Genomic DNA, 288,358 nt, shown 5'->3' on the forward strand with positions numbered 1-288,358 from the left:
AAGCTCTTCTTCACATGGTCGGCTGTCTGCAGCGTATAGCCCTAGAATCAGATGTCAGATATTAAATATGTTCACCAGTAGCGTGATACTGGACCTGAAACGACGATACAAATTATTTTTGCCTGGGAGGGATCCGGACACAGCAGCTTTCGCTGTTGTCTCATAGCTACGAATAGACATTAAATAGTTATTGTTTCTTCACCGGTAACGATATGTGCACATGTTCGGCTAGGGGTAACGCAACGAATAGTTCTATGCTGCCCGCACATATCGTCGTTGTCGACCCAACACGCAACTGTCAAATTCTCCTTAGTTTTGTTATTTCCTGAAATGACAGAGAATGTTTTGCGAGATCGACTAGATACATACATGGTATACCAATCAAAGATTCTGAATGAATTCCAGAGTGATGTGACATCGACTTATCAAGTATGTGTTTACAGACTGGGTAGATTACTAATCTCGTTGTATACATTGAAAATTGTCTGTATCAGCCATCACAAGGGTAATGAGGAGGCGATGAACGCAGCATTTGGTCGCTTGCTCCATGAAAATTTCGATGCACCGCAAAGAGAAATTGGCAGTAGCTCTCAGTTCCAAACTGGTGCGAGATTAACATTTTACCTCCTCTGTGACAAAGCTACAAACAGGTATATCGAATTCAGAACATCTTTAGAAATTTTGTCGTCATAAGACGTCTCGCTACGTTCAGTAACAAGTAGATCTAGAGGTAAGAAACATAAAATACTGGAGAACTGCTTCTGAAAATATACAAACTGTCAATTCAATCGTATCACTGAATACTCTGTTAACTGTTTTTCATACAGCAACAACTCTAACAGCCACATTTTCGTATTTACGTTGGAGTCTGGTAAAGTTACTGGAGACACCATTTGTATTAGTGTAGTGCATATTAATGGCGTGTGCCGTTAGGTTACTGAACAACATGGACGCAAATATCAGAGAAACTACCAACAATATATTCCACCTCTTTATCGAAAACCGTCTGGTGATGCCCAGGTAGTTTTTCGATCCCATACAAGTAGCGACTTGTCGATTCTGAGTTAAGCCACGTTTAAAGCGCAATTCTCAAAGCGAAACAAACAAAAACAAACAAAAGGAAACAAAACCAACTTTCTTGGTGGTTGATGGATAAGTGGCGAGAAAGGAAACACAGTGGGTGCCAAATTAGAATATGTGCAGTAGGTGTGTTTGCCAAAGTAGCTTCTTGGTGCTGTCTTCCAGATCGCTTTTGTTGCTCTACAACTGCAAAACCTCATTTTATGGCACCAGATGTCAGCTGCGAAGCGCACAGTCCTGTGGAGCACTTCATAACACAAAACACCTTCTTTGTCCCACCAGAAGTATGTCAATAACAATAGAATTTGTGGGCATTACAGGCCATCGTTTGAGATACTGTTTGTTATGACTTACCCAATATTTTCTCCTTATGAAGTTACCGTACAGTATTTCAAATTGCCATCAGACCACAGTGATTTAGGTTTACGATGACCTCCTTAAATCTCTTATTGGAAATGCCAGGATCAATCCTTCGAAAGGGCACAGTCAACCCCCTTCCCCATCCCTCCCAGGTCGAGATCCTGCTTCGCGTCTAATCACGTTTTCGGCGAGATGTAATACAGTGATCGTTCATCTTTTCTTCTAACCTAAGTATGTCTACTGAAGGTAAGTATCGCACTTGCCGGTTATCGGATACCCTGTCACTGACCATAGTAGTAAATCGCAGAAGCGTCCTTCATCAATGCCTCTTTGTCTTCCAGAATGTGGTGATTAATTTATCTGAAAACCATCTTACCAGCAAAGACTTTCTCGATAGCAGTCACTCCATACAGGGAGCAGGTGTTTCGAATTGCCTCCACTGCTTTCACCATTTTATCAAACACAAACACAACACAATATCACAGATGTTAGACGTTGCTCTGGTTTAGACTCTGTCTATGCGGAAGTGACGATCTTCATAACATCAAAAATGAGAAATATTCAAGCTGTCATGGCACAAGCTGTACTACAAACCTTCAACAAATTACAGGGTGATTCAAAAAGAATACCACAACTTTAGGAATTTAAAACTCTGCAACGACAAAAGGCAGAGCTAAGCACTATCTGTCGGCGAATTAAGGGAGCTATAAAGTTTCATTTAGTTGTACATTTGTTCGCCATTTCAGCCAATTAAGTTTTTGGTCCCTTTTTCTTCGAAGGTGCTACTGTAACTGGACTACAGTATCTGGAGATGTTAGAGAATTGGCTGTTCCCTCAGCTCGAACAAGAAGCACAACAATTCATATTTCACCAGGATGGAGCGCCACCACATTGGCACTTATCTGTCCGTAACAACCTGAACGTCAACTACCCGAGGCGATGGATCGGCCGCCAGGCAGCCCGTGACAGAGCACTTCATCACTGGCCTCCAAGAAGCCCTGATCTTACCCCCTGCGATTTTTTCTTATGGGGGTATGTTAAGGATATGGTGTTTCGGCCACCTCTCCCAGCCACCATTGATGATTTGAAACGAGAAATAACAGCAGCTATCCAAACTGTTACGCCTGATATGCTACAGAGAGTGTGGAACGAGTTGGAGTATCGGGTTGATATTGCTCGTGTGTCTGGAGGGGGCCACATTGAACATCTCTGAACTTGTTTTTGAGTGAAAAAAACCTTTTTAAATACTCTTTGTAATGATGTATAACAGAAGGTTATATTATGTTTCTTTCATTAAATACACATTTTTAAAGTTGTGGTATTCTTTTTGAATCACCCTGTAGTTAAATACGCTTATAGCGACATGCCAAATGAAAGCGCCACGGAGCATGCTGGTAACAGAGGTCAGATGTCGCAATCACTTGGGCAGACGTCGGTCTGTATCAAGTGGCCACTGGTTGATGGTGCTGAAAATGGTCTTACCAGGGTAGATACCCACGAGCCTTTCACAAGCATGTTTCCACAACAGTGTTCTATTACTGGCTGATTAGAAAGTGAACGGAACTGTCTCTGACTTTCTGTCAGTCTGATGCTCTTGGCAGACAATGGATTATGGGTTAAAAAAGGAAGGAAAAGGATGGGTTTGATATTACTGAAATGTGTTCCCACATGACGTTGACTACTAGAACACGAATCGATTATTCACAACAGCAGATCAAGTGGAAGTCAACTCTTCTCGTTCCACGTGCTGCATACCCCATAACGACAAACACATGATGCTAAGATAAGTGAAATTCGGTAGTTAGTTGGACCGAGGCTAACTTGTAATGGCTAAGGTGTGTGTTAAATTCCTGCTGGGGGTACCATTTTTTAACAGCCACAAACACACCATCTTCACCTCCAGCGACTCGAAAAGTAAAGATCCAGGATTGTGCCATGGTTCCAAATCAACAACAAACATGTCCATTCGCTACTGAATGGAACAGTGCTGGGTTAGTTTTGGTTGTCAGAGGCAGAAGTTGCTGCTTGCAGGAACTCTGTCTCTAGTAAACTTTCTTCCACTAGTAATGTTATTTCAGTAAGGTCATAGGACGTTCATCTGTTATTTTAAGTGACCTTGAGATTTTGAAAATGCTCATACTGGACTGGGATTCGAGCACCGATTCCAATTATTCTCTGCATTTGAACCCTTCGATGTGATACTGTCCCATTTATTTCGTTGTTTCCTCATGATGCCTAAACTCCTCTAGGTCTCTATGAACGTTGTGATCGTGACTAGTAGTAAAAGAGAAATTCATAGTTGACACCTCTTCGTGTGGGGTCAACATCAGCATCGTGTGGGGTTGGGGTCCCAGGCAGCACAGAACTATTCGTTGCGTTACTTGTAGCCGAACTTATGCACATCTCGCTATTGATTAAGTGACAGTAAACATTTCAGGTCTATTCGTAGCTAAAAAAGAAATGTGGAAGATACCGGGTTCGAGTCCCTGACAGGCAGTAATCATTTGTATCGTAGTTTCAGGTCCTGGTATAACGCTGTTGATGAACATATTTAACATCTAACATTTGATTGTACTTATTTAACAGTTCATATAAGCACTGGGTTCTAGTCCCAGTCCATCACCCCAACTTTACTTCATGGCGTTTCACATTGGTGCATTGCACTTTATTAAATACCTTTCATGGTTACTTCTCAGGTGCAGTATAACCTTCATGGGGTTCCCTGACACTAGTGAACACTTCGATATTTTACACCTCTTTATGCCTAGCTGAGTCTCGATCAGACACACAAGCTTTGTTTGGTTAACTGTGATTTCAAATTTGGATCACAAACAACAACCCATCGTGTCGTTTAATGAGTGTTATAAGACCACAGACGTGCCACTTATTGTAATGAAGTTTAATTTATAAGCATTAGGTACTGTCTCATCTCTAATAATATGTTTTCTAATATTTGTTGTATCGTGGTATTAGTTTGCATCTGGACTGACTGCCATAATGAGCAGTGTTCTCTAGTAGTGTCTTGTGGTAACCATTGAGTAAAGCCAAACAACTGTACCCCATAGTTTCTCCACATGTAGAGGACCTGCGACACAGCTACGTTATGTTGGTTGCATTCAGCAGTAGTCCAATTTTGCTGTTGTCAGGTGTACATTACGACCTAACTACTCATAGCTGATCGAATAGCCATCGAAGGTTTGGTTGATCATAAGTTGATGAAATTAACATCAAAAGCGATAACTAGCTAAACTATCTCTCTGTTGAATCAATTTACATAAATCCTAATTTTGCAAAACGACAACCCATCTACAAATGGATACCAATCGTCAGTATCAGAGAACAGTTTACATTTTGCATGTTATACTTTATGTACAAGGTGTCGCCTTTAAAAGTACTTCATAGGAACTTACGTAACTTTCACTCTCTAACCCATATTTACTGGTGTGTAAGCTTGATTTAAATTTTCATTAAAAGCTGCAAGAACAATTTCTGGGCCAATGCCAAAAGGAACTGTAAATGCCTTAGAATGCTTCCAAAGGAAAAAATTCATATTTCACCATATGTTCCATACATTTCGGAAGTTTTTAGTTACAACAATAACTAATGATTTTATGCTTTTCAAGCTTTCGAAATGTTACAAATTACACTGCAAGCGTTGATCAATGCCCTCCGTCATCTCAAGGATAACTCGGATGAAACAAGCTTCATCACATAAGCAAAGTAATACATCAATATATGCAAAATACAGCAGTGTTACAGAACACAGGTAATAAAACATACACCAATCTTCAACGTTTCGCCTAAGTAATTTAGTGCATTGCTTATTGAGGACATGGTAGGCAAGATTCCGAAAACAAATTCAGCAGCTTTGGAGCTTACAGAATGATATACTAACACTCCTTCTCTTTCGAATCAACTGAAAAATGAGTAAATAAAGGAAGACGGTCAACAGTATGACATGTTACCACAGGTAGCGCTAAATAATGCACGTCAGCCAGTCTACTAACTATCTCTCTTGTAGCTTTAGCTCTATGTGAAAATCTGAATACTCCCAAAATTTACAATGTCTTCTTGCCCTAACACATACCCACATCGATCTGTAGTAAGACGAATGACAGACATACAACTGTCCACATAAAGTACATTTAGTTGCATACGTGTGCGTGGGTTATGTCTTGGAACCCCACAAACTACAAACACTTTTAACTTTCAACTTACTGGTCAAATATAAAACAGTAGCGCTTTTTGGGTCTGTATCCACCAAATCTGCACATGAAATACTGCGTTTTTGGCAGGATCTTACAAACTACGCTATATTGTCTCATTACGTCTGAAATATTACCTGCTCACGTCGTTCCAGTTCCTTCTGGTGTTCACTCCTAAGAGCTGCGAGCTTTGCTTCGCATTCTGCTTCCATTTCTTGACGCAGTGCGGCCTCAGATGACCCACCATCTGTAAAAGTACATACGAGTCATTTTCGATGACCGAGCAGGACACTTATTTTTAGACATTCGGGAATGAAATGTGGTTTACAACATTAATTAGATATGTATCTAATGTAATATTGGCCAGGAGGAACGACGTGGCTTACGCTTTTTGCGTGAGAACGAGGACTTTGTCTTACCAGACGACAAAGGAAATGCAACTGTGATTCTGAACACTGACGACTTCCACCTGAAGGAGCTAAATTTATTCGAAGATGACGCGTACCGGAAGCTCAGTCGCGATCCGACACAGACCGTAGTCAGAAAGACAGGAAATTATGAAAGGACTGTGGTTTAGCAGGCGAATTAATGCCTCGTGTCGACAGACCTCCCGGGCTTCACGGATTGCCGAAATATGCATAAGGAAAATGTCCCTCGTAGGCCCTTTGTTAGTGCAATCAGTTCGCCCACCTACAGACTGGCAAAACATCTTGTAGGAGTAAAATGAAATTTTCACTCTGCAGTGGAATGTGCGCTGATATGAAACTTCCTGGCAGATTAAAACTGTGTGCTGGACCGAGACTCGAACACGGGAACTTTGCCTTTGCGGGCAAGTGCTCTACCACCATTTTTTTTTATCGTTGTGTTTGTTCGTTGCGGACGTCACATGAAATCCGTTCAAGTTCATTGTTGATCCTTTCAATCAGTTTTCTTATTTTTTATTACAGAGGCCAACCAGCTCTCTGACCGAACACGCTGAGCTACCGTGCCGGCAGTCCACCTGAGCCTCACAAGCACAACTCACGGCACTTCCTCCCAGCTTTAATTCCGGCAGTACCTCATCTCCTACCTTCCAAACTTCACAGAAGCTCTCCTGTAAACCTTAGGCTTTGCCACAGTTTGGGGGATGTTTTCAGAATGAAATTTTCACTCTGCAGCGGAGTGTGCGCAGATATGAAACTTCCTGTCAGATTAAAACTGTGTACATATCAGTTGGTGTGTTGGCATCACTATCTGTGATGCAAACTAGGCGTCCCAGCATGCAACGTTTCCCTCACACCACTTGTCCCCACCCCACTGTCCGTGTGCTAGGGTTAAGTCTGAAGAAAAAAGTCAGGGAATCTTCTCTTCCTTCCCACTTCTGTCATGAAATTTCAATTGTGTAATATGTATAGTGCGTAAAATCAGAGTGCATTCAACACTTTTTCCCCAAACAGTTCTGCATTTCCTCATTGTCGTAGGTCTACAGATTTATAATAATCTTACAAAATAATGTACAAACAATTTAAAAGGTGACACAATTAAATCTAAAAAGGTTACGACTTGAAAACAAAAAGAAAAAAATAAATGCAAAATGAAAACACAAATACAACATAAGATATTTTATATTTCATAAAATTATAAAGTATATATATATATATATATATATATATATATATATATATATATATATACTGTGTGTGTGTGTGTGTGTGTGTGTGTGTGTGTCTGTGCGTGCGTGCGTGTGTATGTGCGTGTAAAATATAAAATTAAGATATATTTATCTAAGAAACACTTATTAAACAACCCAATATGACAAGTGGCACTGAAGCACGCACATAATGGGCATACATAAAGCAATATAGACATATTTCTGTCTTATTTCTGACAAATACGTCTTTGGAATACCAGTTCATCATATATAACTGATTTTGATGTTGCTCAGCAACAGTCATACAAATTTTTTTTAAAGAAACACACCGTCATTTAACTATTTTATTGCTTATTTAAGCACAGACCAGGTTTCGGCCTTTATGCCATTTTCACGTATTTGGTTTTATGTCTTGAACATACAGTGTGGTCAGAAAATGTCTGAAACGCTTGTAGGGATGTTGCAGGGCAGGTTGTATATTGCAGGACACTTAACAAGTCGCTAAGCTCAAAGTGAGTCATAAATTTTAAAAAATATTAGCTCCGTACGAAATGCCAGACGTAAAAGCATCATCTTGTAACAGGTCGGTAAATAATCTTGGAACCACGTCATGTTTAGCACAATCAGGCTCACACAGATAAGTAAATATGAGCACAAGTCCTTAAAACGTTTGACTATCATAGCAGAGTATTGTCAAATGATCTTTCACAGAACGCAAAGATATTCTGGTCGTATGAGAGGCTGTTAGTGGCAACAAAGTTAGTGTCCAGTCCCTAGCGAATGGGACAGGAACTGAAACTGAGGGTACCAAAGCAGAAACTGAAACCCTTAACTCCGTTTCCAAATGTTCCTTTACAAAGGAAAACCCAGAAGAATTCCCCCAATTTAATTCTCATACCCTGAAAAGATGACTGAAATCAGTATTAGTGTCAGTGGTGTTGAGATACTTAAAACTGAATGAAACTACAGGACCCAATGGAATCCATATCAGATTCTATACTGAATTTGTGGCTGAGTTGGCCCGTCTTCTGGCTACAATTTATCGTAGATCCCTCAAATAAAAACCCATGCCCAGCTCTTGGAAAAAAAGCACAGATCACACATGTCTACAAGAAGGGTAGTAGAAGCGATCCACAAAACTACCGTCAAATATCCTTGATATCGATTTGTTGTCGAATCTTAGAACGTATTCTGACCTCAAACAGAATGAGGTATGGCCGGCCGCGGTGGTCACGCGGTTCTAGGCGCTGCAGTCCGGAACCGCGGGACTGCTACGGTCGCAGGTTCGAATCCTGCCTCGGGCATGGATGTGTGTGATGTCCTTAGGTTAGTTAGGTTTAAGCAGTTCTAAGTTCTAGGGGACTGATGACCTGAGATGTTAAGTCCCATAGTGCTCAGAGCCATTTGAACCATTTTTGAGAATGAGGTATCTTGAAAAAAAATGACCTCTTGAGTGCCATCCAGCATGGATTCCGAAAACATCGGTCATGTGAAACCCAACTCGCGCTTTTCTCACACGACATACTGAAAGCTTATGATCAAATCAGTCTGATAGATGCAGTATTTCTTGATTTCCGAACTCCATCAGTACCACACTTACTCTGTCAAAAGTGCGATAATATAAAGTATCAAGTGAAATTTGTGCTGGATTGAGGACTTTTTGGTGGGAGGACGCAAAATGTTATCTTGGGTGGCGAGTCATCGTCAGATGTAGAAGTAACTCAGGGTGTGTCCCAGGGAAGTGTGTTGGGACCCTTACTGTTGATTTTGTATATTAGTGACTTGAAGATAATATTAATAGTAAAATCTGGCTTTCTGCAGATGATGCAGTTATCTATAATGAAGTACTGTCTGAAAGAAGCTGAACAAAAATTCAGTCGGATGTTCATAAGATTTCAAAGCTGTGCAGAGATTGGCAACTCGCTTTAAATGTTCAGAAATGAAATATTTTGCACTTCACAAAAGAAAAAGAGTAATATCATATGACTATAACATCAGTGAGTCACTGTTGGAATCGGCCAACTCATAGAAATCCCTGGATGTAACGCTTTGTAGGGATATGAAATGGAATGATCACATAGGTACGGTCATGGGTAAAGCTGGTGGTAGACTTTGGTTTATTGGTAGAGTACTGGGGAAGTGCAATCATTCTACAAAAGAGACTGCTTATAAATCACTCGTGTAACGGGATCTCGAATATTGCTCATGTTTTTTGGACGCATACCAAATAGGACTAACAGGAGATATTGAACATATACAGAGAAGGGCTGAATGAATGGTCAAAGGTTTGTGTAATGCGAAGGAGAGTGTCACAGAGGTACTAAAGTATCTTGAAGAGAGGCGTAAACTACCCGAGAAAGTCTGTTAACAAATATTGCAAAACAATAATAATAATAATTAACAAAGTTTCAAGAACCAGCTTTAAGTGATGACTCTAGGAATATACTACAATCCCCCACTTATCACTCTCATAGGGATCGTGTGGATAAGATTAGAAAAATCACTGCACGCACAGAGGCATTCAAACAGTCATTCTTCCCTCCCTCCTTGCGTGAATGGAACGGAAAGAAATCCTAGTCAATAGTACAATGGCACATACCCTCTGTAATGTACATCACAGCGGTTTCCAGAGTGTAGGTGTTGCTGTAGATGTAGATACTGGAAGCCTTCAGTCACATTACTTCATCGTCAGCCAGAGATTCCCAAATCAGATATTGGACTGTAAGCCACACCCACGATCATATATAGACTCAGGTCACAATTTGGTAATGATAAAGAGTATGCTGAAATTTAAGAGACTAGTCAGAAAGAATAAATGCGCAAAGAAGTGGGATACGCAAGCACTAAGGAATGAACACATATGCTTTAAGTTCTCTGAGCCTGTAGATAATGCGATAATGAATAGCTCAGTAGGCATTTCAGTCGAAGAGAAATCAGCATCCCCAAACAGAGGAATCACGGAGGGCAGAAGGAAAAGCGTACATGCAAGGAAGGTAACTAAGAAGAAACCATGTGTAACAGAAGAAATAATTCGTTTGATTGACAAAAAGAGGAATTACAAAACTGTTCAGCGAAATTCCACGGTACAGAAATACAAGTCACTTAGGAATGAAATAAATAGGAAGTGCAGAGAGCCAAAGGCGAAGTGGCTACATGGAAAATGTGAAGAAAACGAAAAAGGGATGACTGTTGGAAGGACTGACTCAGCATACAGAAAAACCAAAACAACATTCGGTGAAATTAAAAGCCAGTACAGTAACATTAAGTGTGCAGTGGGAAATACACTGTTAAAAGCAGAGGAGAGAGGGAAAGGTGCAAAGAGTACCTTGTGGGCCTTTATGATTTGATGGGATGACGTGACAGAAAAAGAAACAGCTGTCGATAGGGAAGAGATGGGAGATCCAGTATTAGAATCAGAATTTAGAAGAGCTTTGGAAGACTCAGAATCAAATGAGGCAGAAGGGATACATGTTTCTCCATCAGATTTTTGAAACCATTGGGGGAAGTGCCAACAAAACGATTTCTCACCTTAGTGTGCAGAAAGTATGAGACTGGCGATATATCGTCAGATATTTTTTAAAAACATCATCCAACAATTCCTAAGATTGCAAGAGTCAACAATCGCGAGAATTACCGCACCCTCTGCTTAACAACTCATTCATCCATATTACTGACAAGTATAATAAATAGAAGAACGGAAAAAATTGAGGATCTGTTAGATGACCATCAGTTTGGCTTTAAGAAAGGTAGAGGCACCAGAGAGGCATTTCTGACATTGTGGTTGATAATGGAAGCAGGACTGAAGAAAATCAAGATGCTTTCATAGGATATGTCGAACTGGAAAAAATGTTCAGTAATAAAAATGATAAAAATAAGGGTAAGCTATAGGGATACAGGGGTAACACACAATATGTATAAGAACAAAGAGGGAACAATATGAGTGGAAGACCAAGAACGAACTGCACGAATGAAAAAGGATGTGAGACAGGGATGTATCTTTCTCTCCTACCATTCAATATATACGTCGAAGAAACAACGATGGAAATAAGAAAAGGTTCAAGAGTGGGATTAAAACTCAAGTGAAAGGACAAAAAATGGTTCAAATGGCTCTGAGCACTATGGGACTCAACATCTTAGGTCATAAGTCCCCTAGAACTTAGAACTACTTAAACCTAACTAACCTAAGGACGTCACACACATCCATGCCCGAGGCAGGATTCGAACCTGCGACCGTAGCAGCCTCGCGGTTCCGGACTGCAGCGCCAGAACCGCACGGCCACCGCGGCCGGCGTGAAAGGACACCAATGTTCAGATTCGTTGATAACATTGCTATCCTCAGGGAAAGTCAAGAAGAATTACAGGATCCGTTGAATCGAATGAACAATCTAATGAATACAGAATATGGATTGAGAGTAAATCGCAAAAGACGAAAGTAATGAGAAGTAGCAGAAATGAGAACTGCGAGAAACTTAACATCATAACTGGTGATTATGAAGTACATGAAATTAAGGAATTCTGCTACATACGCAGCAAAATAACCCATGACGGACGAAGCAAGGAGGACATACAGAACAGACTTGCACGACAAAAGGGCATTCTTACCCAAGAGAAGTCTACTAGTATCAAACACAGGTCTTAATTTGAGGAAGAAATTTCTGAGACTGTACCTTTGGAGCACAGTACTGTATGGCAGTGAGACATGGAATGTGAGAAAAAGCGAACTGAAGAGAGTAGAAGCGTTTGAGATATGGTGCTAGAGAAGAATGTTGAAAAGCTACAGAAGAATGTTGAAATTTAGGTAGACTAATAAGGTAAATAAAGAGATTCTCCACAGAATCGGCGAAGAAAGGAATACACGGAAAACACTGACAACAAAAAGAAGGAACAGGATGGCAGCCCATCTGTCAAGGCAAATAACTTCCACAGTACTAATGGAATCTGTAAAGGGTAACAACTGTAGAGGAAGACAGAGATTGGGATACATCCAGCAAATAATTAGGGAAGTAGGTTGCGGGTGCTACTCTCAGATGAAAAAGTTGGCACAGGAGGAAGTAATCAGATTGTGTGGTAGAAGCTGTAGGACTTTAATGCTCATGGATTTGGATGTAACAAAAAATTATGCTGAAATCAAACAATAGAAATTCGTGGTTGGAATATCAACAATATAAGGAGATAGATTGTTACTCGCCATGAAGATGACATATTGAGTTTCAGGCAGTCACAACGAAAGGACTGTTACACATTTAGCTTCTGGTCAACGCCTTCTTCAGAAGGAAGCACACATCGCACAAACATGACTGCCATCTCTGGCAGCTAGGACCAGAATGAAACTATCGTGTTCAATGGAAGCAGCAATCTGGAGTGGGTGGGGAAGGGAAAGGGATAGCAGGATACTGGGTACTGATGGGGAAAGAGAAGATTGTGGTCTGGGGGAGCGTGCATGGACTAGAAAGAGCCATGACAAGATTGCCGCCAGGCATTGGGAGGGAGGAAGTGGGGCAGGGAAGTTGGCAGAGTGGAAGGGATGGGGAATGGGAAAGGAAAGGAGGAAGGAAGAGGAAAGACGAATGGATGAATTGGCAGAGGGTGGCACACAAAGGTGGTGAGGGAACGTGAGGAGCACGTGATAGGACAGAGAAAACTGTGGGGTAGAGGGTGTGGGGCAGTAGGTTACATTTGGCCGAAGCCAGGGTAATTTTGGGAGCAGTCTTTTCGTTTTGCCTGTCTGCAACCCAACATGTAATATTTACTGTAAGTAGAAATCTATCTTTTTCCTTGTACAAGATTATGATAAGGATCTTTAACCTGCGACTGTCTAACACACGATATCCTGTGTGCAGTAAAGATGACTAGTGGGTAGAAGAGTAAAGTTATTGTAAAAAAAGATAAAGTTTGGTAACAAAACGTTTTGCTAATATGACATATAGCAGTACATACTCCAGACTCCAGTCTACGTTATACTTCAGTCATGGGAGACATGGAAGATTGAGGAGGGGGGGGGGGGGGGATGTTTTCATTTACTGTAAATACTAATGGACAGTTACCACATGTTTCTGTACTTGTTGAAAACATGGCTTTGAAAGTTAGCATTGTGTGTTGACTGAAGTCCTTTTCTGGGCGGACATTTGGAAGAAGAAGAAGAGGTAAACGTAATGTTGGAGGCGGAGGAGATTAGTGTTCAACTTCCCGTCGACAACGAGATCATTTAGAGACAGACTAGGGAAGGATGTGGAAGGAAATCGGCTGTGCGCTTTCAAAGTAACCACCCTGGAATTTGTCTGAAGCAATTAAGGGAAATCACGAAGACCTAAATCAGGTTTGAACCGTCATCCTCTCGAGTGCGAGTCTATGCTTACGACTTCGTCACCTAGCTCTGTCGTAATCTTGCAGACACGTTTTAGATTATGTGGCGTGGTGGGTGAATGCGAATCATTGTTGAACGCTAAAGAAACCTGGAGGGGTAAGCTATAAGAGTACTTAATATGTGTACACATTTACATACAGTGGGAAATATGTAAAAAGATGGAAACATAAAAGAAATGTAGAAAATAAGAAAAAATATGGCTGATGAGTGAATAACGAAACTTGATGCTGATAACCGCTTCGTAGCCGCTCTCCTTTTAAGTCCCTACCGCCCTGTAGAGGGATAAAACACATCAATAAGAGCTACAAAGATGTGCAGAAGTTATACAGTTATACCTCAGCTGGTAGGATGTTATATTATACAGCAAAATATTAGGATACCTGCACTGCAAAACTCCTAACGGCAAAAGATTCAAATCAATGCATGCAAAACAATACATTAGTATTCCATAACAAGCTAGGTTGTAAACAATACACGCAACTACATTCACGTCCATGGCTTATATTTACGATACAAAATTGATTGATTTCGGTACACACATAGTTTAAGGAATTTGACATAAAGCTGACTGATTTTGGAGGAAAATGATCAAATGTTGGCATACTTCAATAAAAATGATTGATTCTGTGCTGTTTACGTGATAATTTTGACACGAGGGGCATAGAAATATTGTTGGTGTTTTGGATGTTCTGTATGGTTTACACTGCATTAGATACACACATCCACAGATTCTAGAGCCACTTCCTTGCACACAGCTCGTAACTGTGCTTGCCTGATCACACCGCTGTGCTGGTGGGTCAGGGGTGTCGTCGCTAATCAGCCAGAACCACAGCAATCAAGTCTTGTCCACATCACAGAGATAGCACTATCCGTCTAACAGAAAATGAGCATCTGTCGGTGCCCCCTATGTTTAATGTTTAACAACTACCAAAGTGCTTTATTTAAAAAAAAAACATATACACTCCTGTGTACTCAGGCTGACATTAAAAAACTGAGGGGTTGTGACGGATCAGTTGTGTTGGCCTTTTGCAACAGCTTCGTCTGGATAACTATCGCCTTCGACGACACAAGTATTACACATTACTGCCAAATAATTAAAGCTGAAGAAACGTTTTCTCAAACCATGGAATTCTCCTCCACAATTAAATAATATATATAGGGCTTGTTTTATGCAACCCGAACTACAACTGTATCAGAAAGTGAGGATTGGCCATGAGTTACACAGTATTTTTGGACCAAGATATAGTTTCCTTCTGCCATACTAATCCAAGAGTCTCCAGTCTTTCTTTGTGTAATGTGGTCATTCAGGTTTTGGATGTCTCAGTAAGTTTATTCCATTTACAGTACTTACTCTTTCGTAAATGGTTCAGAGGTTATATACCGGAAAATGATTAATTCCCTGAAAAGTGGGTACACAGAGAAGGTCCTGTTTCATTGTCAGCATCCGAACCTGATCTCACCGCACTTGATTTCTTCTGTGGGACCATGTGAAAAGTCCTGTGTATGAGACGCCTGTCGAAACTGAAGAAGATTCAGTGCCAACAATTATCGGTCTGTGACACAGTTGAGACGATACCGGGGATATTGGAAACGGTACGACAGAACTTTGTGCGATGAGGCAATGCCTACACTGACGCTGTGGGATGCCATTTTTTACAACTATAATAAATGTTGCATCCTGTGAAACTTGTGCAGGTAAAAGGAAGTCATCATAACTGTTCTGTAAACTTACGATTTTATGTGTCTCTGACAGCAAGTTACGTGCGCCATTCGTCGTCCATAGACAGGGATAATTATCTGAGATTATCGGGGAGTATTCAGCGGGAATTCCGTATATCATGATCATGGTTCGGAAACTGGGCCAGCAATTTGAGCGCTACGTGAAGATGAGGTGTAACCTGTATAGATTTTCACTTATATCATTCGACCACTCGTTTCTGGACTAGGGTCTGTGGTGTCAAATTGATACATTTACTCTTCTCCATAGAAGGCTGACGGAGCGATTGCCTGATGATACAAAGCTGTTACAAGATCGTTCATAGGCCCTATATCAATTACACAGAGGTATTACCGGTAGTACTTTGTCAGAATCAGTATCCAAAGAAGAAACAGGGGACGTAATACAAATCATCCCGAAACAGTCGACTCTAAGACTAGACGGTGTCCCCTGGGAATTGTATAAAATTTTCGGGCTAGTCATCAAAAAATTCTTCACGCAAATAGTGAGGGAGAAACAATGTTGTGCACACGAATACTCCGAAAAAGTCCATGGAATAATTGTTCTCGTTCAAAAGTACAAAGAAGCCACAAAGAATAGCACGTTTCAGGCCCGTAGTATTATTATGCACAGACTCGACAGTAATATCTGATGTCATAACGGCGAGATTAAAACAAACCCTTCCGTACCTCCTCAGCTGGAAAAGACGTATAGCGTTAGATTAGATTAATACATGTTCCATAGATCATGAATACGACACTTCGTAATGATGTGGAACGTGTCAGGTTAATAGAAGATGTCTGTACAAGATATTGCATTACACAAAATATTGCAGGACACTAATGTTTAAGTTGTTGTTGTTTTTTTCCCCTTAATTTATATCTAAAAATTCAGCCAATGAGTAGAAGGAGTTGTCATCTAGAAATTCTTTTAATTTATTTTCAAACGTTAGTTGGCTATCCGTCAGGCTTTTGATGCTGTTTGGTAGGTGTCCGAAGACTTTTGTGGCAGCATAATTTACCCCTGCCTGTGTCAAAGTCAGTTTAACCCAGCATAGTGAAGATCATCCTTTCTCCAGGTGTTATAGCTATGCACACTGCTATTACTTTTGAACTGCGTTGGATTATTAACAACAAATTTCATAAGTGAATATATATACTGTGAGGTTACTGTGAGGATCCCTGGATCCTTAAATAGATGTCTGCGGGATGACTGTGGGTGGGCTCTAGCAATTATTCTGATTACACGTTTTTGAGCAATGAATACTTTTCTACTCAACGATGAATTACCCCAGAATATGATGTCATCCGAAAGCAGTAAATGAAAGTAGGCATAGTAAGCTAATTTACTGAGATTCTTATCATCAAAATTTGCAATAACCCTAATAGCATACGTAGCTGAACTCAGACGTTTCAGCAGACCATCAATGTGTTGCTTCCAGTTTAACCTCTCATCAATGGACACACCTAAAAATTTTGAAAATTCTACCTTAGCTACAGACTTCTGTTCAAAGTCTATATTTATTACTGGAGTTGTGCCATTTACTTTACGGAACTGTATATACTGTGTTTTATCAAAATTTAAAGAGAGTCCGTTTGCTGAGAACCACTTAATAATTTTGTGAAAAACATTATTTACAATTACATCACTTAGTTCTTGGTTGTTGGATGTTATTACTATACTTGTATCATCAGCAAAAAGAACTAACTTTGCATCTTCGTCAATGTGGAATGGTAAGTCATTAATGTATATCAAGAACAGTAAAGGACCTAAGACCGTACCCTGTGGGACCCCGTACAGTATAGCCCCCCCCCCCCCCCCCCCCCCAGTTAGAGGATTCAGCTGTTGTTTTAACATTACATGAACCACTTATTTCAACTTTCTGCATTCTTCCAGTTAAGTATGAATTAAACCATTTGTGCACTGCCCCCCCTCAAACCACAATAATTTAGCTTATCTAAAAAATAAGCTTTGTACATGGAATTTGCTGCTTAAGAGACACTGCCTTCATCTCATGCCAGAATCATGTGCAATCATTAGAGCTATTGAACATTTACTTGGAGAAAGCTATCGATGAAATCAGTCATCAGTAAGTAACAACTGTTACATCATTTCATATTTCCACAAACAACAATAGATTCGTTGCTACGAAATCAGTACCAAATGAGTTGAAAAGTGCAAATAAACATACATCTTACGGAAGTATTCCCAATCCAACATTCTGTCAGACAGCGTTGCACTTTATTAATGATACTGTTCATCACCTGTTAAGAACCATTAATCCATATGGTAAACAACTTCATATCAGCCGTACATATTGATGCATAACGGTCCATCATCAATGCCCATGCTAATCATCAATGTCCGTTAGTGTATGTCTACTTCCTTTTCCCTCTGGCAAACTACCTTTAGAATTATGTACGTTTCATTGGCCTCCTTGTATAATTCATTTTAAAAATCGATACGTAAGTTTTTATTTTCACGTATTAATATTACAATTGCTCAGTAAACCAGATGCATTATCATTATAAATGTCCACGTTACTCTCCCTCTCTCTACGCAAAAATTGTGTATCTTGCTTCGCATTTTTCACTCCAAACGGTCAGCGTATTCCTTCTAGTCACAGCCAAAAACAACCATAGTTTCCGTGTATAACTTTTTCTGAAAACTGTCTTGAGCAGCTAGCTTCACAGCCCACACCCAATGGAAATATCTTAGACCTTGTAGCTATAAACAGGCCGCACCCTATCGAGAATGTCATTGTAGAAACGGGCATTAGCAATCATGATGTCATTATAGAAGCTATGGTTATGAAAGTTAATAGATCAGTCAAGAAGCCTAGGAGAGTGTTTTTACTGGATACAGCAGATCAGCAGTTCTTAGAATCTCTCTCAGACAGTCAATTGGCATCACTCAGTTCCAGCAAGATGGATGTGGCGGAATTATGGGCAAAGTTTAAGCAGATTGTAAATCGTGATCAGGAGAGTTATGTGCCTAATACATGGATAACGGATGGAAATGACACAACATGGTTTAATAAGGAAATTCGGAGCATGCTAAGGAAGCAGAGGCTGTTGCACACTCGGTTCAAAAGGGAGCATACAATTGACGACAAGCGAAGGTTAGTAGAGATTCGTGAATCTTGAGAAAAGATCTATGCGCGAAGCATACAACTGCCACTGTCACACCTTAGCAAAAGATCTGGCAGAAAACCCAAGGAAATTCAGGCGTTAGGTAAAATCGCTAAGCGGGTCTAAGGCTTCCATTCAGTTACTTGTTCACCAGTCTGGAGTGGCAATTGAAGACAGCAAAACGAAATCCGATTTTTTAAATTTCACGTCCAAGAAATCGTTCACACGAGAGAATCGTACAAAAATACTGTCAACTGACCTTCTGACAGACTCCTATTGGACGAAAAAGTAATAAGCATTCCTAGTTTAGACAAACTGCTGAAATAACTGAAAGCAAATAAATCACCAGGTCCAGGTGGAATACCAGTTTGATTTTACAGAGAGTACTCTACGGCACTGGCCCCTTACCCAGTTGCATTTATCGTGAATCTCTCGCTCTGCACAAAGTCCCAAGCGACTGGAAAAAGGCGAAAATGACTGTGGTATATAAGAAGGCTAAAAGAACAAACCTGCAAAATTACAGAGCAATATCGTTAGCTTCTGTCTGCCGTAGAATCCTTGAAGACATTTCCAGTTCGAATACAATAAACTTTCTTGAGACTGAGAAGCTTATCCCACGAATCAGCATGGTTTTTGAAAGCATCGGTCGTGCGAAACTCAGCTTGTCCTTTTCTGACATGGTATACTGCGAACTATGGAAGAAGGGCAATAGGCGGATTGCATATTTCTAGATTTCCAAAAAACATTTGACACTGTGTCCCATTGCAGCCTGTTAACGAAGGTACGTGCATATGAAATAAATTCACAGATATCCGAGTGTCTCGAAGACTTCTTAAGACAGAACCCAGTGTGTTGTCCTCGATGGCGAGTGTTCATTCGAGAGAGGGGTACCATCAGTAGTGCCCCAGGGAAGTGTGATAAAACCGCTGTTGTTCTATATATACATAAACGATTTGTCCGACAAGGTGGGCAGAAATCCGCAGTTGTTTGCTGATGATGACATCATGTACGGTAAGGTGTCGAAGATGAGTGAGTGTAGGAAGATAGAAGGCGACTTCGACAATTTTCCAGCTGTTGTGCTGAATGGCAGCTAGCCCTAAATGTGGAAAAATGTGAGTTAATGTGGATGAGTAGGAAGAATAAACCAGTAATGTTTGGATGCAGTATTTCTAGTGTCCTGCTTGACATTGCCAAGTCGTTTAAATGTCTGTGTTAACACTGCAAATCCATTTGAGATGGAAAAAGCATGTGAGAACTGTGGTAGGGAATACGAATGGTCAACTTCAGTTTAGTGGAAGAATTTTGAGAACAAGTGGTTCACCTGTAAAGGAGACAGCATATAGGACGCTGGTGCGACCTGTTCTTGAGCACCGCTCGAGTGTTTGGGATCTGTACCAGATCAGATTTAAGGAGGACAGTGAAGCTATTCAGAGGTGGGCTGCTAGATTTGTTACCAGTAGCTTTGAACAACATTTAAGCGTTATGGAGACGCTTGGGGAACTCAAATTGGAATCCCTAGAAGGAAGGCGATGTTTTTTTAGAGAACTGGCATCTGAAGTTGACTGCAGAACGATTCTACTGCCGCCAACACATTGCGCATAAGGACCAAGAAGATCAGGTACGGGAAATTAAGGCCCTTATGGAGGTATATAGACAGTCATTTTTCCCTCGATCTATTTGTCTACATCTACATCTACATTTATACTCCGCAAGCCACCCAAAGGTGTGTGGCGGAGGGCATTTTACGTGCCACTGTCATTACCTCCCTTTCCTGTTCCAGTCGCGTATGGTTCGCGGGAAGAACGACTGTCTGAAAGCCTCCGTGCGCGCTCTAATCTCTCTAATTTTACATTCGTGATCTCCTCGGGAGGTATAAGTAGGGGGAAGCAATATATTCGATACCTCGTCCAGAAACGCACCCTCTCGAAACCTGGCGAGCAATCTACACCGCGATGCAGAGCGCCTCTCTTGCAGAGTCTGCCACTTGAGTTTATTAAACATCTCCGTAATGCTATCACGGTTACCAAATAACCCTGTGACGAAACGCGCCGCTCTTCTTTGGATCTTCTCTATCTCCTCCGTCAAACCGATCTGGTACGGATCCCACACTGATGAGCAATACTCAAGTATAGGTCGAACGAGAGTTTTGTAAGCCACCTCCTTTGTTGATGGACTACATTTTCTAAGCACTCTCCCAATGAATCTCAACCTGGTACCCGCCTTACCAACAATTAATTTTATATGATCATTCCACTTCAAATCGTTCCACACGCATACTCCCAGATATTTTACAGAAGTAACTGCTACCAATGTTTGTTCCGCTATCATATAATCATACAATAAAGGATCCTTCTTTCTATGTATTCGCAATACATTACATTTGTCTATGTTAAGGGTCAGTTGCCACTCCCTGCACCAAGTGCCTATCCGCTGCAGATCTTCCTGCATTTCGCTACAATTTTCTAATGCTGCATCTTCTCTGTATACTACAGCATCATACGCGAAAAGCCGCATGGAACTTCCGACACTATCTACTAGGTCATTTATATACATTGTGAAAATCAATGGTCCCATAACACTCCCCTGTGGCACGCCAGAGGTTACTTTAACGTCTGTAGACGTCTCTCCATTGATAACAACATGCTGTGTTCTGTTTGCTAAAAACTCTTCAATCCAGCCACACAGCTGGTCTGATATTCCGTAGGCTCTTACTTTGTTTATCAGGCGACAGTGCGGAACTGTATCGAACGCCTTCCGGAACAGAAAAGAAAATGAATAGTAGTGGTTCAGGGTACCCTGCACCATGCACCTTACGGTGGCTTGCGGAGTATGAGGGTAATCCCAAGGACTCCTATATTTTTATAAGTACATAGACCTATTTATTTTTACAACGGTTTACATCAGTTTACATCTTGAACATTTAGATATTTCTCGACATTATCACCATTTCTGTCGATGCACTTTTGTAGACACTGTGGCAGTTTTTGTATGCCCATGTCATACCAGCTCGCCGCCGTGCTTTTCAGAAAGTTATGAACCTCATCTTTCACCCCAACGTCAGAGCTGAATTGCTTTCTGGCCAAATGTTCTTTTAACTCAGGGAACAGGTGATAGTCAGTGGGCACGAAGTCAGGACTAAAGGGTGGATGGCTGATTATGTTCCACTGAAACTGTTGCAGGAGAGCAACGGTTTGCTGAATGATGTGTGGCCGAATGTTGTCAAGGAGAATGCGTACACCCTTCCTCAACATTCCTCTTCTCCGGTTCTGAATTGCTCGTCGAGTTTTTTCAGAGTCTCACAGTACCTGTCAGCGTTAATTGTGGTCCCAGTGGGCATAAAGTAGACCAACAATACCCCTTTCTGATCCCAAAAAACGGTTGTCATGACCTTACCGGCAGACTGTGTTTGTTTGAATTTCCACAGCTTTGCTGAAGAAGGATGCCGCCACTGGCGTGATTGTTGCTAGGTCTGAGGTGTAGAGTGGTATGCCCAGGTTTTGTCACCCATGACAATTGAGTCCAGAGAGTTGTCCGGTTCGGCTGCAAGGTGGTGAAGAAATGCGCGGGAAGCATCAACTCATTGCCGCATGTAGTCCTCAGTCAGCATGTGTGGCAACCATCTTGCGCACACTTTCTGGTAGTTCAATATGTCCATTAAAATTTTGTGAGCAGTGCTTCGGGAAACCTCAGGAACTAACGTGCAGAGATCATCCAGGGTGATTTGCCGATCTTCACCCATGATTAGCTCAACTTTCAATGCAGTCTCCTCAGGAATTGACAGTCTCCCGCTCCTTTGTTTGTCGTGAATTTTGTTCTGACCAGCTGCAAACCCTCTACATCACTTATGAACATTTTTGACATCCATGCACGACTCACCATACACTTCCATCAATTGGCGATGGATTTCAATCGGCGCAGCGCCCTTCAAAGACCAAATAACTGCGCGCAATTTGCCTTTGACGGTAACATCCAACGGGAGCTCCATTCTCAATGGCTGCCAAGTCAAGACTGAACGCCTCAGCGTGGCGCACACATGTTTACACACAGCACGTGAAGCACTCTTCATAACAGTGTGACCAACTGCCATACAAACAGAGTTCTGTACTTATAAAAAAGTAGGACACTTTGCTTTTGGGGTTATTCTCTTATATATGTAGATGTAGAATTAGGAAAGTTATAAGTCACAGTTATTCAAAATGAAGAAATAAAAAATTAGGAACTTACTTCAAATTTTCCGGTAATTGCAGCAAACGACTACAGAAAATATGCGAAATAACGTCGCTAATATACAACGTTATTTACAGACTTCCTTACCACGTTATCTTGATTTCCATTGCTGACAAAATCATCGATCTAGCAGTTGTCACATTCATCCTGTTTACATGGAACAGCCAAAACTGGTTGTTGTAAACCAATTTCCCAACACCGCTTCTGAGTGATAGTCACCCCATTTACGTGTAGCTCCCAAATCCAAAATTCATAAACAGATTTCCCAATACCATTTCGGATGGTAATGTAAACACTTCAAAATCGATTCTGGAAATCAAATTCTGCAATCGATTTTCGCTGCCATGTAAACTCAATCGGTTTTGGAAAGTGATTGGGCTGTCAGATTTCGTCTTGTTTTAACAAATTTTCGGATAATATGGATGGAGTGGCTTTTTATACTGTCAAGGATAAGTAGAAATATCAGACTCAAGCTGTTTACACCTCTAATTGAAGATAAATAGCGATTGTCTGACTAAATCACAAACTGTGACCGCTGTTTTCCAAGCGCCATATTTAACTGGGCTAGCAAATCCACTTCAAACCTTTAACATGTAAACACAACAGCGAAAAACGGTTTCTGAAATTCGGTTTCCGTCTTTCGGGGGATATGTCACATGTAAATGTAGTGACTGTATGTGCCCGATATGGTTGCGTTACTGCTAATGAACCAAATAAACATGAACGTCCCTAGAATACTATTCCACTAAACATTGCTACTTCGGTGTGTCATTTCCACCATGGAACCTGCTTGGCACGCAGAGCAGATGTTGGCAGCACTTCAGCAGTCTACGTTCAGTTATTGGAGATTTTAATGCGTGATAGGGAAGGAATATTCAGAGTTTCAAATATAGAAACATCTACTTCAATTTACCACTCTTAATGGCTACATACACATACGATGTTGCCTTTGTGTACGTCTAGGGCAAAGTATCTATCGAATTATAGAAGTTTAATTGGCCTTCTTGAACAATGAATATTAGGCCTAGAAATCGGCACTTCAATTTTCGTGCTCACATACTAGTATTATTATTAAGAGAATACATAAAAACACACTCTGTTGCTTGGGGCCAGGTTGTGCACCTTGTCGATGTCTAAATAAAACCAGAGTAAATATTTACAAAATAGATCGTCGTTAAAAAGTACAACAACAGCAAGATCTTTGCTATCAAAGCGACGCATCAGGATCACTGCACCCAGCGACACTAACAATAGGAAAAGAACGAGGAAAATCCTGAGACACATATTATAAGGGTTGCTACCAAGTACGACAAGACAAGATGAAACCAGCTTTAAATGGCACCCTTTGATGTGGGGCCTGATAAAGCCAAAATATATGGTAATTATCGTTTCACAATTGTTTCGTTGTGAAATTTGTATTATTATAGTTACTTGTGATTTTTGCTGTATAACTAATGTGATTTGTATCTTCTGTTTCATTGTTTGATGTACCATATTGTGTGTGAAGCATTGTAACTACACAAGCCTGAAGCGGGAACGTGTTGTACCTCCGCTTACAGTCACTCATGTGCAGTGAACCGGCTTTATCGCCGCGCCCACGCACTATGCTCAAGGGAGAGGCTTTGTGGCAGTAAACGACTAGAGTGGTTTCGGGTCAGGACACATTTATTTTTCCTACCGTTACAATAAATGACACATAACATTCTTCGCTAATGTCCGTCTATACGGGTGCGTGGCACTGGCGGCACGGCTCGATCACCGATCCCGGAGGGTGTACACTCCAGTGACGAGCTGTGGCGCGACCACGTGGACCGAGCGGGACAAAAGCCCGCGTCACAGAATGCTCTGCTCCTGGCGCGACCGGAGGCGCCGTAACGTCCGCAAAGGAGCAAAAGACACTTTAACGGTGACTGCGCTTATGACCGCGCGTACGCATTTACGGCGGAGTCACGTTGACTCGACGCACGCAGTCCGCGGCGGAAGAACTGGGAGACGTGTGTCACATCGCGTTGACTAGCTTGCACTGGCCACCTGCTTTGTTCCCATGCGGTCTGGTGTGCGATGCACCGTTGCCGAAATTCTGCGTAACAGTACAGCTGCCCCTACTTGTGTCGGCAGTGCTGTAGTTCAGCCCTTCGTGCGCTGGACGGTGCTGCCGCCACACAGATCCCCCCTTGGAGAGCGGAGCTCCGTAGCTGCGAGAACGCGGCCATTGTTCGGTGGCGCGCGTGTGTTTAAAGTTCGCGCTCTGCGTGATGGCAGTGCGGCAGCTTTGGTGGGGGTTGGTCGGCGTTGGAAGGGCGGTGGCCCGTGACGTCAGCACGCCGGACCGGCGAGCGTGCGGTGGGCATGTCTTGGCGCTGGCGGCTAGTGACAGCGGCATGAAGGCGTGCGTTGCAGGTCATTGGTGGTGATGCCTCAAAGGCGCTTGCGCAGTGCGTTGCCGTCGGAACTCGAACGTAGGTCCGGGAGCTACTACGGACAAGCCGGGCGGTGTGGAGCGCAATGTCCGGAGATCGACGGAGAAGCGAATGCGGTAAGCTGGCGCGGATGCCGATCCGGCCTCAACGCCTGACATGATGGAGGCAAATGACGCGAACGTGGGTCCAGGAGCTCTGACGAACGCAGGAGACGGTGTCCGGGGCTCGACTGGAGTTACCAGCCGAAGGCACTTGCAGCTGGAGGTCGGGTCTCTACAGCGGACGGCGGCTCTTGGGCGCCGAATTCTGATGTCGTTCGGCGGCTCGGGCGCGTGATTGCCGGTTTGGGTGTCGTGGCGCGCTGGCGACGCAGCACGACCGTTTGAATTGGACGCGGCGGCCGGCGCGCGTGACGTAGTCCACTGGCGGCTGTGTTGGGGGCGACCGGTGCGCGTGTGGTGGGCGCGGTCCGGGCAGCTGTACCAGCTGCCTAGGCGTGGTGGTGGGAGGTGCATGTGGCGGCGCGATGACAGCAGGCTGCAGCTGTGCATCACCGGCGGCTCCGGGTGCGGGTTCCGTCTGACCGCTGGCAGTGGGAGTGTTGTCCGTGATCAGATCTTCTGCCAGGTCGAAGAAATGCGTGGCTGATGGAGCGGGCAAGACATAGGCTCATTTGACGCGGTCGACTGACAGTGTCGACGGCTTTCCGTTGCACTTGAGGACCAGCGTTTTGTCTTCTCGGGCGATCACGCGGTGCGGTCCACTGTAGGGCAGTCGGAGAGGTGGCCATAATGCGTTAGTATGCAACATGACGTGCATGCAGTGCTGCAGGTCGGTGTGGACGAATATCTTCCCGGTGCCGTGCTGCATCAGTGCGTGCGCCCGGAGGCCGGCCATGTGACTACGCAGACGTTCCGCCAGAGTGGGTGCCACGGCGTCGCATGGGAGTCTTATATCTTCGACAAAATCGCCCGGGATTGTCAGAGATTGCCCGTAAACGAGGTCGGCAGGTGACGTGCCGATCTCCTCCTTCGGCATGACTCGCAGGCCGAGCAGCACCAGTGGAAGCGCCCCTGGCCATGAGGTGTCGTGGCAGGTTAGAGCGGCTTTGAGAGTCCTGTGGAACCATTCAACCATGCCATTCGACGCCGGATGGAAGCTGGTTGTCCTGTGTAACAGGGTGCCACACAGTCTGGCGACGTGGGTGAACAACGCGCAGTCAAACTGGCGGCCGCGATCAGTTGCCACGTGACTGGGACATCCGAAGCGTGCCACCCAGGTGTCGACGAATGCGGTGGCGACAGTCTCGGCTGTGACGTCCGCGACGGGCGTTGCTTCCGGCCAGCGAGTGAAGCGGTCCACCATAGTTAGGAGGTACCGCTTGCCTTGTGAGAGAGAAAGCGGGCCGACGAGGTCCACGTGAACGTGTGCGAATCGGCGTGTCGCATCCGGGAACGTGCCCACGGGTGCGTGGGTGTGCCTCCCGACTTTGGCGCACCGACATGCGGTGCAAGTGGGCACCCATTCGCGACAGTCCTTCCGAAGTCTGGGCCTGACGAAACGCACAGCCACGAGGGTCGCAGTGGTGTTGGTGCCGGGGTGTGACAGTCCGTGGACACGGTCGAAAGCACTGCGCCGGAATTTCTCCAGGAGGAATGGTCGGTGCGTGCCAGTTGAGGTGTCACACCAAATCTTCCGTGTGGAGCCGCGGACATGCACCAGCTCCGGTTGCAGGCCGCTGGACGTGTCGTGACAGAAGTGGTGCAGTTCTTCGTCACTCTCTTGTACTTGGGCCACGTCCTCAAAGTTCACAGGGGGTGAAATAACGGCACATGCTCGGGACAAACAATCAGCGACGATATTGTCTATCTCCAAAACGTGTCGAATGTCAGTCGTGAATTGCGACACGTACTCTAACTGCTGGAGTTGGCGCGGTGAACACTTGGTGTGGTTGTACTCGAACGGGTGGGTAATGGGTTTGTGATCGGTGAAAATGATGAACTGTCGGGCTTCTATGGATGGTCGGAAGTATTTCACCGCCGCGTACACCGCAAGCTACTCTCGGTATAAGCGCTCCAAGCATGTTGCGAATCGGAAAGCTTTTTAGAGAAAAAACCGTGAGGCTGCCAACTCCCACCGACGCGCTGTTGTAACGCCGCGCCGATGGCGGCCTGACTGGCGTCGACGACTACAGCTAAGTCCGCGTCATGTACCGGGTGCACGAGCAGCGTCACTTCCACGAGATTCCTTTTTGAGTCCGTGAAGCTCTGCTCCATTGCGTCTGTCCAATTCACGAGGGTCTTCCCTTTTGAGGTAGGACCTTGTAACGCCTTAGTCAGCGGCTTTTGCACGGCTGCAGCGTTGGGCAGGTGTCGACGATAAAAGTTCAACATGCCGAGGTAACGTCGTAATTCTTTGTGCGTCTGCGGACGCGGCATGTTCAGTATGGCTTTCACTTTCTCCGGTAGCGGTGTCGATCCGGTGGGCATAATTAAATGGCCGAGGAACTCGATTTCCGTCACACCGAACTCGCATTTAGCGGGGTTAATGACAATGTAGGCTTCACTCAGGCGCTGAAAGACGGTCGTTAAGTGGCGGCGGTGGAGTTCGGGCGACTTGGAATACACCAGGATGTCGTCGAGGTACACGAAGCAAAATGGCAAGCCTCGCAAGACGCCGTCCAGGAACCGCTGCCAAGTCTGGGCAGCATTCCGAAGACCGAAAGTCATAAACAGGCTTTCAAAAAGCCCAAAGGTCGTTACGATGGCTGTTTTTACGATATCTTTGGGTGCCACCGGAATTTGGGTGTACACCTTTGCGCAGTCAATCTTGCTGAACACCGCGCAGCCCACCAAGGCGTAGCTGAAGTCTTGAAGGTGTGGGACTGGGTATCGGTCCGGGACCGTTCGCGAATTAAGGGCCCGATAGTCCCCACACGGGCACCATGAATTGTCTTTTTTGGGCACTAAATGCAATGCCGATGACCATGGGCTGCTCGATGGTCGCACGATGCCTTGCCGCAGCATGGCCTCGAACTCTGCCTTTGCTGCTGCGAGTCTTTCCGGCGCGATTCGACGTGGGCGACATGATGTGGGGGGTCCGGGTGTGGTTATTATGTGGTGCACCGTCAAATGTTTGATGTCTCTCGGTGCACCGGCTGGGTGGGTGAGGTCGGGGAATTGTTCAAGAATGTCAGCGTACGGTCCAGGGCACTTGACGGGTTTATCACTGTAGTATGCAGCCTGCCGGCGCTGTCCCGCTATCTTTAAACTCGTTGTCACGTCGATGAGCTGGCCATTTGCGATGTCGGCTAGCAGCCCGTAGTGGCCGAGAAAGTCTGCGCCCACGATCGGCTCATTGACGTCGGCCACGGTAAAAGTCCACAAGAACGTGCGCCGTAGGCTTAGATCTATATTGCAGCTGTGTGTGCTGTAAGTTTTAATAGTGGAATTGTTCGCCGCTGTAAGGCAGAGTGCCTCGGCCCGCCTGCGGTCTCGTAACATAGAACGGGGGAATATAGAGAGGTCCGAACCCGTGTCGACAAGGTACCTCACGCCTGCCCCCCGTTCCGCAACAAACAGACACTTCGATATCATATTGCAGCCGGGTGTGCCTAGGTCCAGTCACAGCTGGCATTTGGGTGCGAGCAAGGAGCGCGGCACCTGGTTGCTTTGTTGCCGAAGCGGGCGTGGTACCAGCAGTAGCCGCTTTGTGCGTTCTGTGACGTCAGCGGGGTACCGTTGGAGCAGCTGTTGCTGCGTTGCCGGCTGTGCGAGCCACGCCGCCTGTCGCCCGGCCTGCTGCCGCTGCAGCGTGTGCTGCCCTCTTGCTGCGAGCGCGCCAACCGGTCAACTTGTGTCGAGAGAGCTGCCACCTGTGCACTAGCTGGTGCAGGTCGGCATCCGATGCGGGTGCGGGAGGCACTTGTCACCTCGGATGTGGGGGGATGGAGTCGTAAGCTGCCGCAGCCGCGGTGCTAGGTGCCGTTGTCAGCGTGTCGTGCACCCTGTCGGCCAAGTTAGCGACGGCGTCCGCCTGCATCTCCGTCTGTGCGGCTATCACTGCCTACACCTTAGCTGGGAGGATGCGCACCCAGATAGTGCGTAACAGTGAATCTGGCACCACATCGGACTGCGCGAGGCTCCGCAAGTGGCGCAGGAACTGCGAGGGCCTCCGATCGCCGCATTCCTCTTGCCGCAGCAGTTGGTGCACTTGCTGTTCCTCTGACGACGAAATCCGCTGGATCAGCTCTTCCTTGAGCCATTTGTAGCTTGACTGCGTCGGCGGGGCGGTGCTTATATCCCGCACTTCTGCCACATAGTTCTGGTCCAACTGGCTCACTACGTGCCCAAATTTCGCCAGGTCGCAGGTCACGTGGTTGCTCATAAATACCGCCTCAACCTAGCTGAACCACATTACAGGGTCGGGCGGCCAAAAGGGAGGCAGCCTGATCAATGCCCATCCGGCGCTTGTCGGCGTTCCGGCGGTCGTAGGAGGCGTCGGTGTGGCGGGGATTTGCACGCCAACATTGTCCTGAGCTGTCTGTGGCTGCGCGGCGTCCGCGCGTGTAGTTCGTGACTGTAGCTCACTCTCTAGCCTCATGTTGCGTGCAAGCAGTTCTTCGACGATCTTTCGCAACTCCTCTAGTGTCGCCATCTTAGTTCAGAGACGAATCCTCGTACAGGAGGAAAGTACACAGTGAAAATAACACAAGGGAAACACACGAAAAAAAAATAAGACTAAGCAGTCCACGATCAAAACATACGCGCACAAAAACAATACAAAAAAAGTTAGTTAAAAAAAAATTTACTACGGAGCACTGTTCGGAGCGGGCGTATACGCGCAAGCCTACTTGCGGTTCCACGTCTCTCGTACCGACGAACGTTCGTCACCACGTGTTTTTTTTAGCCTCAGATCACGTCGGGATCACCAGTGAAGCGGGAACGTGTTGTACCTCCGCTTACAGTCACTCATGTGCAGTGAACCGGCTTTATCGCCGCGCCCACGCACTGTGCTCAAGGGAGAGGCTTTGTGGCAATAAACGACTAGAGCGGTTTCGGGTCAGGACACATTTATTTTTCCTACCGTTACAATAAATGACACATAACATTCTTCGCTAATGTCCGTCTATACGGGTGCGTTGCACTGGCGGGACGGCTCGATCTCCGATCCCGGAGGGTGTACACTCCAGTGACGAGCCGTGGCGCGACCGCGTGGACCGAGCGGGACAAAGGCCGCGTCACAGAATGTTCTGCTCCTGCCGCGACCGGAGGCGCCGTAACGTCCGCGAAGGAGCGAAAGACACTTTAACGGCGACTGCGCTTATGACCGCGCGTACGCATTTACGGCGGAGTCACGTTGACTCGACGCACGCGGTCCGCGGCGGAAGAACTGGGAGACGTGTGTCGCGTCGCGTCGACTAGCTTGCAATGGCCGCCTGCTTTGTTCCCGTGCGGTCCGGTGTGCGACGCACCGTTGCCTAAATTCTGCGTAACGATACAGCTGCCCCTACTTGTGTCGGCAGTGCCATAGTTCAGCCCTTCGTGCGTTGGACGGTGCTGCCGCCACAAGCCCATTAACATTAACTCTAAAAGCAATATTCCTGCAAGGCGATATCCTAGTCTGATGTATCTAGCTATTGATAAGGTAAGGACGCTTATATTTGGTGGGTCCTTGCCTTGTGAACTAAAGGATTTCTGCCTAAACATTTCATTGTGATACCATTGAAATTTTAACAGAGTTTTCTAATAATTAATAAATTAATTGTGAATAGTGTGTAGATCAAACCAAGGCAAGATCTTCACACATTTTGCTATTATATTTTGTGTGTGATATTCTTTCGTTGTGTGAATAAAGGCAGTTGATTAGGAAGTGATGTTTAGTACAGATATAATTAGTATTTGTGTTCTAAAACGTTATATTTTTCTTGCAAAGGTAATTCAAGTGTAATGGTGAAGGAAGCTCATAAGGCTAAAATGGAATCCGCAAATGCATTACATTATGGGTCTCACGACAGTCTCAATGAACTGGATGTTTCGGATGTCGAGAATTTGTACCTAAGCAGATAGGAATGGCTGAGGCAAGTCAAGCTGACATAGAGAATTCTACATCATTTTTAACTAACAGTGACAATGCTTCTGCTCACGTCTCGTCAGATTTTCATAAACTTTCACGGGAAAAGGCCGCAGTGGTAGAAACCAAGATGGAATCACAGGATACATTTTCAGAATTTTTCAGGAGACTGGACAGAGAGATCGGAAACGAGACGAAAAATTTGCGGCTCAAGAAGCAAAATGTGAAAGAAAACAAGTGCTTTAGAAGCTAAATGCGAAAGGAAACAAGTAGAGTGAGATAAAATAATTTTGGAAGACCTACAGCAAATCAGATACGAACTGAGTGAGCCAAATGAATAGTACAAAGGCCTGCCTGATTTAGTAAATCAGCTGAAAGCAAAATACAACAAATTAAAACGGCTCAATCCACCGTAAAGACTATGGTAGTTAGTTGAAATACCCAATTTAAAAATCTCAAAATCAACAGAAATACACTGACGACTATTTGGTCAATCAATCTAAGAAATGGAAAGAAGAAATGTCTGAGTGGACTGAAAATAAATCCACTGAGATAAACAAACGTGTTACTGCACGAATTTCCTCTGTAAAAACTGCATAAGAATCGAAGACAACTGATGGCGGTTCTGCGGAAAAATTCAGAGAAGAATTTCAGTAAGTAAAAGATAAAGTCCTGACACAAACCTAAAAATGTTAGAAATATACTACTTTCCATTTAAACAAAATTGAAAGTGATGTGATGTGTCAGCTCAGGGTAAGCCTGAAACAGATACTTAGCATAGAGACGAAAAGCAGCTTAGGAGGGGAAATCCTATGTTTGCAAATAAGAATGATTAAATGGCTCTGACAAGGGAACCTCCCCATCGCACCCCCCTCAGATTTAACTATAAGTTGGCACAGTGGATAGGACTTGAAAAACTGAACACATATCAAGCGAGAAAACAGGAAGAAATTGTGTGGAACTATGAAAAAATATGCAAACTGAGTAGTCCATGGGACCCATAGGCAAATCATAGACAAAATGAGCTCGGTGCGTCGTGGTGCCATGGTAGCGTGAGCAGCTGCTGAACGAGAGGTGCTTGGTTCAAAACTTCCATCGAGTGAAAATTTTATTTTCTTTATTTTTGAATAGTTATTATCTGTCCGTTCGTTCATTGACGTCTTTGTTCACTGTAATAAGTTTAGTGTCTGTGTTTCCTCTACAGGAAAACACATCTGATATATTCTATACGACACTGGTGACGGCATGTGCGTCACATGACAGGAATATGTTGTCAACCCACCTAACTTGTACACTTGGTGAAGGGGTAAAAAGATTCTTCTACCTTGCTCGATTTAGGTTTTCTTGTGGATGTGATAATTACTCCCAAAAAAGTGATGAAAACATAAGAGTTTGTCACATAAACCGAAAATAAAAAATTAAACTTTTCACTCGGTGGAAGATATGAACCAAGGACCTTTCGTTCCGCAGCTGCTCACGTTACCACGACACCAAAGCACTCCTGTGTTCTTAGTGTCCCTACGTTGCCTATCTTCCCATGAACTACTCAGTTTGTATATTTTGCTTATTTTTTCACAGTTACATACAACTTCTTCCTGTTTTCTCAATTGATCTGTTTTCAGTTTTTCAAGGCCTATCCACTGTGCCAACTTATAACTAAATCTGAGAGGGGTGCGATGAGGAGGTTCCCTTGTGAGCACTACGGGACTTAACTTCTGAGGTCATCAGTCCCATAGAACTACTTAACCCTAACCAACCTAAGGACATCACACACATCCATGCCCGAGGCAGGTTTCGAACCTATGACCGTAGCGGTCATGCGGTTCCAGACTGTAGCGCCTTGAACCGCTCAGCCACCCCGGCCAGTCAAGAATGATTATGGAAATGAATTTACTACCTCGCATGGCCCATGTTCTAATCACATGGGTGATATGCAGAGGGATTTTTCTGACTCATTAGCATCCAAATTAGAAATCACCATTATGAAAAGCAGACAGTTTCTGTCATAGTCCGCGGAAAAGTATGAACTGCCAATAAATAGTTTCAGAAATGTGTTTCTGCTATCTTGATCGGAGCACTATAAGACACAATTTCTTGTATCCCATATAATATCCCATATAACAGGGAGAAGCTGCTTTATGGGCAAAAGAAATTTCCACCATGCGTGATAACTGTAAGGAGCAACTTAGAAAACAGGTTTATAATCCTGAATTCTCGAACCCGAAGAAATGAAGCTTGAGGAAATACTTCGAGTGCTATATTAATAAAACGAGATATTGTGATGAGCCCATATACCTGCATGAAGTTCTGAGAATGGTAAAACCAAAACTTCCAATTCCTTTGAGAGAAAAACTTATATATGTAACGGACCACAACCTGGATTTATTCTTTTGACCATTCCATGGACATTATCCGGGAAGACATTAAAAAGTTTGCAGGCTGACAAAAAATGAGTCCTTACTTTTGGGGTATGAACACTGACAACCATGGTCGAAACGGGAGTGGTACCGCAATGGAAATAATGACCACAACAACAACGGTAATTACATTCGAAATAATAACAACAATAATTGTTAATGAAATGAACACAGCAGTGGAAATATTCCTTTCGATCAAGGGCAAAATAATAACTAGAGTTATGATTACCAGAACACCAATGGCAGTGATATAAATTAGTAATCATGTGAATCAACCTAACAACTGACAGAATGTTAACCGTAAGAGGAAGTATAATGTCAACATTAATGTAAACTAAAATCACGAACAGAACAGAGGACCACCACAAAAATCAGTGGTACAGCAAGCAAGCAGCGAATGTAAATCCAAATTCTTGACTATTACCCATGGTGCCGATTCCACTGCCAGGAGCAGCACCAAGTAATGACAGAAACGTACCTACATAATGTAAATGAGAAGCCCGTGAAAGCTGCTGCGACACCCTTGTCACAGCAAGAGCATTGTTGATGGAACAAGCAAACACCGAAATGAAGCATTGGCATCTTTTCAGCCTTCCGTTACTGGCAGGTGGATGAGGGGAAGACACAATTATTGAAAACGTTTTTGGGATTTTCTATTATAATAACAGAGAGATATTCACAAGGAGATAAGCGATGAACTAAAGCCCTGCAAACCTGGACTACAATCAGTGTAATGAGCCAGTCGTTTCTTAGATCAATCAGTCAGAATAGAGAAATTCCAACCTTGCCGGTTCAGAACTGTAATGTTACATGAATCCTAGGGGTGCAGTCACAGACTGTCAAATTTCAGGCTAGTGTGGAAGCATTAGCAGGAAAGGAAGATCTCAAGTGCACATTCCTTATAGTGCCTAAGCTGTCTATTGTCTGTATGTGGGGATGGTATGTCCTGTATGAGAGAATGGTAATAATTAACTTCTGCACAGGAGTCACGAAAGCTTGTAGAGACTGGGCACAGACCTGTATTAAACGTCAATGTAGCAATGACAGCAGACATATGAACATGCCAGTAAGCATCTTTTCGGATACAATAGCTCGATTTGTACATGTTCATATTGATGTGGCCAGTCCCCTGACCTCCATCTAATGGCCAACATTATTTATTAACAATGACAGACTGCTGCACCTGTTGGGTGGAAGCCACACCAGTAGACAATATCTCGGCAGAGACCTTAGCTTCCACCTTTGTTTCTATAGGGTGACACGCTTTGTCTGCATTCTCATGTCACAATGCCAGTTTGAGGCAAACCTTTTCACACAGCTGACTAAATTCTGTGGCACTGTGCTTCACAGAATGATGAGGTATCACCCCATAAGCAATGGGATTCTTTTTTATAGAAAATAGACAGGTAGCTGATCAATTATACAACATTGAAGAGACTTGGCTCTCTCAGGAAACCCTTGCTTCAAAGACTGAGACATTCATAGGCACGAATCTAGCAAACGACCAGTTGACAATTGCAACATGCAGCAACGATAGTGATGACCATTAATTGCCATTTTTTGTAATCAGTAAACCTAAGAAGCCAAGAGCATTCATAAACTTGTCAGGACTTCTTGTTTATTACGAAGTTAAAACAAGTACTTGGATAAAAGGTTATTTGTTTAAAGAATGGTTTTTAATGAATTTGTTCCAACCGTTAAAAGATACTTGAACTCAAAACACCTATTGCCCCATTCAGTTTTATTGCTAAACAACATTACAAGCCACCACCACCGTGTCTGGACTTCAACAAGGTTTGTTATGCTTCTACATTTCTGCCCTGCTATATGACTTCAGTAACCAAACCAACTGGCCAGGTTGTTACTGATTGGTTAAAACAACAAAATTTGCTAGCGAAAATAATCTTGGATCGTGATTTTTATTTTATTTTTAAGCAATTGAAAGCTTCAGCATAACGGATGCAATTTACACAGTTGTTCAAGCTCAAGAGGAAATTGAAAAACCACCCTACAAATATCATTGCAGAAATGTGACATAGTACAGACAAAGAGCAAGAGCATCCAGAATCTAATGAGTCAGATGCTGTGGCTTTAATCACTGATGTGGAAACTCCTTGTAATGATACTTTGCAAGCTGATGCAGAGGAATAGCTAACAGAGGGTGGTGTTGCTGCTGTTACCAACGAAGAACATGTAGATGATAATCTCATTGACCTTCTGTTGCAACATGAGCAAGAGGATACAGATAATGATGAAAAGAAAGAGGGGTGCAGCAAAGGGCCCATTCGAGACTGCCATCAAATATTTTGAATAACAGTCAACTGCTACAGCTATGGACACATTGTGGGCAAAGACGTGCCAAGTCAAGTTTTAGAAACTGAAACAAAAAAGAACATGTTACACTTCTTTAAATAGATTTTCAGTGTTTACAATTTTCTGTTATCCTTTCTCTTTATTAGAAATGTAATTTTTTACTTAATTTTGATATATTTCATCATTTTCAGCTATGTAAATGCCTTGTTTCATTCTCTTCTTACTATCCAACCTTTTTAGCATTCCAACCACTGCACAGTCTAAAAAGTGGCGAATAATCAAGGCTCTACTATACCGGAAACTTTTACTTACCATGTATCAGCATTATTGAGAAGCCTAGATCTGTGATATAAAAGATCACAACAGCATCATTAGGAAATATCAAATCATTTCATTTTGTTATGATGAACATGTTTCTTCTTCTATTTTCTGATCAAAATCACATGAATATTATGCTTAAACAATAAAATTGTTTTGCTAATAACAATATTTTCACTTTTTCACAGTATTCCTTCCTTTAATTTTTCAGAGTAGATATCTTTTGCTTAGATATTTCAGATACATACTGTTCTTCTTTTGTAGTCCTTTATCTTGGACAGATTCAGTTAAATTTTTAGACATTTATATGAGGAGATAAAAAAGTTATGGTTTTTATTTATAAACACATTTTTTAGTTACTATAATATTTATATATTTTAATTTTAGTTTTTGGTTCTACAAGCCATACAACTTCAAAAAAGTAAACTTTTGAGAAGTTACAAAAAATTTTCAAATACAAATATTCACTACAATATTAGTACAATTTTTGTCAACTTTGAGGTCATCGACCCCAGTGTTTCAAGCATGTCACTCCACAAAATTTTGTCAAGTAAGGGTTAAGGTAGTGTCTCTTAGGTCCTTTACTTTGTTAATAAGTGCTTTGCCTATCAACACATTCATGATGTTTTTATATTGTGATAACGTCTACAAAAATTGTTGGATGAATTGATTAGTTGAGGGCTTAAATACTGAAAAATGATAATTTTGGTTTCATCTAGCTAATTGACACTTATGACAAGATGAAGATGTTAGATTAATCTGAAAGTTTCAAAGGCGATTTCCTACTGTAAATTGATATTTGCACTTACCTGCAATGATTTGATGAACAAGAGTTACACAAATAAAAAATTAAATCTGTGAACAGAAGTGGCAGGAACTTTGTACATAGAAATAACAATACCTTTAAGTTTTTGGTTTTCAGATTTAAGGGCTTCAAGTTCATCTTGTAAGGCCTTTGTTGCGTCATCACCACTTTCATATGTCTTTAATTTGTCTTCCAGAATTTTGTTCTTTTCTATATAATCTTTTAGTTCATTTTCAAGTTTCTCTTTTTCTGACAGAAGTTGCTTAATTTGTTCTGTCAGAGATTCTATTTCCTTACTAAGGTCTGGTTTCTCACCAGCTTCTTTTGATGCACTTTCCAATTTCTTCATCTGTTCTGCTTTTTCTTCAACTTCCTGCACAACAGACAATACTTGATAGAACATCATATCTTCAAGCAAAAGACAGAAGAATGCAAACAGTTGTCTGCCTTCTCGAAATATTCACCAGGAAGACTATAGGCATTATACATTTTACTTGGAGCACAGAGGCAGGTGCTGACATAAGTAGTATTTCATAAGAAATCCTTTATCACAACAAGCATCTGGAGATAATTCTGTTCAAAATCACCTTCAAACTCTGTTCGCCTATTTAGCCTTAAAGGACAAAAGAGTGGTTGCTAGTGATTTTAAGATATATTTTTTCGAATATCTCTTCATGTAAAAATTTATTTTGATTGGTAGTATTATCACAGAGCTAAATTTCTACTCTAAACTTACCAGGTAGGGTAGCTAATTGCCCTAAAATGGTCATTGATAGCACCTTGACAAAAAATTAAAATGGGCTCTCAGACCATGACATTTTGTTCATTATTTGAAATTTTAATACTAATCCAGGTATAAAATCCACTAAAAATTCAGTATGGTGGTCAGAAAGCCAAAAATAGATTATTTGTGGAAGTTCATCACAGACATGAGGAGAAGTGGTGTATACAATGCTCATGACATGAATGCAAAATACAAAAACGTTTTTTAATAAGATCCTTACCTTCTTTGAAAGCAGTCGCCCCCCCCCCCCCCTCTCACTCTCCAAAAGAACCACAGATTAAAACAAATTTTTAAAAAACGTTAAATACCCAAGCAGCAAAAACATCTTGTAAGACAAAATACAGAGGGTATCTCTCACTCAGAAAGAACTGTGATGTTGATGCTATAGCTCAACAAAAGCATTGTGCCTGATATTGATAACAGTAATACCAATGTCAAAGCATATGTATTAGAAGTAAAATATGTCAAAGCAGACAACAAAATAAAGATGAAAAGGGATGTAGGAAGAGGGAGATTGGTTGAACCAGAGATAAATAGGTGCAGAGAGCATTAAATGTAAATGATACTTTGGCAACAGATGTATCACTGTTACAAAACTCTATAACAAGCAAGTCATAACTGTTACTCAAATAATGATTGCTGCGAGGTTCATCAGATGCAGCCTTTGCTTATCTCTTGTCACCCATTACAAATAATTTCAACAACAGTTTGTATCTTGAGGGCCTCAGTGTGATATGTGTCTTGCAGCGACATTATAAACAGAAATTTGCATTTCTCTGCTTATAACTTTGGTAATGTGAGGATGACCCTCACTACAACTATTGAAGTAATGGAAACTATAAAACCCTTATGAACATGAGTGGTTACTATAAAATAGCTAAAGAAATTCATTAAAGGCTGTTGTTTAAGTGTGTTCTCAGTCTGTGAAGTTTAATTTTCATTTCTCCTCTCTTTCCAGGCACTTTACTTTTCTTGCATATGTGTGAAACCAGTCATTTACCACTAGAACACTTCCTGGTTAGCTGAAGTATGCTGATGTAAATCCTCTATAGAAGAAAGGGGATAGAGAAACACCATCAAACTTCAATGTTATTTCACTTTTCCAGAATCCTCAAAAAATTTATAGATGATACACAGGCAACTTCTTAACTATCTGACTTCGTAAAACATGTTTTCAAAGTCACAGTTTGTATTTCTAAAGCCTCCTGATACCAAGAAGGCGGTTTACACATATAGCAAGAAGGTACAGTATTACTGAGCTACTGCCATATTCTCCAAACTTTCAAATGCTTTTAACTCTGTAAGTGAGCATATCACTTTCAGTAAATTACAATATTGTAAAGTAATAAGAAACAATAGAAAATGGCTTTATTCATGTCTCCTGACGTTACACAAAGGTGTCTGTAGGAAAGAATCCTGTTATTAAACTATCAGTCATTATCCAACTCAGAGCTAATGAATAAGTTTCTGTTTTAGAATCCTTATTTTTTTCTTGGATATGTTAATGGCCTGCTATCAGTTAACATTAGCAGATACCAAGTTTGTTTTATTTACAAATGATTCAAAAATTTCAGTAAATGCTAAATGAAGTATAGTTGTAGAAATATTGGTTAATATAAGTTTTGTGAACATTAATAATGTTTCATAGCTAGTTCTTTGTCACTAAACTTTGAAAGGACACACTGAGCTGCTGAAGCAATCTGAATATTGTCAGACACAGGTGATATAAAAATAAAAACTCTGGCATTAATTGTTTACTTTTTTTCCATAGTGTCATTTGGTATCATATTTTGTGGCAACACATCAGACTGAGCTAGAGTCTTCCCAGTCCAAAACTGTGAAAATGAATTATTTGTGGTCTGAACTCAAAACCCACCTACAGAATGTAGTGTGACAAGATATTGGAAGTTTTATGTTGCTATACATGCCATCCAAGCACTTACAGGTGAAAGTCTTGGTGATAATATAATGTACGTTATTGCAATGAAATATGCATTGAAATAACTTTGTTTGTTAGTTGCAGTAATATGTGAAACATACTTACTTACAGATGTCATTTAATTTCTGTTTCAAGTTGAGTACACAAGCAGCACATTATGATGTCAGTATTTTCAGTGGAGCAGCTACAGATGATCAGCCAGCCACCACCACATTTACGAAACAGTCAGCAGTTGCAACAAGACCTTGTCATTCAATGTTGCCAATGGTGCCATTGCATTAATCAAAATTGAACTGTTATACTCAGAATAACTAAATGTCTGTCACATATCACTTAGTATGTCATGTTGAAACTGGTTACAGCTTTCTCAGCTATAGTCGGAAATACATGAACTTATTTCTTACATGTGATATTTCTCTTTGCACATCTGAAGTAAATAAATGATGTTACATGGGGTATATTTACATGTAAATGATATTACATCACATTAGAAGATGTAAATTATTTTCTTCAAATGAGTGACATGGGGCAATACAGAGCTAAACATATAAAATCAATTTTATGATGAGTGATCATTTTATTGAAAGGAATAATTATATGAACAAGCCTATGAAATGCTCAAACTAAATGTCTGAAAAATTTCAGAAGTGTTCTTGAAGAGAAAAATGGAATCATTCAAACCATTTACATAACAGATTAAAGGGAGTCTTTTTACAGTTCCAATGATTTAACAATAGTTAATTCACTACATTATTTATTATGTAGAGAAGATGTAGATGAGGATGTTCCAGACTAAATAATGGAGACTGTAAATAGTGTGACTCTATACTTTATTACTAAGTGGACACACATCATGGAGTATGTGTAAACCTCAGAAGCTTGCAATGGACCAGCTCAAAGACTGTCCTGTGGCAGAGATGGAAGAGGAGGGGAGAGGGGAGACTGCTGCAGAGACATCGTCTTCAGCAGGTGAATGTGATCAGCCGTATCATGGCTGGCTGCTACACAGTGGCACACTTGAACTGTTTCTCACTGTGTTGAGTGAGATAAGAGTGAATAATCAGTGCTAGTAAAAAAAATATGGTTTTGTGTGAAGTGAGGTTGTAGCCAGTAAGGTCATCTGAAACAGGTGGCAGGGTTGACAAGTGGTGAAGGCTGAAGTAAGGGAGGCAATAGGTCACAGCAGTGCATGTCACTTGCTCCAGGGGCAAATGCTGGAGCTGAGCAAGATTTTTAGCAGCCATGACCATGAGAACATGAGAACCTCATCTGCAGAAAATGTGGGAGTGACGGAATTTTGATCAACATCCTATGAGTGTCTGTATCCTCAGGAGAATTTACCTGGGTGTGTGCCATTATGGACGCATTGCCACATTGCTCATCTTGGTGTCCCTCCCTGACAAGAAGATCATAGATTAGTCTGCGTGAGTTCTCTTCAGGTCAGAACTGGTGGAAGTCCACTCCCTCTATAATTTTGTAGTCATTCAGGTCAACATGCGGAACGCATCTATGAGGTTAACACTACTTCCAAGCATGTTAGTGGCAATGAACAGGGTCCAACTCACTTTAAGTCTGTTAGCTGTAATAACAGTCAGTTTGTTATGCAGTGTGCAGATGTGCAGTGTATTGCGTAACTTTGTGGATGATCTGCACCAGTCCTATATCTGTAGGCAGTTGGGATGACTCTGTGAAGTCAGCCAGGTGATGATTGGTTCTCCATAAAGGAGGTCCACCAGAGATGCATGGAGATCTTTATAAGCTGAACCTAAACCTAAAACAACTCACAGCAGTGTGAAGATATTCATTGGTGGAGTAGAAGGAGTTGACTAACAGGAAGTTCTTTAATTCACTCTGAAACTGATCTTTATCACTTATAAGACCTTTGGTATGCTCTGGTAACTTATTGATTATGTGAGTAGCCAAGCACCAGTTTATTACTTTGTAGATGCTAAGCTGTTGTATGGAATCCTGAACATCACTAAAGTGACTGTTTGGTAAAAATTGCTGACTCAAATTGACTACCCTGATTTGTCATTATTGTGGCAGGGCAGCCAAATCAGGAAATCCATAGACTGACATACACTTTCGTAGTAGTTTCAGCAGTGAAGTCTGGAATTGGTATAGCCTTGATCCAGATTGTTAGTCTGTTGATCGTTGAAAGAATACATTGATAACCAGTTGAAATGGGGAGAAGTATGATGAGGTCTAAGTGAATGTGCTGAAAATGGTCCGTACAAACAGAGTAACAGCCACACTGTGGTCATGCATGTCATCCTATTTTAGCGAATTGGCAACCATAAAATGATAATGGTCAAAATTTACAGTCTTCCTGGCATTTAGCTGTATGAAGGAGTGTGTGACAAGCTTCATTGTAAGTTAGATCCCAGGTTGTGAGAGCCCAAGTAAGTTACAAAAAATTGCTAACCTCATGGTTAGTGAGACTAGTAGATGAAGGCAGTTTTGTGAGATAATGCGTAGTACTTGTATTGAAGAGTGGTGTTCAATGTACAATGCTATTGTGTTTTCATGGAGGAGTTTGTGTAATTGTGTGTTCTCAATTAGCACTGTTGCAAGACTACCAAAATCAGTATCTACTGAGAGAACATTGATCTGTGAAAGGAAATCCGCCATTACACTGTCCATTCTGTGAAGCTGTCAGACATCTGTTGTAAATTGCACGATGTGCCAGTATGGCAGCTGTGTTAGGTCGGTGTCTACGATAAAAATTTCTTGTGCCAAGAAATTGACTTAATTCACAAAAGGTCTGTGGCTGTGGTAGGTGACCAATGAGTTTGGCACATTATGGTGTAAGCCACAAACCATCATGACCAAGCAAATGGATGGGGTAGGTAAGCTCAGATTGTCTCAGCTGACACTTATAATCATTGATGGCAATGCCAAGTCTTTGTAAAACATCAAAAACTAGTTTGAGATGCTCATCATATTCATTTTGGGAAGCAGAAGAGGCTAAAATATCATTCAAGAAAGTGTTTCAGAAGGGAAATTTGAAAAGAACACTGTCTACAATCATACCCCAAGTCTGTGCTGCATTTTAACTTAATGTAGCATATAAAGGAACTCATAAAGTCTGAAAAGGATGATGACAGCTGTCTTTGGAACTTCTTCTGGGTTCATAAGGATCTAAAAATGTGCTATCTTACAATATGACACACTGATACCCTGCCAAATAATGTACAAAGTCTTGAATATTCACAACAGGATAACTATCTGGTTTCATGTGGGAGTTAAGAACATGATAGTCACCACACAGTCTATAGGTGTTGTCTCTCGTTGGTGTAAGCCAGGCAGGGGAGGCCCAAGGACTAACAGAATGTCTAATAAGACCAGCTGGCAATTGACTCCTCTACAACCAATTTGGCTTGATGAAGTTTATATGGAGCTAACCTACATGCCCTGAGATGGACTGGCAAACCTGGAGCAGTATTTGTTTTATGGCTTCTTCCATTACTAAAAGCATACTGTCTGAACTGCTTGCATGAACCTGGTGGGGAAAACATACACAACAATTCCATGGGCTCCAAAACAATTATGCATTTTACTGACCCGCGCTGTTAAGGCTACTGCAGATTGCTCTGATGGTGTGTGAGTATCTGCTGCTGGATGTCCTGTATCTGCTGATTCATTTGTGATGAGATAGCCATAATGCTGAGGGTACTCCCAAGTAAGTATGTGCAGTGATGAGCTTGCCCCTCAATGTATGAATCTTTTCACATATAGTGTGATTCTTCACACAGGCAAAGCACTTCTTTCCAGTTGCTGAAGTATTGCTGAGTAATTCGATGCAGTTCCAGCAGTGATGACAAACAGTCTTGTTGTATATTCTGACAATGTTTGTATGTGTCAATGGAATTGACAGTCTGCAAGCTGGGTCCATAGTCATTGGATTCATGAGGGAAGGTGTAGTACCAATGATTCCAGTCTCAAGATGTCTGCTGCTATGACGTAGAAGAATTCCACGAGCCAAATTGGCAGAGGGATAAAAATGTGGTAAAAAGTCAGCCTCCAATAGTGGATCATTGATGTAAGTGATGAAAATTTGCCAGGAGAATGCGTCTTCTAAGCCAAAATCCAAGGTTCAAGGTGTTGTTTCATACACTGCAGCATGTGAAACGTTTGCTGCATGAACATCAAATGCAGATAAAGTTTTTCCTGTTAGTGGTTGTTCATGTGGGATGATGCTTATGTCTTATCCAGTGCCATTGAGAAAATGTAGGTTGCGAGAGAGATACAGGATATGAAGTCTGCTGCAATATGATGGTGTGCAATGAGATTGTTTCACATCTCAAGATACTTGGTGATCTGAAGTGCTGCAATGATGCAGAGCACCTATGGTGGATCTTTCATTCTGTTTGTGTGCTTGCAGGGTTCAGGATTGTGGGGTTCATATATCACTGCTGTTGCTTGAATGGCGACAATGGAGGAGATCTCTTGTGACAGCCATAGTATAGAAGGAAACTCAATAACGTATAAGTCACTACTGTGTTGTATTTGCTTGTCTCCAGTTCTAAGGTTGTGAGAAGGCTCCAGGTTAAATAATGGAGATCACAACTACTGTGAATTTACACTTCATTACTAGGCACAGAACATACAAACACAACAAAAACTCACAGCAGACCAGCTCAAAGCTTATCCAGTGTTGGAGACATAGCATTGGCCAAAAAGTTTCATCATGCTGTATCACATGACAACTGCTAGGTCTCCACAATTATTTCAAACCAAGAAAAATATTGTTTCCTATATTCTGGAAGAAGTTATTGTTCTGAGTACATTAAAAACAAGAAAATGAAATCTTCGGTCAACTGAGCATAGCATATCACCAGTATGTTAATAAACATCACAATGTTAAGTTAATGTAACATACCTTTTCAGTATTAATGATTTTTTGTGGAAAACCACTTCATTCTGTACTGTGTACTCATTAATTATGGTGGTGTCTGCTATAATGTGTACTAACTGGAAAGCATATATTTTTATTGCTTGATTCACCTTCTACTGATCCAGATTAGTAGAACACTCCCAAATCAGTAGAGTACTTACAATATGAAAATCGGTGTTTGTCAACTTACAGTGAGTGTATGTTAATGTTTTTTCTCCATCAAATGGACAGGAGGTAGATACTGTGCAATGAATGTATTGTTTACTGGCGCTCACAAATGAAAGTGAATTGGCAGCAGCACAATACCTATTCTTCAGTTAAAAGTGCAAAAGTTATGTTGCAGCAAACATTAATAAATGTTTTTAGGTCATACAAAATAATATGCTATTATATATTATGTTGAAACTACACTCATTTGATTCTACATCTACATTTACATACATACTCTCCAAGCCACTGTATGGTACTTTGCAGAGGGTACCTCATACTACTGCTAGTCATTTCCTTTCCTGCTCCACTCACAAGCAGAGCTACAGAAAACTGACTGTCTGCATGTCTTCATATGAGCCCTATTTCTCTTATCATATCTTCATGGTCCTTATGTAATATAAACATTGGAGGCAGTGGACTTGTTCTGCTGTCAGTTTCAAATTTTGGTTCTCTAAATTTTCCCAGTAGTGTTTTGTGAAATGAATATTGTTTTCCCTCCAGTGATTCCTTGAGATCATGAAGCATCTCCATAACACTCACATATTGATCAGACCTGCTGGTAACAAATCTAGCAGCCTGTCTCTGAACTGATACAATGTCTTCCTTTAACTGGACCTGGTGAGGATGCCGAACACATGAGCAGTGCTCAAGAATGAGTTGCACTAGTGTTCTATAAGCTATCTCCTTTATAGATTAGCTGCACTTTTCTAAAATTCTCATAATGAACTGAAGTGGACTATTTGCCTTCTATATTACTGTCCTTATGTGCTCATTCCATTTCATACTGCTTTATGTTACGCCAAGGCATTTAATCAATATGACTGTGCCAAGGAGCACACTATTAATGCTGTATTCAAAAAATTACAGGACTGTTTTTCCTACTCAGCTGCTTTAAATTACATTTTTTCTACACTTAAACAATGTGCCATTCATCACACCAACTAGAAATTTTGTCCAAGTCATCTTGTATCACCCTACAGTCACTCAGTAACAACACATTCCTGTTTCTGTCTTCCTTTAACACTATGATGTTAAAGTTGCATCAAAGAAGTAATACTCTTCACTTTTCAGGGAAGACATGCACAGGGAAAGAATGAATTAATAAAATTAAGGTTGATTAGTGCTATGGGCTTATAAGTAAGGAGTGGTATAGGAGCTTGGAGGATGTGGTGTGGAGGTTGGTGTAATGAGCTAGAGTTAGAGGTATGATGTGGAAGAGTATGTTAAGAAGAGTATCTGAGAAGTCATGTGAAAAGGTGTGGTAGGAAAGGATAGCAATGGAGACAGAATGGTCTTGATATGGGTAAGATTAAGTAGGATTTCATTAAAGTTGATTAGAGGGACATAAGTTTGAACAGAGTTAATTATCTAGGATTGGAATCACTTTATGCTTCACTGCTTGATGATATGGTGTGTATAGGTGTAACATCAGGGTAAAGTGTCACTACAGACCAACTAAGAATAAGTTTGCAAATTAATGGAGACACATTGATGCTTGATGTTATGAAGAATTCCACTAACAGCTGGTAAAATTGCTGTTTATGAAAACACAATCAGTTTCATAGCGTAAAGCCACATCATCAGGTGCAACCTGTATGGTAAAAAGCTAAGTAGAATGTCACCACATTTTCTGGACATTAAAATTAATAAAAGAATGTCTAGCATATACTCCCAACATTAAAGGATCATAGGCATACCCATCACTCCTAAAAAAAATGTACTACTCAGTGAATATTGTCAACACTTTGGGGGCAAAAGGTAATGAAGACATGCTCCACTCTTTAAAATTTGCCTGAATCGAAAAAACAGATAAGAAAAAATTTTATAGTGAGCAGACACTAAAAGCTTTTAAGAGGAACCAGACTGGTGACAAAAAATTGTCGCTATTAACGTATTAGTGGTGACACCAAACAAATTACTATGTGTAGTGTGTTAGGTGGCAGCATCTTACTGTTGTGACAGAAGGGTAACTCAGCACTGGGATAAGCAAAGTGGCTGCACAAACAACAAAGAGAGACTAGTTGGCTGGTGGAACAGAAGCTATCCATGTGAGTAGTGTGGTATCATTTACTTGTGACTAGGAGTGCTGATTTGCTACCTTTACAAGTGAGAATAGCACAGAATTTTATTTTGTACTAATACCTAACTGTATAAACAACCAAAATTAACCAGAATGTTATGGTACTTTAATTCTAATTGATTATTTGACCTGAACTGTGCATCTTCATTTTTACATTTAAAAATTTCTACTTCATCTAATATATTCAAAATATGGCATTTTTCTTTTTTATGAAGTATTTTTAAATTTTCTGAAGGGGTGCTGTGCTCCTCTTCATTGTAAGTGTGCTGTTATGCAGAGCATGGGTTATTTAAGTTAAGGTGTTCCTGAAACCTTATTCAAAATGATGTACCAGCTTGCCCTATATATATATGTCTTAGGGCAATCATTGCATGTAATGCGGTAGACACCCACAGCTTTTTGCTTGTGTCTGAGTTTTCTGCCTGGGTCTGAAAATGTAAAATACACAGGAATCATGTTTGTAGTTTTCATAAATGTGTCAGATTTTTCAGATACTGCACCCAACTATGACAGTCTACAAAAAACAGAATTTCCTTTGTCTGCTTGGCTGGTCTAAGCATTATAAAATCTGTCTCTGACCCACTTTGGGAAGGAAGATTTTTCCTTTTTTACATACTTATTTTAATTGTGTTAACAAATCCTAGATTGTGGCCATTTTGATATGCTATATACTGAATAACCTCATCTTCATCCACTCACTGTAGAAGCAGCTGTAGGTGTCTAGCAGCTTTGAAGAAATTGGTAGGCTGAATGTGTCAGATTTTGGTAGGCTGAACATGTCAGATATGCCAATGCATGAAAAGTGTGTAATGCTCAAATTGTATGCATAGCAGTGGTCAAGTGTAGAGTACAAATTCTGTGTGTAATCCAGTATTACATCTGTAAATAGATGGCATGACCTACCTCCAACAAAACTTGTAACTTATGAGCCTTATAAGTAAATTTAATGGTAGCTGAGGCATCTAATGAGGCTTTTATTGCTGCAATTTTCTTGCGATAATTAATAACAAGTTATTATTTTGTAAAGAATATTTTGGATTCCATTTGAACTTTATGTGGGAATAATGTTTAAACTGGTAGTAAAATTGTTAGATTTTATTATATGATTATTTAGTTACTTTTGAAGAATATATGAGTATGCTTATTTTGGTTATAATTTGGAGATGTGTATCCAATTCTATAGTGAGAAGTGCACCTATATGGACATAAATGTGTTATCCAGCATAGTGAATTTCTACAGCAGTGATGAGGTTGTGCTAAAGGTAAAAAATGTGAACTAGATACTACATACACTCCTGGAAATTGAAATAAGAACACCATGAATTCATTGTCCCAGGAAGGGGAAACTTTATTGACACATTCCTGGGGTCAGATACATCACATGATCACACTGACAGAACCACAGGCACATAGACACAGGCAACAGAGCATGCACAATGTCGGCACTAGTACAGTGTATATCCACCTTTTGCAGCAATGCAGGCTGCTATTCTCCCATGGAGACGATCATAGAGATGCTGGATGTAGTCCTGTGGAACAACTTGCCATGCCATTTCCACCTGGCGCCTCAGTTGGACCAGCGTTCGTGCTGGACGTGCAGACCGCGTGAGACGACGCTTCATCCAGTCCCAAACATGCTCAATGGGGGACAGATCCGGAGATCTTGCTGGCCAGGGTAGTTGACTTACACCTTCTAGAGCACGTTGGGTGGCACGGGATACATGCGGACGTGCATTGTTCTGTTGGAACAGCAAGTTCCCCCGCCGGTCTAGGAATGGTAGAACGATGGGTTTGATGACGGTTTGGATGTACCGTGCACTATTCAGTGTCCCCTCGACGATCACCAGTGGTGTACGGCCAGTGTAGGAGATCGCTCCCCACACAATGATGCCGGGTGTTGGCCCTGTGTGCCTCGGTCGTATGCAGTCCTGATTGTGGCGCTCACCTGCACAGCACCAAACACGCATACGACCATCATTGGCACCAATGCAGAAGTGACTCTCATCACTGAAGACGACAAGTCTCCACTCGTCCCTCCATTCACGCCTGTCGCGACACCACTGGAGGCGGGCTGCATGATGTTGGGGCGTGAGCGGAAGACGGCCTAACGGTGTGCGGGACCATAGCCCAGCTTCATGGAGACGGTTGCGAATGGTCCTCGCCGACACCCCAGGAGCAACAGTGTCCCTAATTTGCTGGGAAGTGGTGGTGCGGTCCCCTACGGCACTGCGTAGGATCCTACGGTCTTGGCGTGCATCCGTGCGTCGCTGCGGTCCGGTCCCAGGTCGACGGGCACGTGCACCTTCCGCCGACCACTGGCGACAACATCGATGTACTGTGGAGACCTCACACCCCACGTGTTGAGCAATTCGGCGGTACGTCCACCCGGCCTCCCGCATGCCCACTATACGCCCTCGCTCAAAGTCCATCAACTGCACATACGGTTCACGTCCACGCTGTCGCGGCATGCTACCAGTGTTAAAGACTGCGATGGAGCTCCGTATGCCACGGCAAACTGGCTGACACTGACGGCGGCGGTGCACAAATGCTGCGCAGCTAGCGCCATTCGACGGCCAAAACCGCGGTTCCTGGTGTGTCCGCTGTGCCATGCGTGTGATCATTGCTTGTACAGCCCTCTCGCAGTGTCCGGAGCAAGTATGGTGGGTCTGACACACCGGTGTCAATGTGTTCTTTTTTCCATTTCCAGGAGTGTATTTTATCAATCAACAATGTAAACCTTGTGTGTTATGTGGACAGTACTGATGTGGAGTCAGATCAGGAAACTATAAAAAATAGATAGGTTTTTAATAGGTTGGGAGTTTTCAAACCATATTACACCAAAAGTCACACAATACAGATTTGTGTTGCAAGCTGCCAATGTTCAGATCGCTTCATTAAAAATAGAATGCATCTATCAGCTATCATAATATAAAATATGTTGGACATTAAACTTGATCCCAATTTGCAATTGCCTTTTTTCTGTTCTTTTGATTGACCTTATTGCAAATTCTATTTGTGCAATATTCTATGTCTTTTGCTTGGGTCTTGGTCCTGATCATGTTAACTACATAGCATTTCCACTGATAAGCAATAATTGTACACGGCTGTACTTGCGTAATTACTGTATGTGGTGCTCTAATTACTGGTTACTTGATCTTTGTTCAGTTATAGATCAGCAGTTTGGTTTCCACAAAAATCCACATTTTACAAAATTTCAGAAGCATTAATATACGTGACAGAATGTTGTATCTTTGAATTTTGTTTCAGTTTACTGCAAAAATATACTGTAAAGGTTTCTGTGGTGCTACCTCTTTAATTTTTTAAGTTATTAAGTAAAAACAGGTTTTTAGACTAAAATTGAGAAAGTCATATAGATTAACTAGCCTTTAGAAATACATTACAATAATAAAACTATAGTGTTATGTTTATGCAAGGCTTAGAGCCTGCTGTGTTGCTGGCATAGACTGTATGGTTTTCTTATTTTTCTTTGATTGAATTTGTATGTTGCTCTGCCCATTGCTCATGTGCAAATCAACACCTGTGCAAACAGTGAATGTAGTCTACAAAATTAGGCCGCAGACTGGGTATTAAAATTTAATAGAGGAATTCTTTATAAAAGATTTGCAGTTTTCTTAAAAAAAAAAATTAACTGAATTTATATATTCTTATGCATTGGTGGTTGTACTGTTTTGTGCCAAAATCACCTGGCTGCTCTTGCATCATTGACTCTTGAACACACTGACATAGAACTGCTCATGTGAGAAGCAGTCTTCCTCGTCAATGCCTACCACTTTTAATGACTGGCCCTAAGATTTATTAATCATCAGTGCAAAGATGACTTTCAGGTGGAACTGCAGTTGTTTGAACTCAAATGCAAAGTCAGAAGGTCGAAGCAGTACTCACAGTATGAACACTGGTTCAACCTGAGCACATACAGTAAGCAAGGTGGCCTCAATAATGTCTCTGTAGAGATAGTTACTTGCAGTCTAGTACCACTACAGAGTTCAGCCGGTTTAAGTTTGGGCAGTAGTATAATTTCTGTACCAACCTTAGGAGGATCTTGTGAATAGGAAGGCCAGGTGGGTTAACACTACTAAGAAACTCCATCAGATAGTGAACTGCTTCACCTGTCTGCAACACTGAATCAATATAACCATATTCTATTTGTAACCCTCAAAAGTAATTACATAGTATGTCACTAATAACAGCAGCTTTCTTGTTCTTTGGTGTTAGTATGGCCTGTTCACAAAGCCAGTCCATGGTCTTCATTTTCATTGTTGAAATATTGGGATACATTCTATCTATTAGTTCGTTTATGGCTGTGATTGCTGTGGCTGGATGGGCTTACCTATTTTCAGAAGAAGTTCAAAAAACTTTACAGCAGACATATTGCCCCTTACGTGGACTATCATGTTTTTCTTTAGAGACAGTTTTTTTAAATAGGGCCACAGATGTGAGGACTTCATGCATGCCTTAATCTCATCAGCTCTAGTTCCTCTAGGTGTGACAAGAAGAGTCTGCCAAAAGTCCCCTGCCAGCAGCACAGTATCTCTACCCGTCCTATGATCATCACCTCTGATTTCTTTCAAGGTTCTGTTAAGTGCTTCAAATCAGCCTTTGTGGACCATGATAATATCAACCCATAGGGTTAATTTACATTGATGGGGAACTTGACCTACGATACTCTGCCTAGAGATATTGCATACATGCATTTCAACTTTAATGAGGTAGACTGGGAGTTTAAATGGCAGTGTGAGCTGCTTTACCACCTTCCAAAATTGCAGCAGCAATGTCAGATGATGCCACATCTAAAGCAATGCCCGAGTCAGTTATTAGTTTCGCTAGAAGCAAATTTATTATTAAAGTCTTCTCAGAGTATCCAAGAAAAATAACTGACTCAAACCCGATTCAGTACTATTTAACACCTCACGATAAACAGAGAGGTGCTCAGCTGATAGAGAAGTTATGCCATTGGAGACTACTTGCATCAATATATTTGTCTCATAGTTTATTTCCCTCAGATAATCTATATTCTGCATGACTCCTTCACACTGTTGTGGTTCAGGTAAGCCACATTGCGGTAAAGTTTGCCCTCCGAAAGCCAACACTGAATCATCAATCTGTATCAGACATTAATGGTACAAGTTTTCAAAATATTTTCTGCAGTACAATCTAAATTTTTCTCAATTTCATGAATGATATCTTCTGATAAATTATTTTTAAGCTTTTCCAGAGATTCAGTAGGTCAGAGAGTTGACAGACTACTACAGTCACTGTGAATAGCTCTTGTAATTTAAATGGCATAACACAGTGTGGCTTCCTCCAGTGCAGAATCCCAATGCTTTGAACATGGGGTGGTGGATACCAGTTACATTCTTAAGGTCAGAAAAAATTTGCTAGACCTTGAACCTCATGTAGCGTTATCTATAGATAGCATTCAATACTGATTGGGTGAACATATAGACTTTTTCAAGAGCATGGCTCTTCATCAGTCCTGGCCAGATAGGCACTACCAACCCAGATTTCCTTCATATAAACTTGTTGTTATTCCATACAGAGTATGAAGTGACTTCAGGATGCAAAAGAGTTATTACAAAATTGCTCAGTTTTGTATGGTTCAAAGAAGGCCAGTAATGTGGTTTGTGATGGGTTGTTTTGATATTTTCAGTCACATTTTCAGATCTAAAGTAAACATGTTGACCATTATGAAGATGGACAGAAAGACAAGTGACTGTAGGGTATCTCTTAACGAATTGGAAAGAGAAACATTCTCCAAACTGCCTCATAACTGCTGTGTAACAGACCATTCATATAATTGTACCTCATCTTTATTGTTTTCCAAGGAAAATTTGGCCTGATCATTACATTTTTATATTTATTTATTTATTTATTCATCCATGGAACAATAAATATTGTATGGATGTCGTCAGATTACAACACATGAGCACACATACATTTACAATTAAACAGGTTTCTCATATTTTGTGTAGTTTTTGTAACTAGTCATACACATATTTATAATTACATAATATTTTGGTGATAATGTCATATGTTACTAATGATCTACATCTATGTTAAATATTCTTTTACAGTATAACAACTTTTACTTACTAAAAAGGTTTTAAGCTTTTGTCTGAAAGTGAGGGGCTCATTTATTTCTTTAATTTCTTGTGGTAATTTGGTATACAGTTTTATCCCATTATAAAATATACTTTTTTGCGTCTTTGCCTTGTTCTTTCTATCTAGATGGAGGTGGTGACAAGCTCTTACAAATTTATTGAAATAGATTGGATTTGCACTACTTGATGTTAATGTGAGCACTGAAAGCATGTTAAAGTACTAGGTTGTAAGGTACGATGCAACAGTTATCTAGGTTCATATTTTTTTTATTTTTACTTTAAATCCCTCATCATCTGGTGACCTCCTTCAATACTGTGGATACCCATCTTCACCCATTTGACTGTCTTTAATAAATTTTCTGTGGTACTCTTTGTTGCAGTTGTTGTTGTTTTCTTTCATGCAGGGTAAATTTGGGATTAAACTGCATCATGTTCCATTGATCCTTAACTATATCACATAGAATCTGATCTTTTTCAGGCTCTGGTATTTCACCAAAGTTTATTTTATCCATAATGTCAGGGGTTATGGTTTGTCTTGGTCACAAAAGTATGTAAATATGTGCTAAGCCCCATTGTTGACACTCCCAGAGATTATAAAATGTTGCAGTGGCTGAGCAAATTTCCTTTAGTTAAAGAGATCCTGCATTTTCTTAACCTTAAGATGGAATACTCTGGCTATAACATTGTGATGGGTAAATTCTGTCCAATTGGGTTATAAGTGAATGTGATAAATAAATTTGAATGGCCATAATGGTGGACATAAGTCAATGCATCCTGAGTGCATTCATGCATATAACATGGACCAACAGTTGAAGATAATGGTAATTCCACCATCTGACCAATATGAGTAACATTGACATCCAATTCCCGAACAGCATCTTTGGCATGTATGTAGTTACCCACCCTCAGTTACCAGTAGTTATTTCTAATATAGCTTAGCCTTTCAGTTTCTATTTTAGTGTATGTGTCAACTAAGTATTGCCTGAATAGAGACCTACAGTGCATTAGGTGGTTGTCTTATCTCCTTTCCTAGACATTAAGTGGTAAGAATAGAAATCTGAATCAGAAACAGTCTTTTCGAGTGGCAATTTGGCCTCAACATCTAACTGAGCAAATCTGTAGAGTACCCATTTTCATCACGATAAAACGTAACAAATATTGTTGAGCATCATATGATGGATGGTCTTCCCTGAGACACTGCAACCATCTATCAGGGCTCTGAATAAAGATGTCTCATTGCAATCACCAACACTATCTCAGTTTCAGTGGTTGCATTGCAGTGGATAGGATAAGCATCACTGGGTTTTCATGATGCACATATCATAAATTTATCTCTCTCTCTCTCTCTTTTTGTTGACAACGTATAACATAATTTCTACAAATTTCACTTATGTTTAATTCACATCAAGAACCTTGCTGCATCTCAAATGTACTTCTCTTCTGTTCTTGCTCACAAAATGTATTTCAAGAAACTGTGCTTCCCATTCAACTTCTGGTAAAAGACTTCCTACAAAATGACATAGTAGCCCTTGAACCTTGAAGTTGGCATAAAACTGTCTTCTGTATTTTTCTTGGTACAGGGTGAAGCATCCATTGCACTTTCATATATGATTTATAAAATGGACATGTTCTGGATGCTCACCTACAAGCAGATGTTACAGGGGCCTTGGTAAACATTCAGAGGACCAAACTTGCTCCTTGCCAGCATGGCTGTTCATTGCAGGAGCCTCTCCCTTGCACTTTAGGGCTTTCAGTAGTTGCACTCATAGCACATACTACCTAAAGCCATGTTACTATTGACCTCATAAACTTCTCCTGGACTATTTGTCATGCTGGAGTTAGCTGAGGTTTCCCAGAGATGAGCATGTTCTGTAGCTTTTCTTCCAGGATTTTTGAGGTCATATTTTACACTCGCTATCCTATACTTTTTTGGTGCAGTTTCCTGGGATCTTATTCCGTCAGCACATTTTCTAAAACCATAGTGGGGAGGGTAGATGGAAGGTGATGTCTGTAAATTAGGTACAGTTGAGCCAGATGAAAGGTGAATGAAGTTTGTAAATAGGGTCTGACAAACTTAGGTTGAATAACAGATGTTGCAATAGAAAACCCCTCATTTTGAGGTAAAACATATACATCGAAATGACCGCTAGAGATGTTAAGTGTAAAGTGCAGCCTTTCCACAGAGTTACCTTCAATTCCAAATTTCACATACAGCTCTCCATTTCGATAAACTTTGAATACAAACTCAAGAAGCTTCCCAGCTGCCACTAACTTATAATACCCACCATATGTATGAGGTAGTGAGTGATATATCAGCAAATAAGCATCGGTACTGCTGTGGTTATTACCATCATAGTCATGTGGCATGACAGAACATTCTTCCCAATTCCTTGTGACATGATCTACAATTAGATCATTAACTTCCCTAGCTAATAACTGATTGTTGTACATGACATACAAATGTGCCCAAAATAGGCAGGCTCCATCCCTTGCAATATTTACCACAGTGTATGGCAACCACTCACTATTTATATTTAAAATCTTCATATCCAACTGAAGAATACACAAAACCAAAATCTTGACAGAAGTATTACTTCAGTTTCCAATCATGCAACAAACAAAACAATAAAAACTACCATGTGCAAACTAAAGAGTGTTCTCCCTTTACATGGCTGCCAGTCTTTGTATCTTTAAAAATATCAAACAGATATTCCTCTACATCAGAGGAGTCCAGCATTTTAGCTTACCTGGGCCACACTGGAAGAAGATGAGTATTTTTGGGCCACAGACAATATAATTGTTACAATAACCATGGGAAAAAATGGTATGGAGCAGAGCTAACTGAAAATAATCAATTTATCCTAACTTTATATAAATGGAACTTTTTGGATCATATTATTAAATGACTAGACTTTCATTAAACATCATGGTTCCTGACTCCTCTTGATTATATTTAGACAGTTAGAAAATTTTATTTATTTCCGTGAACTTAGTTGTGTCCTTGTAGATTGACTGAAAATTGTGAGCGGCATGTTCTCCATCACTTTCTGGCTGTTTGCACAAATAATTATCAGTGTCTTGTAAAAGGCAGTGGTATTTAGATATCACACAAACCTTAGGAACTAAAAGACAATGAACCATAACCTGAAATGAAACCTTGCACTCTATACATGATGCATATTGGTTCTAGAAAGTGATAAGTGGAAGTGAACAATATAGAAAATGAACATGATATGCACAAATAGGATAATGAAGTGAAACATATAGAAGCAGGATATAGAGAAAGAAACAGTGGGAACATTGTTCCTTTTTATTCACAAGTCTGAAGCCTATACGGTGAATGCTATTCACAGGGACTTTGAATGTGATGAAGAGAGGGAAGACAATGTTATGTAATGGCCATCGTGGCACTGCTTGTAGAATGAGACTGCACACGATTCTGGAGATGTGTTGGTCTACAAGGTGCACTCACCAGTGTTGGCCCCACATGGTGGTTCTTTAGTAGGTGTACTCACCACCAACATCACCACCATAGCCACTGCTGCTGCCTGAATTACATTGTGATGCATTGCATCACAATTGCTGGTACACCACACCAGCATAGCTCATCAATTTCAAGCAGATACCTTAAGTTGAGAGTACTTAAGGTATTTGTTAATTGCTTCTAACCAGTTATCAAAGATGGAGCTTACTGAAAAGAGTGAAGTGATAATTAAACTACAACCAATCTCTGAGAATGAAGGGATAGAAATAGAAATTAAATCAGAGATGGGATGTTCTGTGGGAAACCAAGTGAAAATAAAATTGGAATGAGTCTCTGACAAGGTCAGGGAAGTAACAAAAATTAAAAATGTGGGTTTTCCAAAAGTAAAATGAGAACTAGAGGAAGTATCAGATATTGAAATGGAATTTGATGAATGAGAGATTCAAATCAGTCACATAAAGCAAAAGAGTTCTTTGAAATCAGTTACAGTGCACAGAGGAGAGATACAGATGCTACATAGAGTCCAATTTCTGTTTCCTGAAATGAAATTCAGTAATAATTAACGAAAGAGTAATTAAAAATATGAGTTGGAATCTTGTTTAAAGTGTGAATTGCACTCCAATTATAAAGAAACAAGTCTTAAAATTGAGTCCAGTAATTAAAGAGTTGAGAGATAAATTGACTTCAGATTTAACCACAAAAACTGAAGCCATTCACGATGAAATGAAATCATACATAGATATTTCAAATTATAAAACTTAGTCTAATTATCATTATCTGAAAATCAAAACAGAGCAGCAGTTATCCAAACTGCATAACATTTTTAAGCCAACATTGGTGAGGTTCACAGTCAATTCACAACAGAGAATAAGCTGTTATAAAATAAGTTAACATAAAGAATAAACAAGGAATCTGAACTTTCCTTATAGAAAAAATTCGAACACTGATTATGTCGAAATATATGAACAAATCAACAAATACACTCCTGGAAATGGAAAAAAGAACACATTGACACCGGTGTGTCAGACCCACCATACTTGCTCCGGACACTGCGAGAGGGCTGTACAAGCAATGATCACACGCACGGCACAGCGGACACACCAGGAACCGCGGTGTTGGCCGTCGAATGGCGCTAGCTGCGCAGCATTTGTGCACCGCCGCCGTCAGTGTCAGCCAGTTTGCCGTGGCATACGGAGCTCCATCGCAGTCTTTAACACTGGTAGCATGCCGCGACAGCGTGGACGTGAACCGTATGTGCAGTTGACGGACTTTGAGCGAGGACGTATAGTGGGCATGCGGGAGGCCGGGTGGACGTACCGCTGAATTGCTCAACACGTGGGGCGTGAGGTCTCCACAGTACATCGATGTTGTCGCCAGTGGTCGGCGGAAGGTGCACGTGCCCATCGACCTGGGACCGGACCGCAGCGACGCACGGATGCACGCCAAGATAGTAGGATCCTACGCAGTGCCGTAGGGGACCGCACCGCCACTTCCCAGCAAATTAGGGACACTGTTGCTCCTGGGGTATCGGCGAGGACCATTCGCAACCGTCTCCATGAAGCTGGCCTACGGTCCCGCACACCGTTAGGCCGTCTTCCGCTCACGCCCCAACATCGTGCAGCCCGCCTCCAGTGGTGTCGCGACAGGCGTGAATGGAGGGACGAATGGAGACGTGTCGTCTTCAGCGATGAGAGTCGCTTCTGCCTTGGTGCCAATGATGGTCGTATGCGTGTTTGGCGCCATGCAGGTGAGCGCCACAATCAGGACTGCATACGACCAAGGCACACAGGGCCAACACCCGGCATCATGGTGTGGGGAGCGATCTCCTACACTGGCCGTACACCACTGGTGATCGTCGAGGGGACACTGAATAGTGCACGGTACATCCAAACCGTCATCAAACCCATCGTTCTACCATTCCTAGACCGGCAAGGGAACTTGCTGTTCCAACAGGACAATGCACGTCCGCATGTATCCCGTGCCACCCAACGTGCTCTAGAAGGTGTAAGTCAACTACCCTGGCCAGCAAGATCTCCGCATCTGTCCACCATTGAGCATGTTTGGGACTGGATGAAGCGTCGTCTCACGCGGTCTGCACGCCCAGCACGAACGCTGGTCCAACTGAGGCGCCAGGTGGAAATGGCATGGCAAGCCATTCCACAGGACTACATCCAGCATCTCTACGATCGTCTCCATGGGAGAATAGCAGCCTGCATTGCTGCGAAAGGTGGATATACACTGTACTAGTGCCGACATTGTGCATGCTCTGTTGCCTGTGTCTATGTGCCTGTGGTTCTGTCAGTGTGATCATTTGATGTATCTGACCCCAATAATGTGTCAATAAAGTTTCCCCTTCCAGGGACAATGAATTCACGGTGTTCTTATTTCAATTTCCAGGAGTGTAGATTTCTGAGAAAGCAGTAATAGTAGGACACCAAGTAGAGAATTTAAATACTAGCATTGCTAATGGAGAAAGTAGGGTAACCAATGGTAATTTGTGTAGCATGTTGCTTCTATTTATGCAGCTGTTATTGGATGATGGAAATTTTTGCATTTTATACAAACTGTAAAACGCCCGATAAGAGATCGGGATTGCTTGTGAAGATGTGTTGCCAAATGGATGGTATGAGTATGAGAAAATTTCTTTTATTAGATGTCATTTGACAGTAGATGGTATACACTGATCAGCCAAGACCGACTTGAATCACAGCCAGGAAGTACATTGTCAAACATTATCAGAGTTCAAATTAGGTTTCTTGAGAGAACACTGGTCCCATGATAATCATACTAATGTATTAAGGGAATTTTGGCGTAAAAAAAAAATAAATAAATTAATTAAATAAAATAAATAGACTCCTGCTTATGAATCTATCAAGAAATTCTCTGCACAATGGGTTTTGTGTCTGTTGCATTTGACAGAAAAGATGGAAAGGGAAACTAATTTCTGAATCACACCAGACAGACAACAATAATACAGCTAGTAATCAACATGCAGGACAAAGTAGTAAATCAATACACATCAACCGATGACAGGAATGATGTTTTGGTGGCATCTACCAGGACTGATAATCTGTTCAACCATACTAATTATCCAACTGGCACCATTTTGGACACAGCGTGATAAGCTTGAAAAGAAGATATTATTGACAGAGAAGAGCCAAATAGCTCATTTGTAATATGTGATAACAAAAATGAAGTAAATGCTTACATTTAAAACAATTATGGTAATCTACAAGTTAAAATTCCTCTCAAGGATGTAGATTCAGTACTGCAAAATACTGAAGAGGAGGCACTAATAGATGAAGACAGTAGCAAATACAACTAAACTGAGGTTACTATGAGCTGTTCAAGCTTGTCAAATGAAGCAGAAGCAGATGATGAGTTATGTTAACAAAGAATGCAGATGAACAATGTTGCACAAAAAATTTAGCTGATGCGCAAAAAACAAAGGGAGCAAAAACTGTCAAATATTTTGATTTGAAATTAGTGGACAGGTTAGAAAAGGGAGCTGCAAATGAGAATACTGGTTACCCTGTGAATCAACTGCATATGTAACTGCAGCAGAAAGTGGCTATTTTAGCTGGAGGCAGACTGAGAAAAATTTGCTCAATGAATTTCATGAGGCATCTGTACAATTTAAAATAAGCCACCCTATTACAGAGTTAAATATTTCTGACATAATGGTGCACTCACTTCTTGGTATTGGCAATGAAGCAATTGCACTGCCCCATGCCATATTTGATTCTATTCTTAGCATGAATAAGTTAGCTGTAACATGAATAAGTGGTTTATGAACAGTAATATAAAAATGCAATAAATGAAGCAGGCAAAAAGGAATACAAACGTCTCAAAAATGATATCGACAGGAAGTGCAAAATGGCTAAGCAGGCATGGCTAGAGGACAAATGTAAGAATGTAGAGGCTTATCTCACTAGGGGTAAGATAGATACTGCCTACAGGAAAATTAAAGAGACCTTTGGAGACAAGAGAACCATTTGTATGAACATCAAGAGCTCAGATGGAAACCCAATTCTAAGCAAAGAAGGGAAAGCAGAAAGGTGGAAGAAGTATATAGAGGATCTATACAAGGGCGATGTACTTGAGGACAATATTATGGAAATGGAAGAGGATGTAGATGAAGAGGAAATGGGAGATACGATACTGCGTGAAGAGTTTGACAGAGCACTGAAAGACCTGAGTCAAAACAAGGCCCCCGGAGTAGACAACATTCCATTGGAACTACTGACGGCCTTGGGAGAGCCAGTCCTGACAAAACTCTAGCATCTGGTGAGCAAGATGTATGAAACAGGCGAAATACCCTCAGACTTCAAGAAGAATATAATAATTCCAATCCCAAAGAAAGCAGGTGTTGACAGATGTGAAAATTACCGAACTATCAGTTTAATAAGCCACAGCTGCAAAATACTAACACGAATTCCTTACAGATGAATGGAAAAACTAGTAGAAGCCAACCTTGGGGAAGATCAGTTTGGATTTCATAGAAATACTGGAACACGTGAGGCAATACTGACCTTACGACTTATCTTAGAAGAAAGATTAAGGAAAGGCAAACCTACGTTTCTAGCATTTGTAGACTTAGAGAAAGCTTTTGACAATGTTGACTGGAATACTCTCTTTCAAATTCTAAAGGTGGCAGGGGTAAAATACAGGGAGCGAAAGGCTATTTACATTTTGTACAGAAACCAGATAGCAGTTATAAGAGTCGAGGGGCATGAAAGGGAAGCAGTGGTTGGGAAGGGAGTAAGACAGGGTTGTAGCCTCTCCCCGATGTTATTGAATCTGTATATTGAGCAAGCAGTAAAGGAAACAAAAGAAAAATTCGGAGTAGGTATTAAAATCCATGGAGAAGAAATAAAAACTTTGAGGTTCGCCGATGACATTGTAATTCTGTCAGAGACAGCAAAGGACTTGGAAGAGCAGTTGAATGGAATGGACAGTGTCTTGAGAGGAGTATATAAGATGAACATCAACAAAAGCGAAACGAGGATAATGGAATGTGGTAGAATTAAGTCGGGTGATGCTGAGGGGATTAGATTAGGAAATGAGACACTTAAAGTAGTAAAGGAGTTTTGCTATTTGGGGAGCAAAATAACTGATGATGGTCGAAGTAGAGAGGATATAAAATATAGACTGGCAATGGCAAGGAAAGCGTTTCTGAAGAAGAGAAATTTAGTATAGATTTAAGCGTCAGGAAGTCTTTTCTGAAAGTATTTGTATGGAGTGTAGCCATGTATGGAAGTGAAACATGGACGATAAATGGTTTGGACAAGAAGAGAATAGAAGCTTTCGAAATGTGGTGCTACAGAAGAATGCTGAAGATTAGATGGGTAGATCACATAACTAATGAGGAAGTATTGGCTCTGAGCACTATGGGACTCAACTGCTGAGGTCATTAGTCCCCTAGAACTTAGAACTAGTTAAACCTAACTAACCTAAGGACATCACAAACATCCATGCCCGAGGCAGGATTCGAACCTGCGACCGTAGCGGTCTTGCGGTTCCAGACTGCAGCGCCTTTAACCGCACGGCCACTTCGGCCGGCTGAGGAAGTATTGAATAGGATTGGGGAGAAGAGAAGTTTGTGGCACAACTTGAACAGAAGAAGGGATCGGTTGGTAGGACATGTTCTGAGGCATCAAGGGATCACCAATTTAGTATTGGAGGGCAGCGTGGAGGGTAAAAATCGTAGAGGGAGGCCAAGAGATGAATACACTAAGCAGATTCAGAAGGATGTAGATTGCAGTAGGTACTGGGAGATGAAGAACCTTGCACAGGATAGAGTAGCATGGAGAGTTGCATCAAACCAGTCTCAGGACTGAAGACCACAACAACAACAAGACCTACTAGAAAATTATCTAGACTAGTAAAGCAAGAAACTTTGATACCAAAGGGTATAAAAGAAATAATTCCAGATCAACCTTGTTTTATTGTACCAGGTTTAACAGTGAATATGTTAATTGGTACAGATTTATCATCAAAGTGCCAAGGAAAGACCGACTTGAATCACAGCCAAGAAGTGCTTTGTCAAAGTCTGATGTAAGTACTGTGCCTTTCATGGTAAATCATATTGTTAATAATAATGAAACAGGGGTACTACTGATCAGAATACTGAAAAATAAGGGGAAGATACTGAATTCAGTAGAAATACAAAAAATACTGATGAGAAAGAAAAATGTATCATGGAGGAAATGGATGTTAAAATACAGTCAAGAGAACAGATTTCTACATCTACACCTGTAATCTGCAAACCACCATGAGGTGCATGGAGGAGGGTACAGCCCACTGTACCATTTAGTAGGGTTTCTTCTTGTTCCATTCACTTATGGAGTGTGGGAAGAATGACTGAATGCCTCTGTGCATGCAGTAATTATTTTGATCTTAGCTTCACAATCCTGTGTGAGTGATATATGAGGGGGTTGTAAAATATTCCTATAGTAATCATTTAAAGCCAGTTCTTGAAACTTTGTTAACAGACTTTCTTGGGATAGTTTACATCTATCTTCAAGAACCTTCCAGTTCATTTCCTTCAGTATCTCTGTGACATGCACAGAAGTGAGCAATAAGAATTGTGTGTGGAGTACATCCTAGGCACTCGTGCAGGTATCTGTTCAGAGCTCTACAAATCCTTACAACACCTGCCCATATATTTTTTTTCGAAATCAATAGCTCATACCACAGTTACAACACCTGAAAGAAACTGGATATCCATTATGAGTTAAAAACGAAAAGCATGGTCCAGAAGGGGGTTTTATACAGTGGCACCAAGATTTTTAATGCCCTCCCACCGTACATTAAAGAACTGGTTGGAAACATGCCAAAGTTCAAAGAAAATCTGAAGCAGTTCCTTTTAGATGAATCTTGTTACAGTATTGATGAATTTCTTAGCAAAAATGCATAGAATCTCTTGTTTGTGCTTAAACCTTACTGTGTGACCTCTACAATTGATTAATCATAATCTGTAAGTACAGTGTAACTTAATACAACACCCAGATTTATGTATGTCTGTATATGACACCTGTATAACTTAAGAACAATACTCAAATTTATGTATGACTGTATATTCTTTCAGATGTCCTGTATCTTAACTAATATGTAATGGTATACGCTAAACTTCACAGTTTCCTTAATCTAATGATAAGATCAATGTATCTGTGCACAAAATAATAATCTGTGAAAAACCTTGACTCATTCTATATCCAGGGATATGTTCCCATATGGATCTATGGAACATGAAATAAATGAATAAATAAACTCTCCCAGGGATTAAATAAACCTGTGAACATTCATGCTGCCCTTCTCTGTATATGTTCAATAACCCCTGTTAGGCCTATCTAGTATGGGTCCCACACACTTGAGCAATATTCTAGAACCAGTCACATGAGGGATTTGTAAGTAATCTCCTTTGTAGATTGGTTGCATTCCTCCAGTATTCCACCAATACACCAAAGTCTACCACCTGCTTTACCCATGACTGAACCTATGTGGTCATACCATTTCATATTCCTAAAATCTGAAATTCCCAAGTACTTGTATGAGTTGACTGATTCCAGCAGTGACTCATTGATACTACAGCCACAGAATACTAAGCTTTTTCATTTTGTGAAGTGCAATATTTTACATTTCTAAACATTTAAAGTAAGTTGCCAATCTCTGTACCTCTTTGAAATTTTATCAAGCTCTGACTTAACATTTATGCAACCTTTTCAGATAGTACTTCATTACAGATAACTGCATCATCTACACAAAGCCCAATTTTATTGTTAACATTGTGTGCAAGGTCGTTGATATATAACATGAAAAGCAAGGGTTCAAACACAGTTCCCCGGGGTGCACCCGAAGTGACTTCTACATCTGATGATGACTTTCCATCCGAGATAACATGTTGTATTCCCCCTACCAAAATCATATGGGGTATCAAGTGAATTCTGTGATTGGATTGAGGAATCCAGTCACAAATTTCACTTCATACCCCATATGATCATACTTTTGACAATAAGTGGAGGTGTCATGCTGAGTCAAATGCTTTTTGGAAAACACAGAATTTAGAAAAGTGTTAACCAGTCTTCACAGCGTATTTTTGAATAAGTGAGGTGTGGTAAAAGTTTATGAGTGTCATTTTAATGTAGAGCCTGAGCAATATTTTTTTTTCAAGAAACCCTACCACATACACGTTGCTATACAGAAAACCATCAAGAAAGAAATACAATATATTTTGGAGGAGATAGTAATTAAAAAAGCAATTAGTGAATTTAATAATCCCCTTGTTGTAGTACTTAAACATGAGAGTAGTGTCAAATTAGTGTTGGATACATGCCAGTTAAATGAAAACGTCCCCTAAAATGTGGATGAGTTACTGGACTAAAATGTCACACTTCAATGTACATAACATGTCAATACTGGACTTTGCCTTTTATGACAGAATCTCATAATATGCAGAATTTTTATGTGAGGGTGTTTGTTAGCAGCATGGAATAGTCCCTTTTTGATTAAATATTTCTGTGTGTGCATTTGTAAGAGCGATGACTCTTGTATTGGAAAAAGAACTATTAAAGCAGTTGACAATTTTTGTATATTATATACTGCAAGTAAAATTAGTTAGATGACTGGATACATGTTTGCCTACCACGCAGCAAGCCCGGGTTCGATTCCCAACCGGGTTGGAGATTTTCTCCACTCATGGATTGGGTGTTGTGTTGTCATTATCATCATCTCATCATCACTGATGTGCAAATTTCCCAATGGGATGTTCCCTGAAATAAGACTTGCAACCTGGTGGCCGAACTTCCCCAGACGTAACCTCCTGACCAAATGCCGCACGATCATTTCTTTTTTTTTCTTCCACTGTAAGTAAGTTCCATGTGCATTAGGGAAGAAAATAGAAAATATTAGTCTGCTAGACAGAGTACTGGAACCAATAGGAAAAGGTGGCATGAAGTTAGAAGAGACTGAATGTGTCAGAGACAAATTAAATTTCTTGAGCCACAAAATAAGCAGGGAATTCATATTACCAGATCCTTCCAAGCTGTCACCTATTGAGAAGTCTGAAGCAGCCATGAATAAAAAGCATCTTAGATCTGTGTTTGGATTATTCGAGTTCTACCAATGTTTTGTAGGTGGTCAGTTGTTTCATGCACCATGCATACACTGATTATTAAAAAAGGATACCGCTTGGGTTTGGACAAAACAGTGAAAGTCCACTTCTGAAGAAACAAAAAACTGTTTGATAAATAGTGTTATACTGCATCATCCAGATTTTGGAAAGCCATTTTGTATGTCAGTTGATGCAAGTGGTTATGGTACAGCTGTATAGGTGTTTCAGATGGGAACAGTCATTGGCTGTGTGTTTGGTACGCAGAAGTTTGAACATTATTTCCTGAGTCACAAAGTGATTGTACATAGTGATCACAAGGTTCTTACATTCTTAAAAATGAACAAGATGAGACATGCAAGACTGACAAGGTGGGCCAAGTACCATCAGCAGTTTGACCTTGAAATTAGAAGTATACAGAGAAAGATAATCTGGTAGCTGATGTGTTACTGAGAAGTGCTGAATTGTGCAAGGAATCTGTAATTCCTTTGACAGAGAAGGGTGAGGTACAGACAACCTAAAATATGTCAGTAGAACCCAAATAATCCAGGGTGGATCTAAGTTATTTTACTTCTTGGTCACCTCAAACTTCTCAATGCTGAAGCTGAAGTGTTTAAGAAGACCAAAGAACAGCAAAGGTTGTCAGTCTCATATCCATCCCCACGTCCCCTCTCCCTCCCCCCAGACAGAAATAGTGTACCCATATACATGTATAGGGAATAAATTCTGTGTACAAGTATGCAAAACTGTTTAAATGTTTGCAATGCAATACATAGGGTGGCTGGCACATTGACCCCATGTTGTTAATTCAAACCAGGGTCAGCATACCGCCCCATACCAGAATCAGTCACATTAACACATGAAACTATTAGGGTGGGTTTTTTCAGTACTTGGTAGCTTGGGAGAATCTGTTAATATAGATACCCTGCTAATTTCATGGCCCAAGAAATTTAATTTGTTTTTAATGCATTCAGTCTTTCCTAGCTTTAACTTCATGTCTCTTTTTTCTATTGCTTCCAGTCTTACATGTTTTTCCACATGGGACTTGCTAATGGTGTATTATCTACATAAATTGTCACCTGCTTTAACAGTTATTTTTGCAGTAACTTGTCCACACTTTGGGAGCAGTCACACACTTTCTCATTGCCACTTCATTTAACAAATGTGCATCCAACCCTAATCTGTTGCTTCCACCACTTTCATCCTGTACTTATTCAGCTAACCTGGCAGAAGTGGGATTTTTTCCACTAACCTCATAACCAATGAGAACATATACAAGTTCCAGACAACAAAGTTGAGTGCCAGTTACATCGCTGTCATGCTGCAGAATTTTACTGTGTAAATATTAGTTAAATCTATCCTGTTGCAGAATAGTTTATTCTGAATATTTTGCCAGTGAAAATAATAGTGGTTGTCAATATAAATAACATGGACAGCAAGCTGAAGTGGCATCTTTAAAAACATTGTGGGCACTAAACAGGAACTTGAACTTGGACACTGTTTCAAGTGTCTTAAGTTAAGTCCATGTCTAACAATATCTCACATTCCAATATTGTACTCTGTGAAATGAACTAACAGTGTTTACAACTATAATCAATTACACTGTAATTCTGCAAATAATGGCAGTCAAATATTTTCACATGGCTAATCTACCAGTGGCACTAGAAAACATTAAGCAGGAATTAGAGGAGGAGGATATGAGACAGAATTACATGATACAACAGCAGAAGCTCTTACATTACATCAATCAAGGATAGAGCAAGCAGGAACAAGTTAGGTTAATACAGGGCAAACAAAATTGGGTCAAAGTGGAAGTAGTAAGGAATATGTTTGCGGGATGTATATTGCAAATTGTAAATAGATTACTGTTACATGTTTATAGAATCAAATGGTTGAATTTCCAAAGAACTTTGTGAAATTGGTGGCAAACTTTCAGAAACAGACAGAATGAGTTCTAAAATGACCAAGAAGACTTCAGTAGCAAAATCTAAAATAGTTAATGAACTAAATGCTCAAATTGCTAAATTTAAACAAGTGTTAGGTGACCAAATAACAGCCATTAATAAACAGGTATGAAAACTAAATGAAAAAGTGAAAGTTATAGAGGAAAGGGTAACTGAAACAGAATCCAGAACTGATAAGATAAAACTGAAAGTGACTGATATATAAAAGTATCTTAGAAATGAAATGTCCATTGTAGAAACTGAAGTTAAGAGTGGAACTGAAATTAATAATAATCAAAACTTCATTTCACTAAAAATTTGAATGATAAAATTGAAGAGGTAAAGAAAAATGTAACTGAAGCAGATGAAGATTGAAAATCTAATGTAACTACACTACAAGAAAATGTTATTGTTGTTCAAAAAGAAATACAGTTATTACAAAAGCTTTCTGTAATTATGGGTACAGTAACTGATCCAATATGACTGCAAAGTTTCCCTGGGGATGGAAATTTTCTTCGCTAAAAGCTTTCTTGAGGAATATTTGTCTTTGACCAACCACTAAGTTGTCAAATTTTCACATTTGATGATGTAGGAAGGGGTTTCTAAACAAGTTTTGATCTGAGGCGGAGCTAGGATTAAGAGTGAGTTCCTAAACATGTCACGTTACAGACAGCAGAAGGAAGGCATGAAAGAATTCTCCAGAGCTCAGTTAAAGAGGATAGTTCATTTCAGTCAATGTTCTGGTGGGGTAACTTAGAATAGTGCCTTAAGATGGAGGTTGCCTGAAAGAGTACAATGGGGTTAGGACTGCAGACTTGATGACTCTATTGATCATTTCTTGAAGTATGTAGACAAGTTGGATATGGGATTTGAGACAACAACTAGAAAAATTTTTTGAATAAGTGAGAGGAAGTTGTGGACATAATAACTACAGTAATAATAGTAATAACTAAGAAGTTGTAGCAGTAATACCTGGAATTATTACCCAGAGAGACAACACATGCAAGGTTACTCGAAGTTCAATGTGCTTAGAAATGATAATAGAGTGTTTGAAAATAGAGGCAGACCACATAAAGAGTACAATCAGCCACAACAACCCTTTAGACCTAATGATGGGGAGAATGGCTTGTTAAACAGCAAACCTCTCCATTGGCAGCCCAAAATGTGAGAGCTTACAATAATGTTAATGCAGGGACCACTGATAATGATCAATGTTTAAATCAGAATTCTGATAATAATAGAGGTGTACCAAGCAAATACAGTTGCCATTGGTGAAGAATGTTAGAGTGGGATAAGAAAAGAACACTTAACCACAGCAGTAAAGAAACACTGTTTGACAAGTTATGTTTAGAAGAACGGGTTTACACAATTTGTTCAGCCAAGAATTTGGGGATGGACTAGAAGGTAAAAACGGTGGAGAAGTATGTATATATTAGCAGAAGTATGAGGACAAGATATATATAACAAGGTAACTGACATTTTTCTGAAGGGTAACACTATAAATGAAGATATTGGAGAGTTGAAAAGTGCAGACAAAAAATAAGTGAGCTGTTTTGTTAGCTTAAGTGAATATATGTTAAAGGATGACGAAAATTAAGTTTCGGATATTGTGAAACTTTGAGATGTTATGGGGAGCTTTAAAGAAGATTTCAGTTACCTGAAAACTGCATGTTGGAAATGGCTGAATCATGGAATCATGGAAATGGGGATGAAGACAATTTATATACAGAACAAAATTCACAGTTTGTGAAACCAGTTGTTGCTATGGGAAAAGATTAAGGGTTTCTTTACAGTATTTGAATGAGTTTTAGTATAATTACTTGTACCATGTTTTTCTGGGAAAAATTGGCAGCAAAAAATAAATAAATAAATAAATAAAAATTTACACACACACAAGACAGTGGAAAAAGTATCAAAAGGTATTTTGTAACTACTTTACAGAAAGACAGTAATAGAAAGTAAAATTCAATTAATGTAGAGACTCTGTTTGAAAATGGCAGTGGAGAGATGAAAGGTCACAGTTCTGAAGAAAGTATCAAACTGATTAAGCGAGTAGCATATGTCAGTGGATGATACAGCATTGATTTTGATGACATGGAAAGAGATTTATTAGAAGAAACTGCGCATAAAGCAACCTGTAACTTAGTAGGAAGCCCTTTTGTCAATATAAAAGTTGGAGCGTGAAGGGAAAGTATCTGATGGTCTCAGGGAATAAAATCTCTGGGATACCAGAAGTACTCTGAAAAGAACTTATTTAAAGGACCAGATCACATCAAAATATCAATGATGAGAGTGAAGGCTGAGAGAGCTATAGGTAGACACAGAAAACAAAATAAATATCAAGCACTGCTTATATTTTATACCAGTGAGTCAGTGCTTAACCCTCTGCACACCAAGCTAAAACACTTTCATGGTATACCAGGAGGGTGGACCAGGGAACCCACAAAGCAAAATGCACTGTTAGACATAGTAAATCTACAGAAACAAAAATAATCACATAGAATAACAAAGTATTGGAAAAAGAATAATCCTCTACACTGTCAATGTTATGAAGATATAATGTACCTCAAGTGTAGTAATAAAAAATTATGTAAATTATTATTTCTTTTTCAAATATAGTATCTATTGGTAATTACACACTTTTCAATTTGAATCACTGCAATTTTTGCACACTTTTTCCATTTTCACAACTAGCATGTTCACTACACACAAACAAATACTGTTTGCCACATTTTGGTTTCCTCTCATCTGTCTTTTTGCTAGGACACAGTTTGTAAACGTCCACCACTGCCAACACTTGCAGTGGTTCAGTTAAACTTGGCTACTGTGTCAATGGACTTGCATCTTCACCAAACAATAATGACTTCATTGATGTTCTTCTGTTTGTGACATTTTGTTCTAATTCTACATTCTTGGCTTGTCATATGGCTTTATAAATTCATGTCCTAGGCTTAGCAAATATTTTCTCCTTTTGCTGAATGCAAAAGCCTTCCAGTTAGGATTTTCTGTTTTCCAAATAAAGTAGGCATTAATGGCTACTGTATCAGTCATGTTCAAGAATAGCAGAAATGGCCATAGTCATATTACATGAGTACTTATTTATCACTTTGTCCATTTTTCTGTGCTGTCATCATGATGTTCAGAACTCAAAAGGATTACTGCCTTGTTCTTTTAGGCATGTATGATACTAAGACTTTTTGAAAATTGTGGTTTCAGTGGTACTGGTTGAAGTTCACATGTTGTTTCAAGCTTGTTTTCTCAAGGGGACCAGTCAATGTTAGCCCTTGTTTCAGGAGCTCCTGTGCAAGTGGAACACTACTACAAAAGTTTTCTGTTGCAAACACCATATCCAATTCCTAAAGGAGATGCAAGCCCCACTACAAATCTAGCACCTGATTCTTTTCCATAGATCCTTCTTTCCCTGTGTAAACCTGCAATTTGAAGGCATAGGAAGATTCAACATTGCAGAGGGCCCAAATCTGTATGCTGTATCTATCTTGATTTCATGTAAACCCTAAATGGATGTTTCCCTAGGAAAGCTATCAACTGCTGATCCACTGTCCAATAGCTTCTTGGATAATAGTCTAACAGCATTCCTATTAGAAAGCTGTAAATATTTCTCTAAATGCACCAAATTTGTCTATATGTCTCCATTCCTCTCTTGCGGTCATGTTGTCATATGTGATGTAAGATAGAAGTTCAGAAAACGTATTTCGCAGAAATGAAGCTTGAAATATTTTCCTTTAGTGCACAGTGTTTGTGCACCATAACATAGAAAGTTGTTCTCATTTAACTTTTAGTGCTACCATAGTTACAAGGAGCCCTATGAAATGAAATATTTCTGTTGTACTTGTTCGCATCCACTTACGATTGTTAGAAGGATGAGTCACTTTTCATTTATTATAAACTGTCTCTGCTTTGCATATTTTACAGCTTTGTCAACTATTTTAGATGTAATGACCAACATGAAAGTCTCCACAATCAGAGACACAATCCTGGAAGTAATTGTGAGACCGCTAGGTTTAGGCAAAGTACCTTGTTTCTAACACCTACTTGGGTTTTTGTACATTGAATGCCATATCATTCCACTTTTGTTAGTGTATGTAGGTCTCTGTGGCCTTAGAATCACATTAATCAACTTTTCATTGTCCCTTACTTTAATAATATCTTCAATCATATCCTTTGTTTGTGCATTGTCTTGTATTTCTGGACAGGCAGACTACACATTACTGTCTCCTAAATATGCTTCTGCTTCTGTTATTTTCATTACTTTTTCTACATCTCATTCACCATGTAAATCAAATTTCTTCAGTAAATTCAGATTTTTAGACATGTTTGTTTCACGACACAGTATGCTATAGTAACAGAACTGAAGGAATTGACTAACAGTGAAAAATATGTGATTGAAAATTAATATACATAACAATGCATTAAAATTTAAAACATTCATTTCACACCTGTACCAACACAGCTTTCTACAATATACAATATATGTGTATTTTCATCTCATGTGGAGTCGCAGGTTGGGTAATGATAGGACCCCAATAAAAACTGCAATTATTATTCAGTATGTAGATACTGTAACACTGGAACACATGAGGCAATACTGACCTTATGACTTATCTTAGAAGAAAGATTAAGGAAAGGCAAACCTACATTTCTGACATTTGTAGACTTAGAGAAAGCTTTTGACAATGTTGACTGGAATACTCTCTTTCAAATTCTAAAGGTGGCAGGTGTAAAATACAGGGAGCGAAAGGCTATTTACAATTTGTACAGAAACCAGATGGCAGTTATAAGAGTCGAGGGACATGAAAGGGTAGCAGTGGTTGGGAAGGGAGTAAGACAGGGTTGTAGCCTCTCCCTGATGTTGTTCAATCTGTATATTGAGCAAGCAGTAAAGGAAACAAAAGAAAAATTTGGAGTAGGTATTAAAATCCATGGAGAAGAAATAAAAACTTTGAGGTTCGCCGATGACATTGTAATTCTGTCAGAGACAGCAAAGGACTTGGAAGAGCAGTAGAATGGAATGGACAGTGTCTTGAAAGGAGGATATAAGATGAACATCAACAAAAGCAAAATGAGGATAATGGAATGTAGTCGAATTAAGTCGGGTGATGCTGAGGGAATTAGATTAGGAAATGAGACACTTAAAGTAGAAAAGGAGTTATGCTATTTGGGGAGAAAAATAACTGATGATGGTCGAAGTAGAGAGGATATAAAATGTAGACTGACAATGGCAAGGAAAGTGTTTCTGAAGAAGAGAAATTTGTTAACATCGAGTATAGATTTAAGTGTCAGGAAGTCATTTCTGAAAGTATTTGTATGGAGTGTAGCCATGTATGGAAGTGAAACATGGACAATAAATAGTTTGGACAAGAAGAGAATAGAAGCATTTGAAATGTGGTACTATAGAACAATGATGAAGATTAGGTGGGTAGATCACATAACTAATGAGGAAGTATTGAATAGGATTGGGGAGAAGAGAAGTTTGTGGCACAACTTGACCAGAAGACGGGATCGGTTGGTAGGACATGTTCTGAGGCATCAAGGGATCACCAATTTAGTATTGGAGGGCAGTGTGGAGGGTAAAAATCGTAGAGGGAGGCCAAGAGATGAATACACTAAGCAGATTCAGAAGGATGTAGATTGCAGTAGGTACTGGGAGGTGAAGAAGCTTGCACAGGATAGAGTAGCATGGAGAGCTGCATCAAACCAGTCTCAGGACTGAAGACCACAACAACAACAACATGTAGATAAATTTACTTAAAAAATTGAATGGTGGTAGTATTTAGTACAAAAAATTGAACAATGTCACATAGTCTGAAAAATATAAATTACTAAAATATAAACTAGCTCTGAAAGAATCAATGATCTGTTTCATAAATTTCAGTGTATAAACTAACTGACCAGTCTGGATCAACTACAGAACTCTACCAAATACCTTTAGCTCCTGAGTCAGGGAATTACACAACTTTCTTGTACAATGGAAAATGTTACCAATGTCAAGTTATTCCATTTGGACTGACTGGTTCACTAGCAACATTTATCAGACCTTTGGACTCTGTGTTAGGGCAGCTCTTGAGTTCTAAATTAACAATCTATGTATGTGATATTGCTGCATGTAGTCAGAACTGGTAAGTCCATTACTGGCTCATAAAATTCTATGTTCACCTTTTGAAAACATCATAATCTAGTCACGTGTTTTATATTTGAAAATTTTGAAAAAAAATGCTAATTGATTTTAATTATTTCTTATACCACATTCTGCAATTGCACTAAATTTTACAGTAAATTTTAAGCCAAAAATGTATGTCCAAGTAGTCAATGTGTGTTGGCGCAACAAATGTCATTTTCATATTTTCAGATTCAGGACCATTCTTACATGTCAATATATCTTTAAGAAGTAGGTTGGTGAATAAAAGTCTAGGTAAACTGATTAAATGTAAATTTTTAAGGATTTTTTTGTAGTGGTCATGAAGCCCCCCTCTTCTTGGTGTACACATTAAGGAAAATGTGTTGGTATTGATAAGATCGAGCTAAAGTATAGTTTCACATTGTTTGTAGTGCTTCGAGAATTTTGAAGTAAATTCTAGAACCACTCAGCCTTCCACCATTTCGAACACCTGATATTTTAGAGGGAGGTGAGGGAGGTGGGAGGTGAGTGGGAGAAACGAATATGCCTTAATGCACGTTGCCTATTTGTATGTGCAGGGGAAAAAAAATAATTGGACCCAGCAGCCGAACTGTTGCAGACAAGCACCTGCTGTATATTCCACAGTCTCCATGTACAGGTCAAGAAGAACAAGGAAACTTTATGTAGTATTCTGTGCTTTTTAGTGTCTCTGTTGTGTGCAAAAAGAAAAAAAACTAATGAAGAACTGAATATAAATTTCTATGTTCATTCATGTATTGGACTCATTTAAGACTAGAGACTTTTGAATTACTTCAAGTTTTGGATATGAATGAAGTAAGACAAATATCTGCTATTTGAATATGTGTAAATGAGTCTAATGTTTAAGGAATAAGTTAGCTTGCAGAAGTTAATGTCTGTGAAAGTTGAAAATATACAGTGATTGAACTGAAAAGTATTTTACAAGTACGAAATTATTTCAAGGAAAGAGAAGTATTTTAATAAATTCCTTTAACCAGCTATAGTCTTCAGAGAAGAAGCTTTTGGGAGATCAACATAGCTAATTACCCCAGAAAGGATTGGCTACACACAACATGTAAGTTAATTGAATTGAGAGACATGCCTGACTTGCAACCCAATACAACACTGTCTCTTGTCGTCTGAAAATGTTAGATCTTGACACATAATTTATATCAAGAAACTAATTAATTTTCATAAGATACACTGATTTTGTTTGGCAATTGCTGTTGAGTTGACTGTGATTGTAACAAGAGGCAAACCAATGCTTTTCATTGACACTGGGTGTCTCATGAAAGATGTGATAAGCTCTATTTGTTTGGCCTGTTTCCAGTTATGCAATGAGAAAATGAAGTCACAAATATCTACTGAAACACTTGAGAAAGTGCACCTGATGACTCTTGGGAGAGACACCTAGTGTGTGTGTGTGTGTGTGTGTGTGTGTGTGTGTGTGTGTGTGTGTGTGTGTGTGTGTGTCCCAAGAGTCGTCAGGTGCATTTTCCTGGGCGTTTCAGTAGATATTTGCAATACTGTATTTGCGTTATCTAGCCAGAATTAACTCAAATAAATTTTGTTCATCATTTTGTTTATGCAATGTCCAGTGTCAATAAAAAGCATTGGTTTGTTTCCCACAAACAAAATTATTTTTGAGATGGAATTCTACATGCCAACTCTATAGAGTGGTCCCAGATCAGTCTAGGTGATGTTTGTTTTATTGATAGATATTAACAGCGACAGTAAGACATGAAGTACTTTGGCAGTGACTCAGTAGTGCTTGATAATAGCAGACACCCCAGGCAAGGGCATTAGTGTTGATGCTGGAGAACTGGTTATTTGCTATGTTTTACTGTCTCTGATAATATACATTGATAAAATGTATGCTATGTTTTACTGTCTCTGATAATATACATTGATAAAATGTATCACGCAAGACAAATCTGGGAGCACTATATCTTTTGGGCACGTAAAACTCCCCTTTAAACATCATATATTGTGTAATGGGAAACAAACCGACACTTCCTAGAAATGCTGGGTGTTCCATGAGGAAAGTGATGAGCAGTATTTGTGTGGACTGACTCCATCTACACAAAGAGAAAATGAAATTGCAAATATTGACTGAAACACCAGAGAAAATGTGCCTGGTGGCACATAGGAGAGAGATCCTGTGTGTGTTTGTGTGTGTGATGTAAGCTGACTTTGATCCCTTTATCTCTGAATAGTGTTAATAATATCTTCTTCATATTCTTACTTACTACAACCTTTTTCATAAATCCTAGGAACTTACGAGATTCTGGATATGGATCGTAATATATGTAATAAACAGTTCCCAAGTTTTCTATACACACATATATTTTATCATCCCCAAATCCAGACTGAGCCGTCTGAAGAAATGAAAGCCTGAACACATGATGGGTCGCACTCTTGTGGCAGGGACAAGCTGTGCACTATCTTGACGTTGAGTTCGTCGGTGAGGGTTGGATCTGTGCTGTCGGTGAGCAGTACAAGCACACAATTATCTAACACAATAATCGACATGTCGTCAACTCAGTCAGGTGGTATGTTGCAGCGCAAAACGAAGGATGGGGCATCCACGTCTCTAGTACCTGAAATGTCTTCAATACCTGTGAATGGGGATGATGACAACATGCCTCAGGAACCTGCAAACTGTGGTGGTGAATCATTGGACAGAAAAAACCCAACCTTAGGTTGGAAGGACTCGTTAATGGGTTTGTCAAAAGAACATGTGCTTGGGCAGTGTGACTGGGATGGCAGAGGGGTGTCAGAGTCTACAAAGGCAGGCTTGAGCCTGTGCAGAGAAACAGTTTGTGGATGATCTTTTATCATAATGTCGAACATTGTCTTGCCCCTCCAGAGTACTTTGAAAGGGCCGAGGTAAGGGGATTGTAAAGGTTGTCTAACAGTCGTCCCTGAGCATGACGTGTGAGCAAGAGTTGAGTGCAGTGGGCACGTAAGTGTCAGGTGGGGAAGGGTTGACAGGTGGGTGTAGCCGGGTGTTTCTAAAGTCGGCACGCATCCTTCTAATAAAGTCTGGGAAGGAGGGGGAATCCCCAGGACCTTGGGGAATAATTAGTATCCCAGGTAAAGCTGGTTTTTCATCAAAAATGAGCCGGCTGGTGTGGCTGAGCGGTTCTAGGCACTTCGGTCTGGAACCGCGCGACTGCTACGGTCACAGGTTCGAATCCTGCCTTGAGCATGGATGTATGTGATGTCCTTAGGTTAGTTAGGTTTAAGTAGTTCTAAGTTCTAAGGGACTGATGACCTCAGATGTTAGTCCCATAGTGCTCGGAGCCATTTTATTTGAATCAAAAACGAATTCGGAAATCGTCCCATGTAAATCTGGTTTAAATGTAGAACGTAGTCCCAGCAACACCCAAGGAAGTGCCTCAGACCAGAGACAATCATGGCATCTGAGTGCAGTTTGAATTGTGTGGTGCCATTGTTCCACCAAGCCATTGCTTTGCAGGTGGTAGGCTGTTGTATGGATCTTTTTAATACCGCAAAGATTACAGAAAATCAAAAAGGTGCAGATTTGAACTGTCGACCCTGGTCGGTTCTGATGGTGGATGGACAGCCAAACCTAATGATCCAAGAAGAAACAAAACCTTTGGCCACAGTTTCTGCTGTGATGTTGGGTAAGGGGACAGCTTCCACCTAACAAGACATTTGACCTATTGTGGACAGGATTTACCTGTGGCCCTCCGACGAAGGCAGGGGACAGATAAGGTCAATATGTACATGACGGAAACGTCCCTTAGGGATGTCAAACTTGCCGAGTGGTGGAGAGGTGTGACATCCTATTTTGTTTTGTTGACAGGAAATGCAGCTGCATGCCCATGTTTGACAGTCCCATTTCACATCTTTCCACACAAAATTCTTGGTGACGAGGTGAGTGGTGACTCATATGTTGGGGTGGGCATTGTCCATGACAGTCAAGCATTTAAATGTCTGTAATCACCACACATTCGAAAAGAACCATTATTTTTGGTGACAAAGTGAATTGGTGAAGACCAATTGCTGTCCGATGGCTGTAGAATGCCTGCCTCCAGAAGTTCATTAATTTGCTGCCGGGCCGTGCGCAGCTTAATGGGGTTGAGGCGTCTAACCTTGTGTCTTATAGGAGGGCCAGCAGTGGTGTCATTCCGTGTGTCATTCCGTCAGTGACGGAAAAGACTGAGAACTGCACACGAGGCTGAGTAATGTTCTGACATGGAGTTTTGGGACGAGTGGGGCTAGATGAGGCATAGCCGTAAGTGCGAGTGGGAAAAAGCAGCATGAAAGTCACATGCCTATTACACAAGCGCAGTGTGCGCTTCTTTGTAGAGGTCAGCTGTACACACAGCATGGAACAGAGTGGGGCACACAGTGACTGTCTGTTTTTAACTTTGCCTTGGGTAACCGGCAATGGGTGAGAGAGGCCCTGGCATCGCTCGAGGTAAAGCGATGGCCGACGAGTTGCTTGGCCAGCATGTGGGAGAGGGGGAATGTTTCTCAACAAGAGGGGCAGCTGCCTGCATAGTGGGTGTGGTCCAGCTGTACGAGTGATTGTTATCAGAGACGCTGCTTGAAACACAAGGCACTGCGTGTAGTGGGCACTTGGGCGGTATGGAGGTTACTGAACACAAATCGTTACATGCAGTGAATGTTTTTGAACTAACCTGATATGTGATATGTGTTCGAACTGATGCTTGGCAATGAAGTTCGATCCGGTGAAGTAACTGCGGACTGTAGTTTCAACAGGGAGGTACAAGCCACAGTGAGCTCATTATAAGTGTTAGCAATGTGTTGTTTCAGCTCGTCATTCTCCAGGTGGAGGTGCATCGCTGAGTCATATTCTGAAAGTAGGTTAGTGACAAAGGTCACAATCTTGCCTGTGAGGGCAGAACACTCGTGAAATAAATCCCATGTTGCGGCAGAAATGGAACGAGGAGTATGGGTGCCGGAGCATGGTATCTGAGTGTTAGACAGGTGGTGTAACACTGAATACTGGACTAGGTTCAGGGAGAGCTAGTAATGGAACAAAAAATCCATAACAAGAACACATAATAAACAGTTCCCAAGTTTTCTACATACACATATATTTTACCACAAAGACTGATATGCATGAACACTTCATGAAGTACAAAGGCAGACTGAATTAAACAGGGTGGCTCGTCAGAGCAATTAATATTCCGAAGATTGTAATTTGTATGGTCGATGTGACATATTGAATACCATTTTCATCATTTCCTTACATGCTGTAACCTTCTGATAAACCTATGAGCTAAACTGAAGGGAATTGTACCATCCTAACATCGAAGTTTATTTCTCATCCAACAAATGTGATCTCAGAGTTCCTTATTTAAATTCATTCGTGGATAAAATCTTAATTTTTCAACCATTTTTCAACTAAAAAGTTACCATAAGATACTTTTTATGTAGTTAAGACAATCTGTGTTCTGTAGCTGAACTAGGATTTCATGGATTTATGGCAAAATCTTGTATCTTGGGAAATCAAAATGAAGTTGATGCACCATCCAACCAACCAAGAAAGAAGAGAACAAAGGAAGATACACAACACCAGGAATTGTGAAGATTCCAATGCCATTGCCTCAAAAAACTGTAAATGCCCAGGAGGGGTGAATGACAATACACATGAAGAAAAACAACACTTCCTTTGTATGAAGGAACAAACAATCAACATAATGCAAACTGAATATCTAACATGATACTCCTTATACAAAGTCAGACTTTTAATATCAATTTAAATAGTTACTACCTTTTTGAATGTTGCATTTCACAGCTTGTATTTCCAAGATACAGCAGTCACATTATTAATCTATGCACTCATTTACACTTGTTAGCTGCAGTACAGAGATTGTAAGATAAATTTACCAATTTTAAGTAGCATTTAACATGGTAGTGACAAGAATAAAATAGTTCTAACTTAAATCTGGGCAAATTTGTTAGAATTCCATCCACAGCGGAATATGAATGGAATCCTATTGTAACATTTAACACACGATATTGATACTTTCACTTTATAATTGGTCATTGAGCAACAAAACTCAATTGCCTAGGCATTGAGAAATCCAATGTTTATTTTTACACTCATGCTCATAACAGGAACAACAACTTCTTCTAAACTATTTGAGATGCTGACATGCACTTACTGATATAATAGGTGAATTAATTTCTTCCAGTTAATAATATCTGATCACAAGCAAAAATCCTTGCATGACTGACACTCCATAATAATGCTGTACTAATAAAGAGCAAATAAATTTAATGGGCAGTCATTCTCTATATATCCTCTAAATAACAATAAAAGTTACCGAAACAAGGAAGAAACATTGAAATTCAAAAACTACATAATTTACAAAATGTTCTATTACAAAATCATTTATCTTCCTTGAAATTTATGTGTCATTAGAAAGCTCAGGTCCTGGAAAGTATAGAAAAATTTTCACTTTCCATCGAACTTACTGTATTGATACCTATTTTAAATGAGTAACTGTAACAATATATCATCAAAACACAATTGATTCATCTTTATGTGAAAACTGAAATTCCATGTATGTTCTTAAGGTGTTAAAATAATTGAACAGCATCAAAAAAAATCACAGCTTTAAGTACCAGTAGCTCAAAATCATAATGTTGCCAAGGAAGTCCAGAATTTTTCTCTAATCAAATCACATGAACTGTTAACAAATGAAATCTTAAAAACATAGCCTATTTTCACAGTTAACATTATTTAATTTATTTACAAGAAGCAGTCATATCTGTTCTGTTTTTAACACCAATATTGTTTTTTTGATAAACAGCTGTGTAAGAAAGTGGCACTATAAGAGATAATTTGATACTGGAAGTTTTTCAAAGACTTTAAAACTTTCTAAAGTAAAGCTGGCTTGCAATGTGCAAAAACTTGAGTGGAGACATGTTTCTATCAAGATGTCTCAAATGAGTTAGTGTACAATGTATGCACTGGGTAGCTGTTAAACTATCAGTGAATAAATGAAGATATTTACCACTTATATTCCACTTATTTAAGAGACAATAGAGGACCGCAAAAACCTCTATACTACATGGAACATTGAATCTGAGGGAACACAAGCAATGATACAAGGTGAAGAAGAACAACACAATGAAAATTAAGTTAAAAAACATTCATTTTATACAGTTTCAGCTAAGTCTGCAGAAATGACTTAGGAGAGCACCTATGAGTTCCATACAATAAAGCTGTGTGTCAGTTACAATACTTATCACTAAAAAAATCCCATTACAGTAAGAGCTCTGAATACACAAGGTTTTTAGTGAACATACTATACGAAATTATATTTCTCAGCAACTAAAATCAAGTTTTTAAATTAGGAACAAATACCATCACTGATTTATAAAACTGCTCTCACAAATGATATTTCAAAACTAGTTTTTTCTCTTCACTGTGGCTTGCACAAGAACAGCTACAAAGTAATATATGGGATTTTGCCATTTTGTAGGAAAATCAATCATCAGCTGAATGAAAGAAAAAAAAGAAAACATATTTTTTGTTTTGCTAATAAGCTAATAAGAAAAGGTAAATTTTAAAGTCTCTTACTTCAAAAAATATATATAATGAGAAAACTTACATTCTTAAGTCGTTCATTTTCTCCTTTCAATTTCTCAATCTCATCCAGCAAATTCTGATCCTGTGCACCTGTTTGTTGCTTAGCTGTATCCAGTTCCTAGAAACACAATTATCAAATGAAGAAGCAGCAGAATACAGACATAAATTTAAACATAACTGTGTTTCTTCAGAATGTGTCATCATTTTCAATTAAAGTACATGAAATCCAAATCCTTTTATTAAGTTATGAAATGCTTTGTAAGAAAGCAATGGCTTGATGGGCAAATGCATTTGAATACTGATCCCAAATTTTACATTTGGTGTATATCTTTTCCTATAAGTTTATTAACAATGTATCCTTGTCTGAGTCGTTAATTCACTAATTATATCTTCTCTTCAGTGAGGCCAAGAGCATGTATTATGTCACAATATGACATTATGCAGTGAATAATTCCAGGAAAATGCAAATCATTTATTTAGTAACCTCCTTCTTTACTACAAGCTTTTTTGGCTCTAGCACCATTCCCAACTAAACATCTGGTTGGGATAGATACACTTATTGCATCAGTGAGCAACTGTTAATTGGCTATTTGTTGCTAGATCATTTTAATTGGGTAAGTTTTGTTTATACAGAATATTTTCATGAGCATTCATTGTGATGTTAATAAACTCTTCAAAAATTGTATTAGTTAATACTGCCTGAATGGCAGTGAGTATTTAAATTAACTTGCCCTTCTTCACACCCCCACAGCAATAAGCATACATGCTGCATCTCCAAGAGCCAAAGATATCTTCAACAAAATTGGTTATTTATGTGAATGCAAAAACCATAATTAATGTTACAACAGGTCTTCCTGCCACACATTTTATTGTGATTTACCAGCACTTGGTATATTCATACACATTGATCACTCTATGGCTAATCTAATTTTGAGATGCTCATATTTTACATAACACACTACATGAAATTACATTTCTCAGTAACTGAATCAAAACAGGATATTTGTGACCATGTCATCTTAAACCAATGGCATCACTGGAAGTGGATAAGATAGGGCATTTTGAACGCACATTACTCTCCCAGCCATTGTCGGGTTTCATGACTGGAACTGCTACTTCTCAGTCAAGTAGCTCCTCAGCTCACCTCACAAGGGCTGAATGCACCCCACTTTCCAACAGCAGTTGGAAGACCAGAACAGTCGCCCATCCAAGTGCCAGCCAAGCCAAACAACACTTAACTTCGATGATCAGGTAGGAACCAGTGCACTGTAGCATGGTCCTGTCATTTGCTAGTGAGCTAATAAGATAATGTCAGTTTTAATATGTCACTCTAAAAAAAAGTTATAATGGAGAAAACTTACATTTTTAAGTCTTTCATTTTCTTCCTTCAGTTTCTGGATATCAGCCAGCAAATTCTGATCCTCTGCACCTGCTTGTTGTTTAGCTGCATCCAGTTCTGCTCTCAGAGACTGCAGCTCCTACAAACGAAAATGTCATAAAACTAAGTATAAGACAATAGAAGTGAATTTAAAGATAACTGTGTTCCTTAAGAATGTATAATTGCTTTCAATTAAAATACATGAAAACCAGATCCTTTTATGAAGCTACAAAACGTAGTTGAAAAGAGCATTGGCTTGATGATCAGATAAAGTTGAATACTGAAACTTCCCAGCAGATTAAAACCGTGTGCCAGACCGGGACTCAAACTTGGAACCTTTGACTTTCATGGAAAAGTGCTCTGGCATCTGAGCTACCCAAGCACATTTCATGAGCAATCATCACAGCTTCAGTTCTGCCAGTACCTTGTCTCCTACCTTCCAAACTTAACATAAGCTCTTCTGTGAACCTTTCAGAACTAGCACTCCTAGAAGAAAGGATATTGCAGAGACATGGCATAGCCACAGCCTATGAGATGTTTCCTTTCTCCCAGGAGTGCTAGTTGTGCAAGGTTCGCAGAAGAACTTCTGTGAAGTTTGGAAGGTAACAGATGAGGTACTGGCAGAACTAAAGCTGTTATGAAGGGTTGTGAGTCATGCTTGGGTAGCTCAGATAGTAGAGCACTTGCCCATGAAAGGCGAAGGTCCCAAGTTCGAGTCTAGGTCCAGCACACAGTTTTAATCTCCCAGGAAGTTTCGTATCAGCACACACTCTGCTGCTGAGTGAAAATCTCATTTTGGAAACTTGAATACTGTTCCAAATGTTATATTTATGGATGTTTTTATGTATAAGTTTATTACCAGTGTAAAATAAATTGAATTCACAAATCATAATTACATTACATAGTAAGGAGTACCTTCAAAGATATCAAGATCCTCTTTCATAATCCACAGAGAATGAATGGATCAAAACCACGTGATTAACTAGCAAGGTATGCTGAATAGTTTTGTAGCTTTATTTCAGCATAAGTTGGTATCCTTATTACTCACCATCAGAAAAAAAAAATATTGTTGAGTGTAGCAGTGTTATAAAGAAAATGACTGTGACATCTAAAATAAATTATGACTTTCTACACAGCAAGCACTTCACACAGCAGCATATAACAGTAAATACAATGCACAGAAACAATACAGTTATTAAGGAAATGCAAGCTACAAAAACACAGCTTACAGGTGCAAGACATAGTTTGAGAAATAAAGGAATTGAATTATAAAATTAAAGAAATTTTTGATTTTGCTTGAAATGGCACATGTGCTGCAAGCTTGATTGGTCTATACATGGGTAAGTAGGAGATTCAAGTAAAGATGTTCTCCATGCTTCACACAAACAGCCACTATGTATGGCAACAATGAGAAAAATAGAGATGAGGTACTATAGCTCAAAATATCAACAGAATGCATACAGCAATCAATGAAGGCGTAGAAAATAATCATAAAGGGATCAGGAATTTTTGAGGGAATGTCCACCAATGATGACCAGTCCTTACATCTGATACTAAAAAAAAAAAAAGAATCTAAAATATAAGGTTTCCTGCAAAATAAGGGTAGAGATAAACTATTGAGTTTGTAGCAGTACCATACTGTAATCAAAATTTGAAATTAAAAATACTTTTAATATTGTGTACACTAATGTGGTGATATCGGACAATGGGTGGCAAAATTTCAAGTTAATAGTTTTGTTTGTATTGGATATGTTGAAGCAGATACCATATTTTTGAAACAGTGATCGAATGTTGGGATAGTCAATTTTGTAAGAGAAGAAGTGGAATTTTCAATTCCTGTGTCATCATATTGCTCAGAATATGTTAAAGATTTTACTTACAAGAAACTGACTAACAAAAACAAATTCTTGTTAGGTGTCATAGCTCCCCAGATGGTAATTTAAATGTGCACCTGGAAAAAATGTACATGGTGATTCAGGAGGAATGCCACATAATTTGCAAGGTGATTCTACATGTGAAAATAAACTGAAAAAGTCCAACACACATCCATGAATCATTATGAAGACAAGTGTGAGTATTACTTACTGAAATGCTGTATAGGCACTGTGGTGGACAGAATAATAGTGGGATAGATTACTGATTCATGAGAAAAAGTTCCCTGTCCATCTCAATCCACTTGTCAACATTTTGGTGGGTGTGTTGTGTTTCACATCAAACATAATCTTGACAGGCATTAATGTTGGCACCAACAACAGTGCTGTGAGTTGCAAGCTCATCACAGGTACTGTACACAACCAGTTTTAACCAGCTACAGAAAAAGAAGTCTAATGGGGGTATGTCATGTGATCTGGCATGCCAGTTAATTGATCCACCATGCCAATTCTGCTGTTAAGGAAATGTGATATTCAGAAACTGGGATAATTATCTAGTACAGTGAATCAGTGATCCATCATGTTACACATATATTTGCCATTGTTGTTATAATATCACAGGTTTCCAAAAGTGTAGGTAGGTCTTCTATCAGAAAATATATGTATGCTGTGGTTGTCATGCTATTTGACAAAAAGGTAGGCCCTTGCAGCAGGTCATCAGGCATACCACACCAGATGTTCTATGAGAACATGTGTTCTAGTGTAATGGGGTTCACCATCATCTATATATGAGAATGTGTGTGTTCATGATACCATTGCTTGTAACTGTAGCCTCAACTGTAAATAAAGTGTACTGCATGACTCACAAATTTGTTGTCTGCTTACAGAGTCAGTTGGATGTAGATGTTGTACAGGCTGCACATGAAAAGGCTACAAGTCCTTGGAATGTAATGTATGACACACTCACTTTTGTGGAATACTGAGTTGACAAACACTGTGCCATGTACTGTTGGTGTGACTCAGTTGTACCATAGCAATAATGTCTTCCCTTTCCTCAATCGACTGGATGGCACACATTATGATATTAAAGTGTACACTGTGTAGTGCATCCAATGCATGTAATATTTGATGAACCCTGGAAAGTACCTCGACACAGGGGAAAGATCTCTGGTGTTCTGTTACAGCCAAACAGGCACTGCCAACACAGTAGCTGTACCAGACAACATGTCTGCATATCCTGCATTGTTTAATGTATGTGGCATCTTGGTATTCACAGATACAATGGACTGCTCAATTAAACAACATCTGAGCAGGACATACATAGGCCTCATGACTGCTCATTGATACAACCCGTGATTGCACACTAGGTACACTTGCAACTGTCACCTCTGAGTGAAGTCAGAGTTCTATCATTTGTTGCAGAACCCCAACACCACTTGTAGAATGGATCAGTCATCTATATTACCATTATTCTGTCCACAATAATGCCAACATAGCATTTCAGTAAGTAATATTCACATTTGTCTTCATATGCATACATGAATGTGCTTAGTCATCAACGCACTCTAGTTTCATAATGATCAAAACTCAGACAGAGATTCACAGGATTTGAAATTATTATGGCCGGCCAGTGTGGCCATGCGGTTCTAGGTGCTACAGTCTGGAACCGCGTGACCGCTACGGTTGCAGGTTCGACTCCTGCCTCAGGCATGAATGTGTGTGTCCTTAGGTTAGTTAGGTTTAAGTAGTTCTAAGTTCTAGGGGACTGATGACCACAGATGTTAAGTCCCATGGTGCTCAGATCCATTTGAACCATTTTTTTCTTATTATTATGTGAAGCTACTCCTGAATCACCCTTTATTTTTGAAATATGAAAAACTGTATTTATTGATTTCAATAAAGGAATAGCAAATGTAAATGTGAACTTGAATTTATATAAAGATGATTTGACTCTCACAACTGTGGGTGGAGACTTTACATATATGACCCTTTCTCTCGCACTTTATATTTATGGTGCATATACAGAAGGAATAGTACATCATGCAGCTACAGATGCTTTGAAAGAATGGACTTAAGACTGTTAACAATTTAAGTTGTAAAACTGCGAATTGAAACAAAAAAATGACATCACATATTCTTGTTCACTGGTGAGGAGAATCAGAAGAATGGAATGTAAAATAAAACTGTATAACTGATACACAAAACTGAAAAAATTAGGAAAACTTGCTAATGTTGCATGAATGCCTACATGGAAAGAACTGAGCAGATAGTAAATACCGTTGTATAAAAAGGAGACCACTCCCCAAAGAGCAGAAGCATTGAGTTGTCGGTAGGATCACACAAAAGAAAGAAAATGCAATACTTTTACAGTTATCCTTTTATGAGCTAGAGTGAAAAAATACACACTCAAACACTCACATACACTCACCTATGCAACTACATTGTGCTGGCTGGATTAACAGTGCCGAAGCTATTTTTTGCCAGGTGGATGGTTGTGATGGCGGTGGGGGGCAAGGGGGGTAGTGTCAGGTGGTGTGGATAGAGTGAGAGGTATGCAGCAGGCACGTGTCAGGGAGGGGGACTATGGGAGGAAGTGACAGACTGGAAGAAAGGGTAACTGTTGGGTTGAGGGTGCGGGACAGTGGTTTATCTGAGATTGAGGCCAGGATGACTATGGGTGTGGAGGATGGCTTTAAGGATAACTCCCATCTGCAAAGTTTAAAGAGGCTGGTGGTGGAAGGAAGAATGCAGATGCCTCAGGTTGTGAAGCAGCCACTGAAAGTGAGCCTATTGTGCTCATCTGCATGTAGTGCCACCATGTGGTGACCTTTGTTATTGATAATAGTTTTGTGGTGGCCATTCATCCAGGTGAACATCGGCTTGGTAGTGACATAAAAAGCTGTGAAGAATCTGCAGGAGAGATGGTAAATTACGCAACTCCTTTCACATGTGGCCCGAGCTCTGAAGGGGTAAGATAAGTCTCTGACAGGACTGGGGTAGCAGATGATGGGTTGATGATTGGGCAGGTCTTGCACCTTGGTCTGCCACAGGCATCTGTGGCGTGGGAGTGGTATAGTGATGATTTGGGATTATGTGTATTTTGGGAAGGTGACAGAACACCAACTCTGGAGGAGTGGGAAGGTTCTTGGGTACAATGTCATCCATTTTAGGGCAGCATAATAGATAATCAAAGCTCTGCAAAGGTTATGGGTGAGTTGTTCCAGTCCAGGGTGATAAAGGCTGATGAGGGAAGGCACTCATTTGTATCTAATCTTGATTGTGGTGAGAGGATTGGGCAATGAGAGGATATGGCATGTGAAATCTGTTTGTGGACTGGGTTTGTGGGATATTGCCTGCCTGTGGAGGCCTCTGTGAGTCCTTCAGCATACAGGGCAAGGGAGAGTTCATCACGGCAGACACGTTGCCAATGGGTGGCTACACAATTTGTGAGAGATTTTTTGATGTAAGAGGTCTGTCAGCTCTCAAAATACAAGTACTGTTGCTGGATAGTGGGTTTAATGAGGGCAGATATGTCAATGGAGGTCTCAGAGAGATGGAGGAGAACATTCAGGAAGGTGATACACTGGGCAGATGAGGACAAGGTGAACCACATAGGAGAGAAGCTGTTATAAAGGAATGTGAACAGGGTGTCTCGGCCCTGAGTCCTGATAATGAAGATATCATCAAAGTACCTGATCAGACTAGACGTTGGGAGTCTTGGGGGGTTAGGTAAGTGTCAACTTGATGGCCTATAAACAGGTTGGCATTGAACGGTGCCTCACAGGAACCTTGTCTGTGCAGGTGATTTGTTGCATACCTTCCCTTGAAAGGAGAAGTAGTTGTGAGATAGGGTACAGTTGGTGAAGTGTGTATGGAAGGATGTCATGGATTTGCAGTCAAAAGGACAGAGAGAGAAGTAGTGACCAAAATGTTCAAGGCAATAGCCATGAGGGTATTGTTGTACATGGAGGTGACATAAACAGTGACAAGTCAGACACACCAATTATGACACCTTCCAGTCATCCCACCCCACACATCCTTCCCACAGAATATTTCACTTTTCCTTGTTCCTTATCACATTTAACTTATTAGCGATCAAATATCTTCATGCCACAAAACCATCCTACTGCTCCCAGGACTATTTATTCCACCCACTTCCCTCCATGCCCACATAATGTATCACTCAGTTCCCCTTTAACCATCTAACACTTTCACCTCCTCATTTCCTGTGTCATTTAGTATTTCCTAACAGAGTTAGCACCCCAATATATCCCTGGTTCATTTTTCTGCACCATATGAGAAGATTATCCCTCTCTCTAAGCCACATGTAGTTCCTTAAATGCTCTTGAAACCATGAAACCCCACTATGCCCTAACCACAAAAAGTCCATTCTCTGTATCCCAACCATCTATTCACAGAGACCTTCAGCTTTTCAGATTGTGCCAGTCCCTATCACTCATGAACACGGTACTGCAAAAGACCTGCCCATAGCACAGGCTGCCCAGAAGCACTACTACTCCATCCTCAAGATACTGTTACTGTGAAAACCTCACTGCATATACATCACATCTGAAACAGAAGCCCTTTTACTCCAGAACCTGGAGGAGCATTACAGACACTACCTCCATAAATTGTCCAACTTTTGACAGTTGGAATGACAGATTATTCTTGTTGACATCTTATGTTTACAGTTTACTCTCGTTGATGCTCTATAGTTACAGTGTCATTCAAAATGCCAAAGTATTTTATGAAAATATTCTATACAAACAAAACATACATGAGCATAATGATTTAGTAACAAATAGATAGTTAACACTGATGCAATATGGGCATCTGTTCCAACTAGATGTTTCGCTGAGAACTGCACTATAGCCAAAACAAGTTTTTAGTAAAGAAGGAGCATTATTGATTAAACCATCTCCAGTTTACATGGAACTGTTCACTACAAAGATTTGTTAATAATGTTATGTAATAGGGATAATCTTCAAAGATGTTATGATTATCTTTCTGAATGCAGTCCAAAGAGAATAAATGGATTAATACCACATGATTAACTACTTCTGTATGCTGGATATTTTTGTGCCTACATTTCATCCAAAGTTGGTATCCTTATGATTTCCTATCTGACCAAAAATTATTGTGAGAGTACCAGTGTTCTAAGCAATGTCACTGAGGCATCTAAATTAACTTATGACTTCAAATATTAAAATATGAGTTCCTGCTTTTATTGATTTCAGTACAGAAATACCAAATGTGAATAAGCAATTCTCAGAAACTTTTTGAATATTTTAAAGTAACTTAATTTGAATTGTACAAATAAGATTGCTACTTGTAAGGGTGCCTGCTTACACAATACAATTGTGAATATCTATTAAGACAATTAGACACAGACACACCAATGTTCAAGTCTCATTCATACCAAACTTCCAAACCCCTTTCCCTCCCCTCCCCCCCCCCCCCCACCCACCCACACCCCACCACCCCACTTGCTTGTCAGCATGCAAACGTAGGATTTGAGGCACAGCACCCCATGGGTATGTTCGATGTGGCAAAAAGAAGATTCCAGCACATACACATCGATACTGTTGGGCCCTTACCCCCCTCAGGCCTCTTCTGTTACATACTGTCTGCCATTGACAGTTTTACCTGCTGGGTAGAGGTAATTCCTCTTACTAGTATCACAGCTGACACAGTGGCCCGCTATCAAATATTTCCAGGACGATATCAAAGGTCGCCATCTCATGGTATTTACCAACCATGAGCCATTGGTATACGCTTTCCATAACCTAGGCAAGGACTCACCCCCAAGATGTTTTCATCATATGGACCTCATATGTCAGTTTATGAATGACATACGTTACATCAGAGGGGCAGACAATGTCGTTACCAATTTTCTATCTCATGTGTTGGTTTTATCTTCACAACTGGACCTCAGTGAACTCCCTAAATTGAAGACAGAGGATACTGAACGCACTGCATTGTGCTCCGATGTTAAAACAGGACTCAAACTAGAGTTACAGACGCTTCCTGGGTTTTCACCACCCATCTGGTGTGACATTTCAACTGGACACATACGTGCAATGATTTATGCACCTCTCCGCCAGGACATTTTTAATAGTATTCATGACTTGGCACACCCTGGCATTCACACCACCACATGTATGGTATGTGAACATTTCATTTGGCCCGGCGTGATAAAACAATGTCATGTGCAACAGTAGGACGTCATGCACAGCCCCCCATGGCTAAGTTTGATGTGGCAAAAAGAAGATTCCATCACATACACATCGATATTGTCAGGCCCTTACCCCCTTGGGTCCCTTCTGTTATAAACTGTCCACCATTGACAGTTTTACCCACTGGGTAGAGGTAATTCCCCTCACTAGTATCACAGCCAACGCAGTGGCCCGGGCCTTTTTATTAATGTGGATCTCGTGCCTCGGCTGCCCTGTTTCTATCATCACTGATCAGGGCTGCCAGTTTGAGTCCACCCTCTTCCTACAGCTTTGTGACTGTGCGGGGTGAAACGATTTAGGAGTACTGCATACCACCCCTAGAGCAATGGGCTTGCCAAATGCTGGCACCGAATGCTTAAAACTTCCCTGATGTGCCACAGAGGTGAGTGGGCAAATGCCTTACCATGGGTAATGTTAGGCATTTGGGCCACATACAAAGAGGACCTTGGCACATCCCTTGCATAAGTACTGTATGGAGAACCCCTCACACTCCCAGCAGAGGTAGTCAAGCCTTCACTCCCTCCAGATCAAATATGCAACTCGACATTTGTCGGGCATGTTAAGGAGTTAATCGCTAACATTTGTGTGCCTCCACCTGGACTGCCCTCCCATATTTCTGCATAAGGACTTGGCATAATGCACTCACATCATGGTGCATGATGACACTGTCAGACCGGCACTCAGACCTCCATACTCAGGCCCACACAGAGTCATATCGGGGCATAACAACACGTATGAAGTGCTCATTAATGGCACACCTCAAACGTTATCTGTCTGCTGCCTCAAACCAGCATGGTCTCTGGGAGAACTACCTGATATCCCACCCAGTCAGCCCTGACTCCCTGCTACACCCGCCTCACACGAGGCATCTACCGACTGTCTGCGGATGAGTAACGCTGTTCCCGCACTTGTGACGTTACCCACTCCAAATCGTGAGACAGTGCTGCAGGTGCGTGTGACATTCCCATACAGAGTGATGTGTGTGATGACTCCCCCTCCTACAGGCAGCCCCCTGCCTCTCCCCTGTTAGGATTCAGTGATGTATCAGGGGCCAGCCTTGGAACAGGTGATGTTGCCCCTGACGACTCATGTGGAGATGCTGTCAACCCGTACACGGGAGTGGTAGTGAATGGCAACACAGATTTTATTTGTGGCTCTGAAGTGTTTTTTGTGATGCAGCCAGATAATGTGTGTATCTTCTATGAATGAGCCAGCTCCCCCAATGACAACTTAACCCACATTAACCTTCTCCAGTCTGTCCCCTTGCCTGCTGGTACTGACCCATCCATGGTAAAAGTACTATGTACTGCAACAGGCATTTAGGTCTGCTACCCCAGCTCCTCACAACCCACAGTCCCCTTCCCGGGTCCCTCGACTGCTGTACGAGGATTCACCTGGTCAGGCAGGACCATCCGCCCCCCTCACTGGCTTGAAGACTTCAATTACAAATGTAACGTAATGTAAGGTATGATTTCGGTTTAAACACCCTCTCCCTCTCCCCTGCGTGTTTCTTTTACATGTATGCCCCAATATTTATGTTTTGTGCTCCATACTCTTTGTGCCAGCAGTGATGGGTGGGGAGGGGGGGGGGGGGGGGGAGGGGGAGGGCTAATGTGGTGACTATCGACCAAGTCGTGTGTAATATCTTTCTTTAGCCAAGTTCTTTGCGGCAGTCTGTGGCCTCGCGTGGAAGTTTACACACGTGGAGAGAGGCCAAGAATGTATCTAACTGTATATGTGTGCTTCTGAGTAATAAAATAGTATTTATTACATGTTATATAGTGTGCATCATTGGATTCTGCAGTCCTAGAACACCAAAACCCGTAAATCCATTCTGTACATTGGAGGCCCACATTTGATGCTTCACAGAACCAGTTTGTACACATATGAGCAACATTAACTTTCCAGAAGATGTTCAGAGCAAACACATTTCATTTACAAACAAAGAGCCACTCACTGGATCAAACTTTACTGACTGTATGCAAGACCCCTGCAGCCTTCTGTTTATTCACTGAGTCTTGCAGCAGTCTACACAGTTACTCAGCAGCTCTATTCCTTTAAAATATTCACCCAAAAAACGATATATCATGGAGGTTAGACAGACAGTGTTCTTTTTACAATGAGTGATTTTGAAAATTATTTGTTCAAGTAATTTCTTATTGGATGTATTTTGATATAAATAGTGGCATGTGAGATACAACCATGTGAGTGATGATGCATTGGCCTCATTCACAAGTGCTGTGCTGACTGACTCATGAAGCTTTGAATTTACATCTTGAGAGAATGCTTCAGCCAGACCTTGCCATATTGCTGTATGAACAACAACATCCTCAAATTAACATGAGGAGCTATTCACTGTGATGTTAATTAACTCTCAAAAATTGTATAGTTTATGTTGTGGTCCAATTTCAATTTACACCCTAGTAATCACACTGACCAAGAATATTCCGCATGTACCAAAACTCCCTAGCAGAAGAATCTTCCCAGTTACTGTAATAAATGATTACTAATACACTAATCTAACATAATTTCCGTATTTTGCCAAGGTTCCTGAGCTCTTTTTTCTATCTCAACACTTCCATTCACAGTCTCTAGCGTAATATAGATTAAAACTGGATGACTAGAAGTTTTTATTGAGTCTCTTGATAATTTGGTGAATTTAAGCACAGACTAGTATCTAATCATGTATTTCTCTTGCTGCTGCAAAATAAAACTATCACCATTCAAATTCTGCCTTTACTACTGCCTGAACAACAATGAGTTTTTTGATGAAGTTGCCCTTCTTTATAACCCTGTAGCAATAAGCATACATGCTACGTCATCAAGAGGTAAACAAGTCTCCAACAAAATTGTTTTTTTACGTGAATGCAAAAAACCATTATTAATATTACAACAGGTCTTTCTGCCACACATTTCATAGTGATTTATCCCCACTTTGTATACTCATGTACATTGTTCACTCTACTGCTAATCTAATTTTGAGATTCTCATGGTTAAGAAAAACATCTCTGAGTATGCAGAATATTTTACATTACACACTACATGGAATTATACGAGGGCGGTTCAGAAAGTATCCTCCGATTGGTCACAGTGCGGGTTGTGGGGGGAGTAGCGACGCCATCTGTGCGTTCATGCACTCAACAGGTCAGTCGGCATCAAGCCGTGGTCGAGTGAACATCGTACCTGCGCTAGTTTAGTTTTTGTGGCAGTTTGAAATGTGTGCTGCAATAGAAAACACCGCCAAATGTGAAGTGCGTGCTGTCATAAGGTTTTTTACAGCCAAAGGATATTCTGCAGCAGCTATTTATCGTGAGCTTTGTGCTGTGTACGGACCAAGAGTTATGAGTGAAGGAGTTGTCCGTGAATGGGTACGTTTATTTAAAAGTGGACGAGAAAACATTCATGATGAAGAGAGGAGTGGTAGACCATCATTGGTGACTGACGAACTCGTTCAGACAGTTGATGCAAAAGTTCGTGAAAATCGACGTTTCTCAATGTCGGAGTTGTCTACTGGTTTTCCACAGATTTCTAAGACTCTCTTGTACGAGATAGTGACAGCAAGATTGGGTTACCGTAAGTTCTGTGCACGATGGGTGCCCAAAATTCTTACCAACCACCACAAAACTCAAAGAATGGCCTCTGCATTAGACTTTCTGTCATGTTATGAGGACGAAGGAGAACCATTGTTAAACAGAATCGTGACCGGTGACGAAACCTGGATTAAGTACGTGAACCCTGAGACAAAAGAACAATCAAAGATGTGGGCACATTCAAATTCGCCTACCAAACCAAGAAAAGCCTCGTAAGATTTTTCTGCCAGAAAACTGATGGCAACGGTGTTTTGGGATGCCAAAGGGGTGTTGTTGGTTGAATTCATGGAACGTGGTACGACCATTAATCAAGACGTGTACTGCGAAACAATAAAAAAGTTACGACGGGCTATACAGAACAAACGCCGTGGTATGCTGACTTCCGGTATCGTTTTTTTGCACGATAACGCCCGTCCTCACTCTGCTCGCAGAACAACGGCCCTTCTTGAGTCCTTCAAGTGGGACGTTATCAACCATCCACCTTACAGCCCAGACCTGGCGCCAAGTGATTATCACCTCTTCATGCATTTGAAGAAATGGCTCGGGTCACAGCAGTTTGATGACGACGAAGAGCTCAAAGATGCGGTTACAGGCTGGCTCCAGGCACAAGCGGGTGATTTTTATGCAGAAGGAATTTCAAAGCTTGTGAAGAGATACGATAAGTGCCTCAATCGCTATGGAGACTATGTAGAAAAATAGTGCAAAGATGTAGTTGTAAGATGTATATATTAAAATATTTTTGTTTAACTTGGTGTATTTTTTTAAATCAACCAGAGGTTACTTTCTGAATGGCCCTCATATTTCTCGGTATCAGAATCAAAATAGAAACAAATCCCATTTGTGACCATGTCATCTTGAACTAAAGTCATTACTGGAAGTGGGTATAATGGGGCATGTAGTAAGCACATGACTCTCTCAGCCATTGTCAAGTTTCATCACTAGTACTTCTCAGTCAAGTAGCTCCTCAGTTCACCTCACAAGGGCTGAGTGCACCTCACTTTTCAACAGCGGTTGGAAGTTCCAGAACAGGCACCCATCCAAACCCTAGAGAAGCAAACAACACTTAACTTCGATGATCAGGTAGTACCACTGTGGCAAGGCCCTGTCATTTCCTAGTGAGCTAATAAGATAATGTTAGTTTTAATACCTCATTCTCTACAAAAATTTGTAATGGAGAAAACTTACATTATTGAGTCTTTCATTTTCTTCCTTCAGTTTTTGGATTTCAGCCTGTAAATTTTGATCCTCTGCACCTGCTTGTTGTTTAGCTGTATCCAGTTCTGCTCTCAGAGATTGTAGCTCCTGGAAACCCAATTGTCATAAAATTAAGTATAAGGCTATAGATGTGAATTTAAACATAACTTTGTTCCTTATGAATGTATAATTGCTTTCAATTAAAATACATGAAAATCAGATCCTTTTATGTAGCTACAAAATGTAGTTGAAAAGAGCATTGGCGTGATGATCAGGTAAATAGGAATATTCTTCCAAATTTTATATTGTATGGATATGTTTACATATAAATTTATTAATAGTGTAAGATACACTGAGTCCTTAATTCATCATTATGTTACATAGTTAGGAGAACCTTCAAAGATGTCATGATTCTCTTCCATAATCCACAGAGAATGAACAGATTAAAACCACATGATTTTATCTCAGTATGCTGGATACTTTTGTGGCTAAGTTTCAAACAAAGTTGGTATCCATATTACTGACTATCTGGAAAGAAATTATTGTGAGACAGCAGTGCTCTAAACGACATCACTGTGGCATCTAAAATAAATTATGACTTTCTACGCAGCAAGAACTTCACACTGCAGCATATAACAGTAAATATAATGCAAAGAAACAATATAGTCATTAAGGAAATGCAAGCTACAAGGACACAGTGTACAGATGCAAGACATAGTTTGAGCAGTACAGGAACTGAAACATAATATTAAAGAATTTTTTGTTTCTGCTTGAAATGGCAGATGTTGTGCTGCTAACTTGATTGGTCTACTTATGGATAAGTACAAGATTTGAGTAAAGGTGTTCTCAGTGCTTCACACAAATAACCACTTTGTACGACAACAATGAGAAAAATAGAGCTGAGGTACAATAGCTCAAAATATCAACAGAAAGCATACAGCAATCAGTGTGGGTGGACAAAATAATCATAAAGAGGTCAGCAATTTTTGAGTGACTGAGAACCAACAATGACCAGTCCTTACACTTAATACTAAAAAGGAAGAATATAAAATATATGGTTCCTTGCAAAATACGGGTAGAGATAAACTGTTGACTTTGTTGGTGTGTCATACTGTAACCAAAATTATAAATTAAAAATACTTGTGCAAGTAATATTGTATACATTAATGAGGTGATAGTGACAATTGGTGTCAAAATGTCAAGTTAATAGTTTTGTTTGTACTGGATACATTGAAGCAGTGGTTGAATGTTGGGATAGTAAGTTTTGTAAGAGAGGAAGTGGAATTATCAAAATGGGTCAATGTACACTCTGGCCACCATAAATGCAACACCAAGAAAGACAAGAGGTAGCACAACAAAATTTATTTTGTAGATAACATGTTGACCAAGTATCAAACGATTACGTTTACAGACGTCTGTGACATGTGGTTCCTGCCAGAATCAGTAGCCAGAGTAGCCGCCATTGTTGGAGATCACGGCTGCCACACGTCTTGGCATTGAGTCAAAGAGACGTTGGATGTGTTCCTGGGGTACAGCAGCCCAAGCAGCTTCCACACATTGCCAAAGATCATCTGGTGTGGCAGCTGGGGATGTAATCTGGGTCACTCGTTGAGCAAGCATGGACCACATGTTTTCTATCGGCAAAAGATCTGGAGAGCGAGCCTGCCAGGGAAGCAATTCAATCTGGTTATTGACGAAGAACCTTTGGACAATGCGTGCCACCTGTGGTCGTGCATTATCCTGTTGAAATATGGCTGTGGCCGAGCCCTGAAGGTAAGGAAGACAACTGGCTCCAGCACCTCGGATATGTAGCGCCGGCTATTTAAAGTACCGGCAATGCGTACTAGAAGCGTGCAAGAGTAATATCCAATACCGCCCCATACCATAATACCCGGTGCAAGACCAGTGTGCCGGTGCATAATGCAGCTGTCCAGCATCCTCTCTCCACGGTGTCTCCACACTCGAATCTGACCATCGTAGTGCTGCAGACAGAAGCATGCCTCGTCAGTAAAGACAACATCATTCCATTCTGCCGTCCACATCTGTCTGTCATCACACCATTGGCGACGGAGACGTCTATGTTTCAGCGTCAATGGTAGATGAAGCAATGGACGTCTTGCGGACAGACCACTCTGCTGTAAACGGCGTCGAATGGTACGCGCAGACACTGGATGATGCGTTACAGACGCAATGTGCTGTGCTATGGTTCGGGATGTCACTGAGCAATCCGTCACTGCCATGCGCACAATTTGCCTATCAGCACATGCAGTGGTGCACCGAGGTGAATCCGATCGACCACGTCGGTCCGTCGTACCCTCCTGCATCCAACGGTCACATATCCGCATTACAGTTGTTTGGTTTCGTCCAACACGACTAGCGATTTCTCTGTATGATAATCCACAATCTCGGTAAACCACTATTCTTCCTCTGTCGAACTCGGATACTTGATCAAACGATGTGCGCTGTTGTCTATGAGGCATAACTGATCGTATTGTGAAACAACCACAAGGTAAACACACGTGCCAACCGTACACTTGTCGAAACCGCCAAGCCTTAAATGGTGCTATGAGGTGGCGCCACAGGCGTGCGTGATGTGTGTCTGCGCTGAAATTCTAATCAGTTGCATATCTCATCGCTGCAAACCCATGGTGTAAGTTTCACTTGATTCGGATGCTTCCTTCAGGGTGTTGCATTTACGGTGGCCAGCAGTGTATTATTCAGAACAAGATAGAGATTTCACTAGCAAAAAACTGACTAACAAAAACAAATTCTTGTTAGCTATCACAGCTCACCAGATGGTAATGTAAATGCACATATGAAAAAAAAAATATATGCATGGTGATTCAGGAGGAACATCACATAATTTGTAAGGTGATTCTGAATGTGAAAATAAACTGAAAAAGTCCTATGAACACGTCTCCAATTTTCAGTCATTACAGAACTTGTGATGAAGCAAACTGGGTTCTCTTTAGTTCCTCTCTTGTTTTGCCATCTGCTCCTTAAAAACATTTTTTTTTTCATTCATTTTTGACTAATTATGATTAACATACATGAGTGTGATCTGTATTTTTATAAAAGAGAAAGGATGGCCCTCAGTTGTAAAAAATATACCATCAGATCTAATTTTGTGCTTATTTTTGTGCATATAAACGATTTCCTAATTTATTTTGACTATTCCTTGTTCTAATCTTTTGCTATAGGGTAAAATCAGTTATTGTTTCATGACTTAAAATTCTATTGTTGACTTATAAAAAATATAAATTTTGTGATAGTTATAAGCATTTGGACGATGGACTACTAGTATTCATCAAGTATTCATTTGGCTCTATTCAAAAACATGTTAGCAGAGCTAGCCCTTGATTAATTCCAAAATAATTACCATGTTTGTCAAAAGTATTGTTTATATAACTATATCTGTTAATTTCATTACTTAAACAAATAATTTAGCCTACCTTGTGTGGTAGAACAAACTATTAAAAAGGGGGAATTTTTTCATACATTCCATTAATTGAATGAATTGTGTTTTACTTGTAATTACTGTAAATTAAATATTGGACAATGTACAGTTTCAGCTCCTATTATTGTGAGAATGTATAAGGAGCCAAATTTTGGTTCCAAGACAGTGAGTCCATGGCCAATTTTCTGATGGGAAGTCTGTATCAGTTAAAGTAAATATAATGTAGTGAAATAAACGTGACACAAATAGGCCAATAGTGAACTTGCCATATAGCTACGTAATATGTGGGGGTTGTGAACACCGAAAGTAAAGAACTGTGAAACACAACTATGCAACTGTCAACTACATCATTTACAGTAGTCAGTGTTGAACTTCCAACCCCCCCCCCCCCCCCCCCCCCCATTTTTTTCAAGCAGTATAACACTGCAGTACGTCAACACTGAGGACTATCAACGAAGAAGTAAAGTAGGTGAATGTCGCTATTGGGGCCCTTTCAGGTGATGATTACTTATCTGTACACAGCAAACAAGGACCCACTAACATTGAACAGTGAATTTAAGAATGGTTTACACTACAGTGATTTTAACAGTGCGCATATGGTACATGTGGCATCGGAGTTTTGTCAAAGACAGTGAACAGACAATATTATTAGAGTGTGAAAATCAATTATTTTCAAAATGTCAGAGTTGATATAGCTGCCTTTAAACAGGTAGGTGCAACAGCCAATCAGCACATGGCTTTCATACCCACAGTATGACAGCAGCCATTCAGCGAGTGGGTTCTATGGAGCAGCCACTGAGTACAGGAGCAGCCAATCAGCATACAGATGGACACAGCTGATCGGGATAAACAGTACACATCACTGAGAAAATTACAAATTGCTGCAGCCTAGCAGTGGACAAATCAAGATGACAACTCTAGCAGCAGCGGATGAATGAATAAAAATGAGGTAATTCATAGCAAAAGCGATTTTATATTAAGTGATACATAATGAGTGGCCTTAATGAACAAGACAGTGTGGTGGGGGAGAATAGACAGCAGGGGACTGATGTGATTGATAACAAAGCTCTAGAGGTTAAGTTTTTCAATGAACAGAATGACTCAGTTGAGGCTGATTTGGAGGTTGATAGTGATTATGGAAAATTGGAAGTGACATTAAGGCAAATTATGTGTAATATATATACAAAAAGGGTTAAACTTGAGAACCAAAACGATCAGATTAAAAATGATTTACAAATGGAGGTAGAAACCAAGTGTGCAGTAGTAGTAGAGGAAAAAATGGTAAAAGTAAATAAAAATGTAAATTCAAAATTGGCTCAAATGAAGAAAAAGATGGAAGAGGTACAAAATCTAAAGCATAGAGAAAGTGACAATGGGTCTGATTCTGACAGTAGTTGTAATGATGATAGCAATGACAAATCCAGTAGTGATGAGGACAAAGTATTTGAATTTATCATTGATAAAAATGGCAATGTATTAAGTAAAGAAAGAATGGAGGAGGGTAGTAGTAGGCCTAATGAAGAGTTAGGGCTTAATGAGAATGGTAAGGAGGAGGAGGACCATGCTATCTGTCATTTGACTGTGTCTAATAGTTGTTTTGGTAAGCAGGATGATAGTATTTCCAGGGAAAGTATTAATGAGGATTTGTCGTATGAATAAGATCACATGGTAAGTAAAAAGGAAGTGTGCCACTCTGTAATAACAGCAAGTGTACAGGGTATACATGTTAAGTGTTTACTGGATCTTGGTAGTGATTTGAATGCCATTTCACAGGCAGTTTTTGAATGTATTAAGAACACCGAGAGTATAGTAGTGATGCACGTTTCTGGAATAAAAATTATTGGTGCCACTAGTAAGCTATCAAAGAGTGTGAAATGAGAGGTATTATGAACTGTGAAATTGCCAGGACAGCTGTTGGAGTGCAGTTTCATGGTGATTCTAAATCTCTGCATTGATGCAATATTTGGGACTAATTTCTTGTGCAATTAGCAAATAGGGGGTTCAACATTCTGTGTTGAATTCACTGTGTGGTGATAATGCTTACCCAGCTGTCTGTCTCATATTTCATGTTTCCTGAGGCAGTCAAACTCTTCTCCTATCCTATCTGTAGTATATAAATGAATCAGAAATATTCTCTCTATGACTTTCATGTGACTTCATACAGTACAGTAAGATACTTCAGTATAGGCAAAAAAATTATATATGACGTGACTTACCAAACGAAAGCGCTGGCTGGTCAATAGACACACAAACAAACACAAACATACACACAAAATTCAAGCTTTCACAACAAACAGTTGCCTCATCAGGAAAGAGGGAAGGAGAGGGAAAGACGAAAGGATGTATGTTTTAAGGGAGAGGGTAAGGAGTCATTCCAATCCTGGGAGCGGAAAGACTTACCTTAGGGGGAAAAAAGGACGGGTGTACACTCCCACACAAACACATATCCATCCGCACATACACAGATACAAGCAGGCATACCCGTCCTTTTTTCCCTCTAAGGTAAGTCTTTCCACTCCCAGGATTGGAATGACTCCTTACCCTCTCCCTTAAAAACCACATCCTTTCGTCTATCCCTCTCCTTCCCTCTTTCCTGACAAAGCAACCGTTGGTTGCAAAAGCTAGAATTTTGTGTGTATGTTTGTGTTTGTTTGTGTGTCTATCGACCTGCCAGCGCTTTTGTCTGGTAAGTCTCATCATCTTTGTTTTTAGATATATTTTTCCCATGTGGAATGTTTCCCTCTATATATATATACAAAGATGATGTGACTTACGAAACGAAAGTGCTGGCAGGTTGATAGGCACCCAAACATACACACAAAATTCAAGCTTTCGCAACAAATGGTTCCTTCATCAGGAAAGAGGGAAGGAGAGGGAAAGACGAAAGGATGTGGGTTTTAAGGCAGAGGGTAAGGAGTCATTCCAATCCCGGGAGTGGAAAGACTTACCTTAGGGGAAAAAAAGGACAGGTATACACTCGCACACACACACACACACACACACACACACACACATATCCATCCGCACATACACAGACGCAAGCCTTTACAAATGTCTGCTTGCGTCTGTGTATGTGCGGATGGATATGTGTGTGTGTGTGTGCGAGTGTATACCTGTCCTTTTTTCCCCCTAAGATAAGGGGGGGGTTGTGTTATTGATAAGTGATGGTATCACAAGAGGATGGAAGAAAAGGCAATTAAAAAACAATGGAAAACAGTGGTATCTGGTAAAAATCTGAGATACTGTGATTATTAAATTTCCTGGTGGAAAGCTTCTTGGTAATGGCATAAAAAGCTGTGATGTGTCTGCAGCAAAAATGGTAAATTACATGGCTGTTGTCAGGTGGCCTGAACTCTTATGGGGCAGGATACTCTGTGACAAGACTGGAGTAGGAAGTGGTGGGTGCATGCATTGGACATGTCTTGCATCTTTTTCTACCTCTAGGATATGATACCTGTGGAGTGGAAATGGCATAAGGATGGATGTGAATTACGTTTATGTCAAGAGGATGACGGAAAACACCATAAGAGGAGTGGGAAGGATCGTATTGAGTATCTCCCTCATCTCAAGACAGGATAAGAGATAATCAAAGCTTGCTGAAAAATATGGCTCAGTTGTTCGAGTTCAGGGTGATACTGGCTTATGAGGGGTATGCTCCTTTGTGGCTGATACTTGGGGCTGGTTGGAGGATTGGGAATGTTAGAGGATATGGTTTGTGAAATCTGTTTGTGGACTAGGTTAGGAGGGTGCCAGTATTGCCTGTCTGTAAAGGGCTCCGTGAGTCCTTCAGCATACTGAACAAAGGGGTTCTCATCAGTGCAGACATATTGAGGTTAAACTGTTTGCAAAGGAATTTTGGTGTGAGATTACTAGCGGCTGTTTAAATGCAGGTACTGCTGGTGGTTAGTGGGTTTAATGTGGGCAGATGTGTGGTTGGAGACATCAGAGAGGTGGAGGAGAACAACCAGGAAGGTGGCATGTTAGGTAGAGGATAACCAGGTGAACCTTACAGGAGAGAAGCAGTCGAGGTTGTGAAGGACAGGATGTCTTGGCCCCGAATCAAGATCCTGAAGATGCCAAAGAACCTCTAGACCAGACCCAATTGGTAGTTTAGGGAGGATACATAATATTCTACTAGATAGCCAATAAACATGTTGGCATTGGAGGGTGCCATGCACATATCCTTGGCTGTGCCACAGATTTGTCAGTATGCCATCCCTTGCAAGGAAACATAGTTGTGGGTGAGGATACAGTTCGTGAGGTGTGTAAGGAAAGAAGTGTTATGTTTGGAGTCTGAAGGGCACTGATAGATATAGTGATCAATATGCACAAGGTAGGATATATTCTGAGGCATCTAGGGATCACCAATTTAGTATTGGATGGCAGTGTGGAGGGTAAAAATCATAGAGGGAAACCAAGAGATGAATACATTAAGCAGATTCAGAAGGATGTATATTGCAGTAGGTACTGGGAGATGAAGAAGCTTGCACAGGATAGAGTAGTATGCAGAGCTGCATCAAACCAGTCTCTGGACTGAAGACCACAACAACAACATGCACAAGGCTTTAGGGTTGAGCGTACTGTTAAAAAATTTCCTGAATTTTGTCCACTTTGACCCATCTTTCTGCACCAGTTTAAAAGATTATCCCCTCCCCTGTAGCACATGCAGTTCCTTAAATGCTCTTGAAACCATGGAACCCCCTCCCCCCCCCCCCCCCCCCCCCCAATGGTCCAACCATAAAAATCCCCTGCTTTGTGTCCCAAACCTATATTCACAAGCACCTTCAGCTTTTCAGATTGCACCAGTCCCTATCCTTCACAAACCTTGTACTGCAAAAGACCTATCCATGGCACAGCTCCCCTCTGCAATATAAGTTACCGTGAAAACCTCACTACAAAAACAACATCTCTGAAACAGAAACCTTTTTTTTCCAGCACCTGGGGGAGAGTCCCAGACACCACTTAAATAAATTGTCCAAACTGTTGACACCCTACTCCAGCCTTGGTGCACCACATTTGCCACTTGTCACTTGTCTGCTTGTGTTCTTGTGCTTGTACGTGTGCGGATGGGTATGAGTGTGTGTGCGAGTGTATACCTGTCCTTTTTTCCCTCTAAGCTAAGTCTTTCCACTCCCGGTATTGGAATGACTCCTTACCTTCTCCCTTAAAACCCACATCCTTTCGTCTTTCCCTCTCCTTCCCTCTTTTCTGATGATGCAACCCTTGCCTACTGTGTCACCTCCATGATGAACTGGACCTGATCTACGATATTGTGGCTCTGCCTCCCTCTATGGACAAATATGCATTCGCCTGATATACCATCATTGAGCAACTATCCACATTGACAGAGGAAGCTATCTGCCTCATCAGTCACAAGTTGCTGGATTCCAGATCCCCGTTGCAGCTCTGGCGTCATCTCCACACTGTGAGAGACGCACGTCACATGCCAGATGTTACACTTTGATGCATCTGGTTGCTCAAACTTCCTCCAGAAGTTCAAATTCAACTTCTCCATGTGACTTCAGCCCCACTAGAAGCCAATCTGAAGATCACTGACCAGGTATACAATATTCTGCCCACCCCGCATACCTCCCCCAGGCTATTATTCAGGAACTTTTAGATCATAAGAGTATTTTCCCTTCTTCTAGTAGTTGGTTGTCACCCATTCATTTGGTGCCCAAGAAAGATGACACTTTCTGCCTCTGCGGTGATTATCAGGCACTTAGCACCAGAACAATTCTAGATAATTATCCCATCCCAAATATTCAAGACTTTGTTTCCCAACTGCACGGGGCATGAATTTTCATTTTAATAAACTGTCACAATGCATATCAGCAACTGCCAATGGCACCGGAGGATGTTGAAAAAACCGCTATCATCACCCCGTTTGTTGTTCAAGTATTTGTTTATGCCATTCAGCCTTAAAAATGCTGCACGGATGTAGCTATGGTTCATCAACTCATTGGTCAGAAAACTGGACTTTGCATATGCCTACCTGGACGACTTGCCAATTTTTTCTTCATCCCTTGAGGAACATGAACTCCATTTAAATACAGTGTTCCAACTATTAAAAGCAAATGGTGTCACAGTGAATGATGCTAAGTCACAACTCCGCCACACTAGTGTCACATTTCTGGGCCATGGGGTTTCTGCGGACGGCATCTGCCCCCTACCCGAATGGGTTGAGGCCATTAGTACGGTGCCTTTGCCTAAAGATTTTCAGGGCCTCTGCCGCTTCCTTGACTGTAAATTACTACTGCAAACACATCCCCCCCTGCCACTGACATACAAGCCCCAGTGACGGATGCTCTCGCAGGAAAAAACACTCTAGGGACTCGGGCGGTCATGTGGACTCCAGATATGAGTTGCGCATTCGATAACCTAAAGTCAGCCTTACAGAAAGCCGTTACACACACTCATCCCATTCATGATGCTTCCATCTTGCTTACTACAGATGTGAGTGATACAGCAGTGGGGGTGGTACTTCATCAATCCGTGGGTTCTGTTGTACAGCCACTCAAATTTTTTTCCCACAAACTGTCCGCTTCCCAACATAAATGGTCGACCTTCGACTGGAAACTGTTTGCGCATTCACGCCACCACATGTCTGGTATGTGAACGTTTCATTTGGCTCAGCGTGATAAAACAGTGTCGCAGTTGGGCATGAGCGTGTGTGGCTTGTCAGCATGCAAAAGTAGGATGTGATGCACAGCACCCCATGGGTATGTTCGATGTGGCAAAAAGAAGATTCCAGCACATACACATCGATACTGTTGGGCCCTTACCCCCCCTCAGGCCTCTTCTGTCTGCCATTGACAGTTTTACCTGCTGGGTAGAGGTAATTCCTCTTACTAGTATCACAGCTGACACAGTGGCCCGCGATCAAATATTTCCAGGACGATATCAAAGGTCGCCATCTCATGGTATTTACCAACCATGAGCCATTGGTATATACTTTCCGTAACCTAGGCAAGGACTCACCCCCAAGATGTTTTCATCATATGGACCTCATATGTCAGTTTATGAATGACATACGTTACATCAGAGGGGCAGACAATGTCGTTACCAATTTTCTATCTCATGTGTTGGTTTTATCTTCACAATTGGACCTCAGTGAACTCCCTAAATTGAAGACAGAGGATACTGAACGCACTGCATTGTGCTCTGATGTTAAAACAGGACTCAAACTCGAGTTACAGACACTTCCTGGGTTTTCACCACCCATCTGGTGTGACATTTCAACAGGACACATACGTCCAATGGTTTATGCACCTCTCCGCCAGGACATTTTTAATAGTATTCATGACTTGGCACACCCTGGTATTCGCACCACCACATGTATGGTATGTGAACATTTCATTTGGCCCGGCGTGATAAAACAATGTCGTGTGCAAAAGTAGGACATCATGCACAGCCCCAAATGGCTAAGTTCGATGTGGCAAAAAGAAGATTCCATCACATACACATCGATATTGTCAGGCCCTTACCCCCTTGGGTCCCTTCTGTTATAAACTGTCCACCATTGACAGTTTTACCCGCTGGGTAGAGGTAATTCCCCTCACTAGTATCACAGCCAACGCAGTGGCCCGGGCCTTTTTATTAATGTGGATCTCATGCCTCGGCTGCCCGGTTTCTATCATCACTGATCAGGGCTGCCAGTTTGAGTCCACCCTCTTCCTACAGCTTTGTGACTGTGCGGGGTGAAACGATTTAGGAGTACTGCATACCACCCCTAGAGCAATGGGCTTGCCAAATGCTGGCACCGAACGCTTAAAACTTCCCTGATGTGCCACAGAGGTGAGTGGGCCAACGCCTTACCATGGGTAATGTTAGGCATTTGGGCCACATACAAAGAGGACCTTGGCACATCCCTTGCATAAGTACTGTATGGAGAACCCCTCACACTCCCAGCAGAGGTAGTCAAGCCTTCACTCCATCCAGATCAAACATGCGACTTGACATTCGTCGGGCACGTTAAGGAGTTAATCGCTAACATTTGTGTGCCTCCACCTGGACTGCCCTCCCATATTTCTGCATAAGGACTTGGCATAATGCACTCACATCATGGTGCATGATGACACTGTCAGACCGGCACTCAGACCTCCATACTCAGGCCCACACAGAGTCATATCGGGCCGTAACAATACGTTTGAAGTGCTCATTAATGGCACACCTCAAACGGTATCTGTCTGCTGCCTCAAACCAGCATGGTCTCTGGGAGAACTACCTGATATCCCACCCAGTCAGCCCTGACTCCCTGCTACACCTGCCTCACATGAGGCATCTACCGACTGTCTGCGGATGAGTAACGCTGTTCCCACACTTGTGACGTTACCCACTCCAAATCGTGAGACAGTGCTGCAGGTGCGTGTGACATTCCCATACAGAGTGATGTGTGTGATGACTCCCCCTCCTACAGGCAGCCCCCTGCCTCTCCCCTGTTAGGATTCAGTGATGTATCAGGGGCCAGCCTTGGAACAGGTGATGTTGCCCCTGACGACTCGTGGGGAGATGCTGTCAACCCGTACACGGGAGTGGTAGTGAATGGCAACACAGATTTTATTTGTGGCTCTGAAGTGTTTTTTGTGATGCAGCCAGATAATGTGTGTATCTTCTATGAATGACAACTTAACCCACATTAACCTTCTCCAGTCTGTCCCCTTGCCTGCTGGTACTGACCCATCCATGGTAAAAGTACTATGTACTGCAACAGGCATTTAGGTCTGCTACCCCAGCTCCTCACAACCCACAGTCCCCTTCCCGGGTCCCTCGACTGCTGTACGAGGATTCACCTGGTCAGGCAGGACCATCCGCCCCCCTCACTGGCTTGAAGACTTCAATTACTAATGTAATGTAAAGTAAGGTATGGTTTCGGTTTAAACACCCTCTCCCTCTCCCCTGGGTGTTTCTTTTACATGTATGCCCCAATATTTATGTTTTGTGCCCCATACTCTTTGTGCCAGGAGTGATTTTTTGGAGAGGGGGCTAATGTGGTGACTATCGACCAAACCGTGTGTAATATCTTTCTTTAGCAAGGTTCTTTGCGGCAGTCTGTGGCCACATGTGAAAGTTTACACACGTGGAGAGAGACCAATAATGTATCTAACTGTATATGTGTGCTTCTGAGTAATAAAATAGTATTTATTACATGTCATATAGTGTGCGTCATTGGATTCTGCTGTCCTAGAACACTAAAACCCATAAATCCATACTGTACATTGGAGGCCCACATTTGATGCTTCACAGAACCAGTTTGTACACATATGAGCAACATTAACTTTCCAAAAGATGTTCAGAGCAAACACATTTCATTTACAAACAAAGAGCCACTCACTGGATCATACTTTACTGACTGTATGCAAGACCCCAGCAGCTTTTTGTTTATTCACTGAGTCTTGCAGCAGTCTACACAGTTACTCAGCAGCTCTATTCCTTTAAAACATTCACCCAAAAAACATGGAATTATATTTCTCAGTATCAGAATCAAAATAGAAACAAATCCCATTTGTGACCATGTCATCTTGAACTAAAGTCATTACTGGAAGTGGGTATAATGGGGCATGTGGTAAGCACATGACTCTCTCAGCCATTGTCAAGTTTCATCACTAGTACTTCTCAGTCAAGTAGCTCCTCAGTTCACCTCACAAGGGCTGAGTGCACCTCACTTTTCAACAGCGGTTGGAAGTTCCAGAACAGGCACCCATCCAAGCACTAGAGAAGCAAACAACACTTAACTTTGATGATCAGGTAGTACCATTGTGGCAAGGCCCTGTCATTTCCTAGTGAGCTAATAAGATAATGTTAGTTTTAATATCTCATTCTCTACAAAAATTTGTAATGGAGAAAACTTACATTATTGAGTCTTTCATTTTCTTCCTTCAGTTTTTGGATTTCAGCCTGTAAATTTTGATCCTCTGCACCTGCTTGTTGTTTAGCTGTATCCAGTTCTGCTCTCAGAGATTGTAGCTCCTGGAAACCCAATTGTCATAAAATTAAGTATAAGGCCATAGATGTGAATTTAAACATAACTTTGTTCCTTATGAATGTATAATTGCTTTCAATTAAAATACATGAAAATCAGATCCTTTTATGTAGCTACAAAATGTAGTTGAAAAGAGCATTGGCGTGATAATCAGGTAAATAGGAATATTCTTCCAAATTTTATATTGTATGGATATGTTTACATATAAATTTATTAATAGTGTAAGATACACTGAGTCCTTAATTCACCATTATGTTACATAGTTAGGAGAACCTTCAAAGATGTCGTGATTCTCTTCCATAATCCACAGAGAATGAACAGATGAAAACCACATGATTTTATCTCAGTATGCTGGATACTTTTGTGGCTAAGTTTCAAACAAAGTTGGTATCCATATTACTGACTATCTGGAAAGAAATTATTGTGAGAGAGCAGTGTTCTAAACGACATCGCTGTGGCATCTAAAATAAATTATGACTTTCTACGCAGCAAGAACTTCACACTGCAGCATATAACAGTAAATATAATGCAAAGAAACAATATAGTCATTAAGGAAATGCAAGCTACAAGGACACAGTGTACAGATGCAAGACATAGTTTGAGCAGTACAGGAACTGAAACATAATATTAAAGAATTTTTTGTTTCTGCTTGAAATGGCAGATGTTGTGCCGCTAACTTGATTGGTCTACTTATGGATAAGTACAAGATTTGAGTAAAGGTGTTCTCAGTGCTTCACACAAATAACCACTTTGTACGACAACAATGAGAAAAATAGACTGAGGTACAATAGCTCAAAATATCAACAGAAAGCATACAGCAATCAGTGTGGGTGGACAAAATAATCATAAAGAGGTCAGCAATTTTTGAGGGACTGAGAACCAACAATGACCAGTCCTTACACTTAATACTAAAAAGGAAGAATATAAAATATATGGTTCCTTGCAAAATACGGGTAGAGATAAACTGTTGACTTTGTTGGTGTGTCATACTGTAACCAAAATTATAAATTAAAAATACTTGTACAAGTAATATTGTATACATTAATGAGGTGATAGTGACAATTGGTGTCAAAATGTCAAGTTAATAGTTTTGTTTGTACTGGATACATTGAAGCAGTGGTTGAATGTTGGGATAGTAAGTTTTGTAAGAGAGGAAGTGGAATTATCAAAATGTGTCAATGTAGGTATTATTCAGAACAAGATAGAGATTTCACTAGAAAAAAACTAACAAGATAGAGATTTCACTAGCAAAAATCTGACTAACAAAAACAAATTCTTGTTAGGTATCACAGCTCATCAGATGGTAATGTAAATGCACATATGAAAAAAAATATATGCATGGTGATTCAGGAGGAACATCACATAATTTGTAAGGTGATTCTAAATGTGAAAATAAACTGAAAAAGTCCTATGAACACGTCTCCAATTTTCAGTCATTACAGAACTTGTGATGAAGCAAACTGGGTTCTCTTTAGTTCCTCTCTTGTTTTGCCATCTGCTCCTTAACCACATTTTTTTTTTTTTTTTTCATTTTTGACTAATTATGATTAACATACATGAGTGTGATCTGTATTTTTATAAAAGAGAAAGGATGGCCCTCAGTTGTAAAAAATATACCATCAGGTCTAATTTTGTGCTTATTTTTGTGCATATAAACGATTTCCTAATTTATTTTGATTATTCCTTGTTCTAATCTTTTGCTATAGGGTAAAATCAGTTATTGTTTCATGACTTAAATTCTATTGTTGACTTATAAAAAATATAAATTTTGTGATAGTTATAAGCATTTGGACGATGGACTACTAGTATTCATCAAGTATTCATTTGGCTCTATTCAAAAACATGTTAGCAGAGCTAGCCCTTGATTAATTCCGAAATAATTACCATGTTTGTCAAAAGTATTGTTTATATAACTATATCTGTTAATTTCATTATTTAAACAAATAATTTAGCCTACCTTATGTGGTAGAACAAACTATTAAAAAGGGGGAATTTTTTCAAATATTCCATTAATTGAATGAGTTGTGTTTTACTTGTAATTACTGTAAATTAAATATTGGACAATGTACGGTTTCAGCTCCTATTATTGTGAGAATGTATAAGGAGCCAAATTTTGGTTCCAAGACAGTCAGTCCATGGCCAATTTTCTGATGGGAAGTCTGTATCAGTTAAAGTAATAATAATGTAGTGAAATAAATGTAACACAAATAGGCCATGAGTTAAAACAATGACAGTGTCTGTTCAATTTATTTGAGAAATAGTGTCACACATACCTGATTGTTCCACAAGAACTGTGAACTGTGTGGTTAGGGTATTGCTCATAGATGTACAATAGCAAACTATTGTAGCAGTATGCTGATGTTTGTCTGCAAGCTATTAATGAGGCCTATCACTTACCCCCCATGAACCATGGACCTTGCTGTTGGTGGGGAGGCTTGCATGCCTCAGCAATACAGATGGCCGTACCGTAGGTGCAACCACAACGGAGGGGTATCTGTTGAGAGGCCAGACAAACATGTGGTTCCTGAAGAGGGGCAGCAGCCTTTTCAGTAGTTGCAGGGACAACATTCTGGATGATTGACCTTGTAACAATAACCAAAACGGCCTTGCTGTTCTGGTACTGTGAACGGCTGAAAGCAAGGGGAAACTACAGTCGTAATTTTTCCCGAGGACATGCAGCTTTACTGTATGGTTAAATGATGATGGCGTCCTTTTGGGTAAAATATTCCGGAGGTAAAATAGGCCCCCATTTGGATCTCCGGGCGGGGACTACTCAAGAGGACGTCGTTACCAGGAGAAAGAAAACTGGCGTTCTACGGATCGGAGCATGGAATGTCAGATCCCTTAATTGGGCAGGTAGGTTAGAAAATTTAAAAAGGGAAATGGATTGGTTAAAGTTAGATATAGTGGGAATTAGTGAAGTTCGGTGGCAGGAGGAACAAGACTTTTGGTCAGGTGATTACAGGGTTATAAATACAAAATCAAATAGGGGTAATGCAGGAGTAGGTTTAATAATGAATAAAAAAATAGGAGTGCGGGTTAGCTACTACAAACAGCATAGTGAACGCATTATTGTGGCCAAGATAGACACAAAGCCCATGCCTACTACAGTAGTACAAGTTTATATGCCAACTAGTTCTGCAGATGATGAAGAAATAGATGAAATGTATGATGAGATAAAAGAAATTATTCAGGTAGTGAAGGGAGACGAAAATTTAATAGTCATGAGTGACTGGAATTCGTCAGTAGGAAAAGGGAGAGAAGGAAACATAGTAGGTGAATATGGATTGGGGGGAAGAAATGAAAGAGGAAGCCGCCTTGTAGAATTTTGCACAGAGCGTAACTTAATCATAGCTAACACTTGGTTCAAGAATCATAAAAGAAGGTTGTATACCTGGAAGAATCCTGGAGATACTAAAAGGTATCAGATAGATTATATATTGGTAAGACAGAGATTTAGGAACCAGGTTTTAAACTGTAAGACATTTCCAGGGGCAGATGTGGATTCTGACCACAATCTATTGGTTATGAACTGCAGATTGAAACTGAAGAAACTGCAAAAAGGTGGGAATTTAAGGCGATGGGACCTGGATAAACTGAAAGAACCAGAGGTTGTAGAGAGTTTCAGGGAGAGCATAATGGAACAATTGACAGGAATGGGGGAAAGAAATACAGTAGAAGAAGAATGGGCAGCTCTGAGGGATGAAGTAGTGAAGGCAGCAGACGATCAAGTAGGTAAAAAGACGAGGGCTAATAGAAATCCTTGGGTAACAGAAGAAATATTGAATTTAATTGATGAAAGGAGAGAATATAAAAATGCAGTAAATGAGGCAGGCAAAAAGGAATACAAACGTCTCAAAAATGATATCGACAGGAAGTGCAAAATGGCTAAGCAGGGAAGGCTAGAGGACTAATGTAAGGATGTAGAGGCTTGTCTCACTAGGGGTAAGATAGATACTGCCTACAGGAAAATTAAAGAGACTTTTGGAGAGAAGAGAACCACTTGTATGAATATCGAGAGCTCAGATGGCAACCCAGTTCTAAGCAAAGAAGGGAAGGCAGAAAGGTGGAAGGAGTATATAGAGGGTTTATACAAGGGCAATGTACTTGAGGACAATATTATGGAAATGGAAGAGGATGTAGATGAAGACGAAATGGGAGATAAGATACTGCGTGAAGAGTTTGACAGAGCACTGAAAGACCTGAGTCGAAACAAGGCCCCGGGAGTAGACAACATTCCATTAGAACTACTGATGGCCTTGGGAGAGCCATTCATGACAAAACTCTACCATCTGGTGAGGAAGATGTATGAGACAGGCGAAATACCCTCAGACTTCAAGAAGAATATAATAATTCCAATCCCAAAGAAAGCAGGTGTTGACAGAGATGAAAATTACCAAACTATCAGTTTAATAAGTCACAGCTGCAAAATACTAACGCGAATTCTTTACAGACGAATGGAAAAACTGGTGGAAGCGGACCTCGGGGAAGATCAGTTTCGATTCCGTAGAAATGTTGGAACACGTGAGGCAATACTAACCTTAAGACTTATCTTAGAAGAAAGATTAAGAAAAGGCAAACCTATGTTTCTAGCATTTGTAGACTTAGAGAAAGCTTTTGACAATGTTGACTGGAATACTCTCTTTCAAATTCTGAAGGTGGCAGGGGTAAAATACAGGGAGCGAAAGACTATTTACAATTTGTACAGAAACCAGATGACAGTTGTAAGAGTGGAGGGGCATGAAAGGGAAGCAGTGGTTGGGAAGGGAGTGAGACAGGGTTGTAGCCTCTCCCCGATGTTATTCAATCTGTATATTGAGCAAGCAGTAAAGGAAACAAAAGAAAAATTCGGAGTAGGTATTAAAATTCATGGAGAAGAAGTAAAAACTTTGAGGTTTGCCGATGACATTGTAATTCTGTCAGAGACAGCAAAGGACTTGGAAGAGCAGTTGAACGGAATGGACAGTGTCTTGAAAGGAGGATATAAGATGAACATCAACAAAAGCAAAACAAGGATAATGGAATGTAGTCAAATTAAATCAGGTGATGCTGAGGGAATTAGATTAGGAAATGAGACACTTAAAGTAGTAAAGGAGTTTTGCTATTTAGGGAGCAAAATAACTGTTGATGGTCGAAGTAGAGAGGATATAAAATGTAAACTGGCAATGGGAAGGAAAGCGTTTCTGAAGAAGAGAAATTTGTTAACATCGAGTATAGATTTAAGCGTCAGGAAGTCGTTTCTGAAAGTATTTGTATGGAGTGTAGCCATGTATGGAAGTGAAACATGGATGATAAATAGTTTAGACAAGAAGAGAATAGAAGGTTTCGAAATGTGGTGCTACAGAAGAATGCTGAAGGTAAGGTGGGCAGATCACGTAACTAATGAGGAGGTATTGAATAGAATTGGGGAGAAGAGAAGTTTGTGGCACAACTTGACTAGAAGAAGGGATCGGTTGGTAGGACATGTTTTGAGGCATCAAGGGATCACAAATTTAGCATTGGAGGGCACCGTGGAGGGTAAAAATCGTAGAGGGAGACCAAGAGATGAATACACGAAGCAGATTCAGAAGGATGTAGGTTGCAGTAGGTACTGGGAGATGAAGGAGCTTGCACAGGATAGAGTAGCATGGAGAGCTGCATCAAACCAGTCTCAGGACTGAAGACCACAACAACAACAATCACTTACCAATAGTGAACTTGCCATATAACTACGTAATATGTGGGGGTTGTGAACACCGAAAGTAAAGAACTGTGAAACACAACTATGCAACTGTCAACTACATCATTTACAGTAGTCAGTGTTGAATATCCAACCCCCCCCCCCCCCCCATTTTTCTGGCAGTATAACATTCCAGTACGTCAACACTGAGGACTATCAACGAAGAAATAAAGTAGGTGAACGTCGCTATTGGGGCCCTTTCAGGTGATGATTATTTATCTGTACACAATAAACAAGGACCCACTAACACTGAACAGTAAATTCAAGAATGGTTTACACTACAGTGATTTTAACAAAGTGCGCATATGGTACATGTGGCATCGGAGTTTTGTCAAAGACAGTGAACAGACAATATTATTAGAGTGTGAAAATCAATTATTTTCAAAATGTCAGAGTTGATATAGCTGCCTTTAAACAGGTAGGTGCAACAGCCAATCAGCACATGGCTTTCATACCCACAGTATGACAGCAGCCATTCAGCGAGTGGGTTCTATGGAGCAGCCACTGAGTACAGGAGCAGCCAATCAGCATACAGATGGACACAGCTGATCGGGATAAACAGTACACATCACTGAGAAAATTACAAATTGCTGCAGCCTAGCAGTGGACAAATCAAGATGACAACTCTAGCAGCAGCGGATGAATGAATAAAAATGAGGTAATTCATAGCAAAAGCGATTTTATATTAAGTGATACATAATGAGTGGCCTTAATGAACAAGACAGTGTGGTGGGGGAGAATAGACAGCAGGGGACTGATGTGATTGATAACAAAGCTCTAGAGGTTAAGTTTTTCAATGAACAGAATGACTCAGTCAAGGCTGATTTGGAGGTTGATAGTGATTATGGAAAATTGGAAGTGACATTAAGGCAAATTATGTGTAATATATATACAAAAAGGGTTAAACTTGAGAACCAAAACGATCAGATTAAAAATGATTTACAAATGGAGGTAGAAACCAAGTGTGCAGTAGTAGTAGAGGAAAAAATGGTAAAAGTAAATAAAAATGTAAATTCAAAATTGGCTCAAATGAAGAAAAAGATGGAAGAGGTACAAAATCTAAAGCATAGAGAAAGTGACAATGGGTCTGATTCTGACAGTAGTTGTAATGATGATAGCAATGACAAATCCAGTAGTGATGAGGACAAAGTATTTGAATTTATCATTGATAACAATGGCAATGTATTAAGTAAAGAAAGAATGGAGGAGGATAGTAGTAGGCCTAATGAAGAGTTAGGGCTTAATGAGAATGGTAAGGAGGAAGAGGACCATGCTATCTGACATTTGACCGTGTCTGATAGTTGTTTTGGTAAGCAGGATGATAGTATTTCCAGGGAAAGTATTAATGAGGATTTGTCGTATGAATAAGATCACATGGTAAGTAAAAAGGAAGTGTGCCACTCTGTAATAACAGCAAGTGTACAGGGTATACATGTTAAGTGTTTACTGGATCTTGGTAGTGATTTGAATGCCATTTCACAGGCAGTTTTTGAATGTATTAAGAACACCGAGAGTATAGTAGTGATGCACGTTTCTGGAATAAAAATTATTGGTGCCACTAGTAAGCTATCAAAGAGTGTGAAATGAGAGGTATTATGAACTGTGAAATTGCCAGGACAGCTGTTGGAGTGCAGTTTCATGGTGATTCTAAATCTCTGCATTGATGCAATATTTGGGACTAATTTCTTGTGCAATTAGCAAATAGGGGGTTCAACATTCTGTGTTGAATTCACTACATCTACATCTACATCTACATTGATACTCCGCAAGCCACCCAACGGTGTGTGGCGGAGGGCATTTTACGTGCCACTGTCATTACCTCCCTTTCCTGTTCCAGTTGCGTATGGTTCGCGGGAAGAATGACTGTCTGAAAGCCTCCGTGCGCGCTCTAATCTCTCTAATTTTACATTCGTGATCTCCTCGGGAGGTATAAGTAGGGGGAAGCAATATATTCGATACCTCATCCAGAAATGCACCCTCTCGAAACCTGGACAGCAAGCGACACCGCGATGCAGAGCGCCTCTCTTGCAGAGTCTGCCACTTGAGTTTATTAAACATCTCCGTAACGCTATCACGGTTACCAAATAACCCGGTGACGAAACGCGCCGCTCTTCTTTGGATCTTTTCTATCTCCTCCGTCAACCCGACCTGGTACGGATCCCACACTGATGAGCAATACTCAAGTATAGGTCGAACGAGTGTTTTGTAAGCCACCTCCTTTGTTGATGGACTACATTTTCTAAGCACTCTCCCAATGAATCTCAACCTGGTACCCGCCTTACCAACAATTAATTTTATATGATCATTCCACTTCAAATCGTTCCGTACGCATACTCCCAGATATTTTACAGAAGTAACTGCTACCAGTGTTTGTTCCGCTATCATATAATCATACAATAAAGGATCCTTCTTTCTATGTATTCGCAATACATTACATTTGTCTATGTTAAGGGTCAGTTGCCACTCCCTGCACCAAGTGCCTATCCGCTGCAGATCTTCCTGTATTTCGCTACAATTTTCTAATGCAGCAACTTCTCTGTATACTACAGCATCATCCGCGAAAAGCCGCATGGAACTTCCGACACTATCTACTAAGTCATTTATATATATTGTGAAAAGCAATGGTCCCATAACACTCCCTTGTGGCACGCCAGAGGTTACTTTAACGTCTGTAGACGTCTCTCCACTGATAACAACATGCTGTGTTCTGTTTGCTAAAAACTCTTCAATCCAGCCACACAGCTGGTCTGATATTCCGTAGGCTCTTACTTTGTTTATCAGGCGACAGTGCGGAACTGTATCGAACGCCTTCCGGAAGTCAAGAAAAATAGCATCTACCTGGGAGCCTGTATCTAATATTTTCTGAGTCTCATGAACAAATAAGGCGAGTTGGGTCTCACACGATCGCTGTTTCCGGAATCGATGTTGATTCCTACATAGTAGATTCTGGGTTTCCAGAAATGACATGATACGCGAGCAAAAAACATGTTCTAAAATTCTACAAGAGATCGACGTAAGAGATATAGGTCTATAGTTTTGCGCATCTGCTTGACGACCCTTCTTGAAGACTGGGACTATCTGTGCTCTTTTCCAATCATTTGGAACCCTCCGTTCCTCTAGAGACTTGCGGTACACGGCTGTTAGAAGGGGGGCAAGTTCTTTCGCGTACTCTGTGTAGAATCGAATTGGTATCCCGTCAGGTCCAGTGGACTTTCCTCTATTGAGTGATTCCAGTTGCTTTTCTATTCCTTGGACACTTATTTCAATGTCAGCCATTTTTTCGTTTGTGCAAGGATTTAGAGAAGGAACTGCAGTGCGGTCTTCCTCTGTGAAACAGCTTTGGAAAAAGGTGTTTAGTATTTCTGCTTTACGCGTGTCATCCTCTGTTTCAATGGCATCATCATCCCGTAGTGTCTGGATATGCTGTTTCGAGCCACTTACTGATTTAACGTAAGACCAGAACTTCCTAGGATTTTCTGTCAAGTCGGTACATAGAATTTTACTTTCGAATTCAATGAACGCTTCACGCATAGCCCTCCTTACGCTAACTTTGACATCGTTTAGCTTCTGTTTGTCTGAGAGGTTTTGGCTGCGTTTAAACTTGGAGTGGAGCTCTCTTTGCTTTCGCAGTAGTTTCCTAACTTTGTTGTTGTACCACGGTGGGTTTTTCCCGTCCCTCACAGTTTTACTCGGCACGTACCTGTCTAAAACGCATTTTACGATTGCCTTGAACTTTTTCCATAAACACTCAACATTGTCAGTGTCGGAACAGAAATTTTCGTTTTGATCTGTTAGGTAGTCTGAAATCTGCCTTCTATTACTCTTGCTAAACAGATAAACCTTCCTCCCTTTTTTTATATTCCTATTAACTTCCATATTCAGGGATGCAGCAACGGCCATATGATCACTGATTCCCTGTTCTGTACATACAGAGTCGAAAAGTTCGGGTCTGTTTGTTATCAGTAGGTCCAAGATGTTATCTCCACGAGTCGGTTCTCTGTTTAATTGCTCGAGGTAATTTTCGGATAGTGCACTCAGTATAATGTCACTCGATGCTCTGTCCCTACCACCCGTCCTAAACATCTGAGTGTCCCAGTCTATATCTGGTAAATTGAAATCTCCACCTAAGACTATAACATGCTGAGAAAATTTATGTGAAATGTATTCCAAATTTTCTCTCAGTTGTTCTGCCACTAATGCTGCTGAGTCGGGAGGTCGGTAAAAGGAGCCAATTATTAACCTAGTTCGGTTGTTTAGTGGAACCTCCACCCATAATAATTCACAGGAACTATCCACTTCTACTTCACTACAGGATAAACTACTACTAACAGCGACGAACACTCCACCACCGGTTGCATGCAATCTATCCTTTCTAAACACCGTCTGTACCTTTGTAAAAATTTCGGCAGAATTTATCTCTGGCTTAAGCCAGCTTTCTGTACCTATAACGATTTCAGCTTCGGTGCTTTCTATCAGCGCTTGAAGTTCTGGTACTTTACCAACGCAGCTTCGACAGTTTACAATTACAATACCGATTGCTGCTTGGTCCCCGCATGTCCTGACTTTGCCCCACACCCGTTGAGGCTGTTGCCCTTTCTGTACTTGCCCAAGGCCATCTAACCTAAAAAACCGCCCAGCCCACGCCACACAACCCCTGCTACCCGTGTAGCCGCTTGTTGCGTGTAGTGGACTCCTGACCTATCCAGCGGAACCCGAAACCCCACCACCCTATGGCGCAAGTCGAGGAATCTGCAGCCCACACGGTCGCAGAACCGTCTCAGCCTCTGATTCAGACCCTCCACTCGGCTCTGTACCAAAGGTCTGCAGTCAGTCCTGTCGACGATGCTGCAGATGGTGAGCTCTGCTTTCATCCCACTAGCGAGACTGGCAGTCTTCACCAAATCAGATAGCCGCCGGAAGCCAGAGAGGATTTCCTCCGATCCATAGCGACACACATCATTGGTGCCAACATGAGCGACCACCTGCAGATGGGTGCACCCTGTACCCTCCATGGCATCCGGAAAGACCCTTTCCACATCTGGAATGACTCCCCCCGGTATGCACACGGAGTGCACATTGGTTTTCTTCCCCTCTCTTGCTGCCATTTCCCTAAGGGGCCCCATTACACGCCTGACGTTGGAGGTCCCAACTACCAGTAAGCCCACCCTCTGCGACTGCCCGGATCTTGCAGACTGAGGGGCAACCTCTGGAACAGGACAAGCAGCCATGTCAGGTCGAAGATCAGTATCAGCCTGAGACAGATCCTGAAACCGGTTCGTCAGACAAACTGGAGAGGCTTTCCGTTCAGCCCTCCGGAATGTCTTTCGCCCCCTGCCACACCTTGAAACGACCTCCCACTCTACCACAGGTGAGGGATCAGCCTCAATGCGGGCAGTATCCCGGGCAACCACAGTCTTAGTCCGATCAGGGGATGCGTGGGACGAGCTGGCTGTCCCCGACAAACCCCCATCCGGACCCCCACAGTGATGCCCATTGGCAACAGCCTCAAGCTGTGTGACCGAAGCCAACACTGCCTGAAGCTGGGAGCGAAGGGATGCCAACTCAGCCTGCATCCGAACACAGCAGTTGCAGTCCCTATCCATGCTAAAAACTGTTTTGCAAAGAACGTCTGAACTAATCTACAAGATTGCCTAGTAAATGCAGTAATGCTGCTACTTGCACACTGCTGACACTGCTCGGCGGCGGAAGGAGACTAAGCGAAATTACACTAATCAGGTACTAAAACATGATGCTACACTCTCAAATACTATAATACGCCCGAAATTTATGAATTAAACAATGCAAGTACCAAAAACACGCAAAGAAATTAAGAATTAAACTATGTAGCAAATGAGTGAGCTAGAAGTATACGACTTGCTGCTGCAGCTGCTTATCCAACGGCGGCAGGGAGCACACTGACTGCGACCAACCGACACTGGCCGTTCAAAACAAAAACAGTAGACAAACGACTACGCGAATTTACACTATTCAGGTACTAAAACGTGATGCTACAACTCTCAAATACTATAATACGCCCGAAATTTATGAATTAAACAATGCAAGTACCAAAAACACGCAAAGAAATTAAGAATTAAACTATGTAACAAATGAGTGAGCTAGGAGTATACGACTTGCTGCTGCAGCTGCTTATCCAACGGCGGCAGGGATAATGCTTACCCAGCTGTCTGTCTCATATTTCATGTTTCCTGAGGCAGTCAAACTCTTCTCCTATCCTATCTGTAGTATATAAATGAATCAGAAATATTCTCTCTATGACTTTCATGTGACTTCATACAGTACAGTAAGATACTTCAGTATAGGGAAAAAAATTATATATATATATATATATATATATATATATATATATATATATATATATATATATATATACAAAGATGACGTGACTTACCAAACGAAAGCGCTGGCTGGTCGATAGACACACAAACAAACACAAACGTACACACAAAATTCTAGCTTTTGCAACCAACGGTTGCTTTGTCAGGAAAGAGGGAAGGAGAGGGATAGACGAAAGGATGTGGTTTTTAAGGGAGAGGGTAAGGAGTCATTCCAATCCTGGGAGCGGAAAGACTTACCTTAGGGGGAAAAAAGGACAGGTGTACACTCCCACACAAACACATATTCATCCGCACATACACAGATACAAGCAGGCATACCCGTTGCAGCTCTGGCGTCATCTCCACACTGTGAGAGACACACGTCACATGCCAGATGTTACACTTTGATGCATCTGGTTGCTCAAACTTCCTCCAGAAGTTCAAATTCAACTTCTCCATGTGACTTCAGCCCCACTAGAAGCCAATCTGAAGATCACTGACCAGGTATACAATATTCTGCCCACCCCGCATACCTCCCCCAGGCTATTATTCAGGAACTTTTAGATCATAAGAGTATTTTCCCTTCTTCTAGTAGTTGGTTGTCACCCATTCATTTGGTGCCCAAGAAAGATGACACTTTCTGCCTCTGCGGTGATTATCAGGCACTTAGCACCAGAACAATTCTAGATAATTATCCCATCCCAAATATTCAAGACTTTGTTTCCCAACTGCACGGGGCATGAATTTTCATTTTAATAAACTGTCACAATGCATATCAGCAACTGCCAATGGCACCGGAGGATGTTGAAAAATCCGCTATCATAACCCCATTTGTTGTTCAAGTATTTGTTTATGCCATTCAGCCTTAAAAATGCTGCACGGATGTAGCTACGGTTCATCAACTCATTGGTCAGAAAACTGGACTTTGCATATGCCTACCTGGACGACTTGCCAATTTTTTCTTCATCCCTTGAGGAACATGAACTCCATTTAAATACAGTGTTCCAACTATTAAAAGCAAATGGTGTCACAGTGAATGATGCTAAGTCACAACTCCGCCACACTAGTGTCACATTTCTGGGCCATGGGGTTTCTGCGGACGGCATCTGCCCCCTACCCGAATGGGTTGAGGCCATTAGTACGGTGCCTTTGCCTAAAGATTTTCAGGGCCTCTGCCGCTTCCTTGACTGTAAATTACTACTGCAAACACATCCCCCCCTGCCACTGACATACAAGCCCCAGTGACGGATGCTCTCGCAGGAAAAAACACTCTAGGGACTCGGGCGGTCATGTGGACTCCAGATATGAGTTGCGCATTCGATAACCTAAAGTCAGCCTTACAGAAAGCCGTTACACACACTCATCCCATTCATGATGCTCCCATCTTGCTTACTACAGATGTGAGTGATACAGCAGTGGGGGTGGTACTTCATCAATCCGTGGGTTCTGTTGTATAGCCACTCAAATTTTTTTCCCACAAACTGTCCACTTCCCAACATAAATGGTCGACCTTCGACTGGAAACTGTTTGCGCATTCACGCCACCACATGTCTGGTATGTGAACGTTTCATTTGGCTCAGCGTGATAAAACAGTGTCGCAGTTGGGCATGAGCGTGTATGGCTTGTCAGCATGCAAAAGTAGGATGTGATGCACAGCACCCCATGGGTATGTTCGATGTGCCAAAAAGAAGATTCCAGCACATACACATCGATACTGTTGGGCCCTTACCCCCCCTCAGGCCTCTTCTGTCTGCCATTGACAGTTTTACCTGCTGGGTAGAGGTAATTCCTCTTACTAGTATCACAGCTGACACAGTGGCCCGCTATCAAATATTTCCAGGACGATATCAAAGGTCGCCATCTCATGGTATTTACCAACCATGAGCCATTGGTATACGCTTTCCATAACCTAGGCAAGGACTCACCCCCAAGATGTTTTCATCATATGGACCTCATATGTCAGTTTATGAATGACATACGTTACATCAGAGGGGCAGACAATGTCGTTACCAATTTTCTATCTCATGTGTTGGTTTTATCTTCACAATTGGACCTCAGTGAACTCCCTAAATTGAAGACAGAGGATACTGAACGCACTGCATTGTGCTCCGATGTTAAAACAGGACTCAAACTCGAGTTACAGACACTTCCTGGGTTTTCACCACCCATCTGGTGTGACATTTCAACAGGACACATACGTCCAATGGTTTATGCACCTCTCCGCCAGGACATTTTTAATAGTATTCATGACTTGGCACACCCTGGTATTCGCACCACCACATGTATGGTATGTGAACATTTCATTTGGCCCGGCGTGATAAAACAATGTCGTGTGCAAAAGTAGGACATCATGCACAGCCCCAAATGGCTAAGTTCGATGTGGCAAAAAGAAGATTCCATCACATACACATCGATATTGTCAGGCCCTTACCCCCTTGGGTCCCTTCTGTTATAAACTGTCCACCATTGACAGTTTTACCCGCTGGGTAGCGGTAATTCCCCTCACTAGTATCACAGCCAATGCAGTGGCCTGAGCCCTTTTATTAATGTGGATCTCGTGCCTCGGCTGCCCGGTTTCTATCATCACTGATCAGGGCTGCCAGTTTGACTCAACCCTCTTCCTACAGCTTTGTGACTGTGTGGGGTGAAACGATTTAGGAGTACTGCATACCACCCTTAGAGCAATGGGCTTGCCAAATGCTGGCACCGAACGCTTAAAACTTCCCTGATGTGCCACAGAGGTGAGTGGGCCAACGCCTTACCATGGGTAATGTTAGGCATTTGGGCCACATACAAAGAGGACCTTGGCACATCCCTTGCATAAGTACTGTATGGAGAACCCCTCACACTCCCAGCAGAGGTAGTCAAGCCTTCACTCCATCCAGATCAAACATGCGACTTGACATTCGTCGGGCACGTTAAGGAGTTAATCGCTAACATTTGTGTGCCTCCACCTGGACTGCCCTCCCATATTTCTGCATAAGGACTTGGCATAATGCACTCACATCATGGTGCATGATGACACTGTCAGACCGGCACTCAGACCTCCATACTCAGGCCCACACAGAGTCATATCGGGCCGTAACAATACGTTTGAAGTGCTCATTAATGGCACAACTCAAACGGTATCTGTCTGCTGCCTCAAACCAGCATGGGCTCTGGGAGAACTACCTGATATCCCACCCAGTCAGCCCTGACTCCCTGCTACACCCGCCTCACATGAGGCATCTACCAACTGTCTGCGGATGAGTAACGCTGTTCCCACACTTGTGACGTTACCCACTCCAAATCGTGAGACAGTGCTGCAGGTGCGTGTGACATTCCCATACAGACTGATGTGTGTGATGACTCCCCCTCCTACAGGCAGCCCCCTGCCTCTCCCCTGTTAGGATTCAGTGATGTATCAGGGGCCAGCCTTGGAACAGGTGATGTTGCCCCTGACGACTCGTGTGGAGATGCTGTCAACCCGTACACGGGAGTGGTAGTGAATGGCAACACAGATTTTATTTGTGGCTCTGAAGTGTTTTTTGTGATGCAGCCAGATAATGTGTGTATCTTCTATGAATGACAACTTAACCCACATTAACCTTCTCCAGTCTGTCCCCTTGCCTGCTGGTACTGACCCATCCATGGTAAAAGTACTATGTACTGCAACAGGCATTTAGGTCTGCTACCCCAGCTCCTCACAACCCACAGTCCCCTTCCCGGGTCCCTCGACTGCTGTACGATGATTCACCTGGTCAGGCAGGACCATCCGCCCCCCTCACTGGCTTGAAGACTTCAATTACTAATGTAATGTAAAGTAAGGTATGGTTTCGGTTTAAACACCCTCTCCCTCTCCCCTGGGTGTTTCTTTTACATGTATGCCCCAATATTTATGTTTTGTGCTCCATACTCTTTGTGCCAGGAGTGATTTTTTGGAGAGGGGGCAAATGTGGTGACTATCGACCAAATCGTGTGTAATATCTTTCTTTAGCAAGGTTCTTTGCGGCAGTCTGTGGCCACACGTGAAAGTTTACACACGTGGAGAGAGACCAATAATGTATCTAACTGTATATGTGTGCTTCTGAGTAATAAAATAGTATTTATTACATGTCATATAGTGTGCATCATTGGATTCTGCAGTCCTAGAACACTAAAACCCATAAATCCATACTGTACATTGGAGGCCCACATTTGATGCTTCACAGAACCAGTTTGTACACATATGAGCAACATTAACTTTCCAAAAGATGTTCAGAGCAAACACATTTCATTTACAAACAAAGAGCCACTCACTGGATCATACTTTACTGACTGTATGCAAAACCCCAGCAGCTTTTTGTTTATTCACTGAGTCTTGCAGCAGTCTACACAGTTACTCAGCAGCTCTATTCCTTTAAAACATTCACCCAAAAAACATGGAATTATATTTCTCAGTATCAGAATCAAAATAGAAACAAATCCCATTTGTGACCATGTCATCTTGAACTAAAGTCATTACTGGAAGTGGGTATAATGGGGCATGTGGTAAGCACATGACTCTCTCAGCCATTGTCAAGTTTCATCACTAGTACTTCTCAGTCAAGTAGCTCCTCAGTTCACCTCACAAGGGCTGAGTGCACCTCACTTTTCAACAGCGGTTGGAAGTTCCAGAACAGGCACCCATCCAAGCACTAGAGAAGCAAACAACACTTAACTTTGATGATCAGGTAGTACCATTGTGGCAAGGCCCTGTCATTTCCTAGTGAGCTAATAAGATAATGTTAGTTTTAATATCTCATTCTCTACAAAAATTTGTAATGGAGAAAACTTACATTATTGAGTCTTTCATTTTCTTCCTTCAGTTTTTGGATTTCAGCCTGTAAATTTTGATCCTCTGCACCTGCTTGTTGTTTAGCTGTATCCAGTTCTGCTCTCAGAGATTGTAGCTCCTGGAAACCCAATTGTCATAAAATTAAGTATAAGGCCATAGATGTGAATTTAAACATAACTTTGTTCCTTATGAATGTATAATTGCTTTCAATTAAAATACATGAAAATCAGATCTTTTTATGTAGCTACAAAATGTAGTTGAAAAGAGCATTGGCGTGATGATCAGGTAAATAGGAATATTCTTCCAAATTTTATATTGTATGGATATGTTTACATATAAATTTATTAATAGTGTAAGATACACTGAGTCCTTAATTCACCATTATGTTACATAGTTAGGAGAACCTTCAAAGATGTCATGATTCTCTTCCATAATCCACAGAGAATGAACAGATTAAAACCACATGATTTTATCTCAGTATGCTGGATACTTTTGTGGCTAAGTTTCAAACAAAGTTGGTATCCATATTACTGACTATCTGGAAAGAAATTATTGTGAGAGAGCAGTGTTCTAAACGACATCGCTGTGGCATCTAAAATAAATTATGACTTTCTACGCAGCAAGAACTTCACACTGCAGCATATAACAGTAAATATAATGCAAAGAAACAATATATTCATTAAGGAAATGCAAGCTACAAGGACACAGTGTACAGATGCAAGACATAGTTTGAGCAGTACAGGAACTGAAACATAATATTAAAGAATTTTTTGTTTCTGCTTGAAATGGCAGATGTTGTGCCGCTAACTTGATTGGTCTACTTATGGATAAGTACAAGATTTGAGTAAAGGTGTTCTCAGTGCTTCACACAAATAACCACTTTGTAAGACAACAATGAGAAAAATAGACTGAGGTACAATAGCTCAAAATATCAACAGAAAGCATACAGCAATCAGTGTGGGTGGACAAAATAATCATAAAGAGGTCAGCAATTTTTGAGGGACTGAGAACCAACAATGACCAGTCCTTACACTTAATACTAAAAAGGAAGAATATAAAATATATGGTTCCTTGCAAAATACGGGTAGAGATAAACTGTTGACTTTGTTGGTGTGTCATACTGTAACCAAAATTATAAATTAAAAATACTTGTACAAGTAATATTGTATACATTAATGAGGTGATAGTGACAATTGGTGTCAAAATGTCAAGTTAATAGTTTTGTTTGTACTGGATACATTGAAGCAGTGGTTGAATGTTGGGATAGTAAGTTTTGTAAGAGAGGAAGTGGAATTATCAAAATGTGTCAATGTAGGTATTATTCAGAACAAGATAGAGATTTCACTAGAAAAAAACTAACAAGATAGAGATTTCACTAGCAAAAATCTGACTAACAAAAACAAATTCTTGTTAGGTATCACAGCTCATCAGATGGTAATGTAAATGCACATATGAAAAAAAATATATGCATGGTGATTCAGGAGGAACATCACATAATTTGTAAGGTGATTCTAAATGTGAAAATAAACTGAAAAAGTCCTATGAACACGTCTCCAATTTTCAGTCATTACAGAACTTGTGATGAAGCAAACTGGGTTCTCTTTAGTTCCTCTCTTGTTTTGCCATCTGCTCCTTAACCACATTTTTTTTTTTTTTTTTTCATTTTTGACTAATTATGATTAACATACATGAGTGTGATCTGTATTTTTATAAAAGAGAAAGGATGGCCCTCAGTTGTAAAAAATATACCATCAGGTCTAATTTTGTGCTTATTTTTGTGCATATAAACGATTTCCTAATTTATTTTGACTATTCCTTGTTCTAATCTTTTGCTATAGGGTAAAATCAGTTATTGTTTCATGACTTAAATTCTATTGTTGACTTATAAAAAATATAAATTTTGTGATAGTTATAAGCATTTGGACGATGGACTACTAGTATTCATCAAGTATTCATTTGGCTCTATTCAAAAACATGTTAGCAGAGCTAGCCCTTGATTAATTCCAAAATAATTACCATGTCTGTCAAAAGTATTGTTTATATAACTATATCTGTTAATTTCATTATTTAAACAAATAATTTAGCCTACCTTATGTGGTAGAACAAACTATTAAAAAGGGGGAATTTTTTCAAATATTCCATTAATTGAATGAGTTGTGTTTTACTTGTAATTACTGTAAATTAAATATTGGACAATGTACGGTTTCAGCTCCTATTATTGTGAGAATGTATAAGGAGCCAAATTTTGGTTCCAAGACAGTCAGTCCATGGCCAATTTTCTGATGGGAAGTCTGTATCAGTTAAAGTAATAATAATGTAGTGAAATAAATGTAACACAAATAGGCCATGAGTTAAAACAATGACAGTGTCTGTTCAATTTATTTGAGAAATAGTGTCACACATACCTGATTGTTCCACAAGAACTGTGAACTGTGTGGTTAGGGTATTGCTCATAGATGTACAATAGCAAACTATTGTAGCAGTATGCTGATGTTTGTATGCAAGCTATTAATGAGGCCTATCACTTACCCCCCATGAACCATGGACCTTGCTGTTGGTGGGGAGGCTTGCATGCCTCAGCAATACAGATGGCCGTACCGTAGGTGCAACCACAACGGAGGGGTATCTGTTGAGAGGCCAGACAAACATGTGGTTCCTGAAGAGGGGCAGCAGCCTTTTCAGTAGTTGCAGGGACAACATTCTGGATGATTGACCTTGTAACAATAACCAAAACGGCCTTGCTGTTCTGGTACTGTGAACGGCTGAAAGCAAGGGGAAACTACAGTCGTAATTTTTCCCGAGGGCATGCAGCTTTACTGTATGGTTAAATGATGATGGCGTCCTCTTGGGTAAAATATTCCGGAGGTAAAATAGGCCCCCATTTGGATCTCCGGGCGGGGACTACTCAAGAGGACGTCGTTACCAGGAGAAAGAAAACTGGCGTTCTACGGATCGGAGCATGGAATGTCAGATCCCTTAATTGGGCAGGTAGGTTAGAAAATTTAAAAAGGGAAATGGATTGGTTAAAGTTAGATATAGTGGGAATTAGTGAAGTTCGGTGGCAGGAGGAACAAGACTTTTGGTCAGGTGATTACAGGGTTATAAATACAAAATCAAATAGGGGTAATGCAGGAGTAGGTTTAATAATGAATAAAAAAATAGGAGTGCGGGTTAGCTACTACAAACAGCATAGTGAACGCATTATTGTGGCCAAGATAGACACAAAGCCCATGCCTACTACAGTAGTACAAGTTTATATGCCAACTAGTTCTGCAGATGATGAAGAAATAGATGAAATGTATGATGAGATAAAAGAAATTATTCAGGTAGTGAAGGGAGACGAAAATTTAATAGTCATGAGTGACTGGAATTCGTCAGTAGGAAAAGGGAGAGAAGGAAACATAGTAGGTGAATATGGATTGGGGGGAAGAAATGAAAGAGGAAGCCGCCTTGTAGAATTTTGCACAGAGCGTAACTTAATCATAGCTAACACTTGGTTCAAGAATCATAAAAGAAGGTTGTATACCTGGAAGAATCCTGGAGATACTAAAAGGTATCAGATAGATTATATATTGGTAAGACAGAGATTTAGGAACCAGGTTTTAAACTGTAAGACATTTCCAGGGGCAGATGTGGATTCTGACCACAATCTATTGGTTATGAACTGCAGATTGAAACTGAAGAAACTGCAAAAAGGTGGGAATTTAAGGCGATGGGACCTGGATAAACTGAAAGAACCAGAGGTTGTAGAGAGTTTCAGGGAGAGCATAATGGAACAATTGACAGGAATGGGGGAAAGAAATACAGTAGAAGAAGAATGGGCAGCTCTGAGGGATGAAGTAGTGAAGGCAGCAGACGATCAAGTAGGTAAAAAGACGAGGGCTAATAGAAATCCTTGGGTAACAGAAGAAATATTGAATTTAATTGATGAAAGGAGAGAATATAAAAATGCAGTAAATGAGGCAGGCAAAAAGGAATACAAACGTCTCAAAAATGATATCGACAGGAAGTGCAAAATGGCTAAGCAGGGAAGGCTAGAGGACTAATGTAAGGATGTAGAGGCTTGTCTCACTAGGGGTAAGATAGATACTGCCTACAGGAAAATTAAAGAGACTTTTGGAGAGAAGAGAACCACTTGTATGAATATCGAGAGCTCAGATGGCAACCCAGTTCTAAGCAAAGAAGGGAAGGCAGAAAGGTGGAAGGAGTATATAGAGGGTTTATACAAGGGCAATGTACTTGAGGACAATATTATGGAAATGGAAGAGGATGTAGATGAAGACGAAATGGGAGATAAGATACTGCGTGAAGAGTTTGACAGAGCACTGAAAGACCTGAGTCGAAACAAGGCCCCGGGAGTAGACAACATTCCATTAGAACTACTGATGGCCTTGGGAGAGCCATTCATGACAAAACTCTACCATCTGGTGAGGAAGATGTATGAGACAGGCGAAATACCCTCAGACTTCAAGAAGAATATAATAATTCCAATCCCAAAGAAAGCAGGTGTTGACAGAGATGAAAATTACCAAACTATCAGTTTAATAAGTCACAGCTGCAAAATACTAACGCGAATTCTTTACAGACGAATGGAAAAACTGGTGGAAGCGGACCTCGGGGAAGATCAGTTTCGATTCCGTAGAAATGTTGGAACACGTGAGGCAATACTAACCTTAAGACTTATCTTAGAAGAAAGATTAAGAAAAGGCAAACCTATGTTTCTAGCATTTGTAGACTTAGAGAAAGCTTTTGACAATGTTGACTGGAATACTCTCTTTCAAATTCTGAAGGTGGCAGGGGTAAAATACAGGGAGCGAAAGACTATTTACAATTTGTACAGAAACCAGATGACAGTTGTAAGAGTGGAGGGGCATGAAAGGGAAGCAGTGGTTGGGAAGGGAGTGAGACAGGGTTGTAGCCTCTCCCCGATGTTATTCAATCTGTATATTGAGCAAGCAGTAAAGGAAACAAAAGAAAAATTCGGAGTAGGTATTAAAATTCATGGAGAAGAAGTAAAAACTTTGAGGTTTGCCGATGACATTGTAATTCTGTCAGAGACAGCAAAGGACTTGGAAGAGCAGTTGAACGGAATGGACAGTGTCTTGAAAGGAGGATATAAGATGAACATCAACAAAAGCAAAACAAGGATAATGGAATGTAGTCAAATTAAATCAGGTGATGCTGAGGGAATTAGATTAGGAAATGAGACACTTAAAGTAGTAAAGGAGTTTTGCTATTTAGGGAGCAAAATAACTGTTGATGGTCGAAGTAGAGAGGATATAAAATGTAAACTGGCAATGGGAAGGAAAGCGTTTCTGAAGAAGAGAAATTTGTTAACATCGAGTATAGATTTAAGCGTCAGGAAGTCGTTTCTGAAAGTATTTGTATGGAGTGTAGCCATGTATGGAAGTGAAACATGGATGATAAATAGTTTAGACAAGAAGAGAATAGAAGGTTTCGAAATGTGGTGCTACAGAAGAATGCTGAAGGTAAGGTGGGCAGATCACGTAACTAATGAGGAGGTATTGAATAGAATTGGGGAGAAGAGAAGTTTGTGGCACAACTTGACTAGAAGAAGGGATCGGTTGGTAGGACATGTTTTGAGGCATCAAGGGATCACAAATTTAGCATTGGAGGGCACCGTGGAGGGTAAAAATCGTAGAGGGAGACCAAGAGATGAATACACGAAGCAGATTCAGAAGGATGTAGGTTGCAGTAGGTACTGGGAGATGAAGGAGCTTGCACAGGATAGAGTAGCATGGAGAGCTGCATCAAACCAGTCTCAGGACTGAAGACCACAACAACAACAATCACTTACCAATAGTGAACTTGCCATATAACTACGTAATATGTGGGGGTTGTGAACACCGAAAGTAAAGAACTGTGAAACACAACTATGCAACTGTCAACTACATCATTTACAGTAGTCAGTGTTGAACATCCAACCCCCCCCCCCCCCCCCCCCCCCCCATTTTTCTGGCAGTATAACATTCCAGTACGTCAACACTGAGGACTATCAACGAAGAAATAAAGTAGGTGAACGTCGCTATTGGGGCCCTTTCAGGTGATGATTATTTATCTGTACACAATAAACAAGGACCCACTAACACTGAACAGTGAATTCAAGAATGGTTTACACTACAGTGATTTTAACAAAGTGCGCATATGGTACATGTGGCATCGGAGTTTTGTCAAAGACAGTGAACAGACAATATTATTAGAGTGTGAAAATCAATTATTTTCAAAATGTCAGAGTTGATATAGCTGCCTTTAAACAGGTAGGTGCAACAGCCAATCAGCACATGGCTTTCATACCCACAGTATGACAGCAGCCATTCAGCAAGTGGGTTCTATGGAGCAGCCACTGAGTACAGGAGCAGCCAATCAGCATACAGATGGACACAGCTGATCGGGATAAACAGTACACATCACTGAGAAAATTACAAATTGCTGCAGCCTTGCAGTGGACAAATCAAGATGACAACTCTAGCAGCAGCGGATGAATGAATAAAAATGAGGTAATTCATAGCAAAAGCGATTTTATATTAAGTGATACATAATGAGTGGCCTTAATGAACAAGACAGTGTGGTGGGGGAGAATAGACAGCAGGGGACTGATGTGATTGATAACAAAGCTCTAGAGGTTAAGTTTTTCAATGAACAGAATGACTCAGTTGAGGCTGATTTGGAGGTTGATAGTGATTATGGAAAATTGGAAGTGACGTTAAGGCAAATTATGTGTAATATATATACAAAAAGGGTTAAACTTGAGAACCAAAACGATCAGATTAAAAATGATTTACAAATGGAGGTAGAAACCAAGTGTGCAGTAGTAGTAGAGGAAAAAATGGTAAAAGTAAATAAAAATGTAATTTCAAAATTGGCTCAAATGAAGAAAAAGATGGAAGAGGTACAAAATCTAAAGCATAGAGAAAGTGACAATGGGTTTGATTCTGACAGTAGTTGTAATGATGATAGCAATGACAAAGCCAGTAGTGATGAGGACAAAGTATTTGAATTTATCATTGATAACAATGGCAATGTATTAAGTAAAGAAAGAACGGAGGAGGATAGTAATAGGCCTAATGAAGAGTTAGGGCTTAATGAGAATGGTAAGGAGGAAGAGGACCATGCTATCTGACATTTGACCGTGTCTGATAGTTGTTTTGGTAAGCAGGATGATAGTATTTCCAGGGAAAGTATTAATGAGGATTTGTCATATGAATAAGATCACATGGTAAGTAAAAAGGAAGTGTGCCACTCTGTAATAACAGCAAGTGTACAGTGTATACATGTTAAGTGTTTACTGGACCATAGTAGTGATTTGAGCGCCATTTCACAGGCAGTTTTTGAATGTATTAAGAACACCGAGAGTATAGTAGTGATGCACGTTTCTGGAATAAAAATTATTGGTGCCACTAGTGAACTATTAAAGAGTGTGAAATGAGAGGTATTATGAACTGCGAAATTGCCAGGACAGCTGTTGGAGTGCAGTTTCACGGTGACTAAAAATCTCTACATTGATGCAATATTTGGGAAAAATTTCTTGTGCAAATAGCAAATAGGGGGTTCAACATTCTGTGTTGAATTCACTGTGTGGTGATAATGCTTACCCAGCTGTCTGTCTCACATTTCATGTTTCCTGAGGCAGTCAAACTCTTTTCCTATCCTATCTGTAGTATATAAATGAATCAGAAATATTCTCTCTATGACTTTCATGTGACTTCATGCAGTACAGTAAGATACATCAGTATAGGGAAGAAAATTGTGAAACATTCCACATGGGAAAAATATGTCTAAAAACAAAGATGATGTGGCTTGCCAAACGAAAGTGCTGGCAGGTCGATTGACACACCAACAAACACAAACATACACACAAAATTCAGCTTATATATATATATATATATATATATATATATATATATATATATATATAAAAACAAAGATGATGTTACTTACCAAACGAAAGTGCTGGCAGGTCCATAGGCACCCAAACATACACACAAAATTCAAGCTTTCGCAACAAATGGTTGCTTCATCAGGAAAGAGGGAAGGAGAGGGAAAGACAAAAGGATGTGGGTTTTAAGGCAGAGGGTAAGGAGTCATTCCAATCCCGGGAGTGGAAAGACTTACCTTAGGGGAAAAAAAGGACAGGTATACACTCGCACACACACACACACACACATCCATCGGCACATACACAGACACAAGCCTTTACAAATGTCTGCTTGCGTCTGTGTATGTGCGGATGGATATGTGTGTGTGTGTGCGAGTGTATACCTGTCCTTTTTTCCCCCTAAAGTAAGGGGGGGGGGGGGGGGTTGTGTTATTGATAAGTGATGGTATCACAAGAGGATGGAAGAAAAGGCAATTAAAAACAATGGAACACAGTGGTATCTGGTAAAAATCTGAGATACCGTGATTATTAAATACTAACAAAGAGGTAGAGGGGCTGGTCAGTATTTACCTCAGCTCAGTACAGCAGATAGATACACAAAACGGAACAGAAAATTTACTTATCCTAGCTTTCAAAACTTTGTTCCTTAATCAAGGAGGAGAGAGGGGAAGAAAGGGGAAGAAGGGAGAGAGGATTCAGTTACTCACGACCCAGGTTATGAAGCAACAGAGGAAAGGTAAACAGGGAGGGTAGCAAAGATGGAGGCATGGGTGTCAGAGGGAAGCCAAAGATATTCTACTGGAAGTACTGTGCCAGAATCAACCAAAGAGGATGCATACAGAAGTAAAGAGGTATATAGTATAAAGATAAACACAACTATGTATAATGAAAAAATACATAAATGGCTAAAGAGGAAAGGAAAGAGGAGAAAACTGAAGAGTAAATGGGAGTGAGGTTGGTTAATGTAGGTTCAGTCCAGGGGGATGGCGGGATGTTAGGATGTGTTGGAGTGCAAGTTCCCATCTCCACAGTTCTGAGGGACTGGTGTTGGGTGGGAGTAGCCAAATGGCACATAAGGTGTAGAAGGTTCCTAGGTCCTCAAATTATGCCTGAGGGCATGATCTGCAACTGGGTATTGGACATCTCCAAGGCCGACAGTTCGTCTGTGCCCATTCATGCGCTCAGCCAGTTTAGTTGTCATCATACCAATGTCAAAGGCAGTGCAGTGCAGGTACGTCAGCTAATAAATGACATGTGTTGTTTCACATGTGGCCCTGTGTATGATTTACGAGTAGCGGGCTGGAGTAGGTGGTTGTGTAGGGATGGATGGGGCAGGTTTTGCAGCAGGGTCAATTACAGGGGTAAGAACCACTGGGTAGAGAAGGTGGACTGGGATATTGTAGGGTTTGCCAAGGGTGTTACGGAGGTTGTGGCGAGGGGGGGGGGGGGGGGGGCAATGAGAAGGAACTCTCGGTGGTGTGGGAGAATATTGTCAAGGGATGATCTCATTTCAGGGCTTGACTTGAGAAAGTCATATCCTGGTGGAGTAATTTGTTGATGTATTCAAGGCCAGGTTAATATTAGGTGACAAGGGGATGCTCCTGTGTGGCCTGGGGGTAGGAGAATTGTTATTGGACGTGGAGGAATGTATTGTTTGGGAGATCTGTTTGTGCACAAGGAGTGCAGGATAATTGCGGGAGAGGAAAGCACTGGTCAGGTTATTGGTGTAATGATGATGATTAGTGTTTTAGGGCGCACAACAGCGAGGTTATCAGCGCCCGTTCCCAAAAGTTCAATTCAGAGCCGAATCGTGAGAGAAGTGGTATTGTTCAAATTGCAAGATTGGACACAGCACATCAAAACAGGAGATAAAACTAAAAATAAAAGAGCAGTACAAACAGGGAAAAGGAAGTACGGTGGCTGAGTGACCACTTAAAAATAAGGGTGACCAAACCACTGGACAGCACATTAAGACTTCAATCCCAATATTTTGGGAAGAAGGCCAGACATCACACAAAAACGTAAAACTCTAGCGACACTCACCTCATTATTAGTTAAAAGAGAGGGTAGGTCTGGTGGGAAACGGAAATCTTCCCTCAAACCCGCATATAAAACACACTCAGTTAAAATATGCCATATCAACAACTGTCTCCCACATGTCTGACACGTTGGTGGCTCCTCATGACGTAACAGATAACATGTGTCAAAGGACAATGTCCTATTCTAAGCCGTGTAAGGGCTACTTCCTCAGCGCGGCGTTGTCGGAAGGAGGTGAGCCACGGTCGGACAGAATCCTTCACCGCTCGCAACTTATTATCCCTCACGTCCAGCCACTGAGCCTCCCACCAACGCATGACCTTCCGAGTCACGAAAGACGTAATGGCCTGCAGGGGGATGGAACAGCGAGCAGGAGGTGATGGAGCAAACCTCCTTGGCACGCGCATCTGCAAGTTCATTCCAGGAATCCCTATGTGCCCTGGAACCCACGAGAAAATCACATCCTTACCCTGCTGTTGCAAGGGCAGAGTGCGTCCTGCACCTCTTGCACCATCCGATCTGCTGGGTACATCTGTTCAAGAGCGTGTAGAGCACTTTGGGAATCGGAGCAGATGATGAATTTCGTGCCACGATGTCGGCGCATATGCTCTAATGCTTGCAGAATGGCAAACAGTTCTGCATAGTAAACTGAGAACTGCTCTGGAGCCCTATCCGAGGGACAGTATCGGGAAACACAGCAGAGCAGCCCATAAAATCCCCTGTTTAGAACCATCCGTGTAAACAGTAGTAAAATCGGAATGGCGTTCTAAAATCTCAGTAAGTTTAATTTTAAAAGGTGGTCCGGGGTACAATACTTCCTGTAAGCAGCCAGATCAAGAAGTATCTTGGCCTTTGTAGTCGCCAGGGAGATCCCCTACTCCATTCCTGGTGAGAGGACCTTAATGCCCTCCAGGTGTACCGACTCGAGACTCTCCTTTGCACGGATGCCAAACGGCTTTGTTGCCGCCGGACGGTGGCGGAAGAGACGTGCCAGTGCCGGCTGGGAAAAAGTGTCGGACGCCAATGAAAGAGGAGTGGACTTGGTCCTGTACGCGTGCCGTACCACGAGGAGAAGACGCCGAATGGACAGCGGAGGCTCTCCCGCCTCGACACACAGACTAGCAACCGGACTCGTGCGATAAGCCCCCGTTGAAAGCCTAATACCCTCATGGTGAATCACATCCAACATTTTGAGGTAGGAAGGTCTTGCAGAGAGATAAGCTTGACATCCGTATTCCAGCGTCGACGGAGACAAAGGCCTTATAAAGTTGGAGCTGACGTGCCCTGTCAGGCCCCCAGGATCTATGACTGACGCATTTAAGGACATTTAAAGCCTTGAAACAGCGGACCTTTAGATCCTTTAAGTGTGGCAACCATGTGAGCTTCTCATCAAAAATAAGCCCGAGATATTTCACTTTCTCCATAAAGGGGAGAACAGTGTCCTCCTAGTTTTAAAACAGGGAGATTAAAAAGAGAACGGGAATGGTTAAAATCTACACAAATGGTCTTCTCCAAAGAGAATTTAAAGCCCGTGGTCTTAGACCATTCCTCCAATCACACGAGTGTCAGCTGTAATTGGCGTGTAGCAGCTGTGACGGAGGAAGACACACAGAAAATGGAGAAATCGTCCACAACAAGGAGCACTGCACGGGCCGTCGTACTGTGGACGCAATACTATTGATGGCAATTGCGAAAGCTGTCACACTGAGGACACTTCCGGACACCGTTCTCCTGCTTAAAACGGTCAGACAGGACATTCCCAACCTTATACTTAAAATACCTGTCCGACAGAAAGGATCAGATGAGTGTGGGTAAACGCCCACGGAAACCCCACTCATAAAGCTGCCGCAAAATGGTATGCCTCCAGGTAGTATCGTATGCCTTCTCCAGGTCGAAGAAAACCCCGATAAGGTGTTGCTTACGTAGGAAAGCAGCTTGTATCGCTGTTTTGAGTAGGATCAGGTTATCTAGGGTGGAATGATACCTCCTGAATCCACACTGGCAGCGGGTAAGTAAGGATCTAGATTCGAGAACCCCACACCAGGCACCTATTGACCATACGCTCAAATGTCTTTCCGACGCAGCTCGTGAGACTAATGCTACGGTAGCTACTGGGTTCGGTCCGATCCTTCCCTGGTTTTAAAAGCGGAATTAAAATCGATTCTTTCCACGAGCTAGGAAAGTCGCCTGTCTTCCAAATTTCATTAAAAAGTTGAAGGAGGACTTCCTTTGACCGCAGATCCAACTGCTGTATTGGTGTAATTGTTGAGGGATTCGTCACAGGAGCAGATATGTTTGCCATGAATACCTAGGCTGTAGGGAAGGGAGCGTTTGATGTGGAATGGATGGCAGCTATCAAAGTGAAGGTACTGTTGTTTGGTTGTGGGTTTGATATGGACACAGGTGTGGATGTGAACTTCAACAAGATGAAGGTCAACATCCAGGAAGGTGGCTTGGGTTTTGGAGAAGGACCAGGTGAATTTCAGACTCGACAAGGAGTTGAGGTTATGGAGGAAATTAAGGAGTGTTTCTTCACCATGAGTCCAGACCACAAAGATGTCATCTATAAACCTATACCAGGCCAGGGGAAGCAGCTGTTGCATCTTCAGGAAAGCCTTTTCCATGCGGTCCATGAAGAGGTTGGCATAGGATGGAGCCATCCTGGTTCCCATGGCCGTTCCCCTGATTTTTTCGTAGGTCTGGCCTTCAAAGGGAAGTAATTATTGGTGAGGATGAAGGTGGTAAGTGTGATCAGGAACATGGTTTTTGGAAGATCTTTGGGTGGGCATTGGGAGAGGTAGTGTTCAAGGGCCGAGAGACCATGGGTATGTTGGATGTTTGTACAAAAAAATTTAGTATCTATGGTGACAAGAAAGGTTTCAGGTGGGAGAGGAGTGGGAATGGATTTGAGGAGTTCTAGGAAGTGGTTTGTGTCTTTGATGTAGGATGGGAGTCTGCGGGTGATAGGTTGTAGGTGCTGGTCTACCAGAGCTGAGATACGATCTGTTGGGGCTTTGAAGCCTGCCACAATGTGACGGCCAGGATGGTTGTCTTTGTGGATCTTGGGTAATAGGTAGAAGGTACGGTATGTGGCTCAGGTGCAGTGAGTAGTTCTATAGAAGCCACTGTGAGGCCTTGTGAGGGTCCTTGGATTTTTAGGATTATCTGCTGGTCAGACTGGTTGAAGGGAATGGGATCCTGGGTAACAGCTTTGTAGGTTCAGGTGTCGGAGAGTTGATGCAGTCCTTCTGCCACATACTCCACATGGTCAAGTACCACAGTTGTGGAGCCCTTATCCTCCAGTAGGATGACAATAGAGTGGTCTGTTTTCAGCTCCTTAATGGCAAGGCATTCAACTAGGTTGATGGTAGGGGTTGTCGGGATCTTCTTCAAGATGGACTGGGACTGGTTGTGAGGAATTCTTGCAATGTCTGCAAGGGATGGTTTTGGGGGAGGGAGGTGGATCCCTTTGAGAAGGTGGATGGAAGTGTTCTAGACAAGGTTCGACACTGGGTGTAGTATTTGGGGGCTGTGTTTGGGTGGTGAAGTGATATTTCCAGTTGAGGTTCCAGGTGAATGATTGGAGATCTCTAACCAGGGCAGGGTGGTTGAATTTAGGTGTGGGGCTAAAGGTTAAGTCTTTTGATAGAACAGATGACTATGGAGGAGAGAGGGATCTGGATGAGAGGTTTAGAACTGAACTGGGACTGGGTATATGTGGAATTTGACTGTGGCTATAGTTGAGATTTGGTCTGTGTGGGGTATGAGCTGGGATTGGGAGATTGAGTAGGGTGTCTAGGCTAGGTTTGTTGGCTATGAGGGGGGTTTGTTGAAGGTCCTTTTGTGGTTGGTGTCTGTGAGGGTTAGGGATAGGGACCCCACTTCTTATGTGTTGCACTAGCACTGTGTATAGTTTTTTCAAGTGTTGTGTGGGATAGAACTTAAGTTTACAGCTGGCTTCTAGGATGATATTCCTGAGTGTGTTCTCGAAGCAGAAATTGAGAGGTAGAGGAATTTGAAGAGAGATAGGAACTGTTAGGAGTGGTGGTTACACGAAGTAGTGTAGAGATTCAGGACAAGTTGGGTAAGGGCTAAGGATTGAAGGTTCTGGAAGTCCAGGAGAGACTGGTGGAAGGAGGGATTGCACCCAGAGATGGGAACTTTTAAGGTAAGTCCTTTAGGGGTAATTCCAAAGGTTAAGCAGGACTGGAAGAAAAGTATGTGGGATTGCAATTTGGCTACGGTGAATGCATGTTTCCGGAATGAATGTAAGTAATGTGGTATAGGATTAGAGTACATAGTGGGTAACTGGTGGGTGGGGAAGTGAAATAACTAAATTTGAAATAGTAATCATAAGAAGGAATAAAACACGGAGGGAAGGACGAGAAAGAAAGAAATGTCTTTGGTAATGTCCAATACCAAAGGAAGACCACTAAATAAGAAAAATACATAAAAAGTTGACCATACCAAGCAGGTATGTCCAGATCAGGGGAAATGAACACACGTTGCTCAAAAACAGAGATAGCGAGTGGCGAAAAAAAGATCGCGTGTACCGCAAAAAAGATCGCTCGTGCCGCAAAAAAGTTCGTGGGTGGTGCTGAAATGTCCCAAAAAAATTTTCCTGTGGCAGAGAAAGATAGCCAATGGCACAAAAATATCGCCAGCAACACGAAATCGACGGAAATGGATGATACTGGTAGGTGTGGGAGAGATTGTTGGCAGTGATTATTGGGTGGAAAAAAGTGAATAACGAACGTTAAAACTATGCATTGTTAAATAAATAAATCAATAAATAAAAAAAGAGAAGTGGACTATAAACGGAACAAGATAATAGGAGGAAAATGAAACTAGCACACTTGGTGACGAAAATATTTATTTGTGTATATATAAAACACTGAAGAAGGGAAAGTGTTTAGATGACAGATGTGATAGCTAACAAAAGAGACAAAACAATGAAGGATGTAGACCATATAGGTGATCTAAATGATTAATGGAAAATCTCATATAAAAATGTGAACCAAATACTAACAAAAACATAGAGGGGCTTGCCAATACTTACCTCAGCTCAGTACAGCTGATAGATACACAAAAAAGCAGAACCGAAAATTTACGTTCCTAGCTTTTGGAAGAAATGTTCCTTCATCACCACAGCTGAATCCCATGCCATTAAGGAGCTGAAAACAGGCTGCTCTATTGTCATCCTCCAGGCAGATAAAGGCTCCACAAATGTGGTACTTGACTGTGTGGAGTATGTGGCAGAAGGACTGCGTCAACTCTTCGACACCTCAACCTACAAAGCTGTTACCCAGGATCCCATTCCCTCCATCCAGACTGAGCTGCAGAAAATCCCAAAAATTCAAGGTCCCTCACAAGGCCTCACAACAGCTTCCATAGACTTACTCACTTGACCTGAGCCACGTACCCCTACCTTCTACCTATTACCCAAAATCCACAAAGAGACCCATCCTGGCCGCCCCATTGTACCAGGCTTCAAAGCCCCAACAGAATGTATCTCAGCTCTGGTAGACCAACACCTCCAACCTATCACCCGCAGACTCCCATCCTACATCAAAGACACAAACCACTTCCTAGAATGCCTCAAATCCATTCCCACTCGTCTCCCACCTGAAACCTTTCTTGTCACCATAGATGCTACATCCCTTTACACAAACATCCCACATACCCATGGTGTCTCTGCCCTTGAGCACTACCTCTCCCAACACCCACCCGAAGATCTTCCAAAAACCTCATTCCTTATCACACATACCAACTTCATCCTCGCCCATAATTACTTCACTTTTGAAGGCCAGACCTACAAAAAATCAGGGAACGGCCATGGGATCCAGGATGTCTGCGTCCTATGCCAACCTCTTCATGGGCCACATGGAGGAGGCTTTCCTGAAGACCCAACAGCTGCTGCTTCCCCTGGCCTGGTATAGATTTATAGATGATATCTTTGTGGTCTGGAGTCATGGTGAAGAAACACTCCTTAATTTTCTCCATAACCTCAACTCCTTTTGGAATCTGAATTTCACCTGGTCCTTCTCCGAAACCCAGGTCACCTTCCTGGATGTTGACCTTCATCTTGTTGAAGCTCACAATTACACCTCTGTCCATATCAAACCCACAAACAAATTACAGTACCTTCACTTTGATAGCTGCCATCCATTCCACATCAAACACTCCCTTCCCTACAGCCTAGGTATTCGTGGCAAACGTATCTGCTCCAGTGATGAATCCCTCAACAATTACACCAATAACCTGGCCAGTGCTTTCCTCTCCCGAAACTATCCTGCAGACCTTGTCCACAAACAGATCCTGACCAATACATTCCCCCCCATCCAACAACCATGTTCCTACCCCCAGACCACACAGAAGCAACTCCCTTGTCATTCAATATTATCCTGGCCCCGAATACATCAACAAATTACTCTGCCAGGGATATGACTTTCTCAAGTCAACCCCTGAAATGAGATCATCCCCTGACAAAATTCTCCCCACACCACCCAAAGTTGCCTTTCGTCACCTCCCCCCCCCCCCCCCCCCCAACCTCCGTAACATCCTTGTTAAACCCTACAATATTCCCAGACTACCTTCTCTACCCAGCGGTTCCTACCCCTGTAACTGACCCCCTTGCCAAACCTGCCTCATGCATCCCCCCACAACCACCTACCCCAGCCCTGCTACATGTAATACATACACAATTCAAGGCAAGGCCATGTGTGAAACTACACATGTCATTTATCAGCTGACATGCCTGCACTGCACAGCCTTTTACATTGGTATGACAACAACTAAACTGGCTGAGCGCATGAACGGACACAGACGAACTGTCGCCCTAGGAAATGACCAACGCCCAGTAGCGAAGCATGCCCTCCAGCATAATTCTAGGGACCTAGGAACCTGCTACACCTTATGTGCCATTTGGCTTCTCTCACCCAACACCAATCCCTCAGAACTGTGGAGATGGGAATTTGCACTCCAACACATCCTTTCATCCCACCATCCCCCTGGACTGAACCTACATTAAACAACCTCACTCCCATTTACTCTTCAGTCTTTCCCTCTTTCCCTTTCCTCTTTAGCCATTCAGACGTCTTTTCATCCTACATAGTTGTGTTTACCTTTATACTATATACCTCTTTACTTCTGTATGCATCCTCTTTGGTTTGAAGCTGGCACAGTACTTACAGTAGAATATCTTTGGCTTCCCTCTGACAACCATGCCTCCATCCTTGCTACCCTCCCTGTTTTCCTTTCCCTGTTGCTTCATAACCTGGGTTGTGAGTAACTGAATCCACTTTCCCTTCTTCCCTTTCTTTCCCCTCTCTCCACCCTGATGAAGGAACATTTGTTCCAAAAGCTAGGAACGTAAATTTTCGATTCTGGTTTTTGTGTATCTATCGGTTGTACTAATTAAAATTTTGTAGTAGTTATAAACATTTGGAAGATGTACTACTAGTACTCTTTAAGTATTCATTTGGCTCTATTCAAAAACATGTTAGCAGATCTAGCCCTTGATTAATTCCAAAATAATTACCAAGTTTGTCAAAAGTATTGTTTATATAACTATGTCTGTTAATCTCATTGGTTAAACAATTAAATTGGACTAGCCTTTGTGGTAGAAGAAACTATTATAAAGGAGGAATTTTTTGATATATTTAGTTAATTGAATTAGTTGTGTTTTACTTGTAATTACTGGATGTTAAATATTGAACAATGTATAGTTTCAGTGCCTATTATTGTGGGGATATGTAAGGGGCCAAATTTTGGTCCCAAGACAGTCAGTCCATGGCCAATTTTCAGACAGGAAGTCTGTATTAGTTAAAGTATTAATAATGTAGTGGAATTAGTGTAACACAAATACACTGTGTGTTAAAACAATGACAGTATCTGTCCAATTTATTTGAGAAATAGTGTCACATGTACCTGATTATTCTGCAAGAACTGTGAACTGTGTGGTTAGGTATTTACTGCTCATAGATGATCAGTAGCAAACTATTGTAGCAGTACTGTTATGCTGATGTTTGCTTGCAATCTATTAATAAGGCTTATCATGTACCAATAGTGAACTGGCCGTATAACTGAGTAAACTGGGCGAGTTATGAACAGCGAAAGTAAAGACCTGTGAAATGCAACTGCGCAACTGTCATCATCACTTACTGTATCATTTACAGTAATCAGTGTTGAACTCCCCCCCCACCATTTTTCAGACAGTATAACAATGCAGTATGTCAACACAGAGGAGATAAAGCAGGTGAACATCACAAACTGGAGCGTGTTGAAGCCTACACAAATCCATTAAAGATTATGGAGACAAGTGTGAATAATATTACTTACTGAATTACTGTGTAGGCACCGTGGTGGACAGAACAATTGTGGGACAGATGACTATCAATCACTGAATGCCACCACCCATCTCAATGCGTTGGCAACATTGGCAACATGCTGGACGGTGTGTTATGTTGTATATCAGACATAATCCCAGTGGGATTCAATGCAGGCAACAAAATGGTGTTGCAAGGAGTAATATATTCACGAGTATCAACGTGTGTTGTACACATCCAGCTGTAACCCGCAACTAAAAAGAAGTCTGTTGGGGTTAGGCCTTGTGATCTGACATGCCAGTTAATGGGTCCACCATGGCCATTAAGCCATTTAAGATATGTGATAACCAGATACTAGGATACTTGTCTGGTGCACTGAATCAGAGATCTATCATGTTACAGGTACATTTGCCATCCTTGCTGTAATATCTCTGGTTTTCAAAAGTGAAAACATACATACTCAAACACTCACATACACACATCTAGGCAATTACATTTTGCTGGCCGGATTAACAGCAGCAAAGCTATATCTTTGCAAGTGGACTGGTTGTGATGGGCGGGGGGTAGTGACAGGTGGGGGGGGGGGGGGGGGGGGGGGGGGGAGGTGGCAGGAAGTATGAGAGGGACTGTGGCTGAATGGTTGGAAGCTTGGAGGGAGGCAGTCAGTTTGCCAGCTAGTAATGCTGGTGGGAGGAGTGGCAGCTGGAGAACATCAAGATTGTAGCAGCCACTGGGAAATGGGGCACACTAAATACAATATCAGAAACTGAATTAGGAGGGGGTGACAGATGGGAGGAAATGACAACTGTTGGGTTGAGGGTGTGGAGACAGTGGTTTATCTGAGAGTGAAGACAGGATCAATATGGAAGTGGAGGATGTTTTTTAATGATAACTCCCAACTGTGTAGTTTACAGAAGCTGGTATTGGAGGGAAGAATGAAGCGGCCACTGAAACAGCCTATTGTGCTCACCTGCACGTAGTGCCACCTTGTGGTCACCTTTTTTCTTGACAATAGTTTTGTGGTGGCCATTCATCCAGGTGAACGGCCACTCAGTAGTTACATAAAAAGCTGTTAAGTGTCTGCAGGAGAGATGGTAAATTACCTGGCTCCTTTCACAGGTGGCTCGAGCTCTGATGGGATAAGATAAGCCTTTGACACGACTGGAGTAGCAGATGCTGGGTTGAAGATTGGGAAGGTCTTGCACCTTGGTCTGCTACAGGGATATGTTCCAAGTGGAGTGGGAGTGGTATAGTGATGAATTCGAATTACGCGTATGTTGGGAAGGTGACAGAACACCAACTCTGGAGGAGTGGGAAGGTTCTAGGATACGTCATCCATTTCAGGACAGCATAAGCAATAATCAAAGGTTATAGTTGAGTTGTTCCAATCCAGGGTTGTATGGGCTGATGAGGGAAGGCGCTCATTTGTAGCTAATTCTTGGTTGTGGTAAGAGGATTGGGCAATGTGAGGATATGGCATGTGAAATCTGTTTGTGGGATAAAAATGGTTCAAATGGCTCTGAGCACTATGGGACTTAACATCTATGGTCATCAGTCCCCTAGAACTTAGAACTACTTAAACCTAACTAACCTAAGGACATCACATAACAGCCAGCCATCACGAGGCAGAGGGAATCGAACCTGGGAACCCGGGCGTGGGAAGCGAGAATGCTACCGCATGACCATGAGCTGCGGACGTTTGTGGGATAAAGCCTGCCTGTGGAGGCCTCTATGAGTCCTTCAGCATACAGGGCAAGGGAGAGTTCATCACTGCAGACACATAGCCCATGGGTGGCTACACAATTTGTGAGAGATTTTTTTGGTGTAAGAGGTCTTTCAGCCCCCAAAATTCAGCTACTATTGCTGAATAGTGGGTTTAATGAGGGCAGATATGTCAATGGAGATATCAGAGAGGTGGAGGAGAGCATTCATGAATGTGGTGCTTAGAGTATATGAGGACCAGGTGAACCAGATGGAAGAGAAGCCAATGAGATTGTGAAGGAATATGGACCAGCTGTCTTGGTCCTGAGTCCTGACGATGAGGGTATCATCAAAGAACCTGACTGGACTGAAGGTTGGGAGTTTTGGGAGGTTAGGTAAGTTTCTACTAGATGGCCCACAAACAGGTTGGCACTGGATGGTGCCACATATGTACCCTTGCCTGTGCCACTGATTTATCTGTGTACCTTCCCCAGGAAGGAGAAGTAGTTGTGGGACAAAGTACAGTTGGTGTACTGTGTACAGAAGGAAGTTGAGGATTTGGAGTCTGAAAGACAGTGAGTGCGGTATTGATCGATATCCACAAGGCCATGGCCATGAGAGATATTGTTTCATATGGAGGTGGCATCAATAGTGACAAGTCAGACACCACAATTACAATGCCTTTCAGCCATCCCACCTCACACATCCCTACCATCAGAATATTTCACTTTTACCTGTTCCTTCCCACATGTAACTACTGTGTAATCAAATATTTCCATATCTCAAAACAAGCCTTTTGTTACCAGCACTACTTATTCCACCCATTTCCCTCCATGCCCACGTACTGTGTCATCCAGTTCTCCTTACAACCATCCAACACTTTCTGTTGCCCATTTCCTGTGTAATTGTCAGAAGATTGTCTCTTCCCCTAAACCACACATAGTTCCTTGAATACTCTTGAAAACAAGGAAACTCCACCATTCCATAACCATAAAAATTCCCTTCTCTGTATCCCAACCATCTCTACACAGAGACCTTCAGCTTTTCTGTTTGCACCAGTTCCTATCACTCATGAACATGTTACTGTTCCATAGCACATGCTTCCCAGTAGAATCTCTACTCCCTCTACAAGATACTGTTACTGTGAAAACCTCACTACATTCACAACATCCCTGAAAAGAAACCCTTTTACTCCAGCATCTGGAGGAGCATTCCAGACACTACTTCCAAAAGTTGTCTGACTTGTTGACTTTTTACTCCAGCCTTGGAGCACCGCTTTTGATTAACACCTGTATTTCTTTCTCCCCATGTCAGTCCTTTGTAATGCCCAGATCCTGCCTAGCTGACCTCTTCAGTTTACCACATCCTTCAACACTCTCCCCCTCCTAACTGCAAGAAAACCTTACTCAGCCAGACCCATAACACAGTTGTAAATATCTCCACCAAACTCCCCAGTCATCCAACTGTGAGGCATGGGTGACTGGTGAATCTGAATTGGTAGGGGGTGACAGACAGGAGGAAGGGCAAACTGTTGGGTTGAGGATGTGGGGACAGTAGGTTACCTGCAATTGAGACCACGATGATTACAGGAGTGTAGGATGTGTTTTCAGGCTAACTCCCATCTGTGTAGTTTACAGAGGCTGGTGGTGGATGGAAGAATCCAGGCAGCTCAGGTTGTGAAGCAGCCATAGAAACTGAGCATGTTGTGCTCAGCTGCATGTTGTGCTATTGGGTGATTATTTTATTTCTTGGCAATAGCAGGCAGTTACAATTCATCCTGGTGGAAAGCTTCTTGGTAATGACATAAAAAGCTGTGATTTGCCTGCAGCAAAAATGGTAAATTACATGGCTGTTGTCAGGTGGCCTGAACTCTTATGGGGCAGGATACTCTGTGACAAGACTGGAGTAGGAAGTGATGGGTGCATGCATTGGACATGTCTTGCATCTTTTTCTGCCTGTAGGATATGATACCTGTGGAGTGGAAATGGCATAAGGATGGATGTGAATTACGTTTATGTCAAGAGGATGACGGAAAACACCATAAGAGGAGTGGGAAGGATCGTATTGAGTATCTCCCTCATTTCAAGACAGGATAAGGGATAATCAAAGCTTGCTGAAAAATATGGCTCAGTTGTTCGAGTTCAGGGTGATACTGGCTGATGAGTGGTATGCTCCTTTGTGGCTGATACTTGGGGCTGGTTGGCGGGTTGGGAATGTTGGAGGATATGGTTTGTGAAATCTGTTTGTGGACTAGGTTAGGAGGGTGCCAGTATTGGCTGTCTGTGAAAGGCTCCGTGAGTCCTTCAGCATACTGAACAAAGGGGTTCTCATCAGTGCAGACATATTGAGGTTAAACTGTTTGCAAAGGACTTTTGGTGTGAGATTACTAGCGGCTGTTTAAATGCAGGTACTGCTGGTGGTTAGTGGGTTTAATGTGGGCAGATGTGTGGTTGGAGACATCAGAGAGGTGGAGGAGAACAACCAGGAAGGTGGCATGTTAGGTAGAGGATAACCAGGTGAACCTTACAGGAGAGAAGCAGTCGAGGTTGTGAAGGACAGGATGTCTTGGCCCCGAGTCAAGATCCTGAAGATGTCAAAGAACCTCTAGACCAGACCCAATTGGTAGTTTAGGGAGGATACATAATATTCTACTAGATAGCCAATAAACATGTTGGCATTGGAGGGTGCCATGCACATATCCTTGGCTGTGCCACAGATTTGTCAGTACGCCATCCCTTGCGAGGAAACATAGTTGTGGGTGAGGATACAGTTCGTGAGGTGTGTAAGGAAAGAGGTGTTATGTTTGGAGTCTGAAGGGCACTGATAGATACAGTGATCAATATGCACAAGGTAGGACATATTCTGAGGCATCTAGGGATCTCCAATTTAGTTTTGGATGGCAGTATGGAGGGTAAAAATCATAGAGGGAAACCAAGAGATGAATACATTAAGCAGATTCAGAAGGATGTATATTGCAGTAGGTACTGGGAGATGAAGAAGCTTGCACAGGATAGAGTAGTATGCAGAGCTGCATCAAACCAGTCTCTGGACTGAAGACCACAACAACAACATGCACAAGGCTTTAGGGTTGAGCGTACTGTTAAAAAATTTCCTGAATTTTGTCCACAAGGTTTTTCTACATTTTCCTTTTACTTATTGTGCATGTCTTCTTCAAAACTCTCTCCTCCACAATTGATACACTGCTCACAATGCTGTTTCCACTTCTGGAAGTAGTCTTGGTACACCTCTTGCTCAACTGTGTGACACACCATCTGCAAATTTTCTTTTATCTTGTGTATCATTGTATATCTTGGTCCTTTCAACAGGGTTTTCATCTTTGGAAATTAAAAAACTCCACAGCAGGCCAGTCTATAGAACACAGATGATGAGGCAGAACAATGATTATGTTTCTTGTGTAGTATTCACACACCAGCAGGCAAGAATTGTGCGCGTGCATTATCATGATGCAATAGCCATGAATTATCTCGCCACATTTCAGTCCATTTTGTTCCCACATTTCTCGTAGTTGTTGCAACATATCCCGATAGTACCATCAATTAACAGTTTCTCCCAGTGGCATGAATTCATGATGAACTAATTCTTCACTCAAAGAAAACTATCAGCATGGCTTTGACATTTGATCTGACCTGACCTGATGAGCTTTTTATGGTCTTTGAGAACCTTTCGTGATCCATTGGGAAGATTGAACCTTAGTCTCAACATCGTATCTCTAGACTCATGTGTAAGCAACAGTTATAGTTCTCTTAAGGAACATCTTTTTCTCATTTGTACCATCTGAAAGCTCTTCACAGATTCCAATGCAAAGGTCTTTCTTCTCTTGACTCAGGAACTGTAGGACAAACCTGGTCATAACACAGTGCATTCCAAACTGCTGTGCCAGGGTTTCATGACATGAGCCAACAGAAACGTTACATTCTCCAACAATTTCATGGACAGTCAGTCTTTGATTGGCATGCAGTAATTCTTTGTCATTCCTGCAATGAACATTGTTGGTAGATGCTGAAGGGTGTCCTGAATGAGGGATATCTAACTTCTGTCCACCCTTATTTAAGCTATCTGAATCATTCCAAACACCAAGTATGGTTTAAACAATCAGCACCGTAGGCTTCCTGCATAGTTTGGTGTATCTCTGTAAAGGTTTTCTTGAGTTTTAGGTAAAATTTAATGCAGGCGTGTTGCTATTCTAACTCTGCCATCTCAAAATTCACAAACTGTGTGACGCAATATTCTCTTCAATACAGCACTGAAAAATGACTGACAGACATACAACCATGAAACTTCTGGAAGTTACATATTTAACACAGGCATTTACAGGGGTGCCAACTGCATTTTGCTGCAACACACCATTGGCATGAAATTACGAATGTTCCAGAATTTTTTGAACAGACCTCATGTATGGACATGTGACAAGTGAGACCACTATTACAACAGCTTCCAGCCATCCCACCTCAAACATCCTTCCAAACTGAACTTTATATTTTTTCTTGTTCCTTTCCACACATAACTAATGAGCAATAAAATACCGTCATGCCACAAAACTATCCTATACCACTCAGCATTATTTCTTCCATCTTTTCCACTCCACAACCACATGGCACATCATTTAGTTCTCCTTATAACCATCTAACAATTTCACTTGCCTGTTTCCTGTGTCATATACCATTTCCTAACATCATCCATACCCAGTATATCATTGACCCATCTTTCTGCACCAGTTTAAAAGATTATCCCCTCCCCTGTAGCACATGCAGTTCCTTAAATGCTCTTGAAACCATGGAACCCCCCCCCCCCCCCCCCCCCCCCCAATGGTCCAACAATAAAAATCCCCTGCTTTGTGTCCCAAACCTATATTCACAAGCACCTTCAGCTTTTCAGATTGCACCAGTCCCTATCCTTCACAAACCTTGTACTGCAAAAGACCTATCCATGGCACAGGCTCCCCTCTGCAATATAAGTTACCGTGAAAACCTCACTACATAAACAACATCTCTGAAACAGAAACCTTTTTACTCCAGCACCTGGGGGAGCTTTCATAACTAATGGTTGCATCATCAGGAAAGAGGGAAGGAGAGGGAAAGACGAAAGGATGTGGGTTTTAAGGGAGAGGGTAAGGAGTCATTCCAATCCCGGGAGCGGAAAGACTTACCATAGGGGGAAAAAAGGACAGGTATACACTCGCGCACACACACACACACACACACACACACACACACACACACACACACACATATCCATCCAACACTCATGTATGAAAACTTTGTGTGTTCATGATACCATTGCCTGTAAATGTAGCCTCATCTGTAACTAAAGTGTACTGCTGATGTCTCTTTGTAAGCCAACCATTCCAAAAACTGTTGTCTGCTTACTGAGTTACCTGGATGCAGATGTTGCACAGGCCACACACAAAATGGCTACAAGTTCTTAAAATATAATGTGCAACACTCACATTTGTGAAATATTAAGCTGACAGCTATTGCAACATGTTCTGTTGATATGACTCTCTTGTACCATTGTGATAATGTCTGCCCTTTCCTCAGCTGACTGGATGGTCTTATGTTCTGTTATTAAAGTGTTGACTGCTTAGTGTTCTGGATTCATGTAACTTTAGAAAAACCCTGGAAAATATGTTGGCTGAGTGGAAAGATCTCTCATAATCATACTGACATAAAACACTGTGCAACGTTTGCATCAGAATTGGTATATGACATGGCTTCTTTCATAGATAACACAGCTTCTGGTGGGGTAGTGTAAGCCTGTGACAGGACTGGAGTAGGTGACTGAAATACTTGTTTTGTGTATCTACTTGGTTGCTATTTTGGTTGAAGAGTTTTATCTAAGCAATAATGAATAATAGCTTTGAATATAATCTGTGTGTTTCACTCCCAGGAATACGTAAATGCTATTTTGGGTTTTTTTAAATTTTGGAAGCATCCGCAAGACCAGGAATTTTTTTCTAGCTGAACGAAGTCATACGCTAATGATAATTCACAGGCTTATTCACTAATAAATAGCAATTTTTTCTTGGGAGGAGTGGAGGGGGGGTTAATTCAAGTACCTTTCCTGGGGATTTCCCTGAAATGACATTTACACTGTGAAACTACTTGAAGTCAAGTAGAGCCACAGGTAGACGAAAGAATGTTCCCCCAGTACGTTTGAGAGCCCCATCATATGTGATCCACAACATCACCTTGACTACATTATGAATCACCAAATCTAAAACAAAACAAAAAAAATCTTGTTTACAACTGACACGTGATGTTAAGTGCACAACTGAGCCATTTGGCAAGAGAATACAGTTTTCAAACATGTACTGCAAATTTAGAAAGTCACAGCCTAGCTTGTCACAGAATCATCTTAAACTCTGGTTCAAGCTCTCCAATAGACACAGAAACAGGAGTCAAAACTAGTCCTGGTAGCTAGAATGTAGATGGTGAGCTTCATTGCAATTCTGTTACAAAGGCTGGTCTTCCCACTTTTATCTGTCAGTTGCTGGAATGATCCATGTATGATCTTGGAACTCTGATAAAAGTTAATGATTGTCTTAATTTGCAGTACACTCTGAATATGCACACAACTGATTCTAAAATAATAGGTGGAGTAATCTCTTCAACATGCTGGAGGAAGACCCACAGGATACACACTCAGGACAAAAGATTAACCATTATATTCCTTCATGCCATTTGTCTAAGGGGTGTCAATGTTTGCCGTACACAATTTGCTTAAGACCTACTGCTGAATCACCTTTCACAGTCCAGTTTACAAGCAGCAACAAGGGTCATGCATTTCTTGTAGAGGGCACAGTATCCACAGGAGAGGGAGACACTTGAGGTACCTTCTTGTATTTGAATCTTGGTTGCACACCATTCACTCCAGCTTGCAACTGCCTGACTAATCAGGATGATTTCGACCTGCTTGTGAGACACAGTGCACAAATGTTCTGACCAATAAGAACATTCATAGTGGTGCCCATTGCAGCATCATGGATTTGTTTCTAGGTGATATCTTAAAAGGAGAGGTACAGCAACAGGCACCTGCATGGCATGGTCATGTGCCATCTAGAGGCATCCTTCCTAAACAGCCAGAATCCCAAACAACTCACCTGGTTCAGATGTCATGATGACATTTTCATGTCTGCACTGAGGATCATGTTACACTACCCATATCTCTACATAACCTCAACATCTTCTCTCCCATTTGCCTCACACTGTTCTTCTCAACCGACATTTTCATGTCTGCGCTGAGGATCATGTTACACTACCCATATCTCTACATAACCTCAACATCTTCTCTCCCATTTGCCTCACACTGTTCTTCTCAACCTTACAAGTCGACTTCCCCAATGATTGCTACATCAGTACCTCCATCTATATCAAACTTACCAAATACCAGTTTTAACTCCTTTGCAACAGCTGCGCCCATTCCATACCAAAAAGTCACTTCCATACAGGATAGCCACCTGTGGCTGTTACATCTGCAGTGATGAGCAGTCCCTATCCAAATATATGAAGGAACTCACTGGGGCCTCTACAGACCAAAATTGCCCACCCAGACTTCTACAGAAACAGATCTTTCTTACCTTGTCTGTCCAGTCTCCTACTAACTCCCACATACCCACAGTTTAGCCACAATGGTGCACTACCCTCGTGACTCAGTACCATTCGGCAATGGAGCAACTGAATCACAGGATCCATCTTGCCCTTAAATGAATATTACCCTATCCACTATCTTTCCCACCACTCCCATGGTGGTATTCTGCTGCTCACCAAACCTATGCAGTATCTTTATGTATCCCCACTCTACTTTTGCCCTGGCTCACACACCTGCAATAGACTTGAATGGAATACCTTTCCCATAATTCTCCCACCAGCACCTACCCCAGTCCAGTCACAGACATCTTATAGCCCATAAAAGGCAGGGCTACTTTTGAAAGCAGTCATGTGATCTACAAACTAAGCTGCAACTAATGTGCTGCTTTAGGGTGGCCACGACACCTAACAGGCTGTCTCTCCTCATAAACAGCTACTGATAAACTGTGACCAAGAGACAGATGCAGTACCCAGTTTTTGAACATGCTGCCCAACACAAAGTGCTGCAGTATATCCTACATTCCTATAACCCCCTGGCCTCAACATTTGCTAGCGCCATCCCCCATTCCCTAGCCCTCTTCTCACTCCACTCCAGTACAATGCAGCCTTCTGTTCCACCAATGCACTCACTAGTCCTTTCCACTTCTTTATTTCTCTCCATTTCTCATTTCTCCTCTCCATCCCCCCCCCCCTCCCCCCCTTGCCACTTGCCCCATTCAATCCCCCAGACTTCAGGTAGCAACCCCTACCCTCTGCCTCCAACACATCTCTGCTCATTCCCATAAGCAGCTCCATGACTTCACTGACATTACCCTGCTATTTGCTGTTCCCCCCTCCCCCTCCCTCCATGCCTCCTCATTACACACCCACTGATGGATTGTTGCTCTCATCAGGAAGAGTTATGACACTGTTGTTCAACATGGGCCAGAGACAGTGGTCATATATGTGTGAGTTATGCTTTTGTGAATGAGTGTCCATTTTCTACTTCACTTCAGAAGAAGGCCTTCTTACCAAAAACCAAAATGTTAAATTGTAAAGCAGTCTTTTTGTTGTAAATGACTGTCTGTGACTTGGCATGATCAGCAATCTGTGCTTTTTGTAATGATGTTGTTATTCTATCCTGGATTCTGATTGTTTAGTACACCTACTTGGTTATGAATATTATACTTACTTTTGAGTTGTGTGTACTGAACATTCAATTCTTATTTCATTTTGTATGATGAAGATATACTTTCTGTGGAACATTTTAGTATTATCATCAAGCCAATGGTTATGGAATTGAACAGTGACTTTTTTGTTTGCTTTGGATGGCAAATAACCACTTATCATAGGCAGACAGCCATCAGCCTCCACTAGGGAACCACCATCAGTCTAACAAGTCACATAATTAGCTTTTTCTGTCTGTTTTCATAGTTTAATTCTCAAGTTAATGATATTATGATGGATGGCATATGTACATACTGTGGGTGTGGATGCAGGAGAAGCTGACCAAAGTTTTCAGACAGCTGAAGAGACTTATTGCCTTGGTCAGCAGTCTGCTGCTGCTACCTTGGGATCTGGTGGCAGTGTAGAAAGTGGAGCATTGCATGGGATGCCTCAGGTGTCACTCATTTCACGCAAATGCTTGCAGGGTGCAAGTAGAAGTTGTAATCTGAAGCATCATGCCCAGATTTGATTGGAGTCCTTTGATTTGAAACTGAGTGGAAGTCTCAACAGGAGGCACCATCGATTCTGTGACAGTCACAGCTGCAGATGTCTGGACCTGTGTTGTGGAGCATATATCAAAAAGACAGAGTAGATGCCTTAGGAGGAGGAATGTTCAATTCTGTTCTCTTCGACAGTGTCAGTAAAGAGACAGGTATTACTAATACTGATTTTGTCTCAATGATGATGGTTACTAAAGTTCTAAATCTATAAAGAAGACTAGGAGAGTATTTATACATAGAAGAAGCAGATAAGTAGTTGTTAGCATCCCACTTAAGGGGAGCCGGAGGTGGTCAAATCCAAAAAATTTGGAATTTTTTTTTTTTTTTTTTTTTGCTACCGAAAATTAATTGGAACATTCCTCTTTAATGTAAACTTTGAATTATTGTTCCACTCGCCCTAGATGTGGAGTTATTACCATTTTCCCCCACGCCTGCAGAGGAAATGGGCAGCCGCTGAATGAATCTAACACCTGCTCGTGACTTCCTGGCGAACTGCTTGGGATTTTCTCGGCCTGTTACGCATACAGCACCTTTATGTTACGCATACAGCGAGTGTGCAAGGGTTGGCTACATTGTTTTCTGTGACAAATATTACCCGTATTTCCTTACAGCTTACTCCTATTTTCCTCAGAATTTCGAACATCTTGCTCCATTTAATATTATCGTACACTTTTGTTCTGGTTACAATGCCACGTTTTAGTAACTGTGTATATAAGAGGAGGAAGAATGTAGGGAAAAGAAAATTAACACTAATACCAAGTTGCGATACTACAATGAATTAGAGCGTGGAACATTGTCTCTCTGCTGTTTACCGTTTCGAATTAGTTCAGTGTTGCGCCTGTTGTTGGTAGTATTATACTTCTTGTGTAAAGTGGGTAATATGCAGTATGTACAAGAATCAGGAGGGAACAATAAAACCAATTTTTCATGACTTAGCACAGCCAGAATTGTTACACAAATGTCTACACGGAAAGACGCAGGATCCTAATGAGAGCGTAAACAATTTGATTTGGAAAGTGATTCCTAAAAGGGAGTTTGTAAGCAGAAAAACACTGCACTTTGGCATTTATGATGCAATAGCAACCTACAACCAAGGGAACAGTGTGAAGTGTGAAGTTCTGAAGGCATTAGGATTTACAGCTGGGGTGAACACTGTACGAGCACTAAGAAATATTGACAGAGAAAGGATAAGAGGAGCAGAAAGAAGAGAAAGGCATATGAAGTATGGTGGAACAACAGGCCAGAAAAGAAGACAGAAGAGGAAGCTTTTGGAGGATGAAGAAGAAGACCCTGATAATCCGTCCTATAGTGTAGGAATGTATTGTGAAACTTTGATAGCCATTTCCCGTAAATTAACATTTTTCGAATATAAGGAACATTTTCTCAAAATCCACTCAAGCTAGAGAGATGAAATTTTTATACAGCACTCCTAGTGGTCAAACTTACATTGTAACACAGCCATTTGGCAATATGCTCAGTAGTTTCATTTCAGTTTAATTATAAAGCAATTATTTGTAAAAAAATTTGGGTCATTAATAAAAAAAATAATTGGAAGGAAACTAGAAAAGATACTCCAAAATCCCTCTGTCATAACTGCAATACTAAACCACTCTACATGTAAAGAAATTCAAATTTTTCTATTTGGTAGTTTATTCATAAATGTTCCTCAAACTTAGTGATTTTAACATGGGCAGCATAGGCACCTCCGGCTCCCCTTAAGAGATGGATGGACATCATTTGGTTCCAATATGATGGACATAGAGGAAATATGGGCAAAGTTTAAACTGATTGTAAATTGTGCTCAGGAGACATATGTGCCCAGTAACTGGATTAGGGATGGAAAGGTGCCACTATGATTTGATAATCAAATACTTATCAAAAGATCTTGCTGAGAACATTAGAAAATTCTGGTCATACATAAATTTACAAAATGGGTTGAACAGTTCTATCTAGTCACTTGTCAGCCAGTTTGGGATGGCAATATAAGACAGAAAATGGAAAGCTGAAGTTATAAATTTAACTTTTATGAAATTATTCATGCAGAATGATTGTACAAACATACTGTCATTTGACTGTCACACAGACTCTGATATGGAGGACATAGAAATAGGTATCTATGGCATAGAAAAGCAACTGAAAGAGTTGAAAACAATAAGTCACCAGGTCCAGATGTAATCCCAGTTCGGTTTTACAAAGATTGCTCTGAGGCACTGGCCATTTATACAGCTTGCATTCATCATGAATCAGTTACCCAGTGCAAAGATGAGAGAAAAGCTTCTGTCCACATGAGTGATGCTTCTGAATCCATGCTAATGCATGGATTCAGAAAGCATCACTCATGTGAATTTCAGCTTGCCATTTTCTCACATGCTGTCCTGCAATCCAAGGGTGGAGGGCAACAGGCAGATTCCACTCTCCTGGATTTCCACAAAGCATTATTTGATGTGGTGCACAACTGGAAACTGTTGTGAAGGTCTGAGCATATGGATTAGATCCCCATATGTTTAAGTGGTTCAATGACTTCTTAAGTGATAGATCCCTGAACATCATCAGGAAGTATGATAGGGTTGCTCTTATTCTCTATACACATAAATGACTGGACAGAAAGGGCGAGCAGTAATCTGTGGCTGTTTGCTGATGACACCATGGTGTGTGGAAAGGTGATATCACTGAGTGACAGTAGGAGGACAAAAGATGACTTAGACAGAATTGTTAATTGATTTGATGAATGGCAGCTTGCTCTAAATATAGAAAACTGTAAATTAATGTGGATGAGCAGGAAAATCAATTCTGTAATGGTCAAATGCACCATTAGTAGAATGCTGCTTGAGACAGTAGCATTGGCACTGCAAAGTGATATGAAATGGAATGAGCATTTTGTCTGGTAGTGCAGAAGGTGAACGCTTGCCTTTATTTTATTTGGAGAATTCTGTTAAACTGTAGATCATTTATAAAGGATATGGCATAAATAGTTCTAGTGCAACCCATTTTTGAGTACTGTTTCAAAAGCAAGACACTGAAGCAATCGAGAAGCAAGCTGCTAGATTTGTTACTGGTAGGTTCAGCTGGCATGCAAGTGTTACTGAGATGCTTCGTGTACTCTCTTTTTGCTAGGCACTATGCAGGAATTTAGAAAACTGTCATTTGTGGCTGATTACAGACTGATTCTATTGCTGTTAACATACATTTCACCAAGGACCACAAAGGTAAGATGCAAGAAATTAGGGCTCATACAGAGTCTGTTAGACAGTCATTCTTCGCTTGCTCTATAACAGAAATGGAAATGACTAGTAGTGATATATGGCATCCTGCACCATACACTATGTGGTAGCTTGTGAATTATGTATGTATGTACATGTTTAAGTAGATGTATATCCTTGCTATCTACATAGTCTTATGAGACACTGTTGTGTTTGCAAGTTCCTGAGCTTAATAGTTTTGTTCCTTGACAGTTTGATGCTTACATCAGAAAGGGGGGAGGGGAGTTGCTAGGAAGGTAGTTCAACACTTTTGTTGTTCTATTTCAAATACATTTACTTTGTTTAAGAATATTTAGTAGTCAAGGTTACAGCAAATCCAAATTAAAATGTTTTGTATTATTATCAGTTTTCACATGAATGGAGAATTAACACAAAAGGAACATTGTTTACTCCAACAAGAAATGTGTGCCCAGTTGAAATGATGTCACTAAGTACATTTGGAACACTATTAACTGGAGTCTTATAAATATACTGCATTTCTGGCTGGATGAATGGGCAGTCCAAGACAAAAACATGCCCCTAGTATGGGATCTTACTATGTTTGGGTAAAAACAGCATGCACAATAATGAACACTACGCATCTAAGAAAACTTTAGATCTGACCAGGTACAGTGCAATAGCAATACGACTGAAGAACTCATACGAGTGACAAGCTGTCACAAAACCTGTTCAGCATGCAACTTTCACCAACTGGTCACTGCCTTGATAATGAGCAACCTTTGTTCATTGTATATGCTACATGTTTTGCTCAAGCTGTGCTTTGTCTGCTGAGGAATGTCTTCATAGCTCTATAAACAGCTATAATTTTTGCCTACAGACACGGGATCCACAATCAGGAGGACTGCAGTTCAAGATCCCCTTTTAGCCATCCAAATTTAGATTCCCCATGATTTATATAAATCACTTAATGCCAAGGCTGGGATGATTCCAATGAAACGTCATGGCCAATTTTCTTTCTCAACCTTCCATGATCTGAGCTTGTGCTCCATATCTAACAGACCTGTTGTTGACAGAACATCAACCCTAATCTTCCTTCATTTTTATATATGTAACAGTATCAATATCAAGTTGCCACACCTGTCTGCACAGCGAGGTGACTACATGCACAGCTTCCAACGGGAACATGGCTGTGCCAAGTAGAGCAGTTGAGTTAGTTCCCACTATGGCTGCATCTACAGATGAGTTTCTTGAGCAATACCACCCTTAATAAAATCTTCACAGGTTTCCTGCCACATAATATCACATAGTGAGTGAGACATTTCAGAAAGGCTACTCTCCTTTGCATGTCCCGGTGAAGAAAAACACTCACAAGTAGTGCAGGAAGAGGTGTATGTGTGGAAATAGGATTACAACATGCCCAGATGAAGTGTGTGCCCATAAGGAGCACAGTGCTGCATTGTGCTGCAGCAAGAGAGAGAACGAGCTGGTAGACAGATCATTCAAAAATAAATTTGAACAGTCAGTATTGTTCTTGATTGTAGAGAAAGAAAACAGGTGTGTAACTAATGAAGGCACTTTGTTATTACTGAAAATGATTCATTGATGACAAAATGTTAAGTGTATACAGTAGTATGACAGTTAAATGTTTAATTCTTCCAGAATGAGATTTTCACACTGCAGCAGAGTGTGTGCTGATGTGAAACTTCCTGGCAGGTTAAACTGTGTTATTTCTTATTGTTTCATACTAAGGTAATTCAAAACACTCAAACTGATACTCAAAATGGCTTCTTCAATGTGAGACTGTTCACTCACTAAGACCCAGCTAACAGAAAAACACAGAGAAAACAATGTAAATTGCTGACACTAATCATGATATTGGATCTGGGAGAGTAGACAGAATACAACTATTTCAAATTTTAGTGAACAAGGGTCTCCAACATCTAGTAAGAGCAATAGAAAGTACACACAAGAAGACAAATATCAGGATTCTAGATGACACCACACAAGTTGAGTCAACTCATGACCATAGATAAGAGTGGCCTCTCTCATCCACAGTATTTTATTTTTATACTGTTGTCATTAATGAATGGGGGAAGTAAATACCTACATATTTTAATATTAACTATTTCATTCTAAACATGATGCTCTTTGCAATTGGCCAAGTGATTTTAGTGGACTCAGAAAATGATCAGCAATGAAGGCTGCAGATACTTAAGAACATAGGGCAGAAATCCAACTTGAATATCTTTCCAGCAAATACCAAAGTGGTGGCATTCTGAGAAAATGAGCCAATATAGTTGACAACAACAAAACAATACTGCAGGTCGGCAAGTTTTTATATCTGACCATAAATTACTGTATTACTTTTGGAGAAGATCAGTGGAAACTACCCCTTATCAACAGGAGAATAAAGAAATAATACCAACAGTGATAAGAGGGTAAGAATAAAGAAGGGGAAACTCAAAGATAGAGCTGAGTAGCATCCAATATCAACTGCCCACCAACATAAATTTGTTACACAAATTGACAAAATAGATGATTGTGATCATTACCCTGCATCAGTGCAATAAGCCTTACCACTTTGAGATTTATCTGAAACTAAACTTCAGATGGTAGCGAAGAAGTAAAAATGAACATACAAATGTGCATACACACACACAGAAAATGAATGTTGGCATAAATATACAAACAACATAACATACAAACTACATAACATTGACAGGAAGAGGTTGTAAAATCATAGAAAATGAAGCTCTTGGGAGAGTAGGTGGGGATTTATGAATCTACAGTTTAAGAATTAACAAGGAGAGGTACTTGAGTTAACCTATTTCTTGATTGACTCTCTTCTTCCTGCAAAAAGAACCATTTTTCCTCATACCCAACCATAAACATACAGTGTTATTTCATCTAAGAAGCACCATAAAGAGACAATTACTCATTAACATATATGTATTGCTAACATGTTGTATGTGGCAACAGTGACTTATTTCACACAGCTGCTGTCTGTGTTCCTCACTGATGTTCAACAGTGAAATTGTTGGTGCTACCTCACAGTGGTATTGTAGAATCTCAAAGGCCAGTGAGTGTATGTCAAGGAACATATACTCTGTCATTGTTCATTACATTGCTTAAGCATCTTGTGTCACAAGACCACTGTAGTAGTCCTTACCTATTTGTTAGGTATTTTCTTGTTATTCCATCACTTGTACCTCTGATACATGCTAAATCATCGGAAGTGTTAAGCTTCTTTATTAATTACTGTGCTAAACATTTAACTCAGGCAGTATCAAATCTCACTGGACAGTTGTTTTCACTATGACCAGTTGTGCCATATGGACTTGTCATTGGAAAGTGTGGATAAGAGAAATGCACAGCAAATTTGGCAGGGTTACTGCAGTTTAAATGTGTCAGTAATTAGTGGGTATCTTCCATTACCACTGGACTGAGCCTACAATGTGCAGGCAATAAGGCGAAAACACAAATGTCCCTAATCATATACAAGTTGCAGAAAGAGGAGTGTGCAACAATGAACAACAGATATGGGGAATGTATAGCAGACTGTTAGCGTCTATGTCAGGCTTACAATGAACAGAGTGCCCTGCTGGTGGAAGTTTTCTGCCTTCTCTTCTATTCTCATATTTTGAAGCATCCCACTTCCCTTGTAGTGGAGTCTTAATTGCATTTTTATCTTATGTTTGTGATTCCTGGCATTACATTTATTTTGTATATAATCCGTTTCAGAATTGTTAAGTTACTTAGATTTGAATGGACTTTTTTTGCAAGCAAAGCTAATATTTCATGATTAACATGAAATATGCCTTATAACAAAGCAAATATACATGTCTATTGGCAATGAAAATCCACCAGTTTTTTCTTGTTTTATTATAATTAGTACCACCCATGTGAGGACAAGTTTTGAGATTTATGCCTCTTTCAGGAATTGCCAATTTTTAATTTTCATTGTGAGTAATAAGAACTTGCAAAAAGTTCCAATCTCAAACTTTATTGTGCAAAGTATAAACTGCTACATACCATACGAGGAGATGTTGGATCACAGGCAGTCACAATGAAAACCTGCTACATGTGAGCTTTTGACCAAAGGCCTTTTACTGAAGTAGACAACACACACACATTCATGCAAGTCCAACTCACACACACATGACCACTGTATCTGACCAATGACCCCAACTTTTATTTAAAAACTTTAAGAGTTTTTGTATAAAAAATTTGGTGGCATTACTTTTCAGCATCCCATAATATTTGCTAACAGAAAAATTGATGAGACAGTCTGAAAACATATTAAAAACTCTATGTGGCATTGAGAAGACTGAAATGGGAAAATAGGTGAACACCAGCGTATCATTCTCAAACACGTAGAAAATGCCAGTATTAAACATATTATATCAACAGCACATATATATTATATCCAGAGAAAATTATAAATATGTATGAGTATGTGTGTGTGTGTGTGTGTGTGTGTGTGTGTGTGTGTGTGTGTGTGTGTGTGTGTGTGTGTGTTCCACATCTCCTCCTAAACCAATGGAGGAGCGATTTCAACAAAACTTGGTACACATGTCCCTTACTGTTGGGTAACAACCAATGTGGGGACAAGATGCATGAAAAACTGCCTCATCATTCATGACTTAAATTTATTACTTTTTTGCTACTAACTCTGTTCACACACTATTTTATTGAGAGTATGTACATATACCACTGAATGTACCTGCAAAAATATATCATTGTACAACACATAGTTCATGACATATGACATAAACACTGAGATACATGAAGAAATGCTGCACCATGAGTGAGGTTTTAATATATTTATTCTTTGCTACCAAGGCACTACTATATCTGAGTTAGCTTAGGGAAATCCTGGACAGCTGCAACACTTTTGACAGCTTTCAACTGTGAAGTGAAACTGGCTTTAGGCAAAAATTATAGGCATTTATAGAGCTCTGAAGAGGCGTTGCCACAGAGACGTTTTCTGAACCCAGTTTATGGAAAATGTCAGGGATCATGTTTCTTAATTTGGATATGGTACTTACACGTTTGCACATAATGTAAATTTCTTTGCATGACTCTTTCATAATTTCAAAGGTGTTTTCACAAATACATGGAAATATTATTTTTTTGATAATTTGCTACAATCACAGTCATTTTTTTGTTTTTGTTTCTACCAGAGGACTGGCACAATGAATACACAGGCAGTGCCAGATTTGTCAGCTAGTTGTTTCACACATGCAACATCTTCATTAAGCTCAAAATTCACAAATCAAGAAAAACCAGAATGTTCAAAGGCTTCTTGTAGCATGAACATGCTGAAAATGGATGTAAACTGTTAACACTGTGCCACTCTCTGCCAATTTACCCACTCATGTTTTCCCCTTCAGATGTTCCAGAGACTTTCAATGACATTTATTGCAGATTGGATCAAAAAGAATGGCTTCAGACAGTATCAGCAGACATGTGAGTTATAAATAAAAACAAGATCTAGACAGTGTTTGAACTATCTAAAAACAAGAAGGCTACTAACAGTAAGTGGGTTTCTAAAGTGAAAATGTAATGACACCGTCAACATTAGTAATTATAAAGCTAGACAAATTGCTAATGATTATTTTCAAAGAAAAGGTTTTGAGTACAATGAAACATGTAGGAATGCTGACAACTCTGAGACCACAAATTGCTGTTATTAATCATGAAAAATGATTACAAATCAAATTAATGTAAAAAGTGCATTTCTTCATGAAAATTGAGATGAAGAAGTTAGCACCATTTAATGTAGAACCAAGTACTGTAGATACACTAAACAAACCAGTTTATAGTTTAAAGCAGGCCTCAGGATCTTGAAACGTAATTTTTGACAACTCTGCTATGTATCTGGCCATTGTTCAAATCAGCTGTCATGGGTGTCTAGATAAGTACAGGAAGTTACATAATAAGAGTTTGTTTTGTTGTATATAGATGACTTTGTCTTTTGAGGAAATGATAAGATGAAAACTGCATTCAAATTGGCATTTAATGTGTGTGTATTATAACGTGAGGGAAACAATGAAACTGAAATGGCTTATGTTAATGCTGATTGGGCCAATACATCAGGTAGAAAATCAACATGTTCATGGATCAACCTATTTGGTGACATAAAAATTGTGAACTAAAAAAAAAAAAAAAAATTTAGCACTGTCTTTTGTAATTTGTACCATCTGCAGCTTGTGTTGTAGAATGTTTGTGATTTGAGGGGGTGTTACATTACCTAAAAACTAAGAGAAATGAAAACAAAATATAATTTACAAAGACAATCAGTCTTGCATTGCTTCTCTCTGTAAATGGGAATATAGAAGAGTAAAGCAGACAAATGTTAAGTATGAGGTTGTTAAGGACTTATGCCTGAAAACAAAAACAGATGTCACATGCAGTGTTAGAGAAAATCCATAAGCACACATTTTTACAAAATTGCTGTGCAAACAAAATGTGAAAAACTGTCACAAGGACTGGAAATGTATGTAGTTGTAGACTAGTATTACATGGAACTAAGGCAGAGTGAAAGAACAGCATGTGGGAGTGACAAGTCGATAGTCGACAAGACACTGAGAGATTCTCTTTACGAGCAGGGTTCTTTGGGGGACACGACGAGTGTTCGTTTTCCAGCGTTAAAGTATGTATCAAGTGTGTTTGTGCGGTACAATAAAGGTGGTCATTCACAGTATAAATTCCACACAAGTGTTTTCCTTACAAGCAGTTTTATATCATGTTGCTCACGATTTATTTGGATTTATCAATCAGTGGTGATGGAGAGAATTTGACATGCGTTATATGGTACAGTGTGTGGTGTTGTAAAGTATGTCACATATTGTTTCCCTTAATAGAGATTAAATTATTTAAAAGTAATATTTCTTGCATGTTCATCCCCAGTTTACTCAACACAAACTCCTATATCTAATGATATTTCAGTCTCCTCATTCATGGTTTTATGTCTAAGAGAAATGGACTTTTGTTTGGCTAACTGCTCACTCATTTCTATTTTTTTTCCATGTCACTATTCAATGCACTGACATTATAATCTCATTTAACTTCACAATTTTATTCCTACAATTCATGTGCACTTTACTTGTAATGTCATTATTTTCTTTTTTTAAGAGGAACACAGTTCACTTTGTGCAGGTACAATGATCCCTTATATATGTTGATTTTATATCCATGTCGTGTAACTTCAAATAAATGAACAAGCAGAATGAGTTGAGAATTAGACTGTTTCTTATTAAGGAGATAGTTATCATTTTTAGAACTGTTCTGTTTTTGTAGTCTGCTGCTGTTGTTTCTTTTTTGAGATATTACCGTGAAGCTATGTGTGATGCTGAGAGCAGTCAGACCACCTTTGATGTCTTCACAAGTAGCAGCAAACCCCCAGCCCATTTACAGCTCCCAGGGAATACTGAAGACTAGAACATAGATCTGACAAGAATGCCAACAGGAAATTCAATTGTTTCTAATGTGAGAATGTGATTAATCAGCCTGGCTTGTCTGTATTTGTTTATGAAGAAATAATAAACTGTTATTCTGTTTTTGAGGAATTGTGCTACTCCTAGTATGACACAAAACAAAAAAGGATATTGTCATTAGTCAGTTGATATTTGCTCCACTGAAGACACAAGATAGTCAAAGATCTTTGCACATTATGATGAATCATAATATTATTTTTTTCTTTCCTTTCTTTGTTCTTTTCTTTGTAAGCTACATGTATATAAATCCAAAAATAAAGTAACGAATTGTTTTGTGGCAAAGATAATATTTTGATGCAAAAAAGAGACAAGATACACTCTTCAATTGACTAATTCCAGTACAGTCATCTGTTTGTTTCTACAAGTCGTAGCGGGCAGATGTGTGACTAGCTCAGTCGTACCAGTATTGTTCAAAAATTTGTATTCCAACCATATATTAAAATGTGTTATAAAAGTTATTAGAAGGCCAAGTTTATTCATATATTTACATCAGTCACACCCATCTGTCATCATTTTGCACATGCTGAGAATCCTGGATCAGGAGATTTGAAGCAGACAAGAAAAATGTCCGGGAGCATCGGAAGAGTGATGCTGTATCAGCATTATCATAATCACCACTAGGCACAATGGAACTAATATGAAGCAGTATGTATCTAAGAATCTGAATATTGATATTAAATGTATTGACATTGAAGGTCTGTTCATATTAGTACCATTTAAAGTTCACTCAGGATATGTGTACAGATTTATAAATTACCTTCCAATTTTTTTCAATTATTCTTTCCAATCAATTTTTTAAATTATTCAAGCAGCCATTATTAATCAGTTTACATTATTTGGCCACCAACCTATATCCCAAAATACAGTGGTGACCTTCTAAAGGATGGCGCAAAGTGGAATATTAACAGACCTTTCACCGAGCGAGGTGGCGCAGTGGTAAGACACTGGACTCGCATTCGGGAGGACGACGGTTCAATCCCGCGTCCGGCCATCCTGATTTAGGTTTTCCGTGATTTCCCTAAATCACTCCAGGCAAATGCCGGGATGGTTCCTCTGAAAGGGCACGGCCGACTTCCTTCCCCATCCTTCCCCAATCCGATGAGACCGATGACCACGCTGTCTGGTCTCCTTCCCCAAAACCAACCAACCAACCAACAGACCTTTCAATTGTTGAGCTAAGAAATTTTTGAGATAAATGATCCGTTTAATTGTCACATGAAACTAATGAGACTTTTGTTGCATTTGTTACATGTCCATGAAATTGGGAATAAGAAACACATAGAAGGAGCAAATTAAAATTAGATTCTGGCAACAAACGAGACACACCAGGAATGCTGATTTTAGCAGTAAAGGTAGGGAGTTGCTACACTGTATGCTTATATGGCCACTCTTGGTGCTGTCTCTCTGACAGTAGATAATCACTTTTCCTTCCAATTAATATCCTGTACAGAAAGCACATTTCTACAGAAAAGATGAAAACTTGTATAAAGTTATCATGAAAGTGCAAGATAAGTCATTAAATTCTACAAGACTATGTCAGATAATAATCAGGATCATTAGTGAATATGCAGATAAATCTACTTGAATTGAAAATACTGATACAATCAAATTTTCATTTTAGAACCCTTTTTTCATAATTTTGTTACACGCTATTCACAATGGAGTGAAAGGAAATGGCCACTGTTGAAAATTCATTACTAAATGCAATAAGCCAAGATGTCAGAAATCTGAGCTTGGCAACAGCTGAAGCCAACACGCCCACTCACGAACTGGCTGATGGCTACCAAAACAATGAGGTTGGTGTCCCACTATCAAAAAATGATGACACTGATAATATAACTAATCATGACATCACTTGTATGACACTTGATGAGACAATTTCTCAGTTCTCACCGCAAATAGTGAAACTGAATGATGCAACAATGAAACTTCCTTCGATTATTTGCTCATGTCATGGACACAAGTACAGGAAACAGCTCATAAAAGCAATATAAACACTAGTGAGACACACAATTTGACACAACTCATGCAAGTAACAACACAACAGTTTACAAAACAACAGGAATTTCAGGAAAGTGTAACACAACAACTCAAGGGTGTGACACAGTAGTTCACAAAACATCAGGAAACATAGGACAATGGTTTACACAACAGTTCACAAAGCATCAGAAAAATGTAACTGTTACTGAAAAGATGGGGTTGTCAGGTTCGGTAGATGCTGCTATGGATTACCTTAGACCAGACATTTCAAGTAACTTCCATAATAAGAATTTGACCCTCACTACCCCAACAGAAATAATGTCCATCATAAAATCTTTAAAATCAAAAACATCTAGTGGGTATGATGAAATATCAACAAAGTTAATTAAAGAATGTGATTTTGAGCTAAGTAACATATTAAGCTATCTTTGAAACCAGTTATTTATCAGTGGAATATTTCCTGAATGGCTGAAATATGCTGAAGTTAAGCCACTGTTTAAGAAGGGAGATAAAGAAATAGCATCAAATTTCTGTCCAGTTTCACTGTTGCCAGCATTCTCAAAAATTTTCGAAAAAGTAATGTACAGTCATCTTTGTAACCATCTTATTTCAAATAACATACTATGAAAGTCACAGTTTGGATTTCTAAAGGGTTTTGATGTTGAGAATGTGCTTAATTCATTAGACAAAAAATTGCAGGCAACTGGTATATTTTGTGATCTGTCAAAGGCATTTGACTGTGTAAATCACAATATCCTTTTAAGTAAACTAGAATATTATAGTGTAACAGGAAATGCTGCAAAATGTTTCAAATCTTATATCTCTGGCAGGAAACAAAGGGTGTTATTAGGAAAGAGACATGTATGAAGCTATCAGGCATCATCCAACTGGGAACTAGTTACATGTGGGCTCCCACATGGTTCCATTTTGAGGTCCTTACTTTTTCTTGTGTATGTCAATGACCTTTCATCAGTAACATTACCAGATGCCAAGTTTGTTTTGTTTGCCGATGATACAAACGTTGCAATAAATAGCAAATCAAGTGTAGTCTTAGAAAGATCAGCCAATAAAATATTTGTGGACATTAATCACTGGTTCCTAGCCAATTCTTTGTCACTAAACTTTGAAAAAACACACTACATGCAGTTCAGAACTTGTAAGGGGTGTGCCAAGAGTATATGTTTAACATACGATGACAAGAAGATAGAAGAAGTGGACAGTGTTAAATTCTTGGGATTACAGCTTGATAATGAATTCAACTGGGAGGTGCACACCACAGAACTGCTGAAGCGTCTTAACAAATCTCTGTTTGCAATTCGAATTTTCTCAGACATAGGGGATATAAAAATGAAAAAGCTGGTATACTATGCTTACTTTCATTCCATAATGTCATATGGGATTATTTTTTGGGGTAATTCATCAAGCCAAACTAAAGTTTTCCGGGCACAAAAACGTACAGTAAGAGTTATATGTGGTGTGAACTCAAGAACATCCTGCAGATGCCTGTTTATGGAACTAGGGATACTAACTACTACTTCCCAATATATTTATTCCTTAATGAAATTTGTCATTAAAATATATATCACTTTTTCAAACCAACAGCTCAATTCATGGAATCAATACCAGAAATACGAATAATCTTCACAAGAATTTAAAGTCACTTAGTCTTGCACAAAAAGGTGTGCATTATTCAGGAACACACATTTTCAATAACTTGCCAGCAGCCATAAAAAGCTTAACAACCAATGAAATTCAGTTTAAGAGAAGCCTAAAGGATTTATTGGTGGCCAACTCCTTCTACTCCATTGATGAATTTCTTAGTAAAACCAACTGATTTGTATATAAGTACAACATAACTTCTGCACAATTTCAGTGCAGTAATGTGTTCATTGAAAATTTGTGTGTGTGTGTGTGTGTGTGTGTGTGTGTGTGTGTAAGTATAATCTAACTTCTGCATCATTTCAGTGCAGTAATGTGTTCATTGTAAATAAGTATTACAGTAGTTGTATTACATGTTTATTACCTTATAAATAAATAAAAAACTTTTATTTTAAATTCAGTGCATTAGTATTTGTAAAATGACTCTTAGTGTTCATTAAAAAATGACGATCATTCCACTTGGGACCTGTGGAATGGTACGTTAGCTTATTTGTTTTAATTGTAAATATTTGTCATTTATTGTTGTTTTTCTGACATGTTCCACATCCTGGAGGACCTCTTCACTATGGATCAATTGGAATGAAAGTAAATCTAATCTAATCTAATCTAGGACACCAGCTTACACAGCAAAATCAGGTACTTAAGGATTTCAAGAATAGTATTAGTTGACAATTCAGTGAGGTGAACAAAGTTATATGCACTGAATTATCTGATGAACTATCCAGGAAGTTGACAGAGCTAGGTAAACAACAAAAACAAGAAATAATTACTGACATGTCCTGCAATATAAATATGTTAATGGAAATCTTATTATCAGCAGATGATAAACAGGAACAAATTGCAGGTGAGCTACAGATCTTAGTGAAGCATATTCTCAAATTCAGGAGATGCAATCACAAGTGGATGCATCAGTAAAAGTTGTCATGCTTGCAGTCAGTGAACTGCAAGATAAATGCAAAAATTTACCTACAGAAGTACAAAAGTTAGACAAGTAAACCAGTAAAGGTTAGAGTCAAAATTTGCCAAGAACCAGAGAGATAACATATGTGCAGACATGAAAGAAATAACTGAAATAGTGGAAGCCGGGATGCTGGATAAGGGTAGCACCCTTGCTGAAAAGTTAGTGTCAGAGTTCAAAAAATATGTAGACACTGTAGAAGAAGCTCTAAAAGGAGTAACAAAGTCAACTTCTAGTTAAAATTGATTCAGGTTTAAAGGAAGCAGAGGAAGGGTTATGAGGCAGTATTGCTAAAGCATCTGACATTCAGAAACAACATTTGACAGAAAACAGACTCATGGTTTTAGAGAAGTTAATTACTTTCACTGATTACCCAGAATATGGGGCTAGACCATCAAAGGAAAATAGCAAAGGTTTCATAATGCAGCAACACTTTCTGGCAGCTGTCCCTGTCGAGCAAGCACAATTGCCACGAGCTATGCCACAAGTGATCACAAACATGCATGTCACTGATAGCGCAGCATGTTTTTTAACATTACTTGCAGATGAGGGATTACTTAGGCATCAACAGGTTCCTGTATTTACCTCTGAAGGGAAAAGAACACACCACCTGGTCTTAATCAGAGCCTTTCAAAATGTTTTATCATGTACCTGGACTGAAGCCCAGAAAATTAGATATGTTATTGGATATTCACAGGATGATATTCTTCTATGGGCTATGGACATGGCAGGATGTTGCCACTACTACGAACAGTTTGAGAGAGCCTTTCTGGATAAATATTGGTCTACATGTACATGTACATCTACAGCTACATCTACATCTACATGTACGTGATTACTCTGCTATTCACAATAAAGTTACTGGCAGAGGGTTCAATGAACCACCTTCATGCTGTCTCCCTACTGTTCCACTCTTGAATGGCATGCGGGAAAAATAAGCACTTAAATTTTTCTGTGTGAGCCCTGATTTCTCTTATTTTATCATGATGATCATTTCTCCATATGTAGGTGGGTGCCAACAGAATGTTTTCGCAATCAGAGCAGAAAACTGGTGATTGAAATTTCATGAGAAGATCCTGTCGCAATGAAAAACGCCTTTGTTTTAATGATTGCCACTCCAACTCACGTATCATGTCTCTGACGCTATCTCCCCTATTTTGTGATAATACAAAATGAGCTGCCCTTCTTTGCACTTTTTTGATGTCATCTTTCAGTCCCACCTGATGCAGATCCCACACCACACAACAATACTCCAGAATAGGGCGGACAAGCAGTCTCTTTGGTAGACCTGTTGCACCTTCTAAGTGTTCTGCCAATGAATCACAGTCTTTGGTTTGCTCTACCCATAATATTATCTATGTGGTCATTCCAGTTTAGGTTATTTGTAATTGTAATCCCTATGTATTTAGGTGAATTTACAGCCCTCAGATTTATGTGACTTATCACATAATTGAAATTTAGCTGATTTCTTTTAGTACTCATGCGAATAACTTCACACTTTTCTTTATTCAGGGTCAATTGCCACTTTTCGCACCATACAGATATCTTATCTAAATCTTTTGTAAGTTGTTTTGATTATCTGATGACTTTACATGATGGTAAATGACAGCATCATCTGCAAACAATCTAAGACAGCTACTTAGATTGTCTCCTATGTCGTTAATACAGATCGGGAACAATAGAGGGCCTATAACACTTCCTTTGGGAACGCCACATATTACTTCTGTTTTACTCGATGACTTTCTGTCTATTACTACGAACTGTGACCTTTCTGACAGGAAATCACGAATCCAGCAGCACAATTGAGGTGATACTCCGTAGGCACGCAGTTTGGTTAGAAGACGCTTGTGAGGAACAGTGTTGAAAGCCTTCTGGAAATCTAAAAATATGGAAACAATTTGACATCCACTGTTGATAGCACTTATTACTTCATGAGTAGTAAAGAGCTAGTTGTGTTTCACAAGAACGATATTTTCGGAATCCGTGATGATTATGTGTCAGTAAATCGTTTTCTTCGAAGAACTTCATAATGTTTGAATACAGTATATGTTCTAAAACCCTACTGCAAATCGATGTTAGTGATATAGGCCTGTAATCAAGAGGATTACTCCTACATCCATTTTTGAGTATTGGTGTGACTTGAGCAATTTTCCAGTCTTTAGGTATGGATCTTTCTGTGAATGAGTTGTTGTATATAACTGCTAAATATGGAGCTATTTTATCAGCATACTCTGAGAGGAACCTGAATGGTATGCAATCTGGACCAGAGGCCTTGCCTTTATTAAGTGATTTAAGCTGCTTTGTTACACCAAGGATGTCTACTTCTATGTTTCTTGATTGGAATTCAGGAATATTTACTTTGTCTTCTTTGGTGAAGGAGTTTCGGAAAACCATGTTTAATAACTCTGCTTTCTTGGCACTGTCATCAGTGACTTCCCCGTTATTATCGTGCAGTGAAGGTATTGATTGCGTCTTACCACTGGTGTGCTTTGTGTATGACCAGAATCTCTTTGGGTTTTCTGCCAGATTTCGAGACAGAATTTTGTTGTGGACATTATTAAAAGCATCTTGCATTGAAGTACGTGCCATATTTTGAACTTCGATAAACCTTTGCCAATCTTGGGGATTTTTCATTCTTTTAAATTTGGCATGATTTTTTCGTTGCTTCTGCAACAACGATCTGACCCATTTTGTGTACCATGAGGGATCAGTATCATTACTTATTAATTTATGTGATATACAGGGTGAGTAACCAAACGTTACCGCTGGATATATTTCGTAAATCACATGAAATACGGACGAATCGATTTCACAGACCGAATGTGAGGAGAGGGGCTAGTGTAATTGGTTAATACAAACCATAAAAAAATGCACAGAAGTATGTTTTTTAACACAAACCTACGTGTTTTTAAATGGAACCTTGTTAGTTTTGCTAGCACATCTGAACATATAAACAAATACGTAATCAGTGCCATTTGTTGCATTGTAAAATGTTAATTACATCCGGAGATATTATAACCTAAAGTTGATGCTTGAATACCACTCCTCCGCTGTTCGATCGTGTGTATTGGAGAGCACTGAATTATGTAGGGATCCAAAGGGAACTGTTATGGACCTTAGGTACAGAAGAGACTGGAACAGCACATTATGTCCACATTCTAACACCTTTTTATCAGCTGGCAGGTCGATAGACACACAAAGAAACGCAAACATACACACAAAATTCAAGCTTTTGCAACCAACCGTTGCTTCGTCAGGAAAGAGGGAAGGAGAGAGAAAAACGAAAGGATGCGGGTTTTAAGGGAGAGGGTAAGGAGTCATTCCAATCCCGGGAGCGGAAAGACTTACCTTAGGGGAAAAAAGGACAGGTATACACTCGCACACACACACATATCCATCCGCACATACACAGACACAAGCAGCCATTTGTAAAGGCAAAGAGTTTGGGCAGAGATGTCAGTCGAGGCAGAAGTACAGAGGCAAAGATGTTGTTGAAAGACAGGTGAGGTATGAGCAGCGGCAAATTGAAATTAGAAATTAGTGGAGATTGAGGCGTGGCGGATAACGAGAAGAGAGGATATACCGAAGGGCAAGTTCCCATCTCCAGAGTTCTGACAGATACACAGGTACACAGGTACACAGGTATACACAAATATTCCGCACGTCCAGGGCCTCGCTGCGATGGAGCACTTCCTTTCACGCCGATCACCTGCCACCCTACCTAAAACCTCTTTCCTCATTACCTTAGCCAGCTTCATCTTGACCCACAACTTCTTCACTTTCAAAGGCCAGACATACCAACAATTAAAGGGAACAGCCATGGGTACCAGGATGGCCCCCTCGTATGCCAACCTATTCATGGGTCACTTAGAGGAAGCCTTCTTGGTTACCCAGGCCTGCCAACCCAAAGTTTGGTACAGATTTATTGATGACATTTTCATGATCTGGACTCACAGTGAAGAATAACTCCAGAATTTCCTCTCCAACCTCAGCTCCTTTGGTTCCATCAGATTCACCTGGTCCTACTCCAAATCCCATGCCACTTTCCTTGACGTTGACCTCCACCTGTCCAATGGCCAGCTTCACATGTCCGTCCACATCAAACCCACCAACAAGCAACAGTACCTCCATTATGACAGCTGCCACCCATTCCACATCAAACAGTCCCTTCCCTACAGCCTAGGTCTTTGTGGCAAATGAATCTACTCCAGTCCAGAATCCCTGAACCATTTCACCAACAACCTGAAAACAGCTTTCGCATCCTGCAACTACCCTCCCGACCTGGTACAGAAGCAAATAACCAGAGCCACTTCTTCATCTCCTCAAACCCAGAACCTCCCACAGAAGAACCCCAAAAGTGCCCCACTTGTGACAGGATACTTTCCGGGACTGGATCAGACTCTGAATGTGGCTCTGCAGCAGGGATACGACTCCCTCAAATCCTGCCCTGAAATGAGATCCATCCTTCATGAAATCCTCCCCACTCCACCAAGAGTGTCTTTCCGCCGTCCACCTAACCTTCGTAACCTCTTAGTTCATCCCTATGAAATCCCCAAACCACCTTCCCTACCCTCAGGCTCCTACCCTTGTGTGTCTATCAACCTGCCAGCACTTTCGTTTCGTAAGTCACATCATCTTTGTTTTTAGATATATTTTTCCCACGTGGAATGTTTCCCGCAGGTAAAGAAACAAATTGTTTTGTGGCAAAGATAATGTTTTGATACAAAAAAGAGAAGAGATAAACTCTTAAGCTGATTAATTCCAGTACCGTCACCTGTTTGTTTCTGTAAGTGGTAGCCGGCAGATGTGTATCTGGCTCCATTGTACCAGTCATCATCATCATCTTGGACAGTTTCCAGCCACAGGCTGGGTCTGTCGGGAACACAAGCCTCTCCATCGTGTTCTGTCTTTCCACCATTCCCCCTCTTCCACCTTCATCCAGTTCTCTCCTCTTCTCGTCACACATTCCTTCACTCCCTTCACCCATCTATCTCTTGGTCTTCCCCTGGGCCTCTTCCCCTCCAGTTGCAGATCAAACATCCTCTTTGGAATTCTTCCCTCATCCATTCTCTTCATGTGTCCATACCACTGCAGTCTTGATTTTTCTATCCTGTCCTGTACTGGTTCCTCCTTTAGTCTCTCCCCCACATACACATTTTGCAATCTGTCTCGTCTTGTTACACTCAACCTGCTCCTCTGGAACTTAATTTCACTAGCTTGTATTCTACTTTTGTCGCTTTTGTGCATTACCCATGTCTCACTTCCGTATGCCAATATGGGGACAAAGTAGGTTCGGTATACAATTCCCTTGGATTTCTGTGGCACCTCCTTGCTCCAAATAAGCCCCCTAATGCATTTGAAGAACTGCCCTGCTTTTCTGCACCTTTCATTTATTTCAATTGCGTTTCCCCCCTTACTTTCAATCATGCTTCCCAGGTACTTGAGGTTCTCTACCACTTGTAGTTTTCCCCCTCCACAAGTTATATCCACATTTGGCCTATTCTTCTTCCTTGTTGTGACAATTATTTCACTTTTCTTTGCAGAGAAATGCATTCCATATTGTGCTGCCGTTGCCTCCCATACATCTAACTGCTCTTGCACCTCCTTCTCGCAATTTCCCCATAACATCAGGTCATCGGCAAAAAGCACTGCTTTCATTTTATGATCTCCAATTGCATCTGATACTTGCTGTAGGATTTCATCCATAACAATAATAAACAATAAAGGCGAAAGTGCACTTCCCTGTTGCAGCCCATTTTCCAGCTTGAACCATGCAGTACGTCCCCTCCCCACTTTCACACAACTCTCACTTCCCTCATACATTTTTCTGACTTTTCGTGTTATCTCTTCATCTATCCCTTTTGCGTTCAGCACATCCCAGAGCTTGTCCCTATAAATACTGTCATACGCCTTCTCAATATCTAAAAAGGCCATGATTAAGTCCTTCCCGTACTCATAGTGCCTTTCCTGCAGTTGCCTTACCGCAAATATGAGGTCCGTTGTTGATCTTCCCGGTCTGAAACCATACTGCTCCTCTTGCAGTCTTCTTTCAATACTGCTTCTTATTCTCTTCTCCAGGATCTTTTCATAGATTTTTCCACAGTGGCATAGCAGGGTGATTCCTCTGTAGTTCTCACATCTCCTTTTATCCCCTTTCTTGAAGATCGGGACTATAATTCCTTTCTTCCAATCCTCAGGAATTCTGTTCTCCTTCCACACCACCCTCAGCACTCTGTATAGCCACTGGGTTCCTACTTCTCCTGCTGCTCGTATCATATCCACTGTTACTTCGTCCCAACCTGGTGCCTTGCCCCCTTTCATCCTCTTTATGGCTTCTTCCACTTCAGTCCAAGTTAGATCATCAATTTCCCCACTATTATAATCGTCTGCTGCCTTAGGCTCTCCATCACTGTTAGTTACCCGCTTGACGGCATTCAACAGATCTTCAAAGTACTCCTTCCAAATCTTTTTGAGCTCATGCATTTCCTCCATTGTACCAGTATTGTTTAAAAATTTATATTCCAACTGTATATTAAAAAGTGTTATAAAAGTTATTAGGAAGTCCAAGTTTATTCATATATTTACATCACACACCCATCTTTCATCATTCATTTCTTTGTACATGATTTTGTTACACACTCTCTTGTATGTAGGAGGTCTGTAAAGAAGTGTCATTTAGTATTAAGTATTATTTATTCAAGTAAAGTGAAACCAAGTAAGGAGGATTTTTGTAATTATAAACCACACTGGTGTACATCTACAATTGAAGTGTAGGAGAAGAAGTCAGATAGCCTAAAATTCATACTAGCACAGAACATTTCTAATAAAACAATTGTATTATTCTTTTTTAAATGTTTTTCATGTGTATATGTGTATTGTTATTTATTTATTTATTTATTTTTACTACAACACAAAAGAAAACCTTCTTGAATAAGGTTAAGTGGCCAAAAGAAAACTCTACTTTTCAAGCCAATGTCAACAAAGAATATTAAAGAAGAGATGACTAGGGAAGCTTAAAAACAGAAATACAGGTGGGATAAAGATACCCTTATATTGTACAGAATGGGAGATGTAGTCATTACTTATTGAACGACCCTCATATTAACTGACCCAACAACCAGCAAAGAAAAGGACATGTATAATACCCAGGATTCATGACCATTCATAACAAATTAAAGAGCAATTAAGTAACAGTCCTTTCTTTTCCCAAATACGTAACAAATAGAATGATTCGTAAACATTATGTAGTCAGCACTCAGCAGGATTGATACAATGATGGTAACCCATCATTTATAACAGTGGGGTAGAGTTAAGGCTAATGTATGCTAACACTATTATGGTATTAACTAAATGACGTATGTTGTTTTATGTACCTTCACTGAGGAGTGACAAGAGGAAGGTGATTGCATTATGAATGATGATGCAGAGAATGTTAGGACTAAATTCGATGTGAGGCATTAAGTTTTGCAGTGAACCCATCAATAAAAACAAAAACAATTTTTTTGTTTCCTGTAAAAGTTTCCACACTGATAAAGGTATCTGATATTGCTGCACATATAGAGTCAGTTACATAGCAGCTCCAACATGAGGAGTACATTCTCAATTATGAGTCTGTTTTGCATGATTAGGTATGCCAAGGGTGTACATTATAATGAAAGACATGTAGAATGTCTACACTATCAAACACAAATTAAACCTTTCATCAGTTCCTCCACTTACGGCGATGTTAAGACCCACTAAATATTATTTTTGAGTTACAGAAGTTTTATCAGGAATAGATTATGAAAAATTAACGTTCATATGACATAATTTTTTTAATGGCATTTTGTTCCCTTTTGTATGTGACACTTCATTTGGTTTTGGGAGTGATTATAGTGAATTTTATAATGGAAACTAAGCTTCACAATGACACCCTAAAAAGTGTTTTATGAGTCTTTGCTTGCAAATACAAACCAAGTTTCTTGGGTTCTAATATTTTTTTAATAGGTTTACTAATGATAATTATCATGACAGCTGTACTACATAATGCAGGTATTTTGAGTGGTAGACTGACTGATTAACTTAGGTTGTAAGGGTACAGATGTTTCAGACCACAACTACAGCAGGTTGTTACTTCTGTAAGGAGTGAAAAAATAAAATAAATAAATGAAAGGCTGACTTATTGTCTTTGAAAACAAAATGAAAAGAGTTAAAGGAGAAGTCCAAAGTGTTGATAACTTTAGTTATTGTTTTACAATATTGCAAAAGTATTTCTCTTTAAGTATATTTGTTTGTTTTTCTTTTTTATTTCTTTTCCTGCTTGTTCATTTATAAAGTAAGGCATATGTAAGAGTACAAAGTCTCTCTTACATATGTTTATTTTATGTCCATGTTGTGTTTTCTTGTTAAGGAGGCAATTACCTTTATTTTGTTTGTGGAATCATTTTGTTTTTGTAGTCTGCATTTGTTGTATTCTTGTCTGAGATATTCCTTCCAAGCTACATATGGCTGTCTGTGACATCATCACAAGCAGCAGCAAAGAGATCCCAGGCCATGTACAGCTCCCAAGGAATACTGAAGACCACAACATAGAGTTGACAAGAATGTCAATCGGAATTTCAATTGTTTCTGATGTGAGAACAAGATTAGCCAGTCCTGCTTGTCTGTATTTGTCTTTGTACATGATGAAGTAATAAATTATTATTCTGTATTTGTTGCAATGTGCTACTCCAGCAATAGAGTAGTGTGAGATATAATGAAGAAGGATTTTGTTGAGAGTCAATCAATGTTTGCTCCACTAAAGACACAAGATAGTCAAAGAGACTCCCCAACTTGCACAAGCAATGCTGCAATATTGCGTCACACTGTAGATAAGAATCCCTGCCTTTATTTACAAATTCATCATGTAGCTACAGATCTTTTAAGACACAAACCAGAATGTATTAACCAATTGTAATAACTTGATGCCATCAGTATCTGTGATATGCCCTTTAGTGGAGCAGAACACCTTTCATGAACAGTCTGCATAATCTGGTCCACATATAGTTTCCTGCACTGACATGCGATGCAGTAGATTCCTATGTCATAGTTAACAGCTCCTTACAAGGCTTTCATCTTTTGTGGTTGTTGAATTGTTCATAAAGAAAATGGTCTGTTCTCCATTAGGCAGCAGAGTTGCACCACTTACAGACTGTTTTCCACAGGAATGATTGCAACAACTGCCAGATCCAGTGTCTAAGCCACAGAATGCAGAAGAAGGACGGAAACCTGCTACAGAAGATTTTATGCTTTACACAACACCAAAAACTGAAAAAAATGCTAAGAAAATCCAAATTCAATGGTGCATTTCACCCTTCTCCCAAAATAAAAGATTCGTTTAAGTCTGTTAAGAATGACTTAGGATTTCCAAAACTAATAAACTACTGCATTATCACATCAGTGTATGAAAATGCATGTAAGCCATATTACTTAGAAGATGCAGAAAAAGATTTCTTTCAGTCTGTTAAGAATGACTTAGGATTCCCAAAACTAATAAACTATGGTACTGCATTATCATGTCAGTGTATAAAAATGTATGTAAGCCATATTACTTAGAAGGCACAGAAAAACAGTATCAAGTACCAATGTCACATGGATAGAGACTGACTAACAATATTACTTGTTGTGAGGGCACTGCATCTCTAAAGGCCACATCATGTATCATGACGGCATCAATATTTTATAATAAGACGACACATTCTTTGACTGTGTCCTACAAGAATTTGTGGAGATTCAGCTACATGATGAACTTATAAACACACTGCTGTCTGCAGGTAATTAGAGGTTGGGAATCGGCCTTGAGTGTGCTCAAAGCAGAATGACATTATGTGGGAAGACCCACTCACATCATGTCAACTCAACAGCTAGTATTACACCACATGGACATGCCTCCTCTGCATCCACCCTTGTCAATGGAGGCTTAATAGTCTGTGGACTTGGAAACCCAGCTGCATACCCAAGAATATCTCTGAATTCAATATCAGTATGTTCTGTGATAAATAACTGCAGATTTGTAATTGTTTTGAGCCAGTTTTTTTATATGCTCCATAGATTTTTTTAACAATTCCTTTATCGAAATGATATCATGTTCCACAACTCATGTTCAGTATAATGACCTATACCTACAAATAGTATCACACAACATGGCTCCATGATACTGATGACAGAGAAACAATTCTATGCATGAATATAACATGCTAAAACAAAGATTCTGTCTTTATTCCAATAATGGTTCCATTGCGATGCCACATTGTAGCTATTTTCTCCTGTTTTGTTGAAACCATTTCTATTGCTTTACCTCTTAACAAAATAAAATACAGAATGTATAAAACATTCTTAGACTTCTTGCCAGGTCAGTTCAGGGCAAAACCTCAAACTTTTGATTATTACTTCCATCGTCTTCACAAGTAGCAACTGACTCTTAAAACTGTTGCTGTGATGACCTTATACAGCCCGTAGCCAGCTTCTAATTCATCAGTAATTATGTAATGCTATCACAGATGATGTCAATGTGCATTCTGGTTTTGCCACCAATCTCACCATACCATAAACATTGTGATGAATATCTCTGACACTTATCTGCATCAAGAGCTCACTTCATGCACCACTAAGGTTACATCCCCTATTACATTTTAAGATCTTATCACACATTCTTATTTCTACAGCCTCCTTTATTACTAAATCCTTGTGTGTAGGATCCTGGGAGAAAACTTGTGTTTCATCAAACAGTATTTTATGTTTTTGTGAGTATGTGCTCAGCAACTGCAGATTTCTTGAATTCTTAATTTTTAATATACTGATGACGTTCTACACAGTGGTCAGAAATTGTGTGGATGGACTACCAATGAAATTGCTTCCACACTCACAAACAATGTTGTAAATCCCAGGGATCCTGAAGTAGAGACTGTCCTTAAAAGAGTGTAGCATATCTTTTATCTTCCTAGCAGGTCAGAAAATAGGTCTTAAACCTCATCATCCCAGGACTATGCCTATTGTGCTGGATGTAGTGCCACAGAAGGGAAGCACTGCAATCATTGGCTCATCATGTGAATGTTAAATATTTTGATGTTTCCTTTTCTTGGAGGATGCTGACTTTATACGACATGACCCACAGTCATTCTTTCAGAATACTTACTTCAGTTGATTAATTTCAGAATCCACATGGGCCTGAACAGAAACAGCTTTTGCTCTGTGTACCAGTGTATTTAAAACTGAACTCTTCTACACTGGGTGATGAAAACTCTGGGTGCTAAAATATCAGTCCATTGTGGTGGTTTGCCCTCTTTTATTTCTTCATTTGTTGTCCTTGGTGTCGAAGTACTGGCTGAAAAAAGAGGGTTGGAAGTGCAGTACTGTCTACTGTAAATAATGTAGCCAACAGATGCACATTTGCATTTCACAGTTATTTACTTTCACTTTTCATAACCCCCATATACACATTTAATATGGCCAGTGCACTATTGTTTAACTTTCAATATGCCTCATCAGTAGTTTTCAGGAGAACATCCACATGCTGCTACAATAGTTCACTGTTGAATATCAATGAGCAGTAAAGAACATAACCACATAATTCACAGTTCTTTCAGAATAATTGGGTACATATGGAGCAGACACTGTCATTGTTTTGGCACACTGCCTAATTGTGTAACACTTATTTCACAGTTAAGTTGAAGCATTGTTGTTGTTCTAACCAACACAGGTGTCTCGTCTGAAACTCGGCTGTGAATTGACTGTCTCACGACCAAAAATTGGGCCCTTATATGTCATCACAGTTATAGGTGCTGAAACTACACATTGTTCAAAGTTAAATTTACAAAAATTGTAATTAAAACGAAACTCATTGAATTAACTGATTACATCAAAAAATTCCATCTTGTTGACAGTTTCTTCTACATACAAAAATTGAGCTAAATTATTTGTTTAAATCATGAAATTACCATATGTAGTTATGCAAACAATACTTTTGACAAAACTGTTAATTACTTTGGAATTAATTATGGGCTGGTTTTGTTAACATGTTTTCCACTTTAAGATTCCTAGTATTTTGTCTTCCAAACATTTATAAGTAGCGCAGAATTGGTACATTGAATTGTTTATAAGTCAACAATGGAACTTAAGTTACAAAACAATTACTGATTTCTCCCTATAATGAAAGATACTAATTATGAATAGTCAAAATAAATTAGGAAATCAATTACATAGATAAAACTAGGCACAAAATTATATCAGGTGTTACATTCTTTAAAACTAAGAGCCAACATTCCTCTTTTATGAAAATGTGGATTATATTCATGTATGTTAATGGTAATTACTTAAAAGTGAAAAAATGAATTATAAGTAGGCAGACGGCAAAACAAGAGGGGAAGTAAAAACATCCCAGCTTGCTTTGTCACACAGCATGTGTCAGCTTGTGGTACACTGAGTAGCCAATCCATCTGTCCAACTTTCATTGTACCAAAACATATAAAAATGGCAGCCTTCCCTGTTTCTCTGCGTAAATAGTGAACTGGATGCTTGGATATATACTGTTCATATGTTCATGGAAGTGTTCAAGAGCTTCTATGCCATATGGCCAGACCACAAATGTGCCATCAACATAACAATAAAATATAGATGGCTGAGGGGGAGCCAAATTTAATTCACGTTCCTCAAAGTGTTCCATAAAATGTTGGCTATTGCTGGATACTAACTAGGAATGACGGGAAATCCATAGCCATTCCATCCATCATTTCATAAAATTTACCATCATAATTAAAGAGGATCAGTGGCACCACCAACAACAACACTGACACCATTTGCACAATGACACCATTTGCACAAAATGACCAATCAGAAGGTCTGTGGGCTATGTAATGCCACCACAGTTGCAATTTTGACAGTAGGTTACTCCTGACAAAGACAATGGAGGTAATCATCAAAAGCTTGAGGTTTTACCCTAAATTGATGCAGCAAGAAGTCTGAGAATGTTTTACACAACAGTGCCATTGTGAAAGCCTTTGTTCTCATAATACATAATGGTTTGATTTCAACAGCTGCTGAGCATAAATACTTTTACTGCAGGCTGTCATTTTCAATGGAATAATATTTTTTGTGATATAAGCACTTACAACAAAAAGAAATTATTTCATCAAAAATATAGGCCTGCAGTAAAAGCACTTATTCCCTCCCCCATGAACCATGTACCTTGCCATTGGCAGAGTCTCTTGCATGCATCAGTGAGGCACATAGCTGCACCATATGTGCAACCAGATTGGAAGGTTATCTGTTGAGTGGCCAGGCAAACTTATGGTACCTGATTGGGCTATCAGCCTTTCCAATAGTTGCAGGGGCAATAGTCTGGTAGATTGATTGATCTGGCCTTGTAACATCAACCAAAATGGCCTTTCTGTACCTGTATTTTTTTCTGAGGGCTTGTAAGCTCTATTGTATGGTTAAATTATGATGATATCTTCTTGGGTAAGGTAAAATAGGACCCCATTCAACTCTGGGCCAGGTCTAGTAAGGAGTATATCATCACCAAGAAAAACAAAATTTGCTTTCTGTGGATAGCAGTGTCGAATGTTAGATCCCCTTAACTGGCAAGTAGATTACAAAATTTAAAAAGGGGAATGGCTAGGTTGAAGTTAGATGTAGTGGGAATAAGTGAAGTCCAATGTCATCATGAACAGGACTTATGATCAGATGAATACAGGATTACAAATACAAAATCAAATAGGACTAATGCAGGATTAGGTTTAATAAAGAAAATAGGAATGTGGGTAACCAAATAGTCCTGGACATCAGAAAAGCTTTCGACCATCTTTAGCACAATGGCCTCCCTGGATGGACTCATATGTCTCATACACTCATATCTCATGAACAGATGTTTCAACACTGATGTGCAGGGGAAACAATCAACATGACACAGTATCCAATTTGGAGTACCCCAGGGAAGCATCCTAGGGACCATCTTGTTCAACCGGTACATTAACGGCTTCCCAGCAACACAGAATACTATGTTAGCCATCTACACGGATGACACAGCCATGCTTGCACAAGACTCGAAACCATCAAACATTAATTCATGAATACAGATGGCACTCAGAACTGCAGAGCCTCGGTTGGAAGGATGGTGTATTAAAGTAAATGTTGACAAGTGCAAAGCAGTTCTGTTTACACTCAGACCAAAACTACTGTGCAAACACCAATACAGTAGACAGATAACACTACATACATGCCCAATATGTTTCTGAGAGAAAGATAGATACCTCGGTGTCTGGCTGGACCAGAAACTTACATGGGGGGACCACATTGAATACATTACCAACAGAGCGCGCACTAGGCTCAAACAAATCTACCCAATGCTCAACAGCGAAAGCGCACTGAATAGGAGGGTGTCGAGGTCTGTGTACATGACACTGATTAGACCACTAATGATGTACACAGCTCCCATCTGGGGATATGCAGCTCCTTCATGCCTGTGCCGCTTGCAAATCATACAGAACAAAGTGCTACAAATCATTAGCAACACTCCATGCTACACATGCACTGTGGATCTTCACAATGAATACTGCCTTGAAACCCTCAAGGATGTGTTCAAAAACATGCCACACAATGATACAGGAACTTAAGACACTTGAATAATCCTTTCATCCTTACTCTGGGAAACTACGATAACAACCATAGGTGGAAGCACAAGTGGCCAGAGACACTACTAACTAGGGCATAACCACCTATGGCAAGCTAGCATATACCGACAAGCAACAAATGTTGGCAAGCCCCTGCATATCAGCAACATTGACTGGATATACCAGCTGCTACTAAAGCTGACTAACAGGCAACAGCAGAGAAACAGATGAGCTCGCCCACTGATGCACAAACAAATCGCCAACATCACCCTACACTGTGCATCTGATATTTGACCTATCGGACACAAAATGATGATGAAACTAACTGTTACATGTTTGCTGATGCTGACCAAGAGATCAATACCAGCACCCAGCAGCAGCCACTGAGTAAAACCACCGCTCAATGTCAAAGGTATCGACATGCATGATACCCACTACTAACAAAGCCTACCCTTGCATGACCTGTCGCAGGCAGCTAGACATCTGCTACTGCTCTTACTACCTGGCCTAACTATCACAGAGATTTTTTTTCCCCTTGGGTCGTGCCTTGGCACTTTTTTACCTCTGCCCTTCAAACTGCTACCCTTCATTAAACGTTTGACCGCATCCATCTCCAGATGAGCATGTATTAATGGTTAACCTTAACCAGATGTATGCAAACATTGCAGAGCCTACATCCTGTGACACCTCACTTTAGTGAAAACTAACCCTTATGCAGAGATGCAGTAGACTATTTGAGTTGGCCATCATGCCGGTGCAGGTGTGGACGGGCTTCACCTCTTTTCTGGTAACCTATTATGAACAGCATAGTTAATGCATTGTCATAGCCAAGATAGACAAGACATACACTTCCAATACAGTAGTACAGGTCTATATGCCAACTATCTTTGCAGGTGATGAAGAGATTAAAGAAATATATGAGGAGATAAAAGAAATTATTCCAATAGTTAAGGGAGATGAAAATTTAACTCTAATGGGGATTGGAATTCAAAGGAATCAAAAGAATGAAAAGGAAAAATTGTGGGTGAATGTGGACTGGGGGAAATGAAAGAAAGAGGAAGTTGCCTGATAAAATTTTGCCTGTATGGTGCTGGACCCAGTCCTCAGACACAAACACCATGTGTGTGTCTTCTATATTGTGCAACTGAGTGTTTGGGTGTTTTGTTTTGAGTTCTTTCTCAAGTTCCCATTAGGTATGGTATACACAAAGGATCAGTGATTGTTTTATGTGTTGAACTATGCAAAAACTGAATCATACATGGAATGTCAGTTTGAGTTCATACAGAAAATTCTTGATGTGCATGTTCCCAATCATTCAACAATACACAGATTAGTGAAGAAACTTCAGGAAACTGGATCTGTGTTACACAAACAAAGACCTAGAGAACATAGTGTTTTAACCAAAAATAAATTAGACAAGATAGTTGAGGCCTTGGAAAGAAGTCTGAGATAATTTCTGCATCATTTGGTACTTCAGACTGGTGTGCCAAGAGCATCTACACAAACTGAAATTGAAACCATACAAAACAACAGTAGTGCATCAACAGAGGAACTCAGATACTGTTGCTTGACATCATTATTCCAACTGACTGTTACAGTCTGTGCATGACATGAGAGGCTTTTTTTTCTGATGAAGCATGGTTACATTTTTCAGGATATGTAAATTCTCAGAACGATCAATGTTGGAACTCCAAAAGCCCTGATGATTTATGTCAACAACCTCTGCATTATGTGGAAACAGGAGTATGGTGTGCAATAAGTGCAAGATGAATTATTGGACCAAACTTTTTTCCATGAAACAGTATGTTCTAACAGACAGGTATATGAACAATATACTGCATCCTTTTTTTTCAAGAATTTAGATAATGAAAATATGTACAGTTATTTCATGCAGGACTGTGCACAACTACTCACCACCACTGCTTCTAAGACAGCAATATGAAGTGTTTCTGATGACAGGATAGTTAAATGGGCTCCTTGTTCCCCAGATCTGAATCCATGTGATTTTTATGTTTGGGGAACCTTAAAAGACAAGGTATTTTCATCCAATCACCACACACTCAAAGAGTTGGAAGACAGGGTTTGGCAAATCATTTCCCAGATTTTGGCACCTGATATTTGGTGAGTGTTTGTTAATGAGTGCAGGAGACGTCAGGCTACTCTTACCACAGAGGAACATCAACAAACAAAGAAATAAAAATAGGTGGAACTGCTACACAGTGTCATGTAATCAAATTTATGCCCTACAGTAACAAATTACTGAACTGTAAGGATGACCAGAGAAAACTTCAAGTGACGCTCATTTCCATTACTACAATGGTTCTGCTATAGATGGAACACACTGCAAATTACTTTATAAATTTTAGCAGCAATGTTCCCAGTTTTGAGTAAACATATTTAATCTAGTTGTGGCAAAACTGGCATAGAAGTAAAGTATTCCCAAAAGCAGCATAACATACTGCTGGACACATTTTCATGGAAAATATGACTCAATGAAATTATAAAACTGTTAAAAGTTGTACAGAAGTTTGTATTTATTAAAATGGCAACAAGTTTCAGACTTAAGTTGATTATCAACCACACCATAAAGTGTGTATGGTGGCCATATTGCCTGTATGAGTAGATAAGTGCCTATCATACAACCAATGCGGCCGGTGTACACACAATATGGTGTTACAGTAGTACTTATGTGGATGGTTTGATAGTGGACTAAAGTCCGAAACTGGTCACCATTTAAATAAGAACAAACATCTGTGCTAGTCTGATTGTATAGTAAATTGCTGGCTATTGCCAGCATGCTACAAGTGACAAAACATGGGTGACTCGAAAGTGCATTTCTGAACGACTGATATCTAATTTTTAGCGTTTTCACATGACCCATAGTAACACTAATTCTTCACTTATTTGCTTTCTTTGCTGAGAATTTACTGATTCTTACATTTATGTTTCCCTTCCATTTGCTACATGTATTGTAAGGTCTACTAGATCAATAATTGCATTTGTCAATGGACAAAATAATGCTTTATCAATGAAATGTGCCATTAAAGCATGTTCAGCTCCTGAATGTTTGAACATGTTGTTCTACTAACCACAGAGACAATAAATGCATTTGTCAATGGACAAAAGAACACATTATCAATCAAATGTGGCACTAATGCATGTTATACTTCTAAATATTTGATCATCTTTTTCTACTAACCACGGATCAATAAATGCTTTTGTCAATGAACAAAAGAATGCTTTAGCAATCGAATGTGCCACTAAGGCATGTTCTGCTCCTAAATGTTTGAACATCTTGTTCATGTTCTTTATGATCTGGAGACATACAAGCTACATCCCTATTAGAATAAACAGATTGGTGGACATAAAGCTGAGTTTACATGGTTCAGATATACGTACAAGACCCATTATAACAACCAAACCCAAAATTTTCAGTATCATTGTTACTTCCAGTATCTATAAGGTTTATTATCCTGTACAGTTTGTTGTGTGATTTACTTAGTAAAACTGAGAGGAAATTTATCTCTGTAGCACTGGTAAATGGAAAGAAAACTCATCTGATGACATTGCTAAAGAAAAAACAGATATCTAAAGTGAAGTTAAAATTAATGGAAAAAACAACAGCAAACATACACAAAAATCTCAACAAATCACCTAATTCAAGATGTACCCAATACAAAATGCACACACAGAATGAGAAACCATTTCGTAAATTCAGATCTTACATTCTGAAGCCTCTCATTTTCATCCTTTAGGTTCTGGATTTCTCCCAAAAGTTCTTGGTCTGGCTCAGCTGGTTGAGACCGAAGTTTTTCCAGTTCTTCTTTCAGTGAATCCAGCTCCTATAAATTGAAGAACTCTGCACTATTCTCAGTATTTCTTTTCAAATATGGAAAAAGTCACATTTTTACTTGATTAATTTTTAAGAGTTTGATTTCTTATATTGTTTACATTTCTTAAACAGAAGAAGATCACTTTCTAAATTCAAGTGAATGATGGTAGAAAAGATTATGGTTCAGAATTTATTATGTTATGCAGCTTATGTTCTTTAAGGATGTAAATAGCTACTAGGTTCATATTACCGCAGCATCATTGTATATTCAAGAACAACAATGTCACACCTTACATAGAAAACCTTATCATAAAATTACTCTTTGATGGTTTCCAAACTTCTCCTTAACTCACACTTCATGGAGTTGATGCAATGCACTAACATTCATAAGCATATAATGAGGCAACAAATGGAATATTTCTTATTGAAACCCTCATACTTCATTTACTGAAATAAATACTGAGTGTAACTACTTTTAGATGAAACTAAGCTACATTAATCAAGATACAGCCAAAATGTGAAGCACGTCCTGTGCGAAATCTCAAGGTCCTACAGATAAACTTATCAGCTGAAACCTGTCATTGTTGTCTGGTAGTTTCTGGTTATTTTCCAAAAGAGTCTGGTATTGTTGCTCTGCCTGTCATGGAAATGACAGTTTTTTCATACTGACAACAAAAATTTACTGTTTCTAGCATACCTGTATTTGTCTGCGCTGATGTAAAATTCGTTGCTTTCCTTTAGTATAAATATTGTTAGGATTTCTGTTATCAATAATTTGAAGTCTGTGATTGTTAATTACTACTGCCAGAAAAGTAATTTATTGCTACTTAAGTATAGAGATCATTACTGGGAAACTTAAATGTATTCTTAAAAAAATCTGTGAAATTATTATTGCACTTAGTTCTTAAGAAAGCAAATGATGGTCTGTGAAGATTTTAATATTAATCTTGTGAAAGATTCTGAAAAGATAAACGAACTGGAAGTCCATCATAACACACACACCTTGAGTGATATTATTAATTTATCTACAAGAATTACAAAAGAAAGCATGATACTAATCCTGCCAATCTTACAGAGTCTGACTGGAAGAATATCTGTATTGTAAAAGATATCAATTTTTATCATATTTGTAAAGGATGTCCCAGAAGGATGGTCAGTATGCAGGTATATCACATGAACAATCATTAGAAGCAAAAAAAAAAATCTAGTAAACATGAGCTCTAAAATGCATATCTTAAAAGCTATGAACAGTTGTCCTGTAGAAGAGGTGAATACCACCTTTAAAAATATAGAAAGCCAAGAGCTTGCAAACGAAATTGTTTCACAGTATGAAACATGTGGAAATGTTTGAAGCTGCTAAAGTATGCATTATATTGCCCATGTTTACTGGACCTGAACTTTGAGTGATCATTCCTGTCATTTCCATGAATATTGACCTCACCTGGGACACTCTAGATGGAATTCTGCCAATGTTCAACAGTTTTTTCCCAAGAAAACAAATAAGTATGACACAAACAAGACATCAAAAAAGGCTAGGAACACAAAAGAAATCAAAATGCCATGTGCTGTAAAATGAAATTGACTGAAATGATTAGTGGAAAAAGAAAAAACAGAGAAATAGTGTTAATTTCATATTTCAAAATACAGGGTAGTTTTCCCCACCATGTACAAACTCTAGGGACTGATCGATGACAGGAGACAGAATTAAAAAGGTCTAATGAACTTACATCCAGAAATGCATGGTTTCTATGCTAGGGACCATTTATTCAATCACACTTTTTTACAGAGTCTGCAATCTAATATGCACTGTACCATGCAGCCACAGTTACAGTACGTGTGGTTTCCTCTTTGAGGGTGGTACTGTTCCTCATACATCATGTCTTAGTGCCCTCTCCTGCCATATTGATTGTTAATGTTATGTCCAATTTTTCTGTATTTCTGTATTGGGATTGAGAGCTTGCTAACATGGTGTTTACTTATGGAAAGACAAATGGCAATGGTGCTGTGTAGCAAGGTTGCATCAGAAGACATATCCCCTCCAACAACCACCACAGCATTCAATGTTTGCAACAGTGTTTCGCCATTTGTCTGAGACAGGGTCATTTCAGGAAGTAGGAAATTATGCAGGATGTACCAGAAATGTTTGGACACCAGACATGGAGGAAAATGTGATTAACACTGGGGAAGGTGGCTGCCATGTCAGTACCAGACAGTTGGCCTTCTAGTGCAGGGCAAGCCAGATGACGATGTGGGACATTCTTCATGACAATTGTTACTACTGTTATCACTTACAGCACATACAGGGCCTACTAGAGACAGATTTTCCACATTGGGAGCAGTTTTGTGACAGGTTTCTTCACCAGGCAACCATGATTCCAGGATTTTTTCCATCCATACTATTCACTGACGAGGTCACCTTTGCACAGAATGGTATCTTCAGTCTTCATAACAGTCGTCGATGGGGTAGTATGCAGAATCCCCCAGGTATGGTGACAGCAAATCATCAGCATCAATGCAGCCAGAATATGTCAGCGAGGATAATTGGTGGCTGTATTTAGGGATGTCTTCCTTTCATGCCTAACAGGCAATAACTATCAGAATTTCTTGTGGGTGACATTGCCTCCGCTGCCGAAATAAGTGCCATTGATGATTCTAAGGGTTATGTGGATGCTACATGATGGTGCTCCAGCCCACTCTGTCATTAACATATGGGTGTATCTCAATCCCATCTTCCCTGGTCTACATCTACATCTACATCTACATCCATACTCCGCAAGCCACCTGACGGTGTGTGGCGGAGGCTACATGTTCTCGAAACTTCAACAAAAGCCCATACTGAGCTACTGAGCGTCTCTCCTGCAGAGTCTTCCACTGGAGTTTATCTATCATCTCCGTAACGCTTTCGCAATTACTAAATGATCCTGTAACAAAGCGCGCTGCTCTCCGTTGGATCTTCTCTATCTCTTCTATCAACCCTATCTGGTACGGATACTCACACTGCTGAGCAGTCTTCAAGCAGTGGGCGAACAAGCATACTGTAACCTACTTCCTTTGTTTTGGATTGCATTTCCTTAGGATTCTTCCAATGAATATCAGTCTGGCACCTGCTTTACCAACGATTAACTTTATATGATCATTCCATTTTAAATCACTCCTAATGCATACTCTCAGATAATTTATGGAATTAACTGCTTCCAATTGCTGACCTGCTATTTTGTAGCTAAATGATAAGGGATCTATCTTTCTATGTATTCGCAGCACATTACACTTGTCTACATTGAGATTCAATTGCCATTCCCTGCACCATACGTCAATTCGCTGCAGATCCTCCTGCATTTCAGTACAATTTTCCATTGTTGCAACCTCTCAATATACCACAGCATCATCCACAAAAAGCCTTAGTGAACTTCCGATGTCATCCACAAGGTCATTTATGTACATTGTGAATAGCAACAGTCCTACGACACTCCCCTGCGGCACACCTGAAATCACTCTTACTTCGGAAGACTTCTATCCATTGAGAATGACATGCTGTGTTCTGTTATCTAGGAACTCCTCAATCCAATCACACAATTGGTCTGATAGTCCATATGCTTTTACTTTGTTCATTAAACGATTGTGGGGAACTGTATCGAAAGCCTTGCAGAAGTCAAGAAACACGGCAACCACCTGTGAACCCGTGTCTATGGCCCTCTGAGTCTTGTGGATGAATAACACAAGCTGGGTTTCACACGACCATCTTTTTCAAAACCCATGCTGATTCCTACAGAGTAGATTTCTAGTCTCCAGGAAACTCATTATACTCAAACATAATACGTGTTCCAAAATTCTACAACTGATCGACGTTAGAGATATAGGTCTATAGTTCTGCACATCTGTTCAATGTCCCTTCTTGAAAATGGGGATGACCTGTGCCCTTTTCCAATACTTTGGAACGCTAAGCTCTTCTAGAGACCTACGGTACACCGCTGCAAGAAGGGGGGCAAGTTCCTTCGCGTACTCTGTGTAAAATCGAACTGGTATCCTATCAGGTCCAGCGGCCTTTCCTCTTTTGAGCGATTTTAATTGTTTCTCTATCCCTCTGTTGTCTATTTCAATATCTACCATTTTGTCATCTGTGCAACAATCTAGAGAAAGAACTACAGTGCAGTCTTCCTCTGTGAAACAGCTTTGGAAAAAGACATTTAGTATTTCGGCCTTTAGTCTGTCATCCTCTGTTTCAGTACCATTTTGGTCACAGATGTCTGGACATTTTGTTTTGATCCACCTGCCGCTTTGACATAAGACCAAATTTTTTTAGGATTTTCTGCCAAGTCAGTACATAGAACTTTACTTTCGAATTCATGGAACGCCTCTCACATAGCCTTCCTCACACTACATTTTGCTTCGTGTAAGTTTTGTTTGTCTGCAAGGCTTTGGCTATGTTTATGTTTGCTGTGAAGTTCCCTTTGCTTCCGCAGCAGTTTTCTAACTCTGTTGTTGTACCACAGTGGCTCTTTCCCGTCTCTTACAATCTTACTTCGCACATACTCATCTAATGCATATTGTACAATGGTTTTGAACTTTGTCCACTGATCCTCAACACTATCTGTACTTCAGACATAACTTTTGTGTTGAGCCATCAAGTACTCTGAAATCTGTTTTTTGTCACTTTTGCTAAACAGAAAAATCTTCCTACATTTCTTAATATCTCTATTTATGGCTGAAATCATCGATGCAGTAACCGCTTTATGATCACTGATTCCCTGTTCTGCGTTAACTGTTTCAAATAGTTTGGGTCTGTTTGTCACCAGGAGGTCTAATATGTTATCACCACGAGTCGGTTCTCTGTTTAACTGCTAAAGATAGTTTTCAGATAAAGCACTTAAAAAAATTTCACTGGATTCTTTGTCCCTGCCACCCGTTATGAACATTTGATTCTCCCAGTCTATATCTGGCAAATTGAAATCTCCACCCAGATCTATATGTTTTTGTAACATCAAAATTAATAATTCTGACAATAATTTTAATGGGTCAGATGAAGGGATCCAGTTGCATGGCGTGCTTGTTTACCAGATCTCAACCAGTGTGATATCTGCTTATGAGGCCATCTCAAAAGTATTGTCTATGCAGAGCCCACTCCAGATATGGAAACCCTGAAGCAGCATATTCATGCTGCCTTTCACACTTTTCAGATGCAGCATGGCTGACATGAATGTGTGAGACAGAACATGCTAAGGTGCATACACACATGCACTGAGGCGCGTGGAAACCATTTTCAACACATACCGTAATTGTGGTTGCATGGTACAGTATGTATTAGACTGCAGTCTCTGTAAAAATGCATGACTGAGTAAATGGTCTCTAACATGGAAACCATGCATTTCCAGACATAAGTTCATTAGACCTTTATTGCTCCATATCTTCACATTAATTAATCCCTGGAGTTTGTACACAGTGGAAAAACCCACCCTGTACAATGCGCTGTGTTAAGGAAGGTGATTTTAAAAAATTATTCTTTTTGTAACATCGAAATTAATAATTCTGACAATAATTTTAAATGTATATGAGCTATGGTTGAAAGAAAAAATGAGAAATCAGTTAAAGAATGTAAAGACTATGTTATTAAAGAAAACAGCCAAATAATAGAATATATCAGTTACATACCCAACATATTTAGTAATCATTTCCTGAAAGTGGCTCAAAAAGTTGGCACAGACAATTCAAAAGAGAAAGTAATAGATTGATTGCTAGAAGTAATTCCTAATACATACAGGCATATCACAGTTACCCATGCTCTGACAAATCAATTAACAGTGTAATTAACTGCCTAAAAACCAAAAGCTCTCAAGGAGTTGATGATAACTCAAACTGTAGTGCTTTGGGAATTTTGGCATAAATTCTAGAACCACTCAGCCTTCAATCATCTTGAACACTAGATATTTTAGATGTGAGTGGGAGGAAGGAACCCTATCTACTGCGTGTCACCTGTCTGTGTGTGCAGGTCCGAAGTTTATCGTGAGGAGATGGTAGACGTGGCAGTCAAACAGCACCGACAAGTACTTGGAAGTTGTAATGAAATCACACGGAAGAACCAAGGAACTTCTGTGTTATTATGTGCTGTTTTATAACTGTGACTTTTGTTAATGACAAAAAAACAGTTGAGTGGAAAAACGATTTTTAGTAACTTTTAACTTGAACTTGCTAGAGGCATAGAGGCAAGACAAGTGTATGATTTCTATATAATAGAGTCATGGTTAGCAGGCCAACTCTGTTGTAAATGTAACTGTGTTTCTAACATTTGGACATTCAAGGAGACTTACTTAACACTATTTATTCATGTGGAGAGTGAGATTTGTATAACTCTGATGTTTAAATATGCATTGTTAAGTGAAGCAAAAGAAACTGTGTGTGTCTGCTTATTTTTATAAGTAGAAAGAGTCTTGAGGAACTCCTGTTCCCAACAATGTACTGCAGAGAAGAAGAGAAAAGGAGTTTTCTACAGCAGGCTAACCAGCTAGGAAAGTTGGCTTACCATCTAAAGTAAGTCACAATGTTAAAGAAGTTGAAGTTTGCACACATACTTCACCACTTCAAGTTGTCCAAAATGTTAGAAAATAAATTACTTGTAACCTGTTATCCACATACAGCCAATTTATTCTGTCACATATGCGATATATCATTACATCACAATGGATATTTGCAGGCAGACTGCAATATGTTACTGTCACAGCCCTTTACAAAACAGGGGGCCAATTAGAGACATTTCTACATGTTGTCAAAATAGCTGTTGGGAGCCTTTGTAGCATTAACAATACTACTAAAACATTGTTAGGATTAAGTCTTTTACCCTCATTGTTTACAAGTCATCATTCTTTTGCACCAACCTTGACTGTTGCTTATCCAGCTGCATATTAGGTTCTGGCTGATGCCCATTGAGTTAGCTCAGTAGTTGCAAACACATGGGAGGTTTAGTGACCCCAGTGCCATGGCTGCTGCCAGTGAGAAGGCATGGCCAATGCCCGGTGTGAGGTCTTCTCGGGATGGCTGCCGGACTGTCCTTGGTACCACTTTGAATACTACGATGACCCTATATGACCAATCTGCTATGTACCTAGCACTGGTCGTCATGTAGTCCGTTGATCTCATCCCCACCATCTAGTAGGTTTCAGCACCCATAGGTGCCTGAGTGTTGAACAGGAACATGGACCCCAAGAGAACCAGTTGCTGGCATCCATAATGAAGTCCCATACTGGCAATACCCTGCAATGTGGTGTTGTTGGAAGACAGACAGTTCCTGTATCAGGAGACAGTAGGTGGCAAGCAGCATGAAGTTCACCAGGTGTACGCCACCATCTTACGTATACATGTTCAGCTAGTTCACATACTGAGCTGGAGCACCTACAACATAGATTCACTACTGTATCATAATCATGGAATTGAATGCCATTACTTTGAATGCCACCAATCCCAACAATCAACTCGTGGCGGGAACTGGGACATTTAAAGGGAGCTACCACAAGGCTATGGTGCAAGGCTTGGTTTGTAATGACCATATATAGTCCTTATTCTGTTACATTCACTTAACAAGCTGTTAACTGCTGTGTCAGTTTGTCATTAAGTGCTCCTGCAAAAGAGATAGAGTTTCTTGCAACATGTCTTATGAGTTATCAATATGCTTGTCTCATTTCCTTTTGTTTTTTTCTGTCATAGTCTTCCTTCTGCTGAATGCATATTCTCACCTAGTAGATAGTGTTGTAATATGTCAACAACCTGACATACCTGTGGCATACTGAATTGCATCCTGCTTCTGCATCTGTATCTAGCATAGCTGAGTTTGCCCGTGGAAATGTGAGTGAGTTTTAACATTTTTTTCTAATTTCTACACCTCACTGTTCTGTGTCATCACAACAAAAAATTCAGTAAAACAGATCTTAATTATTAGCAACCAGTCTCACTACTTCCTACTATCCAAAGATCCTAGAAAAGAATATATATGCAAGAAGCACTACACAGCTCTCTCAAAGTAAGGTAATTAGTCAGTCTTAATTAGGATTTCAAAATAGGCTCCCCATGTAACATGCTGTCTTTCAATTGATGACTTAGATCATACAAAATTTTAATGAAGAAATGTTTCTAAGTGGAATTTTTTGTAGTTTGTCAAAAGCATTTGATTATGCAATTCACAGTATTCCCTTGGAGAAGTTCAATTATTATTGTGCCAGAAATATTATTGGTAACTGATATTCATCCTGTGAAATTAAAAGAACGCAGAATGTCACATTGGGAGCCACAAAGAGCGAATACAATGGAACAACAAGTTAAAAATGAGGAGTAATCATGGTATGCATTAATCTAATGTGAAACACATGAAAGTTATTGGTCCCAGTGGCTTAAGTTTAGAGAGATTAAATGGTCTTTTGAAAGCTGTACTTCATTTAATACTATCTTTGATAAATTTTTAAATATGGTACCTCCAAAACTGAATGAAAGCTTTCCACAAAGAACCATATGGAACAAGATTATTAACAGACTTAAGTGGAAAACTAAAGGAAAAATATTTCAAGTTCCTGGAAAAAACAACTTTTAACATATAGTGGAGAATTTATCACTCACTGGCTACAAAGTGTGTATGTTAAATAGTCCATTTTCTTAATATTTGAATCAGGTCAGTGAGATCAGCTGCTTTCAGCTGAGGTATATGTTTCATTGCATGTGGCCCTTCATAAAGATGTGGAAACCAAAAAAACAAAACTAAAATAATTGGTAGTCTAGTTAAATATCATGTATGGGAAACAACTGTTCCAGGTTTCAATTAGTCAGAACAAACACTGTTTCTCTTCACTTAACTGTTAGAGGTAAAGGACTTCATGCTTGGTCTAGTATTTCTGCTTCTCCTTCACTGCATAATAAGTCTCTCCATCCACATTAACCAAATATTTTGAGAATAAGACAGAACCTGACAATCAAAGAACATTTAAAAAATGGTACCGTGTGCACATGGGAGCAAAAATCTATAGCAGATTTGGAAAACCAGAAGCTAGAAGCAAATTTCCAGAATCAATTTTGAAGTGTTTACATGACCTCCCAGAAGCGGTACTGGGATATCAGTTTATGAAATCTAGTTTTGGGACCCCATGTAAATGAGGTGACAGTTCCTTCAGGCCAGTTGATACACTTTAACAAAAGCTCACCTTCAATATGCTTGCGTAAAATGTCTATGGGTGCTACACGGGCAATTGAATGGGGAAGTTTGTTCAATATTCTTTCAAAATCATTTACCATTTCAGTTCACTTGGAATGTTTACTGACACAATATGTTCAACATAATGTTTCTAATTGTGACATTACATTTGCAATGGGGGTTTCCTGTGGGTGGTACCAACATTATGGCACAGAGTAATATGGGTTACAATTTATAAAATTTTGAACAGAGTTCAACCACCTTGACATAAGACAGGCTGGTTATGCCATGATTTCTGGCAGACAGAAAGCATAGTGATGCAAGACAGACAGGCAACACAGCCTGCAACTCTTCATTAGCAGAGCGACAGAGAGCATATGCAATGGGAAAAAAGAAATGGACAGCAACCATGCAAAATAACACGCACTGTCATTCACATGGTGGGATACTGCAAGAAGCAATAGACATGGCTAGGGGAAACACTCATAGACCAATTTAACTAGAGAAGTAAAACCAGGGTAGCAGAATAATGAAGCCACATGCGGTCATCATTAGTAAACTGCATGTCACAGAACTGCAGAGAGCTCTTTAAATAGGCCAGAACAGTTGAGGTCAATGGGAATGATGGAGCCTGTGTCAACAACATTCCGTTACATGACCAAGTTGTTTTAGTAACTCTTTCTTTGATCAACTAGTACTGTACCAGCCAGCTGTGGAGTGCTGCAGAGGTGAAAACTCCCTGAGTGTGGGACAGAACATGATAAACAAGGCTCCTGGTTGGCCACCATCCGGTACTCCTAAACACCTCTGGGTGTGGGGCCTACCAGGCCAGCAGTACTGGGTTCAATGCCTGCTGCCTACAACAAAATGTGGATGGGATGGTCAAGGGAAGAAGAGGCATGGAGTGGGATTGAGTACACTCCCTCAGCCAGTAGCAGCTATCCATACTGTATCAGACTGGGTTAAGCATCTGTATCAACAAATGAGGAACAATGTCTAGCTAGGGTGCAGGTCCAAGGACTGGCACAGCTTCTTATACAGAGAGTCTGTCCATGACCAGGGCAGGGAAATGGCAGCAAGAGAGGGGAAGAAAACCAATGTGCACTCCGTGTGCATACCGGGGGGAGTCATTCCAGATGTGGAAAGGGTCCTCCCGGATGCCATGAAGGGTACAGGGTGCACCCATCTGCAGGTGGTCGCTCATGTCGGCACCAATGATGTGTGTCGCTATGGATCGGAGGAAATCCTCTCTGGCTTCCGGCGGTTATCTGATTTGGTGAAGACTGCCAGTCTCGCTAGCGGGATGAAAGCAGAGCTCACCATCTGCAGCATCGTCGACAGGACTGACTGCGGACCTTTGGTACAGAGCCGAGTGGAGGGTCTGAATCAGAGGCTGAGATGGTTCTGCGACCGTGTGGGCTGCAGATTCCTCGACTTGCGCCATAGGGTGGTGGGGTTTCGGGTTCCGCTGGATAGGTCAGGAGTCCACTACACGCAACAAGCGGCTACACGGGTAGCAGGGGTTGTGTGGCGTGGGCTGGGCAGTTTTTTAGGTTAGATGGCTTTGGGCAAGTACAGAAAGGGCAACAGCCTCAACGGGTGCAGGGCAAAGTCAGGACATGCGGGGACCAAGCAGCAATAGGTATTGTAATTGTCAACTGTCGAAGCTGCGTTGGTAAAATACCGGAACTTCAAGCGCTGATAGAAAGCACCGAAGCTGAAATCGTTATAGGTACAGAAAGCTGGCTTAAGCCAGAGATAAATTCTGCCGAAATTTTTACAAAGGTACAGACGGTGTTTAGAAAGGATAGATTGCATGCAACCGGTGGTGGAGTGTTCGTCGCTGTTAGTAGTAGTTTATCCTGTAGTGAAGTAGAAGTGGATAGTTTCTGTGAATTATTATGTGCGGAGGTTACACTAAACAACCGAACTAGGTTAATAATTGGCTCCTTTTACCGACCTCCCGACTCAGCAGCATTAGTGGCAGAACAACTGAGAGAAAATTTGGAATACATTTCACATAAATTTTCTCAGCATGTTATAGTCTTAGGTGGAGATTTCAATTTACCAGATATAGACTGGGACACTCAGATGTTTAGGACGGGTGGTAGGGACAGAGCATCGAGTGACATTATACTGAGTGCACTATCCGAAAATTACCTCGAGCAATTAAACAGAGAACCGACTCGTGGAGATAACATCTTGGACCTACTGATAACAAACAGACCCGAACTTTTCGACTCTGTATGTACAGAACAGGGAATCAGTGATCATAAGGCCGTTGCTGCATCCCTGAATATGGAAGTTAATAGGAATATAAAAAAAGGGAGGAAGGTTTATCTGTTTAGCAAGAGTAATAGAAGGCAGATTTCAGACTACCTAACAGATCAAAACGAAAATTTCTGTTCCGACACTGACAATGTTGAGTGTTTATGGAAAAAGTTCAAGGCAATCGTAAAATGCGTTTTAGACAGGTACGTGCCAAGTAAAACTGTGAGGGACGGGAAAAACCCACCGTGGTACAACAACAAAGTTAGGAAACTACTGCGAAAGCAAAGAGAGCTCCACTCCAAGTTTAAACGCAGCCAAAACCTCTCTGACAAACAGAAGCTAAACGATGTCAAAGTTAGCGTAAGGAGGGCTATGCGTGAAGCGTTCATTGAATTCGAAAGTGAAATTCTATGTACCGACTTGACAGAAAATCCTAGGAAGTTCTGGTCTTACGTTAAATCAGTAAGTGGCTCAAAACAGCATATCCAGACACTACGGGATGATGATGGCATTGAAACAGAGGATGACACGCGTAAAGCTGAAATACTAAACACCTTTTTCCAAAGCTGTTTCACAGAGGAAGACCGCACTGCAGTTCCTTCTCTAAATCCTCGCACAAACGAAAAAATGGCTGACATCGAAATAAGTGTCCACGGAATAGAAAAGCAACTGGAATCACTCAATAGAGGAAAGTCCACTGGACCTGACGGGATACCAATTCGATTCTACACAGAGTACGCGAAAGAACTTGCCCCCCTTCTAACAGCCGTGTACCGCAAGTCTCTAGAGGAACGGAGGGTACCAAATGATTGGAAAAGAGCACAGATAGTCCCAGTCTCCAAGAAGGGTCATCGAGCAGATGCGCAAAACTATAGACCTATATCTCTTACGTCGATCTCTTGTAGAATTTTAGAACATGTTTTTTGCTCGCGTATCATGTCATTTCTGGAAACCCAGAATCTACTATGTAAGAATCAACATGGATTCCGGAAACAGCGTTCATGTGAGACCGAACTCGCTTTATTTGTTCATGAGACTCAGAAAATATTAGATACAGGCTCCCAGGTAGATGCTATTTTTCTTGACTTCCGGAAGGCGTTCGATACAGTTCCGCACTGTCGCCTGATAAACAAAGTAAGAGCCTACGGAATATCAGACCAGCTGTGTGGCTGGATTGAAGAGTTTTTAGCAAACAGAACACAGCATGTTGTTATCAATGGAGATACGTCTACAGACGTTAAAGTAACCTCTGGCATGCCACAGGGGAGTGTTATGGGACCATTGCTTTTCACAATATATATAAATGACCTAGTAGATAGTGTCGGAAGTTCCATGCGGCTTTTCACGGATGATGCTGTAGTATACAGAGAAGTTGCAGCATTAGAAAATTGTAGTGAAATGGAGGAAGATCTGCAGCGGATAGGCACTTGGTGCAGGGAGTGGGAACTGACCCTTAACATAGACAAATGTAATGTATTGCGAATACATAGAAAGAAGGATCCTTTATTGTATGATTATATGATAGCGGAACAAACACTGGTAGCAGTTACTTCTGTAAAATATCTGGGAGTATGCGTGCGGAACGATTTGAAGTGGAATGATCATATAAAATTAATTGTTGGTAAGGCAGGTACCAGGTTGAGATTCATTGGGAGAGTGCTTAGAAAATGTAGTCCATCAACAAAGGAGGTGGCTTACAAAACACTCGTTCGACCTATACTTGAGTATTGCTCATCAGTGTGGGATCCGTACCAGACGGCCTGACGGAGGAGATAGAGAAGATCCAAAGAAGAGTGGCGCGTTTCGTCACAGGGTTATTTGGTAACCGTGATAGCGTTACGGAGATGTTTAATAAACTCAAGTGGCAGACTCTGCAAGAGAGGCGCTCTGCATCGCGGTGTAGCTTGCTCGCCAGGTTTCGAGAGGGTGCGTTTCTGGATGAGGTATCGAATATATTGCTTCCCCCTACTTATACCTCCCGAGGAGATCACGAATGTAAAATTAGAGAGACTAAAGCGCGCACGGAGGCTTTCAGACAGTCGTTCTTCCCGCGAACCATACGCGACTAGAACAGGAAAGGGAGGTAATGACAGTGGCACGTAAAGTGCCCTCCGCCACACACCGTTGGGTGGCTTGCGGAGTATCAATGTAGATGTAGATGTAGGATGCAACTATAGCCAACATTGCACCCCCCTTTGTAAAGCTGTCACAATAAACAATTTACTGAGTAGTCATGTTCCCTTTGCACCATGAAGGCTTCCAGACAATTCCTGACATTGGGCACAGGTGTCATCCACTCAGCCCTTATGTAAATTGGCATCAGAAATGTCAACTGCTCTATTTTCATCTGGAGGCTGGGCATTGGAGGTGCTCCACCTCAACGCTTGCAGCAAATCACTGTGGTGAGAATCCAGACTTTGCAACAGCAGCTATAATGTTGTGAGCATCATAAAAACATTTTTACTGTTCTGGTGGCTGTCACAGGTTGAGTTTCTAGAAGGCAAATGTTGTCATCATTGTGTTAGTAATATGTGGATATGGGGTGGAGGAAATAGTAATTCTGTGTAATATTATTTGTAAGTTGTGTTCATTAGCATGTGTCAAGCTGTTTTAAGTCATATGAGTTGTTGTGTCAGTGGCTGGGTCACGTGTAAGTGTTAGTGTAAGGTGTGCAAGGAGTTTGATATAGGGTGGTTAAAGGGTCAGGTGGACCATAATTCTTCGTCATTTACATATTATAGTATTAAGTTTGTTGTCTGATCTTTGTGTAGTGTCACATGTATCTGTTACTTTTGTGGTTTAGCAGATAGTAGTTAATAGCACAAGAATGTCAGACACAAAGTCAGTTTCTACCAGTGAGGCAATAGCCAAATTAACAGTTCAAGTATCATATTTACTATAAAACAATGCACAACAGAGAGTGCATCATGATGAATTAATGGCACAATTAGAGGCTTTGCGAGCTGCACAAAATTTACAGCCAGGTTCAGCTGAAACAAAATCTTCAGTAAGGCAGTGTCACTTTGCAATAGATTCTTCAGTATCTCACATGATTCAACTTTCTCTGGGAAGACAACAGAGGATGTCATGGTATTTATTAGTGATGTCTTGGCTACAGCCAGAATGTGTAATTGGTCACATGAACTTATGTTATGGATGGCTAATTTATGCCTTGTGAGTGAAACGAAGATATACATCATGTATCATGGAACACTTTGTAAAGCAACTTCATTTAAGCAATTAGCTGAAGGTTTGTGGCAGAGATATTGTAAGCAGAGTAGTGCTATGTTTTTTAGAAAACAATTGAGTGGGTTAACTCAGAAAGAAAATGAAACAGTAGAAAATTTTTTGGACCGAATAAGTAAGGTGAATGCTCAGACATATGAATCAATGGGAAATCCAGATGCTGATCGTGTTATCCTGTGGGAATATGGAACTGGCTTTAGATGTTTTTTGGGGCGGTATTCCTGTGGAAGTTTTGCTACAAGTTAGGATAGGAGATCTGGATGATTCAGCTGCAGCATTGCATACTGCCACGCGTTTGCAGGAAATAGATAGTGCAGTGCAAAGATGCACAGAGAAATGGTATTTGTTATAGAGAAAACTTGCTATTGTTGTGAAAACAAGGGGCATATCAGAGTCCAATCCAACCAGGTGTAATGTTAAATGTGTGGGCAGTTTGGTCATAAAGCGAATTATAGTAGGATTAGAAAGCATAATGGTGGAAGCAAATTGCAGGAGACAATATGCCGCACAAGGAATGTTTCATCTGTCAGAAAGAATCTCCATTAAATCGAAATGCTGGAGAATTTAAGGCAGAGAGGGATTGTTGTTTCATAGACATTATAAATAATAATAAGTACTGTATAAGTTTGTGGTTCATACATGTGCAAATATTTCTGTGATTAATCTAGACCTCATGGGTAGGAGAAGACTGGTGACTCTTAGGTATAATTTATGTGGAGTAGGAAACAATGATGTGGTGTCAATTGGGACAACATATCTCATTTTTCATATCACAAATTTGGAATTCTGTGAACAAATGGAATTATTGCTGTCTGTGGAAGAAGGTTATTGGGTGATTCTTGGATTTGACTTCCTGGATAGGCATCATGCTAAAATTAATCTTCCAGAGCACACTGTCGAGCCTGGGGAAAACTTGTTTCCAATGGGTGTGACAGCTGTAGATGTTGCAATGTTGCAAGGTGCACCATTACCTAAGGTGCTACCAAATGAACTGCGTACACATGCCTTAAGGGTAGTTATGCATGACAAAGTACCTGCTGGTACAGGGAAGCTAGGTTGGGTATCGGTAGATGCCAATGTTCCACAGGAAAGATTATATGTGAAACTTCCTGACAAATTAAAACTGTGTGCCAGACCGAGACATGCACTCAGGACCTTTGCCTTTCATGGGCAAGAGCTCTACCAACTGAGCTACCCAAGCACGACTCACGCCCTGTCCTCACAGCTTTACTTTTGCCAGTATCTCGTCTCCTACCTTCCAAACTCTACAGAAGCTCCCCTGCGAGCTTCTGTAAAGTTTGGAAGGTAGGAGATGAGATGCTGGCAGAAGTAAAGCTGTGAGGACGGGGTGTGAGTCGTGCTTGGGTAGCTCAGTTGGTAGAGCACTTGCACACAAAAGGCAATGGTCCCAAGTTGTAGTCTCGGTCCAGAACACAGTTTTAATCTGCCAGGAAGATTCATATCAGCACACAATCCACTGCAGAGTGAAAATCTCATTCTGGGAACATCCCCCAGGCTGTGGCTGAGCCATGTCTCTGCAATATCCTTTCTTTCAGGAGTTTCATATCAGCACACACTCCACTGCAGAGTGGAATTCTCATTCTGGAAACATCCCCCAGGCTGTGGTTAAGCCATGTCTTCGCAGTATCCTTCCTTTCAGGAGTGCTAGTTCTGCAAGGTTCGCAGGAGAGCTTCTGTAAAGTTTGGAAGGTAGGAGACAAGATACTGGCAGAAGTAAAGCTGTTAGGACGGGGGGGGGGGGGGGGGGGGGAGAAGGGAGGGGAAGGGGGGGGGGGGGAATCGTGCTTGGGTAACTCAGTTGGTAGAGCACTTGCCCACAAAAGGCAAAGGTCCTGAGTTCGAGTCTCGGTCCGGTACACAGTTTTAATCTGCCAGGAAGTTTCATATCAGCGCACACTCCACTGCAGAGTGAAAATCTCATTCAAGATTATATGTGGTTGAGCCACTGCACAACAATGAGACATTGGATGAAATGCATTGTTATATAAGGAAGAGTCTTATGCACTTATCAGATGTTAATGGGGAACTGATGAGTCGGGTTGGCAAGGATAATTTTGGGGCAGATGTAGTGGATCTCCCAAAGGGTTTATTTGTTTTGAGCTTAGACGTACTCAATAAAGAGGATATCGATGGATCACATGGTGAGCATGGCGTCATCACATTCCATTAATGCAGATGTATTATGGAACAAGGTTAGTAACTTGAAGGATGGAGAACAGGAAGGCATGGAAGCTTTATTGTTGCAGTATATAGATTTATTTCATTTGAATGGTCCACTACCAGCAACACTGATCACACAGCATCATGTATCAACAGGAGATAATTCACTAGTGTATAAGAAGCCATATACAACTGCAAAGCATCTATGACCACTATAGACAAGTTCATTGACCAACAGCTGCATGAAGGTAGCATAGAACCTTGTGGTAGTGTTCGTCCAGCAATATAGTCATGGTCCCCAAAAAGTCATTTGATGGTACAAAAAAACATAGATTTTGTTGTGACTATCATTTTTCAAATGCATGAACTACAATGGTTGCATATCCAATTCCTAACATTATGGATATGTTAGACAAACTAGGAAAATGGTGAGTATTTTTGAATGATAGACCTTCAAAGTGGCTGCCACTACGCAGAAGTGTTTCTGGGTGATAGACATAAGACTGCATTCACAGCCAATTATAGACATTACCAATATCAGTGAATGCTGTTTGGTTTGAAGAATGCTCCTGCTATGTTTAAAGGTTACTGGATGGTGTCCTTCATGGTTTAAAATCCAAAATTTGTTTGGTCTATGTGGATGATGTAAAGTACATTCAAAAACAGTGGAAGAACACATTAAAAGTTTAAATGAAGTGTTTATTAGGTTATGAGCAGCATGTCTTACTTTAAGTGCAGAGAAATGTCATTTTGCGCAAGCACAAGTAATGTATCTCGGTCGTATTATTACGAGAGATGGAGTCAAAACAATACTAGACTTACATCAGCTGTATGTGATTTTCCAGTACTAAAGACTACTAAGCAATTGCCATCTTGTCTTGGTTTATGTAATTAATTCTGTAAATTTGTAACAGGTTTTGCTGAAATTGCACAACTATTAACCAGGTTGCGTAAGAAAGGAGTCAGTTTCCAATGGTCACCACAGTGTCAAAAGGCTTTCGAGAAACTTAAGAAAATTTTAATGTCAGACACTGTGTTAGTATTTCCTGATTTTGAATGTGAATTTATATTGGCACATGATGCATCTAATATCACATTAGGTTGTATATTAAGTCATAATATAGATGGGAATGAACATCCAGTGGGGTATGTCTCCAGGCAATTAAATAAAGCAGAAACAAATCATTCCACAACAGACAAGGAAATGCTAGCTGTCATACCCGGAATTTCATACTTCCATTGTTTTTTGTATGGTCAGAAATTCAAAACCATTACAGACCATACTTCTCTCAGATGGTTACTAGGATTAAACAATCCATCAAGCCAATTGCCAAGATGGGCACTGAAATTAAGTGAATCTGATTATGAAGTGATTAATAAATCAGGAGCTTTAAATAAAAATACTGGTGTGTTAAGCAGAAAGGTTGCAGCTTTACAAGTAATAGGTTTTGATTGGATAGACTGGGTAAAGGCACAACTAGGCATCAGAGGCTGTGCATTGTTTCACACACAGCCATAGTTTGAAATACAAGAAACCTTGCTATGCAGAAATACAAAGTGCAGGCCACACCTTGTCATCCCTGCAATGTTGAGACAGGAACTATTATATCAGTCTCATTACCATGTTTTATCCGGTCATGGAGGTAAACATACAATAGCTTGATGGGTAGCTGAAAGTTTATGGTGGAAGACATGTTGCAATGATGTAGCACAATATGTAAAAAACTGTGTTCTGTGTGTGCAACGATTGGATTAAGTCATCAAGAAACTGAGTTACTATGACTACCTGCAGCAGATAGACTATTTTCTTTTTTAGAATTAGACATTTTGGGACCTTTCAAGAAAACACCTTCTGGGGACAAATATGTTTTAACAATTTTGCATCATTTTCACATTATTTGATTATTGTAGCTATTCCTGATTGGAAGGCTAGTACAGTAGCACAAGCAATAGTGAACAATTGGCTAGTGGAGTATGGTATACCTGAAACTATTATTACAGACCAGGGAAAAAGTTTTGTATCTGAACTACTGAAGCAACTGTGTCGGTTATTACAAATTAAGGTGTTATGTACCAGTCCACTTCATCCTCAAGCAAACGGATGAACTGAACAAGTTCACCATACACTATCTATGATGTTGAGCCACTACAATGACTCACAGAATTTAAATTGGGATGTCTATCTGAACCTAGTCATCTGTGCCTAAAGTACAAAAGTTTATTCTGGAATGGGTCTCTTGCCATACAAAGTCCTATGTGGTAGGAAAATGCCATCATATTTTGATGTGCTCCAACAGAAACTGGGTCAACAAGGTGAACCAGTGAAAGAATTAGCAAAAAAGTTAGAAAAACAAGAGCATACTGAGCAAAGAGCAAGTAAACTACCACAATATAGACTAAAACAATGTGTATTGTTAACTAATCCTTATACTTCGATATGCAAAGCTAAGAAATCTTTGACTAAGACTCAAGTACTACCACGTTGTTGAAATGACTTCACCAATCAATGTAAAATTGCAGTTACCAACAAGGACATTGTAGTGCATGTCATTCAAGTCAAACCGTTTAAGGGAGAAGTTGACACATTGCCACAGATCTCTTGAACCAGTCCTGAAAGATCATATGAATGAAAGAAGCAACTAATTAAGAAGGATATAGCTTATTCACTTTGATATAGGAGTAAGTAAAGACGGATTCTCCAGTGTAACCCAAGTATCATGATTGTTGTTGTTATGTTAGTATCATTTTTTCTTCTATTATACTGTTTTGTCTTTAACCAGTTCTTTAAAGGAGGGAGTGGATTGATGATGTTTACCTGTCTCTCAGGTTGCGCCAAGATGCTGACCAGAAAAATTCTTCTGTGGATAGCACTGCTATATTGTTGCAAAGAAGATATAATACAGGATCAACCACTGCACACTGGTGTCATGTTCATTACAAAAGCAGATATCCTACTAACAAGCAACAGTTGGATAATTGAGTTTGCATTTGATGTTTGGGAAGTGAGAAATGAAGTAAGAAGACTACAAGACAGGTTTGTAGCATTACAGAAACAGGTAGATAGAGGAGGATTGTTGGAGGATAAGAAAAGTGAGTACCAGGAGCTGAAACTCTAGTATGAAAAACTGAGGGCTCAGCTGCAATAGGTAATATAAAATGTACCATGAGCATCAGTATGAAGGAAGCGATGTTGGTTAAATGCAGGAAGGAAGCTATTAAAAATGATATTTGGAACAGCAGATAATGAGGTATTGAGAACATCCACAGTAACATTTATAGTGTACAAGAGCTAGAGAAGGATATGAGAAAAAACTGGGATGACACATGACACAAATAGGGAATATGGAGCAAGAAATACTCAATGTGACTAGAACAGTTAGAAGTTAGCAGTTTGCATGTGGAACCAGATATGTTTTGAATAGTGATTTAGAGAAGATTCAAATTCATTTGAGTAGTTTAGATGATAAAATGCTAGTAGCTGCATTGCTACACACTCTAGCAAACACATTAGACAATTCAAGAGTACATGAGGCAATACACCATGCTACTCATGGGCAGTTGAGTTCAACATTAGCAAGTACACAGCAAATTCTCGTAGCGTTACAACAAGCACAAAGAGACTTTCCCAAAGGGCTGCAGTGTATCCTACCAATAACAAGTAAGAATATAGTTTTATTCTATCATATATTTATTGTAGAAGTAACCACTGATCAAGCTAGGATACATGTTAGAATTAAATTTACAGTAATAGGAATGAATGCAAACTACCAGTGTTACACAATACTTCCATATCCAATAAAATGGAGTACAATTCAGAAATAGTACAGTTACAAACATGAGAAATATTATTAGTTTCTAAGGAAAGAGATGCTCATGTTATCATGTCTGTAGCGGATTTTGATTGTTTTCAGAAATGAATTATTATTTGTCCAACAAGTGCAATACAAACCAACTAAAAGTCATGTGATATACAATTGTTTTTAGGGAAGCTAGAAGTGCCAGAATGTGAAAAAAAAGTTTTTGTGCTACAACACTAATGTGTACAGAACAATGTTGCATTGGCCAGAGAGACCCCGATACATTATATCCCACTGAAACCTAACTTCTATCAGCAACTCATTGGATTCAATTTTATTACAGTTGATAGACAACTTGATAAATTCAGAAAACCAACAAATTTCAATAAAGCGAATGTTGGAGCATGTGAAATTATATCATGAAAAGCATGGGCAGAAGACAAATAGTTACAGTTTGTCAACCATGAGAATAATCTTTGTTCTGACATTTATTTGGGATACTTCTGTCTGAATCATAAGATTCACTTAAGTTAAATAGCAAATCAACAAATGCCAGTAAAATGTATGACCTAGTTATAAGATGGAAGCAAAAAACACAACACTGTAATTAGATAAGCATATCAGAATCAACTAAGATTCAATATTCCATTAAAATTAAACACAATTAATGTTTAAGACTGTATAGGCTAACTCAGAAAAAGTTAAGTTGAAAATTTGGGACAAATTTTAACAAATGGGAGGGACGTGTTGGGGCACAGAGTGATACAGGTTTGAAGTTTTAAAATATTTAATGGAGTTCAATCACCTTGACGTAAGATAGGCTGGTTATGGCAGAATTAGTGATGGACCAGGAAATATGGTGATGCAAGATAGAGGGGCAGCACAGTTCTAATGTTTTTGATGACAAGAATGTGTGAAGTTGGGTTGAAACCTTCTTTTACGCGCATAGACTTAACTTGGTATGCACAGCTGATCTTCTTCTCCGAATAGCCAGCTATATCAGTACCAAAAAACGTATTCTCCAAAGAATGATGCTAATTAAAGGAATATATATGACTCACTCTCTCTCTCTCCACTTGTGAAATAAGTAGGCAGTTCAAGAATACTTTTCAACATCTATCGGTTTATTTGAACTTCCAGAAAGAACAAAATTCACACTTCTCACATAAACAATTGACTTCTTGTAAGTCACCTGTGTTGTCTCAGATTAGAAACAATTCAGTTACATTTAAAATAGAGTTGGTTTGCTAACCATGACTATTATACAGGAGTCATACACATGTCTGGCCTCTAGTGAATCCAAATTAAGAGTTACTACAAATCTTTTTCCACTCAGTTGGTCTTTTTTCATCACTACAATTGTCAAAGCTATAAAACAGCACACAATAACACAGAAGTTCCCTGGGACTGCTGTGTCCTTTCATTACAACTTTTCTGGCCCAACTGAAAAGTACCTGTCAGCGCCGTTTGACTGCTGTGTCTACTGTCTTCGTATGACAAACTTCAAACCTGCACACACCGACACATGATGTGCAGTAGATAGGGCTCCTTTCTCCCACTCACATCTAAAATATCATGTCTTTGAGATGGTGGAAGGCCGAATGATTCTAGAATTTGTGCAAAAATTCTCAAAACACTACACAGTCTGCAACTCTGCAGTATTTGAGCGAGAGCGAGCACACACACTGGGGAAACAGGAAAGGGCAGCGATCAAGTAAAGTAACATGCATGCTCATTCCACAAGAATCAATTTACATGGCTAGGAAAAACATTCATAGGTCAATTTAACTAGCTGCTAAGAGAGAATTAATGGGAGGGTAGCAGAATAACGAGGCCACATGTGATAACTAGTAAACCACACATAACTACAGGAGCTCTTTAAATACCGGAGCCTCAGCTCCAAATAAGGGGGAACAATTCAAGTAAATGTGAATGATGGAGTGCATCTCAATGACAATCCATTCCATGACCATGTTGTTTGAGTAAGACTTGTCTCAGATAAACCATTGCAGTACCAGCCAGCCGAGGAGTGCCACAGAGCTGAACTTCACTGATGAACTTCATGCTGTGTCACACCAACCACTACTGATGGGAGAGCTGATGAACCACCAGCAGAAGTGCAGTACCATGTGCTGTACTCTCTGGGTGTGGGATAGAAGACGATGACCATGGTTGCCTAAGCGACTCCGGGTGCGGGGCCTACGAGGCCAGTAGTACTGGGTTCAACACCTGCTGCCTACATCACACCATGGGTGTGGTGGTCCAGAGAAGAAGAGAGTACACTCCCTCAGCCAGTAGCAGCTATCCATGCTGTCCCCTGCTGGGCTAAGCATCCGTTTCAACAGAAGAGGAATGACGTCTCACTAGGATTCAGGTGCAAGGGCTGGTATGGTGTATGACACCAAGAGTCTGTCCATGACCAGGACAGGAGGAAACTATGACCAACAGCATACCACTCTTTGTAAAGTTGTCACAATAAACAATTCACTGAGTAGTCATGTCTTCTTAGTGCCACAAGCGCTTCCAGATGATTCCTCACATCGTGTGGAAGTGTCATCCACCCAGCCCCTATGTACCAAGGTAAGAGGGTATGATTGATTTTTTTTTCATGCTAGGAAATCCTTAAATTGCCTTGCCATAAACTGTGTACCCTTATCTGATAACAAATGTTTCAGTCTCTCTATTTGCTTTAAATAATGTCCTTTGTCTGAACACCGTATCTCCTTGCCCCAGAGGCAGTGGACAAAAACAGTCCACAGCTGCTAAATCCCATAACTCATTTGCGATTGTGGAATGAAGTAAGGTATGTAGCTGTGTCATTTGTTTTTTCACATTCTCACATGCCTCACAATGTTGTAATTGTTTTAACTTGTTGGTGCGTATTTTTAAAGTAACAGTACTTTTTAGTGTGCTTGGTACATTTCTTAGTGCCAAATGGCCATACTCTAGATGCATGTACCACATTATTAGCCCTGTAGTAGGCACTGCCATATCGTTATGGGGTTAGGCGCATGGGGGACTTCTGTGCCCAATTTGTGTTTCTTAATTACTAATTGCAGTGCTTATCAAATGTTCTTTACATGCTTTTTCTACTTTTGTATTTGTATAGAGATGGAAATAAAATACAAATATCCAAAAAATATTTCAATAATTTATTTCACAGACAGTTAACACATATGCTTTGCAAATGTGGTGAACACATCCCACCTTTTACATTTATGACATCATTTTCTAGGTGATTTGTCTTTCTGCCATCCTTTGGAACCTTCTCTGGGATTGTCTTGTGGTGTAACTGTTGGATTTATTCCCAGTAGAAAATGTGCACATCGCTGTAATTCAGTGTTTTTTCTAGAAATTCTTAGGGTTCCTATTAGGTAGAGTATTCTGAAAAGTGCTCTTATTTCAGTCTCACCAGTGAATCTAGCATCGCTGTGTCTCTGAAATTTGCTTTTCAAATTTCTTACATAAATATTTGTGCAGTTAACCACAATTTTGTAAACACTGCTGTCTAAGAAAAGTTGTAATAACTTTCTGAAAGTACTGCTGATGCTTGCATCTTGGGGCCAGGTAGATGAGTTATTATATTCTCTGACCTTGTTCTCACATTTCTTTTAGGAAAAGACTTAGACCATTTTGTTTTACTGTCCTTTCCAAGATAATAGGAAATACTAGACTCACAGTTCTTATTATCGTATTCATCTGCAAATCGTTCAGTTTCAGTATCATGATTGTTTTCCATTAGTTGATCATCTTCATTTGAATCAGATTCTTCAGAATCAAATACATCATTTTCATCACTCTCTTCGTCTACTTCAAGCCACCTCATCCACACTTCAAGGTCAGAAGACACATCCACTCTTCTTATCTTCAGAGCTGACATCACTCAAATAAAAAACATATTTCTGAGTACCAGTTTCTGCATAAATAATCACTTTAGTTACCATAGTTATTTTATTCAGATTAATAAAAATATCAAATATTGTACTTACAATGAATTTAGTACGAAAAATGTTAAAAAAAAAAGAAAACACCTACCTTAAGGAGCTGTTATATAGATAGGGACATGGTGGATAGTTGTACCCCAACTCACTTCAATATCCTGCTGCTTTGTGTTTAGCTGTCCAACTGACATTATTGTAAATGGATCTTCAACAATGCACCCATCTGAAAGGTACTGAGTGTGGGAATGCTGCAACTTTAAACATAACTGAAATAATCACAATGTAAAACCGCTGGGTGACAGGTGTACCCCACATGCCCACTCCAGGGTTAATTCAGTACAGCTGAAGGTATACACGGCAACCAGTTACTAGAAGAAGGACTTTTGAGGAACATCATCTCTCTGTGGGGCCTCTATCTGGTGTTTAGTTCATCTGTCCCATTTTTTAACCATTGATTATGTTTAAGAAGTGCTTGATTCTACATTGTCCTGTTTCCAAGTTATGACAGGAATTTGTAACAGCCATGCCTAAGCTCTTTGCTTTCAAAAAATGTATTGTGAAAGTATCATGTCCCCTGACATCTTCTTGTAGCCATAAACCTACTGCAAGCCAAGGCAACACATCCTGTGCTATATTTTCATTGCCTTTGATGTAACTTATAGAAATGTTGAATTCACCCTAGTGAGCAAATTGTGTAGTAACATAATTTTTGAGAGTAGTGTTAACCATGTGTGATAACTATGGATGATGATCTTGTGTCCTGCAAATAGCTTTTTAAACTTCTTAAATACCCACATTACTACTAATGTTTCCTTTTTGGTTATGCCAAATTTAATTTCAGTGTCTGTGAGCAAACGGCTTGCAAATGCTGTATGTCTGTGTACCATTACAACACCTGGCCATTTTTCTTGGTTCAGAAGGCCCCCAACGCCATAATCTGAGGTATCTGCTGCAAGATGAAAAGATTGTCTGAAATTGGGATGTGACAATAATGGTGCTGACACCACTCAACCTCTAATAGCTAAAAACTCAGCTGTGCATTCTTCTGTGCACCACCAAATTGAGTATTTTTTCAATAATTTCATCAGATTTAGTGTATTTGTGACTGATTTGTTCAAAAATGTTCTATAAAATTCTGCCACCCCTAAATATGCTCAAAGTTGTTTTTTGTGGGATGGTTCCAAATATTTATTAATTGTGTCTGATTTAAGTGGGTCTGCTCTTATTCCTTCCCTATTTATCACATGTCCTAAAAATTTATTTGTCATACTGAACTGAGATTTGTGTAATTTTAGGGCAATTCCTTGCTAATATAATTGAGATACTAGAGTATCCAATGGGTGTACATGATACACCCAGGTTTACAATATTATTACTATGTCATCTGTGTATATTGAGTTGTGTTTCAGATCTTTTTCAATTGCCTCACCAAGGGCTCTTATGATAACTGACTCTTGAGATGTTTAGTCCAAATGGTAGAACATTGAAATGATAAGCTCTACACTCAGATTTAAATGCATTATATTCATGTGACATCTTGTGTAGTTTAATTTGCCAATACCCATATGTTAATTCCATATAACTAAAGTACTTTAGTCCTGCAAACTTTGTCAACAACTCATCTATTATGGATGCTCTCTCTTTCTGGTTATATTACCTATTCAGTGTTCTTCCATCAATCACTTGCATGACTGGCCCACCTGGTTACTTAACAACAACCAGTGGGTTATTCCAACAACTGTTAGATGTATCTATTACATCTAAATCTATAATTCTATTAATTTCATGCTGTAGCATGTTTTTCAATGCTGCTGGTATCTTGTATGGCCTCGCATGGAACAGAATATGACATTGTATCTTTAATGTGCATGTTTTCTCTTTAACTGTTCTAGTTTCAATGGAAATATCTTTTTCATGATTGGTAAGCAATTGACTAAATTCTACTTTCTGCTTTGCATTAAGTTCTAGTCATTTATCAATATTACCTACCATATCTTTCATTGATATTGTTTATGTATATGAAGTGCATATATGTATCTCCACTTGATATATCACAGTCTGTATTTTAAATATTACGTCTGCATGAATAGTTGCCATGGAATTGAATGGTAACTATACTAGGCACTGATCTTCACTGTATGAGAAAGTTACAAATTTCTTACAAAAGTCTAAAATAAATTTAGAATCTAAGTGCCAGTCTGTTTCCAAAAGGGCAGGGATGTTTCAATCAGATACAAGGAACTTCAGATAATTACTTATATGTGCCCAAGAAAATGAATTAATATTTCCATCTGTACCAATTTGCTGTATTTTCCTGTAATTCCCATTAACTTCACTCTGGTGACTGGCAGCATTGGGAACACATGCATTGAATTATAGGACATTAAATAATTCTGGTCCAGAATGCAAATTTCACTGCCCAAATCCATAATTATATTTACTAGTACCTCAACTATCATGCTGTGTAGCTTTAGCCAGATGTTTTTTTTAGTGGTGTACTTATTCTCATCTTATAAATCATTCATTATCATGTTACTTTTATCATGCCTAATCATATGGGATTCCAGTTTCACCAGCTTGACTGCAATAGCTTCAGAAGATTGAGCCTCTCTTTCTAAATTTATCAGTTTGCCCTTTACCTGTTGTCATGAAATTGTCAAGTATCCTGACCTCTGTCAAGAGTACTTTGATTAGTATCTCTTTACCTACATCTTGATCTATTGTTATGTTGTTATTATATTCATTTCTCTGTTCTCTTTGCCCCATAAATTTAACTGTTAGCACGGACTTGTCTCCTATTGCTGATTGTGTTTGTACAATTATTTTCTCAACCTTCTGACCAGCTTTCTACTGTATCAAGCTATTATAAATAGTCTAGAAGGCTTTTAACTTTTCCCCAGTCTTTTCCTAATAACTCACCCTGTACTCTCCACAACATGTGGTTGATTGTAACTCCTCAAGGATTGGGTCATCAAGGTATTTGGCTTTATGTAACTGTCATTCAACACAGTCTCTGTACTCTGTCCATTCATTGCTATTATATGATTTTGAGCCCAATAATATGAGGAGAAGTTCCTTTTCTGCTCCCTTCAATAAAGTATTTTGCTTTGAATTCCCTTTCAAAATCAGTAAAAGACTTGAAATCATATACCCTCAGCGTACTCCATTGCCCTGCATTTCTGGATAATTGGCTGACTGTGAACCTAATCTTGTTGCGGTCCAACCACTTAGTAGGTAACGTACCTTAAAATCCCTTCAGGAATAACACAGAATGTATATCTCCACATGGTGTAAATTTAGAAAATTTATGATTGATTTCCCTTCTAAATGTTGCTGCTAATCATACACAGTACTGTGTTGATTGCTCTTTATAGATTCCCCATTCCTACACTTTCTTTCTGCTTGGAGCAGTACTGAGATGATGTATTATTACTACTGAACAATGAATGTGGGAGTCTTTTGTATTGTTACAAGTTGTTGACCTGATGTCTGCTGGCCTGACTGCAAAGTATGACAATGAGACATCTTGTGTATGCAAGGTATGTACTTTCTCTGTGACCATTATAGCATTCCATTGTTAGTAAATGAAAGTCAGTTTCATTACTTGGGAATGATATTGTTTCTATATCGCTATTTCTCAATTTTTCCAAATTCATTTTAGTCTCTAGTAAACCAGTTTCTACTATTTGGAGCCATTTAATTATAGTGTCTTGGATTGTCTTAATGGAATGTATATGTTGACAGTGACCCTCAACCTTGTTATCTAATAATTCCAACTCTATATCTACTTCTACGTGTTCAAGCCCTTTGTTGAGTCTAGTTTCCAAATTATCCATTCTCATGTTGACCTGTTTCATAAGATATTGATGTTTAATTCGACCTGTTATGGCCTGCCATTCATTTGGTTCAACCTTGAATCTAATTGAGTAAAAGTGTTATTCTGGAGATCTGTCATTGTTTCTGCAACCTAATGACAGTGCAATTCCATCTGAAAAAACCATGATTCCTTCTGTGATATTTTTTCAATGATCTGTAGTATGAATGTATGTAACAATGCCTCGACTGTTTGGCAATCTAATATGAAAGACATGGCTGTTAAACTCGTGAAGACGTTAATGTGTGCAGTTAAATTATGTGTCAAGCTGCTGTGAGGTGTGAGTGTGGAAGGTTGGAATATGCTACACAATGCAAACAAGCACTACTGGATGGTTGTGATACTGTGTGCTGAGGCAGACCACTGGTGTAATCATATTCAGCAACTCTTCATAGCTTTAAATGAGCATGCTGGAAATGTATTTAAGTATTGCTTAGTTCATATTTAGCAATCCATAAACTTGTTATCAGATGTTGACTTCAAATACTGATATGCGTGTTGTCGATATGAGTGCTGCTGATGTGTGTGGCAACATGTTTTCATTCTTGTTACTACAATTAAATTGTTCTTGAATGAAGAAAAAATATAGTTTTCACTGGAAAATATTGATATTCTGTTGCACAATAGAAGAAAAACCTATTAAGTTGTAGCTTTAGTGTGATTCTTAGTGTTTCTTGTGCTATAATTGCACTGCACACACTGTGTCACCTTATTGATGTGCATTTTTAGCACATATTTACACCCAGGTTTGTTGTAAATTTTCCACAAATTTGTCAGTGAATTTAATCTGCCTGGTCATTGAAATATTAAGTGTTTAATTAAGGTCAGTTAATTTTGGGTGGGTCATACCATTTTGATCTTTTTGGCAAATACAATGTATTCTGCATCAGTGCCATGACAGTCACAGCAGTGAGTGTAGCCAGAAGGTGTAAAACCTTCCTGACAATTTTGATAACACTGCATCCTTGCAATGCTAATTTCCTTAACATCTCCAACTTCCCTTTTTCATATCAATTTGTCAAGCCACTACATCCCTACCTTCTGTAAGTAAGATTGTGTAGGTAAAACTTCATTTTTTGCAACTTCTCTCTTTCATTTTTTTTCCAAACTCCTACTCCTCTTACATGTCTGCATATCAGTTTGTAGTTATCTATCTGGACAAACAACAATACTTTCTTGAGTGAACATCAAATTTGCTAATGGCATAAATACATGAGCTTCCACATTTTCTGAAATCAACACCACCTCCTGCACCCTTAGTTATATTCATTTATCTGTTACCCAGGACGTCCCACAAAATCACCACCTGAGGAAAGGAATTGTCCATCATCCCCTCCCTCCTTTTGATATGAGTAACTAACAAAAAGTAGAAAACAAGAAAAATTACCAAAGAAATATAACAATAATACTATAAAAGAAAAATACATGTGGCAATGATCTGAAAATACTATAGGCGTCTGAATCCCATGTTATGTACAACATATCCCGAAACTCAAATATTAAGAAATCTAAAACAGCCAAAAAATTCCAAAGAGAGCAACAGCATAACTAATTAAGTGATCTCCATGTGTAAGGCATGTCATGTGCCTTGCACTTACAACACTTCCCTCCAACACTCCAAGAGCAAGTTGTCAATAATGATACTCCTATGGAACGAATTTAAAATGAAAATCACTGTGTATTGATGTTTAAGTAATTGGACTATATTTCACTATCTATAGGAAGCAGTAGTTGGATAAGAGGAAATTAAACTGAGGTTCCGCTAGTTATAAATTTAACTGTAATTAAAGGAAAGGAAAATGGTTGCCAGCCCAATGAGGTAAGGAGGTACCAAGAGATTATATTGTTCATTAGAAAATTAACTACTGTGTATAGCTTTAAGTGGTACTAAACTCTGTTTTGCAAATAGAATGTGAAACAATGGCACGACCTAGGAAACCTCCAAACAGCTGTCTGCTATGAGTAACAAACATGGAATCCTGAAACATTCTGGCAACAAACTGTCTTTCATGCATTCACACAAGACATACATTGACAAATCAAGGCCTTGTGGTGGGTGGTGCTATTGGGTACAACCAAAAATCCAAATTTGAGCAAGTTCAGGTCACTGTGACCAGTTTGACCTATGTGAATGATTTCCTGCAACTCATAGCCATAACCTTTCAGCAGAACACCACAGACACCATTCTTAGGCAAGAAAATGCACATCCATATGTTTCTGCATGATCTCATGACTTCTTGGTGTCACAGGATGTCAGCCTTTTGCCCTGGCCTGCCAGATCACCAGTCTTGTTGCCAATCCAATATATATGGGATATGATGAAATGGCAAGTGCAGCACTATGAACCAATGGCAACCATCACAAATGAACTTTGGAACCAGGTGAATGCAGCATGGATGGTTTTAACACAGGACACCATTGGTGCCTTGTACATGTTGATGCCATGATGCATGGAACAAGAAATTGGGACCCATGAAGGATCCTGTGCCTACTAGGCAACATGACACATGACGACTAAGGTGAGCGAAGTGCTAATCATTTCTGCAGAACATACTAATGTACATTCTGCGTGTATTTATATCCTATCTATAGTAATTCATGGTGTTCTGTTCCTTCTGAGCATGAATGTATAATACTCTCACATATACTGCCTGATTTAAAGTAATAAAGCTGCTATGCATCACACAGTGTCACTAGATAAAGGGAGGGTACACCTAATTTTGGGCACGAGGAGCTTTTGCTAATTAAATACTGGAAAACACTGACATAGAAATGTTCTGTAAACTATTTATTAACTGCTCTAACTAATATATGTTTTATTTAGGAGAATTTACTTCTTTACATTAAACACATAATAAATAAAACATGATGTCACTGATTCCGTTATAGGCTGAACTGCCAGTAAATCATTAAATAACATGAAGCTATTAAGATGATTTCTGTACACTGTAAAAATGGCACTTTTACTGTAATAATGATCATAATACTGGCTCAATGTTTAGCATGGGGAACCAGAAATTATTTATTGGTTAACTGAAGTCAGAGCTGAATAGTTCTGGCAAGAAACAGTGAGGAAACATAGATACGTAAGAATATAAGGATATTTTAACCAATAAAGTAGGTATTCAGTATTTTGGTTGCTAATCTTCAATGTTCAGTAACCACTTATTATGATCACTGTTTTATTCAGTTATTCTTAATACTGAATAGAGATTTTAGTAAGAATGACTTTTAAGTACATGTAATTAGTTCTTTTCTTTGCATCTATACTTTGCAGAAGGGTCATTAAATGTGAAATCAGCCAACAAGAAAACAGATTTGTACCTCGGTGATTTAGAATTTTGTAATTTTTTGTCATTTGATTCTAATTATCAATATAAAATATAATCCACATTGCAAGATTTTCCATTTTTTGATTATTAATTTTTTAAGCTTACAAAATTTTGCAATTTTTGCCAAATTTTGAAACCTTAAAATGTCCATTGCTCAAACAGTATTTTATGTACAGACTTGACATTTATATCATTTTATTCAGTTTATTGCAGGGTTTATGAGCTGCTTGACCAACCTCATTAAAATGCAGAATTTTCCCATGCCAAAAACATTTTACATTTGGGCAATTCCAAAAATGCATTTTTTGTTTTGAAAAAAAAAAAAAAAAAGAGAAAAGAAAAACCGTGTATGTTAGTCATACATTGGTTGCTAATGTGTGTACCAGATTTCATGATGGTATTCCAAAGGGAGCATATGGAAATGAATTTCATTTTACTGCTATTTGTATTGCCAAGTTTATCTCAACTGCACTTGGTTTGCAAGCTGGATCATAAAAATACTGTTAAAATGTAATTATTGAGTACTAATTATGCACACTTTGCTTTAAAATTTTAAAATCATACTAAAATATGTGACACCATTACTAAAGGATAACCAGAAACATAAAACAAATTTTTCATCACCAAAAGAATAACACATTCACATATATACAGGTTAAAAAGTATTGATATTATACTAGATTAGACCCACTGCTTCACTCACCTTGACAGCACGGTCTGCACAATTTTTTTCTGTTTTTATCTAATTCAGTTTTTATGTTGTTATGCCCACTGCTTTTGTGCACATCTACACAATATGAAAACAGTGTAAAATCATATACCGACTGTCACAGTTCTAGCTTCAAAACTGTCTTAGTAGTCATGCATTTTCAAAAAACCTTTCATTCCATATTTCACCCCTTATGGATGGAATTTCGAAAAATAACATAAATGATGTAAGGGACAGTACCCATTTTCCATTTTATGTAACTTTTAATTTACACTAGTTCAGTTCATATTTGTAAAACAACTCTGTGTGTGTCTGTGTGTGTTTATTTGTTTGTTTGTGTGTGTGTGTGTGTGTGTGTGTGTGTGTGTGTGTGTGTGTGTGTGTGAGATAAAACAAAAACAATCAGTTCTATTGAAAGTACTTCATTTCAGCAGAGATGAATTGTTGAGATAAAATTAGCACACCACTGGTGAGCAAAAAAGACCAGATTGCTGCATGCAATCTGCAAGCACACAAGCTCAGCAATAAAGTAACAGAAATGTGCCAATAATAATAATAATAATAAAGATTTTATTGTCTTTAGGCCATTACAGCAATTGACAACGTCAAATGAAGTTACAATTTATAATACAGTGTGATAAGGTATTGACTACTGAAATATTTTAGCTTATATTACAATAAATGTACAGTGGGTCATCTGTTGGATTACTGCATTTTACAGTTGAAGAATTCATTGATATCATAGAACGGGTGGGCAATAAAACATTCATGCAGTCTTTCTTTGAATGTATGTTCAGGAAGATCCTGTATGGCATGTGGCAGCTTATTAAATAGCTTGTGCCCTGTGACTTCATAGCTATTTATTGATTTTGATAGTCTGTGGTAAGGCGTGTATATGTGTTTGATGCTTCTTGTGTTGTAACAATGTACATTTTCTCTACGTTTCACATCTTGTAGGTTCTTCTTCGTAAAGATTAAGACATTGTATATATAGAGGTTTATTACAGTCATAATTTTTTGTTTAGTAAATAAGGGTTTGCAGTGAGCCTTATGTGAAGAATTTGTAATTATCCTAATGGCTTTCTTCTGCAATAATAGGATGTCATGTATATGACTACAGTTACCCCACAAGATAATGCCATAGGATATTATACTCTGGAAAAATGCAAAATAAGATGATCTGATGTATGTTTCAGGTACACAATTTCTGAGTTGTCTTAATAAATAAATTACTCTAGATAGTTTACTACTAATATAGTTTACATGTTGGCCCCAGGATAACTTTTCATCTAAATAAACTCCCAGGAATTTAACAGAACTAGGGTCATCAGATAGTGGCTTGTCTCTTAGAGTGAAGATTATCTGCTGAGTTTTATTTTCATTTAGCAGGAAACTATTTGCTCTGAACCAATATGCTGCATGAGTGAGTGTATTTTCAGCACAGGTTTTAAGATCATTAAGACTGTTACTGCTATGGAGAAAAGTCGTATCATCTGCATACAATACAGTGGTGGATCTAATAAACGAGGGGAGGTCATTGATCATTATCAGAAACAGGAAGGGCCCCAGTACAGATCCCTGAGGCACACCTACTTTAACATTTTCTATGTTTGACATTTCCTTACCAACACAAACTACCTGTTTATGGTTGTTGAGATAAGCTTTTAATAGTCTGAGACTGTTTTCTTTGATGCCGTAGAATTCTAGTTTCTCTAGTAGTGGCATGTGCTCAATACAGTCGAAGGCCCTGCTTAGGTCACAGAATGAGACCTGAGCAAAGCCTTTGTTCTCAAAAACTTTGAGGATGTAACTGACTACCGTGTTGATTGCATCAATGGTCGACAGATTCTTCCTAAACCCGTATTGTGTAGCATTAATTATTCCTAGATTCTCAAAGTGAGATGATAATTGTTGGTACATGATGCATTCTATTACCTTGGAGAATGTGGGTACTATTGAAATAGGCCTGTAGCTAGATGGAGGGTCTTTATCTCCCTTTTTGTATACTGGGACGATCCTAGACAGTTTTAACTCATCAGGAAAATATCCCTCAAGTAAGCACTTGTTTATGCAATGGGTTAAGGGGTAGAGAATGCAGTCACACACTTTTTTAGCAGGTTGGATGATATGCCATATATATCTAAGCTATCAGATGATTTCAGTTGTTTGATGACCCCTTGTACATATCTAGGCGATACTTCGGAGAAGGTTACCATGCTTGTATTTAGTGACTGTCTACCCCAATTATGGGAGAGTAACTCTGATGGACTAATGTCTGGTTTGATAATTGCATCTCCTATTTCTTTCACTGAATTTATAAAAAACTCATTGAGTGTTTGTGGTGGGATATTAATTTTGTCTTTTTTAGTATCTCTGGCAGCACTGTTAATTACTTTCCAAGCGGTTTTGCATTTATTGGTGGAATTATGTACGCTGTTGGCATTGTAGGTTTTTTTGGCTTGCAGGATGGCTTTTTTGTATTCATTCCTGCATTCCACATAGGCTGATTTGGCACAGTCAGACTTCATACTATTGTATATGTTGAACAGTAACAAAACTTGTTTCTTTAGATCTGTCAGCTGTTTAGTGTACCATATATTTTGTCTGTTTTGAGATCTGGATTTGTGGCTGCTGTCCATTATTTTGATTTTATTTATGGGAATACTATGGTTAAATAGGGTCAATAATGCATTAAAAAATCTATCAAATATTATTTTGGCTGGCAGATCATTACTTGATGTGTAATGTCCATCGACACTACAATGGCCAAACCAGTCTCTGTCAGCAAGGGAATTACGAAATGTGTTAATTTTATCCTCAGTTATGGGTCTGGTAATCACAACTGTTGGGACAGGTCTGTTTGCATTGCTCCTATTGAGGGGAATTTTACTTGCATAATTTAGAGATACGGAGTCATGGTCAGAGAATGGGAACACTACAACTTCGCATGTGTTTTCAGTGGTCTTGAAGTTTACAAAGATGTTATCTAAACATGCTTTGTTTCTTGTGGGCCTGTTATTAACATGATGTAAATTGTATTGTCTTAGCAAGTTTTCCAGATCTGCAACACTACCCTTACATTTAGTAACATCAAAATCAGCATTCAATTCACCTCCTATTGCAATATCATAATGTAGCCATTTAATATTACTTAATTCACTCAATAGCATGTCCATTTTTTCTAAAAATATGTTAATGCTTCCCTTTGGTGATCTGTACATGGATACTACTATTAGCTTATGACTATTAATGATTATACCCGTAACTTCAAAGTGCTGTTCATCACACAAGGAATTTGGGTCTAGTTTGGTTATTGTACAATTGAGTGACTGGTTGGAATAAATTGCCACACCACCTCTAATGTGCTTTTCCCTACAGTAGCTATTTACTATACTAAAATTGTCAAATTTGGCAACTGCAAGTTCATTCTCATTAGCCCAGTGTTCACTCAGACAAAAAATATCAAACTGGTTATCAAGTCCAAACTCATTTATGATAAGTTCTTTATCTTTCAGTCCTTGAACGTTAAGTAACATATTTTAAGATCCATGCTCTTATTGCTTACACACTGAACACTATGGTGATTGGTTTACAAACGTTTTTCAGGGCTTATCTTTTGGATTTCTGCCTCTTGTTGCCTTTTACTAAAAAATTGTTCACTTGGAGTGGTAGCACATCTACTGTTGTATACCTACTCTTCCCTCCTTGTGATGATATTGTAGATGAAGCTGCTACTAGAGGAATTGATGTAACTGCTGTTATGGTGTCTGGAGGCACTGTTGTGGCATCTGGTGACTGAGGAGATAAGGTGGTTGCTTCTTCTTCTGCTGCTGTTGAATCTTGCTGGTGAAGTGTGATAGGCACTGCTGCTGCTGCTGTAGGCATTGTTGTGGCAACTGGTGACAGTGGAGATTTGGATGTTGCTTCATCTTCTGCTGCTGTTGAATCCTGTTGATGAAGTGTGGTAGGTATTGCTGCTGCAGCATTTGTTATGTGTGTAGGTACAATTGCTGCTTCCACCTCTACTTCTACTGCTGCAATAGAAGTAACCATTTCTTCAGGCTCTGCTTGCGTCAAGCAAGGAACTGGAAGAGCAGCAATTACTTCTTGGTTGTCAGATGCTTTCAGTATCATGCTGATGTTTTGGAACAGAATCTTCTTGCCTCTGTCATTAAGGTGCATGCCATGTCTCGTGTAACAGTCTCTTTGCAAGGAGTCCATACTTATAAAATATGCATTTTGGTAGGCCCTGCAAATCTTTGAGTATTGCCTGTTTGCTTTTATGATTTCCACGTTCACACATGACCATTCCGAAAGGTCATGCCTATGTGGAATTCCGACTACAAAAACTGATTTCTCTCCTGTTGATTTAAAATGCTTCATCACTCAATTAAATGTTGAGAGGCTTGTCTTGAAATACAAGTACCAAGCACAGACAACAAAGTGCAATATTCTCTTTGTAGTATTCCAACATGTGCAGTTCAATGTTTTATTGAGAAATTAAGCATTATAAATTATGAGGCTGGCACATTTGTACCCACGTTGTCACCTGAGGATGTTCATATAGTATGAAACCACTGGTTTCATATAAGCACATAAAATAAAAGTTGAAGTCGTTTACTTAACAGTTGTGGAAACACAATATAATGAAGTATTAAATACCTTCCAATTGTTTGAATGAGGTAAAACATATTTGCCATCAGTCACTTTTTCTATGTGACAGCACAGAAAAAAGAACTTGGCTAAAATATTTTATAAAGCCGCAACAGTCATAGGAACTCAAAAGTATCATAAATTTTTTCCTATGAGCAAAGCCAAAAGTAAAGCAAAAATTATTTCTGATGTTAAGAATTTGATATTCATAAAATTCAAGTGGGTCCAATTTTGCAGCATTTGAACAGATTGCACAACTTATTGCATGTGCCTATGACAACAAATGGAGGATGTCTTCAGTGCTATCAAGAGATACAAAAAGGAGAAGAAAAACTTTTATTTATACATCCTTGTGGATGTATATCACAACCAAGCAGACCAGATACATTGACTTCATACTTTGTAAATTAAATCCATGCCACTGGATCAACACATAATCTATCAAATTAAGAGATTCAAAAAACCTGGGATTATACTGGAAAAGAACACATTGTTACTTTAGCAATCTGTCATTACTGTTTGTGAGAACTGGGTAATGTCATTTGAAAGAAAGCTGCAATACATAATATTAGACTATACTAAGATTGTTAGCGGATCATCAGGTATCTTCCCTGTTGAAGATGAGTAAAGAGTTTATTTTTCCAAGGCATCCAAATAACACGATTGTAAGTAAAAATAGCTACATCCTTGTTTAATTAATAACATTGATAAATATTAACGTATGTGCAAAATGAAGATATAATTAAGTAAGTTATTCATAGCCTTTTCTGACATGTGATTATGGTGTATGTTAAAATATCTTCACAGTTGATATGAGAAGGACAAATGTGAATTTGATTTGAAGTGTACTATTCTAATAATGTAATAAACTGATTGCCACTAAATGAAAAATAATGATCTGACAACCTTATTTGGCTTCTGACATATTACATCTTACCAACCAGTCCCAAGCCCTGGCTCTGCCTACATGTAAAATAAAATTTATTTGAATAATTCCCACTGGAACACCACCATAAAAGCAAAAAATAATTTAATCTGGGAAAATTCAGCATTTTTATGAATAACATCAAACAGCAGATACTTTTAAAGCTTACAAGACACTGGATGAAACTGTGTAAATTTTAGAAGTGGTACTCAAATAGTTTTTGAAATATACGGTTTTAAGATTAAAAATGGAACAAATAACTCATAACTTTGGAAGTTCCAAAAATTAATAAGTCAAAAATGAAATGTCCAAAAGAAATATAATTTGTGATTTTTCATACAAACATCTACTACTACAAATGTACAACAAATTATCAAAATCTGAGTTATCAAGAACCAGACCATTGATTGATTTCACATGGACTGACCCAGAACATTTTTTTATTCAGTTGAGGGTTATCATGTAAGGCTGGTCAGTAATAACAGACTTTAAATATTGTAAAACATGTTGCGCACTGAGTGACATAGAACAAAAGCAGTTCAAAGAGGTATGAGTCAATGATAGGGTGCTCTGCACCATAGACGCCACCATGGAGAAGGCCCCCCCACCCCCCCACCCCTCCACCATCCCACCCCTCCACGGTAGTGTTGAGCACAGCTGCGGGTAGTTTGATCACTCGAATCTGTAATCATCGTAGCAGCACGATGGTTGTAGGTGGAGGCTGGCACAAGAAGTAGGCGCATTGGAAAATCAGAAACTGCACTGCAAGTGTCCCGTATGACCAACTGCTGTGTAGGCAGAGAGACATCAGTTGAAGGCAGATTGGTGGCATCGGAAGGCAGAGTGCCAGCAACGGGAGGCAGGTCGGCAGCATAGGAAGGCAGGTCGGAGAGTGACCATGGTGGTTTCAGGCGATTAACAGACATGGTCTGTAGTTGTCCATGTAGATGAATTATGAACTTGTTTGCACCCCAATGTAACACCTGGTGAGGGCCCGAATAAGGTGGTTGCAGGGCCACTAACACATAGTCATCATGCACCATCACAAATTCACATGATACAAGGTCCTTGTGGACAAACACAGGCAGGACAGAGTGAGGATGTGGCAGTGGGGTGCAGAGGCATGTGACATGTGCACAAACCTATTCAACTAGAGCTGGAAGGTCCATAGTATTGGCCGATGGTGAATCCTCCATGAACTCTGCTGCAAGTAGGAGGGGTTCGCCATATAGAATCTCAGCATGTGATTCATTCAAGTCTTCATTATGGGCTGAGTGAATGTCCAGAAGGACCAAAGGGAGGGCCTTGGACCATAAGCCGCCATGGAAAATAAGCGCAGCCTTGAGAGTGTGATGCCACCATTCGATAAGGCTTTTCACCTGCCGTGGTAAGCCGTGGTGTGGAATTTAGCAACAGCGCAGAGTGTGCACGGTCGTGCAAAGAGGACGGACCAAACTGACATCACTGGTCAGTCGTGAGAGAAAGAGGACAGCCAAAATGAGCAACCCATGCTAAGACAAATAATGAGCAATGGTCTCAGCCATAATGTCAGCAAGAGGGACCGCCTCGACCTAGTGAGTTACAAGGTGGATGATCAACAAGATGTATCTGTACCCCTCAAAAGGGGACCAATGATGTCAATGTGGAGATGCAGAAGGCGCCCTCATGGAAAGTCAAATTTTCCTAATGGATGTTAAATGTGCCTGCCAACATTGCTATGTTGGCATGGTATGCATCTGCAGGTCCAAGTGTGGCAGTCATGGTTCACGCCAGGCCAGACAAAGCGCTCAGTAACCAGCTTCATCATGGCTCATGTTTCAGGGTGAGCCACACCATGCAAAGCACTATAAACCCCATGATGAAGGGCGGTAGGGACCAGGGTACAGTGAGTGCCCATAGAGATGTCCAAAGGACTAGGGTCATCGACCCATGTAGGATATGGGTTTGGACAGAGAGCGATGTCTTGTTGCCTGAAAGTAATAGCTGTATGTCATCATCTTCGGCCGAAGTTGGGTGAGCTCTTCCAGATTCAACACTGCAGTTAGCGCACAGATGTGGGATAGATAGTCTGCCACAACATTGTACTCACTGCAGATATAACGTGCGTCAGAATAGTGCTGACAGATGTAGTCCATATGGCGGAAATGCTTTGGCAGAAGGTCCTTAGGCAGCTTACAGATAGCATCCACAAGAGGCTTGTCATCTGAGTAGATCATGGAAGGCCACCCCACAAGGACACTATGGAAGTGTTTAATAGCCTTGTACACAGTGAGGAGGTCATGACCAAAAACCCATCACTTACACTGGCTCCTTGTCAGTTTCTTTGAAAAGAAGTGGAGCGGGTGGGTTGAGTCCATAGTGTGCTGTTGTAAAACAGCACCCACAGCTGAGTCACTGGCATCAGTCATGTTTGAAACACTGGCCTCAGGACCAAGGTGGCCAAGTATAACAGCTGTTACAAGGGCAGTTTTAAGGCTACTAAATGCATCGAGCATGGATTTTGTCCAGTCCAATTGCTATTTCCCCATGGTGTTTTTGCCAGAGAGGGCTTTGATGAGGGCCATTTGGATGGACACAGCTTGAGGAATATGGCAGTGGTAAAAATTTGCCATACCAGCAAAATGACTGAGATGAGCATAGTCCTCAGGAAGAGGAAGGTCAAGTATGGTTTCAATGTGAGAACTTGTCTGACAGAGGCCGTCAGCAGAGACAGAATGGCCTAGGAGGGTAACAGATGTGGAACAGAGTTGAGATTTATCGTGGTTGATGACTACACCATTGGCATTGAGGACCGAATGGACTTCATGGAGGTGAACTTGATGCTCCTCAGCAGAGGAGGAAAAGATCAGTATATCATCTAAGTAAGCATAAGCAAATGGCAGAGGTAGCAAAATAGAATCAATGAACTGCTGACATGCCTGTGGAGCAATTTTCAATCCTTAAGGCATGTAACAGTATACAAATAGGCCAAAGGGTGTGATGATGGCTGTTTTTGAAATATCCGGTGGATGCATAAGGATTTGATTGTATGCCTTGGATCAATCTAACACAGAGAAAAACCTCCAGCCACGAAGTAATTGCATGAAATCCTGTATATGAAGAATGGGGTAGCTATGAATAATTCTGTATGTATTAAGAGACCTGTAGTCCCCGCACATTCATAAGGAGCTGTCCTTTTTAGGAACAAGATGGATAGGTGAAGACCAGTTGCTATCGGAGGGGACAGCTTGCCCAAAGCCAACAAATCCTGAATGATTTCTTTTGCACACAGAAGTTTGGAAGCATTAAGGCACCTGGCCTTACAATGTACAGGTGAGCTGTCTGTGGTGCGAATCCTATGACAAGTGCCATTACTGATGACTGATACTCGTAAAGGGAGGCTGGCAAGAGGTGTCAAGAGGGGGATGGAGGCAACATTGGTTCACTGACCTTCCCAGATTGGGGCAGTGTAGGGGGGTGGGGGGGCATCGGCTGTAGTTGATGAAGGAAGGCGTGGTGCAGTAGCAGCGAGGTTCAAGGAATCTGGAGTAGCCCAAGCAGGTGTGTCCTGGAGATTTGTCAGTGGCGATACAAAAATGGCAGCAGGTGGTGAAATGCTCAACACAGGAGAAAATTGGTGAGAAAACACTGTATATGCTTGTGTTGGTTTGTCTCGTTGCTGTTCTGCAGATAGGCAGCGTATCATACACCATGCATGTGACAGTGCAGTGGTGGCAGAGGCAACGCAGTTGCGTAACACATCATTCTGGGTGTGGAGTTCATTGATTTGTGTGCACACATGTGACAAATCAGAGAGCCATGTAGTAATATGCTTGAGCAGAGATGCACATGTGGAAAGTGTAGCCAAGGAGGTGGAGAGTGAAGCTGCGCTGAACTCTGTTGAGCACAGACCAGTAGAACAAGATGTGTGGAGGAGTGCGGTGGCCTGCAATTCTGGTGAAAGTTTGTAATGGTGTACAAAGTTGAATCCAATCAAAGGTTCATCCATATCAGCAAAGTAGTAAAACCAAGGGAAGGTATGGACTGATGATAGGAGCCAAGGACTACAATAGCAGAATGACTGGCAGTGATCAAAGTGAGGTTAGCAAGTGAAAGTATGTTTCTGGCATGCTTGGCTGGGAAAGCTGACATCAGCAAGGTATTGATGAGAAAGCGAGTGCCTGATGACAGGTCAGTGGAGTAGAGGCATTGCATCACTGAAGTGAGTGGTGTGGCATCAGACAGTAGGTGCCGTGAAGGAACATGGTGGGATGTGGTGCCTAGATGTGCCAACCAGAATCGTTTGGGTAAGTGCAAGGTATGCAGCAGTTGCATGGAGCATCCCAGTAAGTAGCATGGTATCAGCACAGTGGGTAGGCTGGGAGGCAAGGTAGGGTGGAGAGGGAGGGTGCCACAGCTGGCTGCATTGGGGCTGGTAGCCACTTATGCTGCTGCTCTGGCAAGGTTGGCAGCTGTCAGGAGGCCACAGAAAGTACATCCTGTACGCTGCTATGTGGCAGCTCCTGACTGGTGGTTGAGGTGCCAAGGTGAGTGCACTGGCCTCTGCCAGCAGGTTGCAGAACCGAAGGTGCAGGTTTGCCAATTGATGGTGATGAAGAAGTTGTCTGTGACAGGTAGTGTCAGTGACGAATGATAGCATAAACTCGAGGAGCCATGTGTAAACAAACCTTGAGTGGCTCAGCAACATGAGACAGCAAATGAAGTTGTAGATGTGAAAGCATTTTGACCATCCATCAGTTAATGCTTGGAGGCACTGTAAAGGGGTGTGGTCATCGAGATGCTCATCACGAATAATGTGGTGGATAGTCTCCACCATGGGATCAGAAAGTCTCTTGAAGAGTATTGCTTTCGCCATTGAATACCGTATTTACCTGAATCTAAGCCACACTTTTTTCCGGTTTTTGCAATCCAAAAAACCGCCTGCGGCTTGGAATCGAGTGCAAAGCAAGCGGTAGTTCAGAAAAATGTTGGTAGGTGCCGCCAAAACTTACTTCTGCCATCGAATATATGTCCGGCTACACAGGCGTGCTTTGTAGGCACAAAGATAAATACTGGCGCCAAAACCTCTGCGTCAGTAAATAAATTAGAAAAAAAGATGGAAGACGAGCTTTTTTTCTCCGCCCCGAGTTTCGACCACTGCATTTTCATACACAGGGCCGGCCTTAGCCATCCAGGTGCCCCGGGCGAGTCATCCAGTTGGCGCCCTTTATTGTATAAATAGCGAACCTGGCAGTGCTTTGCAACACGGTATTTGACTGTTTTCTAGAAATCGTCTTAAGTGGTTAATGGCGTCATCTTATGATCATAACATGGTTTTTTCCATCGTAAATTTGAGTATTTTATTTTTTTAAATGGAAATGAAATCCAAATAATCTGAAAGCCCACTAAGACGCTCCATGTGAGTCTTGTGTAGCCTGTGACTTCAGTCCAGCATGCTGCTGTCGCTGCCGTAACAGTCAGTATAGCAGTGATATATTGTTTGGGCATTCATGTTTTGGGATATTGTCTAAAAATATTGCGTAGTACTGCACTGTACATCTACAACAACTCCAGAAAATTGTTTTAGCGAGTTCCAAACATAGAAAAGATGCGTAAAATGTGGATGAAACAGGCTCGTATATCCCAAATATTTCTTTTCTTTTCTGAAGCACCCCTGTACTAAAGCGAACAAAACAAAACAAAAATTATTCAAATTTGTCAAGCCATTTCTTTGTTTTGGTGAGACTAACACACAACAATTGATTTTTCTATATAGGAGGTAATATGTATAACGAAAAAACAATAATTTTGAATTGGGTACCACATTTTTATTGAATTTAATATAACTGTAAGCCATAAACCTATATTTTCTGTCAGTCATCTGAACACAAAACATATTACGCCTAATGAAAAACAATTATAAACGACTAAAATATTACTTTTCTCGCTTTTCTGTCGGCAAAGTCTCTGATCAGATTAGCAAAGTCCAGGTTTTCTGCAACTTCATTTTCAATGGACAGTGAGGCCATACTGGTTAGTCTTGTTTGAGACATTGTAGACCGCAAGTACGTTTTTATCAACTTCAGTTTGGAAAAACTGCGTTCGCCGCTTGCGACAGTCACTGGTATTGTTAGCAAAATACGTAACGTTATCCAGATGTTGGGATATAACTCTTGAAGATTATGCTTTTTTATGAAGTTTAAGGCTTCAATAGGTGTTGCCTGGCTGTCTTCGAGATAGTGTTGCAGGCCTAAAATTTCGTCGCACAGCAAATTTCCATCAATATCTGACTTCATGTTGACAGTTAACTTTTCTTGTAATTTAGAACAGCATTGTATTAGTTCTTCTTTATTTAGATTTTTTAAAATGTCAAACAAGAAACTCCATGTCGCAGAAAATTCTTGCATCTGTTCAAATCTTTCTTTCATGGATATGTGCACGGTGTCCAACAGTGCATTGAAAAACTCTACTTTAAACTTCTTTTTTGGGTCAGTTATTTGATCATCAACAGCCTCTTCACCCGGCCTGCATTTAATACGTCTTAATCGCATTTGTGGTTTAAATAATGGCTGCGTATCAAGATCCGAAGCCAGTTCAGTTGCTGTTACAATAGCTTGTTCAAAACCTGTTTGTCTATATGTTTCCAAATAAGAGCAACATTTGTCAAGGATTCCCATAAACTCGACGAAGTTGATTGTGGGTGACTGACTTGCTTTACGCACAATGTTAATTTGAAACAGAACATCATACCATGTCACGAGAGAAACGATGAAGCAGAAGTCTTTTAATTGTCCTCCTAGTGTTGTCGCTTCGTGTGACACTGCAGCATCACTTTGTTCAGTAGCATCGGCCAAGGAAACCAAAGCATCATGCATTTTGCATAATTGATAACGAACTGCTTTGACGCTATCAATTCGAGCTTCCCAGCGTGTGTCACTTACATTTTTCAGGGTGTATATCTTCAAATGGTCAGTCAAAATTTTCCATCTATTTACCGATCCAGTAAATAGATTAAACATTTTTTGTAACATTCCGAACAGTGTCACGCATTTTACTGATGATTTTGCCGCATCACACAATACCAAATTATAACTATGGCATCCACATGGCACAAAAAAAGCTAGTGGATTTAACTTCTTAATTCTGTTCTGGACGCCTTTATTTTTCCCCTTCATGTTCACACCGTTATTGTAGCCCTGTCCTCTGCAGTCATTAATGTTAAGGTCAAGATCACTCAATGTTTTTAAAACGCTTTCTGTGAGGCCTTCACCGGTTGTATCATCTATTTGCAGAAATGAGATGAAATGTTCTTTTACACTTACGCCATCCTCTATTATGTCGGTGCATCTTAAAGTTATCGAAAGTTGTTCTTTGTGGCTTATATCTGGAGTACAGTCAGCTATGATTGCATAATACTTTGAACCCTTTATGCGGGATACGATTGTAGACATAACGTGTGATGCCATGCGTTCTATTAATTCATTTTGTATATTTTTGCCGCAATAATGGTCAGCCAAATCACCATTCAATGCCAGTCTGACGTGCTCTTCCATGATTGGATCAAACTTTGCCAATAACTGTACAAGACCTAAGAATTTTCAATTATTTGGGGTAAATAATTTATCTGATAACCCTCTGAATGCCATATTATTTTCAGCCAAATACAAAGTAATGTGCATCAATCTTTGAAGCACATTGGTCCATCGTAAACTTTCTTTAGAAATTAGCTTTTGTTCTTCCTTGTCAATAGTGAATCCAGCTTTAAACCTGATTTCAGCTTCAGTCCATTGAGTAAATGCTTTTTTGTGGTTAGGACTATTTTCATGCAGTTTCAGAGCTTCACTTAAATGTTTCCAATTTCTGAAACCCACAGTGGTAGTCAAATTAGTAGTTGACTATAAATCAAACAGTCGACAACAAAAGCGAAAGACACTGTCGTTTGATACAGAATAAACTAGCCACCGTCGTCTGATAGTTTCTTCGTTTGATAGTTTTCTTGTGTAATGAGTTGAAGAGAAATGACACCCATTTTCATCTTTTGGAAAGTTATTTAGACATACTTGTGAGGGTCCACATATTATAATGCGATCTATATCTCTAGCATTAAGTACTTTTGGCCACGTACCTACATCAAAAACATTGTATTCTTTTATTGCAAGAACGTTGATACTTCCATCGACCACAGATGTCATGTGTTGATTTTGACTTGGAGAAATATCAGAGGATTCATGCAAAGATGTACTGCGCTGGTCAATTTGATCACCTTCAATAGGTGATTGTATATTTTTTGTGTATAATTGTTCACAGTCTGAAGAAATATTTGCTGATACATGGACTTTTGATTCAATATCTGAAGTATTTGCCTTAGAATTTCCTTTAGGGAACTTATAAATATTCATGTGCTTTTCAGTTTCTTCAAGAACTTTTTCTTTTTCAGCTTTTCTTTTCCGATTTTCTGAACCAGAAAGCTTTTTTTTAATCATTTCCTTCTCTTCTGGCATGATTTAATAATTTGACAAATTATTGCTTGGACACTGCTCTATTTCGCGACCACAATATTCGATCTATAACAAATAAAGAAATTCACCTATCAGTAGACGTAACTAGAAAAAAACCTGAACTGAAAGATAAAAATGTTTTTCGCACCTACCAGAAAATTAAAATGTTGACACAGTCACGACACTCGTTTCACTCACAATTATTCAGCCATGAAAACATGACCGCTGCCTCCGACTCTTACTGACAATTACTGACATGCGGGTGCAAATCGTAGCGCTGCCAACATATGCAGTCTAACAAACATTGTGTGGCGCTGTATTATTTCAGTAAGTTAGGGGAGAATTCTCTATGAATGCAGTGCACGCATTGCATGATCTATTAATTAATGTACATGAGTCATTAAGTCACAAATATTCACTATAAATACATTCGTATTAATTAAATCATAATATAATGTATATTTCACAGTCTGTATTTTCTTTTATTTGGAGCAACCGGTAGTTTCTGTTGTAAACGAGAGATGGTGCGGCTGCATGGGCTCTTCCTTGTTGCAGGTCTTGAAACAAATAAGAGAGGCGCTTTGGTAGAGCCCTTGCTAGCCTGCGTCAAACATGGATGGTTGCAGACAATACGAAGATTGCATTCAGCATGATTTCTCTTCTGCTACCCCGAATTCATCTCACATTCGTGAGATTAGCGACGTATGTTGAATGAGACTGAATAATATTTTAGTCTCGCGAAATGGGTGATTGTAAATTGTAATTTTTTTTTTACATGCGTTTAGTACGTGGCGCCCCTTGGGCCCCGCCGCCCTGGGCGACCGCCCGAGTCGCCCCACCCTAAAGCCGGCGCTGTTCATACATTATCCAATGAAGTAAATACAAATTCCATATTGTTCATCTTCGAATGTAGCAGAATTTCAATATACTATGAAAATCCGACTGGCAAGACTGTTTGGGATGCTTGTCAATATGGCCAACTCTACGATCTGCATTTTTTCCTGCCTGTGAGAAGAGATGGTTGCTACTAGGAACATGATGAAATGTGAATCACATGCAGTATTCTCTTCACCATAAGAATAATACGAATATAAACATTTTGCCATGTATTCTTTCGTGTTTGCTACTATCTCATTTAAATCCTCTCTGCCTAATAAACTACGAAACTAGAGTGACACAACAGTAAACGCGGAAGAATATATGTATCGTGTCATGTGTATATTCGTATTATTCTTATGCCTAATAGCGATACAGTCAGAAATGAAGCACGGCAACTGACTAGATTTTTAAATCTAAGATGGCTCAAATTTCTGTGCAGAATTTGATGTACTAAAGAAGTGGCCGCAAAGATTTTCAAACGGAGAAAAATTTTCGCCTAACTCTCGTTCAGCACATGTTCTATCATACGCAGTCTCTTATTTGGTTCTTGTTGATCATTATCAACGAAAGCAGCAGTGTAGGTAACAACAAATAGGAGTCTCTTGCCATTGTTTCGCTAATGAGACGATACCTCTCTTTGTTTTTTAATTGTAAGCGGCGGTAGCGCGCACAAAAGCAAGCCATGCCACGAGCGGCGACAGGCCGTAAACACGCACTATCAGAAGGTAACAAACAATGCATGACACAGTACAGTAATGCATTTTCAGCTTAGAGTGACGTAAACACCTATAACAAAGAAAGCGGCACTTATCAGATCAAAGCAAAATAGGCAATCAATTCAAACCAGCCGAAGCACGTGAAAAAGGAAGTGTACCCATATAAATATGGGCAGAGCGCCTGACGCATAGCAATGGCTACCTGGTAAAGCTTAACTGCTAAGCTTACGACTCAAACCAAACTACTGTAGCTGTATCGTCATTCATTCGACCTAAATTGTGTCTCATATTACAATGGACCTACTTGTTTCAATTTGGAGGTGAGACCTAAAACTTTTCTCTCCCCTTGAATTTCGAGTCTCAAATTTCAGGTGCGGATTGGATTCGGGAATTTTTTTTCCTTTATTTCGAATCTCATTTTTCAGGTGCCGCTTAGATTCGAGTGCGGCTTAGATTCGAGTAAATATGGTACTTGTGAGTGGCGGGCAGTGAGGGAAGCAGATCACTTGTGGGGTCTGGATCCATTGTTCTGAAAACAATGCGGGCTGGCTCATGAAGTCCATTAATGATGAAGAAAAGCACAAAATAACTCACAACCACACGTCAATGATGTCGGGGTCACCACAGTGGGGTATCACTTAGTGCTGGTTGGTAATAACACACTTTAAATATCGTAAATGCATTTATTAGACATTGAGACAAGAAGAACAAACATGGCAGTAACACAAATTGTGCGCTGAGTGACATAGAACAAAAGTTGTTCAAAGAAGTCAGAGTCAAATATTGGGTGCTCTGCACCAGACATCACATGCTTATGGAAACTTACATGCAGTACATCAGGAACAAAACTAACTTAAGTGATTTACTATTCCACAAAAGTTAAATGAGCACTATTAACACAAGAAATACAGTGAAACTCAATAAAGTAAGCAACTCAGATATATTGCATAACTAGGTAAAGAATCATGTCCACATAAAATGACAAAGGAGTAATTCAGGTTTATTTAGTTAGTTATGTGTACCACTGATCAATCTCATGGTAATGTTATGATGTTGAAGCTGTCAAGTGCATAAGAAATGCACACATGAATCAAGTTTCTTTTTAAATAATGAAAGAAAAGAAAAGGAAAGCTTAAGATGTTTTTACCTATCCCTGTCCCTTAAATGGCTCAGAATGCATATATTATACCTATAGAATTATTTATTCTTATTCAAGAATTCACCCATGGTACAGAAGGGGTTGTCAAGGAGATTTAAGTGCAGTTTTTTTGAAACTATTGCTGCTGTCTGTCAGACATTTTATTTCATCTAGTAATTTATCAAATTGTTTTACAGTAGCCTATTTTACCTCTACCCTATAAGATAGATCAACTGGTGAACAGTGTAAGTCTTTCTTTCTTCTCATATTATAATCATGAACATCACTGATGTTTTTAAATTGGTCCATGTTGTTGATAACAAACTCATTGCTGATTAAATGCACTGTCAGACTGTTGTAAGATTTCCTAACCTTTTAAACAGATGTCAACAAGATGTGGGACTATGATCCCCACCCATTATTCTAACCACTTTCTTCTGAGCAGTGAATACTTTTTGCATAACTCTTGAGATACCCCAATATAATATTCCGTATCACATCAGAGAGTGAAAGTATGCAAAGTATGTTACCATACTAATTTCTATATCCTCAGATTTGGCAATTGTTCTGTTTGGAAAAGTTGCTGAGTTTAGTCATTAGATCCAAAATATGAATTTTACAATTAAGATTCTCATCTATATGTACATCCAAACACTTAGTATGGTCTACCCTGTCAACTGCCTTCTGTTGATGTGATATATTTATTGAAATAACTGTATTCCTTGCAGTAGAAAATTGGGTGCACTGGGTTTTTCCAAAGTTCAGAGCAAGCCTATATGGAAAAAAAGGGTGAGTAACTTTTCCAAAGACATTATTTTTATGATTTTCTATTGCAGTTCCTTTTACTGATTAATAATGATGATGCTTGTATGATCATGAAATAGTGCCAGTTTAGCTTCTTGTTTCTGATAAGAAGGGAAATCTTTCATATACAAGGTGAGTCACAAACTATTGACACCAAGAAATACTCTGAAAGTTTGATAGGAGCTGAAAAGATTTTGGAACAAAAGTTGCATGGGACAAAGTGAGCCATAATATGATATTGATTTTTTGTTGGTAGGTGGGCTCATTTCAGAGATTTGAAGGTCAACTTTTTTTTTTTTTAATTTAAATTTTTTTTTTTTTTAATGGGATGCTGTAGTTTGGTACTTATTTTCTGATAGTGGCTATTAAGATGAATCCAATGTAGTGTAACAGTAAGGTCTTTGAAGGTACTTGAAGGTCACAAAGCTGGCATAAACATCCATTTACAGAAGGTGTTCGAAGTGATGACCATTGGTATCATTGCAGGGCTGCAATCTTCTTATCATGGATTGAGTGGTATTCCTTATCACATCATCAGCACTTATCAAAGTGCACACTCTGACAATACTCTCTCAGATATCTTCAGATGTAGTTGGAATGTCTTTTCTAAAAAATGTCTTTTATGAATCCCCACAAGAAAAAATGCAGAGGTGTTAGTTTGGTGGATGGGCTGGCCACAACACATCTCCCCTGCATCCAATTCAATGATTTGGGAATTGTCTCTGAAACGCATTTCTATTCATCAGCAAAAAATGTGCTGGACACCCATCATGTTGATACTGCATGCTGTTACTTGCTCCTAAAGGTATTTCTTCCAATAACAGACCTAATGTTTCTTGCAGGAATGTGGTGTACTCCCTTCCATTAAGATTCCCTTTGATGAAATAAGGGCCTATAATTCTGTCCTCCAGAATCCCACACCATACATTCACTGACCACAGTTTTTGGTGGGCAAGTTGCAGCAGCCAACATGGATTTTCAGTTGCTCAATAATGCATCTTATCCAAATTAACATTTCCATGGTTCATGAATGAATCAATAACTAAAATCAAATTAATAAAAGTGTCATTCCTCTGAATCTGAAGTTGTGCCCATCAGCAGAATTCAATGCAATGCATCTAATACATACCAGTTAATTCTTAGTTGAGACGGGTATGGTAGAAATAATATTTGTGGTGATTCAGAACATGAACAACACTACCCTGGCTCGTGCCAGATTCCCTTGCAATATGACACAAACTAACACAAGAACCACAAACCACAGTGGCATGAGTAAAAAATTCCGTTTCCTCATTAGTAACTTTCCTTTGGCAGATATGTTTCCAATGCGTTAAAGATCCAGTTGTTCTCAATTTATCATACACATATTTCAATGTATGATGCATAGGGTGAGTGTGTAGGGGATATCTTTCAGTGTACAAGTCTCTAGCTCTCACTGAACTTCGTTGGCATTCTCCATAAATGAGAAGCATATTAACTTGTTCCTCAAAGGAATACATTATCCACATTTGCTTGATTCAACAATACTGGTCTTACCATTCCTATTAGTGTTGTATTGCAAAACCATCGAATTGTGTTTGCATGTCAACGGCATGTTAGATGGATACACTGTATTCGGCAAATATTTACTATTTGCATGATATACAAGAGAGAATGGTCAGAGCATGTGCTTCAGTAAGTGACAATGTGATAAGGAATACCACTCAATCCATGATAAGAAGATTGCAGCACTGTGTTGGTAAGAATGTTCATCACTCCAAACAGGTCAAAGACCTTACTGTTACACATCATTGGATTTGTCTCGATAGCTGCTATCAGAAAATATGTTCCAAACTATAGCATCCCAGTTTAAAAAACGAAGTTGACCTTCATCACTCTGACACAACCCCACCTAGTAACAAAACCCAGTGTCATATTATGGTCACGGTTGTCCCATGCAACATTTGTCCCACAAACTTTTCAGCTACTATCATACTTTCAGTGTTATTCTAGGTGGCAATAGTTAGTGACTCACCCTGTACATCAAGAACAGAAATGGACCCATGATTGAACCCTGTGGAACACCTAATGTAATTTCACCACTGTTAGATTAAGTGGGAAACTTCCTTATATCACTTAAACCATATAAAGAAACTTTTTGCTTCCTGTTCTGTAGATATGACTTAAACAACTCATTTGCTGTTCCATTTATACCATAGACTTGTTATTTCTGTAACATAATATCATCATTCACACATTCAAATGCTTTGGATAAATTACAGGAAATTCCTACTGGTGATATTTTACCATTTAAAGACTGTTATGTGGGCAGTGAAACTGTATATAACTGTCTCAGTGGAACAGCATTTTTTGAATCCAAACTGTGATTTACTAAGTATCCCATTACTTTTGAGCTAGCTAACCACTCTTGACTACATTACTGTCTCAACAACTTTTGAAAACGCTCTAAGCAAGAATACTGGCTGATAGTTATTGACATCTGGTGTGTCCCCTTTCTAGAGGAAAGGCTTGAAAATGGCATATTTTAACCCGTCTGGGAAGAACATCAACTGTAACTGCTCCACATTGTTTTAATATCTTGTTAGAGATGTCATCTATTCCGACATAACTTTTTTTTTCAGAGATTTAATGATTTTTTGTTATTTCACATGTGGTTGTTACATGAAAATTAATCTGACTAGGATTTCTCAGAACTGATTCTTCCATGTACTGCTTGGCTTTTTATTTGTTGAGAAAGTTTACACTGAAATCAGCACAGATTAATAACTTCTTCTTTTTGTCTGACAGACAGCATAATGAATAGCTCCAAATCTCCTAATGGGGACCTGTACACTGTTGCTAATATCAGCACTACATTATCTAGCTGTAGTTCACATGAACAAACTTCAAAGTGCTGATAGACACAAAGTTTTCTTACTTCTACAGTTTTGTACTTATTCCCTTGTTTTGTGTAAATGGCAACTCCTCCTTTATTCATGCTAGATTTGCAAGTGTAAGATGGTAAACTATACCCATTTATGCACTTTCCAGCCCCACAGTTACATGCTGTTCAGACAGATAAAGTATCTCAATCTCGTTCTTATTTTTGAGATCATCTAAATACACTGACACCTCATCTACTTTATTTTTTTATTTCTCTGATATTTGGATGAAGTAAATTGGTACTACCCTTAGCTTTATACCTATTTACTGTATATGAAGCTCCTTTCATTCCATTTTTCTAGATTGTTGTCTGCCTGGATTTTGGTTTTGACCTAAAAAACCTGTCTGCCTGCTCCTGTTAACCACAGGAATCAACCCTTGTGTGGCTGTGGTTCCCCTTACAATATATGCTAATAGACAAGCTAATTTATCTCTCCCCTTCTTTTTTAGTGACAGGCAATGTGTAGTCTATCTCCACCTACCAATAACATCAACTGGAACAACGCTTACGTGAGATTTTGCTGGTGTCTGTAGCTCAGTGTTAACATGCATTACAGCAGTGTTTATCCAGGGTCGATTACTACGCTGAAAGACGTCCACAAACCCCACATTTGTGTTTCCAGTTTCTGCTCCTATTTTTATCAGGTCACTCCTAATACTATATCTTGGATTAATAGCCAGGCTCTTTCCTGCTCCCACAACTATAATTACCTGATCTTGAAGTCCTTGCATAGCTGACCTAAGTTTTCTGCCACCTGGCTAACTTGTGACCTGGTTCCCTGCACGTAATTTCTCCTGAAGCTGCTAGACCACACCCCTCCCATGATTGCTACCTAGAATCAGAATTCTCCTTTTCCTATTCTGAATTGATCTTGACCTGTCTTTTTTCTTTAAGCTAATATTCTGCTTCAACCTACATCGACTACATCTGGATGTTGTTATCACACAATACTGAAGACGAAGTACTTACTATTTGCACCTGAAGCAAATAAGTCACACATGCAAACAAATACAACAGTAAATTTTTGCTTGAGGTGAAGATCATGACAGTGATGATCTTCTGTGGCTAAAGTGAAGGCGGCCGATGTACCCATGGCTCTTGAAGTATAAAGTTCTCTGATAGTCATCTTCCTGTGCTGGCTTTTTGTGATTCAGAGACAACCAATAAATGCTATGAATAACTAGCCAGCTATCTTCCACATCTAGAGAATTATTAATCATTCTTACTGCTTTCCTTGCTGTCTCCAACATACAAGAAACCTATATGCCTTATGCATGAACCAGTTCTGCAAATACTGTGATGAGTGTTGAATAAATAATGCAACACATCCCTGCCCTCCTATGCCCTTCTGAAAGTGGATTGGTTTCATTAAGGATTATAATACACCATATTATTCCTCACTCTTTGTGCCACAAAACTCCATTTTTCAACATAATTTCTGTTTGATTTGACAGCCTTACAACACCATACTGAGAGGACCTTTCTGCCTACATGGTACCACTCTAATGGTTGATGTCAAAGTGAACATCTTTCTGCATCAACAGCCTCTCAATTATCCATGAACTGCTTCCCACTGAGTGCATCATCTATTGGTAGAAACAGATTGAAGTTGGAAGGTGTGAGATCTGGGCTGTTGGGTGGATGAAGAAGAATGGTCCAATGAAGTTTAGTGATCTCCTGTCAGTTGCACAGGCTTGTATGAAGCCATGTGTTTTTATGGAGAAAGAGAAGTTCATTTTAATTTTTATAGTGATGAACACTGAAGTTCAACACTGCAGGTATCACAGCTTTGTGTGGTTGGCTGGCGTGTGAGGGAATGTTCAGTTCTGCACGACACTGTTGCAATGATGATGCCTCATCATTTTTTCATTAACTGCCAGGTCTCTGCAGCCATTCTGCAAGCACCTGTGAATATCTGTGATACTCTGGTTTTCTGCCAGAAGAAACTAAATGATAGTTCTCTCCTTGGAGTGCATCTCCATTGCAGATGCCACTTTGAAGGCTATGTGTACTGCTGCCACCTACTGAATTTTCACGAACTATAGGAGCTGAAGTGGGACTATTCCAAAATGTTCCACAACAAATTCTACATTTTTTCCATTGACATTGACCAAGGAAAAAATGTGTTGCATTATCTATTGAATGCCCCTTGTATTTTAATAGAACAGCATTTGAACAGAATACAGATTCAAAATTACATGCACTGGTTAATTACAGTGAGATACATGCAAAGCAAATATGACTAAACATTTAGATAGGTGTTAAACCAAAGAACAGGATGACACAGGTGTCACATTAAGCACAAGAAAATAAAGATATTACATGATATACTTATGGTCAATATTGTACAAAAGTGTTACATATGACCCGTATTCCAATGATGTTTCCTTCTACGGATACGTCAGCAAAACATCTGTAACACTTCAGACAGTGTTGGTTGAAAAAAATTGCAAATTTATTAAAACAGCATAAACTTTACACAAATAGCAATAAAAAGAATATTATTTCATAACATTTACATAAGAATATTATCAGTTGCATTTTACAGAAATATATCATTACAGAAAATGGTTTTTGTGTTACCTAAAACTTTGTGTAAAGATGGGTACACACAAGGTCTGTTCAAAAAATTCTGGGACTTTGTCCAACATATTTTTCTGCACTTACCTTCTACTTATTGTGCATTGTCCTCTTTGAAATACTCTCATCCATTATTGATACATCACTACCAATGCCGTTACCTCTTCCGGAAGCAGTCTTGGTATGCCCGTTTCTGGATCGCGCAAATCACTGTCTGCAAATTTTCTTTTATCCCATCAATTATTTGCAAACTTTCATCCTTTCTAAGGGGTTTTCAACTTTGGAAATAAAAAAAGGGACCAGGTCTGTAGCATACCGAGGATGAGCAGCAGAGCAATGTCATTTTTTGTGCAATAGTCATGCACCAAAAGGGATGAATGTGCAGGTACATTATCATACTGCAAGAACCATGAATTATCTCAGAAAAAACAGTTTGCTCCTGTGGCATGAATTCATTTTGAACTATCCTGAAAGTGAGAGAAAACTATCAGCATGGCTTTGACATTTGACGTGACCTGACCTAACGAGCTTTTTTCATCTTGGAGTAACTTTCCTGACCCATTCTGAAGAATGAACCTTGCTCTCAACATCATAACCACAGACCTACATCTCATCACCAGTTAAGATATTCCTAAGGCAAATCACATTCTCATTTTTCCTATCCAAAAGCTCTTTGTAGATTTCAAGGTTAAGGTCTTTCTGGTCTTGACTCATGAGCTGTGGGATGAACTTGGTGGTAACACAATGCATTCCAATATGATGTGTCAAGATTTCATGACATGCTCCAAGTGAAATGTTACTTTCTTCTGCATTCTGCTGGACAGTCAGTCTTCAACTGGTATGCACAGTTTTGTTGACATTTATGACGTGAGCATTGTCAGTAGATTTGAAGGGCATCCTGAATAAGAGTCATCTTTAACTTCCATCTGGCCATTTTTAAACCATGTGAATCATTCATAACACCAAGTTTGGCTTAGGCACTCATCACTGTAGGCCTTCTACATCATTTGGTGTGTTTCTGTGAAGGTTTCCTTGAGTTTCACACAAAATTTTATGCGGACACATTGCTCCTCTAACATTGCCAACTAGAAATTCGAGAACTATGAGACACAACATTCTATTCAATACAACACTGAACAATAACTAACAAACATACAACAATGAAACCTCTGGCAGTTACACATTAAATACAGGTGTGCACAGGAGTACCAACTACATTCTGATCCAATACATCATTGGCAAGAAATTAACAATGTTCCAGAATTTTTTTAACAGACCTCATACACATGACAATTACATACAATACACACAGTACATAAGTACATGAAAATACATAATACAGACTTTTACATAAATGTTCTTTACAATTTGTTTGGTAAATACTGGTCTTTATTAGAAATGTTAAGTCATCCATTCATTTTGATTTTTAGCAAGCATTTCAGTTTTCATATCCATATTTTACAGATATTACTAAAGATTTTACTTGTTCTTCACAAACAAAAAGACAGTTTAGAAACTGGGATTACTTTCACCAGAAGTGTGCTTTTGGCTGCTTGAATTACATACAGTTCAATAAAAACTATTTACAATAAATATAAATTTTCCACCTCCCATTCATCATTTCCAGCAGTCTGCACCAAATTCTTTTATCTGAAAACCCCTTTGGATCAAGCATATATTTGGCTATCCACTGAAAACTTGTGTCAGCCCAATTGAAACACATTTCCTGTGGTATTCACTTAGGAGGAGAGTATTTATAATGTTGGCAGTTGATTTATTAGGAACATTTTACTTTTCTTTGGGTATCTCCATTATTAGGCTGCAGCTTATTACATTTTGCAACCCTTTAGTTATCCTTCCACGTTTTCAAAATATCCATTTCATTACTCATAAAGTAAGATAATTAAGAATCTGAAACTTACAGATATACAGAGTGAAGATTATTTAAACCAACAAACTTGGCAGTCGGAATGGATACCAAAACAAATATTTTTCTCTAATGTCATACTTTTCTGTGTTGATTTATTGAACTGGTAGAGAGAGTTTTTTCTGTAGGAAAGCTAATTAAACTTACAAACTCCAGGAAACTGCATGGGACAGTGAAAACATGGAGACTTCCCGTCAGATTAAAACTGTGTGCGGGACCAAGACTTGAACTCATGACCTTTACCATTCACGGGCAACTGCTCTACCATCTGAGCTATCCAAGCATGACTTACTACACATCCTCACAGCTTTAATTCCACCAGTACCTCATTTCCTACCTTCCAAAATTCACAGAAGCTCTCCTGCGAACCCTGCAGAACTTGCACTCCTGTATGAAAGGATACTGCAGAAACATGGCTTTGCCACAGCCTGGAGAATGTTTTAAGAATGAAATTTACACTCTGCAGTGGAATGTGCACTGATATGAAACCTCCTGGCAGATTAAAACTGTGTGCTGGACTGAGACTTGAACTCGGGACCTTTGCCTTTTATGGGCACTTCTTCCGATGTGATTTTCCTGTGAGGATAACAAATGATAGAAACAGGTTTTAATTCTTTATTACCAGGAGACAAAAACATTAACACAACACAGCTACTTCAGTTACAACAGAGATTCAAAAATACCTCCATTGACTTGTAAACAGAGGCTACACCAGTGGGTCATGTTCTACCTGACACAGCCAAAGGCTGCAGGAGTTTCCTTAGTTCTTACTGGTGATGCTATTAACTGGGTAACCAGATCCCCTTCAGGTTCAACAGGGGTTTTATAAACAATGCTGCACATCTCTTCTCATTCAAAAATGTCCGGAAGGGTCAAATCAGGGGACTGGATAGGCCATGGTAGAGAACCATCATTGCCAATCCACTTGTACTGGCACCCCATCATGCTGGAACCACATGTGCTGTCTTGAAATGAGTAGCACACCACCCATCAACTCAGGCAATGCACTGGCCAACAATTCCTCCCCACACATTCAAGTAGAACTTCACTTGATGAGCACAAGTAAATGTGGCAAGTAGATTAACCTCACTTAAAACATGCCAGAACATTGCTCCATCAGTAATCAACACAGAGGACGGAAGTATAGGATGCACCTGATACTATTCGATGTACCATTGCAGAAACTGCATTCTGACTGGATAATCATCTGGCTCCAGGTTGTGCACATGCAGCAAGTGAAATGGATTAACAATTTCTTATGAATGATGTTCATTCCATCTGTCCGATTTCTTCCCACGATGTGCACAACTGCACTAGTGTTGAGAGTGATTATGCCCTCTACTGGATTAAAAAATGCTCACAAGTAGTTATGACATCAGAGAAAAATGTTTGTTTTGGTGTCCCATGTAACCTCCCAGAGGTTATCAGTTTAAAAATTTTTACTCTGTATATTAGTAAGATTATAACATGAAGTCTTCACAACATCTGAAATATATGTCTGAACATTGACTTTGCAAATACTGTTTGAAAAAATTTCCACTAACTCACTATTTTTCATAAACAAATTACTGAGCTTCTCATGAAAAAAGCATGTGCTGTTTTGGTTTTGGTAACACTGGGTTATGCTACTTTGTTTTTGGTGACTAAGGGTGTCATTCAATAAATATGTGTTTTGCTTCCCCTGTTAAAAGCAAGTTAGCTACAAAAAGTGTTACTTCATCTGATCAACTGCTCATTGCAGGAGTATCTATAACATCATTAATGAACATTGACATATCTTCCATTTAAAAGCAACTGATAAGTACACCTACAGATGCATCAAAAGAAGAAGTTGCTCTCGGCTCTGATCTTTTTTTCTCTAATTCAGACTATGATTGAACCTGAACATCTTCCAAAGTCTCAAATCTATCAAGGAGTTCCTCATGCCCCTGCTCTGTTAGAGCAGAAACACACTCTGTACTACTGGCAGCATGTGTTTTTACTATTTTGTGTACTTTGCCTCTTACCATAGTTAATACCAGAAACACAAATAACAAACTAATGCACTCAGTATTCACAAAAGCTTGTAAATTATTTTTGTCAACATATCCTGGCTTATCTGCATTTTGAACAGTTACTAGCCAAATGACCAACATGTCTACATGTAAAACATTCATGCCCTGCAAGACTACAAAACTAATACCTTGCTGGTACTAGCTATCAGGTATACCGTTACCCTTAAACAGTGATACCCCCAGGTTCATGTGGGTCACAAATGTAGCCTTACACATAATCTATCTAGTTTTCACAAATTAGATCTAATAACTGAGAACAGATACTAAATCAAACAGAAACAAAGTTAGACTCACTGCACCATACTCTGCTGAGCTGATATTGCTGAACTGGAGGTGTGTAAAGTACCAATGCTCATACACAATTACTAAAGTACGTAGTCTTACTACCTAACATCAAAACTACAGCATTTGGATGTCAAGAGATACTCAAAACTCGCTTCTCTCAGCAAACCATAGCATTTGGACATTGGATGAACACTTCTCAATACATATCAAGAAGTGTATCAGCCACTTACTGACACCAACTGTAATGACCCAGCCTATTCCACACTGCTATGAATCAGGATGGGTGAGAGAAATTGTGTGGGAGATGACAGATTTACACCGAGCTATGTGGTGAAACAGTAGCGGTATTGACAGTCGTTTATTTCAGCAGACTTGTACTGCACTCCATCCAGCATCAGTGTGGCACTGTGTGTGTGCAAATACAGCCAATTGCAGAATTCATTATGATGTCTGTTGTCCTGGGTCACAGGTGGTAGCTGATGTAGCACCATGTGGGTCACCACTGGGTGAAGAACAAGTGTGGTCCACTCAGGCCCTTTGGGGTTTCACCAGATATCCATCCCTGAGGATGCTTGTGGCCCCATATCATGCACTTAGTTATGATAGCTGCCACCAATGGCCTGATGCATCAATGCCCTGCTCACAATCCCCCAGCCTCCCGTAACCTCCCCCCTTGGGTAGACCAGGATGGTGACCAATGACATGTAGGTGATCAGGAAGCCACAAGGGTGTGCTTCCCCTAGCTGAACCATAGATACCTTGCAGTCCATTAGCTGATATCCCTCAGAGAGCAGAGGCTGGCCATACACGAGCTCCCCACATCAGTGAAGTTTCCTAAGTCCTGTATCTACCACCACACCACAGGTATGGTGTGCTTTATGGAACTCGATGAGTCAATCAGAGGGCAGTTTGCCCTCAAATTGCCATAATCAAGTGTTAGTCATGATTCCTCTGAAACTCAAAAGCCTGTTGTTCTTTCCATTTCAAGATGCAGTTAGAATGGCATCATGGCTGAATGCCTTGAACCCCTAAGCTCAGTCATTTACATTCTTAAAGCTACACTTCTGACATAATACTGTTGGGAGGGTGTTTGTCATTTTACTTGCCCTGTCAGCATTTCCTAGCTTGCCTTGCACCAAACATGGGTTGCTACACATGGTTAAATTTGCAATCTGTGAATTACCTGTTCCATGCAATTCACTCATGGCCATTGTCAAAAATCTTATTTGGCAGGAATGTTTTGATGTAGAGGAGATGGTCCAAATATGGGCAGTGGTCTAAATACGGGCTAGGAGGCCTGGTAATGCCAGAAAGTGCTGGCAACTGACTGTGGCATGTATAACCAGATGACAACTGGTTGTGCAAACATGTATTGTTTCTTTACAGTCAGATTTTGTGCATGAAAGTCTTAATGTTGTGGACTGCACTCTATTGACAGGTACCATTTTCTTTAGGATATGTTTTAGCTCCACATGCAATTCATTCAAAGAACTGTATTACTGATATGTGAAAGTATCTGTTTCCCAGTTTTCATTGTTCTGTCTGTATTTTTAATGGCTCTTAGGGCCATTTTGCAAGAACCACAGTGTGATCCAAATATGGGCTACCATGATGAGTCTAATTATGGGTTACCCCATACTCAAGATTTGTTTTTCAGAATGCTACATAACAAGCCTAAATACCAAGCCAAGAGCAAAAAGACAAGACCTTCTGAAGATGGCTGAAACCATCACTGCTGTGTGGGCAAACAAAGTGGAAATTATAAAGGCCATAAAAGTATATGATCTAATTGAGAGACCTCAGAACAGATCTTTCTCCAACTGCTGCTGCCAGTTCTAAGCTAGGTAGGCCTTCTGTTTTAGGATCATGTCTGGAAGAAGAGCTTATTTCTTACTTGTTGACTATGGATCAAAAGTGTTTTGGTTATATTTTATCCAATTTGAAATGAATGGCATTTGTTTTAGCAGAGAGCAATAGCATTAATGCACTTTTCACCACTAATGCAACTATCGGATTTGAACAGATCTTTTTCTGAATCGCCATTCATCTCACTTATTGATTAGGAAGCCCTGCAGCACTTCTTTCTCAAGAGCATTGGCTTTCAACATAGAAAATGATACAGCTTTTTATGAGCAATCAGAAGAGACTTATAATAAAGACCACAACCCACTGGATTGCATATATAATATTGACGAGACAGGTTTGAGTATTGTGCAGAGTAAAACACCTCAAGCAATTGGCAGAAAAGGAAACTGCCAAATTCCAGCCCTTACATCTACTGAAAGAGGTATACAATGGTATTCATAGTTTGCATGGTTGCATCAAGACATTTTATTCCTCCTTATGTTGTTTTCCCAGAACTAGTGTGTTGGACCAGTTGGTGAAATGTACTCTTCCAGAAAGTATTGAATGGGCCCACCATTCTGTTTGGGTAGAAATTAATCTGTTTATTGGGTAGTTCAACCACTTCATCATGATGGTTGAGCCAGCTGAAGATTTACCAATTCCCTTTGTTTTAGATTGACATTATGGCCATGTTCAAAACACTGAAGTGGTTGACAAGGCCCAGATGAACCACATTTGGATCATTTCATTGCAACCCCACTCAACACACAATCTCCAGCCCCTCAATAACTCTTACATGGGACCATTTAAGGCCTATTGCAGTGAGCTGGCAAGACAGTATGTTAGATGCTCAGAAACATATTACAGCATATGAAGTAATACATCTGTCCAGGAAAGCTTATCTGCAAGTTCAAACTGGTCATATTACAGTAAGTGGTCTCTTCACAGATGTTGATTATCTGGCTACTCAAAAGGAAGCTCAAAAATCTTGTAACTCTTTGTCACCTATTGCCTCTATTGAAGTGCTCCTAGATGCTGCTAACATGTTTGCACCAGCACAACAGTCTCTTGCCTCATGTGACCCTCAGCCAGGATCATCATGAACGGATAGCACAGAAGCTCCAGTGGTAGACCCACCAACAAATTCTTGGTTACCCTCTCCTCAGCCATGAAGACTTTTAGAATTTCCTGTGCTCATTCCTTCCTCATCAAATACAACCAGGAATTTTGGCTCTTGTTAGCCCTTCTAACATTTCCCTACCACCCACAATGGCAAAGAACACAAGTAATAGAGGTCATAAAACTGCAAAAACGTACTTGATTACAGGATCACCATACAAGGAAGAGCTCACAAGTTCCTTGGACAGGTTACTGAATAGGAAGTGACAGATAACTTTTCCAGATCAAAAATTGAAGCAGACTCAAAAATCAAGTAAAGAAGGCAAGAGAAAAAAAACATCTACAGAAGAAAAAGAAAGTAGACTTATCTTTGTCTGATGAATTATCTAATGAGGATCAGCCCACCCTAGATGACAAGGAAAGTGATTTTGAGCTTTCTGAAGACTGCACACCTTCTGGGATGGATGTATTGTACATATTCTGTGACAGCCCATTTTCAGAAGATACCAACAGAGATTTTATATTTTGTGAACCCAGAGCAATATGTCAGCACATACTGAATGTGCAGGGATGGATACTGGAGTTCATATTTGTGATTATCACAATTAAACTTGCACTTCAAAATTTAATTTTTTTTCCCTTCATGTTAAAGGTAGCACATATTTTGACCCTAGAAAAAAACTGGCATTTTTGTGTTGGTTTCAAATATTTTTTATATAAGAAGAATGTTCTTTAATAGTTTAATCCTTCATAACTTTGAAGGGCACACATTATTGTACCATCCCAGGGTTTCTTGAGTAATTTAATCATTAACAGAAAAATGTTACTAGGTAAAAACCTTGCTAGTCTGTATTTGGACCTTCTCCGCTTATGTCAACAATACTGCCCAAGCCTTACTTGATCAGCATATCAGCCAAGCTGGCCTCTACTACTTGGCCGCAACTGGAATAAAACTTAAAAAATTTACAGTTCATATAAGGAAATTTTTTGGGATGCAACAGAATATTGCAAACTCCTAAGTAGTTTTATTGAAAAACTCTTAACTGGAAGACATGTTACAGATCTTCTTAGACCACCAAGCTCTGCAACTTTTGCATTATGAATAAAATCAAATTTTGGTATCAAAAAGCATTCATTAATGTCTTATGGCATTGTGTTATGGGATAATTTGTCATTGAAAACAAAAGTGTTTATTGCACAGAACATTGCAATAGTGATAATATGTGATGTGGATAGTATAATCACTTGTAGGCACCTCTTTAAACAGATGGGCATACTGACTGCAGCCTCAGATTATATTTACTACTTTATTAAGTTAGTTGTCACCAAGAAACTATATTTTGAAAACAGCAGTGGCAATTATAAACGTAAGACTAGAAGGACAAATGATTCACACGATTCATCACTCAGCTTAAGCAAAACAACTGAAGGAATGAGGTATTCAGACATGTAAATGTTAACCACCTATCCACAGATGTAAGGAATTTAAAATATAATAAAATTTGCTTCAAACACAAATTAAAATCATATCTGCTTGACAAATCCTTACACTCCATATATGAATTTCTGAATGTGCAATAATATGATGCACAAATTAAAATCATAGTATAAAATAACCGCATAAATGGTAAGCCCGTTGTCACAATTTTCACTGCAAAAATGTTACAAATTGCAAAACGTACTCACCTATACCATAATGAAAAGTCACAGTAATGATCAATGGACCACATCAATAATCAATTAGAAATTTAATGAAGATAACACAATAATTGCACTATTACCTAACTGGAACTTGTCTACTGTAGGTAAATAAAATGTGTACAGCAAAAAAGTCACTTTCTCAATAAAATGTGTCTTTAATGAACTATCTTTCATGAAAAGTTTTATCATATCTGTTATGTTACTCAGAATCAGAAGAGCTTCAAATTATGTCCTTACAGGTAGGACATCCTAGAGTAAACGTACAATGTCTGGGGCTGTTATGTTATTTGATGTAAAAGTGTCATCACAGTTATCAGTACCAAGCAGTCAGTATTATTATCATAGCTACTATCTCTCAGATTTTTCCTCATATCACTAGAATCAGTCATTTACAAAACTGAGAGAAACTCAATCTGATGAAGGCAAGAAAATAAATAGCACACTCCTTGACACCACACTAAAGACTAATCAGAAACATAAAACAAATTTTTCATCACCAAAAGAATAATACATTCACATATATGCAGGTTAAAAAATATCTGTATTATATTAGCTTAGCACCCACTGCTTCACCCACCTTCACAGCATGGTTTGCACAATTTTTTTCTGTTTTTATTTAATTCAATTTTTTTGTCACTATTCCCACTGCTCTTGTGCAAATCTACACACTATGTAAACTGTGTAAAATCAAGTAGCAACTCTCATAGTTCTAGCTTCAAAACTGTATTAAGAGCCACACATTTTCAAAAACCTTTCAGTCCATATTTCACCCCTTATGGATGGAATTTCGAAAAATCAAATCATAAATGATGCCTATAAGAGCAGCATCTTCTCCAAATCTCAAGTTTCTTATTACCTTAATAGCAATAGGATTTCAAAAAACTTTTTGTCTCCTATATCACCCACTTACATGAGGAATTTTCAAAAATCCCTTATTTAATGATGCCTACAGCGTAAGACCAACTCCCACCCCAAATTTCAAGTGTCTGTCCTTATCAGTTTGGGCTGGGTTATGATGAGGTGGTGAATGACTCAGGACGCTATTTCACTCTGTTACACACTGAATTTCCAAAAAAATTGAAACAAATACTTTTTATTTTTAACTGAGAAGCAAATACAGATTTTCATTAATTTACATTTAAAAATTTTTCATAATGAAATATTAACAATGTAGGAAAAGACAGGTTGCTACTTAACGTAAAGATGACACAGTACATTGCAGACAGGCACAAATAAAAGACACTTCCACATAAGATTTTTACCACAGCTTTCATCAGAAAAAGAGAAGCACACATCACTGATTCACACAGGCAAGCATACCTCATGCCCACCAACCCTAGCAGCTCAGGCCAGAATTCATAATGAAATATTTTCATAAAACCTTTCATCATCTACTCAGTCTCTTAGATCTGGATTTCCAAAAACACTGAAAGATTTTTTAAATTTCTAACTGAAGTCAAATACCAATTTTCATAGATGTAATTTCAAAAATACTTTAGCAGTCTTTTAATAATGATTTATTTTAAACAACATTTCATCTGCTCTCTCACCCCCTTAGGGGCTGCATGTACAAAACTGCTGAAGTGCTTAAACATTTTCATAGTTCTAGCTTCAAAACTGCCTTAAAAGAGAAAATTTTTGAAAAAATATTCATCCTCTATTTCACCCACTTATAAACAGAATTTTGAAAAATGCCTCATTGAATGATGCCTATTGTATAGGACCAACACCCTCGTCGACTTTCAAGTTTATAACATTAGCAGTTTGGGCTGGACAATGATGGGTCTGCCAGTCAGTCAGGACATTTTCTTTCATATATTGAGATTCATATTTTAAAGGATGCGTATTATAATACAGGAATATTCAAAAGTATCTCTAGGTTTTCAGAAAATTACTGAGTGAAAATAGACATATATCTGTTGTTAGAGCATCTCTCCAAGTTTTTAACTCATATTACATATTTTCAATATTGGCTCCATTTGTGATATAGCAGATGTCAAAATATCCATGTGATTCATTGTAGTTGATACCATAAATTGCCTGGAACTAAGACAACAACCCAGTTTGGAAATCTGTTTTTTGGGTTGCCTATCTTGAGGTTTGAATAGATCTAATGTGAGAATATAAAATGGATCATTTGTGTACAGGTTGTGACGTGCCTATAACCTAGGGTAACTATGCTGTGGCACAAATTATGAACTGAAACTTTGAATGATGGTCTATCCACTGGTATGCATAATTCTTCTGTACCTCAAGTGGTTTTCATGCACTTGCGTTCTGAAAGCCTCAAGGTACTTATGAACAATTCTGTAAATTCTTAGCACACAATATTCAACAAGGTGGATTTAGAAATAATATCTACAGCATTGTGGGGTGGCATTCTTCAATGGAACCACAGTTCCTGCAGATGAAGATACAGGTCTGTAAGCTTAATAATTCAAATTGTGCAATAAGCTACAAAGATAATCATAGATGTTATGAGAAAATTAATTAAGACAATTCATCCTCAGATACACTTAAACAGAGGCACAGAGCAAAACTAATGTCTACAGTACTGCTCATTTACATCCACAGTTACTAGATAATACAAGTTAACACCAAAGCATCAGTGCATACTGAATGTAGTGCAATTATCAAAACACATGTCTTACTTTCTGTAGCCTCTCATTGTCAGCCTTGAGTTTTTGGTTTTTTTCTAAATGAGCCTGGTCTTGTTTTTCCAACTATTCTTTCAGTGAATTCAGCTCCTCTAAACGCAGGCATTCCATGCTACCTTCTAAATATTTCCACTGAATATAGTCTTCTAACAGTATTATATGTATTTCTTATTAAACCTTGAGCAGGTGCACCTGTGTATAAAGTGCGCCAAAAAAAAGAAAAAAAAAATTATTTTGCACAGTTCCACTGTTGTTTCAGAACTGCAAACCCATACCTATTCCTTCATTATTGCAACAGGTAACAGAGTGATAAACTGTGTTCTTGTACATCCAAGAGCAGCAGTAATATAAAATACAAAGCAAGAAAGGTAAGAAAAAATTTACAATCTGTGCAAATTAAAATGCCCCGATTACAAACTGGCAACATAATCCCACATTGAGGTAGTTGTCTTCAAGATAATTAATGATCAAATAAGCAGCTGGCTGGGATCTGATGCATTTGCACTGCTTAATGCTTTGAGTGTCTCTGCATTATTGTCTCTGGAAGACCTGTCCTTGGCAACAGAGTTTTTTAGTGAAAATTTATTTCATTATTGTTTAATAAAACAGTAGTTTAGCTTATATTAAATAAGTTTATTTTCTCATTGTTTAAATAAACTAAGATTAAGCTGTGATTTTCATCATACATGAATTACCTTGGCAACATAAGGAAAGCTATTCTATATAATTGTAAAAAGTGCACCACACTCCTGATCATATTATGAAAAACAGTGTGCCTGCTCAAGGGTTCATACAAAAAGGGATAATTAACTATTTTCATTATCTATTGGTAGATTATCAACTATAAATTGCTTTCACCTCTTTATGGAGCTAGAGATCACTCAAAATGAAGTCTACCGATTCATTGATTTATTTTACTAAAACTTTAAACGTCTTTTAATTGTATGTAATGAGACAATGATATATAATACATAGTTGATATATGAAACAGACAAAAACAACTGCAGGCAGACACATATACTCTGATCAAATTACCCAAGTTTGAACAATTATGGAGTTTATGTGAAAATATCCATAACACACAAGTAAATGACTAGCTGTATGTCTATACAGGTTGACTGTACTAGAGGGCTAACATAGTGCCACTAATAAAATGTCTACAGCAATATGATGGAACAACCATACACAATGTGGATGATACAGCATGCCAGGTAACACACAATTTCAAAATAAAACCCAATTAAGTATAAGTATCAATGTTAGTCATATCTGCCATGTGAAAATAAACAAAGATATAGATATTCTTGTTCAGATACTCATATATCTAAACTTAAATATAGAATAAGTTACAGTATCTAAAAACATTCTAGTCATTGCTACACTCTGTTGTTACATTTTGTAAGCTAAACACATGTCAGTGCACAATGAATGAGATGCCATTATCAAACAAATATCTTACTTTCTGTAGCCTTTCATTATCATCCTTCTGTTTCTGGTTTTCTTCTAAGAGAGCCTGATTTTCCTCATCTGACTTATCAGCAGACTTTAGTTTGTCAAGCTCTTCTTTCAGTGAATCCAGTTCCTGTAAACAAAAGCTTTCTGTACTATCATTGAAATATTTTCACTCTGTATAATCTTCCCACTATATGGTAAGAACGTATTATGTTATTAATGAGAAAGATTTATAATTTTTCTTATCTATTTGCACATTGCTAACTATAAATTGGTCACCACTCTTCATAGAGGTGAAGATCAATATTAAAATTATATTCACTAATTCCAAAAGATTGTACAGGTGAAAATTTGTCATGGTAAAACTGCAAATATGTCTTAACATGCACTACAGTATGATTAAGAAATCTGTTAACAGTACTGAAAAATTATCAGAAATGCGATGCACAATTGTTATGTGTGCTATATAAAACACCTGGAGGCACACACAAATATTCTGAATAAGTTACTCAAATTTGAACAACTACTGGGAGACTGAAGGTGAGAAGGCAGATTAGAGTTTAACATCCCATCAACATTAAGATCATTAGAGATGGAGCACACACTCAGAGTGCTTTTAAGGATGGGGAAGGTAACTGACCATGCCCTTTCAAACAAACCATCCTGACATTTGCCTACACTGATTATGGTAAAAGATGTGGGACATAAATCTGGATGGCAAGATACAGATTTGAACAATTATACTCCTGAATGCAAATCCAGGATGTTAATCATGGTGTTTACATGGAGCTCTGTGCTTATTGTCATTGACTATTGTTATTAAAACAAGAACAGTTGAAAAAAATACTCTTGTGGACTCTAGATGCAACCTTGTTAGAGACAAGAATAATTTTTATTATTCATGTTAAGAAAAGTCATAGTATCCAAGCCAACTTTCTTTTAATTGTAACTTTATTTGTTTCTAACGTCTGACTGTACAAATGACTTGCAGGAAGTTACATATTCATGTGGAAAGTGAGATATTTATTGAGTATGGAGGTCAAATACATCATTATTTGATGAAAAGTAAAGTTTGAATGTCTACTTATTTCATAAGTAGAAAGAGTCTAAGAATTCCTGAGCCCAGCATTATTAAATGGAGAAGAAGTCAAGAAGGTTTCCAGCAGCTAGCTATTCAGTACAGAAGAGTGGCTGCAAATTCCAGATAAGTCACCTCGTAAAGAAGTGGAAGGTGGTTTCGGGGGAATAAGCCGATATAACCCAAATCCACACTCACACTTTAAGTCGTCAGAACGTTAGAATATTGCCTTCAATTACTACCACAGGTCCCATGAAAGACTTCTCCTACCAGCCAGAACCCAGGCATGATGCACATATTGATCAGTTGTTCACCTAGATGGTAGTATACCTGGACACAATCATCAACTTAATGTAACAAGAAATGTGATTCACCATATCGGCAATTCATGGTCCAATCTTAACAGTTCCATGCTCACTGCTATTGAATTTATGATGTCATTAGATGAACATGAGAATATGTAGGGGTGTTGTGCTGCAGAACCCCATATTCAATAATACACACTGAACAGTGTGCTCTGAAACACTTGCACCTGTTCCAGCACTGTACTCGGACATAAGATCTGTCACAGATCAGTGCCTATCCTGCTCTACAGAGTGGATAACCTTCGACCTCCATGGATGAGATCTGGATGACCAACACCCTCTGCTTGTGGTTTCATTGTACGTCATCTACATTCCATAGATGCTCATGACAGTAGCTGATGAGTAACCAACCATCTTAACCATTTCTGAGATCATCATCCCAGGGATTAGGCTATAACAAGATGCCCTTTATCAAAATCTCTTACTCAGTGGATTTCCACATTTCCTGCCCATATCTTCAATAGAATGAGTCCCCATTCATCTCACTCAACTGATATATTTTCCTTACCATGTCACATGTCACACGGTATTCAGTCTTGCAGGTGGTAGTGATCATAATGTTTTGGGCCATCAGTATACAAAAAATGAAAACAAACACAAATATTCTAAAGAGGTTTCCCAAATCTGTTAAACTGTTGAGTGATTGTGAGGGATCTACAGCTTGTAAGGGGACACCCTCCTCTAGCATTACTTTTCCTCAATGGAAGTAGTTGATACCATAAATATTTTCAACTTTTTAAACAGGTGTTTTCCTAAAAAAAATTCATATGATTTTGTACATGATGTATTATAATTAAAGCTAAAATCCATAAAAATAAATTACTTCATTTTCTTTGTCATGATCTACATTTAATAGCTCTGAATGTACAGTTAATTATATTTATTTATTTATTTTTTGAAGATATTTGAAATTACAAAATATTTATCACACTTAAAATTTCTGTTATTAATTACACAGTTTAGTACTGTTTATTATGTTTATTTCTGGACTCTTTCATAAAATAATAATATAAATTAATAGAAATTCATTTGTCAAGAAAATTTGCAAAACCTTTGGAATATTGTTATTACTGCAGAGTGAAGTAGTTGTGAGTATGCCTCTGATGTGATTGGACATATTTTTATATTTTGGAATAAGAATGTAATTTTGGCTTTGTTAATGTGAAAATTCGAAAGACAGTGTAACTTAGAAAAATGTGAGAGAATAAAATTTTTGTTAAAACAAAAAATACACTGCAGGTAATTCATCAGAATTCATCACATCAACTGAAACCAAGAGATCCCAAAATATGAGAATTTCAGCTTCAACAATCAGCCCCTAGATGTGAAGAACTGGAGCCAACTACACGAAAAAAAGATAAGTAAAAAGTTTATTGTAAATCTTACATTAAAAGAGTCAGTGACAGTCAACAAATGATGGAGGGAGGGGTAGATTACAAATGGGGACTCAGCTGAGATCAATTGACTAACAATGAAGTTTTGTCTGTTGCATAAGAAGGGAGAGTGATTTGTGTCATTGGCAGTTTATGTATGAATGAATTTCCAATCAAATGAAGAAAGAAGACTGAGGGATGCCTCACAAAGTAAATTACAACAACAGTAATGATGTACTGCCAACAATGAAAGACCAGATTGAATGAAAGAGGACTTTACAACCACAACCAGAGACATAAAAAAAGAAAGATAATTACAAACTATAAGTGAAATTAAATTCTTTGTGGACTCCTGTGCCTGTTAACAAAACAAATGGAGGGTAAGAGTGAGGTAGAAGTGATAGCTGTAGAATCCAGTCATTCTCAATGGAGAGAAGTCTTCCAAAGTAAGAGTGATTTCAGGTGTACCGCAGGGGAGTGTCATAGGACCGTTGTTATTCACAGTATATATAAATGACATTGTGGATAACATCAGAAGTTCACTGAGGCTTTTTGCAGATGTTGCTGTAGTATATCGAGAGGCTGTAACAATGGAAAACTGTACTGAAATGCAGGAGGATCTGCAACGAATTGACACATGGTGCAGGGGATGGCAATTGAATCTCAATGTAGACAAGTGTAATGTGCTGCAAATACATAGAAAGAAAGATCCTTTATCATTTAGCTATAATATAGCGAGTCAGCAACTGGAAGCAGCTAATTCCATAAATTATCTGGGAGGAGGCATTAGGAGTGACTCAAAATGGAATTACCATATAAAATTAATCATTTTGATGATATAATACAAGGACGCTAACAAATTGAATTGAATTGAATCGTCGGTAAAGCAGATTCCAGACTGAGATTCATTGGAAGAATCCTAAGGAAATGCAGTCCGAAAACAAAGGAAGCAGGTTACAGTACACTTGTTTGCCCACTGCTTGAATACCACTCACCAATGTGGGATCCGTACCAGATAGGGTTGATAGAAGAGATAGAGAAAATCCAACGGAGAGCAGCACACTTCATTACAGGATCATTTAGTAATCATGAAAGTGTTACGAAGATGATAGATAAACTCCAGTGGAAGACTCTGCAAGAGAGATGATCAGTAGCTCAGTATGGGCATTTGTTGAAGTTTCGAGAACATACCTTCAATGAGGAGTCAAGCAGTATACTGTTCCCTCCTACGTATATCTCGCAAAGAGACCATGACGATAAAATCAGAGAGATTAGAGCCCACACAGAGGCATTCTGACAATCTTTCTTTCCATGAACAATACGTGACTGGAATAGAAGGGAGAACTGATAGAGGTACTCAAGGTACCCTCTGCCACACACCGTGGCTTGCAGAGTATGGATGTAGATGTAGATGTAGACATGTCTGAGCCAAGCAAAATCATAGACAGCAAAGAAACAGTAAAAACTGATATTTTGCAGTTAATTTTGGCAAAACTAGAGAAAATGAAGGCAGATAACAATAGCAAATTTAGTGCAGTTAATGATCAGTTAAAAACTGGGTTGTCAGGGTGGTTAAAAACTGTGTGTGAGAAAGCTGATGTTTTAGAAAATACATTTACTGCTATGGAAATGAGTTGATTGTTGAATCAGAAAGACAATCAAAGAATGTTAATGACATCAGGGTTGAACAGAAGACTTTAGCAGACAAAATGGAACAAAACAGCACCAGTTTGGATCAAGCAATTTTAAATTTTGAAAACAATATGCAAACTTATGTCACTGTTTTATATAAAAAAATTTCAGCATTTCAAGAAATTCAAGTAAGCTAAAGTCTAAGTGCAAACAATGGTACTGTGTGGTCCAAAAGTTTTTCATCAGACAATTTACATCCAGTCGGTTTTCTATATCACTGTAGAGATAGTTTTGTGTCAGGCATGAATGACAATCAAAAAATTAATTTTTTTAAAACATATCTTGAAGGTGAAGCTCTGTTATGGGTAAATTTAAATTTAAGCCAGTGGGAAATATATTAAAGTATCGAAAAATGTTTTTTAAATAAATTTTGGTTGGAAGCTGAACAGAGGAGAATTAAAAATGAATTTCTGATTGGTCCTAATTGTAGGAATAGGGATGGTACTTTGAAAGACTTTTGTAATAACCAACTTAAAAAATTAACATACCTTGACAAACCATTTGATTAAATGACCTTGATTGATGCATTTAAAAGGATATACCAGATAGGTTGCAGTTGGATTTAGTAACAGACCTGATGATTGCCTTGAACAGTTTTTACGATAAATTGAGAGGCTCAATTGGGCAGTAGAAAGAAGTATGTATCATAATAATCAGAATGATAGAAATCACAGTGGGAATAATTACAGAAACAGAGACAATGGTAACTTCCATCAGGATCAAAATGTTAAAAGAAGCAGAAATTTTGAACATCAAGAGGATTGGAATAATGGGGATAAACATCGGCATTTTAACAGAAGAAATCATCGTAAAAGTAATTACTTGGTAAACAGCAGTGTGCCTCAATGAAGGTCCACAGTTTTGGGGTGGGGAACCTCCAAGCTACACTTGCAGTTAGAAAATAATAACCATGTTAATGATATGACACAGGTTTCTGACATTGAACAGAAGTAATATCCGATTTCCCATTTATGTTTTGATCAAAAGTTTTGGGAACCTATGTTTAATTATTGTGATGTAGGTATCAATCACAAACCAGAATGTGAGAGTAGTGAGAATTTTGATGTAGTATGTAGTAATGAATTCTTATCTTGGTCAGAAAACAGTGTTATTGGTGTTTTTAAATCAAATGAGGACCCTATTGGAGCTGAATTATGTGATTTTTTTATGCAGATGTGAATGAGAGCTGTGAAATAACTGTGTTTGGTAAGTCTGAGACTAGTAGCTTATTGCAAGTGAGTGTAGGTGAGATAAGTGACTTTGATGGAGATGAGACTTTTGTTGTTAGTGATGTTGATGGGATAATTTTCATGAATATGGTGATGATGAGTATCAGGTATTTGTAGAGTTTAAGAATAATGAAGTTTCAGAGTTATTTGTTAGAGATGTTAATAATATAGGTAAGGTAAGTGATTTAGGTAATTATGTAATTGAGAGTCATGGAATACCAGTCCAGTCAAAACAGTTTTTCATAACTGTCATGCAGAGTAATGATCCAAACAGAAAAGGTGAGTTATCTGTAAGCCTAGAGAATAAAGGTGAAAACTTTTTGAAGTTTGTTTGGGACCAGATTGGTGATAACATAGATAAATGTGCATTCTGGAAGAAATGATTTATAGTTGGTCAGAATTTGTATTCAAATTGGTGCAATGAAGTGCAAGAAGATCTTAGAAGGAATGTAATTTTGACAGTTATATATTTTGTGTTTCCTCTGTAATAAGTGAAGTTAGCTGTGCCATGGTAACCATTCATTGTGTTCAATCTTTACCAACAATGTAACCAAAGTAATGCTGTATATGAGTAGAGTTGATAAAACCCTATAAAGACAATGTGGATGTAGCATTTGATGAAATTGAAAGCGATCTTTTGCGTGAAGAGTCTGACAACAGAGAAGATGACTCAGATTTTGGGTGTCTTTACAATGAAATTAATATTGATCAGTGGGCAGGTAACTGGTTGGTAAATGTAGCCTGATTTCTCGTATATCTGAACAATTTAGAGACAAGATCCACTATAGTGAGAATTCTGTCAAAATGTCAATTGTACATGTAAAGATAAGGGGAGCTACTGGTAAACAAAGCAAATTGTTAAAATCTCAATTACTATTAACTTTTAGTATAGAAGACAAAACCTTTGAACATGGATGCATAATGATTCCTAGTCTGGAAGAAAATATGCACTATATTTGCAGTTTCATATGACTATATGATGGTCTTTTGTTTATCTTGAATGTAGTCCATAAGGCGATGTGATTTCTGAAATTCTGTCTTATCTATGATTCAATTTAAATCTATGACACACTATGTTTCCAGGGTGATAATACAACTATGTAATTATGTTTTGTAATAGATTAGTGGTTTATCACCTTACTAGTCCTTTTTTTTTTACATTGCATTTAGCCCTGGTTATTAATGTTTCATAAGTGAACACTTTTTAATCCCATCTCACATGAATCCTATATAACAATATCATGAGAAGGAAAGCTGCCACTTACCGTGTAGTGGAGGTGCTGAGTTACGGATAGGCAGAACAAAATGATTCTCACAATTAAAGCTTTCAGCCACTGGCCTTCGTGACAACAGACACACTAACGCACAGACACGCAAATGCAACTCACACACACGACTACAGTCTCAGGCAACTGAAACCACAATACAAGCAGCAGCATCAATGCATGAAAGGAGTGGTAACTGGGTGGGGATAAGGAGGAGAGTGGGGAGAGTGGCGAAGGATACCACAGTGGGGATGGTGGTGGGCACAGGAAAGCTGGGGGGGGGGGGGGGGGGGAGGGGGAAATAATGGAAAAGGAGATAATTAAAAAGACTGGGTGTGGTGGTGGAATGACAGCTTTGTAGTACTGGAGTGGGAACAGGGAAGGTGCTGGATGTGTGAGGACAGTGACTAACAAAGGGTAAAGTTAAACAACAGGAGGGTTAGGGGAACATAGGATGCATTGCAGGGAGAGTTCCCACTGCACAATTCAGAAAAGCTGGTGTTGGTGGGAAGGCTCCGTATCACACAGGCTGTGAAGCAGTCATTGAAATGAAGGATATCATCTTTGGCAGCATGTTAAGCAACAGGGTGGTCCACTTGTTTTTTAGCCATAGTTTGTGGGTGGCCATTCATGCAGACAGACAGTTTGTTGGTTGTCATACCTACATAGATTGCAGCAGAGTTGTTGCAGCTTAGCTTGTAGACCACATGGCTGGTTTCATAGGTAGCCCTGTCTTTGATGGGATAGGTGATGTTAGTGACCAGACTGGAGTAGGTGGTGGTGGGAGGATGTATGGGACAGATCTTGCATGTAGGTCTATTATGGGGTTGTAAGCCATGAGATAAGGGATTGAGAACAGAGGTTGTTTAAGGATGGACAAGTATATAGTGAATGATTGTGGGCAGGATATTTCTCATTTCAGGGCATAACAAGTGTTAATCGAAACCCTGGAAGAGAATTTAATTCAGTTGCTCCAGCCCTGGGTGGTACTGAGTTATGAGGGGTATGCTCTTCTGTGGCTAGATGGTGGGACTTAGGGAGGTGTGGGAGACAGGAAAAACCTCCAAAACTCCCTCCCACCACCTCACAGATTCCAGATCATAAAGAGATCTGCAACACCATCATGAAACTTTCCTTCAGAAGCCTTAGCCACACAGAAATATCAGTCCTTTCCAAAGGCTTCACCTTTTGTCCCACTCCCAAATTTATTCACGCAGACCTTCTCTCCTTCTCCCAGTCCTTACAGTGGAAACACTTCTTCGCCACCAACTGTACCAATCAGACTTAATCAAAGACAAATTTTGAACCTTGCTTAACTCAGTTCACTCCTCCATCCAACCATGATCCACCCCCACTGCCTCCAAACCACCTACTGTTAACTTTTGAGAATTTCTTAACCTCAAACCTTGCCTCACCATCGTTCCATCCTTCCCCAAATCCCTCAACATGCAGACTAACTTTACATCCACAGAAAGAACCACAGTCCACCATCTAAAAACTGGTTCTGATGACCTTGTAATTTTACCTGCAGACAAAGGCTTCACCTCTGTTGTTTTGAAGTGCAAGGATTACCTGGCAGGATGACTCTGCCAGCTGTCACAAATTTCCACCTACAAAACTTGCCACAATGACCGCTTTCCAATAATCCATCAGGATTTCCAGTCATTACCCAAATCCTATTTGTAGACTTAGAGAAAGCTTTTGACAATGTTGACTGGAAACCTCTCATTCAAATTCTAAAGGTGGCAGGGGTAAAATACAGGGAGCGAAAGGCTATTTACAATTTGTACAGAAACCAGATGGCAGTTATAAGAGTCGAGGGGCATGAAAGGGAAGCAGTGGTTGAGAAGGGAGTGAGACAGGTTTGTAGCCTCTTCCCAACGCTGTTCAATCTGTATATTGAGCAAGCAGTAAAGGAAACAAAAGATAAGTTCAGAGTAGGTATTAAAATCCATGGAGAAGAAATAAAAACTTTGAGGTTCACCGATGACATTGTAATGCTGTCAGAGACAGCAAAGGACTTGGAAGAGCAGTTGAACGGAATGGACAGTGTCTTGAAAGGATGATATAAGATGAACATCAACAAAAGCAAAATGGGGATAATGGAATGTAGTCAAATGAAGTGGGGTGATGCTGAGGGAATCAGATTAGGAAATGAGACACTTAAAGTAGTAAAGGAGTTTTGCTATTTGGGAAGCAAAATAACTGATGATGATCAAAGTAGAGAGGATATATAATGTAGACTGGCAATTGCAAGGAAAGCGTTTCTGAAGAAGAGAAATTTGTTAACATCGAGTATTGATTTAAGTGTCGGGAAGTCGTTTCTCAAAGTATTTGAATGGAGTGTAGCCTTTTATGGAAGTGAAACATGGACGATAAATAGTTTAGACAAGAAGAGAATCAAAGCTTTTGAAATGCAGTGCTACAGAAGAATGATGAAGATTAGGTGGGTAGATCACATAACTAATGAGGAGGTATTGAATAGAATTGGGGAGAAGAGGAGTTTGTGGCACAACTTGACAAGAAGAAGGGACCGGTTGGTAGGACATGTCCTGAGGCATCAAGGGATCAGAAATTTAGCATTGGAGGGCAGTGTGGAGGGTAAAAATCATAGAGGGAGACCAAGAGATCAGTACACTAAGCAGATTCAAAAGGATGCAGGTTGCAGTAGGTAATGGGAGATGAAGAAGCTTGACAGGATAGAGTAGCACGGAGAGCTGCATCAAACCAGTTTCAGGATTGAAGACCACGACAACAACGACAACAAAAACAACAACTCAAATCCTTAGGTCTATCCTTGAACCTCTCCCCAGACTCCATCTCTCTACTCACTCCTACTGCTCCCTACACTGCTACCTTCTACATGCCTTCTAAAGTCTGTAAACCTGCCCATTATGGCTCGTTACTGTGCCCCCACTGAAAGAATCTCTGCTCTTGTAGACCAACACCTACAACCTATTACCCGGAACCTATCCTCCTATATAAAAGATCCCAACCATTTCCTCCACCAACTCTCCACAGTTCCTGGACCATTACCACATGGTGCCCTGCTTGTAACTATTGATGCCACCTCCCTGTACCCTAACATTCCTAATGCCAATGGCCTTACCGCTATTGAACACTACCATTCCCAACTCCCAATGGATACCAAACCAACAACCGCCTTCCTAGTTGCCATGACCAACTATATCCTCACCCAAAATTACTACAAACAAACAAAACTGGGTTACTTCTATGGGCACCCGCATGGCACCATCCTATGCCAACCTATTCATGAGCCATCTAGAGCAATCCTTCCTAAAAACCCAGAATCCTAAACCCCTCACCTGTTTCAGATTCATTGATGACATCTTCGCTATCTGCATTGAGGGTGACACATTCTTCCAGTACCTCAACAACTTCTCCCCCATTTGTTTCACCTGGCCCTACTCAACCCAACACGCTACCTTCCTAGATGTTGACCTCCACCTCAGAGATCGCTACATCAGTACCTCCATCCATATCAAACCTACTAACCACCAGCAATACCTCCACTTCAAAAGTTCCCATCCATTCCATACCAAGAAGTCCCTTCCTAACAGCCTGGCCACCCATAGTCATTGCATCTGCAGTGACAAGCAGTCCCTCTCAAAATATATCCAGGGTGTCACTGATGCATTCGCTGACAATAATTGTCCTCCAAACCTTCTACAAAAACAAATCTCCCATGCATTATCTTTCCAGCCTCTCACCAGCTCCCTAAGTCCCACCATACAGCCACAGAGGAGCATACCCCTCATAACTCAATACCACCCAGGACTGGAGCAACTGAATTAAATTCCCTTCCAGGGTTTCGATTAACTCTTGTTATGCCTAAAATGAGAAATATCCTGCCCATGATCATTCACAATATACTTGTCCATCCTTACACAACCTCTGCTCTCAGTCCCTTACCTCATGGCTCACAACCCCATAATAGACCTATATGCAAGATCTGTCCCATACATCCTCCCACCACCACCTACTCCAGTCTGGTCACTAACATCACCTATCCCATCAAAGACAGGGCTACCTGTGAAACCAGCCATGGGGTCTACAAGCTAAGCTGCAACAACTCTGCTGCATTCTATGTAGGTATGACAACCAACAAGATGTCTGCCTGCATGAATAGCCAGCCACAAACTGTGGCCAAGAAACAAGTGGACCACCCTGTTGCTAAACATGCTGACAAAGATTATATCCTTCATTTCAATGACTGCTTCACAGCCTGTGCCATATGGATCCTTCCCACCAACACCAGCTTTTCTGAATTTCGCAGGTGGGAAGCTTCCCTGCAATACATCCTATGTTCCTGTAACCCTCCTGGCCTTAACCTTCATTAGTTACTGTCCTCATACACCCAGCCCCTTCCCTGCTCCCTTTCTAGTACTACACAGCCATCATTCCACTACCACACGCAGTCTTTTTATTTATCTCTTTTCCCGCTACTTCCCCCCCCCCCCCTCCCCCACCCCACCTCTTCCATGCGCACCATCTAATCTGCAGCACTTCACTGTCCGCCACCTCCACCATACTATCCCTCCCCCGCCCCACCTCAGCCTCCACCTTCCCCTCACCCAGTCGCCACTCCCATCATGTGTGGTTGGTGGTGCTTGCAGTGTGGTTTAAGTTGCCTGAGACTGAAGTCATGTGTGTGAGTTCCATTTGCATGAATGTGTGTGTTTGCTTATTTGTGTCTATTGTGATGAAGGCCAGTGGCCAAAAGATTTAATTGTGAGAGTAATTTTGATGTTGTGTCTATCTGCAACTCAGCATCTCCACTATATGGTGAGTGGCAACTTTCCTTCTCATAATATTGTTATATTCCATCCTGGATTTTCCATTGTTTGTAAATCCTATACACTTGCTTTTGGAATATAAGTAGGGAGAGCTTATGCTGTGTGATGTGAGGAAGGTACTTAACAGCATATATAGTACACAAAACAATGTTTCAGGATCTGATGTGAATGCTAGACATGAGGTTACCTATCTGTTGGAGCATGTGATGAGAAATCTAGGGAGGAAACTGAAAGATGTGGATGGATCCACTCCCCCCACTGCTGTATGGCTGTACCCTGCTAGTCCAGTTGGCTTACAAGAGATCACTGGTGCTGGTTAATGCGCTCAAGCACCTGTCACCTACATCAGTGTTGTGACTGAGATTTGTAAATTGTTACCCAAGAGATCATCCTTTATGAACAATTCATGGAACTATTTTCTTAGAAAAACAGGTACTGGCATGGACATTGTTAATCCACATAAACATATGTTTTTTCAGATAAGGTGATTGACTTCCCAATACATTACCTAACTTTAAATCAGTATGTATTTTTTGTATAAATTGTAAATGAATCTTCTAGGCTGCTACATATGAAGGTGTTGGTAAGGAGGAGAGCGGGGAGAGGGGGGGGGGGGGGGGAGGGGTAAGATACTACAGTGGGGCTGGTGCAGGGCAAAGGAAAGGTGGGGGGAGGGGGGAAATAGTGTAAAAGGAGATAATTAAAAAGAGTTCTGTATGCTGACTTTACTGTTTGGATCTTACTTTCATTCTTATAATTTTGTTTTGTGCACTGTCTTCTGTCATGGAGATAAGAACTTAGTAATTTTAGAGCCACTCCTCTTATCCTGTAATTTTCTAACTAGGATAACAGTACTGCATGATTCACAGAATCAAATGCTTTAGACAGATCTAGGAAAGTCCCTATAACTTTGTTTCCTTCATCCAGCCTGTTCAGTACTTCATGGAAAAAATTTGCTAATGCTGTTATTGTATATCGTCCTTTTCGAAACCCATGTTATGTTTTATTTAATGGTTTGTATTTACAGAAGAAGGATTCCATTTGATCTAGAATTATTCTTTGAAGCAGCTTGCCAAGTGTTGAAGTCAAAGAGATTGGCCAGTAGTTATTTATGTCTGTGATAGCCCCCTTTTTATACACTGGTTGTATCTCAGTGATTTTTAAAAGCTGTGGAAAGGTCCCCTGGCCAATTGAACTGTTAATTAGGCCTCACATGCAGACTTTGTTTCATTCAACAGTATTCCATTTTCTTCTAATGCAATGTTGCTGCAGCCTGGTTTTTCTCTATGTTCACATTCTTTGTTTACAATATGCCAGGCTGTTTTGCTGATATTACTAGTTTTTCTTATCTGTTCAGCATAATGAAGTGCTTTTGATCTCTTCAGGGATTCCTTGTACGTCTTTCTGATGCTTTTGTATTTTGTTATGAAGTACTGCAATTTTGTTTCTCAGAACAGCACATAAAGGTCTTTCATATTTTCCTTTAGTTTATGTATTTCTGGGGGAATTTTAAATTTCTTTGTGGGATGATTAAAGCTATGGTTAAATATTTCGTAGAAAAGGTCCCACTTTTCATTAATACCTTGTGATCTATATACCTTATCCCACTCTCTCTCAGCAAGCTCCTTCCTAAGTAAGTTATAATAAATCTTCCTTTTATAAGTGTGTAGGTCACTATGCAGAACTATTTTGTGGCATGTACTAACTTCCACGGATAGAGCTGTATGGTCTGAGAGATGTGTTTCAACAGCTCTTACCACTATATGTTTCCTATCCAGATTTGAAAGAACATGATCAACACAAGATTGTGAGTGAGGTGTTATTCTGGTTTGTTCATCATTTATTTTGTTATAGTTATAGCAATGCAATAAGTCAGAATATCTAAGATAATTTACACTACCAGTATAGTTTAGAAAGAGTCTATGTTTACATCTCCTGCTATTATTACCTGTTTTTTGTTTGTTGATAGTTTATTCAGAAGTTGTTCTAGCTGGCAACAGAACTCTTCTACATCACTATTTGGTGATCTATACAGGCCTACAATTATTAGGCTGTTTTTGCCTACCTTCATTTTTACAGCTGCTACTTCAAAGGCCAGCTCCATTGCAAGATTGTCAACCCAGTCAATTTTTTCACAGTGTATGTAATTTCTAACAAAAATGCCAACATCTCCTCCCTTGTGTATCTTTCTGTAGTATGCACTCACAACTGAACCAACAATTTTGGTAATCTATATGTAAATATGGCATTTTTGGCAAAAAGTTGAATGAAATCATAATTTGGCTAACGCTTATTGAATGTACACTGCTGCAAAGTTAAGTTACATGAAAGTATTGTGCTTATTTCATTCATTCTCTAAATCTGCCTTTTATGCTGTTGTACTAATGAAGTCAGGTAGTAATGCTCTATGAAAAATACATTGGTGACTACTGATTTAAGCAAATGAGATAAATGTGTAAAAACCTCACAGGAGTAAACAATTAAAATGATAATTAAGTAATTTCAAGATCTTTAGCTTCCAGGCCCTTTAACTAGTAGAGATTTGAGGCATGTGCATGGATAATGTTATATGGCACATTTTGCAGTTTTTTGGAAATTGACAAAAACTGTCAATTCCAGAGAATTATGGCAAAATATTAATGTAATAGCAGTTATGTATTGTTTCTGCATACAGACTATTGAAAATGCTTGGTTGTGCTTTCTAAAATTGTGCTAAGCACAGTTTTCTTGAAAATAAGTAGGTGCCAAAATGGAAAAATATTGTATAGCAACAGAAATACAGCATTATTCCAGATCACTCTGTACTCTGCTGTAATGATGAGGTTGCATAGAACACAAAATTTGTACATAAGAAAATTATAATAAGATACAAAGTAATACCTATTGTAAACTGATTACTTTGGTCTTAAAAAGGTAATAGAATATGTGTTTGCTATAAAGCTGAGACAAAATCTGGTACATTAGACTCAGTTGTTACACTGCAGGTTTTTGTAAAAATGCCTGTATTTTGGATCCACATACTTCATCATGTCCAATGAATCACTTTTCTTGTCCTTGTAAACTTTCAAAGCCCCATTTGGAGCAACTGAAAACCAGACACATTTTTTTACTTCATGTTCCCAACCAATTCCCATGGGTGAGCATATTGTGATTATGACACATGCTTATGACTGGAGGATCGTCACTACATAGCTTCAAACAGAGCACACCAGTAATGTCCAAAGCAGGTGGTATTTTGAAAACCAACTCAATGGATCCTACGCCCTTGAAAACTTCCATCATCACCCCCTGAACAGTCAGTTTTGAAGGATCAGACAAGACCTACACAATGACATGCTTCCACTCTAAAGGAACCATAACTTTTGACACTTTCTTTCTTTTCCTGATCATTGCAAAGTTACTGCCACAAGCTAGGAAACTATGACTTGAAAACAAAAACCTCTGATGTATTTCTGTAAAATACTTGCTCATAAGCAGATAGAAATAAAGCTCTAAAACTCTCCAGCTATTCTCTGCTGTACACAGTGGTTAAACTGTACAATCAGTTTGTGTTCCATACTTTCTCCAACATCACAGATTTAAGCAGACAGGAAACTATTTTTGCTGAACCTCTCATTGAGGTGGATTCATTCCACAAATTTACTGTGTTGTTACCAGTACCAACATCATGAACTGTGAAATTATGTGATGACAGCTGTTTCTGGCAGAATACCATGAGGTGCGTCTATGTAGAACAAAGTAAACCCTGTTGTAGGTCTACACATGTAAAATGTGGTTGCTTCTAGCAACCTTCATATCATTTCTTAGCACTTTGTATGCTTGGTCTGCTTTAACAAGATGCAACTGATCCTCAAATTTGATGTTGTGCATTTCTATTTCATCTGAAGCTCTGATCGTAAACAACCAATACATTCTGCAGAGGTTGAGGTAGAGATACAGACATTCTTTTGATGATTTATTCCTGCTGTAATGAGTCATCAGCTTCAGGAAACTCAAAATGTGTTCCTGAATAAGAGCCCTGTCATAATTTGACATGACACATGGTCTATTGAAATGTTTTCCTCGACCACCTTTAGGAGTGGTGATTCCACCTTTCAATTTACATTGCAGAGTCAGTATTCATTGCTGGGTGATGCAGAAGGTGTCAAGCAATGTTTTTGCCACATTTCTTTTGACTGGACTTCATATTTAAAAGTGGCTTAGTTCCATGAAATATCATCTGTCTTACCTTTCTTTCATCTGGCTGGCACACCTATTTCCATGGAATTTGTTAAGTAAATGGGCTGTTCATCATGCATCAAGACATGATGTTCTTCGTATAGCTTTAACTTTATTTACAGGTTTATGTACTTGCATACAACTTAATATAGTTCTGCATTGCATATATGATCCTGAATCATGCACACAATCTTACTACCTAATACTCAACTGAATTATCATATTTCATATCCTCTTTTAATAATATAGCAGTGCTCAAAGCATTTTTTTAACTTTTTGTAACAGGACTGTAGTTAATTTTATTTATGTTACATATTTTTACTGCAATGTTCTCAGAAGATGCATATAATGTGTGCTGTTAGTGCTGTGTACACTAGAGGTCCACATATGCCGCCATACAGTACACGTGTGTTACTCTATAGACAGACACCTTTTTACAAAACCAATATGGCATTATTCCACTCTCTTGCATTGGAGGCTGTTTCACAGGAACTACCTTTGCTTTTCATGATTATGTTCCAATCCATCATAATGAAGTCTTTTCCTACTAATACCCTGCCAATTTTCCTTCTGAGGATTGTTTGTTTGTAACCACTTGTGGTAAGCGTCACCTTGCTACACTCCACCATTCTTGTAACATACAGCACCGTTTGCACAGAGATGCTAAAACTGCATCTTTCTCCTCGCACTCTAATTCTGCCCTCAGATGGTAAACAGGTCAAGTATTTCTGCAGGTGATGCAAATGGCCATATACAACATTATTCCATCCGATTTCACAAAATGTCAAAATATGCCATAGAGCTATATTCATACACAACAGTTATCTAAAATTTAGTGTGTATTTCATTTAGTGTAGGGAGTAGTTCTGTCTTTTTCAGATTTTCTGTAATTGCTTCAGTATTTTACTTTATGAAAAACCTTGACTTCTCTTTTTAAAGTGTATACTGGAAGTCATTGAAATAATGAATACTGTCAACGTTACTAGTAGACTCCTCCACAGACAGAACTAATATAGGATGAGGGTTGAGCTGGAGCAATGTTTAATGGACTTACAGGACTCCACATTGTAGTGCATGAATAACACAATATACAATAATATTTTATTATCAGTACCTTACAAATTTGTGTAAAATGTGTTTCCAAAGTGATTTCCCCTCAGAAAATATGAACCTATTTTAAAAGAAAAAGATATATATGAAACTGCATTGTTTTTCATGTCTGCAAAATACATTTATTTTGCTAAATTAGAGTGATTACCAGCACCATTTTTACTTTATAAGTGGATTTACTGTTTTTCGTACTGTATGAAATTTGTATAGGCTAAAGGCATGTGATATTAACTGTTTATTAAAATATGTAATTATTTAAATATTTCATGATTCACATTGAATTAAATACTCAGTTATTTGCAATAGCTGTCTATGTAATTCAATGTGGTAGGGAGGGAGGAGAGAGGGGAATACTGAAATCTAGTAAAGTAGATTTGATCCACACGCTACCATTCTGCTGTAAATAATAATTTTTTCCAGAATGAGATTTTCACTCTGCAGCAGACTGTGCACTCATATCAAACTTCCTGGCAGATTAAAACTGTGTGCCGGACCAAGACTTGAACTCGGGAGCTTCGCCTTTCGCAAGCAACTGCTCTACCAACTGAGCTTCCCAAGCATGACTCACACCCCATCCTCACAGCTTTACTTTTGCCAGTACCTCATCTCCTACCTTCCAAACTTTACAGAAGCTCTCCTGTGAACCTTGCAGAACTAGCACTCCTGAAAGAAAGGATATTGCAGAGACATGGCTTAGCCACAGCCTGGGGGATGTTTCAGAATGAGATTTTCACTCTGCAGCAGTGGTAGAGCACTTGCCTGCCAAAGGCAAAGGTCCCTAGTTCGAGTCTCAGTCTGGCACACAGTTTTAATCTTCCAGGAAGTTTCAATAATTTTTTCTTTCCATTCCAATAACTCCACTTATGTCATGTGTGGAATCACCAAGTACAAATGACATACCTCCACCATCACAAGATTTTTGACATTTTATCCTAACAGCCCGTACCATCTTGTGTATTTTGTTCGCTGTATGACTTTCTGTAATGTGGATGTTTGTAATTAGTGATGGGAAATATATTGGGTCTTACAGTATTAAGTTTTTTTTTTCCTTGGGCTACAGCCCGATTCATTTCCCACAGTGGTGATCACCAAGCATGCCTCTGTCGTGCACGACAGACAATAGACAGCCTCTATGCACACCCACCACATGATAGGCACCCACAAACTGCCATCTGCACTGGTGTAAACATAACAAACATGTGACATTTTCGCTGATATTCCCTTATCAAGCAGACAACTACACTGCTTCCAAGCCATGTGCCCCTAAAAAATCAACAAACACTGCACCCCACCTGCATGCAATCATCGAACATACAGTTTCTGCTGTCAAAAATGGAACTGTTCATCACATCTGTGAACCCATCTACTCACCACAGAGCTATCTGCCTTACCACACACAAGCCAGCAAATACAGGAACTGCTTGAGGCCAGAATTTTACAGACCTCCTATAGTAACTGGTCATCACCCACACACCTCATTATAAACAGGATGGCTCCTTTCATATGTGTGGTGATTGCAGATGCTTGCACACTAGAACTGTGATGGGCAATTGTCCTATACTGAACAGTTCTGACTTCACTCACCTTCTTGCGGGTATTTCAATTTTCAGCTTACTGAATTGCAAACTTGCTTATCACCTAATCCCAGTCGCACCCAAGGACATTACGAAAACAGCAATCACACCCCCATCAGGTTGTAAAAGTACCATTTCATGCCATTTGGGTTAGAAAAGGATTCCTGGATGTGGCAAGGCTTTACTGAATCCCTCTTGCTCCAGTGTGACTTTTGTTTCATATATCTCAGTGATATCCTGATCTTCATAAAATCTACGCAAGTTCATGAACAACACATCATGATAGTAAAGGACACTCTTTCATCTAACAGAATCCACCAGGCTAGCTGAGAGCACTAATACGCAGCCTCCTAGACTCAGGTAGGCGTGCTGGCCCCAGATCAAATCTGCCCAGGGGATTAACGATGAGGGCCGGTGTGCTGGCCATCCTGGATTTGGTTTTTAGGGAGTTTTCCATATCCCACTAAGTGAATACCGGGCTGGTCCCCATGTCCCGCCTCAGTTACAAGGCTTGCAGATATTTGAAAATGTTCGCACTATTTCATGGCTTACACTGGACGCAGACATCTGGGGTACACCACTTCTGCTCAAGGGGATACGAGATGGCAACAGGAAGCGCATCCAGCCACTCTCAGACACTAACATCACCACACGAGACTGGAATAGAAGGGAGAACTGATAGAAGTACTCAAGGTACCCTCCACCACACATTGTCAGGTGGCTTGTGGAGTATGGATGTTGATGTAGATGTAGCTTCCAGCGTAACAAGGCTGACCCCGCATTGAAATGGGACAAAGGCCCAAAGCAAATGATGATGACTCTCTCATCTAACGGAGTTGTGATTAACACCAACAAACTGTAACTACGCCAACAATCTGTCCAATTCTAGGGGTACACAGTGCTGATCATCAGTATACACCTCCCTGGATCGAAGGTGCAATCAGTCTTATCCATGCCACTCCCTACCACATAAAAAGAGATTCACTGGTTCCTGGGAATGATAAACTACTATTGTCATCATTTGCCTGCAGCAGCCAACACCAAGGCTACCCTCACTAATGTCCTCACTGACAAGCAAACTTCAGGGACATGCCCCATTCCATGGATGGAACCAATGTGCACAGCCGTCCGGGCCCTGAAACACTCTTTCGCACAAGCCGTCACCCTCATTCATCCAATCTCGGATGCTGAACTCTTCTTCACCATGGATGCCAGTGACACCATGGTAGGTGTAGTCCTACAACAATGCCACAACAATGTGGTCACACCTTTTCAGTTATTTTTGAAGAAGCTTCCAGGTGCCCAACAAATATACTCAACCTTCAACCGCAAATTTTTAGTAGTTTATGAAACGGTGAAACACTTCCACCCCTACGTCGAGGGCCAACCTTTCCACATCCTGACTGACCATAAACCAGTAGCAGATGCCATACCCCCCTCTTTCCCCTCATCCCCCTAGCTTTTGGCATTTAAATTTCATCTCTCAGTTCTCTACTGATGTCCACCTTATCAAAAGTGCCAGCAATATCATTGCAGATTTCCTTTCCTGCATTAGTGCCATCTCAGTGGTTGTCAACCTTTTGGACCTAGTGTCCCTACAGATCTGGAATAGGGATACACAGCAACCCCTCAACAGCACCTCCACTTCACTGTCTTTCACCAAAGCAAAATTCTCCAGCATATGAGAGGATGTCTGGTGTGACTCCTCCACCATCCCCTCATCCCCAATGCCCTCTGCGTTCAGTGTTTGACACACTACATTCTCTAACACACTCCAGAATTAAGTCATTGACATGCCTCATTTCTGAATGATTCATGTGCTGAGACATGAAGTGTGATTGTCAGACCTGGGTCCAGAACTGTATCAACTGCCAGCGCAAAAAATTCACCAGCACACTGTTCCACCTCTCCACAAATTCGACATTCCATCTGGCTATTTTTGCCATGCATTGGTCTCCTTCCCCCCTCAGAAGGCTTCCATTATGTTCTTTCATGCATCAGTTGTTTCTCCCTGTTAGTAGAGGCCGTACCTCTCACCAACATAATTGGCAAAATCACGGCTAAGGGTTTTGTTTCCTCCTGGACATCCCACTTCAGCTGCCCCACTACCATCACCACTGACCAGGACTGGCAGTTTGAATCAGCACTCTTCGCCCAATTCTGCCATCTGTGTAGTATCAACAAATGTCACATGACTGCCTGACACTCCCAAGGAAATGGACTGGTAGAACAGTGGCATCGTACTTTCAAGACAGCACTTTTTTGGTGTCCCAACAGTCTTTGGACCGCGGCCCTCAAGTGGGTAATCCTCAGCCTATGGTTGTCATACAAACCAGATATTCAGAGCACCACAAGTGATTTCATTTATGGTGTAAACCCTGTCCTCCCTGGGGAGCTGTTACAACCTACCCCCCTGACAATCTCACCCCCTTCACCACTTTGTAAGCCAGATCTGAACACACTTTGCAAACATCTCTCTGAACCCCTCGTCTAGCCATACTCCCCCCCACACACCTATGTGCCCTCTGATCTCCTTTCATGCAAGTGCATTTTTCTATACAATGACACTATCCTATCCCCACTCACCCAACCATATTCAGGCCCATACGAAGTCATAAGTCACACTGCCGACATGATGGACATCAGCATTAAAGATTCACCACTCACTGTTTATCTTCACTGCATGAAACCAGCACACCTCAACCCAGTGTCTTTCATGCCCAAAGACATTATGCAATCTCTCAGGCCTGAGGACTCATGCTCAAGCTATGAGCCCTCTGCTGCAACAGCCCTCACCCGAACATGTACCTGCATCACCATCACCATCAAGTTCTCGTCCTTTCTCTCTGCCTCCTCCCTGCTACCCCCTTTAGTGGTTCTGCAAATCAATATCCTGCCTGAATGTGTGGTGGATATCACCATCCTCATTGATGAAAACTTCCTGGCAGATTAAAACTGTGTGCCCGACCGAGACTCGAACTCGGGACCTTTGCCTTTCGCGGGCAAGTGCTCTACCAACTGAGCTACCGAAGCACGACTCACGCCCGGTACTCACAGCTTTACTTCTGCCAGTACCTCGTCTCCTACCTTCCAAACTTTACAGAAGCTTCTGTAAAGTTTGGAAGGTAGGAGACGAGGTACTGGCAGAAGTAAAGCTGTGAGTACCGGGCGTGAGTCGTGCTTCGGTAGCTCAGTTGGTAGAGCACTTGCCCGCGAAAGGCAAAGACCCCTAGTTCGAGTCTCGGTCGGGCACACAGTTTTAATCTGCCAGGAAGTTTCATATCAGCGCACACTCCGCTGCAGAGTGAAAATCTCATTCTGGAAACATCCCCCAGGCTGTGGCTAAGCCATGTCTCTGCAATATCCTTTCTTTCAGAAGTGTAGTTCTGCATGGTTCGCAGGAGAGCTTCTGTAAAGTTTGGAAGGTAGGAGACGAGGTACTGGCAGAAGTAAAGCTGTGAGTACCGGGCGTGAGTCGTGCTTCGGTAGCTCAGTTGGTAGAGCACTTGCCCGAGAAAGGCAAAGGTCCTGAGTTCGAGTCTCGGTCGGGCACACAGTTTTAATCTGCCAGGAAGTTTCATATCAGCGCACACTCCGCTGCAGAGTGAAAATCTCATTCTGGAAACATCCCCCAGGCTGTGGCTAAGCCATGTCTCCGCAATATCCTTTCTTTCAGGAGTGCTAGTTCTGCATGGTTCGCAGGAGAGCTTCTGTAAAGTTTGGAAGGAAGGAGACGAGGTACTGGCAGAAGTAAAGCTGTGAGTACCGGGCGTGAGTCGTGCTTCGGTAGCTCAGTTGGTAGAGCACTTGCCCGCGAAAGGCAAAGGTCCTGAGTTCGAGTCTCGGTCGGGCACACAGTTTTAATCTGCCAGGAAGTTTCATATCAACGCACACTCCGCTGCAGAGTGAAAATCTCATTCTGGAAACATCCCCCAGGCTGTGGCTAAGCCATGTCTCCGCAATATCCTTTCTTTCAGGAGTGCTAGTTCTGCATGGTTCGCAGGAGAGCTTCTGTAAAGTTTGGAAGGTAGGAGACGAGGTACTGGCAGAAGTAAAGCTGTGAGTACCGGGCGTGAGTCGTGCTTCGGTAGCTCAGTTGGTAGAGCACTTGCCCGCGAAAGGCAAAGGTCCCGAGTTCGAGTCTCGGTCGGGCACACAGTTTTAATCTGCCAGGAAGTTTCATATCAGCGCACACTCCACTGCAGAGTGAAAATCTCATTCTGGATCCTCATTGATGACAACCACATCTACATCCTGCTGCAAGACAACTCGCCCCACCTGACCAGAGACCTGGTTAATCAGTCCATCGATGGCTCCTGCCTGCTCCTGTGAGGGGTTGACCATATGCTCCTCTGACCTGTGGTAACCCCCCTATGGAGGGTTACAGTTCGAATGCTGCCAGCTGATCATGCACAAGACACAATCCCTCCCCACATCACTCCATCCATGCATGTGGGGCATTGCCTCATCCACCTACACCACCTACAGGAGTTCCAGGTTGACCTCCCAGCACGGTGCCTGCCACAACAACCTCTGGAGATGGACATCCCCATCACATACATCACTGCCATCACCTTAACCATCTTCATCACTAGTCAGCCCCCCCCCCCCCCCCTCCCCGCCTTCCATTCCATTTCACTCAAACCGTGCTCCACTCTTGGGGGCAGAGGGGGTGGGGGTGGGGGTAACTATGAAGTCGACATGTGTGAACAACATATCTCTGCTATCACAAGAGCTTTGGCTTTTTAACCTAACAGCCCATGCCATCTTGCTTATTTGGTTCACTGTATGACTTGCTGTAAAGTGGATGTTTGCAATTAGCAATGCAAAATATATCAAGTCTTACAGTATTAAGTGTGTTTTCCTTGGGCTACAACCCAACTGAATTCCCAGACACAAAATGTCTATAGTAAGTGTATAAAGAAATAACAAATTCCCGTTTAGGTAATAGATGAGATAATCTTATTACTTACATCCTAATTAAACAACTGCAGATTCCCATGCCATGTTTGTTTCAAGTAAAATTTCTTTATTTGAAATAAAAATCAGTAATTGAAATTGTTATAAAGCCATGCAGATGGAAGAAAGAAGTAAGCTACTTATTAAGTCTGAGGAGATAGCCATAGCTACTTTGATAGCCATAATTTAATTCATTATGGTAAAGACTTTCACTCTTCTGAAAAATCTAACTATTCTGAAAAATCATTAATTAAAAACTTATCTCTAATTAAAGTTTTGTCAAACTCTAAAATAGTTTTTAGCCAGTTTGCTTTCATGGTCGGACATTACAGTCTTGTTGCCTTAATCTTCCTGTATCAGATAAGCATTAGTTTGTTCAAATAAACAGCTGAACAAGGATCTAACTTCATTATTAAACTTAGGGACCTGAAAAACTTTAAATTAATAAAGGCAATCCATTATGTATATGTGCAGTGTGTTAAGCAAACAGTAAACTGAACTTTAATACTTTCATAACCACACATCATTCAGTTAAACAAAATTATTGTTTGACTCAGTACATCGACATCACTCCATAGTGAATTTTTATAAAACATAAAAATAGAATTTTTTTATGTATCCTGACTACAAAAACAGATTGGTTGGTAGGATACATCCTGAGACACCAAAGAATCACCAATTCAGTATTGGAGGAAGTGTCTGTTTGTATGTGAGAGGGGGTAAAAATTGTAGAGGGAGACCTAGATGTGAATAAAACAAGAATATTCGGAAGGATATAGTTTGGAGTAGTTATATGGAGATGAAGAGGCTTGAATGGGATGGAGTAACTTGGAGAACTGCATTGAACTGGTCTTCGGACTGAAGACCACAATAACAGCAACATTTTTAAGTGCGCTACCCAGACATCAAATATTCAGTGCACATCTAGCCACCATAATTTCAAAATCACTATGAAAGTTTGTGGCTATAATCTACTCAAGTAACACCTCCATAATAGTGTCTGCACTTATGTATAATGACTACATGCCTGTCAATCACACAGTCAACACCTACTTGTTAAAGTGCCTGTAAAAGTCAGCAGCTAAAACTATACTGGTAAACATCTAAGAACTCTTCTGTAAGGTTCTTTTGGCTAGCAGTCACCAGAACTACATCTCTCTGTCTGTTCATGTAATTATTCCGGTCACTATACATAGGTAAAAGCTCACATCTAGGAAGCACACTGCTAATGTCTCTACAAAAGTACAAGTCCAGCAACTGTATAGTCAACATTTCTTGTTAATTCCACAAATATCACACATAGCTACCACACAGTACATATATCAAGCTTGTAAACAATGAACATTTCTAGTGTAAATAATTGGTCATCTATATGCCTTTATTGTGACATACCTTCTTTGTTGAATGTTTGTTTGAAAAGACTATTATACAGAGACTCATTAGCTCAGGAACTGTTACAGGTGAATGTTTCTGCAGACTTATGTGTGAACTCAGAGAACAATTAGCATTATATGAATAAGGTGAGAAGGGATTTCAGGAGTGAACTTTTTTAAAGAGCTTCCACTGGGTTATTATATTACTGTATTGCTGATTATTTGTGCACCTAAAAGCCAGAGCATGCACAGATGTTCCCCCACGTAGTCTTACTCTCTGTGGTCACTGTTTGCCCACCTATTAAACCATATCCACATGGATTTCAGTGAATGTATGTTTGCCACTGAGCAAGAACCCTGCACCATGGCTATGGACAATGGGCCTAAATTTCAGTATCCAAGTTCTGGCAGTTCTGTACTCACAATAGCACTAAGCATTTAATAATCCAGCCTTTGCATCTGGCTTCTAATAGGATGGCAAAATGTTTAGTTTGCACTTTAAAAACAAAAACTGAAAAAGCCATGGGATCAACCAAATCAGACTCTGTTCTTAACAACTTTTAATCTACTTACATATCAGTGCCCATACATGGTTGCAGCCTGGTAGAATTATTGCATGGGACATGCTGGCTGGACACTACCTGATCTTCTCTTACCATCACTTGAGCAATTTGAAGAAAAAGCACTTTATTTCATAAGTGCAATTTTGTGTGGGCATGCCCTTTCAGGCTGACACTGAATGCTGTCTGGGGGCCCACTGCAAGGAACAGTGGTGCCAGCCGATTTTAGTTGTAATTATGCATGGGATATGGCGTAGACACTGCAACCAGCTTTAGTTGCAACACTGTGGCCTGATGTCTCTACCATCCAGAAGAAAACTGTACCAGTACCAGCCCCCGCATCAGGCCCTTTAATAGTTCACCATAGTTGATGGGCTTCTTCTGGTCATTCTATCAACTCCTAACTGACAACAAATACATTCTCCCATCAGAAAAACCACTAGGGTTGTTGATATAAGCATTGACACTGCCCACTAATGATGTTCTTTAACTGCCCCTGAAGCCTTTAGCTTTTGGCTTTTGTTTCACCATAATTATCTGGGGTACAGAGGGTTGCCCTGGAACTGACCACAACGGCTTCCTCAAGCAATCAGTTATGCCATTTCATCAGCCTCCCCTGAATCACCCTGGCAAATTCTGTCACTGTGTGCTGCATCAAGGCAAGGGGGGGGGGGGAGGGTTATCTAATAATGCAGCTAGATATAATGGTGGGAAACATGGAACTATTAACAGGTGTCATTACATCTGTAGCTGACAAAGGCACTGCCAGCAATGAAACCATAGCACCTCCAGCTGTCTGATCACATGACAGCAGTTACCTAACTGATTTAAACCCAAGAACCCTCATTCTCCATGAGTGAACTGATGCATCTTCTGATATAACCAATGCTTTCTGAGACAATTCAGCTACTTTTATGGACTCTGTCCAATAACAAAGTGGACTGCTCTTATTGCTTGCATGTTTACCATGCTTGTTTGTGAGATTGTTTGAATGAAGCGACACTTCAGCAGCAGTGGATTGGTATAATTATTCAATCAAACAAAGTAACTACATATAGTAGGGGTTCCCACCAACATTTATCAATATCGCCATCCTTGTGTACTACATGGTAGCTTTCCTGTATTCAATTCTACCTGCATGCACAGTGAATTAATTGTGTGAATTCTTTAATTTTCCAATGCTTCAGAATTTTTATTTTACTTTATTGTGACCTTAGGACTTTTATATAACTTTGCAACATACTTATACAAATGTAATAAACAATTAATGCCATACAAGGCCATGTCACAACAGTTAATGTGATTGATATATTTATGATCTGGTGGTTACCCATTTTGCTTTTCTCCAGTGATGTAAAAAAGCTATAGCAGAAATTTATTGAATGTGAAGGGAACTTCTTATTAGATGACATAACTAAAGGAAGAACTACATCTTCATGTGGATCTCCACTGGAAAAAGACATATCAAAAATCCAACTACCACCAATAGAAATGGCGGTACAGCAATAGTGAATGATCATAAATGTCATGAGAATGTCAAATGTTGCAACCAGAAAGTGGCTCATGGGTAAAGGAAAACAAGAATGAGAAATTTGTACCATGGAAAATGTTCTCAAAGAAATGCTGTGGCTGTGCAAGGAAATATAATGCAATAAGAGCTCACTGTTTTTTCTAGTCAAATTGAGATCATAAATAAAATAAAATGAAACAGAAAAAAAGCAAGCCTGTCCTGGATGTATAGCTCATGACATCACTCTACTTGTAAACATTAGTATTCAGGTTCATTGCTGCAATTCTTTGTGCCAGACATATTGCTTCTGGCATGCAACGAACCATGTACACATCTAGTTTTCATTGAATGGAAGCAGAAAGCTGCAAGATGAGTGACAATGAATCAAAGGTGCATCACATTTTTAGGAAAATGTTTTACTTTTTGCATAAAAAATTAAAAGTCACAAATTTTAGATTCACATGCCCCCCTGCCCTCTCTAACAAATTGTTCTCAAACAACTGCTTATGATACCTTCAACTTAAATAACTCAATGTCTGTTGTTCAAAGAATGTGCAGTGAGTTATGAGTGTGAACTGTTATTGAACATGTAAACGAAGTAGAAACTGACAGTTTGTAATTATCATCTTTTTCTAATATCCACCCCACATCTACACTATGAGATCAAAAGTATCCAGACACCCCCAAAAACATACATTTTCCATATTAGGTGCATTAAGCTGTCCTCTACTGCCAGGTACTCCATATCAGGGACCGCAGTAGTCATTAGACATCATGGGAGGGCAGAATAAGGTGCTCCGGGGAACTCATGGACTTTGAACGTGGTCAGATGATTGGGTGTCATTTGTGTCATACATCTGTATGTCAGATTTCCACACTCTTAAACATCCCTAAGTCCACTGTTTCTGATATGATAGTGAAGTGGAAACATGAAGGGAAATGTTCAGCACAAAAGCATACAGGCTGACCTTGTCTGTTGACTGACAGAGGCTGCTGACATTTGAAGAGGGCCTTAATGTGTAATAGGCAGACATCTATCCAGACCATCACACAGGAAGTCCAAACTGCATCAGGATCCATTGCAAGTACTATGAAAGTTAGGCTGGAGGTGAGAAAATGTAGATTTCATGGTAAAGTCGCTGCTCATAAACCATACATCAGCCCGGTAATTGCCAAACAACGCCTCGCTTGGTGTAAGGAGCATAAACATTGGATAATTGAACAGTGGAAAACACTGTGTGGAGTGATGAATCACAGTACACACTGTGGCAATCTGATGGCAGGGTGTGGCTATGACAAATGCCTGGTGAAAATCATCTGCCAGTGCCTTTAGTGTCAACAGTAAAATTCAGAGGTGGTGGTGTTATGGTGTGGTCATGTTTTCCCAGGCCTACATTGATGTTTGAAGCACCTTCTTGCATCCCACTGTTGAAGATCAATTCAGGGATGGCAATTGCATCTTTCAACATGAGTGAGCACCTGTTCATAATTCACAGCCTGTGGCAGAGTAGTTAGTTATATGACAATAACATCTCTGTAATGGACTGGCCTGCACAGAGTTCTGATCTGAATCCTACAGTATACCTTCATGCCAGGCATCACTGAGCAATATCAATACCTCTCCTCAGTGCAGCACTCTGTGAAAAATGGGCTGCCATTCTCCAAGAAACCTTCCAGCACCTGACTGAACATATGCCTGTGAGAGTGGAGATTGTCATCAAGGCTAAGGGTGGGCCAACACCATACTGAATTCCAGCATCACCGATGAAGTGTGCCATGAATTCGTAAGTCATTTTCAGCCAGGTGTGTGGATACTTTTGATCACATAGTGTGTGTAAATATTTCAAAATTTTATCTAGTCATCCACTAGGAGATTCTGACATCTGTTAGGAGTTTCTGAATGCCAATCCACCCTTTATTTTTAAGGTGTCAAGAAGTTCATGTCCTTGGCTGTTTCATTCTTTAGGAAGCTCATGAATCCACGAACATTTATGAGCAATGCTGTTACTTATTGGTTCATACACTTAACATTATTGAGTGCTGCACAAACAATGTAGCTTAATTTGAGTTTGAAAGTGCCCAAACAAATAATATCTGATTACATTAAGCTGCATCCACATTGAGTGCTCTGCACCAAACAAGTTCCTTCAGTTTTCAGTACATGAAAGAAAGCGGGGTCTTGTGCACACTCATTTAGGTCATAGCTACATTGAATTGCACAGAGCTGTGAATCCAAGGGATTCTGCCATTCAACACTAGATTATGGTGTCATGAGTCTTGAAGTGATGCTTTACAAATTCATCATAGCTCAGGAGATTTGCTCAAAATGTTTACAAATTATACACAAAAAACTTTCTTGTAAATCAGAGTACCTATTAGTAGAAATAGCATAAAATTTTCTACAGTAGTTCCCCAGATATCCTGAATACACAGAAAAAAGCAAGCAGAGAACTTGAATTTATATACATCAAGGAGAGAATAAAATGAAGAATAAAGCGAAGAAGATGACATCAGGCTTTGTATAACAAATGTTTACTATTAGTAATATAGTCCTTGTGTTGCAACCTAATTTATGCACGTGGACATTAATGGACATTAATGGAAAAAACTACATTCACAAACAAATTTGCAACTAAAGCCTTCTGTGTTCGTAAGAGGTAGAACATCGCTTTCACCTCATCTGATTCTCAAGTACTTCTGCACAACTATTATTATCAACACAAAAAAATTTAATTTAATTGTCATTTCTACTATCTCCAGGATTTCTTCTGCTTTCCTCTGTGCATCTATTGTGCATGTCATTTACTTGGCATACACTAACTCATATGCCAATGTAAAACATGGAACTGTACTTTGACATCATTGTGGAAGAATCTAAGGAAGATAAACTTTGATGAGAGGAGAACAACAGCAAAAACAGATATTTATCCAAATAAGCTACTGAAACAATGAAGGGCTACAGGGAGACTGAGGGAGAGATATAGCAGTACAACAAAATAAGTACCTGGGTGTTCCAAAGCCAACCAGAAGTGTCAGAAAAGATATCTACAGCACAGTGGCAAAGCATTCTTGAATGTACCCAATAAAGAAGATGCAGCACCATACATTAAATTATTCGCAATGTACATCGGTTTAAGCCAAATAAGAATAGAATGATATGATGTATTGATAATTGTTGGTGATATATGAAAATTACCAATTATATAGCTACTCATGTTCTAAATTAGGTAAAATGATGCCCAGATTATAATACAATATCTACATTTCTTCTAGAGATGACAAAGCAGTGTTATTACATTTTGCATGACACAACCAATGCAAACCATGCACCCTGAATAAAATGCACTGCCAAAACACATATCTTACTTTCTGAAGCCTCTCATTGTCATCCTTCAGTTTCTCATTGTCATCCTTCAGTTTTTGGTTATCTTCTAGAAGAGCCTGGGCTTGCTCAGCTGCCTGTCCAGCTACTTGCAGTTTTTCCAGGTCGTCTTTCAAAGAATTCAGCTCCTGTAAACAAAGGCAGTCTGCAATATCTTTCAAATACTTTGGCTCAGAATAGTAATGTCTGCAGCTACAGAGAATTTTGTTGTAGGAAACTGTTCATACTCCCATATAGGCAT

The 288,358-nt window shown here is 40.0% G+C and overlaps 1 protein-coding gene across 1 annotated transcript; it reads right to left on the reverse strand.

Moving 5' to 3' along the window:
- Positions 1–35,986: 35,986 nt before the first annotated feature.
- Positions 35,987–225,611, reverse strand: LOC124594905 (probable DNA double-strand break repair Rad50 ATPase). Its single transcript, XM_047133383.1, has 12 exons — positions 225,342–225,611; positions 217,166–217,409; positions 213,225–213,502; positions 188,856–188,972; positions 125,937–126,053; positions 108,957–109,073; positions 95,639–95,755; positions 82,740–82,856; positions 81,401–81,496; positions 76,028–76,156; positions 37,156–37,432; positions 35,987–36,000 (listed from the first exon to the last, which is right to left on the reverse strand). Exons 1-12 carry the CDS (start codon positions 225,609–225,611, stop codon positions 35,987–35,989), a joined length of 1,893 nt encoding a protein of 630 aa, XP_046989339.1.
- Between the last annotated feature and the right edge of the window lie 62,747 nt (positions 225,612–288,358).

The sequence above is a fragment of the Schistocerca americana genome, chromosome 1, assembly GCF_021461395.2.
Source record: "Schistocerca americana isolate TAMUIC-IGC-003095 chromosome 1, iqSchAmer2.1, whole genome shotgun sequence".
Taxonomy (NCBI): Eukaryota; Metazoa; Arthropoda; class Insecta; order Orthoptera; family Acrididae; genus Schistocerca; species Schistocerca americana.

Excerpts from the sequence above, each read along its gene's own strand:
- LOC124594905 (XM_047133383.1), bottom strand. The coding sequence starts at position 225,611 with ATGATACTGAAAGCATCTGACAACCAAGAAGTAATTGCTGCTCTTCCA. Across the intron at positions 81,497-82,739 it reads AAAATGAAAGACTTAAAAAT|GAACTGGATACAGCTAAGCA; the intron begins GTAAGTTTTCTC and ends TTGTGTTTCTAG. Across the intron at positions 37,433-76,027 it reads GATTTATGAAAAAGGTTGTA|GAAGTTGAAGAAAAAGCAGA; the intron begins GTAAGTAAGAAT and ends TCTGTTGTGCAG.